Raw genomic sequence first — 288,358 nt, forward strand, 5'->3', positions numbered from 1 at the left:
AGGACATTCTTGCTATTGAGGGAGTCCACTGGACTGATTCCCAGAATGGCAGGATTGACATATGAAGAAAGACTGGATCAACTTGCTTTGTATTCATTGGAATTTAGAAGAATGAGGGGAGGTCTCTTGAAACATATAAAATCCTGATGACGCTGGACAGGCAAGATGTGGGAAGAATGTTCCTGACATTGGGAAAGTCTAGAAATAGGAGTCACAGTCTTAGATTAAAGGGTAAGCCATTCAGGACTGAGATGAGGAAGAATTTCTTCACTAAGACAGTTGTGAACCTATAGAATTCTTTTGAGGCTAATTCATTAGATACACTCAAGAGGAGCTGGACGAGGCCCTTGCAGCTAAAGGGATCAAGGAGTATATACAGAAAGCGGGAGTGGGATACTGAAATTGCATGAACAGCCATGATCATATTGAACAGTTCGAAGGGCCAAATAGCCTACTCCTGACCTGTAGAAAAATGTTTCTATGTTTGTCAAAGACTTTGCTGAAATCCATAACTTCATTACCCTCATCTGCATATCTGATCATCCTTAAAACAGCCATGTGTGGCATGGCTTAGATATTTATAAAATCATGAGGAGCATGGATAGGGTGAATAGTCAAGGTCTTTTCTCCAGAGTAGGCGAGTCCAAAACCAGAGGGCTTAGGTTTAAGGTGAGAGAGGAAAGATTTAAAAGTGATCTAAGGGTTAACTTATTCATACAGAGGGTGGTGCATGTTTGGAATGAACTGCCAGAAGAAGTGGTGGGGGCTGGTACAATTGCAACATTTAAAAGGCATCTGGATGGGTATATGAAAAGGAAAGGTTTTAGGGGATATGGGCCAAATGCTGGCAAATGGGACTAAACTAAATTAGGATACCTGTCCACATGGACGCGTTGGGCTGAAGCGTCTGTTTCTGTGCTGTACATTTCTCTGACTCTATGACTATGAGTTTATGACCTCCGCCTGACAAAGCTATGCTGATTATTCCTGATTAAACCTGCCTTGACAACTCCTTCAGAGTTATCTTCAATTGTTTCCTGGCCATTGATATGAGACTCACTGGATTGTAATTTCCTAGTTTATCTCTACCACCTATCTGGAAAAAGTATAACTAAATGAGCTGTCCTCCAGTCCTATAGCACCTCCCCTTTGGCCAGGGAGGAAGTAAAAATTTGGGTCAGAGCAGATGTAATTTCATCCCCCATGTTTCACAACAGCCTAGGAGACAAGCTGGACCTGGGGATATATCCACTTTTAAGCCTGCCCGAAACTTCCAGTATGTCCAAACTCCGTGTGGAGCTGCTCAAAAACCTCACAGTCCTTCTTCTTGAATTCTGCACTTGCATGTTATCACAATAGGACTGTTACCCAGCTGAATGTGTAAATCGATTCACTCAGTCATCCCACTGATAGAATTGCACTGTCACACTGTAGGGAGCTCATTCAGATGTTTTACCTGTGCGAAACGATATGTTCAGGCTTTGACCATATTAATTCTCCAACTTTTAAAATCACAAGGATTTGACACCCCATAGCACACTGATGTGGTGAGAGAGGGCTAGATTGTTCTCTAGGGGGGGAAATGGTCACTTGATTCCAGCACTTACTGAGACTGCAGTATGTTCACATCTGACATGAGGGATTTTTGTTCTTGCTGCTGCTCACAACATCAAGATAGGACTGAGGCACGAATCTCATGCACTTGATTGCTGTATTAACTGACAAATCATTTTATATCTACTGCGCACATTGTAATGGGAATAGTTCAAAAAAATTATAACTTTGGAGTTAACCAGAACTTTTCAGCAAAGACAAAGTTCTTGTTTCGGTGAGGATTGTTGCGCATGCCCAGTGTCAGGTTCTTACCGGAGCAGGCGCAGTTGCCTTTCCTTCTTCATCGCGCTCAGTACCGCATGCTACGGGGCATGCGTATTATCATGCTCGGAATTGTCGGCTGGATGTAATCAGAGCAGTCGCGAGAGCGGCAAAAGGTGAGAGAGATCAGGCGAGTGAAGCGGATGGACCCGACTGATTAGAGAGATTCTTTCATAATTTCCCAGTGTAGGTCTCAAACTGCAGATATGAGAGTCGCGTTTACGCTGCATTGACCGCCCAGTGGCTTCTCCCCGCATTTAGAGCCGCCATCTTTGTAGGGGGCAAAGTGCACGTTGGCGCGCGCGAGACGGTCACATTTATGAGGGCAACGTGGTGGCCATATTTGTAGGTGGCAAAATGCGACAGGTAAGGTTGCTGCAGTCTTTTTGTAGATGGTAGATACCCCTTGATTTCCCATGAGTCTGGCTGGACAGGACTTCATTGCCCTCAACCCATGTGAAACACTGTCTGGAGTATGGTAACGAGGGGAGTAGCTCTCACTCCACGTTTTGAATGATCTGGGATTACTAGGGACATGGAGGAATGCAGAGTTGAATTTAAAATCAAGGCAACCATGATATTATTGAAGGCCAGAGCAGGATTGTAGGGCCGAGCGACCTACTCTTGTGCCGCGTTCGTAATTCCAGACTTTATCCACGTTTGGACCATGCTGTAATGAAATCAGAAGCTGTGCACTTGGGTGCAAACGTTAGGTGCCAGTGTTGTAGTTTGCAGTAAACAATAGGCTACCAGGACACTCTGATTCCTCAACATCATTTATATAACTAACTTGGACAAAGAGACTGAAAATATAGGAAGTATGTTTGCTGATAACTCAACTCAAAAATGGATAGGAAGAAACTGAGATTTGAGGAGTCTTTGCAAGTATCATCAACCAGAAAAGCAGAGAGAATGGCCCATCTCTGTCTCATGTTGATATTCTCAAATTCCTTGGTAGTAGTCTTCACCCAATTAAATTCAATCCACATTATATCAAGAAATAGGGGAAAGCAAAGGCTATGGGTTTGAACAGCATTCCAACAATATTTCTTCAGATTAGTACTTACTGTCTTCCAGGTTAATCTGTTCCAGGACAGCTACAACTCATCATGAACACAGGAATCTATCCAGCAATGTAGAAAGTTATTGAGATTTGTCCAGTCCACACAAAGTGAGAGAAATTCAGTCTGGCCAATTATCATCCTGTTGATCTAAATTTATTTTTAATCAACATGTTTGGATGTCTAACGACACACCTCTGGAGCAGTAGGGGCTGGAACTTCTGACCCAGAGGTAGAGTACCACCACTGACCAAAAGACCATGTCCTAGAGGTCTACACTCTATTAGTAACAGAGAACCATAGAAGATAGGAGCAGGAGAAAGTAATTTGACTCTTTCAGTCTGCTCCACTAGTCTTCTCAATCACAGAATCCTTACAGTGTGGAAACAGGCCCTTCAGCCCAACAAGTCTACACTGACTCTCACAGCATCCTACCCAGTCCCATCCCCCTATAACCCAACTAATCTACACATCCCTCAACACTATGGGCAATTTTTCATGACCAATCCACCTAGCCTGCACATATTTGGATTGTGGGTGGAAAACAGATCACCTGGAGGAAACCCATGCAGACACAGGAAGAATGTGCAAATCCACACAGACACTCGCCTGAGGGTGGAATCAAACGTGGGTCCCTGGTGCTGTGAGGCAGCAGTGCTAAACACTGAGCCCTAATGCTGCCCTAATGGTTGATTGTCCAACTCAATTGCCTAATTGTGCTTTCTCCCCACAACCTTTGATCCCACTTGACCCAAGTGCTATATCTAGTCACCTCTTGAATACGTTCAATGTTTTGGCGTTAACTACTTCCGGTTGTAATGAATTCCACAGGCTCGCTACTCTTTGGGTGAAGAAATGTCTCCTCATCTCCATCCTAAATTGTCTACCTCAAATCCTCAGACTGTGACCCTTGGTTCTGGACACAATCGGGGAGAAAGAAAATTATGCGCAGGAACAAGCCCTTCAGCCCTCCAAGCTTGTGCTGATCCAGATCCTCAATCTAAACCTGTCGCCTATTTTCCAAGGATCTGTATCCCTCTGCTCTCTGTGCATTCATGTATCTGTCTTGATACATCTTAAATGACACTATCGTGCCCACCTTTACCACCTCTGCTGGCAACGCATTCCGCGCACAATCTGTTCCAGGAACACCCTCCCTGCATCTATGCTGTCCAGTCCTGTTTGAATTTTATAAGTCTCTATGTCCCCCCCTCATTCATCTGAAATCTAGCAAAAAACAATCCTAACCTAATCAATCACTCCTCATACGTCAGACCCGCCATTCCTGGAATCAGCCTGGTAAACCATTGGTGCTCTCTCTCAAGAGCAAAAGTATCCTTCCTCAGAAAAGGAGACAAAAACGTCACACAATATTCTAGGTGTGGCCTTACCAAGGCCCCGTATAAGTGCAACAACACATTCCTGCTCCTTTACTCGAAACCTCTCGCATTGAATGTCAACATTTGCCTTCTTTACCGCCTGCGTGCTTACCTTCAGTGACTGGTGCACAAGGACACCCAGGTTCTACTGCACACTTCCCTGTTCCAATTTACAGCCATTCAGGTAGTAATCTGCCTTCTTATTTTTGCTTCCAAAGTGAATAACCTCACATTTATCCAAATTATACTGCATTTGCCATTGATTTGTCCACTCACCCAACCTGTCCAGAGCATGCTGAAGGATCTCTGCATCCTTGGCCCAGTTCACCCTCCCACCTGACTTGGTGTCATCTGCAAACTTGGAGATGTTGTAATTTATTACCACATTCAAATCATTAATATATCTTATGAAAGGTCCGAGCATCAATCCCTGTGGCATCCATTAGTTGCTGCCTGCCAATTTGAAAAGGACCCATTAATTCCTACTCTTTGTTTTTCTCTGCCAACCAGTTTCCTGTTCATCTGAATGCACTTGCCCCAATCCCATGTGCTTTAGTCTTGCACATTGATGTCGTATGTGAGACTTTGTCAAACACTTTCTGAAAGTCCAAATATACTACATTGACTAGCTCCCCTAGTCAACCCTACTAGTTACATCTTCGTAGAGTTCCAACAGATTTGTCAAGTATGATTTCCCTTTCATAAATCCATGCTGGCTCCATCTGATCCTGCCACTGCTTTATAAATGCTCTGCTATAAAATCCTTGACAATAGGTTCAAGAATTTTCTCCACTACTGATGTTAGGGTCACCGGTCTATAATTCCTGGTATTCTCTCTACCTCCCTTTTTGAATGTTGGAGTGACATTAGCCACCCTCCAATCTGCAGGGACTGTTCCAGAATCTATAGAATCCTGTAAGATGACCACCAATGCATCCACTATTTCTAGAGCTACTTCCTTAAGTACTCTGGGATGTTGATTACCAGCCCTAGGGATTTAATAAAGTGATAGAAGTTAGTAGATTAGTATTTAGACCTCAAGGCTGTAAAATGCTGGAGTGAAAAATTAGTCGTTGATACTTGATGGAACATCTTGCTGTTGTATTAACATTTATGTTTTGGGCCTGTGTTTGCACTATGAAGAAAAATTAGATAGGCTGGAAGTTTTTTTTCCTTCGAGCAGAGAAGGCTAAGGGCAAACCTGATTGAGATGGGCAAATTTATGAGAGACATAGACAAGGTTGATAACAAGATGCATTTCTTAGTAAAGAGATTCATTAAGGAGCAGGGGTTTAAGGTTAAGGGCAGGAAATTTAGAGAGAAGATTTTTTACATGAGACTGTTGTGGATATCTGGAACTAGCTATCTGAAAGGATGGTAGGGGCAGGAACCACCAGTGCATTTGTGAGTTCTTTAGATGATCACTTGAAGCACCACAGCACATAAGGCTACAGATTAAGTTCTGGAAAATGAGATGAGAATGGATGGGTGCTTCATGACTGACATTGACAAGATGACTCAAAGACGTCTTTGAAAAGTGCAGTACAACTCCCAATCCTTATGAGAAACTAGCTGCACAAACCATACCTACAGCACATGGACAGCAGTTGTTCAAGAAGGCAGCTCACTACTGCCTTCTCTGGTTAAATTAGAAATGGGGAATAAATGCTGACCTTACTAGGGATGCCCACATCCTGTGAAAGAATGAAAACTATTTGCTTTGGTATTTTTAAATGTTCTCTCTTACTTCACCATTTCTGTTTCAATTTCAGAAATATGAAAGAGGAGGATTTGCAGTTGGGAAGCTGAAACCAAGCATCACATCTAAATCTGGTGGAGTTGCTCCATTTAATGTAACCTGAAACTCTTTGGCCTTTGAACATGAAAGGAGAAAGCTCTGTTCACAGTGTAGAGAAACCATTCACATGTTCTGTCTGTGGACGAGGCTTCAGCCAATCATCTGGCCTGTCAAGACATAAATGTACAAACACTGGAGAGAAACTGTGGAAATGTGGTGACTGTGGGAAAGGATTCAATCACTCATCTGCCCTGAAAATTCATCAGCGCAGCCACACTGGGGAAAGGCCATTCTCCTGTTCTGAGTGTGGGAAGGGATTCACTCAGTTATCCAACCTGCTAAGACACCAGCGAGCTCACACAGGAGAGAAACCATTTATATGTTCCAAATGTGGAAAAGGATGCACGCAGTTGTCCAACCTACTGATACACCAGCGGGTTCACACCGACAAGCGACCGTTTAAATGTCCAGAGTGTGAGAAGTGCTTTAAAAGTTCCCAGGAGCTGATGTACCATCAACGTGTTCACACTGATGAGAAACCATTTAAGTGTTCGCACTGTGGTACTGGGTTCAGGACATCATCTGAACTCACTCTACATCTGCGAATTCACACTGGAGAGAGGCCATTCACCTGCTCCATCTGTGGGAAGGGATTCATTCGGTTATCGAGCCTGCTGAGACACCAGCGGGTTCATACAGGGGAGAGACCGTTCATCTGTTCTGAATGTGGGAAGAAATTCATTGATTCCTGTAACCTGCTGACACATAAGCAAATTCACACAGGAGAGAGGCCATTCACCTGCCTTGAATGTGAGAAGGGATTCACTCGCTTATCAAACTTGCTGAGACATCAGCGAATTCACACTGGTGAGAGGCCATTTACATGTTCCGAATGTGGGAAAGGATGCACTCAGTTATCCAACCTGCTGATACACCAGCGGGTTCACACTGATGAGAGACCGTTTAAATGTCCAGAGTGTGGGAAATGCTTTAAAAGTTCCCAGGAACTGATGTCCCATCAACGTGTTCACACTGATGAGAAACCGTACATGTGCTGTCACTGTGGGACTGGGTTCAGGACATCATCTGAACTCACTGTACACCAGCGCATTCACACTGGAGAGAGGCCATTCACCTGCTCCCTGTGTGGGAAGGGATTCACTCAGTCATCCAGCCTGGTGTCACACAAGCGAGTTCACACTGGGGAGCGACCGTTCACCTGCTCCGAGTGTGGAAGGAAGTTCACACGGTCATCTTGTCTATTGAAACACCAACGAGTTCACAAGTCTCTCCAATGATGGATTTTGCAGGTAATCACATCAGTCCTGAAGCATGTTCATTGGGGTCTGTTTCTGCAAGTGTTTACAAATTCATCCCAGTTACAAGGGTTAATATTCTGGACAAAAGCCAAGTAAATGGTGTTCCACAGGGCTCTGTCCTTGGGCCTCTACTGTTTGTAATTTTTATTAATGACTTGGATGAGGGGATTGAAGGATGGGTCAGCAAGTTTGCAGACGACACGAAGGTTGGAGGTGTCGTTGACAGTATAGAGGGCTGTTGTAGGCTGCAGCGGGACATTGACAGGATGCAGAGATGGGCTGAGAGGTGGCAGATGGAGTTCAACCTTGGATAAATGCGAGGTGATGCATTTTGGAAGGTCGAATTTGAAAGCTGAGTACAGGATTAAGGATAGGATTCTTGGCAGTGTGGAGGAACAGAGGGATCTTGGTGTGCAGATACATAGATCCCTTAAAATGGCCACCCAAGTGGACAGGGTTGTTAAGAAAGCATATGGTGTTTTGGCTTTCATTAACAGGGGGATTGAGTTTAAGAGTCATGAGATCTTGTTGCAGCTCTATAAAACTTTGGTTAGACCGCACTTGGAATACTGCATCCAGTTCTGGTCGCCCTATTATAGGAAAGATGTGGATGCTTTGGAGAGGGTTCAGAGGAGGTTTACCAGGATGCTGCCTGGACTGGAGGGCTCATCTTATGAAGAGAGGTTGACTGAGCTCGGACTTTTTTCATTGGAGAAAAGGAGGAGGAGAGGGGACCTAATTGAGGTATACAAGATAATGAGAGGCATAGGTAGAGTTGATAGCCGGAGTCTATTTCCCAGGGCAGAAATGGCTAACACGAGGGGTCATAGTTTTAAGCTGGTTGGAGGAAAGTATTAGAGGGGATGTCAGAGGCAGGTTCTTTACACAGAGAGTTGTGAGAGCATGGAATGCGTTGCCAGCAGCAGTTGTGGAAGCAAGGTCATTGGGGTCATTTAAGAGACTGCTGGACATGCATATGGTCACAGAAATTTGAGGGTGCATACACGAGGATCAATGTTCGGCACAACATCGTGGGCTGAAGGACCTGTTCTGTGCTGTACTGTTCTATGTTCTACGTTCTATGTAAATCAGCTTTGAATTCAATATATTGTGTTGGGCATTTATAACTGCTCAAAATATATATCAGAGGTTGGGTCCTTGTGAAGAGCCCTCCCTTTACCCTGTCTCCTCTGACCCCACCTCTGACAACAAGTGCAAGGAGCTGATGGAGCAACTTTGTCACTAAGATTGAGACAATCCAATCAGCTGCCTCTGCTGCATGCCTCCCTTCCAATGGACCACCTTTGACCCCACTATCCTTGCAAACTCATGGAGGGAGAAGCATCTGATTTGCTGGCAGTGGACAGGAGGTCTGAGAATCCATTTGTTTTATCTCCTCTCAGTCTGTGTCAAATTGTTACTTTGAACCAATCCACAAGCTGTTGCTGTGCAGTTTCTTTAGTTTCAACTCTGAGGCAGCTGGTGCCAGCATGCTTTGAAGAATGTATCAAAATCCAGCTTCTAAAACAATTAGTTGCTGATCTGTAACCCAAATAAGGGTTCAGTTCTACTTTTCCTCTGCATTGTAGTGAAACAAACTGGTTCATCCTCTGCAAGTAATGAGAGACCATATAACTGACTGTGGGAAGTGCAATGAAAGTTCTGGGGACCTCATCTGCATGTTCTCACTGTTGGGAGACTATTAATTTGCTTCACTGTAGAACTGGGTTCAAGCAATCATCTGATCTGACTCTACATCGGCAAGCGGAGTCATTAGTGGCACTTAAGCGACTGCTGGACATGCACATGGACAGCAGTGAATTGAGGGGAATGTAGGTTAGGTTATTTTATTTTTGGATTAGGATTATTCCACAGCACAATATCGTGGGCCAAAGGGCCTGTACTGTGCTGCACTTTTCTATGTTCTATGTTCTATGTTCACTCACTCTGGGGAGAGGCAGTTTCATTCCCTGTGGTTGGGAAGAGATTTAGTCAGATATGTGGCTTCCTTAGACACCAGCACATTTGCACTGGGGAGAGGAAGTTACGTGCTGCAAGTGTAAGAGGAGATTCAATCAGCCATACCTTCTAAACCACCAATAAATTCATACTGGGGAAAGACTGTTCAGTTGCTCAGAACATGGGAAGAAATTTGGTCATTCATCTACTCTTCTAAGGCGCCAGCAAGTTCATAAGAAATTTCAGTGGCTGGACTGTGGGTATTAATCACATCATAGGCAAAAATATGTGGATTGGTACAACAAGGTGTAGAGCTGGATGAACACAGCAGGCCAAGCAGCAGCATCGGAGGAGCAGGAAGGCTGATGTTTCGGGCCTGGACTCTTCTTCAGAAGAAGGATCTAGGACCGAAACATCAGCCTTCCTGCTCCTGAAATGCTGCTTGGCCTGCTGTGTTCATCCAGCTCTACACCTTGTTATCTCAGATTCTCCAGCATCTACAGTTCCTACTATCTATGTACATTGGGGCCTGTTTGTTTCTCATATTAGTTTCTTTTGAAGAACTCTCCCTTTCCCCATCTCCTCCATCCTCATGTCCAATAACAAGCGTATGGAGCTCATGGAGCTTCTTTGTTACTAAGATTGCGACAGTCCGAACGGCTGCCTCTGCTGCATCTCTCCCTCCACTAGTTTACTGCACCAGACTGACCATAAATATCCTCGTCTAAGGTCTCAACTCCTCACTTCTCCCATTCAGCCTCTATACACACCAGCAGGCTTGTACTGGACAGAAAACATAACAAATGCTTAGAATTTCCTTGTATCGGTGCCAGGTTAGATTGCACCTGAAGTACTGTGTGCAGTTTTAGTCTCTTTATCTCAAGAAATATATTGTTGCCACGGAGGAAGTGCATTGAAATGAATTGTTCCTGGGATGTTGAGAATGCCCGATGAAGAGAGATTGAACAAACTGTGCTGGTAGTCTTTACAATATCAAAGAATGAGTGGCAATCTTATTGATCATACAGGGAAAGACATGATGGATGAAGATAAGACTGCCCTTGGTCAGTGAATCCAGAAGTAGGAGCCACAGTTTAAAAAATAAATGGTGTGCCCCTTACGTTTGAGCTGAGGAGAATTTTTAACACTTAGACCATTGTAAAATGAATGATACTCATTTAATGACCGAGTGCAGACACAATGGCCCCAATGGCCCCTCAACAGCCTATCAGATAACTCTGATGTGATCAACTAACTGCTCAGTAATGTGTAATATTACCTTTCCAGTTCATCAAGATTGATCCAATCTTTTGCCAAAAAGTGTATCCTCCTCCAATGGTATCAACAGCTCAGACTAACAATAGTAAGAAGGATTCAAGGCAGTGAATCTACCCAAAGTCTCCCAGATAGTTCCAGAAACCAATATTTACAAGAGTCACCATAAATCTGAGTCTGCTTCCACAAAATAGCCAGACAGCTACCAAGTATGGAACCTACAAGTTTTTTATTCACCTTTTGTGAATTCCTACCAGGGATCGTACCTCATATGCTTGAGGTTGAATTTCACATTCCTCTCTATGTTATGCAAATCTTCAATTCCTTACAGCAGGAAAAATAAATCTATCTACTTCTGCTTTAGAAATGTTCAATTATTTTGCCTGGAAAAGTATTCTCATCTCTGTTCTAAAAGGGCTCTGCTAATTTTAAGACTATGCCCCGAGTTTTAGACTCACCCAAAAGATGAAACATTGTATCAGTGTTTACCTTGTCAACCCATTCAGGATCTTCTGTGCTTCAATCAAATTAACCCTCACTATTTTGAAATCCAATGGAAACAAGTCAACTTGACTATTTCAGCACGATTTGACCCTTTGAGCTGCTTTACCACTCAATTGGCTCATAACTGATTTGGTTATGGTCGAAGCACCGTGTTCAGATTTACACCCCATAAAACTGTTGGCACCTTTGAGAATGTTAGACATACGCACGGTTTCTTATCTGCTTTAAATTTTGATAAGAAGAAAGTCCAGGCATTCAGATTTCCACATACTGTAAGTACTTAATTTGTATTGTAGCTCTTGTTCCAATCTTGACCAAGAGACCGGAACATTGGTTTTATTTTACCAATTCAATCCAACAATGCAGGATTACCTACCAGAGGACCCCAGGCTATAAAAAGTCACCCATGAGTGATTATGGGACCAGTGATGGAATAGTTACACACACTGCCCCACACTGTAGTGAGTACAGGAGCCCAGTGAGCAGGAACAGGAGCAGGCCATGCTCTGGGCATGCCCCTTGTCAATCACATGGACAGTCTGAGGAGGAGCACAGTTCCAGTGATGGGAGGAGATTGTGAGACAGGGTAGGAATGGAAACTGGAGCCTACTGACTTTGCCAACATCTGGGAGAGGCCTCAGGCTCCAAGTAGAAGCTCGTACACATGTTTACCCCACAGCAGAGATGGGACTTGGGAGAGTGCACTCACTGACCGCCATCTTGTGATTGAGAGGGAGGCGGGGCTTCTTCCCAGGCGGGCCTGTGTTACCCAGGCAACCAGCCGCTGTCCTGTGGTGAGGTAATCACCTGGCAACTGGTTGCCATTTTGATCAGGGAGTTCTTTTTCTACAAGCTTAATTGGGTGCGGTCACAGAACAGCCATGATCTCATTGCAGTAAAAGGGTGAGGGACTGAATGGCTGCCTTCCAGCATCAGTGAAACTTCCAGCACAGAAAGAAGACATTCAGTGCTTCCTGCATCCCACATGCCAATTTTCTGTGCCTTTAGCTTTTACTTTTCATGGAATATCCCAAAAATTGACTTTGTTACTGATTCCCTCTGCTTCTGTCATGCTCTGTTCCTGACCTGCCAGGTTTTGTTTTTAGCCGAAACAATGTTCTGTTTTAGAGCCATGCCTGATGCTTTTCTGAATCTTCTACTGTGCCTTGGATATCCTGGGTAGCAGGTTTTTGAACAGCTTCCCCCACTCCCAGGTTGCAGAGGTGTCCTTGGGTCATGTATATATTCAGTGCGTGAGGCTGCTGCTCAACATATGGTGACACTTTATCCTCAGACTGTTTATTATTTGCTGCCCAGGATAGAGGAGACAGGGTAAGTTGACGAATAATCAAGTTGTAGATCAAGGATCAATGAACCCCTTGGTGAATGGGATTACTCTGGCAGTGCCCTCTTTTCCTATGCCCAGGTAGCCTTGGAGGGAGATCATGCGGAGTTCACTGGTACAGTCAATAACTTACAGAACTTGTGGATACCACAATGGTTCAAGTGCCTTGTTGGAGCATTAGACAATGGGAACAACATTCTGCTCCCTTGACTTTTGTTGGAACTTTGCTGCTGATTTTGGCTTCTTTTAGTTTGATTAAACCATTTGCTTGCTGAAGTAAGAGTGGACTGAATGTTTCATAAAGGTCAGTTTTGCCAGGTCATTCAACTGTGTCGGTTCTGAAGTTTCTTTTCTGGATTGATCATGATACTTACGCTGTCAATACCTTTTCCAGGACAATGGAAGGAAAAGATTTACAGAAAATAACTCAACCCAAACATCAGATCAAGGCTAGACAGAGTTACAGTATTCGCTAGGGCCTGAATATTATCAGCCTTTGAATGGTGAAGGAGATACGATCATTTCTTCTGTTTATGGGGGAGTATTTCAGACATCAGTGTGACTGGGAAAGCATCGAGATTCTCACACACCCAAGTGAGGGTGTCCAGTGAACTAACAGCGGAGAAAGCTTTAACCAGTTACACAGCCTGAAAAACTGTTGCCCCATTCACAACAGAGAGAGACCCACATATGTTTTGAGTGAATGATGTTTCACTGATCATCAAGCAGGAGGGACACAATGAGAAGCTGTGGAGATGTGGGAATTGGGGAAGGGATTCAGGTCCCCATCTGAGCTGGAAATTCATCAGTGTGTTCACACTGGGGAAAGACCATTCGCCTGCTCTGTGTGTAGGAAAGGATTGACTCAATTGTTTAGCCTCATGCCACACCAGCATGCTCACTCTGATGAGGGACCTTTTAAATACTCTGTAGGATCAATTTTAAGAGCCCTAACATTTTAGTTCAGCCCCAGGGAGTTTGTACAGGGGACAGACCATTTGTCTGTATTGAGTGTGGGAAGGCATTCAGACACTTCACTCACCTCACTTCCATGAACAGCAATGTGTTCACACTGAGGAGAGTCCCTTTACCTGCTCTGTTTGTTGGAGAGATTTGTTTGCACATCACTGAGCACATGCAGGTTCACAGGGAGGAGAGACTGTTCAGTTGCTCTCACAATGCGAAAAAGTTCAGACGATATTCCATCCTCACCAAGCTCAAGCAAGTTCACACAGGAGAAGTTCACTTGCTCCTTCTGTGGGAAGGGATTTATTAAATCATCGCACCTCCTTAGACGCCACCATGGTCACACTGGAGAGGAACAGTTCACTTTTATTGAGTGTGGGAAGGGATTCACTATTTTCATTTTACTTCACTGATCACGAGTGGATTCACACGCTGGTGAAAGCTTTTATCTGCTCTGTGTGTGCGAAATCATTCACATGCTGATGCTATCTCAGAAGGCACGAACTTGTTCGTTCCGCTGAGAAACCATGTCAATGTCCAGACTGTGGGAAGAGGTTAAAAGTAGAAATGAGTTGATGATGCACTAGTGCATTCACTCTGGGGAGAGGCCATTCACCTGCCCTGTGTGTGGAAAGGGATTCAGACAGTTGTCACAACTCAGTAAACAACAACTTGTTCATACTGAAGAGAGACCATTTCAAAGTTCTGACTGTGGGAAGCGCTTTAAAAGCACAACTAATGTGCTGAGACACATCCGTTAAAACAGGGAGAGTTTGTTCATCTGCACTGTGTGTGACAAGGGATTTACTCCGTTAAACGTTGCATTTCATACCAACTTGTTCACAGTGACCAAGATAAAGAGACTGTTTAAATATTCTGATTGGGAAGACAAATAAGAACAGAGGGATCTGCTGAAATACAAGTCACTCACATTGGAAGACGCCATTTACATCATCTCAGTTTGGTTATCATCAGCTTATTCACACTGAAACAAGACTGTTCTAATGTTCAGAATTTCAAAAGAGCTTTCAATGCATAAGGAAACTGATGAAACTAGCACTCTCAAGGGAGAAGAGACTGTTCTCCTACTGTGTGTATGTGGGCGTCACTGGCTGAGACATTATTTAATGCCCATCTCTAGTTGCTCTTGAGAAGGTGATGGTGAATTTTATTCTTGAATGACTGCAGGCAATTTTGTGTAGATGCAGCCACAATGCTTTTAAAGACGGAGCACAAGGATGTTGACCTAGTGATATTGAATGAACAGTGATGGTCAGATTCTCTCTTGTTGGCGATGGTCATTGTCTGGCACTAGTCTGGCATGAATGTAACTTGCCACTTGTTAACCCAAGCCTGGATATTGTTGAATTCTTGCTGCATCAAAAGATGGATTGCTTCTGATGCTGCTCAATATCTGAGGAGTCATGAATGTTGAACATTTGTATAATCATCAGCAAACGTAGCAGCTCTGACCTTATGATGGAGGAAAGGTAGATGATGAAGAAGCTGAAAACAGCTGGCCTTAGAACACTAACCTGAGGAATTCCTGCAGAGATGCAGCTAAGAAGACTGACCCCCGACCATCAAAATGACCTTCCTGTATGCCAGGTATGATTCCAACCAGCAGAATGTTTTCCCACCAATTTCTTGCATCCTTCTTGTTCTCTGTGCTATCTCCAGATGGTCATCAACATGCAGGAGAACTGATTACTATGTACCAACTCCATGTTTGACTTCATGCAATGAGACATCATGGGACCTGGAGTCAACATTGAAAACAGGACAACTCTCCCCCAACTGTATATTAATATACTGTCACATGTGCTGGGACTGACCTGCCAGGGGGACAGTGCATGCCCAGAGACGGTGATGGTGTTGTCTGGGAAATTGTAAGTTTTCACTCTGTAAGTATCATTCATTGCTTGACTAGGCCGTGAGACCGTTCTCCCAAGTGTCATGGGCTGTTAGTATCCTGCTGTAGCAGCAAAATATTCATATAATAGTCAGATTCGAATATTAACTCATCTGGGAAGAACCAATTCTGACAGTTAATATTAATAATCCTTGTGACTGCATTGAAACTTGATATTATGAAACACATTTAATAAATAAGTATGTGTCAAACGCATAGCATTTGAGTTTTTGATTTCTGTGCAAGATGAGACTGTTCCAGTTTGGGATATTGTTTTCTGTCTTCCGTAAGTGTGGGATGTCCCAGTGTGCTTTACAGAAAAATCATATTCTTTTAAAGTGTCATCCCTGTGGTACGGTAGGAAATGTGGCAGTGAAACACTGCACAATGTGAGAAAAAGAATCAAGATTAGTTAATTTGTTGGTCAGGATGGTCCCAGACAAATAGAACCCAGTATAAATAGTGAACTTTACCTTCCAGATCCTAACATAAAACAGCAAAATTATCCCTTCAGACCACAACATAAAACAATGAACGGTGCTATATAAATTCAAAACTGCCTTCCTCTCAACTAATCCCATCTGTCTACACATTTTCCATATTGCTGTCTTCTCAGGCTGTTCATGTGTCTGTCTAAATACCTCTTAAACATTGCTACTGTGTCTGCTCCTTCCACCTCCCTGGCAGTATGTTCCAGACACCCGCACCCCCTGCATAAAAACTCCTTCCTCACACATCTCTTTTAAACTTACTCCTTTCACCTATGCCAACTCGTAATTTATATCTCTAACCTGAGGAAAAAATACTCCAGCTATCCATCCTGTCCATACCCCTCATAATTTTATTAACTGCTATCATGTGGCCCCTCAGCTTCCAACAGTCTTGTGAAAACAGTCCAAGTTTGTCCAACCTCATTGTAGCTAATTCACTCAAATCAAGGCAACATCCTGTCAAGCCTCCCCTGTGCCCTATCCAAAGCCTCCACATCCTTCTTATCATGTGCCAACTAGAACTGCACACAGTACTCCAAGTGTGGCCTAACTGATAAATTATATAACTGCAGCAAGACTTGCTAAAATTTACGCTTAGTGTCCCAAGCAGTGAAGGCAAGCATGCCGGAGCCTTCTTTATCACCTTATCCACTTGTGTTACGGCTTTTAGGGAACTTTGTGGACTTGCACCACCACATCCTCCCATATATCAATGCTCCTAAGAGTTGTACCATTTCATTGTGTACTTTCTTCTTGCATTTGAACTCCAAAAAGCATCCCCTAACACTTCTTTGGATTAAACTCCACCTGCCATTTCTCTGCTAAGCTTCCTAACTGGTCGATATCCTGCTATAACATTTGACATCTTCCTCCCTCTCCACAACTACACCAATTTTCATGTTGACTGCAAACTTTCTAGTCAGACCACTTATATTTTCATTCAAATCAATAGAAATCACAGCAATGATTCGAGCTGAATACCCATTTGTCACAGACTTCCAGTTCGAAAACCCTTCTTCACAATTAACCTCAGCCTTCTATGAACAAACCAATTCTGGATCCAACTTTCGAACTCATTGTGGATCCCATGTAATTTGATCTTCTGAACCTTGTCAAATGTTTCAATAAAGTCCATGTAAACAGCATCCATGGCCTTACCCTCATCAGTCATCATTGTTACTTCCTCAAAAAACTCAATCATATTTGTGAGACAGGACTTCCCCTGCATAGCTCCATGCTGATTATCCTTAAAAAGTCCATTTTTTTACCAAATGTGAGTAAACCCTGTCTCTAAGAACTGCTCCCATAATTTCCCTACTATTGATGTAAGGCTCACTGGCCTAGAATTTCCTGGATTGCTCCTGTTACCCTTTTTAAACAAAGGAACAATGTTGGCTACTTTCTAGGACCTCACCTATGACTAAAGAAGTTAGAAAGTCAAGGTCCCAGTAATCTCCTCCCTTACTTTCCTCAGCATCCTGGGTTAGATCCTGTCAGGCCCTGGGGATTTAACTACCTTAATGCTTAACGGTGGATGGGCAGAAGTGGGCCATTCAGCCTATCGTGTCTGTTCTACCATTCAATGAGATCACTGCTAATGTGATAAACTTTGGCTCTACTTACCTGTCTTTTCCCCATAACCACTGATACCCTTACTGATTAAAAATCTGTTTATCTCGGCCTTGAATATAATTAATGAATTAGCCTCAACGGCCCTCTGTGTTAAAGAATTCCATAGATTCACTGCTTACTGAGAGAAGAAATTCTGCTTCATCTCTGTCTTAAATTTGTGATGCCTTCTTCTGAGAATGTACCCTCTAGCCTTACACTTTTTCAGAAGGGGAAATAACCTGTCCGCATCTACCCTGTCACCCCTCATTAGAATTGTGTTTGATTCAATTCATTCAAATCCCATTTTTCAAAACTCCAACGAGTACAGCCTTACTTAGTCAATCTCTCCTCACAGAAGATTCCCTCCATACCTGGGACCTGTCCAGTGAACCTTCTGAGCTTCCAATGGCAGCCTATCTTTCCTTAGATAAAGGGTGCACTACTGTACAAAAATTCCAGCTATGGGTCTGACCAGTGCCTTGTACAGTTTTAGCAAAAGTCTCCCTCCTCTTATACTCCATTTCCCTTGAAAGACATCTACCAGCTGGAAATAGCCAAACTCGTAGCAAATGGAATCAGCAGCTTTCAAATGATCTCAGTAATCAGGACTGAAACCATTGCCGGCTGCCCCCACCCCCACCCCCACCAGGGACAGATCAAGAGGTAGAAACTGAGAACAGCTTTTCCTGAATGCTGTCACATTTCTTGTGGGCAGCTGTTTCAACCATTAAACTGGACTCTGCTTCCTGGGAACCCTGAGAACATACGCCTGTTCTGTGCTGATAAGAGAATTGGTGCAGTGAAGCTCACCGAGGGTTAATTGCTTATATCCAGTCAAGTGGTTGATATCTGGAATGGTCCCATACAGATTTGTCAAAATAAAAATCGGTAAAACGAATGATCTATTTGACATCCCTGATGCCTACGTGATGAATTGGCTGTGTTCACTGCATCACATGATTGTTGTGGTGTAGCAGGAGGCCTTTCAATTCATCATGCTTGTACCAACTTCATAACTTAGTCCAACTCTACTCCCGTCATGCCAATCTCCTGCCTTTTCCCCATATCCCCCAGCACTATTTGTACCCAGATAAACACTCAATGTCAGGAATACTTCAATTTAACCTGCCTCCACTACATTTCCAGGCAGTCCTTTCCATGCACTAACTACTTGCTGGGTGAAAAAAATGCTTTTCCTCAAATCGCACTTGCCTCAATCTTTATCCACACCTTGCTTGATCTTGTTCCTTTAACGAGGAGGAGCAGTTTCTCCATATTTACTCTGTCCACCCAGCCCCACTCCATGATTTCAAAAATCTACATCAGATCTCTTCTGTCTGTGAAGAACTGTCCCAAATTCTTCAATCTATTGTCGTCACTGAAATTTCCTCATCACCAGAATCATTCTTATAAATCGCTTCTGTGTCTTTCAACTCTTTCCTATAACGTGGCATGCACAACTGTATACAATAATCCAGCAGAGTTCTTATAAAAGTTCAATTATCACTTCGAGTTTCCTCTCGCTTGAGTCACACACGATCCAGACTCCTTCAGGGTTAGAATCATAGAAACCGTACTGTGCCTTTGTAGGTCATTCAGCCCATTGTGTCTGCACTGGCCCTCTGAAGAGCATCTCACCTGGATTCACCTGAACCCCTCAAACTCACATTTACAATAGCTAACCCACTTAGCCTACAAATTTATGGTCAGTATCTACTACTGGCCCATTTACCTTGGCCAATCCACCTAATTTACGCATCCTCGGAGTATAGGAGAAGCCAGAGCACCCAGCGGAAACTCACACAGATCCGGGGAACGCATCCAAACTTGACACAGACACAATCACCTGACGCTGGAATCAAACTCAGAATTCTGGCACTGTGAAGCAGCAGTATAACCACCAAACCAACATACCATTGATGGGACTTAGTGCTGCAGTTGCCTTCCTGACAGCATTGTGGCTGGCCCCCTGCCAAATGGGATGCAGCATTACCACTTAAGATAATGCCTGGTCAAGAGACTGTTTCATTACTTCTGTTCCACTGCATGATGGACACACTGATGCAAAGTAGAGTGCTTGCGGATTGGCTGGCAGGAAGTTACAATTTGGTGTTTGTAAAATTCTAGGGGAGGAAAGCATTGTGTGGTCCCTTTGAAGATCATGTGCTTTTTCTGCGATTAGACATTTAAAATGGATGTCTCTGAGCAGCAGCTTGAAAGTTTGCAAGTGCGTAGACAGCGCCCGAATTGAAACATTTGAATCGAAAAGCTGTACAGTTTGCAGGGCAAGCAGCAGTTTTTGCCAAGACAACAAGTTTTGAATTTAGCCAATCCATTTGAAACAGGCACTTACATACCAAAAACCAATTAAATTTAAATCAGATCGTTTTGACAACATAGTATCAATCCAGGGTATAAAAGAGGGGGCAGTTGGACAAAGCCCCAGAGCTATCTGCCATCCACCAAACCTAATGGCCGTCAGCTCTCAAGAGAGAATCACTGGCTCTGACAGCCTCATTTCTCTATATCTTAGAGAAAACATCATCTAAATCCCAACAGTATCAATGTGGTGGCACGGTGGCTCAGTGGTTAGCACTGCAGTCTCACAGCACCAGAGACCCAGGTTCGATTCCAGCTTCGGTTGACTGTCTGTGTGGAGTTTGCACATTCTCCCCGTGTCTGCGTGGGTTTCCTCCAGGTGCTCTGGTTTCCTCCCACAGTGCAGGTTAGGTGGATTGGCCATGCTAAGTTGCCCGTAGTGTTCAGGGGTGTGTGGGTTATTGGGGGATGGGTCTGGGTGGGATTCTCCAAGGGGCAGTGTGGACTTGTTGGGCCGAAGGGCCTGTTCCCACACTGTAGGGAATCTAATCTAATGGCACATCTAGTTAATATTCCTGACAGAAGAATTGATGGAGAAGGTATGGCACATTCCAGAAGACATGTCAGCTGGCTACAATTTTGATAGACTTTCTTTACATAAGTGAGACTCTTATTTATTGGAACAGCATACCATTAGAATCTTGTTTTATTCAGGAATAGTTAGTAGTTATAAGGAATTTATTTGAATGGTTAATAATTAAGTTAATTTGCCCGCTGGTAGCAATGGATAAATAAATTATTAACTGTTGATTTTAAGGTGTCAGGGATTTATTTTATTTAACTACTGGAAGTTGCTGGAAAGCACATTGCACCACGTTTTGCAATCCTTTTGTAGGTTATAGGGTGAGGAGTTCCTGTGTGGGTGTTTCAGTGCTAGTTTTGAGGGGGGGGGGTGGTGCGTCAGCCTCCGCTTTATAACAGATTGGGGCTTGTTGAACAGATCTGAATGGATTTGAACAGATTTGGGACACAAAAGGTCCCAGCAGATATAAATAGACTTGGGGACTAGTGTATTAAATCTTCAAATAAAACTTAAGTGAGAAATGGAAAATCTGTTTAATTTCAGTTGTTGGCTAAATCAAAATTGGGAAAATGGCTCTCAACATTGCTAAAGAGGATTTTCTTGGTGTCAAAGGTGCTTCCCAAATTTACCAAGAAAGTTTAGAAAGACAGAAAAAAGTGACACTTTTAGAATTAGCAGACAGGCTAAAATTGGGTTTCACTAAGGATAATAAGAAAGCTGAAATTGTAATGGAGCTGGCCAAGCATTTAGGTATATCAGAGAAACAGCCAAGTGCAGTGGAGTTAGAACAAATTAAATTACAATTAAGACCACTGGAGTTGGAGGACAAAGAAAGGGAAAGAAGGTTCCCAGCTGAAAAAAAGCAGAGGAAGGCCCTAGCAGAAGAAAGGGAAAAAGAGAGAGAAGAACAGGAAAGAAAAGATCTGGCTGAAGATAAAGAAAGTGAAAGAATATTCAAGTTTGCAAAGATGAAGTTGGAACTTGAAACAAAAAGACTTCAAATGACAGAAGTAAAAGTATAAGGCAGAAGTGATGATGAGCAAACTCATTGTAGCCAACAGCCTGGTAGGTATATGTACAAATGAAAATGATGTAGAAGCCTTTTTCATTTCCTCTGAGAAATTGTTTAATCAGATGGACTGGCCAGAGACTTTGTGGGTAATGTTAATTCCGATCAGGTTGGTAGGCAGAGCTAGTGAGGCGTTTGCAGTGCTGTCAAAGGAGGTGTCAGGAGAATATGAAGACATGAAACAGACTATTTTGAGTGCCTATGAATTGGTACTAGATGCATTAAGACAATGGTTCAGAAATGTAAGGAAGGAACCAGATCAGACTTATGTCAAGTTTGAAAGAATTGAACAGAGCAACTTCAATGTGAGCATTAAAGCTAGAAGAGACATATGAGGCTCTTAGAGATATTATTCTGCTGGAGGAGTTTAAAAACTCACTTCCAGAAGTGATAAGAACTAATGTTGAGGGACAGAAAGTTAAAAAGGCAAGAAAAGCTGAAGAGATGAAGAGATGGTGGATGAATATACGCTAGTGCACAAATCAAAATCTAGCTTCCAACAGCAATTTCATTCCGTGAGGCATAGAAATTGGGAAAGAGGGAGATCCTTCAATAAAAAACAAGAAGTAGAGCCCACTGGGAACAGTTCACGAAATGTGAAAAAAGAATGCCAAAGAGGTTTAAAAGAATAAAAGACCACAGTGGTTTTCACTGCAATAAGGTGGGACACACAGATTTGCAGTCCTTCTGAAATATTGTCGAAGGAAGTGGGAATCTTTGGAATAAATGGAGAGAGGTTTAGAGTTCCCCTGTGTAAGATAAGGCTAGAGAGCCTAATCAAGACCGGGGAAGTGGTCGTGGGAGTGATGGAAAAATCAGCTATTCAAGGAATGCAGTTTATTCTTGGAAATGATATAGATAGATCACAGGTGGGACTGATGCCCATTGTCGTAGAAAAGAAAAAAGAAAACAAGGGAACTGTGGAGTTAAAAGGAAAAAAAACCTGGAATTTTTCCAGACTGTATGCTCCCACAGCCATAAGTTAAAACAAGAAGGGAAAACAAAAGAGAAAGATGAAGGAGCTGATGTTCAGTTAGCTGATCCCTGTTTGGTGAGATGGTAAAGGAAAAACCTAAGCAGGTAGAGGATCAGGCAGAGGCATTTAATTCTGTAAGATTAATGGATTCACAACAGAAAATAAGAAAATAAAGGATTTGTGTCATAAAGCCTACTCAGAAAAGGAGTCAGAGTGTTTTCCAGAATGGTACTTTCTTAAGGAAAAACTCTTCAGGCAGAAATGGAGACCTTGGCAGTTTAGTGCAGATAAGAAATGGATGGAAGTTCCAAACAGTCCTGATGAAGGATACCAATCTGAAATGTTAACTTTCCTACTCCTCTAATGCTGCCTGACCTGCTGTGTTCCTCTAGATCCACACTGTATTGACTCTGACTCCGGCATCTGCAATTCTTGCTAACTCCCTGTATCGAAAGGCCATACAGTTAGCAGGCCAATCAGTGGGGTTTTTTTTAACCAAGATAAGTTTTTGAATTTAGCCAATCAATGTGAACCAGGCACTTTGGTACCAAAAACTAATTAAATTAAATCAGGTGGTTTTGGCAACATAGTACCAATCCTATTGTAAGAAGTTGATATGTCATCAAGGGTGTATAAACAAGGGGACAGTTGGACAAAGCCCGAGAGCATCTGCCAAAGCTAGTGACCCTCAGCTCTCAGGAGAGGATCGCTGACTTTCACAGCTTTCTCTTTGTCTTAGAGAAGGCACCATCTAAATACCAATGGTACTAATGGCACAACTAGTTAATATCCCTGACAGAAAATTTGACAGAGAAGGCACAGGCATTCTGGAAGACAAGTAATCTGGCTGTAAATTTGAGAGTCTAAATTAATTTTTCTTATAAGTGGGACCTGTATTTATTGGTACAGCGTACCATTAGTATCTTGTTTTATTTGGGAGTCGTTAGCAATTAGAAGAGATTTATTCAGTTTTTTAATAGTTTTGTTGATTTGTTCACTGTTAGAGTTAGATAAATAAATTGTTAATTGTTGATTTTAACATGAGTGTCGGGGTCTTATTTTATTTAATCATTAGAAGTTGTTGAAAAGCAGGGTTACACCACTTTTCACACTCCTTTTACAGATTATAGGGCGAGGTGCTCCTGTGTGGGCGTTTCGGTGCTAGTTCTCAAAGGTGGTCAAGCTCTGCTTTACACCAACACCTTCTCAACAGAGCCCTCAGTAGTTTAAATGATGACCTCCAATTTCCTTTCTCTTTCCTGCAGTCCAGTCTGCTTTCCCTAACTATTGACTCCTCCCTTTTCTCTGACAATAGGCTGAGACTGTTGGAAACCCTGGACCTATACTCAAATCCCGGAAATGTTGAAATCACATACCTGGCAATTAATAAACCCATCAGTTTCGTCTGAATGCATCCCATATGTAAACAGCCTGTTTTTGCGTGGTTGTCACTTCCATGAACGTACTGTTACTTGGTTAGGTCACTGAAGCCCCAGAGGATCACAGGCTTCTCTCAAATTAGAGAAGTGCGACCGCTGGGATATTTAACCTGAAGGTCATCACACCTCAGGTGAGTGATGAGATTGAGAAGGAGGGTCCTTCATGGTAACCTCAGCCAAAGTGAGAATTCAACCCGAGCTGTTGATATCACTCTGCATTTTAAACCAGCCATCCAGCCACCTGAGCCTACCGAGCCCCAGAAAGTTTGAACTCATTTTAACTGTCTACCGTGGTGAGATTCAAACCCATATTCTCAGAACATTAACCTGGAGAATACAGATTCATAACCCAGTAACATTACCACGATGCTTCAGAAATCTGGGTCCAGATTTGGATATAATCATCCAAATGGTGTTATTCTATAATATGACACTTGTAATAACTGGGGAAACCTGACGGGGATGGAACTTGGTTTATTGTTGAACATCTTTCCATTGCATACCCAGAGGTGCAATCACACACAACAAAATGTTTCCTTTCCCATCACTGAATCACTGAGACCTTTGTTTTGTTTTTCGCTATTAACTACCATTAGTAAATCATGCGTATAGCCAATTGAATATTTACATGCAAAGCATGTTGAGGACAGGGCAAACCATAAAAAGTGAGGGGAAATAGAGAGATTGGGAAGGACTTAGTCAAACTGGAGCTGAAGGGACAAGAAAGCATTGTATCCCCTGCGGTGCCCACTTGTCTCAAAAGGCATCAAAATTGTTGGTGGTCACTGCATTCTCCTTCTGAAAAGGCACTCGGGCAAGATTGTTATTGCTGGGTTTGGTCGATTTTTTTCATATCCAAAAGTGTTATTACATACAACCAAACAACTTTCCAACTAACAAATCACCATGAGTTTGTTCTTCTGTTTATATTTATGAACCACCACCAGTAATGACCCCTGCAGAAATTGACATGCAAAGCCCACTATGGGCAGTGTCAGCAAGGGCTCAGGTGGTAAGTTCCCACTGGACAGGACTTAGCCTGTTACCAAGGGAACACACATGCAACAAGCACCACATGGTGATTAATTCATGATTCGCATGGACCTTGGCATTATCATGTCGACCATAACTGTACCCAGTGTAAGGCTTAGTCAGAGAAAGTGATAACTACTGGTGCTTTAACTGAGGGTCACCATTCCTGAGGTGAGGGGGTACATTGAGAGGTGGGACCTTCATGATAACCTCAGTCATTGCAGGAATTGAACTCCTTCATGATTTTTAAAACCTCTTTCAGATCTCCTCTCGGTCTTCTTCTGACCAGGTAGAACAGTCTCAACTGCTTTTAATCTATTCTCTGATGTTTCTCATCCCTGGAACTGTTCTTGTAAACCACTTCTGCACCCTCTCCAGCAACGTTATCATCCTTCCTACAATGTGGTGTTCACAACTGTCCACAGCTCAGTTGACTAAATGACTGGTTTATGATGCTGAAGGATGTCAACTGCACTGCCATCTTGCCTAAGGTGTGCTGACCCTCAAGTTAAACTCAACATCAGTCCTGATGAAGGGTGCAAACCCAAAACATCAGCTTTCCTGCTCCTCTAATGCTGCCTGAACTGCTGTGTTCCTCCAGCTCCACACTGTACTGATTTGTAGTTGTGTGATGGTTAACTACCAAACAATCCATTTGTTCATATAACATGCTGTGTTTTATGCCGGTTCATATAACAACGTGTTCCTGGGCCTCACCTTGTGACTGGGCAGTGGGCAGTTGAGGATGGTTAAAGCATTGATTTTGCTGCTCATGTCACTGAGGGTGACAGAACCCATTACTACTGATGGAGGGGAGCCACTCTGGGTGACGCTGGGAGGTGTGAATGTCTTTGAATGGGAAAGTCGAGCATGGAGAATGCTGGAAAAACCCAGCCTGTCTGGCAGTGTCTGGGGTGAGGGAGAAACACTGCTAGCATTTCAAGTTCTATTTCTGAAAAAAATCTGAACAAGAGTTCGACTAGACTGGAAACATGAACACTGTTTCTGTGTCTCTGTCACTCTCTCCCCACGGATACTGCCAGACCGGCTGAGTTCATCCATTATTTGCTCTAGATTTCGGTGCTATACTATTTAGCCTTTCATCTATTGAGATACAGAAGGGATGGATAGAGTTGGTGGGTTGGGGCAAAAGGATGAGGCCTTTCAGCCTGCTCAACTTGTGCAGCTATTCCACAAATGCTTGCCTGAGATATCTAGGCTGAATAACGCTGCATCTCTGAATGGCCTCCAGCTTCGCAGCCCATCTATATCTCTGTAATCTCTCACAGTCTGAAAACACTTCTAGATTCTCCTCAGGTGCAGGCCACCGTGTTTTCAGCTATCGAATTCCATCTGGAATTCTTTCCACCCCTGTTGCCTCTGTCCTTCAAGCAAAAGCCTTTGTGCAATGCTCTGGTGCCTCTAATGTCTGGTGATGTCTCACTAACAGCTCAACTTTATTTTCTGCAGAAGTTGCACACAGGGATGGGGGTTGGTGGGAAAGGCTGCAGATTGGCTCAAAGGAAATGAACCAATATGGAGGCATGATGGGCCAATTGGCCTCCTGCTGTACTGCGATATATTCAGTCATTCTGTGACCTTTTCCTCTCTCTTGAATCAGGTTTACATTTTGGCTGTGGAAAAGATGATGGAAGCAGCAGATTGACAGCGTCTACAAAATGAGGTTGAAATGAACGGGGGAACTGTTTTTTGCTCTCCCAGTGTTGCAAGCCGTTATGAGATCTGATTAGGAAAGAGTGACAAGCGTGAACAAGTATTCTCACTTTCACATGTTGCTGCTATTTTAGACGGTATTTACAATTTCACGTATCTATGTTATTTTAGACTGTATACCCAATTCCACATGTGCATGTCATTTTAGGAAGTATTCTCACTTCCAAGTGTTTCCTGCTATTTTAGGCAGAATTCCCACTTTCCCATGTCTCTGTTATTTTAGAACATATTCGCACTTCCACACATTCCTGGTTATTTTGTTCAGATTTCCCACTTCCAAACATTCGTCTTATTTTGGACAATATCCCAGCTTCCACATGTTCCCTGTTATTTTAAGCATTATTCCCACTTCCCCATGTCCCTGTTATTTTACAATGTGTTCCCACATCCACACATTCCTGTTATTTTTGATGGTATTTCCATTTCCAGGTATTCCTGTTAATTTAGACACACCTGCCAAATGTTTGTCATTTTTGTCACTCATTTCCCATATCCCTATTATTTTAGGCACTATTCATAATTCCACACATTCCCTGTTATTTTGGGGATTATTCCCACTTCCACACATTCCCTGGACGTTTACATGAGGGAACAGGGAGACAGTGCATAACTCCCTCAGCACTAACCCTCTGACAGTGTAGTGCATCCTCAGCACTGACTGTCTGATAGTGCAGTGCTCCCAAGGTTCTGACCTTTCAACAGTGCAGTTGTCTGTCGGCATAGACCCTCCAACAGTGCAGAGCTCTCTCAGCACTGCCCTTACAGCACCGTGCTCCTCTGCGCTGACTCTCCAACTCTGCAGAGCTCCCTCAGAGCACAGTATTCCTTCAGCACTGACCCTTCAACAGTGTGGCACTCTGTCAGCACGGACTTATCGAGAGTGCCCGCTCACAATAGCATTGTCAGTCAACTCACAACAGGAGGACTCCAGCAGTTCAACAAGGTTGCTCACCAACACCTCAAGGGCAAGCGAGTTTTGAGAAGATTTGTAGCTCAGGTTGAGGTTCTGGATGTGAGTTTGCTCGCTGAGCTGGGAGGTTCGTTTTCAAACGGTTCGTCACCATTCTAGGTAACATCATCAGTGAGCCTCCGACGAAGCTTTGTCGGAGGCTCACTGATGATGTTACCTAGAATGGTGACAAAACGTCTAAAAACGAACCTTCCAGCTCAGCGAGCAAACTCACATCCAGAACCTCAAGGGCAACCAGGGTGGGCAGGAATGCTGACCAGCCAGCAACGCCCATATCCCACAAATGAATGGAGAAAATGCTCAGCACTGACCTGCTATTAGCTCATTGAACTCACAGCACTGAGCTTCTGACAGTACATCTGTACTGGCAGCTCTGCAATGCAGCACTCCCTCATAGTATCCCTACAATGTGGTAGCAGGCTATTCGGCATATTGTGCACACAGCAATCCTCGAAAGAGCATCCTACCCAGACACATACCCTACTGTATTTCCAGTTATATCTTTACCAAGGACAAATTGTATTCCTGGAGCCAAAATTTTCTCCAGTACTCCTAACACCATTTCTCCACTTTTCACTGAACACTCCAACCTCTCTCTGCTGCACTTCTCATCTCATGATGAATTCCACGTAATTACTTTGCTTGATCCTTTCAAACTCAATATATGCTTGACCAGGGTCTGTCCTTAGATTCCTGAAATATTGTCTGTCAGCTTCTGGCACAAGAACATATTCACTTAAGATGTCTTTTTTCACCTTGTCATACTCTCTGGATACCTCCTCTGATCGTGATGCAAATACCTCACTCTTCCTACCTGCCAAGTTTGTTTGGATCAACAAAACCCATATGGTCATCAGCCACTTCACTTATTTAGCCACTTTCTTAAATGAGATGGAAACGGCTTCTACATACTTCTCATCGAATTTAGGCAATGTTTGGATATATATAAACAGATCCTCACCAGGCCTTTGGCTACGATGAGTTTGCTCATCCTCACTGTCCTCCTCACTAAGCCTACCTTCTGCCTTGACCTCCAAGTTTTTACGTTGGCTTTCCTGTCTTATTGCCAACTTCTGAAGTTCAAGCTGTCTCTCTTTCTACTTTTCTTCTCTCTTTTTCTCCCTTTCCTCTGCAAGGGCCTTGCTCTCCTTTTTTTCTGTTCTGCCAGCGTGATTCTTCCCTTTTCTCTTTCCTCTGCTTTTAACCATATTTCAAACTGTTTCATCTCCCTATCATGTTCAAGCTGCTTCATCTGCATTTGAATTCTAGGCATTTCCAAAGATTCCAATGGCATTTCCAGCCAATTTAAATGTCGAGCTGTTGCTGTTATTACTTCTCCTTTTCTCACACACACACAACAAAGGTAATTTCAATTCCAGTTTCTCTGCCAATTCCAACAGCTTTGCCTCACTCACCTTTTGTAAGACCCCTGAAGTTACTTCTTCCACCCCGAGAAAAATCTTAGTGACTGTAAGAGCCCTTACTCCACAAAGCACTATTTAAACCAACTGAATTCAACACCCAAAACAGAAGACATGAACACCTGTCATTCGCTGCCTTTGAGTCCAACAATCCTAAACCCAAATTGAAACTATAGAATCATCCCAACAAGTGCCCCAAATCTGTTATGGACCAGGCCAGAGCCCCTCAAAATGTTTTGAGAAGGTAGCCTCTCATTTTAAAGGCAGATGTGAAGTAGGTGTTTCAGGTGTGATGCAACTGATCAAAACACTCAGCTTTAAGCAAAACAAAATTTATTTAAACACCACAGTTGAAACACAAACAGTTGAAAGTGGAATTTAGGGTAACTTAATAATGGAAAATGTAAACGACCTGTTTCAGCAACCTAACTAACTGTTCCAATATAGTAACATCCCATAAACACAGCTTCTTGGCAAAATGGTAAATCCAAATACAGATTCTTACTGGTCAAAGGGAACAACATTCAGAGAGAGACATTTCAGAGAAAGTCAGAGGAATTCCTTACTGAAGCTTCCAACATTCTGGTACTCAAAACATCTTGTGATCGCTACAGCTAAAAAAAAATCAAGAAAGAAACCTGAACTGAGAGAGCTGGCCACCCCCCGCTTCCATTGTTAAATCAATAATCCCAAGATTCTTCTGTGCCTTTGCCTTAATAACTGTCTTAAACAAAAAACCAAGACAACATAATCTCTTTAAAGTGACAGCATAGTCACAGTAATGCATATAGCTGTGAAATTTTTAGAACATAGAACATAGAACATAGAACATAGAACATAGAACAGTACAGCACAGAACAGGCCCTTCAGCCCACAATGTTGTGCCGACCATTGATCCTCATGGATGCACCCTCAAATTTCTGTGACCATATGCATGTCCAGCAGTCTCTTAAATGACCCCAATGACCTTGCTTCCACAACTGCTGCTGGCAACGCATTCCATGCTCTCACAACTCTCTGCGTAAAGAACCTGCCTCTGACATCCCCTCTATACTTTCCACCAACCAGCTTAAAACTATGACCCCTCGTGCTAGCCATTTCAGCCCTGGGAAATAGTCTCTGGCTATCAACTCTATCTATGCCTCTCATTATCTTGTATACCTCAATTAGGTCCCCTCTCCTCCTCCTTTTCTCCAATGAAAAGAGACCGAGCTCAGTCAACCTCTCTTCATAAGATAAGCCCTCCAGTCCAGGCAACATCCTGGTAAACCTCCTCTGAACCCTCTCCAAAGCATCCACATCTTTCCTATAATAGGGCGCCCAGAACTGGACGCAGTTAACTCTAGGAGTTATTTGGGTGATGATGCCTTCAAGTTTCAAACTTTTTCTAAGCATCAGCTGGTTATTGATGCCTGCAGCTCGGAATCTTTTTTGTGAGTCACTTAGTTACTGATGCCTTCTTGTTCTGACATTTTCTAAGTGTCCTTTGCTTCTTGACTGATGTGTGCTGCTCTGATTCTATTGTAAGTATCATCTGGTTTCTAATGTGTAAGTACATGCCTCTTCTGTATGAGAAGTCATTAGCTTTCAAGCTTTGAAAGCAGAGTGGGAGGGCAGAAAGGGTGAGCGATTAACCACAGCTTTGCAGGAACTCACACTCCTCTTGCCCCGTGTTGTATACTTGGCAAACAATTGGCATGACCCATTCCTCCCACTGGGCTGCTGGCATCATGTAACAGTGCCTGGCCAGGGTGCAACATGGAGAACTGACAGATGCTGGGGTACCTTGGCCGCACAGTATGGCAGAGTGTCGGAAGACCTCCAACCTCCATGCATATATCTCTATCTATCTCTGTCCCTGCTTACCCCCAAGCACACATAGACCTGTCGCCCTCTTCACTCCTTGCCTTCTTGACCCAAACCCGCCCCTTTTAACACCACCAAGGAGAGGCAGTCCCCCTGTGATTAGGAATGATAGCAGGGCATTGAGTATGAGGCCAGGTTGAGCTAAGAGTCAAAGTAATGGACGGTACATACAAAATGTGTGGGAGGAAGATTGGCTTACACAATATCAACAAAATTTTGGTTTAATGACTTTCAATAGGTCACAGTGAGGTCGCTGCTGTGCTACTTACAAAACCCTGAGCAGAATCAGGTCGTTTGTGAATAATTTAGTACAAGGTTCTCCACAAAAATACTGTGCATTTACAGGAGAGAGGTGGCGCCCATGCAGCCATGCTGCTGCCCTGAATAGAGTGGCACTATGCACTATTCAAAGTTGATTATCTTAGGCCAACCAGTGGTGCTAGTGTATCATTATGTTTAGGTGGGTTTCTAACTTAGAGGTGTTCAGTCTTTAGTCCAACTCTCTGCCTTCTATTCATTAGCCAGTCTTCAATCCATGCTAATATATACCCTTGAACAGAATGGATTCTTACGTTATTAAGTAGTCACATGTATCTTACTGAATGCTTCTTGGAAATCTAAATATATCCAGTGGCTCTTCTTTATCTACCTCTTTTGTTACCTCATGATATTTTAATAAACCTGTCCAGTATGATTGACCCTTCATAAAACTATGTTGACTCTGCTAGGCTATACAGATGATGTGTATTTCTAAATGCTCTGTTATTCAACTATTTTCGTAGACTCTAACCTTTTCCTAATGATAGGGCAAGTTGTGAAATTGAGGTCAATGAATCTGGTTTATAGAATTGGCTACAGAAGAAGCCACAATGAAAACTAGTGGATGTTCATAAAAATCCAACTGGTTCACTAATGTCCTTCAGGGGTCCTTCAGGGAGTGGAATCTGCCATCTGCTCTGGCTACAGTGAGTCTGGTCTCCATGGAAAGGTGGGGTTTGAGGGAATAGAGAGAGAGAGATAGAGAAAACTGGCATGAGGAATCATGGAGTAATACAGCACAGAAACAGGCCCATCGGCCCAAATGGATCCATACTGGCCATGGTACCCTCTCAGCTAGTTCCAATCGCCCAAGTTTGGTCCATACCCCTGTAAACCCTTCCCAACCATGTACCTATCCAATTTTTACTTTTAAATGTCGCTCAACCACTTTCTCTGGCAGCCCATTCCATATATGCACTATTCTCTATCTGAAGAAGTTGCCCCTCAGGTCCTTGCTAAATCTTTCCCTTCTCACCGTAAATCTATGTCTCTAGTTTTCAATTCCCCGTTCCTGGGAAGACAAAAACTATCTGCATTCATCCTATCTATGCCCCTCATGACTTTAAACACCTCAATAAGGCCACTCCCTATTGTCCTACGTTCCAAGGAATAAAGTCCTATCCTGACCAACCTCTCCCTGTAACTCAAGCCGACTAGTCCTGGCCACATCCTTGTAAATCTTCATTACACATTTTCCAGTTTAACCATGTCTTTCCTATAACAGGGTGACCAAACCTGTATGCAATACTCCAAGTGTGGCCTCACCAACAACTTATACAACCGTACTATAACATCCCAACTCCTGTACTCAATGCCTTGACCAATGACAGCCAGCATGCCAAATGCCTTCTTCACCACCCTGTTCACCTGTGATGTTGCTTTCAACAAACTTTGGACTTTCAACAAACTAGGTCCTTTAGTTCCACAATACTCCTTAGGATCTTACTATTTACAGTATAAGTCCTACCTTGGTTTGATTTTCCAAAGTGCAACACCTCACACTTATCTGTATTGAATTGCATTTGCCATCCTCAGCCCACTTCCCCATCTGATCAAGGTCCCTGTGCAATTTTTGACAAGCATCCTTGCTGTCAACGAAACCTTCTAATTTTGTATCATCTGCAAACTTACTAATCACGCCTTGTATGTTCACATCCAGATCATTTAGGTAAATAACAAGTAACAAAGATTTCATCACTGACCCCTGTGGGACACCACAAGTCACAGTCCTCCAGCCCAAGAAACAAACTTCAACCATTACCCCCTGCTTCCTACCATGGAGCTAATTTTGAATACAATTTGCCAGCTCTCCCTGGATCACATGCGACCTAAATTTCATGACTAGCCTGCCATGCAGTACCTTTTCAAAGGCCTTACTAAAATCCATTTAGACAATATCCACTGCCCTATCCTCTTGGTTACCTCATCTATCCTCTTGGTTACCTCTTCAAAAAGCTCTAAAAGATTAGTCAGACATGAACTTCCTGTGCACACATCCATGCTGACTATTCTAATCAAACCTTGACTATCCAAATGTTGGTTGATCCTGACCACCAGTATCCTTTCCAATAATTTGTCCATCACTGAAGTCAGGTTCGTTGGCCTACAGTTCCTTGGCTTGTCTTTGCTACCTTTCTTTAATGGAACAACATTAGCCACCATCCAGTCGTCCAGAACTTCACCAATGTCTAAAGATGAAGCAGACATTTCTGTAAGGGCCTGTTGTTGGTGGAATAATTCTTGGTTCCTCATTGGGCTCATTGTCAGAAGTTTCCTCACACGGCTGTTCATGGATATCATTAGTCAAAATTGAAGTTGTTGACTTTCTCGCTGAGCTGGCTAGTTTTTTTTCAGACATTTTGCCACTGTGCTAGGTTACATCATCAGTGGATCCTCTGATGAAACAATGTTATTCTACTCCACGAGGAATTTATACTGTCTGGTCAGTTATGGTCAGTACTGTCATTTCTGATCTACATGGGTTTGTATATAGGGTTCAATTCTATATGTTTGTTGATTTAAATTATGGGCAGAGAACCATGCCTCTAGGAATTCCTATGTATGTCCATGTTTGGCTTGGACTACTATAGTTGCCTTGTCCCAGTTAAATTGATGGCCTTCATTCTCTGAATGCACCAATATTAAGGAGAGTTCATCGTGCCATTTTGTTGCTAGCTGATGTTTGTGTATTCTGATGGCTAGTTTCCTTCCTGTCTGTCTGATGTAATGTTTGTAGCTGTCGTTGCGTGGTATTTTGTAATCCACATTCATTCTGCATGTTGTGGGAACAGAGTCTTTAATTCTTGTAAGTGCTTGTCAGAGAGTAGCTGTGGGTTTGTGGCCCACCATGATTCCTAGTGGTCTTAGGCGTCTTGGTTGTCAGTTCCGATATGATCTTGATTTAGGGCAGTGTGGCCAGTGTTTTAGATCATACTGTGCCCTCCTGTTGTTATCTGTTTTGTAGACATCTGGGGATGAAGTTGCAGGGATATCCATTTAAAGCGAGAATCTTGTATAAGTGTTCTTGCTCTTTCCTGCATAGTTCTGCAGTGTTGCAGTGTGTCCTGGCCCATTTAAGTAGTGTCCTAATGTTGCTTTGTTTGAGGATTTTGGGGTGGTTGCTGTGGAAGTTGAGGATTTGATCTGTATGGGTTGCTTTTCTGTATACTGAGGTTTGGAACTCTCCATTTGTCAATCGTTCTACTGTAACATCCGGAAACGGAAGTTGATTTTTGTTTTCTTCTTCCCTTGTGAATTTAATCCCTGTGAATATGCTGTCAATGAGATGGTGCGTCTCTTCTAATTTGTTGCATACAATAATGACAAATACATACTGGATCCACAGTTTAGGTGGGGGAGGATGGTGTGTTCTAATCTATGTATGACTGCTTCTGCGATGAGTCCTGAGTTGGGTGACCTTGTTGGTGTACCATCGACCTGCTTCATTAAAGATGAACTGTGTGATGAGGCAGAGCTCTAGTAATTTAAGTGTGTTGTCCTTGCTGATGGAGCTGCTGGCCTGCACTGTTGTTTCGTCTAGTAATTTTGGCTCACGGGATGTCAATTGATGTGAATCAAGCTGTGAAATCAAAGGATACCGTAATCTTGTCATCACTGATTTTGTTCCTGAGAGTATCGTGGAAATCTTGAATAGAATGGGGTGATCCATCCATGAGGTGTTTCAATCTCTGTTTTAGCCCCTTGGCCATTTTGTGTGATGTTGTGCATGGTAGAGAAACAATGGGTCTGAGAGGGATGTGTAGTTTCTGGACTTTAGGCAGTCGGGAGAGGGGGAGATGGGGGAGTGGCAGTGGTGGTGGTGTTTGTGCCTTCTGGTTTCATGCTCATGAAGGCTGTGCTGGTTATCTGCCCTGCATCCATTAGTCACTTAAGCGTCTGGGTGATCCTATTACCGAGCTGCAGTGTTGGGTCTATCCCCACCTGTTGGTAGGTGATCGTATCTGCAAGTAATGTCTGCTTTCTTAACGTTAGTTAAAATTAAGACCATAAGACATAGGAGAGGAAGTAAGGCCATTTGGCCCATCAAGTCCACTCCGCCATTTAAATCATGGCTCATAGACACATCAACTCCACTTCCCTGCACTCTCCCTGTAGCCCTTGATTCCTTCTGAGATCAAGAATTTGTCGATCTCTGCCTTGAAGGCATCTAACGTCCCGGCCTCCACTGCACTTCGTGGCAATGAATTCCACAGGCCCACCACTGAAGAAATATCTCCTCATTTCCATTTTAAATTTACCCCCTCTATTTTTAAGGCTGTGCCCACGGGTCCTAGTCTCCCTGCCTAACGGAAACAACTTCCGAGCGTCCACCCCTTCTAGACCATACATTATCTTGTAAGTTTCTGTTAGCTCCCCTCAACCTTCTAAACTCTAATGAGTACAATCCCAGGATCCTTAGCCGTTCATCATACGTTAAACCTACCATTCCAGGGATCATCCATGTGAATCTCCGCTGGACACGCTCCAGGGCTAGTATGATCTACATGAGGTGTGGGGCCCAAAATTGGACACAGTATTCTAAATAGGGCCTAATTAGAGCTTTATAAAGCCTCAGAAGCACATCGCTGCTTTTATATTCCAACCCTCTTGAGATAATTGACAACATTACATTTGCTTTCTTAATCACGGACTCTACCTGCAAGTTAACCTTTAGAGAATCCTGGACCAACACTCCCAGATTTCTTTGTACTTCTGCTTTACGAATTTTCTCACCATTTAGAAAATAGTCCATGCCTATATTCTTTTTTCCAAAGTGCAACACCTCACATTTACTCACATTGAATTTCATCAGCCATTTCCTAGACCACTCCTAAACTGTCTAAATCTTTCTGCAACTTCCCCACCTCCTCAGTACTATCTGCCTGTCCACCTATCTTTGTATCATCGTCGAACTTTGCCAGAATGCCCCCAGTCCCTTCATCCAGATCATTAACATATAAGGTGATCAGCTGCGGGTCCAACACTGAAAACTGCGGGACACCACTTGTCACCAGTTGCCATTCTGAAAAAGAGCCTTTTATCCCAACTCTCTGCCTTCTGTCAGACCGCCAATCCTCAATCCAAGCCAGTAGCATACCTTGAACACCATGGGCCCTCACCTTGCTCAGCAGCCTCCCGTGAGGCACCATATCAAAGGCCTTTTGGAAGTCTAGATAGATAACATCTTCAAAGAATTCTAACAGGCTTGTCAGGCACGACCTCCCCTAACTAAATCCATGCTGACTTGTTCTACTCTGACCCTGCACTTCCAGGAATTTAGAAATCTCATCCTCGACGATGGATTCAAGAATTTTACCAACTACCGAGGTTAAGCTAATCGGCCTATAAATTTCCATCTTTTGCCTTGATCCTTTCTTAAACAAGGGGGTTACAACAGCAATTTTCCAATCGTCTGGGACTTTCCCTGACTCCAGTGACTTTTGAAAGATCATGACCAAAGCCTCCACTATTTCCTCAGCCACCTCCCTCAGAACTCTAAGATGTAGCCCATCGGGGCCAGGAGATTTATCAATTTTTAGACCTTTTAGCTTTTCTTTTTTGTAATGCCTACCATACTCAACTCTGCCCCCTGACTCTCCCTAATAGTTGGCATACTACTCATGTCTTCCACTGTGAAGACTGACACAAAGTACTTGTTAACTTCTTCAGCTATTTCCTTATCTCCCATCACTAGCCTTCCAGCATCAATTTGGAGCAGCCCAATGTCTACTTTTGCCTCTCGTTTGTTTCTTACGTACTGAAAGAAGCTTTTACTATCATTTCTAATATTACTAGCTTGCCTATCTTCATATTTGATCCTCTCCTTCCTTATTACTCTCTTTGTTATCCTCTGTTTGTTTTTGTAGCCTTCCCAATCTTCTGATTTCCCAGAGCTCTTGGCCACTTTATAGGCTGCCTCTTTCTCTTTGATATATTCCCTGACTTCCTTTGTCAGCCATGGCTGTCTAATCCCACCCCAGATAATCTTTCTTTTCTTTGGGATGAACCTCTGTACTGTGTCCTCAATTACACCCAGAAACTCCTGCCGTTGTTGGTCTACTGTCTTCCCCGCTAGGCTCTGCTTCCAGTCGATTTTCGTCAATTCCTCTCTCATGCCCCTGTAATTACCTTTATTTAACTATAACACCATTACATCCGATTTTGCCTTCTCTCTTTCAAACTGCAGACTGAACTCTACCATATTATGATTGCTGCTTGCCAAGTGTTCCCTTACTTTAAGGTCTTTTATAAAGTCTGGCTCATTACATAGCACTAAGTCCAGAATAGCCTGCTCCTTTGTGGGCTCCATGACAACCTGTTCCAAAAAGCCATCCTGCAAACATTCCATGAATTCCCTTTCTTTGGATCCACTGGCAACATTATTCACCCAGTCCACCTGCATATTGAAGTCCCCCATGATCACCGTGACCTTGCCTTTCTGACATGCTCTATCTATTTCTCGGTGCATCTTACACCCCTGGTCCTGATCACTGTTAGGAGGTCTGTACATAACTCCCATTATAGTTTTTTTGCCTTCGTGGTTCCTCAACTCCACCTTGCCTATTTGGCTATGCCCATTATTATGGAAGACTTGCTTTTTATTTGTAACATTAGCGTCCGAAGGGAAGTTCACCCTTTCAGGTTCTTCTAAATGTGGTTTATCATCATTTGTCTACTGAACCCTCTAGCCTGTATTTCAGTACCAGATTAGAATAGCTTGCCTCAAGAGTTTCAAATCTATCTTATTGGTTGCTTTGTGGGGCAAGTTGGATCCTGTGTGGCTGTGACATTTTTCGCAGAGCACCACCACCAATGAGCCTACGCATCAGTTGTTCGTCCAGGACACTGTCCAGCTGGACTGATATAGATTCATTGAATCTTACATCCTATCGGTAAAATTTTTGGGGGTGCCATTACAAAGGTGGAGTGTCATGATCTGCATGGTCCAAATGGAATTTTCACAACTTTTCAGAGATTGATTAGCCAACCAATGGCCAAAACTATTTCTGTTCCCAACGGAAACCAGTGAGAAGGCTTGACCTATCATTGTGATCGACTAAAAAACAAAGCCATTGCAGCAGTCACACAAGCAAGACTCCAAAAGGAGAAGTCACCACAGAGTCATCGTTACGCCTACCATTTACCTCTCATTCACTGAATTTCTTCAGTTTGATAATGATGGAAGTGGGCAGAAATCACATCCTGTCATTACCCCCTGTGACTTTCGTGATGTTTTGCTTTAATTAAACTGTTGGATTCCCCTGATCCACATAAGTCAGCTGCTAGGTGTCAGTCGAGGCCACCTGCATGCCTTGTAAGTTCAAGGGGTATCACAGCTGAGGTGATCCCCAGGGCTGGGTGACACCTTGTTCAGCCATGGATGTGCCCAGCCCTGCTTCAAACTCCAGTCTGACCAACCCAGTCCTTAGAGCTAATCCTTATCCCAAGGTTATGGATCTGACTCATCGACTTCCTGTACCTAGATAGCAAGGTATGGAGCTGGATGAACACAGCAGGCCAAGCAGCATCTTAGGAGCACAAAAGCTGACATTTCAGGCCTAGACCCTTCTGATGAAATATTCATATGATAACTTTGGGGAGGCTGTAGAGAAAATGGTTTCATGTGATCAGCAGTCAAACGTGGTACAGTTGTTCCTAAGGGATGAAGGGTCTAAGCCTGAAACGTCAGTTTTGTGCTCTTAAGCTGCTGCTTGGCATGCTGTATTCATCCAGCTCCACACTTTGTTATCTCAGATTCTCCAGCATCTGCAGTTCCCATTATCTCTGATACGACTTCCTGTACCTACATTGTTCTCACATGCCAGAGACTGTTCACCTTGGAGAGCTGTTGTGGATAATGGGTACAGCCCGGCTCGAGATTTACACCATCTCTCCCGCTTTTTAACGGCCAGCGATAGCTCACTGGACACCATCAGAGTAGCAATGTTTTCCAAGGCACAGGCACCTTACCCTTCACAAAGAAAACAGGAGCCTCTTTTTAAGGCTCCCACTTGGTTCTCCAGCTTTGTTTGCATTTCCATGTCCATCTCCTCTCATCCAGATCTGGTGATCTGGACACAACTCTCTTTCAATTGCTGAGGCCAATGAAAGCCATCACCTGTCCCTTCAGAATGGCAGTCACCTATCCCTTAGGAACAACTGTACCACGTTTGACTGCTGTTCACATGAAACCATTTTCCTCTACAGCCTCCCAAAGTTATCATTTGAATATTTGCAACTGTCACCAAGATCTGCATCTGTGGCATTCTACCCAGGCTAGGCACTCGCATTCCACCCTCAACTCCAAGCCAGCAGGTCAAGCGGTTCTCACCCATTTAAAGTTTGAGAATATGTGGAAATCATTTCAGCCCCAAGATCTCTAATCATGCACTTCACCAAGTAAAACTGTGTGGTGGATGAGAACCAGATACTCTGAGAAATTCTGTCCAATGTAACGTGTTCCCCCTCTCTGTGTTTTGTAAAATTCTGCACACGTTGTAGTCTAATTATGTAGGTCTAATATTCAGGAGTTTCTGTTCTGTCTCTCTGTGGCCCACAACTCTCCCCTTCTATTTATAAAAGCTCTCACACATGAAATGGAATTTCTGGAAGTGCAATTCACCAATCAATTTTAAGAACTATAGAAACTGACTCTTCAAAAACCGTTGATTCATTCTGGGTTTGTTCTTGCCACGAGAGCTATAGAGTAACTTGACCATTGGGCATTGATTTTCTCTAATTCCAAGGCTGTGAACTGGGGTTATATGGTCATCTACAGCAGTGGTTACTCCCTTGTGTGAGGAACCTGGTGAAGTACCCAATGTTAAACTAGTTGCCTTCCTGAAAACTACACCCAGATTGTCCTCAAGCAAAATGATATCATTTCCACCTGAATACAAATGAACATCCATCAAGTGAATATCAGATAAAAAGTTTTCCTGTCAGAGCATTAGAAATCTGAGTATGATGCAGCCAATCAACATTGAACCCACCTCCCATTCAATGAGATCATGGTCAACTTTCTGCCTCAATGCCATTTTTCTGTGTTACCCACTGAGCACTTGATGTTTTTATTCTCTAGAAACCCATAATTCTCAGTTTTTGAATAGAGTCAGTCACTGAAGGATCACAGCCTCTGGGGCACCAAATTCCAAAGTCTCAGCCCACACTGAGTCCCTCAGCTCAGTCAGTATTCCTATGTTGTGTCTGGTGCTGTTCCTGGCATGCCCTCTGGCACTGTTTTGTTTACCTATTTTAATGGTCAGCCTTGTGTGCACTGTGATCATAGAGTAGTCAGTGCTCCACATTGTGGCCTGGGCAACCTCACTTCAAATCCAAATCACAGCAGTGGTTATTCTTTGCAATTTACTCCGTGGAGCACTTGTTAATGGAACATGGGATAGAATGCATTATTTTCTGTGAAAATATACACCGAGGTGAATTTGTCCTTCAAACCTCTGCTCTTTCACATGTCTGCGTTCAATGCTCCAGAATTCAAACCCATGTCGTTTTGGAGAATTTTTTTCCCTCCAACAATCTCACACCCTGTTGCATGTCCCTCTTTCCATTTCACTGAGCATTGCATAGAGTGATGGATCATAGAGCCAGAGAGTAAATAGCTCATTCTCAGATCATTCTGTCCGACATGTCCATGTCGATCAAGTTTCCCAAACTAAACTGATACTATTTGTGTGCATTAGAATGTGTTGATATTCCAGAATGCCAAAAGCAGTGCCAGATATAGACAATAAGGCACACAGGTGATAGGCAGTGATGGGAATATCACGATTGCTCATGCCTTCCCTTGGTAACACTCCCCAAAATATTGTCACTATTGTCCATTCATTGTTGATCACCATGGCCTGGAAGAAGCCACTCAATGGGGAAGAGGGGGAGAGGGAACGCTGAGAATTAGAATCAGTTACAACCCTCCCTCGCTCTGAAAACTCCTCCATCCACAAATACTTCCCTCATTTTGTAACCTTCTAGAGCACCTTAATCCCCTTCTCTCCCTCTGTAACCTCCTCCAGATCCTACACTCTGCGCTATGTCTGTAACATCATCCTTCACCTGAATCCTACCCTCCCTCTGTTACTTCCTCCAGCACCAACACCCCTCCCTTTCTCTGTAACCTGCTCTGTCACCGATATCCCTCCCTTTCTCTGTAACCTACTCTATCACCAACACCTCTCCCTTTCTCTGTAACCTACTCTATCACCAAGGCCCCTCCCTTTCTCTGTAACCTACTGTATCACCAACACCCCTCCCTTTCTCTGTAACCTGCTCTATCACAAAAACCTCTCCCTTTCTCTGTAACCTACTCTATCACGAATACCTCTCCCTTTCTCTGTAACCTGCTCTATCACCAACACCTTTCCCTTTCTCTGTAACCTACTCTATCACCAAGACCCCTCCCTTTCTCTGTAAACTTGTCACCGACACCCCTCTACCCCTGCAGATTGAGCCACTCACACTGAGACCAATGATGGAATTTCCTCTCTATATATTACTCAAGCTATCCCTAGTCTGTGTAAACCAAGCTGACTGAGCCCACTCACAGATGCAATGAGCTACCTGTACTCAGTATATTTTTTCTCTCTGTTCCTGGTCTGTGTTAACCCAGCTGACTGAACATGCTGTGATAGCAGATCATGCAGCAGGAGCATGCTGTGCCCATAACACAGATGGCGATGGATCAAAACCATCCTGTGCTATTTGAGAGTCGCAATTGCTGCGTGTGTGGTCGCACCTGCCAGTGTCATTATGTTCGGTGCACTCCATTTTGATCAGTTTTCTGCTTCATGTAACATGATGCATCTGAAAGAAACAAGTCTTATTGGTACACGGGCCAAGTTTGCAAAGTTGAGGTGATACGTGAATGAAGATCTGAATGGTCTCCTTTCTCTTTTGGCCTGCTCTGAGCTGTTCTGGAAAAGCTGCCCAGTGAGCTGGGAACAGACTGGTGAAGTTGAAACACATTAGCTGCAGTGTGCTTCACTGCAGGACACCCTTCTGTCATTAACTCCCCCTGCTGTTTCAAATAGCAGCGTCCTCTGAGCAACACAAAAGTGTTGGTAATGACCAGGGGATTAGTATATCGGTGACAGCATCACAGATCTTCATTGTTAGGACTGATTTCACCATTCCTGAATAATAACAGAGATAAAAGGAGTTACAGTGGACTCAGTGGGCTAAACAGCTTTTTTTCCTGCTCAGTAATGATGCCATGAGTTTATGACTGTCACTCACTGACTTTAAAAGAGTTGATGGCACATTTTTAACCCTCCCTTCCCTGCTGAACTGTCTGCAGCCCTGCAGCTGAAGTCTGTCAGTGAGCGTTTCTCTCAGATATTGTTATTTTTGGAACAGTTGGTGTCAGATATTAACTCCTGCCCAGTCACTGCAAACAAACTAATGCTCGCTTTACAAGAGTCTTTCTGCAGGATTGCTGTGTGGTGATGAATCCTGAACCCCAAACAGACTGCACAAAAGCGTTCTCGTTTCTGAGTCTCTGGTGTCCATTTCTCTCTGTATCAGCAGCTCTGCATCTCTCTGTCTGGGATAAGAGACTTTTGGAGGGCATTCTCAATCAAAGTTGTTAAATTCTTGCGCATGCTACTGACTCCACCCGTTCCAAGTGTTTGTGAGGGAGCAGAAGTGTGCATGCGTGATGCGCAGCCCCCAGCACTGCCTGCAATTGAAGAAAATCGTTTCTTAATCTGCCAATGGACAGAGCACATTCTTAGGGGAAGGGAATAACTGAAACTCTTTTCTGCTTTGAATTTATGGAGCATCGTGGAACTTACTTCGTCTTCCCCGAGTTGCAGGGTTGGATCCCTGTTTTAACCAAAGCCTCATTGCTCTAGGAGTTTCATTCTCACTTTGGGGATTGTACATTGCAGATATGCGAGAGGTCTGGGGCACAAATCCCAGATGAGCCCTGATTGCTTGTCTTCAATATCTCCATATCAGCTTTCTGAAAAAATAACAAGCTGTGTTCAATTAAATTGAACCTCTTGAATTAGGGATGGGGCAGAGATACCATTGCAGTGAACATAGCAAAGCAAAACAGGTTTTGAAAGAGAAAACAAGTGTTCCAGGAATTTTTCCCAGGCAATCCAACCTTGAATGAATCCTCCTGCTGGATTGTTGCATTTTTCTGGACATCAAACATCAGGAAACAGGGACATGAAGTGATTGGAGACAGCACTGAACAGGTTTGTGAGAATGGAGCCATGTACTCGGAATGACAGTAATGAAGATAGATTGGAAAGTTGGGATGGTTGTCCTCGGAGAACAGAAGGCTGAAATTTGGTCTGATTGAAGCTTTCAAAGTCATGAGGTATCCAGATAGAATAAATAGGGAGAAAATGATCCCATGCATGCAAGGATCTAGAACCATTAGGCGGAGATTTATAGTCATTCAGAAAAGAAGCAAAAGTGACATGAGCAAAAACATTTTCACACAGGGAGTGATTAGGATCTATAAATAGCTGACAGTGATGAAGAGGCAGAATCAATTGAATCAAGAGGGAGTTGGATGTTATGTTAAAAGTTAAAAAAAATGGGCAGAATTACAGGCCTGATGAGAATGGTACTAAAAGAGATGCTCATATACTCATTGTGGAGAGCCAACACAGGTAAGTTGGGTTGCATGTACTCCATGCGTACTGTGACAAATTTGTAATTATTAGTAAAATCAGAGTTGGACCAACAGAATGTGAGAGGTTAGGCAAAGGTTATAGTTACACAGCTGGGACAGAATATTGCACAACAACAGTAAAGATCTTTTGACATTGCTCTGGATGGTTTGTGCCACAAGCCAGATGGAAAACTGAATACTTGTCTGAAAAACACCCATGATGCACTAGCAGAACACCACTGTGGGGGAGCATGCTGGACCTAGAATCAAGAAGTTGACCGATTGAAACCATCCTTTGCTAATTGAGAGTTCCAACTGTCAAGTGTGTGTGCCATGCCTGCCAACATTACAATGTTCTGCACATTCCATTTTGATCAGCTTACCACTTCATGTAACACAATACATCGAACACATTGGTGGCAACATGTCCGATGCACCGGGCACCCTGCAGTAAATCCCCATGTTTTTTGAAACAGCAGTTTCCACCGGGTGACATCAAAATTTGTGAATGACAAAGGAATTAGTATATTGTAGTCAGCATCATGACACAGACATTATTATTGCACCATTATTAGGACAGATATCCCTGTTCCTGAATAATGATAGAATGTGGGAAGTTAGACAAAGGTTATATTTTCACGGCCGGCACATATCTGAAGTTTTCTGAAGTTCATGTGATATTTAATTTTTTTCCTATGAACTTTATTTGCAGATCTGTGAGTAATGGTCTAAACCCAACCCCTCCCACGACCTCAAACAAAATGAAGGCTCCACTGTTTTGTAACAGTCATCACAACATCCCAGCCCTTGTCCTGTGTGACTCCATAACAGTCTGTAGTTTCTTCATTATTTGTCTCCATAGCAACAGGAACCACAAACGAACACGAGGCCATTCTCGAGGCTGGCCCTCTAATGGGACATTGAGGGAATGCTGCACTGAGCCAGATAGAATCCATAACAGGGAACTTAGGCAGCTTTGGCCACAAACTTCCAATGCTCCTCATATTGGAAAGGTTCTAAAGGACTGACAGGTTGAAAATGTTGCAGTCCTGTACGAAAGATCAGCAATCACAGCCAAACAACTGAGAATCAGTGTTGATAAAAAGTTGAAGCCAATAATCCAGGACAATGATCTTATTCACTTCAACTATTCCATGTAGTGGCAAACTTCACATTCTCACCATTCTCTGGGTGAAGAAATTTCCTCGACACTGCCTGTTGTATTTCTTGGTAATCGTCTTACGCGGCAATCTCCAGTTATGCTTCTTTTTTCCCCTAAAACAGGAGACATTCTGTTTTCTTCCTGTGTATCAAACCATTTCAATTTTAAACACCTGGGCTAGGTCAGACATCTCTTAGGTCAAGAGAAAAGAGATTCAGTCCGTTCATCCTTTCTTGGCACATAAACTAATACATTTCAGGTGTCATTCTTGTAGATCACCTCTCAGGAACCTTCTTCATTGTCTATGTCCTTTCTGTAACAGTTACCAGGACTGATCTAAATGTGATCTGACTAAGGATTTATACAGCTTGGGTGGAACTTTCCTGCTTTTCAATGCTATCCTTTAGAAACAAAGCCTTGTGCTTTGATTGCTGTGTTGTGTTTTTTTCTGGTGTCTAATGCAACTTTTAGCAATTGGTGTATTTGTTCTTCGAGTTCCCTTTATTCTTCTACCACACTGACACTGTCCATAAGACCATAAGACATAGGAGTGGAAGTAAGGCCATTCGGCCCATCAAGTCCACTCCACCATTTAAATCATGGCTGATGGGCATTTCAACACCACTTCCCTGCACTCTCCCTGTAGCCCTTGATTCCTTTTGAGATCAAGAATTTGATACCACAAAGTAATAAGTGACCTCCCTGCCAAAATCTACTTTGTCACATTTCTTGATGTTGAATTTCATTTGCCAATTATTGTCCATTCTATAAGTTTGTTCATGCCTTCCTCTAATTTATTGCATTCTGGCTCAAGAATGACCAAACCCCGCACTTTGACGTTTCTGTAAACTTGAGGTTGTGCATTTGATTCCAAAGTCCAGATCATTAATTTAATTATGAATCATTGTGGTGCCAGCACTGATCTTCGTGAAATATCACTTCGCTGCTCCAGTTTTTGGTCTTGAAATCAGCTAGAAATCCATTCTGCCCTTTGTCCCCAAACTCTATTCTGTGACTTTATTCCTCCATCTATCAATTGGAACGCAATTGATGGCCTTTTCAAAATCCAGACATAAGTTTGCCTACTTTCTTTGAAAAGTCAATTTCATAACAAAGGTATCACAGTGAAGAATGTGTAAGTCAATCAGAATTTTCAACAAGGATTAATCAGCACTTTTTAACTGGAGCTGTCAATTATGTGACTTTTTCGATGCGATTTGGTGGTTTTGCATGGAAGTCAATTTAGGATTGAAATAAAAGTTCATAATACTTTAAACCAGTTCATTTTGGAGATTTCTTGAATTAAGGATCACAGAAGATGCTTCTAAGAAGATACATTCCAGCCTGATAATCTGAGACATATCCAGAATATTGAATTCCAGCCATTTATAGAGTTTGTTAATATCAGAATCAAAACAAATGTTATCAGGCATGATTAAATGCAGAAATAAAATCAGAATTCAACTCCTACAGATGCTTCTGAACAAACTTCTCTCAAACCATTCACTGTTCCTCAGGCTATCCCCAAGACTGACAGTGAACATACTCAGAGCGCTGGCCACTCCTGTTCCTGTGCACTGGGCTCCCACGCTCATTGATAGGCAGCTTTCTGCAGCACGGGACAGTCTGTGTGAGGCGGGCGCAGTTTCAAAGTCTGCAGATGATATGAAACTTGGAAGCCTTGTAATTTGTGAAGAACTCCAACAGGACATAGACAAACTGGTGGAATGGGCAGTTAGCTAGCAGATGAAGTTCAATGCAAAGAAAATTGAGGTGATACTTACTGCTAGGATGAACATGGCAGGCAACACCAAATGAACAGTATGATTCTTAAGTGTGTGCAGGAGCAGATGAACCTGGTTGTATATGGGCATAGTTCATTGTAAGTGGCAAGGTTGGTGGCGAGAGCGGTTAATAAAACACAGTGTCCTGGGCTTTATTAATAGTGGCACTGATTGCAAGAATCAGGACATTATTCTGAACTTATAAAAATACATTCGTTAGATCTCAGCTGGAGTATTGTGTACACTAATGGGTACCACACTATAGTAAGAGTGTGACTGGACTGGAGCGTGGGCAGAAGAGGTTTACAAGAGTGGTTCTGGGCATGGCAAACTTCAGTTATGAGGATAGAACCATCAAAAAATTACAGAACTGAAAGGGGTCATTCAGTCCATTGTCTGCATTAACTGAATAAATTAGCTTCCTGCTCAAATTCCACTTTGTCCACAGTCTTACAGGTTATAAGACTTCAGATGCAGATCCAGGTTCCTTTAAATGAACTGACAATATTGACCTCAATTGTCAAACTGGAGAGCGAAAATGCAAATGCCCACTACACTCTGAGTGCAAAGATTTTCTCAATCCCCTCTAATTCTTCTACCAATCACCTTAAATCTGTGCCCCGATAACTGACATCTACACTAGGGAAAACAGGTCTTACCTGTCCACTCTATGTCGCCCTTCATTATTTTGTGCACCTTGATTTCATCAAACCTCAGCCTTCTTTATTCCAGTGAAAACATACCTAACATATCTTTCCTCATAGCTGCAATTTTCAAGCCTTGGTAACATTCATGTGATTCTCCTCTGTGTTCTCTCTTCTCAAATTATATCATTCGTATAATGCAGTGGGCAATACTGTACACAAAACAGCAGCTGCGACTTAAGCAGTCTTGTATAGCTCCATCATTACATCACTGTTTTTGCATCCAATACTTTGTCAAATGAAGGAAAGCATCCCCTTTGTATCCTTCACTGCCTTATCAGCCTGCTGTGCCACTTTGAACATGTACTTCAGCATCTCTCAATTTGTACCCCACTTATCGAGCTCCATTTATTTTGTATTTTGCTTTATTTGCTCTCCTCAAATTAATAGCCTCGCACTTCTGAAGGCTGAATTCCATTTGCTGTTTTTCAACTCACAAATAAAGCATTCTGTATCAACAGCCATCCTCTTCTGCTTATCAACTACCAGGTCAATTTTTGTCATCTGCAAGTTTACTTGATCATGTCTCTCACATTTAAGTCTAAATTATAAATATGTACAACAAACATTAAGGGGCCAAACACTGAGCCCTCCAGGACATCACTGGAAGCTGTTTCCCATTTGCAAAAATATCTGCAATCATTAAGCATTTTTTTCTTGTCACTGAGCCAATGTTGGATCAAACATGTTACCCTGTAGACCATGGGCCATAATTTTCCACCAGTCTCATTAGTGGAACCTTGTCAACACAGAAAACATCCACTGCTCTAATTTCAATCCTCCTTGTCATTTCCTTAAAAAGTTTAGCAATGTTAGTAAGTTGTCACCTTTTAATACAAGCTGTTACCCAAAGTCAATCATCACAGTTCCCAGTCACTGCTCCAAGCCAAAATAAAAGAATAAAATGAAAATAATTAAAAAGAAGTGAAAGCTCTAACATTATCCCTACAATCTCCTACCTCATTGGTGGACAACCGTGACTCCATCCGTCACAGAGAAAGCTGCAGCTGAAGCTTGAGAAGAAAGTGACACTTGCAGAAGTGTTTGTCTGGGACACATGGTGAGTCCATGACATACTGCAAGATATACAATGCTCGTGGCCAAGTCGATCTGCCATTCCTTAACTTGAAAAATGACTTATTCCATTAGAATAGTCAAAAACCTAACAAGACTCACCAATGACCTCTCACCTGTAACAGATAAGAGCCAAGGTGGATGAAAAAAGGAACAGCTCCTCTCCCCACACCACCCTTCCTCAGTGAACTTTAGACTCCAATAACCAAAGCAGTATTCAGTGCAGACAAAGCAGAACTGAGGGAGGGCACCATTTCTTTGTCCTATAAACAACTGACTCTAGAATCTCACAGAAAAGAGAGTAAACCAGCCACTAATTAACTCATGGTAATAAAATGTGAGGCTGGATGAACACAGCAGGCCAAGCAGCATCTCAGGAGCACAAAAGCTGACGTTTCGGGCCTAGACCCTTCATCAGAGGAAGGGTCTAGGCCCGAAACGTCAGCTTTTGTGCTCCTGAGATGCTGCTTGGCCTGCTGTGTTCATCCAGCCTCACATTTTATTATCTTGGAATCTCCAGCATCTGCAGTTCCCATTATCTCTGATACTAATTAACTCATGACAGCTTTTCTCAGATTCTCTGGTCCGATTCAACAGGGAACAAAAGCTTAACTTTTCTTAACTTGAAATGCATTATTTAATTAATTGCAAAATTACAGGGAAAACTAGACTTCACATAAATAAGGAACACTTCAGACTCTCACACTCACCAACTCCCAGTGCACACCGATATCAAGTTTTAGGATTGTTCCTTTTGGAATGAAAAGGCTCAGTAGAACCCAGACAGAAGGTTTCAAAATCATGAGCAGTCTGAATAGACCAAACAGGGAGAAACCATTCCTGCTATAAAAGGATTAAGAGCGGCAGTACACAAAATTTGCAGTGATTTGCAAACATAATGTGAGAAAACACTTTGCACACAAGTGGTTTAGGTTTGAAGTGACCTGCTTGGATTTTGGTGGAAACAGGTTCAATTGAGGCACCCGAGAGAGCATTAGATTGTTATTTCAATAGCAACACTATGCAAGGGCATGAAGACAAAGATAGTCTGCACTAAGGCATAATGTTCATTTGATAAAGCTGAAGCATTCATAGCCATCCACAACCAGAAGTGCTTAGTGGATTGTTCACCTTTGCCATCTCCAGTGGCGGCCAGGATTACAAATACCAGTCTTCAGCAAATTTGGACCACTCCATATGATATCAAGAAATGGTTGGAGATATTGGATACTGCAAAGACTATGGGCCCTGACAATATTCCAGCATTAGTACTGAAGACTTGTACTCCAGAACTTGTCACTTGCCCTAGCCATGCTGTTCCAGTACAGTATGACACTGGCATCTACTGACAATGTGGAAAGTTGTCCAAACATATCCCGTACGCATGAATCAGGACAAATACAACCCTGCAAATTATTTCCCCATCAGTCTACTCTTGATCACCAGCAAAACAAGGAAAGGTACCATCAATAGTGCTGTCAAACAGAACCTGCTTATCAATAACCTGCTCAGTGACATCCAGTTTGGATTATGCCAGGGCCACTGAGCTCATTAGCTCATTACAGCCTTGGTTCAAACATGGGCAAAAGAACTGAATTCCAGAGGTGAAGTGAGAGCGACAGCTCTTGACAACACGGCTACATTCAACCGAGTGTGACATCAAGGAGCCGTAGTGAAACTGGAATCAATGGGTATCAGGCGCAAACTCTCTGCTGGCTGTAGTTATGACTCACCCAGGGAAAGATGGTTGTGTTTTTTGGAGGTCAGATATCTAAGCTCTAGGCCATCTCTGCAGGAGCTCCTCAGTGTAGTGTCCTAGGTGCAACTATCGTCAGCTGCTCATCAATGACTTTCCTTCCAGCATAAGGTCAGAAGTGGGGATGTTTACCAATGATTGCACAACATTAAGGTGCTGTGTTCCAGTTGCAATTTGATTGGTCAAGCTACTCGATATTAAGCAAAACACAATTCAGTCAAACACTACAGTTAAAATACAACAGAAAGAAGAGGAAGGAGAAAATATATTGCAGTTGCAGGAATCTGTACTGAATACAAAAAATGCTGGAGATCACAGCAGGTCAGGCAGCATCCACGGAGAGAAAGCAAGATAACATTTCAAGTCTAGATGACTTTTCATCAGAGCTGGCGTGAAATGTTTCCAAAAGAAAGAGATTTAACTTATCAGCTCTGTTGGAAAAATTAATAGGATAATAAATTACGTTACTACTAAACAGTAACAGTTCCAAAATGGTAAAATCCCAAAAACACATTCTTGGTGAAAAGGCAAATACAGAAAAAAACAGATTGTCTCACGTGCAATCCTATCTGCAAGAAAGAGCTACATCCAGAGAGAGATACAGAGTGTAGCATCTGAGAGAGATTCACTGCCTTCCAATCCTGCTGAGACATCAGCCACAACTGCTGAAAGCTAATTAAAAGTCCTGGATCTGTGAGAGCTTGTCTACACCCACTCAGGTGCTTCTATTGTTCTACATTTTAAGAAAAAAAAGCCCCATGGCCTCATAAATAAACACCTTTCCTTGCAACCGCAGGAGGTGCTACAGCTGTTTCTACACCTCCCCCCTCACCTCCATCCGAGGCCCCAAAAAATCCTTCCACATCAGACAGATGTTCACCTGCACATCTGCTAATGTGGTCTACTGCATCTGCTGCTCCCGATGTGGCCTCCCCTACATCGATGAGACCAAGTGGAGGTTCGGAGACCACTTTGTGGAGTGCGAACCACTTCAACTCCCCCTCCCGAGATGACATGTCCATCCTGGGCCTCCTCCAGAGTCACAACTGGAAACTGGAAGAGCAGCACCTCATATTTCTCATTGGTTTCAATGTGGACTTTACTAGTTTCAAAATCTCCCCACCCCCGATCTCATCCCATGACCAACCCTCCCTCTCAAACCCACCTCCTTGACCTGGCACAAATTGTCCATCTTCTCTCCCACCTATCCACTCCTCCCACCTCACTGACCAATCCCCACCACTACCCACTTGCACTCACCCATCACCATCCCAACTACCTTCCCCAGGCCCACCCCTCCTCTCTATTTTTTTCTGAACTGGCTTCTCCATTCCAATTTCTGAAGAAAGGTCCCAACCTGAAATAACAACGTGCAGATCTGATGAACACAGCAGGCCAAGCAGCAGCACAGGAGCAGGAAGGCTGACATTTCGGGCCTTGACCCTTCTTCAGAAATTTTTTTCAGAAGATTTTCTTAAGAAGGGTCTGAACCCAAAACGTCAGCCTTCCTGCTCCTCTGATGCTGCTTGGCCTGCAGTGTTCATCAGCTCTGTACGTTGTTATTTCAGATTCTCCAGAATCTGCAATTGCTACTATCCCCCAACCTGAAATGTCAGCTTTCATGCTCCCTCTGATGCTGCCTGGCCTGCTGTGTTTCTCCAGCTCCATGCTGTGTTATCTCTGACTCCAGCATCGGCAGCTCTTACAATCCCCGAGGCCTCATAAATTGTTTATCTTCTCATAGACTGCTCACCTCCTGTCAGTTTCCCTCCAAGCCACTTACCATCCTGACTTGAAAATGTATCGCCATTCCTTCACTATCACTGGGTCAAAATCCTGGAATTCCCTCCCTATCAGCAGTACAGGTATATCTATAGATGTGGATTGAAACGGTTCAAGGTGGCAGCTCACCACCACCTTTTCAAGGGCAACTAGAGATGGGCAACAAAATACTGGTCAGCCAGTGATGCCCATGTCCCACGAGTGAATGAAAAATATCTGGAGACCTTGTGCAGGCTGGATGGCCTCTCCTGTGCTGCAACAGCTTTATAATTCTGTCAATGGTGTGGGCGGGGATATGGTATATCCAACACTGAGAAAGAATAAAACATAATACAGGGCATCAGAAACCTTGCAGACTTGAACAGTGAAATGGTAAATGAACTTTGACAAAGACAATATGCGATGATGCACTTTGGTCGGCAAATACAAACATCACCTGTTTCTCAGAGAACCGGAAAGTGAATGGTGCTAAGCAATCTCAGGTGTTTGCTTAACCTGCATTTTTGGATGATATCACACAGAAAATTAGATCTTACACTCACATAACATACAATCAGCTCTCTCACACACAACCGTTTAACACACGCAGAGCAACCTATCCGCTGCACCATTGACCTTGTGTGAGACAAAGTTTAGAAACACTGACCCACCAATTCTAGCAAAGCATCTCTTGAGGCAAAGATTTCACTTGACCCATTGACAAAAGTTTCCCTACGAACCCTATGTAAAAGAAGTTTGCAGAATTCATCACGATGGGTTCAGGTGAGAAAATTTATCTTCCTGTTTCCTCTTCCTTGAGTGTCGCAGGTTCTCCCAGCTATACATTGGCCACTTTCAAGATGACTGCATTAAGTGCACACCTGTCATCAACGTAGGGATAAGGTGTTTCAGTCTTAAGGAAAGACTGGCGAAATTGCGACTATTTTCCTTAAAGAAAAGGCGGAGGAGAGATTGAATAAAAATTTTCAGAATCATGAGAGGTCTGGGCAAGAGTAGATGGGGAGAAGCCATCTCGTATCTCGTAAATAGATTAACAACCAGAGGGAAATGTTGTAAAGCGTTTTGCAAAATGAGCAGATGCGAGTTGAGAATAAAGTTTTTCACGCAGTCTGTATTTAGGATCTGAGATACATCGCCTGGACCTGCGGTGCAGGCAGATTTATTTGAAGGTTTCGAGAGGGGGTTAGATTTTTTTTAAAAACGGGAACAACGTGCAGGGGATTGGAATGGAGTCCAATTGCTGCAGCTAAGGGTCAGTGTAACTGCAATGGGCAGAATGTCCTCCTTTTACCCCGGACCAATTCCGGGGCGGAGCTGGAGGACTTGGGTGGCTGTTGTCCTCCTACCAATCAGGGGACACGGTCCTAAAACGTAGCGCCAAACAAACACACTGCGCAGGCGCATGCTGTCGGATGGGAGGGCGACAAAGCCCAGCTTCCAGAGGTATGAGTCAGAAAATGGGAAGAAACCGGGTATGATAATAGAGCCACTGTGTACTCCCGGAATTTATAAACATCGGAACTGTGTCCAGACGTAAACTAGATGCTCCAGGTCCTACGTTTGTGACAAACCGGGAAATAGTTACGTGTCTTTGGCGGCGAAAGGGCCGGCATCTTTATTAGGGGCAACAATTAATGAATGCGCAGTGGCCATCTTTTATAGGGGCTAGTTGCAGCGGTGCGCATGTGCACCCTTAATGTTTTGAGGGGTTTGGAGAGGGTTCATGACTAGTGAACTCAAACCGAATCTGTCTCATCTGCAGTTTTAGATTTGAACTGACAGGGATAACTTTTTCATAGACTAATACAATAGCAGAATTTGAAGATAGGGAGCTCGATCCAAGACGCATACTTCTCGTAGTCACTCGATCCCTCAGGAGCGGATATATCTTTGTCTCTGACTGTCAATTCAAACAGGAGTGGGCCAGGTAATGGGGGAAGGAGGTAGATAAGAGTTTAAATTGAGGTGCTGCTTGACTGTAAGTCCCTGAGGACTGTGTGATCGGGGATAAAGTAACCAGGAACCTGTGTAGGTTATTGAGCGAATAAGAACACCAGTCTTTGTGGGTCAGTGTTGACAATGCTAATGGGGGAGTGATTGAGACTGGGAGCCTGTTTTTGAGTGGAGCGTGGTGATCAGAACGTGAATGAAATTTAGTTACAGAGGTCATCATCAGCAGAAATTTTGACAGTTGCAAGTTTCTGGAGCATTGAGTGTGGGACACCAGTCAGGTGGTATATTTGTCTAGACCAGTGTAGAGGTAACAAAGGAAAGATCAGTTTTCCAGAAGTAGATGAGTTGAGACAGAGGACAAGTTAAGTTATGCTACTTCAATGGAAAAAGGCAACCTGGACAATAATACAAAACTGTGGTCAATATTAGTTGGGGGTGAAATAAGACACTACATTTGTGAACGGTTTAGTTTACCCTCAACAGGGAATGGATTTGCCGGTTTGAGGGTGGTATGTGGAAACTGAAGAGAATGGCTTTACTGTTGAAATATTTAAATAGAGGACATTTCTGCTCATCCATTACTGGAAGTCAGACAAGTTAGGGTGATGTGTGATCTGAAGGGGAATTTTGAGGCTGCTCAGGTCCTTACAGGTAGAGGTTGAAAGTTTGAGAGTCTTTCAAAGTGTTGATTGATATATTATGAAAATAGATGTATAAATTGTCTCCATTGCCCCTGCCTATTCTACTCTGTCATTTTTCTCCTCCGATTGAAATCAAAGTCTTGTGTCAAGTGAGACCAGGTGAAAAGTTCCCTTTCCCTAATAGAAATGAGTGACTCTGTTGAGTTTTTATGACTCTCTGACTGTTCTTATGGTCACCTCCCTAATGCCAGCCCCAAAAAGGCCAGGTTCATTCATATCAGTTTTACAAACTGCCTTTATTTTTGTGGATCAACTTTCATTCTCTTTTCCCTGTTTTCATAGACTATTGGAAGGGAAGGATTTGCAGACTGGAAGCCCAAACCAACATCACGCCAGGACCTGACAGCAGCCCATTTTGTTTGTGACCTAAATATCATTGGATTTTGAATATGGAAGGAAATTGCGGTATTCACATTGGAGAAGAAGTGTATACATGTTCTGTGTGTGGACAAGGCTTCAGCCAATCATCTGAACTGTTGAGACACACATCTGGTCACACTGGGGAGAAACCATGGAAATGTGGAGACTGTGGGAAGGGATTCAACTATCCAGTTGAGCTGGAATCTCATCGGCGCAGTCACACTGGAGAGAGGCCATTCACCTGCTCGGAGTGTGGGAAAGGGTTCACTTTGTCATGCAACCTATTGGCTCACCAGCGAGTTCATTCTGATCAGAGACCATTTACATGTCCAGAGTGTGGGAAGAGCTTTAAAAGTTCAGGGGAGCTGATGCGTCATCAACGTGTTCACACTGATGAGAGGCCATTCAGGTGCTCTCACTGTGGGAATGGGTTCAGGCAATTATCTGACCTCACTGTGCACCAGCGCACTCACACCGGGGAAAGCCCGTTCACCTGTACAGAATGTGGGAAGGGATTCACTCGGTCATCCCGCTTGCTAACTCATCGGCACACTCACACTGGGGAGAGGCCATTCACCTGCCCTGAGTGTGGGAAGGGATTCACTAATTCATCTAACCTGTTGAAACACCAACAGGTTCACACTGGGGAGAGGCCGTTCACCTGCCCTGACTGTGGGAAGGGGTTCACTCGGTCGACTGATCTGCTGCAACACCGTCTAGTTCACACTGGGGAGAGACCGTTCACTTGCCCTGAGTGTGGGAAGGCATTTACTCAATCATCTACCCTGCTGACCCACCAGCGAGTTCACAGTGGGGAGAGACCATTCATCTGCTCTGTGTGTGGAAAGAGATTTGCTCACTCATCCACTCTGTTGAGGCACCAGCAAATTCACAAACTGCAATGATGGATAGTCATGATAATCACATTCAGGACTGAACAATATTCATTGGGATCACTTTCTGCTGAAACTAAAAACATCAACCCACTTTTCAAGAATATTAATTCTGGACAAAAACCAAATCAACTCAGTGTTAAATAAACAGTGTTGCATCATTTTAAAATCTATAACATAAGTCTTTTCCTTGAGGGATGCCTTCCCTCTCCCCGTTTCCTCAATTCTCACCTCCAACAAGAATAAGGAGCATGAACCACTTTGAGGATGTGGCAAGGGGAAAGAACACTACATGTTGTATATTTGAATTTTCAACAAGCATTCAATAAGGTGCCGTGTAAAAAGTTTCTGTACAAAGTAGGAGCTCATGTTATATACTGTCATGAATTGAATTGAGTCATTTACTGACATGTGTATTCAATATTAAAATCCAGTGAAAAGTATGTACATATGTAGTGCTATTCACATTAACTTAGAATAAGATAAGAAAAAAAAACTTGAGAGAGTCTAACTTTCCTTTCTATTGCCGCAGTCCCACTCAGGGCTTTCCATCCTTCACCGTGCCACTGCCAGTGTCCAGCTCTGGGTTGCCTCACAGGCCCGCTCTGGCCAGCCAACTCTTGATCCGCTGTTGTCGCTCCGGCCCACACTCGATTTTCTGTCACTGCAGGTCACAACCCACGCATTCAGCTCATGCCATCTGGTTCCCAGTCACAACCTGGTTCCATCCTGACTCCTTAGGTAGGTATTTAAAAGGGGTTGGAGGTTTATAGAATAACTATAGAGGGAGAGAGAGAAAATAAAGGAAGGGTGAAGAAAGAAAGAGAGCGAGAGAACTGACAAGCAGAGTGTAGCTCCGAATGCAGTTTCACCTACTGAGCTGATAAAATGTGAGGCTGGATGAACACAGCAGGCCAAGCAGCATCTCAGGAGCACAAAAGCTGACGTTTCGGGCCTAGACCCTTCATCAGAGAGGGGGATGGGGGGAGGGAACTGGAATAAATAGGGAGAGAGGGGGAGGCGGACCGAAGATGGAGAGCAAAGAAGATAGGTGGAGAGGGTGTAGGTGGGGAGGTAGGGAGGGGATAGGTCAGTCCAGGGAAGACGGACAGGTCAAGGAGGTGGGATGAGGTTAGTAGGTAGCTGGGGGTGCGGCTGGGGGTGGGAGGAAGGGATGGGTGAGAGGAAGAACCGGTTAGGGAGGCAGAGACAGGTTGGACTGGTTTTGGGATGCAGTGGGTGGGGGGGAAGAGCTGGGCTGGTTGTGTGGTGCAGTGGGGGGAGGGGATGAACTGGGCTGGTTTAGGGATGCAGTGGGGGAAGGGGAGATTTTGAAACTGGTGAAGTCCACATTGATACCATATGGCTGCAGGGTTCCCAGGCGGAATATGAGTTGCTGTTCCTGCAACCTTCGGGTGGCATCATTGTGGCAGTGCAGGAGGCCCATGATGGACATGTCATCAAGAGAATGGGAGGGGGAGTGGAAATGGTTTGCGACTGGGAGGTGCAGTTGTTTGTTGCGAACTGAGCGGAGGTGTTCTGCAAAGCGGTCCCCAAGCCTCCGCTTGGTTTCCCCAATGTAGAGAAAGCCGCACCGGGTACAGTGGATGCAGTATACCACATTGGCAGATGTGCAGGTGAACCTCTGCTTAATGTGGAATGTCATCTTGGGGCCTGGGATGGGGGTGAGGGAGGAGGTGTGGGGACAAGTGTAGCATTTCCTGCGGTTGCAGGGGAAGGTGCCGGGTGTGGTGGGGTTGGAGGGCAGTGTGGAGCGAACAAGGGAGTCACGGAGAGAGTGGTCTCTCCGGAAAGCAGACAGGGGTGGGGATGGAAAAATGTCTTGGGTGGTGGGGTCGGATTGTAAATGGCGGAAGTGTCGGAGGATAATGCGTTGTATCCGGAGGTTGGTAGGGTGGTGTGTGAGAACGAGGGGGATCCTCTTGGGGCGGTTGTGGCGGGGGCGGGGTGTGAGGGATGTGTCGCGGGAAATGCGGGAGACGCGGTCAAGGGCGTTCTCAATCACCGTGGGGGGGAAGTTGCGGTCCTTAAAGAACTTGGACATCTGGGATGTGCGGGAGTGGAATGTCTTATCGTGGGAGCAGATGCGGCGGAGGCGGAGGAATTGGGAATAGGGGATGGAGTTTTTGCAGGAGGGTGGGTGGGAGGAGGTGTATTCTAGGTAGCCCTCCGCTCCCTCCGCTCCAACCCCAACCTCACCATCAAACCCGCAGACAAGGGTGGCGCAGTGGTAGTATGGCGTACTGACCTCTACATCGCCGAGGCCAGACGCCAACTCTCCGACACCACCTCCTACCGCCTCCTCGATCATGACCCCACACCCGAGCACCAAACCATCATCTCCAACACCATTCATGACCTCATCACCTCAGGGGACCTCCCACCCACAGCCTCCAACCTCATTGTTCCCCAACCCCGCACAGCCCGTTTCTATCTCCTTCCCAAAATCCACAAACCTGCCTGCCCTGGTCGACCCATCGTCTCAGCCTGCTCCTGCCCCACCGAACTCATCTCCACCTATCTGGACTCCATTTTCTCCCCTTTGGTCCAGGAACTCCCCACCTATGTCCGTGACACCACCCACGCCCTCCACCTCCTCCAGGACTTCCAATTCCCTGGCCCCCAACACCTCATATTCACCATGGACGTCCAGTCCCTGTACACCTGCATTCCGCATGGAGATGGCCTCAAGGCCCTCCGCTTCTTCCTGTCCCGCAGGCCCGACCAGGCCCCCTCCACCGACACTCTCATCCGCCTAGCGGAACTCGTCCTCACACTCAACAACTTCTCTTTTGACTCCTCCCACTTCCTACAGACTAAGGGGGTGGCCATGGGCACCCGCATGGGCCCCAGCTATGCCTGCCTCTTTGTAGGTTACGTGGAACAGTCCATCTTCCGCACCTACACAGGCCCCAAACCCCACCTCTTCCTCCGGTACATTGATGACTGTATTGGCGCCGCCTCTTGCTCCCCAGAGGAGCTCGAACAGTTCATCCACTTCACCAACACCTTCCACCCCAACCTTCAGTTCACCTGGGCCATCTCCAACACATCCCTCACCTTCCTGGACCTCTCAGTCTCCATCTCAGGCAACCAGCTTGTAACTGATGTCCATTTCAAGCCCACCGACTCCCACAGCTACCTAGAATACACCTCCTCCCACCCACCCTCCTGCAAAAACTCCATCCCCTATTCCCAATTCCTCCGCCTCCGCCGCATCTGCTCCCACGATAAGACATTCCACTCCCGCACATCCCAGATGTCCAAGTTCTTTAAGGACCGCAACTTCCCCCCCACGGTGATTGAGAACGCCCTTGACCGCGTCTCCCGCATTTCCCGCGACACATCCCTCACACCCCGCCCCCGCCACAACCGCCCCAAGAGGATCCCCCTCGTTCTCACACACCACCCTACCAACCTCCGGATACAACGCATTATCCTCCGACACTTCCGCCATTTACAATCCGACCCCACCACCCAAGACATTTTTCCATCCCCACCCCTGTCTGCTTTCCGGAGAGACCACTCTCTCCGTGACTCCCTTGTTCGCTCCACACTGCCCTCCAACCCCACCACACCCGGCACCTTCCCCTGCAACCGCAGGAAATGCTACACTTGTCCCCACACCTCCTCCCTCACCCCCATCCCAGGCCCCAAGATGACATTCCACATTAAGCAGAGGTTCACCTGCACATCTGCCAATGTGGTATACTGCATCCACTGTACCCGGTGCGGCTTCCTCTACATTGGGGAAACCAAGCGGAGGCTTGGGGACCGCTTTGCAGAACACCTCCGCTCAGTTCGCAACAAACAACTGCACCTCCCAGTCGCAAACCATTTCCACTCCCCCTCCCATTCTCTTGATGACATGTCCATCATGGGCCTCCTGCACTGCCACAATGATGCCACCCGAAGGTTGCAGGAACAGCAACTCATATTCCGCCTGGGAACCCTGCAGCCATATGGTATCAATGTGGACTTCACCAGTTTCAAAATCTCCCCTTCCCCCACTGCATCCCTAAACCAGCCCAGTTCATCCCCTCCCCCCACTGCACCACACAACCAGCCCAGCTCTTCCCCCCCACCCACTGCATCCCAAAACCAGTCCAACCTGTCTCTGCCTCCCTAACCGGTTCTTCCTCTCACCCATCCCTTCCTCCCACCCCCAGCCGCACCCCCAAATACCTACTAACCTCATCCCACCTCCTTGACCTGTCCGTATTCCCTGGACTGACCTATCCCCTCCCTACCTCCCGACCTATACTCTCTCCACCTATCTTCTTTGCTCTCCATCTTCGGTCCGCCTCCCCCTCTCTCCCTATTTATTCCAGTTCCCTCCCCCCATCCCCCTCTCTGATGAAGGGTCTAGGCCCGAAACGTCAGCTTTTGTGCTCCTGAGATGCTGCTTGGCCTGCTGTGTTCATCCAGCCTCACATTTTATCATCTTGGAATCTCCAGCATCTGCAGTTCCCATTATCTCTCACCTACTGAGCTGTCTGGTTTTCATGAAAACGTTTTGTCTTCGTTCTAGGTGACGTTGTCAGAGCTGTGTAACCTCCACTGAAACACTGTTGTTCTGTCCTGCTCTGAATTTATATGTTTGGGTCTGTTCTGGTGGCAGTCTTGCTTCTGGTTTTGTACTGTAGTGGTATATAGATGGAGTCTATTTCAACACGTTTGTTTATCACATCAGTAGTTGAAAACCAGGCCTGCAGGAATTCTCATACTTCTCTTCATCTTGCTTGTCCTAGTACTGTAACTTTGTCCCAGTTAAACTGATGTCCTTCTATGTTGGAGTGTATTGCATTGAGAATGAGTTGGTCGTGCAGTTTTGCTGTGAGTTCACGCTCTTGTGTCTGGTGGTGGGTTTCCTGCCCATCTGCCCTATGTAGTGTTTCTCACAGTCACTGCATGGTATTTTATATATCACATTTGTCCAGCTCATTGTGGGTATGGGGTCTTTCATCTTTGAGAGTAACTGGCAAAGCGTGGTTGTTGGTTTGTGTGCTGTCCTTATTCCAATAGTTCGTAGGAGTCTTGTAGTCAGCTCTGATGTGTTCTAACATAGGGAGAGGATGGCCAAGTGTATTGGGGCATACAGGTTCTTCTTGGTGTTGTTTGTTCGCCAGGTTATGGCGGATGAAGCTGTTAGGATAACCCTTGTTTGCAAAGACTCTGTCGAGGTGTTCCTCTTCGTTTTTGCGCAGCTCCAGGATGTTGCAGTGAATTACCACTCATCTAAACAGAACCTTGACACAGCTCTGTTTCTGGATGCAAGGATGGTTACTGTTGTAATTCAGGATTTGGTCTGTGTGTGTAGTCTTTCTGTGTGCACTGGTAAGGAATTCACCACTGTTTGTTCAGCGGTGGGAGTCAGGAGAGAGCGCAAGTGGACTGCTGGGAAGGTGAGCTTTTCATTTTAAAAGACTTATCTTGTGGAATCAGCGGCCTCCATTTTTGCGGCAGCAGCGGGAGCGGTAAGAGTGAGGACCAGGGGATTGACAGGAAGGTAAGTTCTTCATTTTGGCAGCAGAGCTGAGTGGGAGCGTTGAATTGCACTCTGGGAAGTTGAGTGAACTGATATATTTGGGCAGTGGTTCATGGCACCGTGGCTGGCTCTGCTGTACAGAAGGGCGGGAAAAAGAGTGGAAGGGCTATAGTCAGAGGGGATTCAACTGTAAGGGGAGTAGATAGGTGGTTCTGTGGTCGAAAACGAGATTCCCGAATGGTATGTTGTCTCCCAGGACCGTGGTTCAGGGATGTCTCAGACTGCAGGACATTTTGAAGGAGGAGGGTGAACAGCCAGCTGTCGTGGTGCATATGGGCACCAATGATATAGGTAATAAATGGGATGAGGTCCTATAAGCAGAGTTTAGGGAGTTAGGAGCCAAGTTAAAAAGCAGGACCTTAGAGGTAGTAATCGCAGGATTGCTACCAGTGCCACATGCTAGTCAGAGTAGAAATGAAAGAATAGGCAGGATAAATGAGTGGCTTGAGAAATGGTGCAGGAGGGAGGGGTTCAGATTTTTGGGACATTGGGACCAGTTGTGGGGGAAGTGGAACTACTACAAATTGGACGGTCTACACCTGGGCAGGACTAGAACCAATGTCCTCGGGGGTGCTTTTGCTAATGCTTTTGGGGAGGATTTAAACTAATGTGGCAGGGGGTTGGGAACCAAATGAGGAGTTTGGTGGACAGTAAGGAGGTAGTAACTAAAGCCTGTAAGGAACTAGATAATCAAGTCAGTGTGACTAAGGGGAAGAATAGGCAGAGAGCAGATGATGGATGCAAAGGGACAGGTGGTCTGAGGTGCATTTGTTTTAATACGAGAAGTGCAGTAGGTAAGACAGATGAACTTACGGCTCAGATTGGTACCTGGGAGTATGATGTTATTGCTGTTACTGAGACTTGGTTGAGGGAAGGACAAGATTGGCAACTAAGTATCCCAGGATATAGATGTTTCAGGCGGGATAGAGAGGGAGGTAAAAGGGGTGGAGGAGTTGCCTTACTGGTCAAAGAGGATATCACAGCTGTGCTAAAGGAGGGCACTGTGGAGGACTTGAGTAGTGAGGTAATATGGGCAGAGCTCAGAAATAGGAAGGGTGCGGTAACAATGTTGGGGCTGTACTACAGGCCTCCCAACAGCAAACGTGAGATAGGGGTACAAATAGGTAGACAGATTATAGAAAGATGTAGGAGCAACAGGGTGGTGGTGATGGGAGATTTTAATTTTCCCAACATTGACTGGGATTCACGTAGTGTTAGGGGTTTAGATGGAGCATAATTTGGAAGGAGCATCCAGGAAGGTTTTATTGAGCAGTGTGTAAATAGTCCAACTTGGGAAGGGGCCATACTGGACCTGGTATTGGGGAATGAGCCCGGCCAGGTGGTTGATGTTTCAGTGGGGATTACTTTGGGAATAGTGATCACAATTCCGTAATTTTTAGAATACTCATGGACAAAGACGAGGGTGGTCCTAAAGGAAGAGTGCTAAATTGGGGAAAGGCCAATTAAAGCAAAATTTGGCAGGAGCTGGGTATTGTGGATTGGGAGCAGCTGTTTGAGTGTAAATCCACATTTGATATGTGGGAGGCTTTTAAAGCGAGGTTGATTAGAGTGCAGGACAGACATGACCCTGTGAAAATGAAGGCTAGAAAGGGCAAGATTAGCGAACCATGGATGACAGGTGAAATTGTGAGACTAGCAAATAGGGAAAAGGAAGCATACAGAAGGTCGAGATGACTGAAAACAGACGAAGCTTTGGAAGAATATTGGGAAAGTAGGACCAATCTGAAATGAGGAATTAAGAGGACTAAAATGGGTCATGAAATATCTTGAGCAAACAGGGTTAAGGAAAATCCCAAAGCCTTTTATTCATACATGAGGAGCAAGAGGGTAACTAGAGAAAGGGTTGGCCCGCTCAAGGACAAAGGAGGGAAGTTATGTGAGGAGTCAGAGAAAATGAGTGAGATTCTTAATGAGTACTTTGTGTTGGTATTCACCACGGAGACAGACATGACGGATGTTGAGGTTAGGGATAGATGTTTGATTACTCTAGATCAAGTCGGCATAAGGAGGGGGGAAGTGTTGGGTATTCTAAAAGACATTAGGGTGGACGAGTCCCCAGGTCCGGATGGGATCTATCCTAGGTTGCTGAGGGAAGTGAGAGAGGAAATAGCTGTGACCTTAACAGATATCTTTGCAGCATCCTTAAACACAGGTGAGGTCCCAGAAGGCTGGAGAATTGCTAATGTCGTCCCCTTGTTTAAGGGTAGCAAGGATAATCCAGGTAATTATAGACCGGTGAGCCTGACGTCAGTGGTGGGGAAGCTGCTGGAGAAGACACTGAAGGATAGAAATATTTACATTTGAAAGAACATGGGCTTATTAGTGATGGGCAGCATGGTTTTGTGCAGTGAAGATCATGTCTTACCAACTTGATAGAATTCTTACAGGAAGTGACAGAGTTGATAGATGAGAGAAGGGCTGTGGATGTCATATACATGGACTTTAGTAAGGTGTTTGATAAGGTTCCCCATGGTAGGCTAATGGAGAAAGTGAAGCTGCATAGGGTCCAGGGTGTATTAGCTAGGTGGATAGTTAACTAGCTGGGCAACAGGACACAGAGGGTTGTAGTGGAAGGGAGTTTCTCAAAATGTTGAACTGTGACCGGTGGTGTTCCACAGGGATCTGTGTTGGGACCACTGTTGTTTGTGATGCACATAAATGATCTGGAGGAAGGTGTAGTTGGCCTGATTAGCAAGTTTGCAGACGACACTAAGATTGGTGGAGTAGCAGATAATGAAGGGGACTGTCGGAGAATGCAGCAGAATATAGATAGATTGGAGAGTTGGGTGGAGAAATGGCAGACAGAGTTCAACCCAGGCAAATGCGGGTGATGCATTTTGGAAGATCTAATTCAAGAGCGAACTGTATGGTAAATGGAAAAGCCCTGGGGAAAATTGTTGCACAGAGAGATCTGGGTGTAGAGGTCCATTGTACCCTAAAGTTGGCAACACAGTTCGATAAAGTGGTCAAGAAGGCATACAACATGCTTCCATTCATCAGACAGGCTATTGAGTACAAGAGTTGTCAGGTCATGTTGCAGTTGTTTCGGACTTTGGTTCACCCACATTTGGAATATTGCATACAGTTCGGGTCACCACATTACCAAAAGGATGTGGATGCTTTGGAGAGGGTGCAGAGGAGGTTCGCCAAGATGTTGCCTGGTTTGGAGGATGCTAGCTGTGAAGACAGGTTGAGTGCATTTGGATTATTTACATTAGAAGGACGGAGGTGAGGGGTGACCTGATTGAGGTCTTCAAAATCCTGAGAGGTATAGACAAGGTGGATAGCACAAAGCTTTTTCCCAGATTGGGGGATACAATTACTAGTGGGTTACGATTTCAAAGTGAGAGGGGAAAAGTTTAAGGGAGATATGCATGGAAAGCTCTTTACGAAGAGGGTTGTGGGTGCCTGGAACGTGTTGCCAGCAGAGGTGGGCACGATAATGTCATTTAAGATGTATCTAGACATATACATGAATGGGCAGGGAGCAGAGGGATGCAGATCCTTGGAAAATAGGCAACAGGCTTAGATAGAGGATCTGGCTTCACACAGGCTTGGAGGTCCAAAAAGCTTGTTCCTGTGCTGTAATTTTCTTTGTTCTTTGTTTGTTCATTCGTTCCACCATCCACAAACAAATTCATTGTTGTTCTCATCTTCTCTGGTGAACTTGATCCCAGTGAATATGCTGTTAGGAAAATAGGTGTGTTCTTCTAACTTTGCTCTTTTAATGATCACGACGGTATCACCCATATTTAGGCTGGATCTGGGGGAGGGCTGTGTATTTCAGTCTTTACATAACAGCTTCCGCTATGAGCCCCGAGATGGGTGAACCCATGTGTGTTCCATTAACTTGTTCAAATACCTGCCTGTTGAAGATGAAATGTGTGGTACAAAACTGGAAACAAGACTGCCCACCATGACAAACCCGACCATATAAATTCACAGCAGGATAGAACAACTGCGCTTCAATGGAGGATACACTACCACTTCTCAAACACTTGATCCAGCTTGATTTCAAAACAAACTAAAGATCTTCATAATAAAAGCAGAAAGAACTGCGGATGCTGTAAATCAGGAACAAAAACAAAGTTGCTGGAAAAGCTCAGCGGGTCTGGCAGCACCTGTGAAGGAAAAAACAGAGTTAACATTTTAAGTCCGGTGATCCTTCCTCAGAACTGGTTAAAGATTTTACATCCTGTGGCTGTTGGCAATTTAATTTCCTGGACAAGAAGTGGCAGCATGTAGATTCATGAAATTCTATACTTTGATTTCAGATGCGTGGCCCTTTCCTTTTATGAGAAGTTAATCTCTGTAGTTTCTTTTGTGTTTGTGAGTGTGCCTTTAAGAAATGGGGATATAGTTATTCCAGATTATAGATCAGTTGTTAACTTGTGTTTGCCACTAGTTTTAAGAGTTAATTTTGTTTCATAATAAATTGATTAAGTAATTTTTTTAAAAGAAGCCTGTGAAGTCTTCTCTGTTCTGGATAGTAGTGGAAATTAGTTGGCTGTTTCTGGGGATCTCATTGATGCATTTACACAAGTGGTATGACTAATGGGGTAATAGGGCTTGATTATTGAGTGTATGCGTCATATCACTGTCACAATAGCAGGCAGAGCTCTATTTGCTTTGAAAATCATGCAGAGAGGGTTCAGAACACCAATTCCAGAGAGGGCAGGATTATCGTATGAGGACAGATTTGGGTCCGTATCAAGTTTAGAAAAATGAGTGGTAATTTCTTTGAAAAGACTCTGATGAGGTCTGATAGGTTAGCTGCTGAGACCATGATTCCTCTTCTAGATGAATCTAGAACAGGAAACTGTTTAAAAATAGAGTCTTTGATTTCAGACAGAGAAGAACAGGAATTTCTTGACTCAAATGTTTGGATAGACAGCATTGCAGGCTCAGTTATTGAACGTATTTAAGGCCAGAATAAACAGATTGTTAATCAACGAGGAACAGGAAGTCAGATCATTCATGAATTATGGCCTAATCCTGCGCCAATTCTTATGAATTTTCCCAACTAACTAGTCCGTTGCTATCCCCATGTAATCTTCAACTTTCAGTTTCAATAGGAAGCACTCAACCATTTTTTTATTTGTATCATCTGAAAACTTCTTATTCATAGGTCAATGGGCTGAAAAATTGCAAGTGGAGTTCAATCTGGACAAAAGTGAGGTAATGCATTTTGGTACAACAAACAGACTTCTACAAATAACGTAGTACCTTGGTAGTGTTGTAGAGCAGAGGGACCTATGGGTTCACGTACATATTTTTTGAAGTTTGCATCACATATAGACAGAGTGGTTAAAAAGGCATTTAGCAAGCTTGCCTTCATTGTCCAGTCCTTTTGAATATTGGATTTGGGAATTCATTGTTGATGTTGTACAGGACAGTGGAGAGGCCTGTTCCAGAATACTGTGTCCAGTTATAGGAAGGATATTATAAAGCTGGAGAAGTTTCAAAAGAGATTTACCAGGATGTTGCTGTGTATGGAGGGTTTGAATTATAATGAAAGGTTGAGTATGCTGGGACCTTCTTTGCTGGAGCATAGGAGGTTGAGATCTGACCTTTATAGAAGTTTATAAGATCATGAGGGGGATAGATAGGATAAATGGTTGGTGCCTTTTCTGTAATATGGGGGATTTCAAGACTAAGAGAACAGAGATTTTAAAAGACATGAGGGGTAATTGTTTTACACAGAGGGTGGTTCATGTGGAATGACCTTCCTGAGGAAGTCATAGATGTAGGCACAATTTGGATAAGTACATGTATAGGAAAGGTTTGGAAGGATATGGGCCAGGAACAGGCAGGTAGGACTCGTTTAGTTTTGGATTATGCGCAGCATGGACTGTTTGGACTGAAGGGTCTGTTTCCATGCTGTATGACTCCAGGACCCTGCATCTCATCTAGATCACTGATATTATTCATGAATGCAGAAGTCAGAACTGAGCCAAGTGAAACCTCTCTAAAAATAGCCAGCCAGTCACAAAAATAACTCATCAACCATCATTCATTGCTTCCTGTCATTGAATCAATTTCAGATCTAAGTTGTAACTCATGCTTTGATCTTGTGCGGTTTATTTTTATGCCCAATCTGCCATGTAGGACCTTGGAAACAATGTTTCCATCTGTGGGAAAGATTCTAAGCTAGGGACCCAACTGCCAGATAGTTCCTCATAAATCCAGCAAGGAAATGAAAAATGTGTTTCTACACTGTAGGGTATGGAGCTGCCACCTCAGGAAGAGTTTCAGGCTAAAAGATGAGATACTTTCAAAATAAACTTAGATGATTACATGTGAGAAATGGGAATAGAAAGAGAAGCTGAAAGGCTGAGGTAAATCAATGGAATAGAAAGGAAAACCTGTGAGTATGAGTTTCAGCTCTGGCCAAATAGCCTGTTTTTTTGCTGTGTGTTCTGTGTAATTTTATATGAACTTTTTTAGTGCATTGGATTTACAGATGGGAAACAATCAAGTTATTAAGATCTGACAGTCAATTGACTCATCAAACTAAAGAAGGCTTGCTGGACCCAAACGTTAATTCTGCTTTCTGTCTACATTTGCTGTCAGACCTGCTGAGCTTTTTCAGAAATTTCAGGTTTTGTTTCAGAAATCTAAGTTTGTTGGATGTTCTGGAGAAACCTGTCTGTGGTCTGATAAATATCAAGGGGGAATGGAACCTGGTGATTTGTACAATCTGCACTGACTGACTTGTCATGAACTGACGGGCTGTGGAAGGGATAGTGAACAAGAGAGGAGAACATGATAATTAAGGCATCAGGCAAAGCAATGACCCAGTCACCTTTCTGACAGCTTATCTCAGTGTTTTTATCGAGTGAGGAAAACACTGGAGCATCCCACTGGTCTCTGGGTGGTGGAGTACTCAAAATGTTATTCCTCGCCCACAAGGTAATGAGCTGTTTCATTCATTCTGCTGTGAAATGAGAACCATTCTCTCTCCCGCTCCTTATGTTTTGGACCAGTTTCCATCAGATTTTAACTGTGGTGAGGGCATTACTTTTTACTGACAAAGAAATCTTCAAACCACTGGGTAAAAATATCAAGAATGACCAGGACAGACTAGTTTAAACTAGTTTGACAAGGCATGTGGGACTCAAAAAATTTGAGAGGGACTGTCAAGCTGTCAGGGAAAATACAATAGCCATCAAGAGCAAGTTCACTATTCAGGACAGCCAGGAGCACAGAAAAGGGTGGGAAAAGACTTCTGGTTTAAAGTGCATTTATTTCAAAGCACGAGGTCTGACTGGTAAGGCACATGAGCTCAGAGTATGAATTGACTTTGGGGGCTGGGTTAATATGATTACTTTGTCCCAGTTAAACTGATGGCCTTCATTGTCCGAATGTACAAATATTAAGGTGGGTTAATCATTCCGTTTTGCTGCTAGCTGATGTTTGTGTATTCTGATGGCTAATTTCCTTCCTGTCTGTCTGATGTAATGTTTGTAGCTGTCGTTGCATGGACTGCAGTGGTTAGGGAGGTCAAAAATCATCATCTTCACAGGTAACCAAGTATTGGCATCATTTTAATAAAATGTGAGGCTGGATGAACACAGCAGGCCCAGCAGCATCTCAGGAGCACAAAAGCTGACGTTTCGGGCCTAGACCCTTCATCAGAGCGGGGGATGGGGTGAGGGTTCTGGAATAAATAGGGAGAGAGGGGGAGGCGGACCGAAGATGGAGAAAAGAAGATAGGTGGAGAGGAGAGTATAGGTGGGGAGGTAGGGAGGGGATAGGTCAGTCCAGGGAAGACAGACAGGTCAAAGAGGTGGGATGAGGTTAGTAGGTAGGAGATGGAGGTGCGGCTTGGGGTGGAAGGGATGGGTGAGAGGAAGAACAGGTTAGGGAGGCAGAGACAGGTTGGACTGGTTTTGGGATGCAGTGGGTGGAGGGGAAGAGCTGGGCTGGTTGTGTGGTGCAGTGGGGGGAGGGGATGAACTGGGCTGGTTTTGGGATGCGGTGGGGGAAGGGGAGATTTTGAAACTGGTGAAGTCCACATTGATACCATTGGGCTGCAGGGTTCCCAAGCAGAATATGAGTTGCTTTTCCTGCAACCTTCGGGTGGCATCATTGTGGCACTGCAGGAGGCCCATGATGGACATGTCATCTTAAAAATGGGAGGGGGAGTGGAAATGGTTTGCAACTGGGAGGTGCAGTTGTTTATTGTGCGACTGGGAGGTCTAGGCCCGAAACGTCAGCTTTTGTGCTCCTGAGATGCTGCTGGGCCTGCTGTGTTCACCCAGCCTCACATTTTATTATCTTGGATTCTCCAGCATCTGCAGATCCCATTATCATTGGTATCATGTATTGCTGGGCTTGTTAGTGAAGGGGCAGGTCTTTGAGGTCTACAATACAGAGAAAAGTCTTTTTGGCCCATCAAGTCCGAGCTAGGCAAAAACAAGCACCTAACTAATCTAATCCTATTTTCCAGCAGTGGGTCAATAGCCTAACCTGTAAATGTCCTGTTCATGCCTTCAAACTATGCTCCCTGTTCACTTACACCTCTACCTTCCTGTCTACCCTATCTAGTTCCTTCATAATTTTATATGTCTCTACCATGTCCCCCTCTGTCTCCATCCTTAATTAGTGCAGAATAGAAATTCAGAGGAGGCAAAGATTTGTGTGTTTGAGTTTGTAGATGTGTTAATACTCTCCTTCTAATGGCCTGTAAATTAAGTTTGCAAAATTCATCTCTGTCTGCCCAGGAAAAAAAGTTCAGACGAGACAAACAATTTTCTGTATTGTCCTTCCTGTGTGTGAATGCTCCATTCCCAACCTGCCCACTCCCCTGCCTTCCCCAGTCCCGTAAATGGAGTTCATAAAAATAACAAAAAACTGCACATGCTGGAAATCTGAAACAAAAACTTTAGAACAGAAGAAGTGTTGCTGGACCCAAAATGTTAACTTTGCTTTCTCTCCACTGATGCTGCGAGACCTTCTGAGTTTCTCAAGTATTTTCTACTTTTGTTTTATAAATGGCATCTCTATCAATGCAGGAGAGACATCTACAATGTTGTGTCCTGGTCAGAGTCTCCGGCACCCTGCTGCCCGTAACTATTGGCGGCTGTTGTCCTGGATGTTAATGACACTCTCGGGGCCGAGAAACACTGAAAGCCTTCAAGTTCCATGACCTCTGCTCCGCTCTTTCAAGAAAGGAGCGGTATTCTCTAATCAGCAAGATATGTCATGATATTCCAAGATTGCTCTTAGTTCCATTCTTCTCAATCTAATTGTGAAAACAGAATCAACATCAAGAGCTTCTTGTCTCATGTTGTTACCCCTATTGTCCCTCAAGGATCTATTCTATGCCTCTTATTTAAAAGTCACTTCTGGATGACATCATATGTTTCTGCACAAACATTGAGAATATCATCATCTGTCCCTCAATTATCCATTGTTGCTAAATCATCCAGTACTGAAATAGTGGAAATTTCCTCTTATTTCGTGTCATAAAAACCAAATCAATTGTCTTCCATTACAGCTGCGGTTTCCTCCCTCAGTCCAAAGTTGTGCAGGCTCAGTGGACTGGCCATGCTAAATTGCCCATAGTGTTCAGGGGTGGGTGGGTTATAGGGGGATGGGTTTGGGTGGGATGCTCCAAGGGGCAGTGTGGACTTGTTGGGTTGAAGGGCCTGTTTCCACACTGTAGGGAATCTAATCTAATCTAATCTATAGTGTGGAGACTAAAACTACACATCATACTCCAGCTATGATCTAATCAAACTTCTATACAGCATAAGCCTAACCTCCCTGCTCTTATAATCTATGCCTCGATTGACAAAGGCAAGTGTCCCATATGCTTTGTGCTGCTATCTTCAGCAATCTGTTAACGATTCTCCAAGATCCCTCTTGTCCACGGCATTCTCTGGCTGGATATGGTAAAAGTAATAGCAGTGAAATTATTTAAGTTCCTGATGACTTTTCAGCATTAAGCTACAAATAAACTACAATCTAGAGCTTTTAGCATTATCCAGGAAAGATTTCCTGACCCTGGTTGGTGAAGCCTTTTTTTCTACAGATCTGAATCCATGTCCATCCAGTGCTCTGTGCCACTTCTGCTTCCTATTCACAATATATGGCAAATACATGGTATATATGGTGTAACGTGGATATATGGAGGTTATCCACTAGGATAGCAAAAACAGGGAGATAATTATGTGACTGGGGATAGATTGGAAAAGGGGCTGTGCAACAAGACCATGGTGTTCTAGTAGACTAGTCTTCGAAAGTAAGCAGCAGGCAGTGATGAAGGTAAATTGTATATTGGCCTTAATGGTGAAAGGAGTTGAGTACTGGAGCAGGGATGTTTTGCTGCATCTGTACAGGGCATTGGTAAAACCATACTTGGAATACGGTGAGCAGTTTTGACCTCATCTGAATACTGGGAGGCTGCCTGAATGAGCGACTCACCTAGTGACAGTCACTAGCTTCTCTCTGTAACATTGCATATATTTTCCTTTGCAGACAATAAGCCAATTTCTCCTTGAATATCTCAGTTAAATCTGCCTCCACCAACCTCTCGAGCTGCACGTACCAGATACTAACTGCTCACATTCTCCTCATGCCTCTTCTTCAATTTCCAATTACCTTAGGTTTGTAACCTTATTCTCCAATAAGTCAATTCTGAGCACTGGAATGTTTTATCAGTGTTGTCATCATGACCTGTCTACAAGGAAGTGATTGTTTGAGTTTCTAAAGTCATTTACTTGTCTGTTTCCTGTCAGCTTGAATGTGTTTTCCTTCGAGCTTATATCCAATTTCCTTTTGAAAGTTCCTGTTACTGCACCAAACGTTCAGACACTGCATCCCAGAGTGTAACAGCTCATTGTGCAAAATAAAGTGTTTCTCAGAGTGTCCTGTCTGCTGTGAATGTTCAGTTTGATATTCTAATACAGTTCCAACTTCACATATCCATGGGGAGAGGCAAGACAAAGTTGGAATCTTTTCAATAGAACAATGCAGGATGAGATGTGAGCAGGGAGCTCAAAACTGGATTGAGGCTAATGTGCAAACTATCCCAGACAATCATCCTGCAGGGTCCAGGCAAGACACTGATGAGATTATTTCATTATCAAGGTGAATAAATCATGTCAGAATCAGACATTCTCCAGTCAGATACAGCCCATATTAGACACAGAGGAAACCTTTCAGTCATCCTTGGGATACAGACAGTGATTTTTGTAAAAATTAGATTTAGATTTATTATCACACATGTATAAAAATATCGTGAAGAGTTTTCTCATATTATATGCAGTGTGTCACCATGCTTCAGTGCCATCTTGAAACCCTGAATGTAAGATTTGACTGCGTTGCAGTAAATCTTTCTCCTTTCTTCTTGTTCCTCCTCTGCTGCTCAACATCGGCTGGGGTCTCTGAAATAGGCTCCAGGGTCTCAGTTACAGGCCTCTGCCACCACAAATCCTGTGATTGCCGCGTCCAAGCTGGAGTCATGGGCCATTCCAATGGGTCCCAGCTCTCCCAATGTTTTTTTTCTCTCTCTCTCTGTCTTCCATCAGGAACAAACCCGGCCTCTGAAAGGGGTAGCATGGTTGCTTTGGAGAGGCCCTTTCAGTCCATGTGGCGAGGGGAACTGGGAGTGTCCAGGTGAATGATAGTTCTCACTCAGTAAGGTTGAAGTTTATTCTGTCTTACTCCCCATTTATACTGGGCTCCACCTGGCTCTTACTGCTGTTCCACTTCCTGTAACAATCCTGACATCACTAGTGGGCAAGTTGTTGGACGGGATTCTGAGGGACAGGATTTACTTGTATTTGAAAAGGCGAGGACTGACTGGGGATAGTCAACATGGCTTTGTGCATAAGAAATTGTATCTCACTAACTTGATTGAGTTTTTTCAAGTAGTGATGAAGAGGATTGATGAAAGCAGAGTGGTGGACATTGTCCATATGGATTTGAGTAAGGCGTTTGACAAGGATCTGTATGATAGACTGGTTAACAAGGTTAGATCACATGTAATACAGGGAGAACTAGAAATTTGGACACAAATTTGGCTCGAAGGTAGGAGACAGAGAGTGGCAGTGAAGTGTTGCTTTTCAGACTAGGGACCCGTGTCTAGTAGTGTGCCCCAAGGATCAGTGCTGGGTCCACTGCTTTTTGTCATTTATCTAAGTGATTTGGAAGTGAATACAGGTGCAATGGTTAATAGGCTTGCAGATGACACCAAAATTAGTGATGTTACCAGACAGTGAAGGTTATTTCAGAGTACAATGGGACCTTGAGCAGATGGGCCAAATAGTGGAAGATGGAGTTTAATCCAGATAAATGTGAGGTGCTACACTTTGGTAGGGCAAACCAAGCCAGGACTTATACACTTAATGGTAAAGTCCTGAGGGAGTGCTGCTGAACAAGACCTTGCAGTGCAGGTGTACAGTCCCTTGAAAGTGAAGTTGCAGGTAGATAGGGTAGCAAAGAAGATGTTTGGTATGATTGCCTTTATTGGTCAGTGCATTGAGTATATGAGTTGGCTCATGTTGCAGCTGTACAGGACATTGGTTAGGCCACTTCTGGAACACTGTTTAATTCTGGCCTCCCTACCATAGGAAGGATGTTGTTAAACTTGAAAGGGTTCAGAAAAGATTTACAAGGATGCTGCCAGAATTGGAGGGTTAGGGTTAAGGTTAGGGATAGAGATAGGGAGCTACAGGGAGAGGCTGAATAGGTTTTGGGCTATTTTCCTTGCAGCATCAGAGGCTGAGGGCTGACCTTCTACAAGTTTATAAAGTCATTTGGAACATGGACAGGATATGTGGTTAAGATCTTTTCCCCAGGGTAATGGAGGACAAAACTAGAGGGTTTAGGTTTAAGGTGAGAGGGGATTTAAAATGGACTTAAGAGGCAACATTTTCACATAGAGGGTGGCGCATGTATTCAATGGGCAAGTGGGGGAGGCTGGTACAAGATTTAAAAGGCATCTGGACAAATATATGAATAGGAAGGGTTTAGAGGGATATTGGCCATGTGCTGGCAAATGGGAACAAAATTAATTTAGGACATCTGGTCAGCATGGATGAGTTTGACTGAAGGGTCTGTTTTCATGCTGTATACACCTCTATGGCTCTAAAACTGAGTTAAATCCAGTCCATTATGAGCAAGGCTCAGGGAGGATGGTTACTAAGCACTGCTGTGATATCATAAAATATCATCATTCCGCCCAACTATACCATTCCTTTTCCCTTTAGATGTGGAGAACTGGGAATATCCCATCTCCAAATGCATCCCACTCTGTTCATTCTCAGTATGTCAGGATGGAGAGTTGGGAATCCCTGTGTCAAAATGCATGTACACAAATGTTTACAGTTTGGTGAACAATATTGGTCAGTTACAAGCACAAAAAACTGTGTGAGAACCTAAGCTACAACAATAGCAGAACTGTGGTTCAAAATGAGTGGGAATTAGGTAGCTATTATTAAAATATAGAAAAAGGAACAAGAGTGAGCTGGGTTGACCATACTGATTACAGCAGATTTAAAGCTGTATGCTTTTCTCCAAAGGTTAAGTTGGGATTGATATTTGAAGTAAACTATTTTACGTTTGAAACAACTTCAGCTGAGAGTCAGTGAATAAACAGAAAAGATCCCAAATAGCAATTCTTCAAGATTAACTGCAGATCCCACATTCTCAGTTGGCTCCACTCTTAGCTCAGGAGACCTCAACAATTCCACACATTATCCACAAGTAAGTTCTCCTGTCTATGGTGGGCCAAAAATCCAACTTTAAATAACAACACTAAAAAAATACAAAATATTTCTTGTTTCACTGCCATTTGCAGGATCTTGCTGTCCATGCACCAGTTGTGTGAAATAACAAAGAGGTTATATCAAAAGGAACTAACTTGTCTTAGCAACATCCTTTTGTCAAGAGTAAGTAGATTTGACAATTATCCAGAATTCTAAAAAAACTAGATTTGGGCTGCAAGTGATTACAATCATCAAAAACAGATTGCAACTGTCAGAATGCATGCAGTTCAGTGCTGGACTAGATTAACAATAACGGCAGAATCCAATCCTGGCAGTTTCTTGTGAATATGCTGTCAGCAGGTTGGATAAATGAGCAGACCTTCCCACACAAGGCACAGGCACATGGCCTCTCCCTAGTGTGAACTTGCTGGTGTACAGACAGATCATTTGATTGCCTGCATCTGCTCGCACAATTAATGCAACTAAATGGTCTTTTTTCAGTGTGAACAGATTGATTGTCACACGAACCCCAGGAAATTTAATAGCACTTACCATAGACTAGGCTTTTGAAACATCTCTTCTTCACTTGTGGTTCAACAAGTTAAATGAATTATTGAAGACCTTCTCACACACAAAGAGCTGATGAACAGCCTCTATCCAGTGTGCACGCGCTGATGTATCAACAGACTGGAAAATCATCTGAACTCCTTACAACAGAAATGGACAAATTTATAATGGGGAACAAAGAAATAACTAACAAACTAAATTTATGCTTTGCTTTTGTCTTCTCAAAGAATGACATGAATAATGTACCAGAAATAATGGGGAACACAGGGTTTACAGTGAGGGACGGATTGAAGCAAATCTAGAATTAGTAAAGAAATGGTATTGGAGAAACAGATGGGATTGAAGTACGATAAATTTCCAGAGTCTGATTATCTAGATGCCAGAATACTGAAGAAAGTGGCCCTCAAAATAGAGAATGTATTAGTGGTCATCTTCCAAGATTCTTTAGAATCTGGAATAGTCCCTACAGATTTGAAGGTAGCTAATGTAACCCCACTATTTAAAAAGGGAGAGAGGTAACAAAATTATGGACATGTGAGTCTGAAGTAGGTATGGGGAACATGCATTATCAAGGATTTTATAGCAGAGCATTTAGAAAACAGTGGTAAAATCTGATACAGTCAGCATGAAGGTGGCAGTACAGGTGGAGAACACAGTTAATAAAGTATATGGAGTTTTCAGATTTATTAATAAGGGCATTGAATACAAGACGCAAAAAACAATTGTCAACTTGTGCAATGCACTGTTAGATCACAGCTGGTGTACTGTGGGTGATACCTAAGAGAAAATATCTGAATGTACTGCAGAGACTGCAGAGGAGTTTAATAGAATGGTTCCAGGAATGAGAAACCTTCAGCATAGATTTAAGCACATTGGGCTATTCCCCTTGCAGAGAAGACGACACAGCAGATTTGATAGAGGTTTTCAAAATCATGAGCTGGACAGAGCAAATATGGAGGTGTTTCTGTTCATGAAAGAACAAAAAATGAGATTACATAAATTTACAGTGATATGAAAATGAAACATGAGAAAAAGACTATCTTTCATACAGCAAGTATTATGGAATGTATTGCCTAGAAATGTAGTGGAAGTTCAGTTGAGGCATTCAAGAAGGTATTAGATGATTATTTTGATAAAAATGGATTACAGAAATATGGGGAAAAGGAAGTGACTGGACACAAGACAATAGAACCAAGGCAGGCATGAGGGGCCAATTGGCTTCATCTTTTGTAACAATTTGGTTATTCTGCGATTTCCATCTTAAATAGAAGATCCCTTATTTTTAGATTGCATCTTCTAGCGTTGTTCTCTTCCACAAGAAAAAACATAATTTCTCCATTCACTCTACCAGGTTCCTCAGGATCCTGTCTTAAGGTCACTTCTCTATCTTTGGCCAGGAGAGACACTCAACATTCTCTGAAACTGCTGGAAAAGCTCAGCAGGTCTGGCAGCATCTGTGGTCAGTGAGGTGGGAAGAGTGGATAGGTGGGATAGAAGATAGACAGGTTGTCAGGTAAGGAAGTGGGAATGAGAGGGATGCTTGGACGTGGGATGAGGCCAGGGAGGTGGGGAGATTTTAAAACTGGTGAATTACACGTTTAGGCCATCATGCCGTAGTCTCCCAAGGCAGAATATGCAGTGTTGCTCCTCCAGTTTGTGGGTAGTGTCATTGTGACACTGGAGGAGGCCCAGGATGGACATGGCACCCAAAGAGGGGTAGGGGAAGTTAAAATGGTTGACGACCAAGTGTCGTTTGTTCCACTGAGGGTACATCTCTCTCCATCTTTGGACTGTGCATGTTCAGTACTGTGCCTGTGCAAAAGTCTCCAGTTCCTGCGAACTGACTGTGCATGCTCAGCTCTCAACCCCATGATGGAAATGGGTAGAGCTAGAATACTGCCTTCTTTGGAAATCTGATGCTGCGTCAAATTCCATGCGAAAACTAGAGCCTCTTGTTTGTAACTTTAAACAGTTCACATCCTGTGGGGGATAGAGCAAATATTTCAATGTTTGCTACCGAAATGTGGGAACGTGATGAGACATTGCAGAAATAAATTGAAGGCTGATTTAGGATGAGTTCATGCTGAACTGGCACATCTCACTGAGACCTGAGCACCATTTTCTAATATGAGGTAAAGGCAATAGAGGATCTGGAAAACACTCCCAAGTATCGGTACAGTAATGAGTAGCATCTCTTACATGATTGGAGACAAACAAAGTATGCTGGAGAAACTCTGCAAAAACTCAAGAGTTCTGAAGAACAATCACAGCCAATTGGAAATGTTATCTTTCCACACATACTGCCAGACCTGCTGAGTTTTTCCAGCATTCTGTGTTTGTTTCACATTTACAGCTTCGACAATATTCTGCTTTTACTGGTGATACCACGCTTTCCTCCCTGGAGAAGGAAAAGTTAGTAAGAAAGGAAAAACAAAGAATGTGGATGCTACAAATCAGAATTAAAAACAAACTGCTGGGAAAACTCAGCAGAGCTGGCAGCATGTGTGGAAAGAAAGCAGAAGTAATATCAATCCGAGAAGGGTTACTGGACCCAAAAGATTAATGCTGCTTTCTCTCCTATAATTCTCCTCTGTTACCTCTGTTTTCTATCCACAAATTTAAGATGAGATTTGATTTAGAAGTTGAGAATCAAAAGATTCAGAACTCCTGTATCCATAGGTCTTTGTTTTATTTTACTGTCAATTTACTGGTCTCATTCATATCTTCCAGACTTTCACTAAAGTGCACATAGATAGCAAATTGCTTTGTTTAACTAAAGCCAGAATGACTTATTCCAATTTCCATTCAGTGGTGGGTTTTTCTTCCATCTTTTATTCTAAGTGGAACATTCCACTCATTACAATTCTCTGTCAGAAGCTCGGATGGAACTTTACTGACGTAGAGTCAGAGAGCTATACAGCATCTAAACAGACCCTTTGGTCCAACCTGACCAGATATCCTAAAGTGATCTGTTCCCATTTCCCAGCATTTGGCCCATTTCCCTTTAAACCTTTCCTATTCACATACCCATCCAGGTGTCTTCCTCTGGTAGCTCATTCTATAGGCACATCACTCTCTGCATGAAAAAGTTGCCCTTGCAAAGGTCCCTTTTAAATCTTCCCCTTTCACTTTAAAGCTATGCCCTCTAGTTTTGGACTTCCCACCCTGGGAAAAAGACCTTGGCAGTTCACCCCATGCATGGATGATTTTATAAATCTCTGTAAGGTCACCCCTCAGCCTCTGATGCTCCAAGGAAAAAATGCCCCAGCCTATTCAGTGTCTTCCCATAGCTCAAACCCTCCTCCTGGCAACATCCTTGTAAATCTTTGGAGATAGCAGGAACTGCAGATGCCAGAGTCAGAGTCAATACAGTGTGGAGCTGGAGGAATCCAGCAGGTCAGGCAGCATCAGAGAAGCAGGACAGTCAATGTTTCAGGTCGGGACCCTTCATCAGGACTCTTGCGGAGGTTAGAGGGGTGGTATGCAAGGACCGGTGAAATCTGTTTTTATTTTTGTTGGGGGAAGACGGTTTGAGGGCAAAAGTGTGGGAAATGCAAGAGATGCGGTTGAGGGCATTTTCAATCAATGGAGGGGGGAAGTTGTGGTCCTTGAAATAGGAGGATATCTGGGAATAGAACACTCCATTTTGGGGTGGAGGAATTGGGAATAGGAGATCACAATCTTGCAGGATGGTGGGTGAGAGGAGGTGTAGGCATGATAGTTATGGAAGAAATAGATGTTGGTTCTGAGATGGTTACCAGATATGTAGATGGGGATGTCCAGGATGGGGGGAGAAGTATCGGAGATAGTCCAGGTGAATTTGAGGTTGGGGTGAACTGTTCAAGCTCCTCATGGAAGCACAAGGCAGTACCAATTCAGTCAATATAGTGGAGGAAGAGATGAGGTTGAGGGGGGACCTGACTGAGGTCTACAAAATCATGAGGGGTATAGACAGGGTGGATAGCAAGAAGCTTTCTCCCAGAGTGGGGGAACTCAATTACTAGGGAGTCACGATTTCAAGGTGAGGGGAAAAGTTGAAGGGAGGAATGCGTGGAGCGTTCTTTACACAGAGGGTGGTGGGTGCCTGGAACGCGTTGCCAGTGGAGGTGGTAGAGGCGGGCACAATAGCATCATTTAAGATGTATCTAAACAGATACATGAATGGGCAGGGAGCAGAGGGATACAGATCCTTAGAAAATAGGTGACAGGTTTAGATAGAGGTTCTGGATTGGCACATGCTTGGAGGGCCGAAGGTCCTGTTCCTGTGCTGTAATTTTCTTTGTTCTTTCTTTGAGGGTTGGTGCTGGTGTAACAGTGGAAGAGGGACTGTTCCATGCATTCAACAAACAGGCATGCATAGCTTGGACCCATACGAGTGCCCATAGTCACCTCTTTAGTTTGTAGGAAGTGGGAGGAATTAAAGGAAAAGTTGTCAAGGTAAGGACAAGTTTCGTTAAGTGGATGAGTGGGTCAGTGGAGGGGGACTGAATGGACATACGGTACAGGAAGAAGAGGAGGACTGTTAGGTTATTTGCATGGGGGATACAAGTGTACAGGGACTGGATGTCCATGGTGAAGATGAACTTTTGTGGGCCAGGGAATTGCAAGTCTTGGAGGAGGTGGAGGATATGGGCAGTGTCTCTAACACAGGTGGAGAGTTCCTTGACCAGGGGGAAAGACACAGTTAATTTAAGCAGAGATACATTCAGTGCGGCATGGGGCAAGCAGAGACAACGGATCAACTAGGGCAGTCAGGTTTGTGGATTTTGGGAAGGAGATAGAATCAGGTGATGTGGGGTTGGAGAATGATGAGGTTGGAAGCTGTTGGACGGGGTGGGCAGTTCTCCTGACGTGATGTGGTTATGACTGGTCTTAAGGAATCCTGATGAAGGGTCCTGACCCGAAACGTCAACTCTCCTGTTCCTCTGACGCTGTCTGACCTGCTGCATTCCTCCAGCTCCATACTGTATTGACTCATCCTTGTAAATCTTTTCTGAATACTATAGTTTAACAACTTCCCTATAGCAGGGTACCAGAATTAAATCAGTTTTCTAAAAGTGGACTAACCACTGCAGCTCACAACCAGTTCAGCTCTTCCCCTCCACCCACTGCATCCCAAAACCAGCCTAGTCTGTCTCTGCCTCCCTAACCTGTTCTTCCTCTCACCCATCCCTTCCTCCCACCCCAAGTCGCACCTCCATTTCGTAACTACTAACCTCATCCCACCTCCTTGACCTGTCCGTCTTCCCTGGACTGACCTATCCCCTCCCTACCTCCCCACCTATACTCTCCTCTCCACCTATCTTCTTTTCTCTCCATCTTCGGTCTGCATCCCCCTCTCTCCCTATTTATTCCAGAACCCTCACCCCATCCCCCTCTCTGATGAAGGGTCTAGGCCCGAAACGTCAGCTTTTGTGCTCCTGAGATGCTGCTGGGCCTGCTGTGTTCATCCAGCTTCACACTTTATTATCTTGGATTCTCCAGCATCTGCAGTTCCCATTATCACTAAGCAATGTCCTGTGCAGCTGCAACATGACATTCCAATTCCTATAGTCAATGCACTAACCAATAAAGGCAAGCATACCAAATGGCTTCTTCACTACCTTTCTACCTGCGACTCCACCCCAAGGTCCTTTTGTTCAGCAACACTCCCCAGGGCCCTTGGGTAAGTCCTGCCCTGATTTACCCCACCAAATTCAACACTTTATAGTTCAAACACATGAATCGTAAACTCAATCTGCCACTCCTTAGCCATTGGCTCATCTGATTAAGGTCCCACTGTACTCTTGAGGTAACTATCTTCACTATCCACTACACTAGCAACTTTGATGTTATCTGCAAATTTACTAACCATGCATTCACATCCAAATCATTGATATAAATGACAAAAAGCAATGGACCCAGCACCAATCCTTGCTGCACACTGCTGGTCACAGGCCTCCAATGCAACAAAACACTCCACCAACACCTTCTGTCTCCTGTCTTCAAGCCAATTTTGTCTCCAACTGGCTAGCTCCCTCTGGATTCCATGTGATCTAACTTTGCTAAGCAGCCTACCATGTGGAACCTTGTCGAACACCTTGCTGAATTCCATATAGATGTCGTCTCCCTGTATCAATCCCTACTCCTGCCTCCAATAAACCCCAACCTCCTGGACACCACCTCACAGCCTCCTACGCCTTCATCAAATGTCTTTGTGACTCCTTTAAAAAAACTCAATCAAAATATTATTTAATATTCACATTACATGGTGGTCGAAGGTTGAAGTACTTGCATTCAGTATGAGATAACTCCTATACCTCTCGTTCTCAAGCATTTTGTTTTGAAAAGCAACAAATGGGACGAAACCAAATCTTTAGAAGGCAAAGTCTCCCAATCAAATGATCACCATCTTGTCCATGGTCTGAGTTAACTTGTGTGCTTGGTCACAAATGTTGCAGTAAATATTCGACAACTTTACATAGTTTAACTTCAGATCAATGAGCATAAGCCTCATACTAATATATTTTTTTCCGATGCCTTTGGGCGTTTTCTCAGCTTTGATATTTCTTGTTCTGTCTTCAAGGGCTTCTCCAAATGATTGTAATATAACTGTAGAAAAAGTAACAAAAGTTCACTTTTGTAGGAGTACAAAGCTTCAACCTACTTAGGCTAAGAATTTTTTTTTAAAAAGGCTGGGATTTCTCAGTTTGAGAGATCCAGTCCATAACCTCAAAGGTGAAGCTCACTTTTTGGGGAATCAAACACTTTCATACCCATTCCCATTCAATATGTATTTTGTAAATCATATATAAAGGCTTATTTTCACACAGTAATAAAGCTTTAAATATGAATTATAAAGTACACATAGACAATATGTTATGACAGATAAAAAGTTATAACATTTCACTTTCCTCAGCACAGAAGCTGGTCGCATTTTAGACTAAAGTCCAATTATAAACTCATAAAGACAGAAATTCCTGGAGAAACTCCACAAGTCGGGCAGCATCTGAAATGAGAAATCAAATGTTTTGAGTCCAGTGACCCTTCTTCAGAACTGAAGACTTGGAACACTAACTCTGTTTTCTCTCCACAAATGCTGACAAACCTGACAAACTTCTCTAGCAGTTTCTGTTTTTATGTGTTTTCAATGTCCAACATCATTAGTTCTTTGTTTTATCCAAATATAAACCTCTCTTGTACCTAGTGTATGGAGAAGATCCTCTCTATCTGTCAGCACAGGAATCACATTGTGCTTCCGGGTGGACTAACTCTGTAAGTAACTAGAGTCTTTTAAACATGACCCTAAGTTCTTCCCTGTTATGCTAAGAAATGAGATTTCCCTGTCATTGTTGCAATCTCTTCCGACTCCGTTGTTTTCGTAGAATGTGATGATTTTTGCATCATGCATAACCTATAGAACAGATGCTGTGTTCCAACAGAGGAGGAGGAATTTAGGTGCAACTTTCTGTGTTTGAGTAGTTTGGCTGTGATTCCAACCTTGCTGGGGGCCTTTCTGTTTGCTCAGCAATCAACAACTTTTTCCAGGTCAGATGAAGGTTCTGCATCCAAGTCAACTACAATAAGAAGCTGCAGGGAAGTTTCAGATGGAGACTGGGCTTTATCTGCGACACAGGAGTACAGTTCAAAGGAGTGCTTAACCCAGTGGGACATCTACTTACGACTGTCAGTGAGGATTTTACTGTCTCCTGATCTCAAGACGCTAAGTGCTGGGTGGACCAAGCATTCTCTTGATCCCAACAAATGTAGGACATGGATTTCCACTGTCGCAGGCAATTTGGATTTCTTGACAGAGGTTGATCCAGTGTTTCTTTGCATGGTATTTCCCTTTCTTTTTACATGATTGTCTCAGCTACTTTAAACTAATTTCATGTTGGGTTTATGTTGTGTGTCTGGTGGGCTTTTCTTTTTCCTTCAATTTCAAACACCATTTCTACACAGCAGGTCTCAGGCCAGTCTTTTACATGGATTCTGTCATTACCAGATGTAGCTGTGGCTGTGTCATAAATGATTGAACTCTGCACTCCCAAACTTTATTAAAATCAACATTGAGTGATAATGCATTTATTGCTCCACTTGGAAAACATATCAAATTTTGTTTTTGTTTTGTTTCTGATCATTTAATTTAAAAATGCAAAGCATGTGTAAACCAGTAAGAATTGCCAGCAAAGATTCATCAGTACTTTGTAATTGGAGATGTTCATCAATGAAAATTTTCAGAATTTTAGATTTGCACGCAAGATCAATTTTAGATTGAAGTAAAAGTTCATAGATTTATTATAATCAAGTTCCTACCAACAAGAGTTTTTAAATTAAGTGAAAAGATCACAGGTTGTGTTTTTCTAGGGACACTGCAACCCCACAAATCAGGAATAGTTCCAAAATATTCAACCACAGCCAAGTACCAAGGTCGTTACATTCAGCAGAACCACATCAAACATTGTCCTGGATGTGATTATCAATAGAATCCAAACTCTGCTGACGCTTATGAATCCGCTGATGTGTCAGCAGATTGGACGACCGTGTAAATCCCTTCCCACATGTGGAGCAGATGAATGGCCTCTCCCCGGTATGAACTCGCTTGTGCACATTGAGGTCAGATGCAGACCTGAACCTCTTTCCACAGGCAATGCAGCTGAATTGTCTCTCCCCAGTGTGAACTCGCTTATGTGACCAAAGGCCAGATGAATGAGTGAATCCTTTCCCACACACTGGGCAGATGAATGGCTTCTCTCCAGTATGAACTCGCTGGTGTGCAGTGAGGTCAGAAGACTGCCTGAAACCCTTTCCACAGTAAGAGCAGCTAAACAGCATCTCTCCATTATGAATTCGCTGATGTAACATGAGGCTGGCTGACTGAGTGAATCCCTTCCCACACTCTGAGCAGGTGAACGGTCTCTCTCCAGTGTGAGTACGTAGGTGTGCAGTGAGGGTAGATGATTGCCGGAAATTCTTTCCACAGTGAGTACAATTGAATGGCTTCTCTTCAGTGTGAATTCGCTGGTGTACAGCCAGGTTTGCTGACTGTGTGAATCCCATCCCACACTCAGAGCAGATGAATGGCTTCTCTCCAGTGTGAACTCGTTGGTGTGCATTGAGGTTGGATGAAGACCTGAACCGCTTCCCACAGTGAGTGCAACTGAATGGCATCTCCTCAGTATGAATTCTCTGGTGTAACATGAGGCTGGCTGACTGAGTAAATCCCTTCCCACATATGGCACAGGTGAATGGCCTCTGTCCGGGATCACCCTGCTGGTGTAACCTAGGGTCAGTTGAAGGCTTCAACCTCTTTCTGCAGGAAGTGCCATTGAATAGCTTCTTCCCAGCATGAATTTGTTGATGTGCCTGGAGGCTGGATGACTGAGCAAATCTCTTCCCACATAGTGAACAGGTGAATGGCTTTTCCCCAGTGTGAATTCGCTGGTGTGCAGTGAGGGTGGATGACTGTCTGAACCTCTTTCCACAATAAGTGCAGCTGAACGGTCTCTCCTCAGTGTGAATTCGCTGGTGTAACATGAGACTGGCTGACTTGGCAAATCCCTTTCCACACACAGAGCAGATAAATGGCCTGTCTCCAGTGTGACTGCGTCGATGAGTTTCCAGCAGGCACGGATAATCAAATCCTTTGCCACAGTCCTCACATTTCCACGGTTTCTGTCCAGCGCAAGGCCCAGTGTGACTGCGTCGATGGTATCCCAGCCTGGATGGGTATCTGAATCCCTTTCCACAGTTCTCACATTTCCAAGGTTTCTCCATGCTGTTGGTGTCCTTGTATTTTCCAGGTTTAATGAGAAGTTCAAAACTTATTCAGGTATACAATATGATTATAAACACAGTGAATGATGTGATGGTCTTCAGGCTGTACAATTAGTTAAAGCTCTTTCCACAGTCAGTTTGTAGAGCACCCTCACTCAGGAGATTGAGAGAGTCTCAACGCTTTTGCAGTCACACTGAAGTCTGAAATCTATTCCCAAAGACAGAACACACAAGCGGTTCTCCCTCCAAATTCAAAGGCAAATCATAGTCGGGTCTTTTTGAATCCAGTGACTCTGTCGCGTTTTGAAGTGGTTTGATTTGGATTTCCTGTTTCCTCCCCTTGACACCTTCGAAAGATGCAGTTGAAAAAAATTCGTGACGATATGCACAGTACAGAAATTCAGAACAGACAATTCTAGCTGATTTTTTCTGACATCATCACCCTAAGTCTGTAAATCCCGCGTCTCCCTTGGTACATACCGGATTCCCTCACCAAGATGGCGGGCGGTTACCCGGGTAACCGAAGCCCTTCCGTGAGGGACACCGCCACCCAGACTCATACAAGGTGGCGGCTACGGTATCCTCTCCCCCGGGGAATCTGTCCTCGCCTGCGATGTAAATACGGATCCTATGGGCTCTTATTCTGGGCCTCGAGTGTTGATAAAGTTGCAAGGCCCCAGTGCCGCCGCTTCCATTCCCAATCTGTCTCACATTTTCCTCCCGCTGCCCGAACGCCCTGCTCCTCAGCCTGACCCCATGACGAAGACTGAGCATGCTCAGAGCTCAGCCCATCGCTGCGCCTGCGCACTGGGCTGTGCAGCGCGACACTGACTAGTCAATGAGCGAGACATTTTGACGGTGATAATGTGGTAAGTACTGCTACCAGGGACCTGGGTTCGGGTTCGATTAGTACCTCCCGGTTTCTGAGTCGGTTTCCTCCATTGGTGTAAAGATGTGCAGTTTAGCTTCATGAGCCATGGTAGATACGGGGTTGGGTGGCCTATGAAGGATGCTGTTCGCAGGCTCAATGGGCTGAATGTTTTATTTAAGCACTGTAGGAATTCTACATGAAGTGGTGTTAGGGCCTAAATTGTCCCATTTCCTAGCTCCCCACCATAAACACCAGGTCTTGTTAACACAGCCTGCCAGTACACACTGCCCCAGCTACTCATCTTCCTAGCCAGATCATTATCAACTCTTTTCTCTTTTTGGGCTTTAGTCTGTCATTTACTCCCTACCCCAACCCCCACCCTATTTTCTGCATATAAACCGATGTTTTCCCAGCTACAATCGGTTCCAAAGAAGGGTCACCAGACCCAAAATGTTAACACTGATTTTTTTTTTCTTCACAGGTGCTGCCAGACCTGTTGAGCTTCTAGCAACTTCTGTTTTTGTTTTGATTCCACATGAAGGTTGCTGCACATAATGCAGAAATGAGGGATTTGCATCTGGACCTTAACACCAGGACCATTCTTTGCAGAAGAAGCAGGCTTGGGCTCTCATGGAGTTGCTTTGGACCACAATACAATTGCAGACCACAAGGGTGTGTGGGTGCAAGGCTTCCCTATTTGAGGTTCTCTTGTCCTGGAGCAAGAGAGTGATGTAGTCCACTCAGGCAGTGTTTCTACCCTTCCACATAGGCACAAGCCCAGACAAGACTGCACCTGCTTTAGTCAGAGCACATTGAGTATCAAAATGTCTGTACCCAAGTTTGCTTAATTCCTACAAATTTTAGATTTCTTATTACCATCCTAAACAATTTTCTCTGATTTCTGGCTAAGGGAGTGACAGGACTGGGAGCTTAATCTGCAATTGTACAGGTGCTTTAGGCAGGATAGAGGTGGAGGAAAGTGGGGGGGAGTTGCATTTTTGACTGAGGGGAGTATCACAGCAGTAATCAGAGATGAAATAGCTGAGGAATCATCCAGTGAGGGTTTGTAGGTGGAACTAAGAAATAAGCAGGGATGGTAAAGATATTGGGATTGTAATAGTCAACAGGAATTAGACAAACAAATATGCAGAGAAATTTGGTGACGTATTGGAGTAATAGGATCATCCTAGAGGGGGTTTTAATGTTTCTAAACATAGTCTGGGACTGCCGTAGTGTTAAGGGCTTAGATGAGGTAGAATTTGTTAAATGTGTTCAAGAAAGTTTCCTCAAGAAGTATAGAGAGGGTGCTCCTTGGGAACGGGCAAAACTTGACCTGTTGGAAAATAGGGCAGGGCAGGTGAATGAGGTGACAGTGGGGTAGCTCTTTGGGACCAGTGACCATAGTTCTATTAATTTAAATAGTTACGGAGAAGGACAAAATTCCTCCACAGGTTCAAGTCCAAATTGAGGCAAGGTGAATTTGATGGAATTAGACAGGAGCTTGCAGGGGTTGATTGGAGTAGTTTATTTACAGGCAAAGGAACCACTGGCAAGTGAGAGGTTTTAAAAAGTGTGATGGCTAGCATTCAAGATCTATATATTCCTGTGAGGGTGAAGGGCAAGGTTGGTAGGAGTAGGGAACACTGGATGACAAAAATATTGAGGCTTTAAGCAGAAAAAAGGAGGCATGGCTCAGGTACAGGCAGATGGGATCAAGTGAATTCCTGGAGGTATATAGGGGATATAGGAGTTTATTGAAGAAGGAAATCAGGAGAGTGTAAAGAGGGCACGAGATAGCTTTGCTGGAGAAGATTAGGATGAATCCAAAGAAATTCATCAGGTGTATTAAAGGAAAAAGAATAACTAGGGAGAAAATAGGAGCCTTCAAGAAGCAAAGTGGGCATGTATGTGTGGAACTGCAAGAGATAGGCAAGGTCCTCAAGGAATATTTCTCCTTTGTGTTTACCTTGGAGAAAGACATGAAGACTTGGGAACTTGAAGTTAGTGGCGATATCTTGGGGACAGTCCATATCACAGTAGAGAAATAATGGGAGCTGCAGATGCTGGAGAATCCGAGATAACAAAGTGTAGAGCTGGATGAACACATCAGGCCAAGCAGCATCTTAGGAGCACAAAAGCTGACGTTCCGAGCCTACACCATCAGAAACTTTCTGATGAAGGGTCAAGGGTCGAAACGTCAGCTTTTGTGCTGCTAAGATGCTGCTTGGCCTGCTGTTTTCATCCAGCTCCACACTTTGTTATCTCATATCACAGTAGAGAGTTTTGGAAATATCAGAATGTACGAAAGTGCATAAATCTCCTGGTCCTGATCAGGTATTTCCAAGAACCCTGCAACAGACTAGAGACGAAATTGTAGGGGCCCTGGCTGATATCTGCATCATTGTTAGCCACGGCTAAGGTCCCAGAAAACTGCAGGGTAGGGAATGTTGTGCCCTTATTCAAGGAGGGCTGCAAAGAAAAACCTCGAAATTATAGATCAGTAAGCCTAATAGCTATGGTACTTAAGTTACATGAGAAGATTCTGAGGGATAAGCTGTGCATGCATTTGGAAAGACAAGATTTGATTAGAGTAGTCAGTATGGTTTTGTTTGTGGGGGATCGTGCCTCACAAATTTATTGGAGTTCTTTGATGAAGTGGGCAGGGCGGTAGATGTAGTCTATATGGATTTCAGTAAGGCCTTTGGTAAGGTTCCACATGGTATGCTGCTCTGGAAGGTCAGATTGCATGGAATCCAGGGAGAGCTGGCAAATTGGATACACAGATAATAAAATGTGAGGCTGGATGAACACAGCAGGCCAAGCAGCATCTCAGGACCACAAAAGCTGACGTTTCGGGCCTAGACCCTTCATCATCTGATGAAGGGTCTAGGCCCGAAACGTCAGCTTTTGTGGTCCTGAGATGCTGCTTGGCCTGCTGTGTTCATCCAGCCTCACATTTTATTATCTTGGAATTCTCCAGCATCTGCAGTTCCCATTATGTCAAATTGGATACACAGTTGGCTTAATGGTAGGAAGCAGAGAGTAATAATGAAATGATGCTTATCTGACTGGAGGCCTGTGACTACTGGTGTGCCTCAAGGGACAGTGCTAGGCCCATTGCTATTTGTTATCTATGTCAATGATTTGGATGAGAATGTACAAGGCATAATTAGTAAGTTTGCAGATGACACTAAAATAGGCAGTATCATGGACAGTGAGGCAGGTTATCAGAAATTGCAGCAGGGTCTTGATCAACTGGGGAAATGAGCCAAGAAATGGCAAATGGAGTTTAATACAGATAAGTGTGTGTATTGTATTTTGGAAAGTCAAATCTAGGTAGGATATTCATGGTGAATGGTCGGGCCTTAAGGAGTTTGGTGGAACAGAGGGACCTTGGCATTCAGGTGCATGGTTCTCTGAAAGTGTTGACAGGGAATTAAGAAGGTTTTTGGCACACTGACCTTAATCAGTCAGGGTATTGAGTGTAGAAATTGGGAAGTTATGTTGCAGTTGTGCAGGACTTTGGTGAGGATGCAGTTGGGGTATTATACTCCCTTTTGGTCACCTTGCTATAGGAAGGATGTTACTAAACTGGAAAGAGTGCAGAGGACATTAACAAGAATGTTGCAAGGACTCAGGGGACTGAGTTATAGAGACAGGTCAGACAAGCAAGGACTTTTTCTTTTGAGTGTCAGGGGACTGAGTGGGAATCTTATAGAAGTATATGAGAAACATATTGGTATGGATAGGATGAATGCACTCAGTCTTTTTCCCAGCATTGGGAAATCGAGGAATAGAGGGCATCAGTTTAAGGTAAGAAGGGAAAGAATGCATGGGAACCTGAGGGAAACTTTTTTTTTACAGACGGTGGTACACATATGGAATGAACTGTCAGGGGAACTGGTTGCGGCATGTACATTAACAACATTTAAAAGACACCTGAATGAATACATGAATAGGAAAGCTTTAGAAGGATATGGGCGAAATGTAGAAAATTGCCCATGAATGTCCTGCACACCAAATGCAGGATAGATCCAATCTAGCCAATTACCATCCCATTAATCTACTCTCAAATCAACACGAAAGTCATGGAAGGTGTCATCATAGTGCTATCAAGTAGCTCCTGCTCAGTGACGCCCAGTTTAGGTTCTGCCAGGGCCACTCAGCTCACCTGCATGACAACTCACTGAATCTGTGGTAGTTAATCTCAAACAGTGTGACTGCCTCCTGAAACAGAGTACAGGTTACTCTGATATGTCACAGCATTTGAAGCTCAGACTCCAGCTCATCAATTCTGAGTTGGAGTCACTAAAGCAACCAACACTTGCTACAGATGAGGTCACTATGATCCACAGTGGAGTCCACCATGTCCTACATCATGCAGTCACAACACACTCACTTGCTTTGGCAGCTCTATTTTAATCACTTAGTTTTGAATTGATTTTTTGTAATTTCCTGCTGGTCTTTTAACTTGTAGCCAAAAAATATTTCTCCCATTTACCTTCAATCTGAAAGTAGTCGACATAGACAGTCAAATTAGTGACTTCATTAACCAATGAACCTATGGTTAACCTATGATATTACTCTTTTGTGCTAGGCCTCTGATCCTGGGCTTCAATTTATCCTATTAAAAAACCTTACACACAAAAGAAAAGCAAGCAAAAAGCAACTCTTCCTGTCTACACTGAATCCTTACCCTGCCTCTAAAGTCCCCAAAATATAAAGGATAACATTGTGAAGCTGGATGAACATAGCAGGCCAGCATCAGAGGAGCAGAAAGATTTGATGTTTTGGGTTGAGACCCTTCTTCAGAAACGTCAAGCTTTCCTGCTCATCTGATGTTGCTTGGCCTGCTGTGTTCATCCAGCTTCACACCGTGTTATCTCAGGTTCTCCAGCTTCGGCAGTTCCTACTTTCTCTCCCCAAAGTATATACTCAGTCAGGCTGTGTCTCAAAGAACAAAGAAAATTACAGCACAGGAACAGGCCCATAAGTCCTCAAAGCCTGTGCCGATTGAGATCCTCTGTCTAACCTGTCGTCTATTTTCTAAGGGTCTCTGTCCATTTGCTGCCCGCCCATCCATGTATCTGTCCAGATATATCTTAAAAGACGCTAATGTGTCTGCGTCTACCACCTCCGCTGGCAATGCGTTCCAGGCACCCACCACCCTCTGTGTAAAGAACTTTCCACGCGTATCTCCCTTAAATTTTCCTCCTCTCACTTTGAACTCATGACCCCTAGTAATTGAGTCTCCAACTCTGGGAAAAATCTTTTTGCTATCCACCCTGTCAATATCCGTCATGATTTTGTAGACCAGTTTCTCTTTCCTGACCATGCAAAAATTACTGTTTCTTAATTAGTCTCTCTGATTCACACACGCTCCGTAGAGGTCCCAGCTGCCAATCCAACTTCAAAACCTGGGCTTCAAGGAGGTGCAACTGAAGTCACCTCCTGGACGTACATTGGCCCTTGTCACCAGAAATGCACCTGGTTTCTCACGTAGAACAGTAGGGGCATGCTGCAGCTTTCAGACATGACTTCCCCCTTTAAATTAAACCCCTTGGAAAATGCTTAGAATGAAACAAAATTAATTACTCTAGGGCCTTTCTTTCTGTTCCTTAATACTACAGAATGCATTCTTTTCTAGGTCTAATACAGCCCTTGGAAACTTTAAACCACAACAAACCTTACAAACTGTACTTACCAATCAGCTCTCTCCCATGCAGCCTTGACTCCAACAGTGTGGTAAGACCAAGATAACAAAGTGTGAAGCTGGATGAACACAGCAGGCCAAGCAGCATCTCAGGAGCACAAAAGCTGATGTTTCAGGCCTAGACCGTTCATCAGAGAGAGGGATGGGGAGAGGGTTGTGAAATAAATAGGGAGAGAGGGGGAGGCGGACCGAAGATGGATGGAGGAGAAGATAGGTGGGGAGGAGAGTATAGGTGGGGAGGGGATAGGTCAGTCCGGGGAGGACGGACAGGTCAAGGAGGTGGGACGAGGTTAGTAGGTGGGAAATGGAGGTGCGGCTTGAGGTGGGAGAAGGGGATAGGTGAGAGGAAGAACAGGTTGGGGAGGCGGGGATGAGCTGGGCTGGTTTTAGGCTGCAGTGGCGGCAGGGGAGATTTTGAAGCTTGTGAAGTCCACATTGATACCATTGGGCTGCGGGGTTCCCAAGCGGAATATGAGTTGCTGTTCCTGCAACATTTGGGTGGCATCATTGTGACATTGCAGGAGGCCCAGGATGGACATGTCATCTAGGGAATGGGAGGGGGAGTTAAAATGGTTCGCGACTGGGAGGTGCAGTTGTTTATTGCGAACTGAGTGGAGGTGTTCTGCAAAGCAGCCCCCAAGCCTCTGCTTGGTTTCCCCAATGTAGAGCAAGTCACAACGGATACAGTGGATACAGTATACCACATTGGCAGATGTGCAGGTGAACATCCGCTTAATATGGAAAGTCATCTTGGGGCCTGGGATGGAGGTGAGGGAGGAGGTGTGGGGGCAAGTGTAGCACTTCTTGCGTTGCAGGGGAAGGTGCCAGGTGTGGTGGGGTTCGAGGGGAGTGTGGAGCGGACAAGGGAGTCACGGAGAGAGTGGTCTCTCCGGAAGGCAGACAAGGGTGGGGATGGAAAAATGTCTTGGGTGGTGGGGTCGGATTGTAGATGGCGGAAGTGTCGGAGGATGATGCGTTGTATCCCGAGGTTGGTGGGGTGGTATGTGAGGACGAGGGGGATTCTCTTAGGGCAGTTATAGTGTCTATTTTTCTTACGATGTCTTTGTTTCATTCCAACAAACAGGACACCCTTCCCAGACACATTTTTAAGTCACCAAAGTCCCATCAGGCCATAGGGCTGCTCTCCCATGGGAAAGAGACAACTGTTGGTGGTTTAACAAGAGAGTCACCATGAGAGATTCCTTCGTGGTAATCTCAGCCAGTTTGAGAATAGAACCCACACTGTCAACACCACTGTATTGCAAACCGACCATCCAGCCATCTGACCAAATTGACCCCCATAATAAGAAATATTACATCTTTATCCAAATGGGTATAGCTAGAGAATGCATGAAACTGCAGGATAATTAATTTAACATCTGGCATAGGGAAAATGTAAGAAGTTGTTATGAAAGATGACAAAGGAGAGCGCAAAAAAATTTCATGCTCCATCAGAGGCAACATGTTTTACTGACTGGGAAATGATCTTCAACCAAATTTGTTGGAGAACAATAAACATGTTCTTGAACCAGAACCAGTAGATATACTGCACAGTTATTTCAGAAAATAAAAGATCATAGCTTTTTGAGACCATTTGTAGCTGGGGTTGTGGATGAGGTTGCAGACTTGCTCAAAAGCCAGTGTGTTTGATTGCAGATGTTTCATCACCTTGCTGGGTAGCATCATCAGTGCATCTCAAGTGAAGTGTTAGTGTTCTGTATCGCTTGTTATTTATATGCCCTCGGTTTGCTGGTGTGGTTGGTATCATTTCCGGTTCTCCTCTTCAATGGTTTGTTTATTGGGTCCAGTTCAGTGTGTTCATTGATGGAATTCCGGTTGGAACACCATGAAATTTCTCATTCATATTTGTGGACGTGGTTATGGGCATCCATTATTATAACTTGTAGTATCCTGCACCCATTTTGTTCAGCTGTTTTTCTTGCTTTTGGGCTGTTAAGAAGGCCTGGCAGAGGCGCACTGGTGATGTTACCCAACAGGGTGATGAAACGTCTGCAAAAAAACCTGGACCTGGTGTTGGGGAATGAACCCAGCCAGGTAGTTGAAATTACAGTAGGGGACTACTTTGGGAACAGCGACCACAATTCCATAAGTTTTACAATACTCATGGACAAGGAGAGAAGTGGTCCTAAAGGAAGAGTACTAAACTGGGGGAAGGCCGACTATACCAAGATTCGGCAGGATCTGGGGAATGTAGATTGGGAGAAACTATTTGAAGGTAAATCCACATTTGATATGTGGGAGGCTTTTAAAGAGAGGTTGATTAGTGTGCAGGAGAGACATGTTCCTGTGAAAATGAGGAATAGAAAAGGCAAGATTAGGGAACCATGGATGACAAGTGAAATTGTGAGACTAGCCAAGAGGAAAAAGGAAGCATACGTGAGGTCTAGGCGACTGAAGACAGACAAAGCTTTGGAAGAATATGGGGTATGTAGAGCGAATCTGAAACGGGGGATTAAGAGGGCGAAGAGAAGACATGAGATATTGCTGGCAAACATGGTTAAGGAAAATTCCAAAGCCTTTTATTTATATATAAAGAGCAAGAGGGTAACTAGAGAAAGGATTGGCCCACTTAGGGTCAAAGAAGGAAAGTTATGAGCTGAGTCAGAGAAAATGGGTGACATTCTTATCGAGTACTTTGCATCGGTATTCACCAAGGAGAGGGAAATGACAGATGTTGAGGTTAGGGATAGATGTTCGCTTACTCTAGGTCAAGTTGACATAAGGAAGGAGGAAGTGTTGGGTATCCTAAAAGACATTAAGGTGGACAAGTCCCCTGGTCCGGATGGGATCTATCCCAGGTTATTGAGGGAAGCGAGAGAGGAAATAGCCGGGGCCTTAACAGATATCTGGAGCAAATGGACAGAGACCCTTAGAAAATAGATAACAGGTTAGACAGAGGATGTCGATCGACGCAGGCTTGGAGGGCCGAAGGGCCTGTTCCTGTGCTGTAATTTTCTTTGTTCTTAAACACACCGGCTCGGTGATCAAGTCTGCAACCTCTAAAGAGCATAACTGGGGAAAACATTGGTAATTGAAAGAAGATTGACTGGCTAATGATAAGCAGTGAGTCGACAGAAAGTAGTCATTTTCTGGTTAGCAAGCAATAATGAGTGGTGTGTCATAGGGATATGCTGGTGGGTTCTCAACATTTTACAATTGATAGAGAACAGAATAGATAGAGAAGTGACTTGGATGAAGGGACCAATAGCATTGTTGCGAAATTTTCAGATGCCACAAAAATCAGTCGAAAATAAGTAGCTAAGAATAAAGGAAAATTACAGATGGACAAAGGGATGTAGAGAGTTTAATTCATCGGCAGGGATCTGGCAAATAAAGTATAATGTAGGAAAATGAGAAGTTGTCCATTATGGCAGGAAGAATAAAACAGAGCTATATGATATAAATGATGAGAGATTGCAGAGCTCTGAGTTGCAAAAGGATTTTGGTGTCCTACTGCATACATTACAAAATATTAACCTACAGGTACAGCAAATAACTGGAAGGTTCAAAAAGTGCTGTTGTCTATTACAAGGGAAATGAAATACAAAATGAGAAGTTTATGCTTCCGTCATAAAGGGCATTATCGAAACCATATCTAAAATGGCATAGAATACTGGTATCCTTATCTAAGGAAGATTGTAAATGCATCAGAAGCAGTTCAGAGAATATTTCACCTGTACCTGGAATGGACAGGTTGTCTTATGAGGAAAGGTTAGGCGGGGGACTTTCATATCTCATATTTCATATTCATAACAGAAAGATTCTTGGCAGTGTGGAGGAGCAGAGGGATCTTGGGGTTCATCCTCATAGCTCCCTGAGAACTGCCACCCAGGTGGATAGAGTTGTTAAGAAGGCGCATGTTGTGTTAGCTTTCATTAATAGAAGGATTGAGTTCAAGAGCCTTGAAGTTATGCTCCAGCTATACAAAAGCCTGGTTTGGCCACATCTGGAGTATTGTGTCCAGTTGTGGTCACCTCATTTCAGAAAAGATGTGGAAGTGTTAGAAAAGGTGCAGCAGAGGTTTACCAGGATATTGCCTGGAATGGAGGGAAGGCCTTACAAGGAAAGGTTGAAAGACCAAGGTTTTTTCTCTTTCGAACAACAAAGGATGAGAGGTGATTTGATAGAGGTGTACAAAATGATCAGCGGTATAGATAGAGTAGACAGCCAGAGACCAATTCCTCGGGTGGAGGTAGCTTTTACGAGGGGACATAGTTTTAAAGTGAAAGGAGGTAGATATTGGGGAGACGTCAGAGGTAGGTTCTTTACTCAGAGAGTGATTGGTGTGTGGAATGCATTGCCGGAGAGGGTAGTAGAGTCAGCCTCATTAGGGGCATTTAAGCGGCTATTAGATAGGCATATGGATGATAGTATAAGGTAACGGTCGTGGTTAGATAGACCTTAGGTTTCGGGTGAAAGTTCAGCACAACATCGTGGATGAAGGGCCTGTACTGTGCTGTACTGTTCTATGTTCTATATCTGCTGGGATGTATAAGTCCAAGAGGTGACTTGATTGAAACATGTGAGAACCTGAGTGGTCTTGACAGGATGGACTGAAGGTGATGTTTCCTGTTGCTGGAGAATCTAGAATCAGCGGGAAACTGTTTAGGAAATAGATGAGTCTTTGGATCTCCCCATTTCCAAAGCTTGTTGAAGCAGAATCTTTGAATTTTTAGGCAGAGGTAGATAGATTCTTGTTAAAATAGAGATGGAGAAGGTGCCAATTGGAAAAATATGACTGACTTGAATGGTGGCACAAGCTCAAGGGATAGATGGGCTACTTCTGCTCTGAATTTGCTTGATCATATAAAATCACATGAAAACGGCTAAGGATCCTGGGATTGTACTCATTAGAGTTTAGAAGGTTGAGGGGAGATCTAATAGAAACTTACAAGATAATGTATGGTTTAGAAGGGGTGGACGCTAGAAAGTTACTTCCGTTAGGCGGGAAGACTAGGACCCTTGGGCACAGCCTTAGAAATGGGGGTGCTAATTTAGAACGGAAATGAGGAGACATTTTTTCAGCCAGAGAGTGGTGGGCCCATGGAATTCATTGTCGTGGAGCGCAGTGGAGGCCGGAACGTTAAATGTCTTCAAGGCAGAGATTGACAAATTCTTGATCTCAGAAGGAATCGAGGGCTATGGGGAGAGTGCAGGGAAGTGGTGTTGAAATGCCCATCAGCCATGATTTAAATGGCAGAGTGGACTTGATGGGCTGAATGGCCTTACTTCCACTCCTATGTCTTATGGGCTTATGGTCTATGGAAAATCAGGTCTGATTTAATATTGTATCTGATGATGTAATATTGGGATTCCAGTGCAATTGTGCAGATGTTATATGTGGTGTAATTAACTCAGAGAAATGTGTTTTGAACATGCACTGAAGAGTGGGTCCCAAATGTGCTGTCTAACATGGCAACAGAAAAACCGATCTTTCAGAATAGCAAAATGTTATAATATTTGAAATTATCAACACATTGACACATACACTTTGGAGAAACTAACCTTAAGACAATCAGGAGAGAATAAAACATCAGTATCTACCAGAAGCAGTAAATTTCAAGAGAGATATGGAATCCACATTGTGAAAATTCACAAGGCAGATGCAGGTGAACAGAAAGCTGGAGAATCTTTAAATTCCACACGAGCTTTTGAATTGTGAGAAATGATCTGCAGATGGGGAAGATGAATGAAGACTATAATTACCATTTGTTACCAGAAAAGTTTTGAAATTTATTCTTGGAAGTAGCTCAAGTGTTCCTGATCTGATCATTCTCATAGATGGTACGTAATCAAGAAATTAGGAAAACTAGCTCAGAGCTTAGAAAAAGCTGGGTTAGTTTGAGATCAGTTGTGAGAAATCAGTAAAAAGATTTCTTTCTCAAGGTTGAGAGATTTGTAGGAGATGAAATTATGATTCTATGAAAATTTGAAGAATTGAATAGAATATTAGAGAAAGCTCCCTCCCTCTCTCTGTCACACTCATGATGTTATATTGAACAGCAGAAGTGTTCTTTCTAGTAAACTGCTCAATATTTATCCCACAAAAACATGACTGAACAGATTATCCGGTTACAGTCATATTTCTATTTGTGCGATATTACTGTACACTGTTTTGCTACTGTAGTTAGGTCATTTGATTTGCTCGTGGAATGTGGGCGCCTCTGGCTATCCAATACAAAAATAACTGTTTAAAGAATGAGATTCAGAGATACCTTTATACATTCGTTCAAGAAGGCCTCAAGTGAAAAATTCTAAATGAACATACAGCTACATATGCAAACACATACTGTTACAAAAGTAAACTGTAATACAATGAATTCACCTAGCCAAATGTAACTTCTCTTCTGAAGCATGACAAGGTAAAAGAAACCAGTGTAGAACACAATAGTTCTTTCACGTTTTTCCTTCATGTTGTAACTCTCCCAGCTTTCACTATTGAATAACACCACTTTCTCTTCATGATGCCTAAACAAGTTCTAGAATGTAAATTCCACTTATTGAAACTTGAAGGTTGCAAGTTCTTACAATCCAGCTCTGTGAAATGGAAATGAGCTAAACCCAGGTCTCTAACTGATCCTACAATTTTCACACATAGGTGTGTTCCCTTCATTCTGTTCATAAACTTATAGTGCATTTCTCTGTCCAGAGAGGCTAAGCGGAGTCACATGTTACTGAAGTACAAACAGCTACATCACTTACAGTTAAGCAGAATGATTGATTAATCTATGAATATGCTTCAATGCTGATAATAACAACAAAATTGATCATTAAATATCAACCTCCTGATTCATCTTACAGTGGCCATTTTTTAACCAGAGAACCTTGAGAACATAGGTGTCATTATCTCAAGGCTTTGAAAACTGCTTTGAGTTGTAAATTCACAGGTACAATCATCTAATCATTAAATAAAGATGTGCTTCAGCCCATCAAGTCTGCCTCAACAACACCTACTCTAAATGTACACAAGTCCTATTTTGCAGCTTTTGGCCCATAGCCTTGAATGTTATGATATTACAAGCACTTATCAAGTACTTGTTGATGTTGTAAGATTTCCCATTTTAACTGCTTGACCAGACAGTGCATTCCTGACTTCACCTCTCCTGGATGAAAAATCTCTCCTCAAAGCCCCTCTAAATTTTCTGCCTTTCATTTAAATGAAATGAACCCTCCAGGCCCACTGCCTGTACCTGTTTATAGCCAGCCTGGCCAGGCCCAGGAGCAGATCCCCCTGACCTGCCGTCACCCCTCTGCACCATGTGCCTGAAGACCAGGAGCACAGGGCTGAAGCATAACTAAAAACAGAGCAAAAGGTTCTGTAGGCAACTAAAAAGAGATTGCAAACACCCACAACCAAGATACGCATGATCCATGGACCGTACAGCGCTGCAAAACAAGCAGTTGGGCTGAAAGAGGTACCAGACTTCATGTAATTCAATTCAGTCTACATGGTATCAAGAAATCATTGAAGGAACTAGAGACTGCAATGGCTATGGACTTGAAAAAAGCCTCCAGCAATCCAGCAATGAAAATCAGTATTAACCATGTCCTGAATCATTCTGTTCCAGCTTGTTCTAGAAAGCTGCAGCCCTGCTATGGGAAGGATATTATTAAATTTTAGAGGGTGCAGAAAAGATTTACAAAGATGTTACTACGTCTGGAGGGTTTGAGTTATAAGGAGAGCTAGGATTAGCTGGGACTTCTTTCATTCGAGTGTGGGAGGTTGACCTCATAGACGTTTATAAAATCGTAAGGGGCTTATATGGGTGAATAGCAAAGTTTTTTTCCTGAGGGTAGGGGAGTTCAAAGCTAGAGGGAATAATTTTAAGGTAAAAGGAGAAAGATTCAAAAGGGACCCGAGGTGCAGATTTTTCACACAGAGGGTGTTTCGTATGTGGAATGAACTGTCACAGGAAGTGGTAGATGCAGGTACAGTCACTTTGTTTAAAAGGCATGCAGATGGGTATGTGAACAGGAAGGATTTAGAGCAATATGGGCCAAACGCAGGCAAATGGGATTAGCTTAGTTTGGGAAACTTAATCGGCGTGGACAAGTTGGACTGAAGGGTCTGTTTCCATGCTGTATGACTCTATCACCCTATTATTAACACAAGCATCTGCCCTGCAATGTTGGACATTACTCAGATCCTATCCATACAAAGTGAGAGAAATTCAGTTGGGGTAATTAACACCTTGTTCTAAATTATTTTTAATCAACCTGCTTTGGTGTCTTATGATATAACTCTGTGGCAGTAAGGACTTGAACCCAAGCCTTCCTGGCCCAAAGGTAGAGTCATTATCAATGACCTCAAGACACTTTCCTCGTGGTATACTCTGAATTATCAATAAAGTGATATAAAGTATTAGACTTTGAGGCTGTAAAGTGCCTAAGTGGAACATCTGGTGTTGTTACTTGATGATACATCTAACTCTCATGCTAACATTCCTGTCCTGGGCCTGCTGTTGTGTTCCAATTCAGCACAAGTTTGAGTAACTTTACAGCCTTGAGATGTCAACATTAAATTCAGTACTTTCAGAAACTGACCGCATTATATGTTTTCACCATTGTTTTTATATTCTCTCCTCTTTCTCCCTGCCACTTCACTCATAGTTTTGTCTTATTTGTGTCTTATTTCCTTTGTTTTTAATTTTGAGGATGCCCATTCCCTCCCTTTCATGTTTTAATTTACATTCATTTTACATCTCTCTTACATGAGAAGAAGGTCATTGGGTTTGAAGCATTTTTGTCTTCACAAATGCTGCCAGACCTGCTGAGTTTCTCCAGCAATTTCTGATTTTGGTTGTACTACATCTCTTTTCTTTTCCTCCACTATTGACAAGCCTTTAGGCTTTTGCACTAAGCCTCTGCCTGTGTCAACAGTGCACAAAAAAATTCCAATACTTTTCATTTCCAAAGAAGAATCTTATCAGACTTGTAATGTTAAGTCTGTTTCTCTTTCCACAAAATACTGTGAGACGTACTGCGTTTCTCCAGCATTCTCAGTGTTCATTTCATCAAAGTTTTGCCTGAGCTGGAGCATTTCCACTATGAAGAGAGTCTAGGGAGGCTACGAGTTGTTTTCCTTCAAGCAGAGAAAGCTAAAGGCAGACCTGATTGAAGTGAGCAAAGTTATAAGGTTAGGTAGCAAGAAAAAGATTCCTTAGCAGAGGGATCAATAACTAAGAGCCTTAAGGTTAAGGGCAGGAGGTTTAATGAGAAAAAGATTGTCATCAGACGGTGGTGGGTATCTGGAATTTGCCGCCTGAAAGGATGGTAAAGGTGGGAGCCATCAGAACATTTAGAATTCTTTAGATGTTATTTGAAATGCCACATCATATAAGGCTACAGACCAAGTTTTGGGAAATGGGACAATAGTGGATAGGTGCTTGATACCTACACCAGCATATAAATACAGTAGCTACAAGAGCAGATCAGAGGCCAGAATTTTCATGGCAAATAAAACACTTCTGGTCTTCCCAAAGCCTGTTAAACCCTTTATAAGACTTATGTCTGGAGTATGGTGGAATACACCGCATTTGCCTGGAGAGCAGCTCCAGCAAAACTCAAGAAGCTCAACACTGTACAGAACAGAGAAACCCAACTTATTCGCGCCACGTAATTGACACCACATCCACAAACATCCATTGCTTCCACCTTCAAAAGCAGCAATGTTTATCATCCATAGATGCACTGTGTGGAGCTGGATGACTAGGCGATTGACTAGGTTAGGATTGTTTTCATGGGAGTTCAGATGAATGAGGGGAGAATCTCATAGAGATTTATAGAATTCTTACATGGCTAGACAGAGTAGATGCAGGGAGGATGTTTCCAATTGGAGCTGTGTCCAGAACCAGGGGTCACAATCTGACGATTCGGTATAGTCTATTTAGGACAGAGACAAGGAGACATTTCTTCACCTAAAGAGTACATGAAGTAGTTAATGCCAAAACATTGAAAGTATTCAAGTGACAGCTAGATATAGCACTTGGGCAAATGGGATCAAAGGTTATGGGGAGAAAACAGGCCTAGGTTATTGAGTCAAATGATCAGTCATGCTTGTGATGAATGGCAAAGCAGGTTCAAAGGGCTGAATGGCCTCCTCCAGCTCCTAACTTCTATGTTCCTTTGAATGTCGTATGAAGAGGTTTAAAAGTAGAAATGAGCTGATGATATACCAGTGAATTCAAATTGGGGAGAAGTCATTCATCTGTGCTCTGTGTGGAATAGGATTCACTCAGTCATCACAGCTCAGTAAACATCAACTGGTTCATACTGAAGGGAGACCGTTTCAGTACTCTGACCAAAGGAAGAGCTTTAAAAGTACAACTAATCTGCTGAGGCACCAACCCACTCACACTGGATAGAGACCATTCACTTGCACCATGTGACACAAGGGTTTTGCTCAGTTAACCACAATCATTTCACGCTTTTCATTTATTCCTTTGTGGGTTGTGGACCTTGCTGGCTACCCAGCATTTGTAGCACATCCCTAGTCGCTCTTGAGAAGGCAATGGTGATCTGTCTTGTTGAACTGCCATTGTCTTTCTCGGTGCCTAGGTCAATGCCAGGTGGTCTGTTCAGTTTCGTATCTTTGAGACTTTGTAACGACTGGTACAACTGAATGGCTTGCTGGACCATTTCAGAGGGAAATTGAGAGTCAACCACCTTGCTGTGAGTCTGGAATCACATGTAGGCCAGACCAGGTGAGGATGACAAATTTCCTTCCCTGAAGGACTTGACTGAATCAGATGGTTTTTTTTTCCTGACAATGCTTTCATGGTCAATCAGTAGATTCTTAATTTCAGAATTTTTAAATTGAATTCACATTCAACCATCAGCTGTGGCAGGACTGGAACTCAGGTTCCCAGACCATTAGCTAAACTTCTGGATTAATAGTCTGGTGCCAATAACTTAAGGCCATGGCCACGTTCACAGCAACCAAGAAAAAGAGACCATTACATATTCTGACTGAGAAGACAAACAAAAAGATGGAATCAGCTGAAGCATGAGTCACACGCTGGGCAGAGACCGTTTACACCATCACAACACAGTAAACATTTTTATTTGCTCTGATACAAGACTGTTCAAGTGTTTCAGATGCTGAAAGGAGATTTAAGTGCACAAGACAACTGCAGCAACCAGACACTGCCAGTGGGAACTGTTCATCTGCTTCATGTGTGGGAAGTGATTGAATCTGTCTTCCATCTTCTAAACTGATGAAACACCAGCCTGTCTCCCTGGGAGACACTGTTCCCCTGCTCCATGTAGGGGGAGTGATTGAAAAGAACATAGTACAACACAGCATCAGGCCTTTAACCCACCGTATCTATGCTGGCCACGATGTCTTCTAAATCAATCCTATCTTTTTGCACATGGTCCATACCCCTCTATTCTCTACCTGTAAATGTGTCTGTCTAAATGCCTCTTAAAACTTTGCTATCTTGTCTGCTTCTACCACCACCTCTAGCAGCATGTTTCAGGCCCCAAATACCTCCTGTGTAAAAAATATTCTTGCAAATTTCCTTGAAACTTCTCTCTCTCACCTTAAACCTATGACCCAAGTATTTGATGTTTCCACCCAGGGAAAGAGACTCTGACTATCTACCTTATCCATACCTGTCATCATTTTGTCTACTTCTATCAGATTGCCCTTCAGCCTCTGAGGCTGTCGTGAAACCAGTCCAAGTTTGTACAACCTCTCCTTATAGGTCATACCAGGCCACATCTTGGTAAACTGAGTGCCTCCACATCCCTCTTCCAAATGGGGTTCAGCATACAGGAGAACTGATTAATTAGCCGAAGGGGTTAGTACATAGTAATCAGAAGATTTCATTAGCCATGTTTGACCCTGTGCAATAAGATGTCATGGAACCCAGAGTCAATGTTGATGACAAGGCAACTGTCTCCCAACACTGTCATCACATTTGCTGGGACTGATGTATCAGTATGTCGGGATATACCCAGAGATGGTGATAACTGTGACTGTCAGCTCACCTGAATTAAACTCCACTTGCTATTTCTTCTCACCTATCTATCTCCTGCTCTATCCTTTGGCAATCATCCTCATTATTTGCAGCTTCTCCAATCTTTGTCATCTGCAAAGTTACGAATCAGGCCACCCAGATTCACTTCCAAAATCATTTCAGTATATTACAAACAACAGGGGCCCTGTGGAACACCACTGGTTGGAGATCTCCCTGTGACTGGACTGAAGCTTAATATTAGGAAACACATGAAATAAATCAGTACATGTCAAACAGTGTTCAAGTCTTTGATTTTTCTGCAGGAAGAAGACATTGATTAGGTTTGGGACTTTGTCTTCTGTCTTCTGGTAGATTGATGTTAGTGAAACATCTTTCACCATATTCAGACGTTCCAATGTGCTTTGCAGAAAGTACATATCTCCTGAAAGTGTCATCACTGTTGTAATGTAGGAAATGGGCAGTGAAATACTGCACAAAAGGAATTTTTTAAAAATGATCAGCTAATGCATTCATTGGTGTTTATGAAGATGATCAAGATTTTCCAGGATACAACACCTAGATCTCAATGTAAAACAATGAACATTACTCTCCACACCTCAAAATAAAACAATGCACGTTATTCCCCAGACCGCAATATAAAATAGTGAACATTATCTCAGAACCCAACACAAAACATTGAATATTATTTCCCAGACACTAGCATAAAGCCATGTAGACTCCAAAATGGTCCAGACATTTTTCAGCAGACTCCAAAGAAAACAGTGAAGATCACCTCTCAGGCTCTGAGAGACAACAGTAAGCATCACCCTTCTGACTTCAATATAAAGCAGTGAACATTATCTTCCACACCCCAAGCTAGAACAGAGAACATGACCATCTCAAATCAAAATATTCAAGTGAACCTTTTTTCTCCCACAGCCTTCTGACCTGAATGGAGCCGAGCTGGAAGCTCATGAGAAAGAAAGACATTACCGAGATGGAATGACAGTCTGTTTCGTACACGACTGCCCCCACGCCACCCACACGTCATGAACCAGATCAGGCTGGAAATACAGCAGCCCTTCAGTAGCTGAAGTGAGAGATAAGGAGTTTGTATCTGATATCGGCACACTTACGTTTCAAGTTCCAAAAGATGGAAATATGTTTTAAGTAGAGAAAAGGGCACTTACTTTCAGATTCAAAATTGAGTTCTTGATAATCTTTTCCCCATTTCATACTATTTTGTTATTTTTCCACCTCCCTTCCTGGATTTTTTAAAATTTGTATTCCGGAAATTGTTATTCTGCCAACCGCACCGCCTCCAAACAAAACCTCTTCCCCACTTGTCCCATTCCCGCTCCCTTTGATCGTTGCTTTATGCGACCCGTTGTCAGGCAGCTGCTCTCGTCTTCTACCCTACTAATGCAAATAATGACCATCTAACCTAACGTTATTGGGATGGGAGAGATTATGAAATCTATGATCAGAGAAAATAGTAACACATATTGAGAAATTTTTTAGTGAATTCCATTAGCAAAGTATGTTAAAGCGGCATTGGTATCTTTACAAAACACTCACGAGCCAGGTAGGAGTCGAACCTACAATCTTCTGATCCGTAGTCAGACGCGTTATCCATTGCGCCACTGGCCCACACTGTTCAATTACCAGGCGGAGTTTGAGTCATCGCTGCGTAGTTGTGGTTTTGACGGATACATGATTAGTAATGGTAAACCCGTAGACTAACATTCAGGAACAGAATCATCTTCACTGCTTGACTTCGTTCACCTTGAAAACTGCTGAATTTCACGGCAAAGCCAAGAAAGCACACGTCCCATTCATATAACAAGGTGTAGAGCTGGATGAACCCAGCAGGCCAGGCAGCATCAGAGGAGCAGGAAAGCTGACGTTTCGTTATGTCTTCGCTAAATCGGTTCACAATTCTCCAGGATTCAAAATTCAACTGAGGAAATCAACTATCAGCTTTGGAAATGGTGAATACTTTTAAAAGTTAATTTTTAAAAAGCTCTGTGTTTTGGGAATAAATCAAACTGCTCACAGCATACAGATGAGCTGAAGTTTGAAAGATATCAAAAATACATAAAATAACGGCACAATGTCACCTGGTGAACTGGACCAGCAGAGCGTTAATACTTTCTGCTGTGTTACCTTGGTCCCTAAGAAAAAGGAGTTGAATTCTGATGAAGGGTCTAGGCCCGAAACGTCAGCTTTTGTGCTCCTGATATGCTGCTTGGCCTGCTGTGTTCATCCAGCTCCACACTTTATTATCTTGAATTAGGCCATTTCGCCCAGTCTGATCTGCCACACGAACTTGGCTAATGTTTCCCGATACTATTTTCCGGCCTTCTCGCAGAGTTAATGTTTGGGGTCCAATGACCTTCCTTCGTAACTGAACCTATGGGAAATATACTTAATGACTTGGCCTCCACAGCCTTCTGTAGCAATGAGTTCCATGGATTCACCATCCTCTGGCTGAAGAAATTCCTCCTTATTGCAGTTCAAAGGATCATCCCTTCACGCTGAGACTGGGGTCCTAGTCTTTCCCACTAGTGGAAACATCTTGTCCATGTCCACGCAATCCAGGCTGAGTAACTCCACGAAAGCTGGTATTCTGTCACCAAGTCACCGTTTACTTACATGTGCACATACGTGACACTGACCGAGCTAGGTCAGAGCAAGCTTCTAGAGTGAACAGGACCCCTGACACTCTTATTTATGTCTGTTAGCCAAGACTCTGATTAGACAAGGTTAACAGCCCCAATCAGGGATCTCATATTCTAAGCGATCCACCCGGTTGACATTTATACCAATCACTACATTCCCACCCGCCAACTCCTGGGATGCGGGCCAACTCTTTACCCTGTATTTTTTCCTGGGGCATTTTCACACCAGGTCTGGTTCCTCTGAATGCTCGGAGACTGGCTGCACATACCAGACTGTAGTCTGCCGCTAGTGTCTGGAGCAATCAGCTGCAACTCGCCTTCAGGAGATGATAACCGCATCAAGGTTATGACATTGGCCATCTCATTGTCAAAGGCTTTTTCAGTGCTATAAGACCATAAGACAAAGGTGTATTGGTGGTGGAGCAAGTGGATGCTTGGGATGTAGTGCCAATAAAGAAGGCTGCTTTGTCCTGAATGGTATCAAGCTTTAAGAGTGTTGTTGGGGCTGCACTCATCCAGGCAGGTGGGGAGTATTCCATCACTCCTTTGACTTGTGCCTTGTAGATGGTGGACAGGCTTTGAGGAGTTGGGAGGTGAGTTACTCGCTATAGTATTCCAAGCTTCTGGCCTGCTCTTGTAGCCACTGTATATGTGGTGAGTCCAGTTGAGTTTCTGGTCAATGACAACCTCCAGGATGTTGGTAGTGGGAGATTCAGTTCTGGTAACACCTTTGAGTGTCAAGGAACAATGGTTAGGTTGTGTCTTATTGGTGATAGTCATAGCCTGGCATTTGTGTGGTGCGGATGTCACTTGTCACTCCAAGCCTGGATACTGTCCAGGTCTTGTTGCATTTCAACATGACTGCTTAAGTACTAAGGAGTCATAAATGGTGCAGAACATTGTCCAATCATCAGCAAACATTCCCACTTCTGACGTTATGATGGAGGGAAGATCATTGATGAAGCAGCTGAAGGTGGCTGGGCTGAGGACACTACCCTGAGACACTCCTGCAGAGATGCCCTGGAGCTGAGATGACTGACCTCCAACAACCACAACCATCATCCAATGTGGCAGGTATGACTCCAACCACCAGAGAGTTTCCCCTCTGATACCCATTGATTCCAGTTTTGCTCAGGCTCCTTGATGCCACACTCAGTCAAATGCAGCCTTGGTGCCAAGGGCTGTCACTCTCACTTCAGCTCTTTTGTCCATGTGTGAACCAAGACTGTAATGAGGTCAGGATTTGGTTGGCCCCAGTGGACCTAAACTGGGTGTCACTAAAGAGGTTATTGCTGAGCAGTTGCTGCTTGACAGCACTGTTGATGACCCATTCCATCACTTTACAGATGATTGAGAGGAGACTGATGGGATGGTAATTGACCGGTTTGGATTTGTCCTGCTTTTTGTGTACAAGATACCCTTGGATGTTTATTTCATTGGTTCTGATTTTGGATCTTCTATACCAAACCACCTGTAGGTGGACTTTCCAGGGCATGTACTTTCACTTTCCTGGATGCCGATCTATGAGTTTTCCTCCTCAATTCAAACCTAGTGAAACTCTTTTACTGTCTCAGGTCCACATACTGACAGCAACTTCAATCACCTGCTGGCCTGGATCCTTGAGAAAATTGTAACCATTTGATTGAGCCTTGGCTTTGTTTTGGGGTTTTGCTTTGTGCTAACCTTGGGTCCCTCTGTTCAGGATATGTCCTGAATGAGACTATGCAGTTCTTTTCAATCAGGTGGTGTTCCTCAAGCTCAGATGGCCTGGCAAGTGTGTCCACTTTCATCAGCATACCTTAAATTAGATTAGATTCCCTATAGTGTGAAAACAGGCCCTTCGGCCCAACAAGTCCACACTTCCCCTTTGAGCATTCCACCCAGACCCATCCCCTATAACCCACACACCCCTGAACACTACGGGCAATTTAGCATGGCCAATCCACCTAACCTGCACATCTTTGGACTGTCGGAGGAAACCAGAGCACCCGGAGGAAACTCACGCAGACACGGGGAGAATGTGCAAACTCCACACAGACAATTACCCAAGGCTGGAATCAAACCATTTCAGTTGATGGGACTTCACTCACTCAGGCAAGTGGGGAGTATTTCATCACACTCCTGACTTGTGCCTTGTAGAAGGTGGACAGGTTTTGAAGAGTCAGGAGGTGAATTACTCACCACAGCATTCCCAGCTTCTGGCCTGCTCTTGCAACATTTTCCTGTGACAGAGACAGTTGTAGTGCCGGAAGCACAGTTGGGCTTAAGTTAGTAGGCACTTTTGCACAGTCACATCATCAATCCCACATACCAAACAGTCTCTCAGCATTTCACTTAGGGTTATGGGCATGTCTGTCAGTCATCTTAGCCTCATCAAAAACCCCAACAAGTAAACCAATAGCACCTCAGAATTAGAGGAAGCTTGGGCTTGTAATATTCCTTAGTTATATCCATCAACTCCTGAAAGGTTTTAGTGTCTGGTGCCTCTGGAAAGTTAGGCTCCTAATGACTGAAAAAGCTGCAGGTCTACACACCATCAGGAGAATTACTTGTTGCTATTTGTCTGCCCAATGTGAATTGCCCAGAAAATATAACACATTCTTTCTACCTAGCGGGCCCAATATTCAAGGGCAGCATCAAACAAGTCAAGCTTCACAAATAGCAGCATGGTGCCAGAAATGCTTACCCCAATTCAAACACATGTTGCAAGCAAATTGCTTCAGAGGTATATTTTTCTCTCATCATCACTGAAATAACTCCACAAAAGCCAGTATCCTATTTGCAAGTGCATAGTCTATGACACTGACCCAGCTAGCCCCTTGAGTGAGCAGTTCTCCAATATTCCTGTTAATATTTGTCAGTCAATAAGCCTCCCTGATTGGACCAGGTTAACATGCTCAATGCGGGAAGCCATATTCTATGAGGTTCACCTGGTTGACATTGTTTCATCACGACTTAGGCCTCTCAATATTCTGTAAGTTTCAATCAGATTCCCTCTCAACCTTCTAAAATCCATCAGTATGGTTTATATACAGGGCAACAGATACACAGGAGTGGCTTACAGACTATTCTAATTGAGGGATTTAGGGTGATTTATATACAGAGCAACAGATACTGGGAGAAAGTTACAGTATGGAATCTAATCAGGTGGTTTGGGGTTGTGAATACGCAGAATAAAAGAAACCAGGGACTGAGTTACAGACTAGAAGCTAATCAGTGCAGTTTATACTTAGAATATCATACCCAGTTAATTACAACCAGGAGTCTAACAGAGGGATTTGGAGGGGGTGCGCAGGTAGCTTAGAAATAAACTGACTGATACTCAGGACTGCGATCTAATAAATAGCTCAGAAGTTTGTATTTCTATTTGAAATACCAGAAGCCCAACCGTGAGTTGCAGGCTGCGATGTAATCTAGAAGTTTTGTAGAGAGATTTGTGGGGATCAGGTTCTTTCTATGAAGGTTTGTGTGTGTTTGTGGCTTTCATTTCTTAGAGTTGATATTTGTGTGTGTGAGAGAGGGAAAGAGAAAATTCTTCACTGAGTGACGTCATCATCTGTGTGTTAGTGTTTGTGAGTGTGTATATCACCTGAGAGATTTGTTTTTCTGCGTGTTTGTGTGTATGTGACAGTGTACATCACTTCAAGATGTGTGTTTGGGAGAGTATGTATCCCTGGGTGACAAGCCTTTGTGAGTGCGTATGTCTCTGCCTGCAAGTGAGACAGTATAAATCCCTCGGTCCCGTGTCTTCATTTTTTTTGTTTTTCGCCCTTGGGTTGTGTGCATCACTGACTGGCCAGCATTCCATTGCCTGTGCTTAGTTGCCCTTGAGAAGGTGATAGTGAGCTGATACCTTGAACCACTGCAGTCTACATGCTGTAGGTGGACCCATAAAACCCTTAGGAAAAGAATTCTAGGATTTTGACCCAGCATCACTGAATGAACGGTGATATATTTCCAAGAAAGGATGGCGCATGGCTTGAAGGGGAACTTAACAGGGGGTGTTCCCATATAACTGCAGCTCTTGTCCATCTGCATGGAAGTGGTCATGGCTTTGGAAGGTGCTGTTGAAGCATCTTTGGCCAATTTGTACAGTGCATCTTGTGAATGCTACAAACTGCTGCTACTGAGCGTCGATGGTGGAGGGAGTGGATGCATGTGGGTCTGGTACCAAGCAAGCAGACTACTTTGCCCCAGATGGTGTAAAAAGTCTTGAATGTTGTAGGAGTTGCACACATCCAAGCAAGTGGGAACTTCACACTCCTGACTTGGGCTTTGTAGATGATGGACAGGCTCTGGAAAGTCGGGAGGTAAGTTATTTGGCACAGTATTCCTAGCCTATGCCAAGCTCTTGTAGCCATTGTGTTTACGTAGTGAATCCAGCTGGGCTTCTGGTCAATGGTAACCTCTAGGATATTGACAGTGGGTGATTCAGTGGTGGTAACACCATCGAATATCAAAGGGTATTGGTTGGATTTTCTCTTATTGGCAATGGTATTTGTGTGACACAAATGTACTTGCCACTTGTCAGCTTGAGCCTGGGTATTGTCCAGATCTAGTTCCATTTGAACATGGACTGCTTCAGTATCTGAGTAATCGTGAATGGCGCTAGACATTGGTGAACATCCCCACTTCTGACCTTATGATAGAGGGAGATCATTGATGAAGCAACTGAAGATGGTTGGGCCTAGGACTCTACCCTAAGGAACTACTGCTGAGATGACTGACCTCCAACGGCCACAACCATCTTCGTATGTACCAGGTAGGACTCCAACCAGTGCAGAATTTGTCCCCTGATAGCAGGTTTCTGGGGGCCTCTGATGCCACATTCAGTTAAATGTGGTCACTCTCACCTTACCCTGGAATTCAGCTCTTTTGTCCATGTTTGATTCAAAGCTGTAATGAGGTCAGGAGCTGAGTGGCCCTGGTGGAACCCAAACTGGATATCACTGAATAAGTTGTTGCTGAGCAAGTGCTTGAAACACTGTTGATGACACCTTCAATTACTTTACTGATGGTAGACAGTAGACTGATGGTACAGCATTTGACCAGGTTGAACTTCACCTGGTATTGAGTACATATCTGGACAATTTCATACATTGTTGGGTAGGTACCAGTGTTGTAACTATACTGGAAAAGCTTGGCTAGGACAGCGAAAAGTTCTGGAGCATCAGACTTTAGTACTATTGCTGGCATGTTGTCAAGGCCCATAGCCTTTGCAGTATCCAGTGTCTCTAACCATTTCTTGATATCACGTGGAGTGAATCAAATTAGCTGAAGACTGGCACCTGTGATGCCGGGGGAGTCTGAGATGGATCATCCATTCAATACTTCTGGTTGAGGATTGCTGCAAATGCTTCAGCTTTATCTTTTGCACTGACATAATGATGGAAATATTTGTGCAGCCACCTCCTCCAGTGGGTTGTTTAATTGTCCCCCACAATTCACACGGGATGTGGCAGGACTGCAGGGCATAGATCTGAATTTTTGGTTGTGGGATCACATAGCTCTGTCTATCACTGACTGCTTATGCTGTTTTGTGTGCAAAAGTCCTGTTTGGTAGCTTCACCAGATTGACACCTCATTTTCAAGTATGCCTGATGCTCTCCTGGCATGCCTTCCTGCAATTTCCATTGAACCAGGGATGATTGCCGAGCTTGATGATAATGGCTGGGTACACACTTCTCTCTGTGAGCATGTGAATTTGAGATACACTGCACATCACTGAGTGACATCCGTTTGTCCATTTGTTGTTCTGTGAGTTTATATCATTGGCTACATCACTGACTGATAGATTTGGAAAATAGAGTTAAGCAGAATCCAAAGAGATTTTAAAAATATGTTAAGGGCAGAAGAGTAAGTAGGGAGAGAATAGGGCTCTAAAAGATCAATGTGGCCACCTATGTGTGGAACAGTAGGAGATGAGTGAGATATTAATTGAATATTTTACATCAGTATTTTACTGCAGAAAAGGAAATGGAAGCTCGGGAACCTGGCAAAATAAATCGTGATGTCTTGAAAAGAATTCATATGACAGAAGAGGAGGTGCTGGAGAGCTTAAGATGCATCAAGGTAGGTAAATCCCCAGACCTGATCAGGTGTTTCCCAGAACTTTGTTGGAAACTGGGGAGGGGATTGCTGGGCCCTTGCTGAGATATTTGTATCAATGACAGCCGTGTGGTGCCGCAAGATGGGGGCGTTAGTTGATGTGTAGCCATTATTTAGGAGAGGCAGTAATGAAAAGCCAGAGGGAACTATAGACTGGTGAGCCTTACATCAGCGGTGTGTAAATTGTTGGAGGGGATTCTGAGGGATGGGATTTACTTGTATTTGGAAAGGCAAGGACAGATTAGGGATAGTCAACATGGTCTTGTGTATGGAAGCTCATGTCTCACTCGGTGGATTAAGTTTTTTGAAGAGGTGACAAAGAAGATTGATGAAGGTAGTGTGGTAGATGTCTGTATGGACTTCAGCAAAGTGTTCAACAAAGTTACACAAGGATCACATGGGATCCAATGGGAGATGGACAATTGGATATAAAATTGGCTTGAAGGTTGGAGACAGGTGTAGAGGGTTGCTTTTTGGACTGGAGCCCTGTGACTGACTGTGCCACAAGGACTGGTGCTGGGTCCACTACTTTTTATCATTTATATAAATTATTTTGATGTGAATATAGGAGGCACGGTTAGCAAGCTTTCAGATGACAACAAAGTAGGTGTTGTGGTGGACAGTGAAGAAGACTATCTCAGAGTACTACAGAAACTTGAATGGATGGGCAAATGGGCCGAGGACTGGCAAATGGCGTTTAATTTAGATAAACATGAGTGCTGGATTTTGATAAGGCAAATCGGGGCAGGACTTCTACAGTAAATGTTAGGGCCCTGGGGAGTATTGCCGAACAAAGAGACCTAGGGGTACAGGTGCATAGTTCCTTGAAACTGGGGTCACATGTAGACAGGGTGGTGAAGAAAGCAACTGCACAATTGCCTTCATTGGTCATAACATTGAGTATACGAGTTGGAATGGCATGTTGCAGCTGTGCAGGACTTTGATGAGGCCACTTTTAGATTACTACATACAATCTTGGAAAGATGTTGTTAAACTTGAGAGAATCTAGAAAAGATTTACAAGGATGTTGTGAGGATTGGAGGCTTTGAGTTATAGGGAGAAACTGAATAGGCTAGGGCTTTGTTTCCCTGGAACATCAGAGGCTGAAGGGTGACCTTTTAGAGTTACATAAAATCATGAGGGGCATGGATAGGGTGAATAGCCAAGGTCTTTTTCCTAGGCTGGGCAGGTCCCAAACTAGAGGCTGTAGCTTTAAGTTGAGAGGGAAAAAATTTTTAAAAGAATTGAGTAGAACAAAATAGCAATTTATTGTCACTTACATCTATGAAAATACAATGATGTGTACAAGTCACTGCAATTCAGTCATCTTAATTACAGAAATGATGAAAAGAATTAATTGAGATAAAGTTCATCTTTTGTTCCCTGAGGGATCACCTTTTCACACAGAGGGTGGTGTGTATATGAAACAAGCTACCAAGTGACTTTTTTCCCCCTCTTTATTCATTAACAGAATGGGTGTGTTGTTGGCCAGGCAGCATTTATTACCCATCCCTAATTGCCCAGAGGGCAGTTAAGAGTCAACCACATTGCTGTGGGTCTGGAGTCACATGTAGACCAGACCAGGTAAGGATGGCAGTTTCTTTCCCTGAAGGACATTAGTGAACCAGATGGGTTTGCCCCCCTGACAATCGATTCATGGTCATCATTAGGTTCTTAATTCCACATATTTTTAATTGAAATCAAAATCCATTATCTGCCATGGCAGGATTCAAACCTGGTCTCAGGACCTGGTTTGGGTCTCAGGATTAACAGTACAGGAGTAATACCACTAAGCCATTGCCTCCCCCAGTGGACGTGGATATAATTTCTACACTTAAAAGGTGTCTGGACGGGTTTATAAATAGGATGGGTTTAGAAGGATATGGGCCAAATTCTGGCAAATGAGACTAGGTCAGATTGCGATGTCTAGTTGGTGCGGCCAAGTTGGACTGAAGGATCTGTTTCCGTGCTGTATGACTCTCTGACTATTTTTGTCTGTGTGTGTGTGCGAGTGTACATTACGGATGTGTGTGTGTTTATTAGTGTGTGTGAGACAGTAATTCACTAATTGATGTGTTTTAGTTTGTGTGTGTGAGTGTTTACATCGCTGTATGATGTGCATGTGTGTGTGAGAGACAGTGTACATTGGAATGAGTGTGTGTGTGTGTGTGTGTGTGTGTGTGTGTGTGTGTGTGAGAGAGAGAGAGAGAGAGAGAGATAGACAGTGAGAGTGGGTGTGGGGATTGTGCCTTAGCCTTGTGTGTTGTCAGTTGCTCACCTGGGCAACACAGACTGTATTTGCTCTCTCTCAGTGTAAACTTGCCCTTTCTCTGTTTGTGTGTGTGTGTCTCTCTCTTTCTCCCTCCTTGACCTTCCGTTCCACTCTTTACAGCCAGCATGTTAAGAGATAAAACACAGAAATTTCGCATGCTGCTGCAGCCAACAATTAGGATGACAAATGGTGGGTGTGCAGATCTTACCAGGGATTGGAGTATGACGATAAGGAAAAGGCATCTACTTTTTGTAACTCTGCACTGAAAAATTAAAATTGATGTGGGAACAATCCCATTTGATGAAAACAGTTTTAAACTTGTATGACACTTGACATGTAGAAGTCAATTAACTACATGATTTTAGTGATTTCTCACTTGCCTGGTTTGAAATATATCCCCCACTATTTTTCCCATTCATTGAAGATACTAATTTCCTTTTATAATTTCAGTAACACACTGCTTACTATGCTGCCTATCTGGCTTTGTCTTATTCATCTTCAACCCTGTGTAAATACAAAGAAACCAACAGTTCCACCCGAGAGCTTTGTTTAATCACAGATACATGTTTTCGTTTATTTTTAGACAACACACAACTTGAACTCACTGCAGGTCAATGCGGTATTGGATAAACACAATTTTGGGATAAGCCTAGCCTCACAAGATTCAAATTCTACGACAGATTATGAACAAGGCCGCACATCTACAATTCAGTGACTGAGCTATTTCAGTTTCTGTATAATTGAGTCTTTCAGATATTTGAAGCTTGCAAAAGAAGCCAGACATTGCTGAAATGTTACATTGTCTCAGGCATTTACTTTTCATAGGCCAAGAATTCCAGACCTAAACTAAAGCCTTTTCTGTTTCTTCATTTGGTTTCACGTTGACTGTCACAGTCATAACTATATTCATATAGTTCATTTTGTTCTCCTCAATCTAACATCCAAAAAGCATTGGCTTATATCTTTTTTCAATGAATGGATGATTTACTGCCACTGTACTGAACAGCTTTCAGTTGTCTCCATAACCTGGTGCCATTTTGATAGTTTAAGAATAAGAGCAAATGAAAAGATATAACTTAAAGACAAGTCTAACTGCACACGTGTTCAGAGCCAGCTTCGCCAGATCTTCAAGCACTTTCTTTTGCCACTGGGCAAATTCACCTTTGCCACTGCCCGCACTGGGCACGCCAACATCAGAGACTATCACCGCAGTCAGTATTGCCACGCTGCCTTCCCACTACCGCCAAAGCCTGACCCAGTCAACAACGAGGTCACCATTCCTCAGGTGCTGTTTTGCCTTGCTGGGCCTACCTCATTGATGTCATCTCAGAGCTTGCTGTCTGCCACGCTGGACTCGCTATCTTCCCCCACAAGTTTCCTCACCATCTACGCCTGGAGGAGCCAACTCTGTTGCCACCAATGCCACGCATGCTCGGGAGTCTGGGCCCACTCATGCCCTGCCGAAGATGCCAAGAAAGGCTTTAAAAGAGGAAAATAAAGAAAAAGAGCAAAAGTAAAAAGGGAGAAGAGAAGAAACAAAGAAGGCAGGCGGAAGCAGACAAGCGCTGGACCAGGACCTCGAATGCAGTTCTGTGACTCTGCTGCTGCCTTGCTGCTGAGTTTGCTGTATTTCATTGTATTTTATCTGCAGGAAGCCAAGAGGTATAGAAAGCATGAGGTGTTTTTTAACCCGCAAACCTCGGTGAATGATTTCAAATGAATCAGGTTGGTATTTTAGGTTTGTTCACTGCCACCATCTGATGTTAGCACAGCAATAACATTGACTCTATAAATAGGAAAACGTAAGAAAGCATGGCATAATCAGTATATTTTAAAATATTAAACACTGGTCCCATGCTAGCATCTAAGATTCTCTGTCCTTCAACCCACAAGCATTCCCCCACCCCGACACAGAGGACGGGGCAAATTCTGGAGTGATTTTCTGAGGTAATCTTTCTGGCTGTCAGTGTGACTCCCAGATTAAACTCTCTCTTTCTCTCTCTCTCTCTCTCTCTCTCTCTCTCTGTCTTTATTGCAGCCATTTCAAGCTTGACTTTCCAATTTTGATTTTTTATCCCCTTGTTGGATATTTCAATAGAGTTTCAGCATTTAAAATATTGATCACACGCTAGCCCCTTAAAACCCCGTGCTGACACAGCTGCGTGAAGAACATGGGGATTTTGCACAGAATGTTGGTGGGGGAATACTCAGTGAAGTTCCAAACTCGTGTGTTGCGACTGAAATATCTATATTTCTCCATGTATGTGTGCGTGTGTGCCTGACTGTGTTGCTGACTGTGAATGAGCATATCTGTGTGTGAGAGAGAGAGAGAGACGCCATGTCCGTGTGTCCATCTGAGTTTATACTTTTAGTGTCAATGATCCCATGATATGGAGGTGCTGGTGTTGGACTGGGCTGGACAAGAGGAGAAATCATTCTACACCAGGTTATAGTCCAACAGGTTTATTTGAAAACACAAGCTTTCAGAGCCTCACTCCTTCTTCAGGTGTTAGTGAGAGAGGCAGTATTAGGCACAAAATTTCTGAGTAAAAGATCAAATGTTCACATCATTGCTGAGGATGTACTAAATAAACCTAAGATGCTGTTAAACCTTTAATCAGTTTGAAGGGTTTAATTGATTAATATATATGTGTGTAAATCCCTGAATTCCTTTCAAGTCACCTTGATTCCGTAATATAATAAATAAGTCTCTCTACCTTTAACACACATGAAAACTCACACACACACACACACATATACACATATGCAGTAACAAACACACTCCAAAGAACACATGCAAATAAACAGATGGTCATGCAAACATGCTAACACACATATGCTCACACGCAAACACACACACTCTCACACACAATCACATGTACACACCCTCATGCATGCATACAATTGCACTTACACAACCGCACACACACATACACAAGCACAGAAATAAGCTCTTTCGCCCATCAAATTTGCACTGGTCAAACACAGCCACTGAACTATTCTAATCCTTCCAGCAGTTGGCCCATAGCCCTATACACCTTGGCATCACAAGTGTACATCTGAAAACTCATTAAGTTGGTTTCTGCCTCTTCTATCCTTGCAGGCAGACAGTTCCAGATTCCCTTCACTGTCTGGGTGAAAAAGCTTTCACTCCCTGTAAAATCCAATGATGCAGCACTTCATTCTCAAGCTGTATAACTTGTTGTTTCAATGAGGGTTAACTCTGTGAGGTTCTGACATTGGAAGCATTGCTTCATCACACTGGTGGCTTGCTCCATGATATTCTTTGTGACTGTCTTTCTCTGCTTTGTTACCTTCATGTAGTTGGTAGGTGCTGGGAAGTGGTGAGGATCATAGATTATAGAATTCCTACAGTGTGGAAATAGGCCATTCAGCCCAACAAGTCCACATTGCCCCTCACAGCATCAAACCCAGGCCCATCTTCATAACCCACTTAATCCGCACATCTTTGAATGCTGCTGGCATTTGGCGTGGTGAATCCACCTAGCTTGTACATCTTTGGACTGTGGGAGGAAACCAGTGCACCTGGAGGGAACCCATGCAGACACGGGAAGAATTTGCAAACTCCATACAGACAGTCACTGGAACCTGGTTCTCTGGTGCTGTGAGGCAGCAGTGCTAATCACTGAGCCCTTGTAGTTTACTAAAAGCGGTCAAAAATACTTTGTACATGAAGCCAGGTACGTGTCCAAGCACCAGACCCCAACTTCTGATCCAGCAATATTGGATAATCTTAGAGTTGCTTTTGGCACATCAACTTCTGGATTATGCGTCCAAAATGCTCCTGTTGCCCAGATTAATAGAATGTGTGTGAAACACACTCACTGAGTGTCATCTCAAATAGCCCTGGGCTTCAGGGTTGCAGAGAATCAAAGAGGGAAATAAGGGTTAAACATGGGCCATTGTTTCTCAGTCACTGGCTATGTCGCAGACACTGCGGGCAAATCTGGAGCCTGCAAGATTTTTGTCCTATGTCTACCCAACCTTTCCTTTTAAAATCATTGATTGCTTCTGCCTCCACTGCCCTCATAGGGAACAAGTTCCTGGTCACTACTCAGAGCAGAACAAAGTTCATGTGCACACCCTGATGGGAAGCTTGCATCCAGTAGGGTCCTGTAGGCACCCAAGTTGGGACTCTTGCTGTTTGTGGTTTGTATGAATTATTTAGACTTGAATATAGGAGGGTTGATCTGTAAGTTTGCAGATGATAAAAAAATTGATGGGTGGTAAATGGCAAAGAGGACAGCCTTAAATTATAAGAAGATATAGACAGACTGGTCAGATAGACTGAGCAATGGCAAATGGAATTCAATCAGGATAAATATGAGGTAATGCACTTGAGCAGCACTAAAGAAGCAAAGGAACAGTAGGTCCCTGGGAAGCACTGAGCATCAGAGGGACCTTGGTGTGCATGTAACACTAGCTCCTTAAGGTATCAGGACAGTGGATGAAGTGATGAAGATGGTATACTTCTCCTTATTAGCTGAGGCATTGAGTTTAAGAGCAGGAAGGTTATTTTGGAACTGTATAGGACATTAGTTAGGTCAAGCTAGAGTATTGTGTGCCAAACTGGAATTCACATTATAGGAAGGATGTGCTGGCACTGGAGAGGATGAAGAGGAGATTTACCCAGATGTTGCCTTAGATGTAGAGTTTCAGTTATGATTAGAGATTGGAAAGACTGGAGTTGTTTTTCTTGGAGCGGAGCAGTTTGAGAGGGAACATGACTGAGGTGTATATAAAAGAGAGGCATAAGCAAAGTAGACAGGAAGTAACTTTTTCCCTTGATGAAGCAATCGATGATGAGGGGGCATAGATTTAAGCTAAAGGGCAGACGTTTTTGAAGAGATGTAAAGAAAGCTTTATCAAACATAGGATGGTAGAAGCAGAAATCTTTATAACATTTAAGAAGTATTTAGATATGCACTTGTGATGGCAAGGTGTACAAGGGGGCATGTGCTGCAAAATAGGATTACAATTGTTTGGTGATTCTTTTGAGGGACATGGATGTGTTGGGCAGAAGGGCCTTTTTCTCTGCTGTTGATCTCGATGGCTCTATGACCTTGCACATCCTGCCTTAGATCTGAAATCCTTGCCATTGAAACATTCAGCTTACTTTTACTGTCTGATCTAACCCTGTCATATTAACAACTGAGGATAACCGTAGAATCCCTACAGTGTGGAAACAGGCCCTTTGGCCCATCAAGCCCACACTGAACCTCAGAGCATCCCACACTGACCCATCCCCCTATAACACACCTAATCTACACCTCCCTGAACACTATGGGCAATTTAGCAAGGCCAATCCACCTAGCCTGCACATCTTTGGACTGTGGGAGGAAACCAGAGCACCCAGAGGAAACCCACGCAGACACAGGGAGAATGTGAAAACTCCACACAGACAGTCGCCTGAGGGAGGAATTGAACCCAGGTCCCTGGCACTGTGAGGCTGCAGTGTTAACCACTGAGCTGACGTGCCGCCCTATATCCTTGTACATGAATCTCAGATCTCCCGTTAATCTTTTTTATTTCAAGGACAGCAACTCCATCTTCTCTAACTAAACCTTGAGCTAAAATTCATTGTTAATACAACTGCCGCCCTGGGGAGCTTCTCATCATGGCACAGTGGCCCAGTGGTTAGCATGTGTGCCTCCCAGTACCAGGGACCTGTGTTCAATTCCACCCTTGGGTCACTGTCTGTGTGGAGTTTGCACATTCTCCCCGTGTTATGTGTGTTTTCTCCCTGTGTTATGTGGGTTTTCTCCCACAGTTCAAAGCTGTGCAGGCTAGGTGGATTGGCTATGCTAAATTGCCTGTAGTGTTCAGGGATGCCTATGTTAGGGGGAGGGTTATAACGGTAGTAGATTCGACAACTTTAGGTACATTTAAGTCGTCATTAGACAAGCATATGGACGTACATGGAATAGTGTAGGTTCGATGGGCTTGAGATCGGTATGACAGGCCGGCACAACATTGAGGGCCGAAGGGCCTGTACTGTGCTGTAACGTTCTATGTTCTATGTTGTGGGTGGGATGTTCTGAGGGTTGGTGTGGACTCGTTGGACTGAAGGGCTTGTTTCCACAGTATAGGGATTCTATGAGGTATTGTATGAACATAGTTATAGATATCCATATTATTGATTTATTGTTGTTGACACATGTACCTAAATATAGTGAAAAGTTCTGTTTTTCAGGCAGTACAGGCAGGCAAAACAAACAAGGACATACAGATCATAGGGTAGTTGAACAGAATGAGGCATACAATGTTATGGCTGCACAGGAAGTGCACAAAAACAAGATCAACCATAGCTCTGAAATTTGAGATGTCCATTCAGAAGTCTAACAACAGTGGGGTAGAAGCTGTTTTTGAGCCTGGTGGTACCTGTGTTTAAGCTTTTTTATCTTCCGCCTAACAGACGAGTTTGGAGTAGAGTATAACTGGGGGAATGGGAGGGCTCTTTGATGATGCTGCCTGCCTTTCTGCAGCAACAATAAGTGTAGATGGAGTCAATGGATGGGAGGTTAGCTTGCGTGATGATATATGTGAGCAATGCTGATGTAGAGATTTGCATAATCTCTTTGCACTGTCAGTCCCAAAATGCCTGTTCAAACTGCTGTTACGATGAACCAACTGTCCACTGGAGGAACAACCCGTCATTTTTTTTAATAAGCACTTGACAGCCTTCCAGATTCAACTTGGAATTCAACAATTTCAAACCTAAGCTTCCACCTCATTCTGTTTCCTGTTTCATTGCAACTGTTGTTTCATTTTCCTCTTGTTTTTCTTTCATCTGTTCTGCATTCTGCCAGTTGCATTTGATCTGGGCACAACATTGGTTCCTTTACTCAGAGATAGTAAGAACTGCTGGTGCTGGAAGGGTCTGAAGAAGTGTCCTGACCCAAAACATCAGCTTTCCTGCTCCTCTGATGCTGCCTGGCCTGCTGTGTTCCTCCAGCTCCCCACTGTGTTATCTACTGGTTCCTTTACTTGCCCAACTTTGCATCACCAACTCTGCATTCTTTTAATCTTTTCTGTCCTTCAGTGTTTTTTAGGATGGCAAGGGAGTCATCTACAGTAGAACTGTAATGAAAAACAAGACAGTTATTTCATAACCTGACAGTACAGGAGCAAACAGCACTAAGTGAGCATTATCTATTGGAGGCTGACATTCGATCACATGGCTTGGTTTTCACTTTAAGGAAGACCAAATGGATGGACTGAGTTATAATTTGACCATGTTAATTTCAGATTAACTATTAACAGGCAAAACAATTCAGGAAACAATCAGAGAAACTCCAAGGAGTCTTTCATTTGTAATGCAGTCCCCATCGATAAAGGGCCACCTTCAGTTTCTTTACTTGTTCCATTCACATTTTCTTCTGTTTTTCACTATCTTTTATTTAATTCATTAACTTCTCCTGTCTTCCACTATAATACAGAGCTTCTTTTTCACTCATTCCTCCTCTCCCATGTTTCTGTCTCTGTATTTGTTTGATATCAGCTTAATCTCTTACTTTTTCCTTTTCATGTGGCCAGTCATTGAGCTGCAACATTAATCCTGTTTCTCTCTCAAATTATGCTATTGAAGCTGCTGAGTATACCAAGCATTTTGTGGTTGTAAATAGTTATGAGTTCTGTACAAATCACGAAAGGGACTGCCTGTGACAATACAATAAGACAGATGAATTCACTGACACTAGGAATGAGGAAGAAAGACTGAGGTTAATAAATACCTTTCAGTTTTAGTGGACAGTGCCTTTGATGTTCTCATTATTATGTTTATAGGCACTTTCAGCACTGTTCTGGTATGAATTGCCAGTTGGGAAATGTTGTATCAGAGATAATGGGAACTGCAGATGCTGGAGAATCTGAGGTAACAGAGTGTGGAGCTGGATGAACACAGCAGGCCAAGCAGCATCAGAGGAACAGGAAAGCTGATGTTTCAGGCTTAGACCCTTCATCAGAAAAGGGTGATGGGGAGAGGGTTCTGAAATATATAGGGAGAGAGGGGGAGGTGGATCTTCAGGCCTAGACCCTTCGACATGTCCATCCTGGGCCTCCTGCAGTACCACAATGATGCCACCCGAAGATTGCAGGAACAGCAACTTGTGTTCCGCTTGGGAACCCTGCAGCCCAATGGTATCAATGTGGATTTCACAAGCTTCCACCTTTGATCTGCCTCCCGCTCTCTCCCTATTTAATTCAGAACCCGCTCCCCATCTCTGTTTTCTGATGAAGGGTCTAGGCCTGAAACGTCAGCTTTTGTGCTCCTAAGATGCTGCTTGGCCTGCTATGTTCATCCAGCTCCACAGTTTGTTATCTCAGTTGGGAAATGTTGATCTTTTTCAGATTTTGAGCTGCGTTAATAGAACATAGAACATTACAGCACAATACAGGCCCATCGGCCCTCAATGTTGTGCCAACCTGTCAGACCGATCTGAAGCCCATCTAACCTAACCTTTGTATAAATGCTTTGGATTAGAACGTAGGAAGCATAGTTAGTAAGCTTGCGATGTCATCAAAATTGATGGTATAGTAGACAGTGAAGAAGGTTATCTGACAACACAAAGGGATCTTGACCAATTGGGCCAATAGGCCTGTGAGTGGCAGATTGGGTTTAATTTAGGTAAATGTGAGGTGCTGCATTTCGGTAAGACGAAACAAGGGTAGGACTTACACAGTTAATGCTAGGGCCCTGGGTAGTGGTGTCAAACAGAGAGACCTCAGGGTTAATATAGAACATAGAACATAGAACATTACAGCACAGTACAGGCCCTTCGGCCCTCGATGTTGTGCCGACCTGTCATACCGATCTCAAGCCCATCTAACCTACACTATTCCATGTACGTCCATATGCTTGTCCAATGATGACTTAAATGTCCTTAAAGTTGTCGAATCTACTACCGTTGCAGGCAAAGCGTTCCATTCCCTTACTACTCTCTGAGTATAGAAACTACCTCTGACATCTGTCCTATATCTTTCACCCCTCAATTTAAAGCTATGCCCCCTCGTGCTCGCCGTCACCATCCTAGGAAAAAGGCTCTCCCTATCCACCTTATCTAACCTCTGATTAATTTATATGTCTCAATTAAGTGACCTCTCAACCTTCTTCTCTCTAATGAAAACAGCCTCAAGTCCCTCAGCCTTTCCTCGTAAGACCTTCCCTCCATACCAGGCAACATCCTAGTAAATCTCCTCTGCACCCTTTCCAAAGCTTCCACATCCTTCTTATAATGCGGTAACCAGAACTGTACGCAATACTCCAAGTGCGGCTGCACCAGAGTTTTGTACAGCTGCAGCATAACCTCTTGGTTCCGGAACTCGATCCCTATATTAATAAAAGCTAAAACACTGTATACCTTCTTAACAGCCCTGTCATCCTGGGTGGCAACTTTCAAGGATCTGTGTACACGGACACTGAGATCTCTCTGCTCATCTACACTACTAAGAATCTTACCATTAGCCCTGTACTTTGCCTTCTGGTTACTCCTACCAAGGTGCATCACCTCACACTTGTCTGCATTAAACTCCATTTGCCACCTCTCAGCCCAGCTCTGCAGCTTTTCTATGTCTCTCTGCAACCTACAGCATTCTTTGTCACTATCCACAACTCCACCGACCTTAGTGTCATCTGCAAATTTACTAACCCATCCTTCTACGCCCTCATCCAGGTCATTTATAAAAATGATAAACAGCAGTGAACCCAACACCGACCCTTGCGGTACACCACTAGTAACTGGTCTCCAGGATGAACATTTCCCATCAACTACCACCCTCTGTCTTCTTTCAGCAAGCCAATTTCCGATCCAAACTGTTATATCTCCCACAATTCCATTCCTCCGCATTTTATACAATAGCCTATTGTGGGGAACCTTATCGAACGCCTTGCTGAAATCCATATACACCACATCAACCAGTTTACTCTCATCTGCCTGTTTGGTCACCTTCTCAAAGAACTCAATAAGGTTTGTGAGGCGTAACCTTCCCTTCACAAAACCGTGCTGACTATCCCTAACCAATTTATTCTTTTCTAGATGATTATAAATCCTATCCCTTATAACCTTTTCCAACACTTTACCAACAACTGAGGTAAGGCTCACTGGTCTATAATTACCAGGGTTGTCTCTACTCCCCTTCTTGAACAGGGGAACCACATTTGCTATCCTCTAGTCGTTTGTCACTATTCCTGTAGACAATGACGAGTTAAAGATCAATGCCAAAGGCTTGGCAATCTCCTCCCTGGCTTCCCAGAGGATCCTAGGATAAATCGCATCCAGCCCAGGGGACTTATCTATCTTCACCCTCTGTAGGATTTCTAATACCTGTTCCTTGTGAACCTCAATCCCACCTAGTCTAGTAGCCTGTATCTCAGTATTCTCCTCGACAACATTGTCGTTTTCTAGAGTGAATACTGTCGAAAGATATTCATTCAGTGCTTCCCCTATCTCCTCTGACTCCACACACAACTTCCCACTACTATCCTTGATTGGCCCTAATCTTACTTTTGTCATTCTTTTATTCCTTAAATACCTAGAGAAAGCCTTAGGGTTTACCCTGATCCTATCCGCCACCAACTTCTCATGTCTCCTCCTGGCTCTTCTGAACTCTCTCTTTAGGTCTTTCCTGGCTACCTCGTCCTAACATAAGCCTTCTTCTTCCTCTTGACCAGAGATTCCACCTCCTTCGTAAACCACAGCTCCCGCGCTCTACAGCTTCCTGCCTGCCTGACAGGTACATACTTATCTAGGACACACAGGACCTTTTCCTTGAATAAGCTCCATATTTCTAATGTGCCCATCCCCTGCAGTTTCCTTCCCCATCGTATGGTCCCTAAATGAACTGGCATTGAAATGAAATCAGCTTTGGGAGTATTTGTGTTGGAAGAAATGGTTCTGAAAGCATTCATGTCTTGAGAAACAAGATAATCTTCCAGCTGGATGAACTTTCATGAGAGTCAGAAATATATTTGTAATAGAAAGTGGGGATCTGAACTGCACTGATGCACACAAAGGAACACAAAGAGACATGTGCACTGAGAGCAACAAAGCCTGAAGAGATAGTAACTTGGCTGAGTCTCTGTTCCATTTTTGAAGCAGATGTCCAGAATTTGACTGTTTAACAGGAATGCAAAACAAGGAACAGTGCTTATTCTCTGCAACTGATACTGAACTTTGAAAGCATCCCTTTAGAGGGATGATTAAAAAAAGCACACAGAAAAGCAGTTTAAGACAGTCAGCAGGCTTTGGAGGTTAGTGAGAAGATCCCAAAAGATTGGAGTTGTTAGTTGGTTTGCCGAGCTGACAGGTTTCCATGCAAACATTTAATCTCACTTTGAAGTGACATCATCATTGCTGTCTAGCCTCTGTTGAAGCGCAGTAGTTCTGTCCTGCTCTGAATTTATCTAGTCTGGTCTGTCATGGTGGGTATCCTGTTTCCGGTCTTGTAACATAATGGTATGTATATGGGGTCTATTTCAGCATGTTTGTTTATCGCTTCGGTGGTTGAAAACCAGGCCCCCAGGAATTCTCATGCTTGTCTTTTGTCTTGCTTTTCTGAGTACTGTAACTTTGTCCCAGTTAAATTGATGTCCTTCCATGTCAGAGTGTATTGAAATGAGAAAGAATTGGTTGTGCCGTTTTGGTGTGAGTTGGTGTTCTTGTGTCCTGGTGGCGAATTCCCTGGCCGTCTGTCCTATGTGTGTTTCTCACAGTCACTGCATGGTATTTTATTTATCACATTTGTCCTGCTCATTGCGGATATGGGGTCTTTCATCTTTGAGAGTAAATATCAAAGTGTGCCTGTTGATTTGTCTGTTGTACTTATTTTAAGAGGTCGCAGGAGCCTTAGACCATAAGACCATAAGACATAGGAGTGGAAGTAAGGCCATTTGGCCCATTAAGTCCACTCTGCCATTTAATCATGGTTGATGGGCATTTCAACTCTACTTCCCTGCACTCTCCCCATAGCCCTTAATTCCTTGCGAGATCAAGAATTTATCAATCTCTGCCTTGAAGACATTTAAGGTTCTGCCCTCCACTGCGCTCCATGACAATGAATTCCGCGGGCCCACCACACTCTGGCTGAAGAATTGTCTCCTCATTTCCGTTCTAAATTGGCCCCCCCTGTTTCTAAGGCTGTACCCATGGGTCCTAGTCTCCCCGCCCAACAGAAACAACCCCTCTCTGATGAAGGGTCTAGGCCTGAAACGTCAGCTTTTGTGCTCCTGAGATGCTGCTTGGCCTGCTGTGTTCATCCAGCCTCACATTTTATTATCTTGGAATCTCCAGCATCTGCAGTTCCCATTATCTCTGATACTATTTTAACCTCACTGCGAAGCCTCTTCCAGGGATGCCTAACCTGAAGAAGTTACCCTCCTCCCTCCGGACCAACCTCAGGGAATCTCTCTCCCATTGCAACTCTCTTGTCTCCATCTTCGGTCCGCCTCCCCCTCTCTCCCTATTTATTCCAGTTCCCTCCCCCCATCCCCCTCTCTGATGAAGGGTCTAGGCCCGAAACGTCAGCTTTTGTGCTCCTGAGATGCTGCTTGGCCTGCTGTGTTCATCCAGCCTCACATTTTATTATCTTGGAATCTCCAGCGTCTGCAGTTCCCATTATCTCTGATACTATTTTAACCTCACTGCGAAGCCTCTTCCAGGGATGCCTAACCTGAAGAAGTTACCCTCCTCCCTCCGGACCAACCTCAGGGAATCTCTCTCCCATTGCAACTCTCTTGTCTCCATCTTCGGTCCACCTCCCCCTCTCTCCCTATTTATTCCAGTTCCCTCCCCCCATCCCCCTCTCTGATGAAGGGTCTAGGCCCGAAACGTCAGCTTTTGTGCTCCTGAGATGCTGCTTGGCCTGCTGTGTTCATCCAGCCTCACATTTTATTATCCCAGTGTCCACCCTTTCTAAGCCATGCATTATCTTGTAAGTTTCTATTAGATATCCCCTCAAACTTCTGAACTCTAATGAATACAATCCCAGGATCCTCAGCTGTTCATCGTATGTCAGGTCTACCATTCCAGGGATCATCCTTGTGAATCTCCGCTGGACAGGCTCCAGTGCCAGTACGTCCTTCCTGAGGTGTGGGGCCCAAAATTGGACACAGTATTCTAAATGGGGCCTAACTAGAGCTTTATAAAGTCTCAGAAGCACATCACTCCTTTTCAATCCAACCGTCTTGAGATAAGTGACAACATTATATTTGCTTTCTTAATCACTGACTCTACCTGCAAGTTAACCTTTAGAGAATCCTGGACTAGCACCCCCAGGTCCCTTTGTACTTCGGCTTTATGAATTTTCTCACCATTTAGAAAATAGTCCATGCCTGTATTGTTTTTTCCAAAGTGCAAGACCTCGCATTTGCTCACGTTGAATTTCATCAGCCATTTCCTGGACTACTCTCCTAAATTGTCTAAATCTTTCTGCAGCCTCCCCACCTCCTCAGTACTACCTGCCAGTCCACCGCACTTTGTATCATCGTCGAACTTTGCCAGAATGCCCCCAGTTCCTTCATCCAGATCATTAATGTGTGAAGTGAACAGCTAGGGTTGTTGTAATGGGTGACTTTAACTTTCCTAATATTGATTGGAACCTCCTTCGAGCAGAAGATTTGAATGGAGCTGTTTTCATAAGGTGTGTTCAGGAGGGTTTCCTAATGCAGTACGTTGACAGGCCGACGAGGGGAGAGGCCATTCTAGACTTGGTGCTCGGAAACGAGCCGCGGCAGGTATCAGATCTTGTGGTGGGAGAGCATTTTGCTGATAGTGACCATAACTGCCTCACGTTCTACATAGCTATGGAGAAGGAGAGGATTAGGCAAAATGGGAGGATATTTAATTGGGGAAGAGGAAACTATGACGCGATTAGACATGAGTTAGGAAGCATGGACTGGGAGCAATTGTTCCATGGTAAGGGCACTATAGACATGTGGAGACTGTTTAAGGAACAGTTGTTGCGAGTGATGAGTAAATATGTCCCTCTGAGACAGGCAAGAAGGGGTAAGATAAAGGAACCTTGGGTGACGAGAGCGGTGGAGCTTCTTGTGAAAAGGAAGAAGGTAGCTTACATAAGGTGGAGGAAGCTAGGGTCCAGTTCAGCTAGAGACGATTACAGGCAGGCAAGGGAGGAGCTCAAAAATAGTCTGCGGAGAGCCAGGAGGGGGCACGAGAAAGGCTTGACAGAGCGAATTAGGGAAAACACAAAGGCATTTTACACTTATGTGAGGAATAAGAGAATGATCAAAGAAAGAGTAGGGCCGATCAGGGATAGCATAGGGAACTTGTGTGTGGAGTCTGAGGAGGTAGGGGAAGCCCTAAATGAGTTTTTTGCTTCTGTCTTTACGAAAGAAACAAACTTTGTAGTGAATGAAACCTTTGAAGAGCAGGTGTGCATGCTGGAATGGATAGAGATAGAGGAAGCTGATGTGCTGAAAATTTTGTAAAACATTAAGATTGACAAGTCGCCAGGCCCGGACCAGATTTGTCCTCGGCTGCTTTGGGAAGCGAGAAATGCAATTGCTTCGCCACTTGCGACTATCTTTGCATCCTCGCTCTCCACTGGAGTCGTACCTGAGGACTGGAGAGAGGCAAATGTAATTCCTCTCTTCAAGAAAGGAACTAGGGAAATCCCCGGCAATTACAGACCAGTAAGTCTCACGTCTGTCGTCTGCAAGGTGTTAGAAAGGATTCTGAGGGATAGGATTCATGACCATCTGGAAGAGCATGGCTTGATCAAATGCAGTCAACACGGCTTTGTGAGGGGCAGGTCATGCCTCACAAACCTTATTGAGTTCTTTGAGGATGTGACTAGAAAAGTTGATGAGGGTCGAGCTGTGGATGTGGTGTATGTGGACTTCAGTAAGGCATTTGATAAGGTTCCCCATGGTAGGCTCATTCAGAAGTTCAGGAGGAATGGGATACAGGGGAACTTAGCTGTCTGGATACAGAATTGGCTGGCCAACAGAAGGCAGCGAGTGTTAGTAGAAGGAAAATATTCTGCCTGGAAGTCAGTGGTGAGTGGTGTTCCACAGGGCTCTGTCCTTGGGCCTCTACTGTTTGTAATTTTTATTAATGACTTGGATGCGGGGATTGAAGGATGGGTCAGCAAGTTTGCAGACGACACAAAGGTTGGAGGTGTCGTTGACAGTATAGAGGGCTGTTGTAGGCTGCAGCGGGACATTGACAGGATGCAGAGATGGGCTGAGAGGTGGCAGATGGAGTTCAACCTGGATAAATGCGAGGTGATGCATTTTGGAAGGTCGAATTTGAAAGCTGAGTACAGGATTAAGGATAGGATTCTTGGCAGTGTGGAGGAACAGAGGGATCTTGGTGTGCAGATACATAGATCCCTTAAAATGGCCACCCAAGTGGACAGGGTTGTTAAGAAAGCATATGGTGTTTTGGCTTTCGTTAACAGGGGATTGAGTTTAAGAGTCGTGACATCTTGTTGCAGCTCTATAAAACTTTGGTTAGACTGCACTTGGAATACTGCGTCCAGTTCTGGTCGCCCTATTATCGGAAAGATGTGGATACTTTGGAGAGGGTTCAGAGGAGGTTTACCAGGATGCTGCCTGGACTGGAGGGCTTATGAAGAGAGGTTGACTGAGCTCGGACTTTTTTCATTGGAGAAAAAAAGGAGGAGAGGGGACCTAATTGAGGTATACAAGATAATGAGAGGCATAGATATAGTTGATAGCCAGAGACTATTTTCCAGGGCAGAAATGGCTAACACGAGGGGTCATAGTTTTAAGCTGGTTGGAGGAAAGTATTAGAGAGGATGTCAGAGGCGGGTTCTTTACACAGAGAGTTGCGAGAGCATGGAATGCGTTGCCAGCAGCAGTTGTGGAAGCAAGGTCATTGGGGTCATTTAAGAGACTGCTGGACATGCATATGGTCACAGAAATTTGAGGGTGCATACATGAGGATCAATGGTCGGCACAACATCATGGGCTGAAGGGCCTGTTCTGTGCTGTACTGTTCTATGTTCTATGTTTTATTATCCATATGTCTGGTTTGTCTTTCATTTCAATGCATCAGTTTTGTCAGTTTTTCCTGTAGCGTGAGTCTCTTCTTGGTTCTGGTCCTGTTTTGCTTGACCCTAATAGCCTGTTTGAGGGTATAGTCCACTGTTGGTTGGTCGAGTTCAAGTTAGAGATTTTTGGTTTGAAGTTTCTCATTCATATTTGTAGAGGTGGTTGTGGGCATTCGTTATCATAATTCGTGGCATCCTGCAGCAGTTTTGTTGAGCTGTTTTTCTTGCTTTTGGGTTGTTAAGGGGTGGGAGGGTGGTTTGTATTTAACGCTGTGAGGTAGTACTTGGTTTCTGAGGCATTTGTGTAGAAAATAGGGAGTTGCTTGCAGGTAGTGCTCTGCCAGTTGGCTTAGGTTTCCCATTTTTGGTCTTGTTTGAGTGTTTTTTTATTCATTTTGTGGGATGTGGGCATTGCTGGCTGGCCAGCATTTCTTGCTCATCCCTAGCTGTTCTTGAGAAGGTGGTGGTGAGCTGCCTTTTTGAATTGCTGCAGTCCTCCTGCTGTGGATTGAGCCACAATGTTATTAGGGAGGGAATTCCAGGATTTTGACACAGTGACAGTGAAGGAACAGTGATATATTTCCAAGTCAGGATGGTGAGTGACTTGGAAAGGAATGTGGAGGTGATGGTGTTCCCATATATCTGCTGCCCCTTGTCCTTCTAGATGGAAGTGGTCGTGGGTTTGGAAGGTGCTGTCTGAGGATCTTTGGTGGATTTCTGCAGCGCATCTGTAGATGGTACACACTGCTGCTATTGAGCATCGATGGTGGAGGGAATGGATGCTTGTGGATGTGCCAATCAAGTGGGCTGCTTTGTCCTGGATGGTGTCAAGCTTCTTGAGTGTAGTTGCAGTAACATTCATCCAGTCAAGTGAAGGGTATTCCATCGCACTCCTGATTTGTGCCTTGTAGATAACGGACAGGCTTTGACGAGCCAGGAGATGAGTTACCCCCCGCTGTATTCCCAGCTTCTGGCCTGCTCTTGTAGCCACTCTGTTAGTGTGGTGAGTCCAGTTAAGCTTCTGGTCAATAGTAACCCCGAGGATATTGATAGTGGGGGATTCAGGGGATGGTAAGACCATTGAATGTCAAGGGGCAGTGATCAGATTGTCTCTTATTGGTGAAGGTCATAGCCTGTCACTTGTGTGGTGCAAATGTCACTTGCCACTTGTCAGCCCATAGGTGTTTCATGCTTTAATGAAGATCTGTAGCTCAGGTTATGGTTGAAACTGTTGGTTGGTTTGCCAAACTGATTAGTTTTTGTGCAAACGCTTTACCTCACTTCCAGGTAACATCACCAATGCTGTATAGCCTCTGTTAAGATGCTGTTGTTCCGTCCTGCTCTGAATTTATATGGTCCGGTCTGTCAAGGTGGGCAGTCTTGTTTCTGGTTTTGTGCCGTAGTGATATATAGATGGGGTTTGTTTCATCATGTTTGTTTATCGCGTTGGTGGTTGAAAACCAGGCCTCTAGGAATTCTCGTGCTTGCCTTTGTTTTGATTGTCTTAGTACTGTAACTTTCTCCCAGTTAAACTGATGTCCTTCTATGTCAGAGTGTATTGAGATGAGGGACAGTTGGTCATGTTATTTTTCTGCGAGTTGGTGTTCATGTATTTTGGTGGTGAGTTTTAACCACTCAGTTTAACCACACTAATAGTGATGTTAGGCAGATAGTTTCATCGACATCTACTGTAGAATGATTTGATTTGCTTTATTATAGTCATACATACCAAGATACAGTGAGAAGTACTGTTTTATGTGCTTTCCAGACAAATCATACCCTACATAAGTACAGCAGGTTACTTGAACAGAATGCGTAATATAGTGTTACAGCTATAGTGAAGGTACCGAGAAAGATCAACTCTAACATATGAGAGGTGGGTTCAAAAGTCTAATAAGAGCAAGGGAGAAGCTGCCTTGAATCTGCTGATATGTGTTTCCAAACTTTTGTATCTTCTGCCCGATGAAAGTACATGGTGGACAGTATAAACGGGAGTGATGGGGGGTTTGAGGGTGGGTGGGGCGTGGTGGTTCCTAGGAAGTTCTGAGGAAGGGTCACCAGACCTGAAACGTTAACTCTGATTTTTTTTTCTTCACAGATGCTGCCAGACCTGCTGAGCTTTTTCAGCAACTTCTGTTTTTGTTCCTGGTTTACAGCATCCGCAGTTCTTTCGGTTTTTATTTAGTGCTGAAGGTGAAGCTGGTCAAGAGCATCAAGTTCCTGGGAGCGATGATCATTGGCAATCTGTCCTGGTCCACCCACATCAATGCAATGGTCAAGATAGCAAAACAATGTCTTTACTTCCTGAGGAGGTGAAGGAAATTCGGCACGTCCACAAGGATGCTAGCTAATTTTTATAGATGCACTGTAGAAAGCATCCTATCTGAATGCAACACAGTGTGGTATGTGAACAGCTCTTCCCCAAACCACATGAAACTACAGAATGTCTTGAACACAGCCCAGTCCATCACACAAACTAGCCTTCCATCCAATGAGTCCGTCTATACTTCCTGCTGCCTTAGGAAAGCAGCTAACATAATCAAAGACCCTTCCCTCCCACAGCACAGGAACTGGCCCTTTGGCCCACAATGTTGTGCCAGACACAACGATCATACCTTTTAACCCAGGCAACATCTTGGCAAACATCTTCTGCATCCTCTCCAAAGCCTCCACATCCTTCCCATAATGTTGTGACTAGAACCGAATACAACATTCTAAGTGTGGCCTAAATAAAGTCTTAGAAAGCTGCAATATGACATTCTGACACTTGTACTTAACTCCCTGACCAATAAAGGCAAGCATGCAATATGCCTTCTCTACCACTCCATTTACTTCTGTGGCCACTTTCAGGGAGCTATGGGCTTGAACCCCAAGATCCTGCTGTACACCAATTATGTTCAGAGTCCTGCCATTATCTGTATACTTTTCCTTAACATTTGATCTCCCAATGTGCAGCACCTCACACTTACCCGGATTAAACTCCATCTGCCATTTCTCTGCCCAAATCTGCAACTGATCTATATCCTGCTATATCCTTTGACAACCTTCTACATTATCTCTAACTCCAACAATTTTGTATTATCTGCAAACTTACTAATGCTCCCATCTACATTTTCATCTAAGTCATTTATATATATCACAAGCAGCAGAGATCACAGTACAGATGCCTGCAGAACAATACCAGTCACAGACCTCCAGCTAGAAATACATCCTCCAACCACTACTCTCTGTGGCTACACAAGTAAATCACATGACACTAGTTTATAGTCCAACAGGTTTTTTTAAAAACTCAAGCTTTCATGGTCAGAGATGATAGGAACTGCAGATGCTGGAGAATCCAAGATAATAAAGTGTGAAGCTGGAGGAACACAGCAGGCCAAGCAGCAACTCAGGAGCACAGAAGCTGACGTTTCGGGCCTAGCTCTCTGATGAAGGGTCTCGGCCCGAAACATCAGCTTTTGAACTCCTGAGATGCTGCTTGGCCTGCTGTGTTCATCCAGCTCCACACTTTGTTATCTTTCAGAGTCATACTCCTTCTTCAGGTGTTCTTCAGGTCAGTGAGAGAGACAGTATCAAACACAGATTTTATAAGTAAAAAATCAAAGGTTTCCACCATTGATGAGGATGTACTAAACAAACCTAAGATGCTGTTAAATCTTTAATCCTTAGAAGGTTTTAATTGATTAATATGTACATATAAATCCTCGAATTCCTTTCAAGTCACTGTCCTGAGAAAACTAAAGGTTTTATCAGTGTAAAGAAGAAGTGACCGTCAGACAATGTATGTTAGGTGTGAGACCTTGTTTAGAATCTGTTTGTGTTTTAGTTTGGAGTCGGACTAGTTTTATTTCTAAAGTAGGAATTCATAAAATGCCACATTGACCGACTCTCTATAAATTATATCTTTTTGAACAAAATGGAATGTATCTGCAAATACAAATCCACCCCATAGATTCACGTGTGCGCTCTAGTGTATCTGCGTGCGAGACGGGAGAGAGAGAGTGTGTGTGTGTGTGTGTGTGTGTGTGTGTGTGTGTGTGTGTGTGTGTGTGATTGTATGTGTGGGAGAGAGTGTGTGTGGGGGGAGGAGAGAGAATGTGCATGCGCGTGTGTATGAGAGAGGATCTGTGTTAGACTGTGTGAATGTGTGTGTGTGTGTGTGTGTGTGTGTGAGAGAGAGACTGTGTGTACAAGAGAGGATCTGTGTGAGTGTGTGTATGGGTATGTGTTTATGTATGGGAGAGTGTGTGTGGTAGAGAGAGAGAGAGTGTGTGTGTGTGTCTGTGTGTGTGCAAGAGACGAGGGAGGGAGAGACTGTGTGTGAGGGTGTGTATGTGATTGTATGTATGGGAGAGAGAGAGCGAATTCACAACTTCCCTAATTATCCAGGGGTCCCTTTCGTTGCCATCCTTGTCCTTCCTCCTTACTCAAACATGCTGGTCTTGAACTCGATCAGTGGGTCTTTAAACCTGTCCCACATGTCAAATGTGGACTTGCCCATAACAGTATACACTTTAGAGGGGATCTGAGGAAAGTTGTTTCTCACCTAGAGTGTAGTAGAAATAAGGAGTGAACTGCTTGAGAGGGCAGTGGAGGCAGGTACTCTCCCAACATTTCAGAAGCATCTGGATGAGCACTTAGAATGCCAGGTCATGGTAGGCTATGGACCAATTGCAGGTAAATAGGATTAGTATAGTTTTGTGTTTGGTAGTTAGCATTGATATGGTGGGTCAAAGGGCTTGTTTTTATGCTCTATGATTCTATTTTCATGGCCACTGGGTATGACTCCAGCTGAGGGACAGTGTTGCCCCCGATTCCCATTGACTCCAGTTTTGCTCCTTCTTGATTCTGCATTCAGTCAAATTTGGCCTTGATGTCAAGGGCTGGCCCTCTCAACTCACCTCTACAATTCAGCTGTTTTGTCCATGTTTGAAATAAGAATGTAATGAGGTCTGGATCTGAGTGGTCCTAGCAGAACCCAAACTGGGCATCACTGAGCAGGTTATTGTTGAGTAGGTGCTGCTTGATCGTACCATTGATGACACCTTCCATCACATACTGTTGATTGAAAGTTGATCGATAGGGTGGTAACTGTCCAAGTTGGAATTGCGCTACATTTTGTATACAGGAAATACCTGGTCAATTTTCCATTATTGAGTAGATCCACTGGAACAGCTTAGCTAGGCATTTGGCATGTTCTCCAGCAAAATTCTTCACTATTAATGCTAGATGTTGAGATGGCCCATAGCCCTTGCAATATCCAGTGTCTCCCACACGTGGCGGCGATTTAATTGGCTCAAGGCAAGGAGCCGTGCTGCTGGGACCTCTGGAGGAGGCTGAAATGGATCATTCACTCAGCACTTCTGACTGAAGATTGTTATGAATGCTTCAGCCATAGCTTTTGTATAAATTTGCTGGGCTCTGCCTGTGAGGATATGGATGGTTGGGGGAACCTCCTCCCATAGTGCATTGCTTAATTGTCCACCACCCTTTTAGAAGAGATTGTGACATGACTGCAGGCCTCAGATCTGATCTGTTGATTGTGACTGTTTAGTTCTATCTGTCACTGAATTGTTATGCTGTTTGGGATGCAAGCAGCCCAGTATTGTCACTTTACAAGGATGACACAACATTTTCAGTTATACTCATGCTGCTCCTGTATGCCCAACTGCACTCTTAGAGGGTTTAAATGTGTGGGGCATGTTCTTTGCAGGGTCAATGTACACTCAATGGGCCAAATAACCTCTTTGCACACTGTAGGGATTCTAAGATTCTACACAACGTGTATTGTAATTGAGGGAGACCTGATTGCACACTGAGTTGGATGAGTCTGTATAAACATATAGACGGAAAAAGTCAATATTCCTGCAAAGTATCTTTTCCACTGTTCAGACATTTGAGGGCTGTGCTTCACAGCAGCTTCCAAAGACAGCTGTGCAGTTTGAAGGGATCATTGGACACAGTTTTTCCCAGCCCTGCCCTCAACTCTTCCCAAATCAACATCCATCCTCACCACCGTTCTCACTAGGGGTCTGACAGCACAACAAACCTGCCCAAAAGGGAGTGAGAAGAAAAGCTGGGGGAACCACAGGAGTAGGTTGGTTAGTGACAAAGCTCCTGGCACTTGTTGGAGGCGAGTAAACAAGAGACGGGGAGAGAACCACCCCTTGAAAAGGAGTAATTTGTATGAAAGAAACTAAAAAGCCACATAAATTCTGTGTGTAAGACAAAGATCATTTATTTGACACGTGGAGTATTTACACCCATGACTGAGTTTATTAACATCAACATCCACAAGCCCCAATGAACATGGTTCAGGCCTGGATGTGACAGACAGCAAAATCCAATCACTGCATTTACTGGTGAACCTGCTGGTGTGTCAGCAGGTTACACAAACGAGCAAATCTCTTCTCACACATGTTGCAGGTAAATGGCTTTTCCCCAGTGTGTACTCGCTGGTGTGTCAGCATGTTAGATGACTGAGCGAATCCTTTCCCACACTCAGGGCACGTGAATGGCTTCTCTCCAGTGTGAACGCGCTGGTGATTCATCAGGGTGGATGAGGTAGTGAACCCTTTCCCACACTGCGGACAGGCAAATGGTTTCTCCCCAGTGTGAACTCGCTGGTGTGCTAGCATACTGGATAACTGACTGAATGCTTTCCCGCATACTGAGCAGGTGAACGGCCTCTCGCCAGTGTGAACTCGCTGGTGGTTCAGCAGGGTGCACGACCGAGTGAATCCCCTCCCACACTTGGAGCATGTAAATGGCCTCTCTCCAGTGTGAATCCGTTGGTGATTGAGCAGATGGGATGACGCAGTGAACCCCTTCCCACACTTGGAGCAGGTGAATGGCCTCTCCCCAGTGTGAATTCGCTGGTGTCTGAGCAGAGTAGGTAACTGAGTAAAGCCCTGGCTACACTCAGGACAAGTGAATGGCTTCTCCCCGGTGTGAATTCGCTGGTGTGTCAACATGTTTGATAACTGGGCAAACCTCTTCCCACACTCAGTGCAGGTGAATGGTCTCTCCCCAGTGTGAACGCGTTGGTGTCTCAGCAGGTCAGAAGACTGAGTGAACGCTTTACCACACTCAGGGCAGGTGAACGGTCTCTCCCCAGTGTGACTGCGCCGATGTGTTTCCAGGTCAGACGGGCAATTGAATCCCTTGCCACAGTCCTCACATTTCCACAGTTTTGCCTTGTTGTGAATGCACTGGTGCTCCAAAAGGTCAGACTGCTCACAAAAGCCTTGCCCACATACCGAACATGTGTACGGTTTCTCTTCACTTTGAACTGTGCTTTTTACTTCCATGATCAAAGGACAATGACATTAAGTTCCCGATGAATCGAGCACCTCTGACAGGGCTTGATTTGACGTTTGATTTAAGTTTCCTGTCTGTAAGTCCTCCTTTTCCAATTCTCTGCAAAATTAATTGAAAATATGAAAATGAGGGATGAAAGCTGACGATTGTTATAAAAACCCAACTGTATAGTAACAAGCTTAAGTGAAGGGAACCTGCCACCCATTCAGGACTACACCAGACTCTGGCTTCCACAGAACAGAGTTCAGTGTGGCATGGTGGTTCAGCGGTTAGCACTGCTGCCTATCAGTGCCAAGGACCTTGGTTCGATTCCAGTCTTGGGTGATTGCTTACGTGAAGGTTGCACATTCTCCCCGTGTCTGCGTGGGTTTCGTCCCACAGTCCAAAGATGCGCAAACTGGGTGGATTGGCTCTGGTAAAATGTGGGGTTACAGGGATAGGATGGGGGGCCTGTGTCCAGGTTGGGACCCTTTTTAGACAGTCAGTGTAGACTGAACGGCCACTTTCTCAACTGTAGGAATTGTATCATCCTGGTGGAGGAGTAGGAAAAGGACTTCAAGTGGAACTCAACTAGAATAGTTAGCACGGCTGCCTCTCAGTGCCAGGGAAACGGGTTCAATTACGACCTTGGGGGTCTGTGTGGGTTTCCTCTGGGTGCTCCAGTTTCCTCCCACAGTCCAAAGATGTGCAGGGCAGGTGGACTGGCTATGCTATTGTGCCCAGGGATATTTAGGTTAGGTGGGTTAGACGTGGGAAATGCATGGGTAGGGGAATGGGTCTGGGTGGGATACTCTTTGGAGGGGCAGTGTGGACTTGTTGGGCTTAATGGCCTGTTTCCACACTGTAAGGATTATATGATGATGATTCCATGATATCTGAGAATCTCACAACATGCACTGGCCAGGAGGGCAAGAGCAGCTGGTGCACAATAAAACCATCACCTACATGCCAAACACCAGTGAAGTCCACTGGAAAGAGAGAGAGAGAGAGAGACACCATGTTTCAGGGATGGAAGTCCAGTTTCATATCCACGTTTTTCTGTTTTAGATGGACATGGTTCAGCCCGGGATATCATTAACAACAGAATCTAAGCACAGCAGTCACTACTTTCTCAGCAGATTGGATACCTGCAGAATGTTTCATCATTCCACTCTGGCTCAAACCTTTCAGCCATTTCCCCTCACCCTGGATAACCCACCTGTGGAGACAGTGCCTCTCTATCAAACTGAATCAGGTTTAATTAACAACTGGAACATTTTGATCAAATCATCCAATCACCATCTAAATTCCAAGGAACACATCATTCCTGACAAGATGATGCATTTTAGCAGAAGAGGCAAGGGACATAAAAAATAGAAACAGAAATAGACCATTCAGCCTGTGGAGCCTGCTCAGCTGTTCAAAAAGGTCACAGCAGATCTGTCCATGTTTCAAATTTCATATTCCCATCTCGGTCTAATAATGTTCGAAACCTGTGTCCAACTCAAATCCACTCACCACAGTCAAAATATTCCATGCCCCACCTCCACTGCTTTCTGTGACAGAGTTCCAAAGTGACACAACTCTCAGGCAGAAAAAAAAAGTTACCTCATTTCTGGCCTGGAAGGGATGTTCTAACATTAACACTGTACCTCCTGATGCTGGCCTCATCCACATCAATTCCACGTCCACCTGGCTAAGATCATTCAGGACCCCTCCGCTTTGAAACTCCAATGCAAATATGCCCTGCCTGTCCATCCGTATCTTTGGTAAACACACTGCTCATCTCAGGTGTCAATGCATTAAACGGTCTCTGATGCTGCAAGGGTGTGCACGCGCATGCGTGGTTGCGGGGGTGTCTACAATTAGGCAACTAAACTTAAATATAAAGGGATCTGCATTTTAACAAAACAAAGAGCAGTTTATTTTTTCAAAGGGTCATGGGTCCATGGAACTATTTCAAACACGGTTAAGGCAGAAGTAGTGAAAAGGGAGACATTGTATTGGAGGTCACCATCACTCTTACTGAAAGACAGAGGAAACTGAAGGACCATAGTCACGATCCTAGATGCACCAGAGAGGAATTACCAGAATAGTAACAGGAAAATGGAAATTCACGCACAACATTTGTTTGGAGAGGGTGAGCTTCTTCCCCATGAAACGATGGGAGATCTGGTAAAAGTGAACAAGACATTCAATCAGATTGGACAAGGAACGGGTATTTCGGGTACAACGGGTAGGTGATTATCCAAGAACGGCAGAGGAAAGATTTAAGGTTTAGGCCAGAGATACAGACAAACGTTTTTGATAGCATGAATGACAACACCCAGTACTCTCTGGCTACACGAATGGTGTATCCAGACAGGATCAACAATGTTAAAAAGGACAATGGAAAGGCATTTGAGTGAAACATACTGGCAGAGCTTTGGACAGAGAGCGGGAGAAGGAAGATAATCTGCACTGTTTTACAGAGATTTGGCATAGACGCAGCAGCGGAATGGCCTCTAACTGTGTCATAATGAATCTAAGACTGATCTGTGCAGCCTCTATTCATAATGTAACCTTGGAAGCCAAATAACATGGGGCAAATTTATCATTTTCACTCTACATCTTCCCAACTCAAACTACCTTACCCCTACTCTGGTTTCACTCAAAAAAGCTCTGACAAATGCCAAGAAACTCTGACACCAATAAATTACTCCAGATCTCTCCCACCTACTTCAACTCACTTCAATGCACCCTTCTTTACTAACCCTCATTCCAAATCATTCTCATAGACCATAGAGTCATACAGCACAGAAACAGACCCTTTAGTCCAACTCATCTGTGCCAACCAGACATCCTAATCTGGCCAAGTACCATTTGCCAGCATTTGGCTCATATCCCTCTAAACCCTTCCTGTTAAATTACCCACCCAGATGCCTTTTAAACGTTGTAATTATACTAGCTTCCAGCACTTCTGACAGCTCGTTCCAGACACACACACACACACAATGCTCTGAGTGAAAAAGTCACCCCCCAGATTATTTTTAAACACTTCCCCTCCCACCGTAAACCTATGTCCTCTGGTTTTAGACTCCCTCACCGTAGGAAAAAGACTTTGGTTATTCACCTTATCCATGCCCCTCACAACTTTACAAACTTCCATAATGTCTCACATCAGTCTACAACACTCAGGTGAAAACTGCCCCGGCCTATTCAGCCTCTTCCTATAGCTCAAACCCTTGGACCCTGGAAATCTTTTCTGCACCCTCTCAAAGTTTAACAACATCCTTCCTGTATAACAGTGACCAGAATTGTATTCAGTATTCTGAAAGTTGCCTCACAAAATGTGCTATACAGCTAAAACATGTCACCCCAACTCCCCTACTCAATGTGCTGACCAATGAAGTCAAGTGTGCCAAACTCCTCCTTCATCATAATAAAATGTGAGGCTGGATGAACACAGCAGGCCAAGCAGCATCTCAGGAGCACAAAAGCTGACGTTTCGGGCCTAGACCCTTCATCAGAGAGGATGAAGGGTCTAGGCCCGAAACGTCAGCTTTTGTGCTCCTGAGATGCTGCTTGGCCTGCTGTGTTCATCCAGTCTCACATTTTATTATCTTGGAATCTCCAGCATCTGCAGTTCCCATTATCTCCTCCATCATGCTGTCTACTTGCGACTCCACTTTGAAGGAGCTACACACCTGCACCCCTAGGTCTTTTTGTTCGGCAACACTCCCCACTGACCTACCATTTACTGTGTAATTATGCCCTGCTTTGCCTGACCAAAATGCAAAACCTCACGTTTATCTAAATTAAACTCCATCAGCCCTCCTTGGCCCATCTGATCAAGGCCCTGTTGTATTTTGAGACAACCTTCTTCAATGTTCGCTACACCACCTATTTTGGTTTCACCTGCAAACTTAGTAATCTCACTTACTCCAAATGAACTACAACCATACTCATTTAATTCAACATTCTCTTCCTCATTACAACTCAACCCTCTGCCACTTTACTTACAGCTTTTCACTCCAACTCACTCTGACACTATCCAAATCAGCCTCCTTCACTGCCACTCATTGCAAATCACTTTAATTTACTCTTCAGCAGTCCTGCTCCCCTGACTTTGTTTAAATCTTCTCTGATTCACTGTGAATGGCTTACATCACTCCCACTTAATCAAACTCAGTCTTCTTCAATCTAACTCACTTCAACTCACTGCACACAAATCAAACTCATTCTCACTCACTGTAAATTACATTACCTCACTCCAAAGCAACCCAACACGTTCATCATTCCAACTCACTCTCAAACACTCCAAATCAGTCTCCAAATCACTCCCACCCACTTGAACTGAATTCAATTCACTCTAACTTGCATCAAAATGTTTGAGGGAGGTAAAGGAGCAAATTGCAGATTCCTTGACAGAAATTATTCAGGCCTCTCTGAACATAGTATTAGTCCCAAGGACTCGAAAATTGCAAATGTGACACCATTGTCGAAGAAAGGGGCAAAAGATAATCCAGGAAACAGCGGATCTGGCAGCTTGACATCAACAGTGGGAAGTCTAATGGAGGCTATAACATGGGATAAGATAAATGTGTACTTGAAGGAAAAATACAAAATAGTCAACAATGGCTTTGCCAAGGGCAGGTCATGTTTGACAAACTTAATTGAGTTCTTTGACCAGGTGACACAGGCAGTGGATCAATGTAGTGCTGGGAATGTTGTCTATTTGGATCTTCAGAAAGCATTCGATATGGTGCCATGTGGCAGGTTCATCAACAAATTGGAAATGTTTGGGATCACTGGGTCCTTGGCAGCATTGATTAAAAGTTGGCTAAAAGATAGGAAACAGAGGGTAAGTGGAGAGGAAAGTGGTGTTCCTCAAGGATCGGTGTTGGGACCCTTGCTTTTTCTGATTTTTACATTTATTACTACTTATATAGTAATAGATTTATATTATACTATATTCTAATATACTATATTTACATAGTAATGGATAAATAGGCAGACATCTGCTAGTTGAATTTCGATGCAGAGAAATGGGAGGTAATACTTTTTGGCAGAAGAAACATGAAGAGACAATACTGGCTCAATGGCATAACTCTGAGTTTCTACAGGAGCAGAGGGACCTTAGGTTTGCTTATGATTCTCTGAATATGGCCAGGGAAGTTGAAACAGTTGCTAAGAAGGTTTACGGGATCCTTGGATTTATAAATAGATGTAGAAAGTGTAAAAGCAAGGAAGCAAAGCTACACCTCTCATTGCTCAGACTATATGTGCAGCATTGCGCTCAGTTCTGGTCATCTTATTTCAGGAGGGATGTTAAAGCCCTGGAAAGGAGATTTATGAGAATGATACAAAGAATGTTACGTGCAAGGAATGATTAGAAAAAAAATGGCTTTTTTCTCCTTGGAGCAGCAAGTTTAAGAGGTGATCTTTTTGAGGTCTTCAAAATTATATCTTATTTTCACAGGGTAAGGAAGGATATTCTGGTTCCACTAGCCGGTATGTCAGTAAGTAGGGGGTCCTCTATATCAAAATTGTTGGCAAGGCAACTTAGTGTGAGACAAGGAGAAACTTCTTTACTCAGAGTTGTTAGGATTTGGAATGCATTCTCTGGGAGAGTGGTAGCAGCAGATTCACTTGGAGGTTTCACTAGAGAGCTGGATACATATATGAAAGTTATGAATTTGGAGAGCTGTGGAGATAGGGCTGGAGAATGGGACCAGCTGGATAGCTGTTTCAGGAACCAGTGCAGAGACAATGGGTTGAATAGCCTCATTTTGTACGGTAAAACTTATGATTCTTTGAAATCTGCGCTGCTTTCCCAAGAAAGTCCACATTGTCTTGCCTTCCTTGGCTGTGATGGATTCGGTTAGCTTGATTGGCTGGGCGATTGGTGCGTGATGCAAAGTGAAACCAGCAACATAGGTTCAGTAAAAACTGAAAGAACTGCGGATGCTGTAAAATCAGGAACAAAAACAAAGTTGCTGGAAAAGCTCAGCAGGTCTGCAGCATCTGTGAAAAACAAGTTAACGAAACGGGTCCTTTCCTCAGAATTGGAAGGGTGTTGAGAGGAAGGATCACCGGACCCGAATCGTCAACTGTTTTTTCCTTAGATGCTGCCAGACCCGCTGAGCTTTTCCAGGAAAGGTTCAGTGCCTGTACAATCTGAGGATACCATGAAAGACACTCCTTCCCAACTTCTCCCCTTGCTTGACGTTTTGTCACCCTGAGGTTAAACTACTACCGGTGATAACATTTTTCACTGTCCGCTACACCACCTGCAGTTCTCTGGGACTATGGCGACTTCACATCTCCAGAACTAGGCACATCCTCCAGGGCTGCTCTAGGCGGGATTTCAAATCTCTCGGGGCTTTTCCTACGACACTGATCTCAGAAATCTTTGCCAACAGACAAACCTTTTACCTTGCATGATGAAGGGCCGATGATATTGAGGTGGTTGTGAATGCAGTCCTCTAACAGAATTTGCAGTGAGGTTTGGTCGGAATTGACGACCTGGAAACTACTTCCCATTGAAAGTGCTGCTAAAGGTTTGGACAGAAACAGTCTCCCTCTTGGTCCCGGACAAAGTTCCGGCTCCAGCACCTACACAGCGCATGCTCCGCTCACAGCCCGGTCCGCCCTTGCTCGAAGGTGAAACACTGCAGATGCTGGAAAACTGAAACAAAGCACATGTGGCACCATCTGTGGAGAGAGAGATAGAGTTAAAATTTCGAGTCCTACATAACTCTTCATCCTTGAATCACACTTGGAGGACTCGCCTCTCTACATTGGTCCTCCAGCACCGCCCCTGCTTCCCATTCGTCCACTTGCGCTTCCCATTGGTCCTCCGGCATCGTCCCCATCCTATTAGTCCACTGGCACCAACACTCCCACTTCCTATTGGTCTTCTAGCACCAGCACTACTTCCTATTGGCCCTGTCAAGCAATGGTGACGGCAGGTTGGAGCATGCGCATTGTGGGTGATCACGTGTTAGTTTGTGATATCCACGGGCACTCCGGAAAGGCTGAAGCCGAAGTTGGCTCTTGGCATGTCGAGCTGGTGGGTAGGTTTTATAAAATATCCCGTGAGGTCTTAATCTCCAAATAAGTATCTTTCGGTGCCGCGTTTTAAGCAGACCATGCAGCTATTTTCTCGGAAACTAGCCTTGGCCTGTAGCCGCCATGTTGGTTCGGCTCAACGGAGTGGGTGGGGCCAAGTCTCGGGTTCCAGACGGCTCTCTGCTCTAGTGCGCATGCACCGACATCCTGGGCTCAGGGACGGCGACAATGTTGTACTTCTGGGTCCTGGACTGATAGTGATCGAGTTTAGAAACTCCTTTTATAGGGGATTGGGAGAATAGCATTTACACGCAGAACACTTACACGCTCAGAGAAATGAACATCTACAGCTCTATTTCGGATTCTCCTCACCTCATCATGCCTCTGTGGTTACCTAACTTGCTCTGTTTTTAACAATGAGTGTATTTTTGCTATGTTCCACTGTTCCTTCTGCTGACAGAACTAAATGGGATTTCTTTTTGATTCACTCGAGATGTAGATGTCACTACCTTTTTGAACCACTGCAGTCCTTGTGTTGTAGAGAGATCCACAGTGGTGTTAGTCCAAGTCAACAATATGAATTTGCATTTCTGTCATGGAGTCATACAACACAGAAACCAACTTGTCCATGCTGATCAGGTTTCCTAAACTGAACTAGTCCCATTTGCCTTCATTTGGCCCATATCCCTCTGAACCTTATCTCTGTACCTGTCCAAATGACTTTTAAATGTTGTACTTACCTCTAGCACTTCCTCTGGCAGCTTGTTTCATATATGCACCATGTTCTGTATAGAAAAAGTTACCCTTTCTGATCTCTTACATATTTTCCCTTCTCACCTTAACTGTGCTGTCTGGAAAAGACCTGGGCTATTCACCTTATCTATACCCCGCATGATTTTATAAGCCTCTTCAAGGTCACCCCTCAGCCTCCTATACCGAGGGGGGAGGGGAGACCCCAGATTATCCAGCCTGTCCTTACAAATCAAAACGGAATATAGTGTTAATACCATATGACAGGAACTCTGCAAAGCAGTGTCTGACACTGAGTGCAAGAATGTATCGGAGCTAATTACTAAAAATTTTGTTGGCGAGATTATGGCAAGCATTTTAAAGAAAAGTGAGGTGGAAAGCTTTAAGGAGGAAATTCCAGAGCTTGGGGTCCAGGGAACTGAAAGAACAGCCATCTATGTTGGAATTACATGATTGGTTTTGACTGGCACAAATGGGCCAAAGAGCTGTTTTTTTTGTGTGTGAATCTCTGGTTCTGATTTAAAATCAGGAATGTTCAAGAGGCTGGAATTCTGAGTGCTGAGATCTCGGAGTATTGTGGGGCTGGAGGGGATTAGAGAGATTGGGATAACCACAACCATGGAGGAAAACCTTCAAATGTAGGTGCTTCCAAATGTGAGCCTTAATGGTCAATGAGCATAGACGTGATGGGTGAAGAAGATTTGGTGTAAGGAGGCACACGGCAGCAGAATTTTAGATCAGCTCAAGATGACTCAGAGGCTGAATGTCCAAGACTTGGAGTGTGTTAAGTTCAGTTAAGTTTAGAGGTAGCAAAGGAATGAATGCAAGTCCCAGCAGCAGGTGAGCTGAGACAAAGGTGGAGTCAGGTGATGTTACTGAGATGGAAATGATGAAGATGGTGATGATAAGGATATCTGGTTGAAAACACACCATGGGGTGAAATATTTTGCTGTGGTTGTGAAAACTGTGGCATTCAGCCTCAGCTGGTTTCCGAGGAGAGGGTTAAAGTCTATGGGGCAGGGGTGAAATTTGTCGTCAGGGCTGGAAACACTACTGTTATCTTCTCAGTAGTTAAATGGAAGAAATTTCTGCTGATTCAGTCTTCGAGCTCAGACAAATCAGGATTGTCTGAGACTTGGTGGAACTTGGATGACATTCACATTCATCTGTTGCCCTGATACTTCTATGTGGTGGGGTTTGAGAGTTTAGGAGGTTCTGTTAAAATTTTGGTCAAGTTGTTGTATATAAATCCCTCTCCTTCCCCTATTTTGGAGCATAAATTACCAATTGCTAGCCCCACAGGTTCCTAGATGCGTTCAGCTCCATTGCACAACTTCCAATTGTCTCGGTCTCGCTCGCTCCTCAACCCCCCCCCCCCTCCGCCAACCAAACCCGCATTCTCTGTCTCATGCACTTCGCCTGTTGTGCTGTGCTCTCGTTCTCTTTCTCTCTCCTTTCCTTGTTCCTCCCATTACTTCAGATTCAATGGATTATGATCGGGAAAGAGTTGCAGTTAGGTAACATCGCCTCAGAATATTAATCATAACTTTGAATGAAAGAATTTTGAATGTGGAAGTAAAAGGACTGTTCACAAGTGTAGTCACACTAGGGAGAAATCGTTGCAATTTGGAGACTGTGAGAAGGGATTCAGTTCCTAATCAGAGCAGGATGCTCATTGCACTCCACAGAGACCCTTTCACCAGCTCTGAGTGTAGGAAGGGATTCACTCAAATGGTCAAGCTGATGACACACCAGCAAGTGCACGCAGGGGACAGCCTTTTTAAAAACTCAAGCTGCGAGAAATATGATAAACAACGGGACTACATGTCCCCAGAAATGTGTTTATGCCAGTGGTAGACCATTCAGATGCTGTCACTGTGGGATTTGGTTTAGGGGTTCGTTTCAACACTGGTGAGTTGACCCTGGGGTGAGGCTCTATATGTTCATTACCTACTCAGTACTTCCTCCTCCCTACCTTTTGTGAACTCCTCCAGCACCACATCTCTCAAATATCTGCTCTTCTTCCTGACACATAACTCTTATTTTATTTGTTCCACTATGAGTCTGTACTTCCAGCTGCTGAAGTATGTTTGTGGTGTAGTTCCCTTCCTAAAGCACTCGCTTTTACCAGTTTCCCTCCTGAGATATCCCTTAATATTTAACTTTGTAAGCAGGCATTTGTCCATTTGCTTTAATTTCTTTATATTTGGCCCTTCAGGTTTGTTTGTTTAACACCATGTTAAATGTTTTGCTATGGGCAAAGTGCAATATGAAGGTGTGATGAATAGTAGCAATACCACTAGAACCCAACTCCTGTAACCCCCTGTAAACTTACAGGTGTCTCAGCCACTGGATGTCTGATTGAATTCTTCCTGCATATGGAGAAGGGGAATGGCCTGTCCCTGGTGTGACTGCACCATTGTGTGACCAGTTTGGGTGAGTAACAGTATCCTTGTGATTGCCTATTTCTACTGTCTCCATAATGTCTTTTGTCTCCCCTCACTGGATGACCAGATGATGTCTAATTCAATGTTCAGAACATCCATACAATTTCTCTCCATGGCGAATACATTTTCTTTTCATGCTCTGTAACTGGTTAAAGCTCTCTCCAGACAGTACACTGGAGTGCACTCACTCTAGCTGTATAACAGGTTAGAGCTCTTTCCACACTCAGTTCATTAGCACACACTCACTTTAGTCATAGAATCACAGAATCCCAACATTACAGAAGGAGGCTATTTGGCCCATTGATTCACACCAACCCTCTGAGGAGCATCCTCACCCATCCACAACATCCTGTCCAAACCACTACCACCATGCCTGTAACCCAACATTTCTGGTAGCTTGCACACCTAGCCTACACATCCTAGCCTGGTCAGTCTGTCTAACCTGCACATCTTTGGACTGAGAGGAAACCCAATCAGACACAGACAGTTGCCCAAGGCTGCAATCAGACTCTGGCCCCTGGTGCTTTGAGGCAGCAGTACTAACCACTGAGCAATCATCTTGCTCCTTGATGCTATTCCAGTCTCTCAGATTGATGAAGTAACTTGCCACATTAGATAAATTCACATGTCTTCCTTGCATAAACATGTTGAGAGTCCAACTGACAATCCTAAAGTGGTTGGCATAATTCCTCATACATTCAGAGTGATGCAGTAATTATTATCCAGAACAAGCTCCAGGTCAACAGGCACCATCTTGGTTCAGTGGGGAGTGGAACACCTGTGCAAGGTTCTTGCTGAAATTGCACACGAGTGGGGGGGCTTCAGGATTCCTGGTGGCCAAGAGAGAAAATCTTTGACCCATTGATTTTATTCTCACTCTGTCCAGAGAAGCTTGAGACCAGCTGGTATAATGGCAACCCACTTTAAAGTGGGATGCCACTGGAGAGAGCATGTGGGGACGTCCACAGAATGTAAGAAATAGGGGCAGCATTAGGCTTTTTGGCCCACTGAACATGCTGCACTATCCAACAAGATCATAGCTGATTTGATTCTGAGCCCTCAACTTCATTTTCCTTCCTTTGCCTTGGAAACTTTTCTCTGCTGAATTTTTAACCTTAACTATCACTTCTGTTTTTTAATCATATCCTTTGTCAGTATTTAGAAGTTTTGCAGGGTATGAGATTTTCTGGTTCTACTGCTTCTGATATTTTTTCCAGATGTAGGGCAAGCTGAATATTTGAAAATACTGCAGTTGTTTGGGAGATGAGAGTTTTTGAGCATATATCTACAATTTAAATCATTCTGTGGAATCCTGTAGTTCCCGGTCCTGGGGATAGTGTAGCTCCTTTACTGTGGATCTGAATTGATGGCTGCCCATTGCTCTGTTTCACCTCTGCCCTCCCTGATCATCTTTCTGCCATTGTCTGACTTCCTCTGCCTCTAATAATGGATTTATTTCAGCCATGTTTAGTATTTCATTGTTATTTCTGTTGATTTTGTCTAAATGAGGTTTCTATTGCAGCTGATTTCCCAGCTTTATCTTCCCATGGTCAGGAATTGTTTTATGCTGCACTGGAGAACACTTCCCATCTTCTGAGCTAATCCTGATGCTCAAATACTGCTCCATTTTTATTCCCTGTAATTCATCTGTTTGGCCTGAAAGGTAAACCCTGGCTCTCTCTCACCATAGATGCTGCCTGACCTGCTTTTACTACTTTTGTCAGATTTCCAGCATCCACAGGGTGTTGCTGGTGGCAAGCTCCCAATGTGAAATTGTCAAGCGAGGCACATCGTAGGAAAGCAGATTGCCGGTTGCTGTTATTTTAGGAAGAAGTATTTCTGAAGGTTCTTTAAAACTCTTTGCACAAATTTAATTTCAAAATTTATTTTTAGGATTTGGGCTTCACTAACAAGACCTGCAGCTCATGTTACCAATCCCCAGTTGCCTGACGCTGCTGCCATAATGCTGTTCAGTAAGGAGTTAACAGGATTTTCACCCAGTGATGATGAGGGGATGCAGATTTCCATCTCGGTGATAGTCATTTTTGTTTCCAAATCATATGTTTAACAGAATACAATACAACGGAATACAAAACAGCATTTGACACCGAGTCATGTCATGAGGTGTTCCCACAAGTGACCAAACACTTGGTCAAAGAGGAGACTTCTAAGGAGTATCTTAAAGAGGAAAGTAAGGGAGGGAGGCAGAGCAATTTATGAAGGAATTGCCAGAATCTGGAGCCCAGGAAAATGCAAGCGCGTGCAATTATCTCGAAGGATTGTGTGTTAGCAGGCATTATCAAGATGGGACTGGTGGCTGTCAGAAAGGGATTTGAAAACTCTAACTCTAACTCTAACCCTAACCCAGCAGCTTCCATCGTCCTTTTTTCCAAGTTCCAGACCCACAAACTAACAGCTTCATTCAGCTCAATTTCACAACTTGCTCTGACAATCAGAAGATGTGAGAAACTGTTATAAATGCTGGAATAACAAAGGGTTTAGAAATACATAATATAATGAAGAAGATTCAGCTTGGCATTTTGAGAGGGGAAATCATACCTGACAAGTTTATCAGAATGTTGATGTGGGACGGAGCAGGATATACAAAGGAAAGTCTATAGATGTAATTTTTTTGGATTTCTAAAAAGCACTCTGTATGGTATTGTACATGAGACTATTTAAGTTCAGAATGCCTGCTGTTGTAGTTATGTTAGCATGGATAGAGGATTGGCTAACTAATAAAGACAGTTAGAGTAACTGGGGCATTCTAATGATGTCAGATTGTAAACAGTACAAGTAAGTAGTAGGTATCAGTGCTGGAATCACAATTATTGACAATATATACTAATGACTTGGATGTCAGAAGTGAAAATCATCATCATAGAATCCCTGCAGTGTGGAAGCAGACCATTCGGCCCATTGAGGCCGTACCAGTCCTCCGAACAGCGTCTCATGCAGACCCATTCGCCTACACTGTCCTTGTAACTTTGCATTTGCCATGGCTAATCCACGTATCCGTGGACATGATGGGCAATTTAGCATGGCCTATCCACCCAACCTGCAACCTTTGGAATGTACTGTTGCCAACTCTGCAGAAGACTCAAAATAGACAATGAGGCGAGTTGATGATGATACAAAGGGTTAACAGAAGGATACAGATAGATAGTGTGTGGAGAAAAATCTTGGCAGATGGAATATAATGTGGTAAAATATGAGGTTTATGCACTTTGGCAGGAGGAAAAGGAGGGGTGAATATTATTTAAATAGGGAAAAACGCTGCAGAAAACAGTGAGAGATTTGGGTGTCTTTGTCCTTGAAATACAAAACATTAGCACCAAGCTCACTGGGCAGTAGGAAAGGCAAATGGTCTATTGGCCTTTATTTTGAAGCGAGAGAGATATAAAAATAGGGAAGTCTCTTTTAAATGATATAAGGCATTCCTCAGACCATGTTTGAAATGCTGTGAATGGTTTCATCCCTTGTAGTAGACAAGTCAAAAGACAGTCCAGAGAATGTTTGCTAGTTTGACCCTGGACATGGTGGGGGTCACTTTTTTGAGGAGAGGTTGAGTGGGTTGGGAGTGTATGCACTGAGGTTTCGAGGTAGTTTTTCTATTTTCTGGCTTTTTTCTCACTACTTTTATTCTGTTTTTAACCAGTTTCACAGGGTATTAGAAGGGGAAGATTTGCAGTGAGGAAACTTAAATCAAACATCACTTCAGGATCTGACTGAATCGTTCAATTTATTGTAGCCTGAATGTCATTGGATATTGAACCTGGAAGAAAAAGACACCACCCATGGTGGGGAAAAACTGTATACACGTTGTACATGTGGACAAGGCTTCAGATCATCTGCCCTATCAAAACATTAATGTAGTCATGCTGGGAGAGGCCATTCATCTGTTCCCCATGTGAGAAAGGATTCACTCGATCATCCATACTGCTGAGACACCAGCAAATTCACACAGAAGAGAGACCTTTTAAATGCTCAGACTGTGGCAAGTGCTTTGGAGTGTGGGAAGGGGTTCACTTGGTCATCTCACCTCTTGACACACCAATGGCTTCACACTGGGGAGAGGCCCTTCACCTGCTCTGTCTGTGGGGAAAGATTCTCTGATTCATCGAACCTCACAACACACCAGCGAGTTCACACCAAAAACAGGCCATTCAGCTGCTTTGTGTTTGGAAAGAGATTCACTCAGTCATGCAATCTGCTGACACATCAGGGAGTTTTCACGTATGAGTGACCTTTTAGATGTTCAGATCGTGGGAAATGCTGTAAAAGCTCGAAGGAACTGATGTCCCATCAACATGTTCACACTGATGAGAGACCCTTCGAGTGCTCTCGTCGTGAGATTGGGTTTAGGCGATCATCTGACCTCGTTGATCACCAGAGGATTCACACTGCGGATAGACCATTCACTGCATCGAGTGTGGGAAGGGATTCACTCAGAAATCCAACCTGCTGAAACACCAGCAAGTTCACACAGAGGAGAGATTTTTTAAATGTCCAGACTGTGGGAAATGCTTTAAAAGCTTTGGGGACCTGATGTCCCATCAACGTGTTCACACTGATGAGAGACCATTCAGGTGTTCTCACTGTGGAACTGGGTTCAAGTGGTCATCCCAACTCACTGTACATCAGCAAGTTCACACTGGAGAGAGGCCGTTCACCTGCACTGACTGTGGGAAGAGATTTGCTGTGAAATCCAACCTGCTGAGTCATCAGCGAGTTCATGAGTACTGACAGTGATTGGATTTCACTGTGAACATTTCCCTGCTTGCTAATGTCCTTACCTCTCGGCCAACAATCTGGTTTCAAGTCCCACCTGGCATGAAGCTGTCTCAACAGATCCAAACGGTTCGATTCAGCTCCACACTTAATTTTGGATTCTCCAGCATCTGCAGTTCCCATGATCTCTGATCACAATTTTAACCTCACTGTGAAGCCTCTTCCAGGATGTCTAACCTGAAGAAGTTACCCTCCTCCCTCTGGACCAACCTCAGGGAGTCTGTCTCCCACAGCAACTCTCTTGTAATCTCTTTGGCCTTGCTCCCTATTTATTTCAGAACCCTCGCCCCATCCCCCTCTCTGATGAAGTGTCTATGCCCAAAACGTATGCTTTTGTGCTCCTAAGATGCTGCTTGGCCTGCTGTGTTCATCCAGCTCCACACTTTGTTATCTTGGATTCTCCAGCATCTGCAGCTCCCATTATCTCTGATCACGATTCAGAATGAGTTTTTTCTTTTCAATCGATGTTTGAACTCTATCCATTTGCGTCTATCCAGTTCAGTAAACTCCGGTCTGTGAAAACCTTTGAATATCTTGGACGCTTCCTTTTTAGCTGTTCACCCTTTCTGCCATCCCTATCTTGTGTGTAGCTCTGAGCTCCCCATGTCATTCAGATTGAGATGATCTGACCAGCTGCCCCTCCCATATACCTCCTTTCTCTGAAACAGTCCTCCTTCCTGGAGCCCTGAGCCCTCAATTTCTCCAGATCCTCTAACAAAAATAACAAAACAGAAATACAGTATAGGAACAGGCAATTCAACCCTCCAAGCCTATACCAATCACCATGCCCTAACTAAGCTAAAAAAACAAACCTTCTGCCCTTATTCAGTTCGCAGCCCACTATTCCCTCCCTATTCATGCAACCATCCAGATACCTCTTAAATATTGCCAATCTGCCTGCTTCACCACCTCCTCTGGCAGTAAATTTGGACTCCTACCACTCTGCGTTGAATATGTCCCTCACACATCTCCCTTAAACTTTCCCCTCCTCACCTTGAACTTGTGCCCCCTTGTAATTGAAACTTTAACCCTTTGAAAAAGCCTCTTTGAAAATCCATCCTATCATTGCCTGTCATAATTGTTTAAGACCTCTATCAGGTTTCCTCTCTGCTGCCATCTTTCCAGTGAAAACAATCCTAGTCTTTCTAACCTTTCCTCATAGCCAATGGCCTTGATACCGAGCAACACCTTGGTGAACCTTCTCTGCACTCCAAAGCTTCCATGCCTTCCTGGTAATGTAGCAACCAAAACTGCACAGCATACTCCAAATGTGGCCTAACAAGGGTTTTGTAGCTGCAATGTGGTTTGCCAACTGTTGTACTCCATGCCCTGACCAATGAAGACAAATATGTCAATGTCTTCTTAATCACCTTGGCCACCTGTGTTGCCACTTTTAAGGAACTGTGGCCCTGCATGCCCAGATTTGTCTGTATGTTAATGTTCCTGAGGGTTCTTCCATTTAGTGTAGTTCATACCTAAATTTGATCCTCCAAAATGCAGTTATTTGAGAGCAAATCTACATCTGGCATGGGGAGGCTTTCAGGACATGACTGATGTGGAGGTCAGGGGTGAGTGTGTGAATACTCTTTGAGAATATTGTCAGTATATTGAAGGAGCGGGTTTTGGGATCCTAAATTGCATTAAAGAAGATAAATTCCTCACAGCCAGATGGGATCTATTCCAGGTTTGCACAAGAGGCAAGGGAAGAAATAGCTGGGACATTAGTATGTATCTTCACATCCTCTTTAACCACAGACAAGGTCCAAAATGCATCACCTTGCATTTGCCTGGATTAAACTCCATCTGCCGTTTGTGTCCAAATCACCAATCTACCCATATCCTGTTGTATCCTTTCACAATCATCAGCACTATCACAAGTCCACCAATCATGCGTCATCTGCAAACTTACTAATCATCCACAATTTCCTCCAGATCATTCATATATACTACAAACAGCAGAGGACCAAGACTGATCCCTGTGGAACACTGTTAATTACCGGTCTTCATTCTGAAAAACACCCTTCTGCTGCTACCCTCTGTCTTCTATGACCAAGTCAGTTTTGTATCCATCTAGCTGGCCCACCCTGAATCCCATGTGATTTTAGTTTTTATACCAATCTGCCAAGTGGAACTTTATCAAATGCCTTCCTAAAGACCATATAAACTACATCTACAGCTGTTCCCTCATTAGTTGTCTTTGGTGGACTTGCTGATAGTGCCGATGATTGTGAAAGGATACAACAGGATATGGGTAGATTGGTGATTTGGGCACAGAAATGGCAGATGGAGTTTAATCCAGGCAAATGCAAGGTGATGCATTTTGGACCTTGTCTGTGGTTAAAGAGGATGTGAAGATATATACTAATGTCCCAGCTATTTCTTCCCTTGCCTCTTGTGCAAACCTGGAATAGATCCCATCTGGCTCTGAGGAATTTATCTACTTTAATGCAATTTAGGATAGGCAAAACCTGCTCCTTCAATATATTGACAATATTCTCAGAGTATCCACACACTCACCCCTGACCTCCACATCAGTCATGTCCTAAAAGCCTCCCTGTGCCAGATGTAGACTTGCTCTCAAATAACTGCTCCCAATCCACATTTCGTAGTTACTCTCTAATTTGGATGTAATTGGCTCTTGCCCGATTAAGCACCCTCACCCGAGGGCCACTCTTGTCCTTCTCCATGACTATGTAAAATCTTATGAAGTTATGGTCACCAAGCCCAAACTGCTGTCCTCCTGAGACCATGAGTCTCATCCTGGCTCTTCCCCAATACCAAGTCTAGTATGGCCTCCTCTCTGGTTGAATTGTCAACATACTGTCTCAAAAAGCCCTCCTGGACACATCTAACAAATTGCTCTCCACCCAAACCTTTGGCTGTAATGGAGTCCCAGTCAATAAGAGGAAAGTTAAAATCACCCACCACATCTATCTCCTTGCTTTTTTCACACCTCTGCAGTATCTGACTTCATATCTGTTCCTCTGTCTCCTGTGGGCTGTTGGGAAGGCTATAGAAAACTCACAACATTGTGATTTCACCCATTCTATTCCTGAGCTCCACCCATAATGCCTCACTGCAAGATCCCTCCCATGTGTCCTCCCTCCACGCAGCTGTGATGTGATCCCTAATCAGCAATGCAACCCTGCAACCCTCCCACCCACTTTGTTTCCCTTTCTGTCCCGTCTAAAACAGCAATATCCTGGAATGCTAAGCCACCAGTCCTATCCCTCCTTTAACCATGTCTCCGCAATGGCAATAACATCATAACTCCATGCAGTAATCCGTGATTTTAGTTCATTTGTTATACTTTTTGCATTGCAGTAAATGCATTCCAGACTTCCAGTCCCTCCGAGCCCTGCAAGGTCCCTCTGACTGCTCCCGTTCTGCACTATGCATATCTCTAAACTCGCAGCTAGAAATAAGTGAGCTGAGAGGATGCCACTGAGTGACTTCAGTAGGATCTTGACAAGTTGGCCAAAGAGGCAGTTGAGTTCCAATGCAGAGAAATGTGAGGTAATGCATTTTGGAAGAATCATAGAATCCCCACACTGTGGTAACAGGCTAATCAGCCCAACAAGTCCACACCACCCTGCCAAAGAGCATCCCACCCAGACCTATTCCCCTACCCTTTCCTTGTAATCCTGCATTTTCCCTTGGCTATCCCACCTAACCTACACACCCCAGACACTGAGTAATTTAGCATTGCCAGCCCACCTAACCTGCACATCTTTGGACTATGGGAGGAAACCGGAACTTCTCATTTCTTGAATCAATCTAGTCAACTCCTCTGACATACCTCCAATACAGCTAAATTGGGGCAGCACAATGGCTCAGTGTGCCAGGAACTCTGGTTTGATTCCACCCTCGGGCGACTGTGTGGGGTTTGCACATTCTTCCCGTGTCTGTGTGGGTTTCCTCCGGGTGCTCTGGTTTCCCCTCATAGTCCGAAGATGTGCAAGTTAGGTGGATTGGCCATGCAAAATTGCCCATAGTTTCCAGGGATGTGTAGATTAAGAAGGTTATAGGGGGATGGGTCTGGGTGGGATGCTCCGTGGGTTGGAGTGGACCTGTTGGGCCGAAGGACCTGTTTCCACACTGTAGGGATTCTATGATCCCTCCTCATTTATGGAAACCAAAATTACATACAGTTCCCCTGGTGCAGTCTCACAAATCAAAGGGGAATTATATCCAGCCCAAATGTTTATATTTCTTTGTGATCAAACATCTCAAGCCGAGCACACCACAGAAGGTCTCCAGGATAATGTCCGAGGCTCGAGCTTGCTCAACTGCTTCATCGATGACCTTCCTTCTTCATAAAGTCAGAGTTGGAAGAGAGTACATTTCTGGTCATCCTGCTGTAGGAAGGATGTTGTTAAACTGGAAAGCATGCAAGAAATGTTTATAAGGATGTTGCTGAGATTGGCAGTTTGAGTTATAAGTAGAGGCTGGATTGGCCAGAAACAAAAACAAAGTTGCTGGAAAAGTTCAGCAGGTTTGGCAGCATCTGTGGAGGAGAAAATGGAGTTAAAGTTTTGGGTCTGGTGACCCTTCCGTGGAACTGGATTGGCCAAAACTTTTTTCCTCTGCAGCGTAGGAAGTTGAGGGGTTTATAAATTTGGGAGAGGCATAGATAAGATGAATAGCCAATGTCTTTTCTCCAGGGTAAATTCAGAGTCAGTCAACATGGAAACAGATCCTTCAGTTGAACTAGTCCACACCAACCATGTTCCCACTTACCTGTGTTTGGGTTTATCCCTCCAAATGTTTCCTGTTGATGCACTTATCCAAATATCTTTTAAATTTGTAACTGTACCTGCATCCACCACTTCCTCTGGTAGTTTATTCCACATATGAACCATTCTCTGTGTAAAAAAAAAAAAAAAAAGTTGCCCCTGATTCCCCTTTCTAAATATTTCTGCCGCCACTGAAAAAATATGCCCCCTAATTAGAGGGCATAGGTTTAAAGTGAGAGGGGAAAGATTTAAAATGGACCTGAGGGGCCACATTTTCACAGAGGTGGTACATTAGGTGCAATGAGCTGCCAGAGGTAAATGGCAGAGGCGAGTATATGGGCCAATAGCAGACAAGCGAGACTAATTTAGGAAACCTGGTCGGCATGGACAGGTTGGGCCGAAGGGTCTGTTTCTATGCTGTACGGCACTATGACTATAATGCTTTGTATAGTTGCAGCTTCATTTCTCCACTTTTATACTCTATTCCTTTTGCAATAAATACCAAAATTCAATTTCCTTCCTTATTACCTGCTGTACGTGTATAGTAGTTTTTTTGTGATTGATGCACAAGGATACCCAGATCCCTCTGCACTCTGAGATTTCTCTCCATTTAGATATTAAATTGCCTTTCCATTCCTCTGACCAAAATGGATAACCTTACACTTATCCAGGCTGAACTTCATCTGCCAAATTTTGGCTCATTGACCTAACCTTCCCACATTCACTTGTAAATTTCCTATTTATTTATTTATTGCAGTATACTTTCTCACATATTTTAGTGTTATCTGAAAAGTTATTGTACTTGCTATCCCTGTATCCAAATCATTAAAATAGATTGTAAATAGTTGCAACCTGAGGACTGAACTCTGGTAGCCCACTGTTGACATCTTGCCAACCAGAAAATGTCCCACTTATCCTGATTTTTACCAGTTAACCAATCCTCTATCCAAGCTACTAAATTACCTCAACCCCATGTGATCTTTCCTAGTTCCTGTTTACAGCAACCAATTTGTGCTGACTAAGATTCTAAAAACAGCAATCAGGTAAGTGATTTTTTTTGCTAGTATTAGGATAGAGATTGCTTCTGTATCTGAGGAACCCAGAAAGGTGCTGAATATTGTGCAATCATCAGAGAACTCTGACTTTATGATCGAAGAAAAGTCATTGATGAAGTAATTGAACAAGTCTGGGCCTAGCACACTACCTTGAGGAACTCCTATGGTGTGCCGAGCTTGGCATGATTGATTACAAAGAGCCATAAGCATTTGCTCTGGATATGATTCCCCGTTGATTCCCATTAACTCTTGTCCTGCGAGAGCTCATTAATATCTTACCAGTCAAATGCTGCTTTAATGTCAAGGGTAGTCAATGCTTTTGTCCATGTTGGACGAATGCTATGATGGTATCGAGAGCTGAGTGGCTGTAGTGGAACACAAACAGCATCAGTGAGCTGGTTATTGCAGAGTGAATACTGCTTGATAGCACTGTTTTGTCCCCTTTCCATGAAATTGCTGATGCCGGAGAGTAAATTTTTGGAAGTAATTGTCAGAGTTAGATTTGTCCTTTTTGTGGATATGACATGGCTGTCCATTTATTTATATTGCCTGGTAGATGCCAGTTTTGCATTGCACATCTTACACAATAGACAATAGGTGCTGGAGTAGGCCATTGAGCCCTCCAAGCCAGCACCACCATTCATTATGATCATTGCTGATCATCCACAATCAGTATCCTGTTCCTGCCTTATCCCTATAACCCTTGATTCCACTATCTTTAAGAGCTCTATCCATCTCTTTCTTGAAAGTATCCAGAGAGTTGGCCTCCACTGCCTTCTGGGGCAGAGCATTCCATACATCCACCACTCTCTGGGTGAAGAAGTTTTTCCTCAACTCTGTTCTAAATGGCCTACCCCTTATTTTTAAACTGTGTCCTCTGGTTCTGGACTCACCCATCAGCGGAAACATGCTTCCTGCCTCCAGAGTGCCCAATCCCTTCATAATCTTATACGCCTCAATCAGATCCCCTCTCATCCTCCTAAACCCAAGTGTATACAAGCCCAGTCACTCCAATCTTTCAACATATGATAGTCCCGCCATTCCGGGAATTGACCTCGTGAACCTACGCTGCAATCCCTCAATAGCAAGAATGTCCTTCCTCAAATTTGGAGACCAAAACTGCACACAATACTCCAGGTGCGGTCTCACCAGGGCCCTGTACAGCTGCAGAAGGACCTCTTTGCTCCTATACTCAATTCCTCTTGTTATGAAGGCCAGCATGCTATTAGCTTTCTTCACTGCCTGCTGTACCTGCATGCTTGCTTTCATTGACTGATGTACAAGAACACTGAGATCTTGTTGTACTTTCCCTTTACCTAACGACTCCATTTAGATAGTAATCTTGATCAGGATGCTCCAGTTATAGAGCAGCCCTGCTCAGCTGAACTGTTGGTGGAATGTTGTTGAGGCAAATTGCTTATGCAAAATTGAGCTGATTATGTACCCATTTTTTGGCATTAGGTTTATGAACTTGGCTGAACAGTGAAATTTGTGATGTTGAGGATCTGAGGAGACTGAGGTGGACCATCCTCTAGCATTTTTGGCTGAAGATTGTTTCTAATGTGTCAGCACTGTATTTTGAATTGATATCAGGAACAAAAACAGAAGTTGCTGGAAAAAGCTCACTAGGTCTTGCAGCACCTGTGAAGAAAAAATCAGAGTTAATGCTTTGGGTCCTGTGGCCCTTCCTCAGAACTCAGTTCTTTCGGTTTTTATTTTGCATTGATGTGCTGGGCATCCCCATCATGCATATTACAAGAGACCGTTTTTATTTAAAAATATACCTTGTTCATAAAAATATCTTTATATACATACACAGTGCCAAAAGCAGTGCGGTTCAGTATAGTAGTTTATGAACGAATAAACATTGGAATGTGATTCTATCCGACAAAAGAAGCATCGTTTCTTGCACAAGACTATATTTGCGTGTATTTGAGGCAGCAGATGATCTGATAACCTCACTTAACTTCGGCAGAAAGTGGTGATCTTTTCTCACTGCGCATTGAGGACAAAGCGAACCTTTTACCTGAGATAACAAGGTATACAGCTGGATCAAAGCAGCAGGAAGACAGACGTTTCGGGTCTGGACCCTTCTTCAGAAAAAAAATCTGAATATGATTTTTTTCAGATAAAGGGTCCAGACCCGAAACGTCAGCCTTCCTGCTCCTCTGATGCTACTTGGCCTGCTGTGTTCATCCAGCTCTACACCTTGTTATCTCAAATCCTCCAGCATCTGCAGTTCCAACCATCCAGTTCTACACCTTTTTACCTCGAATCCTGACCGGGTAGGGCTGTGTCCCAATCCAATCTAGCTCAGATGTCGTGCCCCGCCCCTACATCTGCTGGCTCAGAGTTACTGCCAATCAGTGGGTTGGATATGAGCATGCGCAATACCAGTCCGAAGCTGACTGGTGCTGAGCTGGAAGTTTACGGCGGTGAAAGCCGTCCGGTGAGAGGCTCAGGTAAATGAGAACTTTCACAAATATATAGCATGAGTCTGAAATCCCCTATAAGAATCTCCAGTTTCGGAGTTTGGCCCGCTCAGGAGCCAATTTGCAGGTCTTGTATGGAAAACAGGCGCCGCGGCCGCCGGAATGTCAGGCAGAATGGCGCCTGCGCGACCATGTTTTGTTAGGTTTTCCGGCAGAACGCATGCGTGGTCACACCTTCTGTGCGTTGGTAAACCCGGATGGAGAACCCGCAGGAACAATCAACAAGAGGCGTACAATCAATGGATTGTTGTGAAGCAGAAGGCCAGGGGTGCAGTCAGCAACACTAGCTTCTATTTTTATACCATCTTTTGAGGTAAAACAAATTGTTGCAAAGTGACACGAGGCGATATCGGGGCAGATGATCAAATCGCTTGAACAAAGGTATGTTTTAAGAAGGAAAGTGAGGTGTAGGGAGAGAATTCCAGACCTTGGGACCAAGGCAGCTGAAGATGGAACCGCTAATGATGGAGCAATGAAAGTTCAGAATGCGGCAGAGGCCAGAATTAGAGGAACCCAGATATTTCGGAGGCTGTAGTAAGGACGAAGTAACAGATACGACGAGGCCGTTTGATATTAAAGATGAGCGTTTCAAAATCACGGTGTTGCTTCAATGAGACCTAGTGTCGGTCAGTGAGCACGGGCCTGACAGGGGAATGAGACTTAGCTGCAATTCACCCAGATCAAAATTTGCGATGCCTTCAAGTTTACAGAGGGAGGAACCTGGAAGATTATTGGGGGACTGCCATTGAAATAGTCGAGCTTGGAGGTAACAAAGGAGTGAATGAGGGTGACTGAGCTAACAGGTGGAAACGTGGTCTTATTGATGGCAAAGATAGGAGATTAGTAGTTCCTCTTTGGAAACACATTTCACATTGGGGTTTTGAACAGCCTGACAGGCTGAGTATTGTTAGAGTGAGTGGTAAAGGCAGTAGCCTTGGGAATGAAGATTGGAGCATAAAATGGAAGCAGTGGCTTCATTCTTCCCACTATTTAATTGAAGCTAATTCATCAGCATGAAGACAATGAGGAACTAGAATAGACCCTGAAGCTGATTCCAGGTTTAATTTAAGTTGTATTGGGAGAGGAAGAGCAAAGGTTTGGAGAAACTGCATTCATAAGAGAAATTTCAGTCATGAAGATAGATTTGAGAAAGTTAAATGGAAATTTTCAAAGTCATGAGGGAGTTGGTTAGGTAGTGAGAAACTGTTCCCATTAATAAAAGCATCGAGAATGAGAGTGCAGACTTCAAATAATGTACAAAAGAGCAAATTGTGATGTGAGAAAGATATTTCGTACAGCTGGTGATTTAGATCTGGAATGTGTTGCATGGAACTATGATTTAAGCAGATTCAGTTGAGGCCATTAGATAATTTTCCTATTCAAATAACGTGCAAGATTATAGGGGAAAAAATCAGGAGAATGGCACAATGTCAGAATGCTCAGTAAGAGAACTGTGCAGACAAAACGTGCTGAATGACCTCTGTGAATTACAGAATTGCTAAAGCATAGACAATCACTCATTGAATGTATTAGGCAAGAATTTTCACAAGTTGATTGGGGGTGCATGTTTGCAGGTAAAGGGGCAGCTGGAAAATGGGAAGTCTTCAAAAATGTGACAACCAGAATCCAGGGACAGCATGTTCCTGTTAGAATGAAGGGCAAGGCTGACAGGTGTAGGGAATGCTGGATGACCAGAGAAATTGAGGTTTTGGTTAAGAAAAGGAAGGAAGCATACATCAGGTATTGACAGTGGAGATCGAGTAAGTCCTTTAAAGTAGGAGTATACTTAAGAGTGAAATCAGGAGGGCAAAAAGAGGATGAGAGATTGACTTGGCAAGTAGAATTAAGGAGAATCCAAGGGGATATGGAGAAGGATATGGAAGATGGAGAATGTGGGGAAACAGATAGTGACATCTTGGGGGGGGGGGGGGGGGGGGAAAATGGACATATTACAGAGGAGGAGGTGCAGGACGTCTTAAAATACATAAAGGTGGATAAATCCCCAGCACCTGATCAGGTGCACCTTAGAACTCTGTGGGAAGCTAAGGAAGTGATTGCTGGGTCCCTTGCTGAGATATTTGTATCATCGATAGCTACAGGTGAGGTGTTGGAAGACTGGAGGTTGGCTAACATGGTGCCATTATTTAAGAAAGAGGGGGAAAGAAAAGCCAGGGAACTGCAGACTAGTGAGCCTGACATTGCAGTTCTGACCATCTCTGAACCAGATGCTGGAGAAGCTGAGATAACGAGCTGGATGTACACAGCAGGAGGGAGGAGGGTAACTAGCCTCTGATGCGGCTTGGCCTGCTGTGTTCATCCAGCTCTACGCCTTGTTATCTTAGCCTGACGTTGGGTGGTGGGCAAGTTGTTGGAGGGAATTCAGAGAGTCAGGATTTGCATGTACTTGGAAAGGCAAGGACTAATTAGGGATAGTCAACGTGGCTTTGTGCTTGGGAAGTCATGTCTCACTAACTTAAGTTTTGTGAAGAAGTAACAAGGAAGATTGATGAGGCCAGAGCAGTGAATGTGATCTATGTAGACTTGAGTAAGGTGTTCCTCATGGTAGATTGGTTAGCAAGATTGGATCACGTGGAATACAGGGGGAACTAGCCATTTGGATACAGAACTGGCTTAAAGGTAGAAAACAGGATGTTGATGTAGGGTTGCTTTTCAGACTGAAGGCCTGTAACTAGTTGTGTGCCACAAGAATCGGTGCTGGATCCACTGATCTGTCATTTAAACAAACGATTTGGATGTGAACGTGTGGGTGTCATTAGTACATTTGCAGATGATACCAAAATTGGAGACGTAGTAGACAGCAAAGAAGGTTACCTCAGTACAGCGGGATCTTGATCAGATGGGCCAATGGGCCGAGGAGTGGCAGATGGAGTTTAATTTAGATAAATGTGAGGTGCTGCATTTTGGAAAGGCAAATCAGGGCAGGACTCATACACTTAATGGTAAGGTTCTGGGAAGTGTTGTTGAACAAAGAGACCTTGGAGTGCAGGTTCATAGTTCCTTGAAAGTGGAGACACAGGTAGATAGGTTAGTTGGCTAGTTGCCTAGATAGGTAGATACCTTTTTTTGGACAGTGCATTGGGTAAGGAGTTGGGGGTCACGTTGTGCCTGTAAAGGACATTGTTTAGGTCACTTTTGGAATACTGTGTTCAATTCTAGTCATCTTTTTTTCGGAAGGATGTTGTGAAACTTGAAAGGGTTAAGGAAAGATTTACAAGGATGTTGCCAAGGTTGGAGGGTTTGAGCAACAGGGAGAGCTTGAATACACTGGACCATTTTTCACTGGGGCATTGAAGGGTGAACTTGTAGAGGTTTATAAAATCACAAGGGGCATGGATATGGTAAATAGACAAGGTCTTTTCCCCTTGATGGGGAGTCAAAAACTAGAAGGCATAGGGCTACGGTGAGAGGGGAGAGATTTAAAATGGACCTAAGGAGCAACTTTTTCATGCAGAGGGTGGTGTGTGTGTGTGTGTGTGTATATAGAATGAGCTGCCAGAGGAAGTGGAGGAGGCTGGTACAATTACAGCATTTAAAATGCATCTGGATGGCCATATGAATGGGAAGGGTTTAGAAGGCCAAATGCTGGCAGATGAAACCTGATTTATCTAGGATATCTGGTTGGCATAGACTATTTTGACCAAAGGGCCTGTTTCCGTGGTGCACATCTTTGACTATGAATGTTCACAGTTAGCTATGAACATGAGGTTAACATCTGTTCTGCATGGTCAGTCCAGGAGAATCTGATTAATGTTTTGTGGTGAAAGCTTTGAGATTATCGAACACCTTGCTGCCTGTAGATGCACATTATTTTGTTAACAAAGTTCAGAATGATAACCAAAAACAGTATTTGGATGTTAGCAGAAGGAGGGAAGAGTGTGTAATAGGGATTTACAGCTTTCAGAACAAAAATGGAAAATATTGCACAGAAACTGTAATTGTCTGTTCTGAATTTCTGTCCTATACTCATAATGCTGACTTTTGTGCTGACTCCTTTTTTCCAGTGTATCTGAGATCTGAGTGAGTCATCAGGATGTAAATAGACCAAATGTTGAATGGGAATGTCAGCGGGAAAAGTTTTCTAACATTGTGACTGGGAAAAAAAACAATCAACACATATCTGCATACAGATCTGAGTGAGAATGTTCCAGTGAACTGATTGCAGTAAAAGTTTTTATCAGTTACACAGCCTGAAAAAAATCACCCCATTCGTAGTTGACAAACTGGTGTGTTGACGAGCTTTCAACTGATCATTTAACCCAGAGACGCACCAGGACATCCTCAGCATGGAGAAACCATGGAAATGTGCTGACTGTGGGAAAGGATTCATTTCCCCATCAAAGCTGGAAACACATCGTCGCAGTCACACTGGAGAGAGGCCATTCACCTGCTCCGTGTGTGGGAAGGGATTCACTGATTCATCCAACCTGCTGACACACCAGCGAGTCCATGCTGAGGAGAGGCCGTTCAGCTGCACTTACTGTGGAAAGAGGTTCAGGCACTCGGGCGCACTCACTGTACACCAGCGAGTACACACTGGGGAGAGGCCGTTTGCCTGTTCTGTGTGTGGGAAGGCATTTAGTCAGTCAACTACCTTGCTGAGACACCAGCAAATCCACACTGAGGAGAAGCCATTCAGCTGCCCGGACTGTGGAAAGAGGTTCACACGTTCAGGTACCCTTGTAATGCACCAACGAGTTCACACTGGGGAGAGGCCATTCACCTGCTCTGTGTGTGGGAAGGGATTCACTCAGTCATCCCACCTGCTGACACATCAGCGACTTCACACTGGGGAAAAACCATTTCCCTGCACTGTGTGTGGGAAGGGATTTGCTCAGCAGTCCCACCTGCTAACACACCAGCGAGTTCACACTGGGGAGAGCCAATCCATCTGCTCAGTCTGTGGGAAGGGATTCACTCTGCCATCCCAGCTAGTGACACACCAGCGAGTTCACACCGGTGAGAGGCCATTCACCTGCTCTGTGTGTGGGAAGGGATTCATTAGCTCAGCTACACTGCTGCGACACCAGCAAGGTCACACTGAGGAAAGGCCCTTCAGTTGTACTGACTGTGGAAAGAGGTTCAAGCAGTCTGACTACCTCATTGTACACCAGCGAATTCATACTGGGGAGAAACCATTCACCTGCGCTCAGTGTGGGAAGAGATTCATTGATTCATCTCGACTGCGGAGACACCAGCGAGTTCATGAGCGACTGCAGGGATATGGTTCTGTTATTACTCACATCCAGAACTGAATCATGTTCATTCTGACAATTGCTCTTTGTTTCTGCCAACGTTAATAATCCCTGTAACTGGAAATTAATATTCTGGATCTGAATGACTGAATTTTCAGGGCTGCAGTGTCCTTTTAAAAAGCACCATCTGTGAATGTTCACTATAATTCAGGGATTTTCACCAGAAATTAGTTGATAACAAAATTCTGAACTTTTTGCTTTTGTCCTAAATTGATTAATCTTTGCAAACTTTAAAATTTGGTGTCTGAGCAATTCCACTGATTAACATCACCAATGAGAACATGCTGATGAGTCCTTACTGACAATTCTGACTAGCTTGCACATTCCATGCAGTTGTCCCTCCATTATCCACAAGAAAGAAGGGAATGGAATTTGGAGGAGATTAGAGAGTCTCAATGTGCTCCTGCTCATCCGGTACTGAAATCCCGTTGATGCGAGAATGAAGACAAGTCTGATCTGGGTAATGGACTGTGAGAAATCACCATCCAGTAATCTGATTAAAATCTTCTGAAATGTATTGATTTGTTATAGAAAATACTCACTCTCTTTCAAAGGAAAAAATCCAAAGCAGGTCACTGTCTGACAGATGCAGGACAGGCCTGTTCTCTCTGTCCAGGATATGACTCTAGCACAGATCCTGAAGCAAGATATTTCTGACTCCGATATGATCGGCTCTCATAATTAATTGTCTGTGTAAAAGTTTAAAGACCAGCTGTTGGAAAGTGTTTCAAAGTGATCCAACCTGGCTTTAACACAAGCATACATTCTGGCTCACACTAGTAAATTGTTCAGAGGCGTCACTGCCACCCACTACAGAGACCTGCATTCATTTCGCCTCATGCGTCCGTTTGTCCTCCAGGACTGGAATACAATTCTCACATGTCATTGTTCTGGTTGGCTTCTCACGTTAATGTGTTGCTTCTTAATAAAGCACTCTTAAATAACATATAAGTTTTGAGCCCTTTTTTTGGGGGGAGTGAGATCTTGGTGGTAGATGTCAGTCCTAGTCTTGAGCAGTAACAGCCTTTGGAACTTCTTCACCTGTGCTTAACTAAGTCAGGCCAGGAATGTACAGTGACATTCACACACTACGGGAAATGTTTGTTTTCTGAGAGTTTGGGAATTGTGGAAGAGCATGACAGGGATTACAAATATATCCACAATTGACTTTACAAAGAGTTTTAGGAGGGCAAAATTAAATTGAACTAAGTCCAGAATCAGAGAGACAACTTTCCCAAGATGGATGCAGATGAACAGCAATGGAGAATTTAAAATTCATCCATGGACTTTTAATTGAACTAACGACTTGCCAATAATTTAGATTTGTGAGAGATGATCTGCAGTCAAGAGAATAAATCAAGTCAATATTTAGCACACTTAACCAGAAAAGTTTTGACACACATTCTTGGGGGCAGCTTAAAAGTTTGTCTTTCTGATTCTGATCATTCTCGCAGCTTTAGGTTTGTTATGGTATGTATTCAGGAAATGAGGAGAACATTAACCAACTAAGAACTACCTGGGTTTGACAGAAATCGGTTGTCATTAAGAAGATTCCCTTCTCAGGGTTGGGAGATTTATAACAAAAGACTATCGAATAATCTGATCAAATTTAAACCTACGTGGGAAGTAACCAAATGGCCCATCGAGTCCACTTTTGCATTCAATACAATCACTGATCATCCCTATCAAGCCTTTTTCCTGGACTACCCTTAACCATGCTTTTGTAAAAGCAGGTCTGTCAATCTCTATTTTAGACATACTTGATGACTGAGCTTCTACAGCTCTTTTGGGATAGAGACTTCCAAAGGTTCACAACCGTTTCCGTAAAATAATTTCTCCTCCTCATACCAGGTGGTTCCCCATTTCTTTTTCAATTATGCCCTCTGGGTCTAGACTCCCCATCCAGAAAACCTATTACTTACCTTTTTTATTCTTTTAAGTATTTGATCAGTTTCAAAGAGATCACCTCTAATTCTTTGAACCATAAGAATATCTAGGGTTGCAACTGCAAGACTGTCAGCAAGAGAGCTAGGAATGACTTGAGGAGAAATATCTTCATTCAGAGTTGTTAGGATTTGAAATGCTCTGGCTGGGAGGGCGGAGGCAGATTCCATTGGTGGTTTTAAAAGAGCTGGATATATATTTGAAAGGGATGAAGTTATAAAAGGGCTGTGGAGTTAGGGCTGGAAAATGCGATTAACTGGGTAGTTCTTTTAGGAGCTGGTACTGACATGATGCCCCCTCCACGACTGTACAGTTCTATGAATTTTAATATAGGCCCAGTTTTTAGTTACAAGTTCTAATTTGCAGTACTTCTTTCCCCATGGGCTTGCAGTCACTCCATTCTGGGCTTTCCTCACGAGAGCTCAGTCTCTCTCTTGCACTGGGCCTGATATCTGTGTTGCCATTTCACTGCTGACAAACTTCTGCTCACGAGCCACCTTGCACAGGCCACCAGAGTCCCCCTCTGCTGCTGTGGACCCCCAGCTGCTTCCACAGAGCTGCCAACCAGAATTCTGCCTGGGCACACCAAACACCTCATGTCCAACTGCCAAAGTTTCTGCTGTGGACCCCTAGCTGCTGCCTTTGCACCTAAACTGCCTCCTGAAGCTAAGTAGAGATCAAAAAAAGCCAGAAAAGAAGAAAGTGGCTGGGTTCCGGCTCAGGAGACCTGCTCTGCTACTATCTTGGAATTACAGTGTTGAGTTGTGATAGGTAAGTAATCTTGGGGTCAAAAAATGGCAACAATATCATGGACAGTGTGATTCAGCTTCAGACAGTTCTAACAAGGGGAAATTTGAATGTTGAATGATTCTGATTGTTCCAAGTATTAATTAGAGGAATTTTCTGCTGATGCAGTACTGCAAGAAAATATAACGAGTGGAGGAACATAGAGGGATATTGGATTGTGGAGCTGGGCATAGTTCGTGTACATGTGCTTCTTTACTGCAAGAGGCTTAAATGGGGAAAACTTGGTTAAAATGCATCCTCAAGGATTTCTTGAAAAAATATGTGGATAGTCCAACTACAGGAGGGGCCATACTGGAACCTGTATTAGCTAACAAGCCTGGCCAGGTGACTTCTTTTTCAGTGGGACAGCATTTTAGAAACAGTGATCACAGCTGCTTAAGTTTTAAGATAGCTACAAATAAGGATAAGTCAGGATCTTGCAGGAAGGTTCTAAACTGGCGGAGGGCTAATTATGCCAGTATTAATCAGGTGCTAGGAGTGTTAATTGGGAGGAGCTGTTATTGGGCAAGTCCGCATTTAACGTGGGAGTTGTATAAAAACCTCCTGATCAAAGTTCAGGACTGGCATTTTCTGGTAAGGAGGAAGGGCAAAGATGGCAAGGTAAAGGAGCCTTGGATAATGAGGGAGGTTGTGAATTCAGTCAAAAGGGAAAAATAAACATATATTAGGTTTAGGAAGCTAAAATCCATCTAGGCCTGTGAGGAATATAATGAAAGCAGGAAAGAACTCAATCAGGGAACTAAGAGAGCAAGAAGGGGCGATGAAGTGACCTTGGCAAGTAGGGTTAAAGAGAATCTTGAGGTATTCTGTACATAAATTAAAGCTAAGAGGATAACTAGGGAGAAGTTAGAACCATTCAATGATAAAGAAGGGAACTTGTGCTTGGAGACAGAGGATGTAGGCAAGATCCTAAATGAGTACTTCATGTTGGTATTCTCCCAGGAGAGAATATGGAGCATAGCAAGACTAGTGTGGAGCATGCGACTGTGCTATGGCATTTTGAGATCAAGAAATAATTGGTGTTGTGTCTGATAAGTCTCCAGGGCCCGGTGGTATCTATGCCAGCTTATTGAGAGAGAAGAGAGGAGATTTCTGGGTCCTTGACAAAGATCTTTGTATCCTTGGTAGCTACTGGAGATGACCCAGAAGACTGACAAGTAGCTAATGTCCTATTCAGGAAAGGAAGTAAAAATAATCTAACTATAGAGCTGTGAGACTCACATCGGTGGTTAGGAATTTTTGGAGAGAATTCTTAGGGATAGGATTTACATGCATTTAGAAAAGCATGGCCTAATTATGGACAGCCAGCATGGCTTTCTGTGGGGCAGCTCATGTCTTAACTGATGATTAAATTTTTTGTGGTGGTGGTGCTTGATGAAGGTACAGCAGTGGATGTCGTCTGTGTGGATTTTAGTAAGACTTTCAACAAGCTTCCTCATGGTAAACTCATCCCAAGATTCAGATGCATGGGATCTGTGGTGACTTGACCACGTCGATTCAGAAGTATCTTTCCTATGGAAGGCAGAGGGTAGTGGTGGAAGGGTTTTCATTTTTGGCTGGAGGCCCATGACTGATGGATTCCTCAGGGATCCATACCAGGACCTCTACTGTTCATGATATATGTGTATATATAAAATGATTGGTGCAGTTGTGTGTACTGCAGAAGGTTATCAAAAGGTAAAGTGGGATATAGAAGCATTGCAGATATTGGCGGAGAAATGGCAGATGGAGTTTAATTTGGATAAGTGTGAGGTGCTGCACTTTGGGAGATCAAACAGTAAGGGAATGTATGGAGTTAGTGGCAAGACCCTGAACAGCATTGACATACAGAGGCAACTTGGGGGTCAAGTCCATAGGTCCCTGAAAGTGGCCACACAAGTAAGGTGGTAAATTAGGCATATGGCCTGCCTGCCTTTATTGGTCAACATATTAAGTACAGGAGTAAGAATATCATGTTGCAGCTTTATGAGACTTTGATTAGGGCACACTTAGAATATTGCGCTCAGCTCTGTTGCCATGTTACAGGAAGGATGTGGAGGCTTTGGAGAGGGTTACCAGGATGCTGCCTGGATTAAAACTCGGTTTGTTCTCTCTGGAAAAGTGGAGGCCGAGGGGCAACTTGATAGAAGTCTATGAAATTATGAGATGCCTAGATGGGGTTGGTGGTTAGAATCTTTTTCTGTAGAATTGAAATGTCTGATACTAGGGGACATGCATTTAAGGTGAGAGGGAGAAAGTTCAAAAGAGATGTGAGGGATGAGTTTTTTGCACAAAGTGTGGTAGGAATCTGGAACGCACTGCCGGGGTGGTGGAAGAGGCGGTGTATAAGGGACTTCTAGAAAAGTGAACACGCGTGCAAGGAATGGAGGGATATTGACTGGGGCAGGCAGAAGGTATTAGTTTAATTTGGCAAGCATTGTGGGATAGAGGGCCCATTCCTGTGCTGTACTGCTCTGTGCACTTTTGGACGATGTGACCTAGTGGCAGCATGTAGAGGAGGAATAAGAGGGACTAAGGATAGATCCATAAAGGATACCAAGGAAAGAGGTCTGATATGGGGCAATAATGTGTGTAGAAGCTGCGGTCAATAGTTATATTTTTGAGAACGGCTGATGATAGTATAGCACAAGGATAGGGAGCTAGAACTGGAAAAGTGAGAGGATCAATAATAATAACATCAGTCAACTTTGGGAAGTCGGATGCCTGACAGTTTAATGGGAATAAGGCCAATGAAGCTGCAAGTGTCTTATGGCCAAGGTGATCTCTGATTTCGAATGCACCTGATAAAGGGGCATCGCTCTGGCTTGTCCAATGATAGTAGTGTTGTCCCAGTTGAAAAACCACACAGCCAAACAGAGGACAGCCAGGGAATTCTTGGAACTTGGCATTCATCCATGGACTCCATCAACAAACACATTGAATTAGATCCAATATACTGATCATTACAATGCACAGCCAGAACTGGAAGCAACAAAAACCAGACCATATAAATTTGAACTGGCACAAGACAACAGCGCTTCACAGGAGGCTCCACAGCGCTGAGGATGTCACCTAGTAAGGGAACAAAACATCTGCTATCAAACCTCCCAGCTCAGCAAACACGCCAACATCTATAAAGAAAAGCTGGATAAGCTGTGCCCTTTCTTCCCTGGAGCATAGGAGGTTGAGAGGTGACCTTATAGAGGTTTATAAAATCGTGAGGCATACAGTCAGTGTTAATAGTTGGTATATTTTCCCTGGGATGGGGGATTACAAGACTGGGGACATATGTTTATGGTGAGAGGAGAGAGATTTTAAAAAAGTTATAGGGTCAGTTTTTTTTTTACACAAGAGGGTGGTTCGTATGTGGAATGAACTTCCTGAGGAAGGCACAGTTACAACATTTAAAAGACATTTAGATCAGTACATAAATAGGAAAGGTGTGGAGGGATATGTGCTAGGAGCAGGCAGGTGGGATTAGTTTAGTTTGGGATTATGTTCAGCGTGGACTGGTTGGACCAAACAGTCTGTTTTCGTGCTCGATATGTTTATAGTATTCCTGGTGAAATTCTATAACCTGCAAAAGAACTGAGTGCGTTTTTTTTTAAATCGTAAAGGCAAGTTATGCCATACTGAATAGAAATTGAAATGACACCGCAAGAAACCATGTCAGTTGGATTTCTCCATCAATTTTGCAGGTATGTCAGGTAAACAGCCAATTTTTTTTTGTCTGATCATTTATGAAATGATATTATTCCTTGATCTGAGAAGATGACAGGGTTCACCTGGGAATTGGCAGCCTTGGAAAATCCAGAACAGGACGTGATACAGTAGTTTCTGAAGAATATCATGGTTTACTTTGCACCTGAATGAAAACTCAACTCCCAGTAGGATTCAAACCCACAAACTCTGAGTACCACATTTAAATCACTTCCCATTGTACCACAAGGGCCTGAATGGCAGAGTTTTACATCACAGCAAGTGGCACCTCAAACATTTACATTTGCATCTTTTATCAAACACTTTTTCTTATTGACTTATGGGCTGTGGATATCACTAGCTGGGCAGCATTTTCATTTTAAGTCCCCCATTGCCCTATTGTTGTCCCTAGTTATTCTAATCCTACGTTTCAAAGCCTGGCCTTTATCCACATGCTCTGGTATTTCAAGTGATCATCTAAGTACTCATGAAATGATGGTTTCCTAGGTTTTTCACAGGTTCAGGCAGTGAGTTCCAGATACCCAGCACCCTCTGGATTAAATAACTCTTCTCAAATCCCCTCTGAACTACCTGCTCCTTACCTTTCATTTATGACCCCTCTTCTTTGATCCTTCAGTTTCTTCCTACCTCCACAGCTATACTCCTCTTGATATTGTACAACTCAAAATCAGTTACCTCATCAGCCTTCTCTGTGAGAAGAAAAAATAGGAGCCTATCCAATCCTTCTAAATAGTGGACATTTTCCAGCCCAGGCAATGGGCACGTCAATCCTTGTCAATCTCCTTGTCTTCTGATAGTTTAGTGACTAGAATTGCAGTCTTCCTTCTGTGGCCTAGCTAACATCTTAAACAGTTCCATCATAACCACACAGCTCTGTATTCATAATCCCTGTATCTACCTGCCCTGTCACCTTCAAGCATCATGAACATGCATATAAAGGTCTCTCTGATCTTTTGTACTTCCTAGTGTCCTACTATTCAACATGTGCTCTGTGGCCTTGATATTGCTCCCAAAACGCATTGTCTTACACTTTTCAGGTTAAATTCTGTGAGCCACTGTATATCATCCTGTATTATAAAGCTTTCCTCCTTGCTGTTGACCACCGCCAATGTCTTGAGCAAAACTCTTGCATTCGCATCTAGATCATTCATATGCAAACAAACAGCGAAAGACCCAGCACTGATTTTGTGTTTCCCTTGTCTGCTTGGGAATTATGGTGACATAACTATCAATCCCTCCCTTAAAGCAATGAGTACATTTGCACTGTCTATCAATTCCCTCCCTTAAAGCAATGAGTACATTTGAAAAGAATTTCATTGATTGTAACTCATTTTGGGATCTCTCATCTCTGTGACAGCTGTACTAATGCAAGGCTTCATTTAGAAGTTCTGTCCAATGCACAATCATAGAATCATTCAATACAGATGAGGCCCTTGGCTCATCAGGTCTGTACTTACAAAAATACACTGAGTCTACACCAGTCCCTCTTTCCAGCCCCAGGACCATAGCCTTTAATGATATGACACTTCAAGTTCTCAACAAAGTACTTTTTAAAGGTAGTGAGGTTACCTGCCTCAACTGCTTATATTCCTTTTGCGCGATGAACATTGTTAAATTGTTTAGCCAGGGTAGCTATCCAACATGTAAAAGCTCTTGTTCAAAAAGGATAGTGAAGTGACTATTTCTCTTAGAATTAAACCACACATGAAGCAATGTGATGCTAGGCTCATAACCATCCTCTGCTATTTACATAGTCTGATTTTCTCAAAAGGTGCATTGTTGCTGCTGAAAATCTTAACTGATTCTTTACACTCCATCTAGACCAGCTTCTTGCTTTGCTGCAATCTGGCATAAATTTCTCATGTGACGTTTATTGATGCACAGGCCAAGGTTGTAAATGCTGAAGAGATACAATAAACTTGCCCTTCTCACACAGTCCTTTTGTCTCCAGGAGGTGATAAAGTGTGAAAGTCTGAATGACCTTCCCCATGTTATCTGTCATCCTGGGATAACCTGAATAGTAAAAGCTATCCTCTGAGATGGGAATAACAAGGTGAAGTGGTTACACATTAGTCAGTGTGTCCAACCCACAGGGCCTCTTGCAGTAATTCCTCATGCTGAGTCCAACAGCAGCATCCTCACTGAGTGTTGAAACATCATGAATCATAGACATTCTCCAGTGCAGAAATAGTCCACAACAGCCCTCCGAACAGCATCATATCTGGTCCCAGACCCTACTGTATCGCTGTGGCTAATCCACTTAACCTGCACATCTTTGGACTGTGGAAGGAAACTGGTGCACCCAGAGGAAACCCACATAGACACAGGGAGAACATGCAAATTCCATATATTCAGTCACCCGAGAAGCATTGGATAAGTGGATTGGAATGTTGGAAACAGCATCACAACACAGTCTCAGTTCACCATTATTGGGACAAATATTGCCATTCCTAAATAATCAGAGATACAAATGACAGGAGTCTAACATGAACATATGCTGACGGGTTTTTTTGCACAGTAATGAGCTTATGAACGTCAGTCACACTGTTTATGTGACAAAGCAGGCGAGAGAGAAACAATAGCCCATTTTTAACTCCCTACCATGTTGCACTGTCTGCAGCCCTGCAGATCAGGGCCATTGTGGATGACTCTCAGTGAGTGAGTATCTTACTCAAAATCCATGAATCTCGGGCAGTTGGTGCCACACATTAACTCCTCCCTGATCACAGCAAGCCAACAACACTTGCGTAGCTAGCATTTTTGCAGGATTGCAATGTGAAGACAATTCCTGAACACAAATAGGGTGCATAGAGAGATCCCATATTAAGTTAATTCAGGGAACAATGTCCAGTTTTCATTTCTCTCTTTCCCATTAGCTGTGCAGCTCTTGCTCTGTCTCTGATAAAAGACATTTGGATTTTTTTGTAATTTCCTGTGCAAACGTAATTCTTCCCCCTCCCTCCCGTGTTTAAGAGTCATACAGCACAGAAACAGACCCTTCAAGTTCAACTCATCCATGTGGACCAAATCTCCCAAATCAAACTAGTCCCACTTGCTTCTTTTTGGTCCAAATCTCTCTCAACCTTTCCTATTCATGTACCTATCCAAATATTTTTTAAATGTTGGAACTGTGCCTGCAACTACCACGTCATCTTGCAGTTCATTCCGTATACAAACCACACTCTCTGCAAAGCAGATCCCTTTTTAATCTTTCTCCTCTCATCTTCAAAATATGTGCCCTGGTTTTGAACTTACCAACCTGAGGGAAAAAAAATCTTTGCTATTCACCTTATCTATGACCCTCATGATTTTATAAACCTCAATAAGGTAACTTCTCAACCTCACACACTCCAGTGAAAAATGTCCCAGCCTATCCAATCTCTCCTTATAACTTAAACACTCCAGTCCCAGCAATATCCTGTTAAATCTTTTCTGAACTCTCTCCAATTTCAAACTACATTTCCTGTGGAAGAGTGACCAGAATTGCACACAATACTCCAGAATTGGCCTCACTAATATGCTGTACAACCTAAACATGACACCCAACTTCTATACTCAATGGTCTAAGCAATGAAGGCAAGTATGCTAAATGCCTTCTTAACCACCCTGTCTACTTGTGACGCAACTTCCAAAGACCTATGTACCCGAACCTCTAGGTCTCTCTGTTTGAAACACTACCCAGAGTAAATGTGTGTTGCCCTTCCCGAGCACAGCCTGCCATTAAAAGAAAATGGTTTAATACATCCACCAATGGAGAGAACCCTGGTCCCAGGGAAGATAGCAAACAACAGCCTCTTTGGAGCAGTGAGTCAGAATGGGATGAAGCTGTTTTCTGCTTTCAGACAATGAAGCAATGGGGAATACCTTTTGTTATAGAGACTTTTACCAGGTTTGGCATTAAGGGTATCATTGGTTCATTCATCGGGGAGTATGATTCTCACTTCAGGGTTAGTAGCATTTTCAAGAGGTCCTCGTTTCAAATCCTGGACTGCTCATCCATTGCTTTGCCAAGTTATCTGCACAGCTTTTCAAGCAAAGCTGCACTCAATGAGGTCAAAACTTCCTGAAGTTGGGATTTTTCTTCAGGACCAGGGGAGTCATTGCAACACATACAACACAGCAACACATAGAGAAAGTGAAAATGTGCTTCAGAATCTTTGCCGCACAATCAGAGTCTGAATGAATGCTCCAGCTGCAGCCTTGCCCAATTTTGATGCCAGCCTTTAGGATGGTGAATATGAAGTGATTGGATGTGACAGCATTCATGGAAATGGTGCCATGTATAAGGAATGACAGTAATGGAGCTAGATTAAGAAGTTTGGACTGCTTTCCTTGATGACTGGAACTGATGTAATTGAAGTGTTCAAAGTCTTGAGAGCCCTGTGCAGACTAAATAGGGAGAAAATATTCTCCGACATGAACGGATTGAAAACAATTGAACAGAGATCTCAAGTAATTAGTAAAAGCAAACGTGACATGAGGAAAGACTTTTCACACAAAGTATGATAACAATTTTTAAGAAGGATTTAGACAGACAAATGAACATGCAGAGAATAGAGGGATACAGTCCACATACAGGCAGGTGGGATTAGTTTAGCATGACACAACGAGCCAAATGGCCTGTTTCTATGCTGTACTGTTCTATGTTCTATGAGCAGTTCGTGTTTGTAAATGGTTGTCTCAGACTTTGAAGCAGGTTCAATTGAGGAAGTCAAAAGGGAATCAGGTGGTTCTTGAAGAAGTAACAATATGCAGGATACAGGGAGAAGCAAAATAATTACACTAAATGAGATACTCATATTGGAGTCAAATACAGAGAATGCTGGAGAAACTCAGTGGCTCTCACATCATTTGCGGAGTTTTTCCAGCAATTTCTGTTTTTGTCTCAAATTTGCAGCATCTACACTTCTTTTGGTTTTTTTGTCTGATTGTTGATCCTTTTTCAATGGGAATAGTTTCTCTGTCTATTCTATTCAGCCCCCTCTTGATTTTGAAAACCTAAATGTGATCTCTTGCTTGCTTCACTCCAGGATAATCAAGCTATCCTCATAACTGAAGTTTCTAATCCCTGAAAATAATATTGTGAATCACTTCTACACTCACTCCAATGCGTTCAAATACTTCCTATAATTGTGCCCATAACTGTATACAATATGCCAGCTGTAATCTAACACATTTCTTATACAAATTCAATATTGCCACCTTGATTTTATACACTCTGCCCCTAACAATAATAATTAAAAGGCTTTGCTGTAAGAGCTGGTCTATTCTATTCTAGATCATAGGTTAAATAACTGCTTAGTCAAGCATGGCGTTCGAGTTCTTGATTTCTCTAAGTTTACAAGAAACTGATTGATATCCTGTTACCAAGTGTTGCATTTTTGGATCTTTATTCCTCTGTTAAAAGAGGACTTGAATTTAAAGAGCATCAGTTACAAATCCAGGATGCTCCAAAGTGCTTCACAAACAATAAAGGTATCTTGAAGTGTTGTCACTCTTATAGTATAGGTAAAACAGCAGCAATATTGTGCATAGCAAGGTCCCAGGAATAGAGGATGGGCAAATGGGCTGAGGAGTGGCAGATGGAGTTTAATTTAGATAAATATGAGGTGCTGTGTTTTGGTAAGGCAAACCAGGGCAGGACTTATACACTTACTGGGAAGGTCCTGGCGAGTGTCACTGAACAACTTTGGGGTGCAAGTTCATAGTTCATTGAAAGCGGAGTTGCAGGTGAAATATGTAGTGAAGAAGGCATTTAGTACTTTTGCCTTTATTGGTCAGTGCAATCAGCATAGGAGTTGGGAAGTCATGCTGTGGCTGTACCGATATTGGTTTGGCTATTTTTGGAAAACTGCATTCTATTTTGGTTTCCCTGCTATAGGAGAGATGTTATTAATCTTACAAAAGATTTTTAAAATGTTGCCAGGATTGGAGGGTTTGAGCTGTCAGGAGAGGCTGAATAGACTGGAATTATTTTCCTTGGCGCATCAGAGACTGATGGGTGATCCTATAAATGTTTATAGCATCATGATGGACATGGCTAGGGTGGATAGACAAGGTCTTTTCCCTAGTGTGGGGGAATCCAAAACTGGAGGGCATAGGTTTAAGATGAGAGGGTAAAGATTTAACAGGCCTAAGGGGCAACACTTTCACACACAGGGTGATGTGGTGTATGGAATGAGCTGACAGAAGAGGTGGTGGAGACTGGTACAATTACAACATTTAAAAGGCATCTGGATGGGTACATGAATAGGAAGGATTTGGAGGGATATGGGCCAAATGCTGGCAAATGGGACTAAATTAATTTAAGATATTGGGTCAGCAGGGATGAGTGGGCCGAAGAGTCTGTTTCTGTGCTGTACATCTCTGTATCTGTAAATAAGATTCTCACCAAATAATCTGTTCAGCGATATTTGTTGAGGAACTCACCAGGGGACTCATCAGATGAACAGTATGGGAATGAGACATAGGGAGCTTCCTATAATATTCAATATTTTATTCAAATATTACAATTTCATCCAGAAATTTATTCCTGATTTTGAGAAGAGAAACTCCTTATTGACCTTTTACAAATGATTTCTGACTAACCCAGTTATTTTAGAGCTAGTTATTCTAATTTGTTACATGCCATAACTAACACACTATAGCTACAAGAATGATTCAGAATTAGGAAAACCCTTGAGCTGCCTCCATAAACAAATGTCAAAACGTTTACAATAAAATGCAGTAACTGTCAACTTTGATTCATTCTCCCCAACTGGAGCTTGACTCGTACAATTCTAAATCATTCATGTCATAAATCCAAATGGATTTTAAAGAGTTGCCATTTCTCTGTTCACCTGCATTCACCTTGAGGATATTTTCAGAAGATGGGATTAGCTGATGGGTTTAATTCGCTCCCATTTGGCTTACAGTCAGTTTTTCTGTGGATTATGTGTTGATATCTTGAGAATTTAAAATGTTATTTCAGCTTTTGATCTATAATAATTACTCAATGATGTCCTGTTGTTGTGTCACTGAGCATGTTTGGGACCAATTCTTTGAGGCAGTTTCACCACACTTTTCCCACATTAACTACACCACAAGTCACATGGCATATGTCATCCAATATGCCCTCAACCCTTTACTCACTGTCAATTATTCCAATTCCCACTCACTAATGTGATGCTCTCCATCTCTTACTCTGAGTTATGGTGTGATATTCTCTGAGTAGAAGATCGCATTCATTCTCATCCAGGAACACTTGAGGACTTTTACTATTCTATCTAAAATTGATGTAATGCGTTGTCTGTAGATCAGAGGCTAAAGCATTTGCAATCAGTTTGGAAATAACTTCCAAATTTCCTGTTCTCAAGCACGTTCTCTTGAAAATTAACAGAAAGAATGAAACTACATCTTTCAAAAGTAAAGTTTCTAGTCACTATGCTGTCAGTAGAAAGGGTTAGCTCGTCTACTTGTTTGCAGATTGGTGGAGTTTTGTCCAGGTTTTGGTTCTTTCTTAACATAATTGTAGAAAAATAAAATTAAAAAAAAGGTAAAACACAGACCTTGACCGCATTTGACCAAAACAAAACTATACAGGATAGAGCTTCTCACATTATCTGAAATCCAGATCATAAGTTCAAATCTGGAGCTTCCCCTTTGGGAATCAAACATTTTCATGCCTTTCACAATTCTACCAATATTTTGCAATTCATACTTAATAGTTTACTCTCACTCAGTATAATTACATTTCACAAAACAAAACCTGGCAGTATTTTGATTAAACATAAATTGGAACATTCTTTTGTAGGTGGTGTACAAGGAAGCTCCTGTCCACTATCTATCTGCACAGAAAACGCGCTGTGCTTCTGGACACACACATGCTTGCGCACACACACACATACTGCAAGCACATTCTGCTAAACATGATCTTAGTGAAAGTCTTCTTTGTGACACTAGTAAATGAGATGCCTCTTGTTGTTGTGTCAGTGATAATGGGAACTGCAGATGATGGAGAATCCAAGATAATAAAATGTGAGGCTGGATGAACACAGCAGCATCTCAGGAGCACAAAAGCTGACGTTTCGGGCCTAGACCCTTCATCAGAGAGGGGGATGGGGTGAGGGTTCTGGAATAAATAGGGAGAGAGGGGGAGGCGGACCGAAGATGGAGAGAAAAGAAGATAGGTGGGGAGGAGAGTATAGGTGGGGAGGTAGGGAGGGGATAGGTCAGTCCAGGGAAGACGGACAGGTCAAGGAGGTGGGATGAGGTTAGTAGGTAGGGGATGGAGGTGTGGCTTGGGGTGGGAGGAAGGGATGGGTGAGAGGAAGAACAGGTTAGGGAGGCAGAGACAGGTTGGACTGGTTTTGGGATGCAGTGGGTGGAGGGGAAGAGCTGGGCTGGTTGTGTGGTGCAGTGGGGGGAGGGGACGAACTGGGTTGGTTTTGGGATGTGGTGGGGAAAGGGGAGATTTTGAAGCTGGTGAAGTCCACATTGATACCATTGGGCTGCAGGGTTCCCAAGCGGAATATGAGTTGCTGTTCCTGCAACCTTCGGGTGGCATCATTGTGGCACTGCAGGAGGCCCATGATGGACATGTCATCTAAAGAATGGGAGGGGGAGTGGAAATGGTTTGCGACTGGGAGGTGCAGTTGTTTATTGCGAACCGAGCGGAGGTGTTCTGCAAAGCGGTTCCCAAGCCTCCGCTTGGTTTCCCCAATGTAGAGGAAGCCACACCGGGTACAGTGGATGCAGTATACCAGATTGGCAGATGTGCAGGTGAACCTCTGCTTAATGTGGAAAGTCATCTTGGGGCCTGAAATAGGGGTGAGGGAGGAGGTGTGGGGCCAAGTGTAGCATTTCCTGCGGTTGCAGGGGAAGGTGCCGGGTGTGGTGGGGTTGGAGGGCAGTGTGGAGTGAACAAGGGAGTCACGGAGAGAGTGGTCTCTCCGGAAAGCAGACAGGGGTGGGGATGGAAAAATGTCTTGGGTGGTGAGGTCGGATTGTAGATGGCGGAAGTGTCGGAGGATGATGCGTTGTATCCGGAGGTTGGTGGGGTGGTGTGTGAGAACCAGGGGGATCCTCTTTGAGCGGTTGTGGCGGGGGCGGGGTGTGAGGGATGTGTTGCGGGAAATGCGGGAGACGCGGTCAAGGGCATTCAAGATCACTGTGGGGGGAAAGTTGCGGTCCTTGAAGAACTTGGACATCTGGGATGTGCGGGAGTGGAATGCCTCATCGTGGGAGCAGATGCGGCGGAGGCGGAGGAATTGGGAATAGGGGATGGAATTTTTGCAGGAGGGTGGGTGGGAGGAGGTGTATTCTAGGTAGCTGTGGGAGTCGGTGGGCTTGAAATGGACATCAGTAACAAGCTGGTTGCCTGAGATGGAGACTGAGAGATCCAGGAAGGTGAGGGATGTGCTGGAGATGGCCCAGGTGAACTGAAGGTTGGGGTGGAAGGTGTTGGTGAAGTGGATGAACTGTTCGAACTCCTCTGGGAAGCAAGAGGCGGCGCCGAAACAGTCATCAATGTAACGGAGGAAGAGGTGGGGTTTGGGGCCTGTGTAGGTGCGGAAGAGGGACTGTTCCACGTAACCTACAAAGAGGCAGGCATAGCCGCCTCTTGCTCCCCAGAGGAGCTCGAACAGTTCATCCACTTCACCAACACCTTCCACCCCAACCTTCAGTTCACCTGGGCCATCTCCAGCACATCCCTCACCTTCCTGGATCTCTCAGTTTCCATCTCAGGCAACCAGCATGTTTCTGATGTCCATTTCAAGCCCACCGACTCCCACAGCTACCTAGAATACACCTCCTGCCACCCACCCTCCTGCAAAAATTCCATTCCCTATTCCAAATTCCTCCGCCTCCGCCGCATCTGCTCCCACAATGAGGCATTCTACTCCCGCACATCCCAGATGTCCAGGTTCTTCAAGAACCGCAACTTTCCCCCCACAGTGATCGAGAATGCCCTTGACCGCGTCTCCCGCATTTCCCACAACACATCCCACAAACCCCGCACCCGCCACAACCGCACAAAGAGGATCCCCCTCGTTCTCACACACCACCCCACCAACCTCCGGATACAACGCAGCATCCTCCGACACTTCCGCCATCTACAATCCGACCCCACCACCCAAGACATTTTTCCATCCCCACCCCTGTCTGCTTTCCGGAGAGACCACTCTCTCCGTGACACCCTTGTTCGCTCCCCACTGCCCTCCAACCCCACCACACCCGGCACCTTCCCCTGCAACCGCAGGAAATGCTACACTTGGCCCCACACCTCCTCCCTCACCCCCATCCCAGGCCCCAAGATGACTTTCCACATTAAGCAGAGGTTCACCTGCACATCTGCCAATGTGGTATACTGCATCCACTGTACCCGGTGCGGCTTCCTCTACATTGGGGAAACCAAGCGGAGGCTTGGGGACCGCTTTGCAGAACACCTCCGCTCGGTTCGCAATAAACAACTGCACCTCCCAGTCGCAAACCATTTCCACTCCCCCTCCCATTCTTTAGATGACATGTCCATCATGGGCCTCCTGCAGTGCCACAATGATGCCACCCGAAGGTTGCAGGAACAGCAACTCATATTCCGCTTGGGAACCCTGCAGCCCAATGGTATCAATGTGGACTTCACCAGCTTCAAAATCTCCCCTTCCCCCACCGCATCCCAAAACCAACGCAGTTCGTCCCCTCCCCCCACTGCACCACACAACCAGCCCAGCTCTTCCCCTCCACCCACTGCATCCTAAAACCAGTCCAACCTGTCTCTGCCTCCCTAACCTGTTCTTCCTCTCACCCATCCCTTCCTCCCACCCCAAGCCGCACCTCTATCTCCTACCTACTAACCTCATCCCACCTCCTTGACCTGTCCGTCTTCCCTGGACTGACCTATCCCCTCCCCACCTATCTTCTTTTCTCTCCATCTTCGGTCCGCCTCCCCCTCTCTCCCTATTTATTCCAGAACCCTCACCCCATCCCCCTCTCTGATGAAGGGTCTAGGCCCGAAACGTCAGCTTTTGTGCTCCTGAGATGCTGCTGGGCCTGCTGTGTTCATCCAGCCTCACATTTTATTATCTTGGAATTCTCCAGCATCTGCAGTTCCCATTATCTCTCATCGAGAATAAAATGTGAGGCTGGATGAACACAGCAGGCCCAGCAGCATCTCAGGAGCACAAAAGCTGACGTTTCGGGCCTAGACCCTTCATCAGAGAGGGGGATGGGGTGAGGGAACTGGAATAAATAGGGAGAGAGGGGGAGGCGGACCGAAGATGGAGAGTAAAGAAGATAGGTGGAGAGAGTGTAGGTGGGGAGGTAGGGAGGGGATAGGTCAGTCCAGGGAAGACGGACAGGTCAAGGAGGTGGGATGAGGTTAGTAGGTAGCTGGGGGTGCGGCTTGGGGTGGGAGGAAGGGATGGGTGAGAGGAAGAACAGGTTAGGGAGGCAGAGACAGGTTGGACTGGTTTTGGGATGCAGTGGGTGGGGGGGAAGAGCTGGGCTGGTTGTGTGGTGCAGTGGGGGGAGGAGACGAACTGGGCTGGTTTAGGGATGCAGTAGGGGAAGGGGAGATTTTGAATCTGGTGAAGTCCACATTGATACCATTAGGCTGCAGGGTTCCCAGGCAGAATATGAGTTGCTGTTCCTGCAACCTTCGGGTGGCATCATTGTGGCACTGCAGGAGGCCCATGATGGACATGTCATCTAGAGAATGGGAGGGGGAGTGGAAATGGTTTGCGACTGGGAGGTGCAGTTGTTTGTTGCGAACTGAGCGGAGGTGTTCTGCAAAGCAGTCCCCAAGCCTCCGCTTGGTTTCCCCAATGTAGAGGAAGCCGCACCGGGTACAGTGGATGCAGTATACCACATTGGCAGATGTGCAGGTGAACCTCTCCTTAATGTGGAATGTCATCTTGGGGCCTGGGATGGGGGTGAGGGAGGAGGTGTGGGGACAAGTGTAGCATTTCCTGCGGTTGCAGGGGAAGGTGCCGGGTGTGGTGGGGTTGGAGGGCAGTGTGGAGCGAACAAGGGAGTCACAGAGAGAGTGGTCTCTCCGGAACGCAGACAGGGGAGGGGATGGAAAAATGTCTTGCGTGGTGGGGTCGGATTGTAAATGGCGGAAGTTTCGGAGGATAATGCGTTGTATCCGGAGGTTGGTGGGGTGGTGTGTGAGAACGATTTTATTATCTTGCCTCTTGTTGTTGTTGGTCTTTCTGTGTTTGAACAGTTTGGCTGTGATTCCATCTTTGCTGGGGTCCTTTCTGCTTACTCAGCCTTTTCCCATTCAAACGATGAGGGTACCACATTTACACCATGACAGAAAGCTGCAAGACACTAGATTTGTCTGTGTCATGTGAGTACAGCTCACTGGAATGTTCAACCCAGCAGGATATCTGTTTCCTTCTGTCAGTGAGAATTTCAAATTCTCCTAATCTCCAGGCAGCAATTTTGGTGGTGGGTGCACCAAATGTTCGCTTGATCCCATCAAATGGAGCACAGATTTTCCTTTTCAAGTTCAATTTGGATTTCTTGACAGAGAATCCAGGATTTCTTTGCACAGTATCTCCCTGCCGTTTCCATTCCTGCACTTGAAAGTAGCCAAGACAGCAGTGTTCTAGACATCAGGCTTATTTTTTTTTAATTCACTTGTGGGACATAGGTGTCACTGGCTGGACTAGCATTTATTGCGCATCCCTAGGTGACTTGAAAATGGGGTGAGTGGCATTCTTGAACCACTGTTAGACCACATGGCAGACTTACAATGTTGACAGGGAGACACTTCCAGAATATTGTCCCAACAACATTGAAGGAACAGTAAAATATTTCCAACTCAGGGTAGTGAGGGACTTTCAAGTGTTGGCGTTCCTATGTATCAAGTGACCTTGTATTTCTACATGGTAGTAGGTTTGGAGGTATTGTTTAAGGATCTATGGTGAATTTGTGTGGGCATCTTGTTGTTGGTACACTGTACATCAGTGGTAAAGTTAGTGCATGTGGTGTGCATCAAATGGGCTGCTTTGCCTTATATGGTGTCAAGCTTTTGTCAGTTTTGTTGGTGCTGCACTCATCCAAGTGAGTGCAGTGTTCCATTGCATTTTTGGTTTGCAATTTGCAGATGGTGGACAGGCTTTAGGCACTCAACAGCTGAGTTACTTGTTGTTTCCCAGCTTCTTAATGGCTCTTGTTGACACAGTATTTAGATGGTTAGTCTAGTTCAGCTTCTGGTTAACAGTATCCCCCATGATACTCATAGTAGCATACACAGTGATGGTAGTTAAGGGCAAGTGAGTAGATTGTGTTTTATTCGTGATAGTCCTTGCCTGGCATTTTTATGGCATTTACTTGTGACTTTTCAGTCCAAGCCTAGATACAGCCAGGTTTTGATGCATTTGGACATGGACTGCTTCAGCAGACTGTTGTACGTTAGGTGGGTTTGGTTTTTGCTGCAATGCAGATGCTACCCCTGCTTTGTTGTGGGTTCTGTCTTTACCAAAAGTTGCAGCTGCTGCTGCTGTGTCATAAATAATTGAACTCAATAACTCCAAAGCTTCACTGACATGAATGTTGCATGATAATGTGATTGTTGCTATACCTGGAAAATATCAGAATGCTTATGTGCTTTGGGAGATTTAATTGCAAAATGCAAAAATGTGTAAATGAGTAAGAATTGTCAGCATAGATGAATTAGCACCTTCTTGCTGGAGATGTTGATGAATACTTTCAGACAGTGAAGTGCTGGTTTTGCATCAAAAATCAATTTAACATTCAAGTAAAGGCTGATAATTGTATTGTAATTGAGCTCCTGTTGAGTTTTTGAATAAGGAGAAGGATCACAAATTATGATTTTAGAAAAGAACACTGAACCTCTGAAAATCAGTGATATATCCTGAATATTCAACTGCCGCTATTAATCAAGATTGTTGACTTCAGCAGAAACACTGCAGTGATTAACAGCAGCAATATCAGTAGAATCCAAACACTGCTGATGCTTATAAATTCGCTGATGCCTCAACAAATTGGATGACCGAGTGAATCCTTTTCCACATGTGGAACAGGTGAAGGGCCTCTCCCCCGTGTGAACACGCTTGTGTACATTGAGATAGGATGCAGATCCAAACTTCTTTCCACAAGCAACACAGCTGAATTGCTTCTCCTCAGCATGAATTTGTCTGTGTGACCAAAGGCCGGAATAAAGAGTGAATCCCTTCCCACAAACAGGGCAGATAAATGGCTTCTCTCCGGTGTGAACTTGCTTGTGTGACCAAAGGCCAGATGCATGAATGTATCCCTTTCCACACACAGAGCAGACGAATGTCTTTTCCCCAGTGTGAACTCGCTTGTGTGATGAAAGGCCAGAAGAATGAGTGAATCCTTTGCCACACAGAGAGCAAATGAATGGCTTCTCCCCAGTGTGAACTCGCTTGTGTGACCAAAGGCCAGATGAATGAGTAAATCCTTTGCTGCACACAGAACATATAAATGGTTTCTCCCCAGTGTGAATCCACTCATGTGCAGTCAGGTCAGAAGTCTGGCTGAATCCCTTTCCACAGTGAGAACAGCTGAATGGCTTCTCTCCATTGTGAATTCACTGGTGCAACATGAGGCGGGCTGAACGAGTGAATCCCTTCCCACATTCAGCGCAAGTGAATGGTCTCTCTCCAGCGTGAGTGTTTTGGTGTTCAGTGAGGGTGGACGACTGCCTGAAGCTCTTTCCACAGTGAGTGCAGCTAAATGGCTTTTCCTCGGTGTGAATTCGCGGGTGCAACATGAGGCTGGCCGACCGAGTGAGTCCCATTCCACACACGGAGCAGGTGAAAGGTCTCTCTCCAGTGTGAATTTGCTGATGTACCACCAGGTTGGATGACTGAGCGAATCTCTTCCCACACTTGGAGCAGATGAACGGCTTTTCCCCAGTGTGAACTCGCTGGTGTGCACTGAGGTTGGATGAAGACCTGAATCTCTTCCTACAGTGAGCGCAACTGAATGGCATCTCCTTGTTGTGAATTCTCTGGTGTGACATGAAGTTGGCCGAATGAGTAAATCGCTTCCCACACATGGAACAGGTGAATGGTCTCTGCCCAGTATTATCTTGCTGGTGTGACACAGAATCAGCTGAAGACTTCAACAACTTTTTTCTGCGGGAGGTGCCGCTCTTCCCATTGTGTATTCGTTGGTGTGACCGGACACTGGATGACTGAGTGAATCCCTTCCCACATATTGAACAAGTGAATGGCTTCTCCCCAGTGTGAAGTCGCTGGTGTGCAGTGAGGGCGGATGACTGCCTAAACCTCTTTCCACAGTAAGTGCAGTTGAATGGCCTCTCCCCAGTGTGAATTCGCTGATGTAGCATGAGGTTGGCTGACTTGGCAAATCTCTTCCCACACATGGAGCAGATGAATGGTCTCTCCTCACTGTGAGTTTGCTGGTGTAACATGAGGCTGGATGAATTAGTAAATCCTTTTCCACACACAGAGCAGGTGAATGGCCTGATCCCAGTGTGAATGCGTTGATGGGTTTCTAGCAGACGGGATAATCATACCCTTTGCCACAGTCCTCACATTTCCATCGTTTTTCTGCAGTATTAGTCCCAATGTGACTGCATCGATGATATTCCAGCCTGGATGGATATGTGAAACCCTTCCCACAGTTCTCACATTTCCAAGGTTTCTCCATGGTGCAGTAGTCCTTGCGGACTATTAGTTGAATTATAAGTTCAAGCTTTGTTCAGATGCACAACAAGTTTCACCTCACTGTGCTGTGATGTTTTCAGGGTGTGTTGTATTAAACTGGTTAAAACTCTTTCTGGGTTTTCATTACTATGTAGTTTTTGATGCAGAGCACCTGTGCCAACAGCACAGGTTCAATTCCTGCACCAGCTGAGGTTACCATGGAAGTCTCACCTTCTTAACCTTGCCTCTCATCTGAGATGTAGTAACCGTCAGGATAAGCCATCTCCTATTGTGTCTCTCTGACAGCGTGGGACCATGGTGACTTGACCTTTATAAACCTCTTTCCACAGTAAGTTCACTAGAACACTCTCTCAGGTTGTGTAACTGGTTAAAAAAATTTCCGCTCAAGTGTCTGTGCATGCAACATTCAGGTGCTGATGAACTGAGTGACTTTCTCAGATCTTGGCACGATGTACAGTTCAAGTTTCCCATCAGCAAATCCTCTCTTTCTAACACCCTGGAATAGAAGTTCATAGAAGTCAGCACTGGGAGTACATGATAGAAATTTTGAACAAACAATTTCAGTTTTTGTGGAATATTTTTCCTTTCTTGTTCTCCCAAAACTGTAAATCCCTGATTCACACACTCCTCCCTCTTTCTGTTAAAATCCAAATAAAGCTTTTGATAACTATTTCTGAATATCTTTAAAAAATGTACATCCAGAGACAGCAATATCTCTGATAATTCAGTTCAATCATTACTCATCACAAAACATTAATCTGGTCCTGCAATCCGTTCGGACTGCAGATGCTGAAAGTCAGGGTCAATAAAATGTGGAGCTGGAGGGGCACAATAGATCATACAGCATCTGAGGAACAGGAAAGTCAATGTTTGGAACCTTCATCAGGACTGACCTCCCAGATGCTGTCTAACCTGTCGTGCTCTTCCAGCACCACATTTTATCAATCAGTCTGATCCTCACTGTCTCCTATATTCAATGTTGCCATACCATACAGAACTGGAGAAAAATAGCTTCATGTTCATAACTGACTGCAATAAATAATCATGAAACACAAAACAACTATGGTGCAGAAGAAGGCCATTCAGCCCATTGTGCCTGTATGGTTCTCTACATTATCATTCTGACTTTATGCCATTCTACTGATGTTTCTGTCATCCTGTGCATTGCATCTAGTCAAATCATAAGATAATACCCTTGACTGAACCTGCCTAAACAGTTCCATGCATTATATTCGAGATCCTAATCACTAGCTGCATGAAAAATTATTTTCTCCCATCACATTATTCACTTTGTAAATGATTTGAAATTTGCACTCTTGTTCTCAACGCCTTTAGCAGTATGAACAGTTGTCCACTATCCACTTCCACATAATCTCCTTTTAGCCTTCTCCAATCTATCTTCAGGACTGAAATTTCCATATCCATATTCCCAAGTGTTTCTCTTGCTCCTTCTTTCCCATTCAAACTAAATTAAATCTGGAATCAGCCTCACAGTCCATTCTGGTTACCGACTCTCTTCATGCAGTTTAACTAACTCTAATTAAATATTGGGAAGAATGAAGCCACTGTTTCCAGTCCTTGCTCCAATTTTCACTCCCGAGCTGCTAGCTCAAACCCTCACTCTGGCATAACTCTGATATTCAGCCAGGCTATTCACAGCTTGGTGTTACATTTGACTCTGAGAGGAGCTTCTGATCTTATATCACTGCTAGTACTAAGACCGCCTATTTCCATCTCTGTCATCTCATTTGAGCCTGCCCCACCGTAGTGTAGCTACCGCTGAAACCCTCATTCATATCTTTGTTATCTCAGACCTCAACTGCTGCAATGCTTTGCACAGCGATCCTCCACCTTCTGATCTCTGGAAACTCAGTCACCCAAAACTTGGCATTCGGCAAATTGCAGCAACTCTTGAGTCCTGCGCTCGCTGACCTACACTAGCTCCCATCCAAACAAACTCCAGACATAAAAATTCTCAGCTTTGCTATCAAATTCCCTCAAGGCCCACCTCTGCTTGTTTCTGTGATATTCCCCATTCCAGAAGAGCCCTTCGAAATATCTGGGCTGCTCTAATTCCATCCCCACAATTTTCATTGCTCCATCGTTGGTGACTGAATTCTTAAGTTGCCTCGGTACTGAGGTCTGGCATTCCCGACCCGACTTTTCTCCTTAAAAAGCTACTTTCTTTGCCCAAGAAGTTTGATCACCTGCCGCGATATCGCTTCGTGTAGCTGTACAGGACAATTTGTTTTACCTCTTTTCTGTGAAGTGCACAGGGATAATTTATGATGTCAAAGGCGGTATTGAAATAGATGTTGTTGTTGTTGTTGCTGCTGCCGTTCGGGAGATCAGTCTCTGATTGTTCCAATGGGCTCTTTTTGTCAGGTCACATGACACGAGGGACAGCGCATGCATCCTGCAGGGTAATGCCCTCACCAAGATGGCTGCTGCGCGCGCGTCCTGAGCCCTCCGGCGGCCGTTAACTTGGGGCCTGTTTTCTGATGAAAGCTGGCGTCTGGCACTGAATCTGGAGCTTCTTACACGGGGTTTGAGTGTTCCGTCTAACAGAAACACCGGCTCCCTACTTGGAACCACTGACAGGGCAACAACTCTCCAGCCCTGTGTGATCTCAGCTGAGCGCCCCCACGAATCCCACATTATCCCTGTACAACGCATGCTCAGTGCCCAACTGAGTGATTGGCAGCAGACCCTAACCAAAGAAAACAAAATGTGAGGCTGGATGAACACAGCAGGCAAAGCAGCATCTCAGGAGCACAAAAGCTGACGTTTCGGGCCTAGACCCTTCTGCTGCTTTGCCTGCTGTGTTCATCCAGCCTCACATTTTGTTATCTTGGAGTCTCCAGCATCTGCAGTTCCCATTATCCCTAACCAAAGAAAGGGGGTGGTGTGGCTGGAGGTCCGAGTAGGTCACCGGTCCTCCAACCAATTAAAGTGAAAGAGGGGCGGGACTAATCTACGATTAGGATGCAGATTGGTTAGAGAAGGTTCACAATTTATTCATTCAAAATAAAACAAAGCAACACATTCTCGTCGTGGTGTGAAGCTGGGTGAATACAGCAGGCCAAGCAGCCTGAGAACAGCAGGAAATTTTGACGTTTCGGGTCGAAACGATTGAGGGGAAGGGGATTCTGAAATAAATAGGGAGACAGGGAGGCGGATAGAAGATGGATAAAGGAGAAGATAGGGTGAGAGGAGAGACTCATCTGGCGAAACCAACATTTCTTCAAGCCCACCAACTCCAACTGCTACCTCGACTACACGTCCTCTCACCTACCTTCCCGCAAATAGCGATTCCCTACTTCCAATTCCTCTGTCTCCACCGTGTTTGCTCCCAAGATCGGGTGTTCCACTCCAGAACAGATGTCCTCTTATTTCAAGGACTGCAACATCCACCACCACCGGCCCCCCCCCACCCCCACTTAAGTGGTCGAAAATGCTCTTGACTGTATCTCTTGCGTTTCCCACACCTCTGCCCTCACATCCTTTTCCCCCAACAAAGACAGAATCCCCTTGTCCTCACATATCATCCCACTAACCTCCGTATCCAAGTATCATTCTTTGCCATTTCTGTCACCTATCAAGCAGGGACTTCTTCAGACTGAATGATCTCTTATTCATGTGAACACTTTAATTAGACACGCCAGTAAAAAATATAAAGAAAGCAGAAAAGAATTCAAGCAGGGAATTAGGAGAGCAAGAAGGAGCCATGAAATGACCTTGACAAGTAGGGTTAAAGAGAATCCTGAGGCAGTCTTATACATACATTAAAAGCAAAAGGATAACTAGGGAGAAGGTAGACTCAGAGTAAAGGGACACCATTTTAGGAATGAGATAGGGAAGAAAGAATTCCTTGCCACAGAGAGCTGTAGGGGCAGAGTCCTGGTTTAATATTTAATGTGGAGATGGCTATCCATCTTGATCAAATTGATCATTGATCAGTAAGGGAATCAAGGGTTACAGGGAAAGGGCTAAAAAGTGAATGTAAAGATTGTTGGATGAGCCATGATCCTATGGAATGGTGGAGCAGGCTTGAGGGCTGATCTTCCTACTTTTTTTGCTTTATCATGAAAATGCCCCTTTAGTCCAATTCTGTATTTTATTCATTAGCCAATCTTCAATCTATGGTAATATATGCCTCCAAACAGCATGCATCACATGTATAGTATCTTACTAAATGCTTTTTGGAAATCTAAATATATCGCAATCAGCTGGGTACTCATTATCTACCTTGTTTGTTACCTCAAAGTATTTTAATAAACTTGTCAGGTATGACTGACCCTTCATAACGCCCTGCTGACTCTGTTTGGTTATACAGGTAATGCGTATTTCTAAATGCTCTGTTATCCAATCTATAACCAACCATAGGGCAGGTTGTGAAATTGAGCTGAATGAATCTGATTCATAGGATTGGCCACGGAAAAAATGACATTGAAGATTGCTGGATCTTCATAAAAACTCATCTGTTTTAGTAGTGTCCTTCAGGGAGTGGAATCTCTCATTCAGTCAGGTCATAGAGACTCTAATCTCCATGGGAAGATGGGGTTGAGGGACAGAGAGAGACAGAGAAAGGATGAGTTAGAGGGATTTTATTTACCAACAATTCAACTAGAATTTTGGAAAAATATTTCAAAACCAGCCACCTCCACCACCTTGAGGGCCAAGGGGAGCAAAGCATTCATCACCTTGAAGCTCCCTCCAAGTCACACTATGTCCTGACATCCAATGCTGGATGAACAGAAATTTCCTCCAAATCAGTAAAAGCTACTGGCTTCAGTCCCTGCGACAACCTTCCTAACCCTGACTGTATTGCCGTCCCTAGCAACTGTCTGAGCTGGACTGTCCACAAAGTTGAAGGAAGACCAGACTCAGACACACATCTTTGACCACAGAGCCACATTTCCACCTTGACATTCTATTTCCACTTCGGTGACACGGCACAGCCTCAGTTCCCCTGTGCTGAAAATAGGAAAGCCTTGTTAAAAATGTGACACTGGAATACCCTAACACCTTCTGATATCTCCCACTTTCAAGCTTCTTCTAATCTCAAGTACATCTAAAACTATGCTGCTCACTTGCGCCAAACCTTATTAACCTCATTCTGTACTCACTGACCTAAAAAGCCTGCCGGCTGAGAAACACCAAAATTCTGCATTTCTTATCTTTGTTCTCAAACCTGCCTGTGAAAGCTCTTCCAATCTCTGCTGGTCGCACAATCCTTCTAGATTGCTGCACTAGCCAAATTCCAACCTCTTGACCATTCTCAAAAAATCAATGGCCTCACTATTGGTAAATGTCCTTTAAGACCATAAGACATAGGAGTGGAAGTAAGGCGAGTCCACTCCGCCATTTAAATCATGGCAGGTGGGCATTTCATCTCCACTTCCCTGCACTCTCCCTGTAGCCCTTGATTCCTTGTGAGATCAAGAATTTGTCGATCTCTGCCTTGAAGGCATCTAATGTCCCGGCCTCCACTGCACTCCGTGGCAATGAATTCCACAAGTCCACCACTCTCTGGCTGAAGAAATGTCTCCTCATTTCCGTTTTAAATTTACCCCCTCTAACTCTAACACTGTGCCCACAGGTCCTAGTCTCTCCACCTAACGGAAGCAACTTCCCAGTGTCCACCCTTTCTAAGCCATGCATTATCTTGTAAGTTTCTATTAGATCTCCCCTCAACCTTCTAAACTCTAATGAATAAAATCCCAGGATCCTGAGCTGTTCATCATACGTTAAACCTATCATTCCAGGGATCATCCGTGTGAATCTCTGCTGGACACGCTCCAGGGCCAGTATGTCCTTCCTGAGGTGTGGGGCCCAAAATTGGACACAGTATTCTAAATGGGGCCTAACTAGAGCTTTATAAAGTCTCAGAAACACATCACTGTTTTTATATTCCAACCCTCTTGAGATAAACGACAACATTACGTTCCCTTTCTTAATCACAGACTCTACCTGCAAGTTAACCTTTAGAAAATCCTGGACTAACATTCCCAGATCCCTTTGCACTTCTGCTTTACGAATTTTCTCACCGTTTAGAAAATAGTCCATGCCTGTATTCTTTTTTCCAAAGTGCAAAACCTCACGTTGCTCATAGCCCTAGAATCATAGAGCAGATAAACAGGTCATTCAGTCCACCTTGTCTATGCTGACCAACAAACACCAAACCAGGGTAATCCCATAGCCTATTGCAGCCCAACCATTTATAGTCATAGAGTTATATAATCACAGAAACAGACCCTTTATTGCAACTCCTCACACCATCCAGACATCCCAATCTGACCTAGTCTGATTTGCCAGCATTTGGCCTGTATCCCTTTAAATTTTTCCTATTCATGTACCAGCCAGATGCCTTTTAAATGTTGCTGTTCTACCTGCCTCCTCCACTTCCTCTGGTAGCTCCTTCCACGTACACAGCACCCTCTGTGTGAAGAAGTCACCCCTCAGGTTCTTTTCAAATCATTTCCTGCTCACCTTACCCTTGTGCCCTCTAGTTTTGGACTCCTCCACCCCAGGGAAAAGACCTTGGCTATTCACTCTATCCATGGCCCTCATGATTTTATAAGGTCACCGCTCGGCCTCCAACGCTCCAGGGGAAAAAAAACCCAGCCCTCCTGCTGTTGCCCTCTAGTCACAGCAACATCTTTGTAAATTTCTTTCTGCGCCCTGTCAGGTTTAACAACACCTTTCTTATACAAGACGGCGTTTGGTTTAGAGATAATGGGAACTGCAGATGCTGGAGAATCCGAGATAACAAGGTGAGGAACTGGATGAACACAGCAGGTCAAGCAGCACCTTAGGAGCAGGAAGGCTAACGTTTCGGGCCTTGACACTTGGAAACGTCAGCTTTGCTGCTCGGCCTGCTGTGTTCATCCAGCTCCATATCTTGTTATCTCCGACGTTTTTATTTAAACGTGTCACTTGCTTGGAGACTTGAGACCTAAAGTGGGCATTTTACGAAGGCTAACCGATGCACCGACAGCTGCCTGCCCCCAACCCCGTTTCAACCATCACACGCTGCCTGCGGAAACCTCAATCAACCTTCTTCAAACGAACATCGCTCATACTGCGCATACTCCAACACACCCACCAGAATAAATGAAGTGGCTGATGACCAATTGAGGGAGAGGGGCGGGGACTCAGCCAGTTTTCCAACCAACCGGAGAGAATGAGGGGTGCGGCCAGGCTATGGCGCAAGCATGCGCCGTGCTGTCGCTGGAGCCAGAACATTGTGTCCTAGACAGAGAGGGAGGGGCTTTCTGTCCACTTCTTTTGCAGCACGTTCAATGGGAAGTATTGCCCAAGATGGGTCAACTCTAAGCAAACATCACAGCAAGATCTGACAGAGTCACCTCTTTCGCTACCGCCTAAGTATCTTCGGCATTCCACCGTGCAAGGTAAAAGGTTTGTCTGTCGGTAAAGATTTCCGTGATCCGTGATCAGTGTCACTGGCAAAGCCCCAAGCAATTCGAAATCCTATCCAGAGCAGCTCTGGAGGATGTGCCCAGGTCTGGGCAGCATACCTGAAGAAGGTGAGACTGAATGGGCCTGCCTAGGAGAGCAGTGCAGATTCACCTCACTGATACCTGGTTTACTTTATGAGCAGAGGCTGCAAAAATTGAGCTTAAATTCCTTTTTGGCACAGTTAAGAGGCAATTCGACCTCTTTTATCCACACTAACTCACTGTAGAGCAATGTTATGAGTCTAATTTCCCAACTCTTCCCCGCAATGGATAGCAAATTTATTTCCCTCAAAAGCCTTTCCAGTTGCCTTTTGTAAGTATTGACCCTGTTGTTCCACCATCGAAATAGAGTTAGAGACAAAAAAAACTGCAGATGCTTGCATCCAAGATAGATAAACAGGAGGCTGGAAGAACACAACAAGCCAGGCAGCATCTGGAGAAAAGTAGAGTTCAATGTTTCAGGTGTTACCCTGAAGATTAACTTCTCCTTTCTTGCAGATGCTGCCTGGCTTGCTGTGTTCTTCCAGCCTCCTGTTTGTCTGTCCAAATAAACAGAGTGGATTATGTCCTGCCATTCATTCTGTACAAATGTGCTCTGTTTTGCTGTGCCTGTTAGAGTCATAAAGATGTACAGTAAGGAAACAAACCTTTTGGTCCGGGGAAAATAGCCCCAGCCTATTCAGCCTCTCCCTAGAGCTTAAACCCTCCAATCCTGGCATCATCCTTGTAAATCTTTTCCAAACCCTTTCTAATTCTGCAACATCCTTCCAATAGCAGGATGACCAGAATTGAACACAGTATTCCAAAAGTGGCCTAAACAATGTCCTGTTCAGGCGCAACATGACCTCCAACTCCTTACCCAATGTACTGTCCAATAAAGGCATGCATTCCAAATGCCTTCTTCACTAACCTAACTACCTGTGACTCCACTTTCAAGGAACCATGAACCTGCACATCAAGATCTCTTTGTTCAGAACACTCTCCAGGACCTTACCATTAAGTGTGTCCTGATTTGCCTTTCAAAAATGCAGCACATTGCATTAATCTAAAATAAACTCCATCTGCCGCTCCTCGGCGCATTGGCCCATTTGATCAATATCCCTATGTACTTTGAGGTAAACTCCTTGACTGTCCACCACTACACCTCTAATTTTGGTGTCATGTGCAAACTTAGTGACCGTACCTCCTATATTCAAATCATTTATATAAATGTCAAAAAGCAGTGAACCCAGCACTGATCCTTGTGGCACACCACTGGTCACAGATCTCCAATCTGAAAAGCAACCCTCTACCACCATCCTCTGCCTTCCACCTTCAAGCCAGTTCTGTATCCAAATGACTAGTTCTCCCTGTATTCCATGCAATCTAGCCTGGGCATCCAATCTACCATGAGGAACCTTGCTGAACGCCTTACTGAAGTCCACGTAGATCATGATCACCACTCTGCCCTCATCAATCCTCTTCGTTACTACTTCAAAATTCACTCAAGCTAGTGAGACATGACTTGCCATGCATAAAGCCATGCTGATTATTCCTAATAAGTCCGTTCTAAATACTTGTGAATCCTGTCCATCAGGATCTCATCCAACAATTTGCCCAACACTGATGTCAGGGTCACTGGTTTATAGTTCTCTGGCTTTTCCTTACCACCTTTCTCAAATATTGGCACCACTTTAGCCAACGTCCAGTCTTCTGGAACGTCAACTGTCGCTAACAATGATACAAATATATCAGCAAGTGGCCCAACAATCACTTCCCTTGCTTCCCACAGAGTTTTAGGGTACACCTGATCAGGTCCTGGGGATTTATCCACCTCTGTGTGTTTTAAGATGTCCAGCGCCACATCCTCTGTAATATGACGACATTTTTCAAGATGTCGCTACCTATTTCCACACGTTCTATATCTGCCATATTTGTCTCCACAGTAAATACTGTTGCAAAATATTCGTTTAGTATCTTCCCCATTTTCCATACATAGGCAGCCCTGCTGATCTTTAAGGGACCCTATTCTCTCCCTAGTTACCCTTTTCTCCCGAATATATTTCATGGAGAACAAACGTAGCCTGTTCAAGCCAACCTTGTGTTTGAATTTCCTGCTAAGATTCTGGTCATTCTCTTCTGATTCAAGACTCCGAGTTGGCCATTTGACATAAAGTGCCTACTCTGCCATTCAGTAATATCCGATCTGGAACCAGTGTTCTAGCGAAAAGGATAAATAGGGTGGTCAGTAGGACTTTAAACTTCTGAGTTGGGGGGAAGGAAAAGTGAAAGAGACAGGGAGTGTAGAGTTAAATGGAAAGATAAGCAACAAGATAGCATGTGTACAGGTGGATTTAAGCTCAAGGCAGACTAGGAATACATCAAAAAGGAAGGATAGCTTAAGACATCTTGGGATTTCCAACCTCTGTAATAATGATAAGAAAGTTAGCATTAAGGCACTTTATCTAAATGCTCGTAGTATTCACAACAAAGTGGATGAATTAACAGCACAAATCCTCTTGAATGATTACGATGTGGTAGGCATCACAGAGACATGGTTGCAGGGAGTTCAGGACTGGCAGTTAAACATCCAAGGATTCACAACATATCGAAAAGACAGGGAGGTGGGCAGAGGGGGTGGGGTTGCCTTGTTAGTTAAGATGACAAATTAAATCTACGGCACTGAATGACATAGGGTCAGAGGGTGTGGAGTCTGTGTGGGTGGAATTGAGGAACCACAAAGGCAAAAAAACTATAATGGGAGTTATGTACAGACCTCCTAACAGTGATCAGGTCCAGGGGCGCAAGATGCACCGAGAAATAGATAGGGCATGTCAGAAAGGCATCATGGTGATCATAGGGCACTTCAAAATGCAGGTGGATTGGGTGAATAATGTTGCCGGTGGATCCAAAGAAAAGGAATTCATGGAATGTTTGCAGGATGCCTTTTTGGAACAGCTTGTGATGGAGCCCACAAGGGAGCAGGCTATTCTGGACTTAGTGCTATGTAATAAGCCAGACTTTATAAAAGACCTTAAAGTAAGGGAACACTTAGGAGGCAGCGATCATAATATGGTAGAGTTCAGTCTGCACTTTGAAAGAGAGAAGGCAAAATCGGATGTAATGGTGTTACAGTTAAATAAAGGTAATTATAGGGGCATGAGAGAGGAATTGACGAAAATTGACTGGAAGCAGAGCCTAGCGGGGAAGACAGTAGACCAACAATGGAAGGAGTTTCTAGGTGTAATTGTGGACACAGTACAGAGGTTCATCCCAAAGAAAAGAAATATTATCTGGGGTGGGATTAGACAGCCATGGCTGACAAAGGAAGTCAGGAAATATATCAAAGAGAAAGAGACAGCCTATAAAGTGGCGAAGAGCACTGGGAAATCAGAAGATTGGGAAGGCTACAAAAACAAACAGAGGATAACAAAGAGAGGAATAAGGAAGGAGAGGATCAAATATGAAGGTCGGCTGGCTAGTTAATATTAGAAATGATAGTAAAGGTTTCTTTCAAGACATCAGAAACAACCGAGAGGCAAAAGTAGACATTGGGCTGCTCCAAATTGATGCTGGAAGGCTAGTGATGGGAGATAAGGAAATAGCTGAAGAACTTAATAAGTACTTTGTGTCAGTCTTCACAGTGGAAGACATGAGTAGTATGCCAACAATTAGGGAGAGTCAGGGGGCAAAGTTGAGTATGGTAGGAATTACAAAAGAGAAAGTGCTAGAAAAGCTAAAAGGTCTAAAAATTGATAAATCTCCTGGCCCCGATGGGCTACATCCTAAAGTTCTGAGGGAGGTGGCTGAGGAAATAGTGGAGGCTTTGGTCATGATCTTTCAAAAGTCACTGGAGTCAGGGAAAGTCCCAGACGATTGGAAAATTGCTGTTGTAAACCCCTTGTTTAAGAAAGGATCAAGGCAAAAGATGGAAATTTATAGGCCGATTAGCTTAACCTCGGTAGTTGGTAAAATTCTTGAATCCATTGTCAAGGATGAGATTTCTAAATTCCTGGAAGTACAGGGTCAGATTCGAACAAGTCAGCATGGATTTAGTAAGGGGAGGTCGTGCCTGACAAACCTGTTTGAATTCTTTGAAGAGGTAACAAGTATGTTAGACCAGGGAAACCCAGTAGGTGTTATCTATCTAGACTTCCAAAAGGCCTTTGATACGGTGCCTCATGAGAGGCTGCTGAGCAAGGTGAGGGCCCATGGTGTTCGAGGTAAGCTACTGGCTTGGATTGAGGATTGGTTGTGTGACAGAAGGCAGAGAGTTGAGATAAAAGGCTCTTTTTCGGAATGACAACCGGTGACGAGTGGTGTCCCGCAGGGTTCAGTGTTGGGGCCACAGCTGTTCACCTTATTTATTAATGATCTGGATGAAGGGACTGGGGGCATTCTGGCGAAGTTTGCAGATGATACAAAGATAGGTGCACAGGCAGGTAGTACTGAAGAGGTGGGGAAGCTGCAGAAAGATTTAGACAGTTTAGGAGAGTGGTCTAGGAAATAGCTGATGAAATTCAATTTGAGTAAATGTGAGGTGTTGCACTTTGGAAAAAAGAATACAGGCATGGACTATTTTCTAAATGGTGAAATTTGCAAAGCAGAAGTACAAAGGGATCTGGGAGTGTTGGTCCAGGATTCTCTAAAGGTTAACTTGCAGGTAGAGCCCATAATTAAGAAAGCAAATGTAATGTTGTCGTTTATCTCAAGAGGGTTGGAATATAAAAGCAGCGATGTGCTTCTGAGGCTTTATAAAGCTCTAGTTAGGCCCCATTTAGATTACTGTGTCCAATTTTGGGCCCCACACCTCAGGAAGGACATACTAGTCCTGGAGCGTGTCCAGCGGAGATTCACACGGATGATTCCTGGAATGGTAGGTTTAACGTATGATGAATGGCTAAGGATCCTGGGATTGTACTCATTACAGTTTAGAAGGTTGAGGGGAGATCTAATAGAAACTTACAAGATAATGTATGGTTTAGAAGGGGTGGACGCTAGGAAGTTGTTTCTGTTAGGCGGGAAGACTAGGACCCGTGGGCACAGCCTTAAAATTAGAGGGGGTAAATATAAAACTGAAATGAGACGAAATTTCTTCAGCCAAAGAGTGGTGTGCTTGTGGAATTCATTGCCACGGAGTGTAGTGGAGGCCGGGACGTTGGATGCCTTCAAGGCAGAGATCGACAAATTCTTGATCTCAGAAGGAATCAAGGGCTACAGGGAGAGTGCAGGGAAGTGGTGTTGAAATGCCGATCAGCCATGATTGAAATGGCGGAGTGGACTCGGTGGGCCAAATGGCCTTACTTCCACTCATATGTCTTATGGTCTTATGGCTTATCTGATAGTGATCTGACTCCACTTTCCAGGCGGCCTCTGATACAATTTGATTTCCTTATTAATCGGGAACCTTTGTCTTAAACATATTCAATGATTCTGCATCCATCACTTGCAAGGTTATAAATAATCCCAAAGACTCACAGGAATAAAATGATCCTCATTTTCTTAGAAGGTTTTTATAATTGTCCTCATGTTTAACCTTTGTTCCCTAATCCTCGACACTTCTACAAGTGGTAGCAACCATTCACCTTTACCTCGCCCCTCTAATAAACGCAGGCTCAGCCTGTGCAAATTTTCTCATAAACTAGCCCCCTCTTCCCAGGAATCTGTTGTGTGTACATTCTCTAACATGCTTCTAATGCCATTATATAATTTTGTTTAGTAAGGAGACTAAAATTATACACAGCACCTCAGTCTCACCAATACCCTACACAATACAGGATTACATCCCTACTTATATATTCCATTCACCCTGCAATACACAATGGCATTTCCTGTCGCTTGCTGCATCTGCAGGCTACATTTCAGGGATTCAAAAGGGAACAATTTGCTAAGCCACCTTGAATCATATTGGCCTTGGTGTGGAATCGCATGTTAACCAGTTTTCCACGCATGCAGGCAATGGAGACCCAGAAATGTTTTTAAGACAATCAATTATAGCTCCATAAGTAAGATAATAAAATGTGAGGCTGGATGAACACAGCAGGCCCAGCAACATCTCAGGAGCACAAAAGCTGACGTTTCGGGCCTAGACCCTTCATCAGAGAGGGGAATGGGGTGAGGTTCTGGAATAAATAGGGAGAGAGGGGGAGGCAGACTGGTCAAGGAGGTGGGATGAGGTTAGTAGGTAGGAGATGGAGGTGCGGCTTGGGGTGGGAGGAAGGGATGGGTGAGAGGAAGAACAGGTTAGGGAGGCAGAGACAGGTTGGACTGGTTTTGGGATGCAGTGGGTGGAGGGGAAGAGCTGGGCTGGTTGTCTGGTGCAGTGGGGGGAGGGAATGAACTGGGCTGGTTTTGGAATGCGGTGGGGGAAGGGGAGATTTTGAAGCTGGTGAAGTTCACATTGATGCCATTGGGCTGCAGGGTTCCCAAGCGGAATATGAGTTGCTGTTCCTGCAACCTTCGGGTGACATCATTGTGGCACTGCAGGAGGCCCATGATGGACATGTCATCTAAAGAATGGGAGGGGGAGTGGAAATGGTTTGCGACTGGGAGGTGCAGTTGCTTATTGCGAACCGAGCGGAGGTGTTCTGCAAAGCGGTCCCCAAGCCTCCGCTTGGTTTCCCCAATGTAGAGGAAGCCACACCGGGTACAATGGATGCAGTATACCACATTGGCAGATGTGCAGGTGAACCTCTGCTTAATATGGAAAGTCATCTTGGGGCCTGGAATAGGGGTGAGGGAGGAGGTGTGGGGGCAAGTGTAGCATTTCCTGTGGTTGCAGGGGAAGGTGCTGGGTGTGGTGGGGTTGGAGGGCAGTGTGGAGCGAACAAGGGAGTCACGGACAGAGTGGTCTCTCCGGAAAGCAGACAAGGGTGGGGATGGAAAAATGTCTTGGGTGGTGGGGTCGGATTGTAGATGGCGGAAGTGTCGGAGGATGATGCGTTGTATTGGGAGGTTGGTGGGGTGGTGTGTGAGAACGAGGGGGATCCTCTTTGGGTGGTTGTGGCGGGGGCGAGGTGTGAGGGATGTGTTGCGGGAAATGCGGGAGATGCGGTCAAGGGCGTTCTCGACCACTGTGGGGGGAAAGTTGCGGTCCTTGAAGAACTTGGACATCTGGGATGTGTGGGAATGGAATGCCTCATCGTGGGAGCAGATGCGGTGGAGGCGGAGGAATTGGGAATAGAGGATGGAATTTTTGCAGGAGGGTGGGTGGGAGGAGGTGTATTCTGGGTAGCTGTGGGAGTCGGTGGGCTTGAAATGGACATCAGTTACAAGCTGGTTGCCTGAGATGGAGACTGAGAGGTCCAGCCCAGGTGAACTGAAGGTTGGGGTGGAAGGTGTTGGTGAAGTGGATGAACTGTTCGAGCTCCTCTGGGGAGCAAGAGGCGGCGCCGATACAGTCATCAATGTAATGGAGGAAGAGGTGGGGTTTGGGACCTGTGTAGGTGCGGAAGAGGGACTGTTCCACGCTCCATAAGATGAGTTTTCACTTCCAGCTCTGTTGGTTTATACAAAATTTAAGGTAAAATCCATGCAATTGTCTGTGATTTGAGCTCATGAGACTAGGCCTCAGAATCACTAGTCTAATGACAACACTACTACATGAGTGTCTCTCCTTCCTTGCATGCTCCAGTTTCCGTTCTTTTTCATCACATTGCTTTCTCCAAGAATCTGTCCAATTTTTTGGGCTAACCACAGTTGCCCTGTTTTTGCCTCAGTATTTGTGGAGCCCAAACTCTAATATATTTAACTAACTACTCTTGTCATGTCCTGTCATCTCAAAAATTCAGATTGCTTTGTCTCTGCACATATTTCCTGTTGTACCATTAAATATGTGTTGCCTTCTTTGAACTTGTGGATAAAGGGAAGTTGATTGGATTTCAAAAAGGCATTTGATAACATGCCACAACAAGGAATGTTGGAGAAAATAAAAGCTCATAGAATAGAACATAGAATACTACAGCGCAGTACAGGCCCTTGGGCCCTCAATGTTGCGCCGCCCTGTGAAACCAAACTGAAGCCCATCTAACCTACGCAATTCCACTATTATCCATATGTTTATCCAATGACCATTTAAATGCCCTTAAACTTGGCAAGTCTACAACTATTGCAGGCAGGGCATTCCACACCCTTACTACTCTCTGAGTAAAGAACCTACCTCTGATATCTGTCCTATATCTATCATCCCTCAATTTAAAGCTATGTCTCCTTTTGCCAGCCATCTCCATCCAGGGAAAATGGCTCTCACTGTCCACCCTATCTAATCCTCTGATCATCTTGTATGTCTCTATTAGGTCAACTCTTAAACTTCTTCTCTCTAACGAAAACAGCTTCAAGTCCCTCAGCCTTTCCTCATAAGACCTTCCTTCCATACCAGGCAACATCCTGGTAAATCTCCTCTGCATCCCTTCCAATGCTTCCACATCCTTCCTATAATGTGGCGACCAGAACTGTACACAATACTCCAAGAGCGGCTACACCAGAGTTTTGTACAGCTGCAACATTACCTCATGACTCTGAAACTCAATCCCTCTACCAACAAAACCTAATACACCATATGCTTTCTTAACAACCCTAGCAACCTGGGTGGCAACTTTCAGGGATATATGCACATGGACATCGAGATCCCTCTGCTCATCCACACTACCAAGAATCTTACCATTAGTCCAGTATTCTGTATTCCTGTTACTCCTTCCAAAGTGAATCAACTCACACTTTTCTGCATTAAACTCCATTTGCCACCTCTCAGCCATCTCTGCAGCTTATCTATGTCCCTCTGTAACCTGCAACATCCTTCTGCACTATCCACAACTCCACCAACTTTCGTGTCATCTGCAAATTTACAAACCCATCCTTCTACGCCCTCATCCAGGTCATTTATAAAAATGACAAACAGCAGTGGCCCCAAAACAGATCCTTGCAGTAAACCACTAGTAACTGAACTCCAGGATGAACATTTCCCATCAACCACCATCCTCTGTCTTCTTACAGCTAGCCAATTTTTGATCCAAACCACTAAATCACCCTCAATCCCATGACTCCATATTTTATGCAATAACGTACTATGGGTAACCTTATGAAATGCTTTACTGAAATCCATATACACCACATCAACCACTTTGCCCTCATCCACCTGTTTGGTCACCTTCTCAAAGAACTCAATAAGATTTGTGAGGCACAATCTACCCTTCACAAAACCATGTTGACTCCCTAATCAAATCCTTTTCTAGATGATTATAAATCCTATCTCTTATAATCCTTTCCAACACTTTACCCATAACTGAAGTAAGGCTGACAGGTCTGTAATTACCAGGACTGTCCATCCTCCCTTTCTTGAACAAGGGGACAACTTTTGCTATCCTCCAGTCGTCTGGAACTATTCCTTTAGACAATGACGACATAAAGATGAAAGCCAAAGGGTCCTCCCTAGCTTCCCAGAGAATCCCAAGATACATCCAATCTGGCCCAGGGGACTTATCTATCTTCACACCTTCCAAAGACTTCTCATGTCCACCCATGGCTCTTCTTCGCTCTCTCTTTAGGTCCTTCCTGGATAACTTGTAATTCTCAAGCGCCCCAACTGAGCCTTCACGCCTCATCTTTACAGAAGCCTCCCTCTTCCTCTTGACAAGAGATTCAACTTCTTTAGTAAACCATGGTTACCTCGCTTGACCACTTCCTCCCTGCCTGAAAGGTACATGCTCAGCAAGGACTTGCATTTGCTGTTCCTTGAACAAGCTCCACATTTCGAAGTGCACACCTACCTCCAAATCTAACACCTGGCTTGGTTCATGACCCAGAACCAAATCCAAGGTGGCCTTGCCTCTTGTTGGCCTATCTACATGCCGTGTCAGGAAACTCTCCTGCACACGTTAGACAAAAACTGACCCATCTAGCGTACTCGACCTGTAGCATTTCCAGGCAATACTTGGAAAGTTAAAGTCCCCCGTAACAATTGTCTTGTTACCATTGCTCCTGTCCAGAATCATCTCGGCAATCCTTTCCTCTACATCTCTGGAACTTCTCGGAGGCCTATAGAAAACTCCCACCAGAGTGACCTCACCTTTCCTGTTTCTAACCTCGGCCCATGCTACCTCAGTAGACGAATCCTCATCAAATGTCCTTTCTGCCACCGTAATGTCGTTAACTAATAATGCCACACCTCCCCCTCTTTTACCATCTTCCCTGATCTTGCTGAAACATCTAAACCCTGGAACCTGTAACAACCATTCCTGTCCCTCCTCTATCCATGTCTCTGAAATGGCCACAACATCGAAGTCCCAGGTACCAATCCATGCCACAAGTTCACCCACCTTATTCCGGATACTCCTGGCGTTGAAGTAGACACACTTCAAACCACTTTCCTGCCTGCCGATACACTCCTGCGACCTTGAAACCTTATTTATGACTTCAGTACTCTCAACTTCCTGGACACTGGAGCTACAATTCAGGTTCCCACCCCCCTGCTGAATTAGTTTAAATCCTCCCAAAGAACAATAGCAAATTTCCCCCCCCCCAGGATATTGGTATCCCTCTGGTTTAGGTGTAGACCATCCCTTTTGTAGAGGTCCCACCTACCCCAGATTGAGCCCCAATTATCCATGTATCTGAATCCCTTCCTCCTGCACCATCTTTGTAGCCACGTGTTCAACTGCTGTTGCTCCTTATCCCTCACCTCTCTAGCACGTGGCATGGGCAACAAACCAAAGATAACAACTCTGTTTGTTCTAGCTCTAAGCTTCCACCCTCGTTCCCTGAATTTCTGCCTCACATCCCCATTCCTTTTCCTACCTATGTCGTTGGTGCCTATGTGGATCACAACTTGGGACTGCTCTTCCTCCCCCTTAAGGATCCCAAAAACATGGATCCGAGATGTCATAGACCCTGGCACCTGGGAGGCAACACACCAATAGTGAGTCTCTCTCGTCCCCACAGAACCTCCTATCGGTCCCCCTAACTATGGAGTCCCTAATGACTAATGCTCTCCTCCTTTTCCCCCCTCCCCTTCTGAGCAACAGGGACAGACTCTGTTCCAGATACCTGTCCCCCATGACTTATCCCTGGTAAGTCGTGTCCCCCAACAGTATCCAAAACGATATACTTATTATTGAGGGGAATGGCCACAGGGGATCCCTGCACTGTCTGCCTGTTCCCTTTCCATCCCCTGACTGGAACTCATCTACCTTTTTTCTGTACCTGAGTTGTGACTACCTCCCTGTAACTCCTCTCAATTACCCCCTCAGCCTCCCGAATGATCCAAAGTTCATTCAGATCCAGCTGTAGTTCCCTAACACGGTCTCCGAGGTGTAAGAGTTAATATAATCGCATGATTGCTGGGGACTGGCAGGTAACAGAAAGTAGATGTAAATAGGTCTTTGTCTCATCCACACAATTTGATGAGTAGAGTGCCACGTATGTCTAAGGCAGGGCCTTTTGTTTTATTTAGTTCATTCAGGGGGTGTGGGCATCGCTAGCTGGACCAGTATTTATTGCCCAACCCTAATTCCCTTTCAGAAACTGGTGATAAGCTGCTTTCCGGTACTACTGCCGTTCATTTGAGGCAGGCAAAACCACGATGCCCTCAGGATTCTGACCCAGTGACAGCAAAGGAGTGTAGATACATGTTGACATAGTTTCAAATCGGGGTGGTGAGTGGCTTGGAGTGTCATTTGCAGGTGGTGAAGTTCACATGTACGTGCTGCCCTCGTTTTTCTATCTTGCATTTGCTGTCTAAAAAAATGCCTTGGTGAATTTCTGCATTGCATCTTGCAGATGGTACAAACTCCTGCCACTGCACATTGATGGTGATGGGTGTGAATGTTGAAGGTGGTGGATGAGGTGCCATTCAAGCAGGCTGCTTAGTCCTGGATGGTGCCATATTGTTGGAATCCAAACAATTCATCTGGCGGGACCTGCCTTGACAAAGCTGTGCTAACTCAGCCCTATTTTACAATGTAGAAGGAGGCTGTTTAACCTTTTAGTGTTTGTGTTGTCTCTTTGAAAGATCAGCCCTGTTTAGTCCTAGACACTGACTTGCTGTTTGTAACCCTGAAAGTTCCTCATTTAAAGGATTTTTTTGAGAATATTTGCAGCTCGGATTGTGGATGAGGTTGTAGACTTGCTCACCGAGCCAGTGGGTTTGGTTGGAGACGTTTCGTCACCCTGCTGGGTCACATAGTCAGTGCACCTCCGATGAAGCATTAGTGTTCTGTCCCGATTGTTATTTATATGCATTGGTTTGCTGGAGTGGTTGCTATCACTTTCGGTTCTGTTTTTCATTGAACTGGACGGAGGCCTGAAACGTCAGCTTTCCTGCTCCTCTGATGCTGCTTGGCCTGCTGTGTTCATCTAGCTCTACACCTTGTTATCTCCAGTATACAAACCATTGTGTTTGTTGACGGAGTTTGGTCAGAATGCCAGGCCTCCAGGAATTCCCTGGCATGTCTCTTTTTGGCTTGTGCAATTATGGATGTGTTGTCCCAGTCAAACTCGTGTCTTTCTTTGTCCATGTCTATTGAGACCAGTGGGAATTGGTGGCTAGTTGGTCTTCGTGTATCCTTATTGCCGGTTTTCTTCCAGTTTGGCCAGTGTAATGTTTCTCACAGCCCTTGCATGGTATTTTGTATTTTACGTTAGTTTTATTGGCTGTGGGTATGGGATCCTTTACGTTCGCCAGTAGCAGTTGCAGTTTGGTTGCGGTTTTGAGGGCTACCCTGATTCCTACTGGTCTGAGCAGTCTGGTGGTCATCTCCGATATGTCCCTGATGTACGGTAGGGTGACTAGTGTTTCCGGCCATGTGTGTCTTATTCTTGTGGCCTGTTGCAGAGGTAACAGCAGACTATGCTTTCTGGGTATCCATTCCTTTTAAAAACTCCATATAAATGCTCCTGTTCTGCTTTGTGCAATTTCATGTTGTTCCGGTGACCTGATGATGCTCTGTTTACAGGTGTTGCGGTGGTTGCTGGTGTCATTAAGTATCTGGCCCACATGGGTGGTTTTACAGTATACGCCAGTCTGGAATTCCCCATTGTTCTTACCTTCCTCTATTATGTCCAGGAAGGGTAGTCGGCTGTGGTTCTCGTCTTCTTTTGTGAATTTTATTCTAGTGAGGATAATGTTTCTGTGTCAGTGGGTTTCTTCTGCCTTATGTATTTAATAATCACAAAGGTGTTGTCTACCTAGCAGACCCAGAGTTGGGTTGGATAGTGGGGAGCACTGTCCGTTCTACTCTTTGCATTACTGCTTCTGCTATCAGCCCTGATATTAGGGATCCCATTGGTGTTCTGTTGATTTGTTTAAATACATGGCCATTGAAAGTGAAGTGGGTTGTGAGGTTGTGGGGTGCCTGCTTTCCTAATTCATCCAGCAGTGCGGCAATTGTCTCTTTGGCTAGGTCGATGTTTGTAGATGGGTGGCGCGGTGGCTCAGTTGTTAGTACTGCAGCCTCTCAGCGCCAGGGACCCAGGTTTGATTCCAGCCTCGGGTAACTCGGGTGCAGAGTTTTTACATTCTCCCCGTGTCTGCGTGGGTTTCCTCCCACAGTCGAAAGATGTGCAGGCTAGGTGGATTGGCCATGCTAAATTGCCTGTAGTGTTCAGGGGTGTGTGGGTTATAAGGGCATGGGTCTGGGTGGGATGCTCCAAGGGGCGGTGTGGACTTGTTGGGTCCAAGGGCCTGTTTCCACACTGTAGGGAATTTAATCTAAATAGTGCTGTTATTTCAAAGGATACCATTATTTCATCCCCTTCTATTCTGGTGTCCTTGATGATGTCGAGGAATTCTTGGGAGGAGTGGATGGAGTTGGTAGTGTGGTCAACTAAGTACTTCAGTTTCTGTTGTAGTTCTTTGGCTAATCTGTATGTTGGCGTGCCTGGTAGTGAGACAATTGGTCTGTGGGGGACCCTTGGCTTGTGTATCTTAGGGAGTCCATAGAAGCGAGTTGTGTTAGATCCCTCTGGCTTCATTTTTTTGATAGCCTGTGTTGCTGATGTTTTCTGGGCTGTGTAATTTCTTCAGGGTTGTGGTAATCCGGTTCCCTAACTGCAGCAACCCGGAATTGCGCAAAGCAGAACGGGAGCATTTATACGGAGCTTTTAAAAGGAATGGATACCCAGAAGGAACAATCTGCCCGTTACCTCCGCGACAGACCACAACAAGAAGACACAACATGGCCAGACACACTCGTCACCTGACCGTACATCAGGGAAATATCAGAGATGAGCACAAGACTGCTCAGACCCCTAGGTATCAGGGTCGCCCACAAACCAATAACTACCCTGCGGCAGCTACTGACGAACGTAAAGTGTCCCATACCCACAACCAGTAAAGCTAAAGTAATGTACAAAATATCATGCAAGGACCCTGAAAATTGATACACAGGCCAAACTGGCAGAGAACAGGCAATAAGCATACATGACGACAAATTAGCCATCAGGAAACCAATTCTCACTGGTCTCAATACACATTGAAGAAGGACGCAAATTCGACAACACATCCATATTAGGATGAACCAAACAGAGACATGCCGGGGAATTCCTGGACGCCTGACATTCTGACTAGAAGTCTGTCAACAAACACATTGACTGGACCCAATGTACAAACCACTGAAAAACAGAATGGGATGTAGTACTAACCAACCCAGCAAGCAGATGGATCTAAATAACAAACGGGACAGAACACCAGCGCTTCACTGGGGATGCACTGATGATGTTACCTCACAGGGTGACAGAACATCTGCAACCAAACCCACCGGCTGAAGTTCCTCATTCTCAAATACTTGACAACTCCCATTTCAAATTCTAAATCTAATCAGATGCAGCAAGAGCAGAAATTGCTGGGAAAACTCAGCAAGTCTGGCAGCATCTTTAAAGAGAAGTCAGAATTAACGTTTTGGGTTCAATGACCCTTCTTCAGAACTAATGGTAGCTTGGAAATGTTTGGCATTTATGCAGAAGATGCGGTTGTTTGGGGAGAGTTGAGTAAACAATACATAGAGGAAGAGCCCAGAAAGAGTGAAAAATAGTTGGAAGACAAAGGCCTGTGTAATGGTCACTCTGGGGGAATGAATAGCTGGTAATGGGAACTATTTAACAGTGAAATTAATGAACGTGAACAAGAAAAAATTTTAGAATGGACATGCAGTTGGGGAGAGGAGCTGAACTTCTTCAAGGTGGGCATAGCTGGAAGAGATGTAGCAGTGAGTTAAACACTATCCGCAGGTCCCCCAGTCTTTATGTCATCCGCAATCTTACTAATTAGGCCACCTACATTCTCCTCCAAATCATTAATACGTCACTAACAGCAGGGGCTCTAGCACTAATTCCTGCGGAACAGCACCAGCCACAGATCTCCAGTCAGAAAAGCACCCATGCATTGCTAGTGTCTCTCCTATGACTGACCCAGACTGCCAGCTCACCATGGATCCCATTTGACTTCATCTTTTGTATCTGCCATGAGGGATGTTGTCGAAAGTCCATATCGACAACATCTACCATTCTGCCGTCATCAATCTTCTTTCTCACCTCCTGAAAAATCTCATTGAGACAGATCCTACCTCGCATAAAGGCATGCTATCTTTAATAAATCCATATTTTTTGAAATGTGAGTAGATCTTATCCCGAAGAGTCTTCCAATAATTTCCATATCACTGACATAAGGCTCATTGGCCTGTAATTTCCCAGATTATCCCTGGTGCCCTTATTAAACAAAGGAATAATATCGGCTATTCTCCAGACCTCTGGCACCACTCCTGTGACTGAAGAGGATACAAAGATTTTGTACAAGACCCCAGCAATTTCCTCACCTGCCTCCCTCAACATTGAGGGATAGATCCCATCAGGTCCTGGGGACTTCCTTTTCAAAACGGCCGTCACCACTTTTTTTTTATATTCACATGCCTCAGAATGTCAAGATAACCCTTCCAACACTTGCCATCCACTATGTCCTTTTCCTTTGTGAACTCCAATGCAAAGTACTGTTTAAGGACCTCAGCCACTTCTTCTGGGGCCACATATAAATTCCCACTTTTTTCACAGTGGACCTACCCTTTCCCTAGCTAGCTTTTTAGAACATAGAACATAGAAAAGTACAGCACAGTACAGGCCCTTCAGCCCACGATGTTGTACTGTGAAATAAACCTAATCCAAAAATAAAATAACCTAACCTACATTCCCCTCAATTCACTGCTGTCCATGTGCATGTCCAGCAGTCGCTTAAATGTCACTAATGACTCTGCTTCCACGACTACCACTAGTAAACTATTCCACGCACTCACAACTCTCTGGGTGAAGAACCTCCCTCTGACGTCTCCTCTATACCTTCCTCCTAACACCTTAAAACTATGACCCATCATGGCAGTCAGTCCTGCCCTGGGGAAAAGCCTCTGGCTATCGTCTCTATCCATGCCTCTCATTACCTTGTACACCTCGAGCAGGTCACCTCTCTTCCTCCTTCTCTCCAGAGAGACAAGTCCAAGCTCAGTCAACCTCTCCTCATAAGACAAGCCCTCCAGTCCAGGCAGCATCCTGGTAAACCTCCTTTGCACCCTCTCCAAAGCCTCCACATCTTTCCTGTAATAGGGCGACCAGAACTGGACACAATATTCCAAGTGTGGTCTCACCAGGGTTTTGTACAGCTGCAGCATAACCTTGCGGTTCTTAAACTCGATCCTCCTGTTAATGAAAGCCAAAGCACCATATGCTTTCTTAACAACATTATCCACCTGGGTGGCAACTTTGAGGGCGCTATGGACTTGAACACCAAGATCCCACTGTTCCTCCACACTGCCAAGAATCCTGCCTTTAATCCTATATTCAGCATTTAAGTTCGACCTTCCAAAATGCACCACTTCGCATTTATCCAGGTTGAACTCCATCTGCCATTTCTCAGCCCAGCTCTGCATATCGTCAATGTCTCGCTGAAGCCTGCAATAGCCCTCGATACTATCAACAGCACTTCCAACTTTTGTGGTATCAGCAAACATACTAACCCACCCCTCAACCTCCTCTTCCAAGTCATTTATAAAAACTACAAAGAGCAGAGGCCCAAGAACAGAGCCCTGCGGGACACCACTCAGCACTGACCTCGAGGCAGATTACTTACCATCTACAACCACTCTCTGCCTCCTGTTAGCCAACCAATTCTGAATCCAGACAGCCAAATCACCCAGTATCCCATACCTCCCGACTTTATGAATGAGCCTGCCGTGGGGAACCTTATCAAATGCCTTGCTGAAGTCCACGTACACCACATCCACTGCTCGACCATCGTCAACCTGTCTCGTGACTTCCTCAAAGAACTCAATAAGGTTTGTAAGGCATGACCTGCCCCTCACAAAGCCATGCTGACTCCCTTTAATCACGCTATGCTTTTCCAAATAGTCATAAATTGTATCCCTCAGAATTCTTTCCAAAACCTTGCTGATCACAGACGTAAGACTGACTGGTCTGTAATTTCCAGGGATTTCCCTATTCCCTTTCTTGAAAAGAGGAACAACATTTGCCTCCCTCCAATCTTCCGGTATGAATCCCGTGGAGAGTGAGGAAGCAAAAGATCTTCGCCAGCAGCTTAGCAACCTCCTTTCTCGCTTCCCGGAGCAACCTAGGATAAATCTGGTCCGGCCCTGGGGACTTATCAATCTTAATGTTTGCCAAAATTTCCAGCACATCAACTTCCTCAATCTTTGAACTGTTCAAGCCTGTTTTCCTGCTCCTCAAAGTTCTCATTCATGACTAGGTCCCTTTCCTTAGTGAAAACTGAACCAAAAAACTCATTTAGGGCTTCCCCGATCTGCTCAGACTCCACGCACAAGTTCCCCACGTTATCCCTGATCGGCCCTACCTTCTCCCTGATCATTCTCTTATTCCTCACGTATGAGTAAATTGCCTTCGGGTTCTCCCTAATCCTTCCTGCCAAGCCTTTTTCGTGCCCCCTCCTGGCCCTCCTCAGTCCACTTTTGAGCTCCTTCCGAGCAAGCCTGTAATCCTCTAAAGCTGTGCTAGACCCTTGCTCCTCCACCTTACATAAGCTGCCTTTTTCTTTTTGACAAGAAGCACCTCTCTACCCGTCATCCAAGGCTCCTTAATCTTACCCCTTCTTACCTGTCTCAGAGGAACAAATTTATACATCACTCGCAACAACTGCTCCTTGTATTTGTATAAAATGCCTTGGGATGTTCCTTAATCCTGTTTGCCAATACCAGTCATTTCCTTTTCCTGCTCCTCTCTCAAACTCTCCTGCAGGAGACAAGAGTCCTGACTTGGTGTCAGGTTCTCTTCACTTAACGCAGTTGGGTTTTTATTTCAATTGACTGCTTTCATTCCACTGTTTCTTGTTTCAAATTCATGTTCCAGGGAATTGGAAAGAGAAGATTTACAGAAAGAGAACTCAGATCAAACATCAGGCCAAGACCTGCTGGAGACACTGGATTTGTCAGGAGGTGAATATCATTGGTCATTGACCATGGAAGGAGAAAGCACAGTTCACAGTGAAGAGAATCCGTACTCATGCTCTGTGTGTGGGCGAGGCTTCAGCCAATCGTCTGGCCTGGTGAGACATAGATGCAGTTACAACAGAGAGAAACCTTGGAAATGCGATGACTGTGGGAAGGGATTCAATTACCCGTCTGACCTGGAAACTCATTGGCGCAGTCACACCGGAGAGAGGCCATTCACCTGCGCAAAGTGTGGGCAGGGATTCACTCGCTCATATACCTTGCTGACACACCAGCGAGTTCACACTGGGGAGAGACCGTTCACCTGCAGTGAATGTGGGAAAGAGTTCACTGAAACATCTCGGTTGCGGAGACACCAGCGAGTTCACACTGGGGAGCGGCCTTTCACCTGCACTGAATGTGGGAAGGATTTCACTGAGTCATCCCACCTGCTGAGACACCAGCGAGTACACACTGGGGAGAGGCCATTCACCTGCTCTGTGTGTGGGAAGGATTTTACTCGGTCATACATCCTGCTGAGACACCAGCGGGTTCACACCGGGGAGAGGCCATTCATCTGCTCTGTGTGTGGGAAGGGATTCAGTCAAGCATCCAACCTGCTGACACACCAGCGAGTTCACCAGTAAATACAGTCTCTCACCATAAAGATCTCTCTCATTAAGTGATTTTGCCATTAATTACATCTGGGCCTGGATAATGTTCAATGAGATCCATTTCTGCTGATGTTACTGTACAGCTCAGTAATGGGTGTTAATACTCTGTAAATCAAATAAACTTCTTGTACGCACAATGTGTTTTGATTTTTGTACCATGAGATCACTGCTCTTACAGGGCGTACTTGTTTCTGTCTCCTACATATTTACTTCCAAAAACAATTGTGAGGAGCTCATGGAGCTTCTTTGTCCCTGCTGCTTCCCTCTCTCTCATTCTCCCAAAAGGGCCAAACTTGCCATGATGTTACTGAGTTTCTCTCTGAACTCCCTTTGGCCATGTTTCTTATTGTATTGGTGGTTGGGTGGTTCATTGAAGTCTCTTCCACACCCAGATACCTAGTGAGAGTGATGGGTGAACATGTGGGTTGGGGTGGGGAAGTGTGGGTTTTGGGCCAGGTTGAGTCATGAGAGCAGGGGACCAGAAAGAAGCATCTGAGTTATATTTATACGATCACTTGGTGATGAGGTCTCATTGAACTGCGATGGAAGCTGTGTTGGAGCACAGGAATAGGCCACTCAGCCCCTTGAGACTGCCCCTCCATTCGAGATCATGGCTGATCAAATTCTCTCAATGGCATAATCTTACGCCATCCCCTTGCCGTCACAATAACTGGAAATCTGTATATCTTTTGATCTTGCTCAATGACTGACCTTCCATAATCCTCTGCAGTAGTGAATTCCAATGGTTAACTAACCTCTGAACAAATAGGCACCTCCTCATCTCTGTCACAGTTGCCTTACTTTTTAATCTGACACTGTGTCCCCCGGTTCTGGAACTCACATTTAGGGGAAATATCCATTCTGCAGCTGCCCTGTTAAGCCCTCTAAGGATTTTAAGTTTATTTAACTGAGATCACCTCATTCTGAGCAACAGAGAATACAGGCTCAGTCTCCTCAATCTCACATATGAATGGCCTCACCTTTACAGATATCAGTCTGGTGAATCTCTTCTGCACTATTTCTGTAGCAAATATATTGATCAGAAAACAAGGATTCTACTGGTATCTGGTCATTACGCACAGGAAGGAAATTAAGAATAAATAAGAACTTTTTATACTACGTGTGTGGAAAGACCATGTGGATTACATTGAACTGAGAATGGCAGCTCATACGACAGCACGCTGGCATGGATAGCACTGTCTCTCAGGACCCGGGTTCAATTCCAGCCTTGAGTGACTGTGTGGAATTTGCACATTCTCCCTGTGTCTGTGTGGGTTTCCTCCAGCAGTTTAAGGATGTGTACGTTAGGTGGATGGATGTACTAAATTGCCCCATGGTATCCAGAGATGTGCAGGTTAGATGGTAAATGAGGGGTTGCAGGAATAGGATGGGGCGGACATGGGATGCTGTTTGGGTGGTTGGTGCAGACTCAGTGGGCTGAATGGCCTCTATCTGCACTGTAAGGATTGTGTGAGGAATCACTGCTCCTAACAGATGCACTTTCTTTCCAGCAAAATTCCTTTCAACTGCTCCGGCTGCCCTCCATCACTACTGGATGGAGTTCCCAGAGAACTGATCAACTTCTTTATTTAGTGCACTGCATCACTGTCACCACCTATGCTCAAGGTCCCACTACAAATTTCAGCCAAAAGAACCAGTACTGTGGAAACTGCTCCAGGGGTGGTTTCACAGTGATCTGTACAATTGTAGCAAGACCTCTGTGCTCCTATACTCCAATTTTCTTGAGATGTAGATAATCATGTTTTGCCTTCTGAGTTGCTTGCTGCACCTACATGTTGGTTTTCATTGACTTCTGAGCAAGGACACTTACGTTCTTTTGGACATAGGCAATTTCCAATCTGTCCCCATTTAAGAAATGCTCTTCACATCTACTTTTCATATCAAAGTGGATGACCTCAAACCTACTTATATTATAAAAGCTGAAAACATTGCTGATTTGTAAATCAGGAGTAAAATGGGAACTGTTGGAAAAGGTCAGCAGATCTGGAGGCATCGGTGAGAAGAAATCAGAGTTAACATTTCGGGTTGAGTGAGCCTTCCTCGGGACTCCCTTGACCAGAAGCGTTAACTCTGATTTCTCTCCGCAGATGTTGCCAGACCTGGTGAGCTTTTCCAGCAATTTCAGTTTTTATTCACATTATATTCCACCTGCCATCCTTGTTCCCACTTACTGAGCCTGACTAAATCTCCTTTTCAGCCTCTTCAAAGCACACCTTCCCGTCTAGTTTTGTGTCATCTGCAAAGGTGGGAGTGTTAGAATGTCGGTCCAGCATCGCTGCTTCCAAATCATTTAGATTGCAAACAACCGGGGCCGAAGGCAACAGGAGTCACAGTCTACCATCTGAGGATGGCACATTTATCACTGTTCTTTGTTTTTTGTTAATTTTGTTGATTAAAATTTATCAATCTGTCCAAATTCTCATCTGTGTTCAAATCATCTGCCCGCGATTCCAAAACAAAAATTCAGATTTTACTTCTGTATGATAACGAAAATGTTGATGCCATACCTTGCTCCACCCGGCCCACACTGTGACACCATTCTTCCATAAATCATACAGTGCAGAAGAAGTCTTTTGGCTCATCAAGTCTGTACCACCAAACATACAGTAATGCTACTCTAGTGCCACTTTCCAGAACTAGGCCCACAGGCTTGAATGTTATCTTACTTTAAATGCTTTGTTAAAGGTTGTGAAGCTACCCTTCCAGGCAATGCATCCCTGACCACAGCACCCTTTGGGCAAAAACATTTTTTTTTGTCAAATTCCCTCTGAATCTCCTGCCTCCCACCTTAAAATTATCTCCCTGCCCCTTATTATTGGCCTTTCAATGAAAGGGAGTAGCTGCTTTCTATCCACCCTTTCCATTCCCCTCTTGATCTTATACACCTGAGTCAGGTTCCGCATCCCCCACCCCAACTTTCTCTGCACTGGATGTGAGTTTGCTCGCTGAGCTGAAAGGTTAGTTTTCAGACGTTTCGTCACCATTCTAGGTAACATCATCAGTGAGCCTCCGACGAAGCGCTGGTGTTATGTCCCGCTTTCTATTTATCTGGTTAGGTTTCCTTGGGTTGGTGATGTCATTTCCTGTTCTTTTTCTCAGGGGATGGTAGATTGGCTCCAAGTCAATGTGTTTGTTGATGGAATTCCGGTTGGAATGCCATGCTTCTAGGAATTCTCCTGCATGTCTCTGTTTGGCTTGTCCTAGGATGGATGTGTTGTCCCAATCAAAGTGGTGTCCTTCCTTATCTGTATGTAAGGATACGAGTGATAGTGGGTCATGTCGTTTTGTGGCTAGTTGATGTTCATGTATCCTGGTGGCCGGCTTGCTGCCAGTTTGTCCAATGTAGTGTTTGTCCCAGTTCTTGCAAGGTATTTTGTAGATGACGTTCGTTTTATTTGTTGTCTGTATAGGGTCTTTTAGACTAATGAACTTAAAAGACCCTATACAGACAACAAATAAAACGAACGTCATCTACAAAATACCTTGCAAGAACTGTGACAAACACTACATTGGACAAACTGGCAGGAAGCCAGCCACCAGGATACATGAACATCAACTAGCCACAAAACGACATGACCCACTATCACTCGTATCCTTACATACAGATGAGGAAGGACACCACTTTGATTGGGACAATACATCCATCCTAGGACAAGCCAAACAGAGACATGCACGAGAATTCCTAGAAGCATGGCATTCCAACCGGAACTCCATCAACAAACACATTGACTTGGAGCCAATCTACCATCCCCTGAGAAAAAGAACAGGAAATGACATCACCAACCCAAGGAAACCTAACCAGATAAATAGAAAGCGGGACATAACACCAGCGCTTCGTCGGAGGCTCACTGATGATGTTACCTAGAATGGTGACGAAACGTCTGAAAACTAACCTTCCAGCTCAGCGAGCAAACTCACATCCAGAACCTCAACCTGAGCTACAAATCTTCTCAAAACTCGCTTTCTCTGCACTGAACAAAACAACATGAGCTTATTCAGAAATAGCAAGAACTGCAGATGCTAGAGTCAGAGACAACACAGTGTGGAGCTGAAGGAACACAGCAGGCCAGGCAACATCAGAGGAGCAGTTCTGGGTTGGCATCCATCTTCTGAATTTCTGACCCATCTTCTGAAATTCCCTCCCTCTAACAAAAACAAAGACAGAATCCTCCTTGTCCTCGCATATCGCCCCACTAACCTCCGTATCCAACGTATTATTCTCCACCAATTCCACCACTTATAATCCAACCTCACAACCAAAGATATATTTCCCTCCCCACCCCGATCCGCCTTTTGTAGGGACCACTCAGTCCACGATTCCTTTACCCACTCCATGTTGCCCACTAACTCCACCACCCGCGGCATCTTTCCTTGCAACTGCGGAAGGTGCTACACCTGCCCCTACACCCCCTCCCCTTGCCTCCATTCAAGGCACCAGACAAACCTTTCACATCAGACAAAGGTTCACCTACACATCCGCTAATGTGGTCTATTGCATCCCGATTAGGCCTCTACATCAGGGAGCCCAACTGGAGGCTCAGAGACCACTTTGTACAGCACCTGCGCTCTGTTCATGACAAACGACAACACGTTCTGGTCACAAACAATTTCAACTCCCCCTCCCACTCCCTAGGGGACATGTCCATCCTGGGCCTCCTCCAGTGTCACAATGACACCACCCGCAAACTGGAGGAGCAGCACCTCATATTCTGCCTTGGGAGCCTGCAGCCCATTGGCCTAAATGTGGACTTTACCAGTTTCAAAATCTCCCCACCCCTAGCCTCATCCCCTGACCAATCCTCCCTCTCATCCTTGACCTGACGCAGCCTGTCCATCTTCTCTCCCACCTATCTGCTCCTCCAACCTCACTGACCAATCCCTACCACTTTCTACCTGCACTCATCTATCACCATTCCACCTACCTTCCCCAAGCCCACCCCTGCTCTCTCTATTTATTTCTGAGCTCCCATTCCCCGTTTCTGAAGAAGGGTTCCCACACAAAATGTCAACTTTCCTGCTCCTCAGATGCTGCCTGGCCTGCTGTGTGCCTCCAGATCCACACTGAATTATCTCTGACTCCAGCATCGGCAGTTCTTACTACCCCCAAGACCCCTCTGTTTTCTGCACTTCCTACTGTCCTGTCACTTCTTGTATGATTTATTTTCAGGGAACAGTAGGTAATCATATCCCAAAACTTTATATTTTGAATCATCCATGCTCTGTGATCAAAAGATAACTATTTAAAAAGAAATCAAGTCCACATCTTTACGTGAGAGCTTTACTCCAGTTAGCCATACCCCTCACTGTTACTTAGCATCCTATATTAACATAACCAATTAAATTTGATTAACTCTCCACTAATGTATCCATCACCTCTCCCTTCACTCTACTGGGTCTCAAACATTCCTTCAGAATATATTAGATGACAGCAGCATCACTTCTGAATATACAAAATAACATTTTTACAAACCACTCCAAAACCACAGCCTTTCATATTGATATGATGTAGTGTTATACTCCATGAACTTTAATAATTTTAGGCTGAATGTCATTGTACTGTTTTGTTACAGTTTCATTGCTGCTGCTATCTGAGGTGGTGTTAATTCTTCACCTTTTTAAAGAGTCATTTGATGTGGGCATGACTGACAAGGCTGGTTTGTGTTGCCCATTCCCAAATCCCCTCAAAGTTGGTGAAGAGTTTAACTGGAGTGAGATCAGAAAATACTTTGTGAAGGACCATCTTAATGTTGGAGTCTACGTCCAGTTCTGGCCCACCCTGTTATGGGAAGGATATTATGGGAAGGAGACCATTACATATTGAGATGGAAGGAAAATGGGCAGAAGGTCATCAAGTTGCATTACTGGTGTGTTATAGAAAGGAGGCGTTGCAGATAGCACATTAATTACCAATAGGGGCTCATCTTGGAATAAGGAAAACTCAAGCCAAAATACAAAAACATTTTTATTGGTCTGGGTTACGTAAAGATGTGGTTGAATTTTGCCAGACATGACACATATGTTCGGTAATAGGAAAATCTCAGGCAGTGATAAAACCAGCACCCTTAATACCCATTCCCACATCTAAGGAAAGCATTACAGAATTTGTAATTGATAGTGTAGGACCCCTGCCTAAAACAAAAAGTGGGAATCAATATTTGTTGACATTAATAAATGTATCTACTAGATTTCCAGAGACCATTCCATTATGCATTATCACAGCTAAAGGGAATTTTATACTCGATACAGGCTACCCACAGAGATACAGCTGGATCAAGGATCAAATTTTGCAGTGAAGTTATTCAAAGAAATTATGGATAATTTAGGAATAAAACAACCTAAATAAATCAGAGCTAAACCATCCAGAATTGCAGGGAGCCTTAGAATGGTAGCATCAAACTTTAAAGACCGTATTGAGGGTCTATAGTCAAGAGGATTGGGACAAAGGAATTCCATGTATACCTCTTGCAGTTAGGGAATCACCTAATGTATCAACTAAATTCGGTTCATTTGAATTAGTTCTTGCACTTGGGTTGAGAGGACCAACTAAATTAGCGAAGGAGAAATTGCTGAACCAGAGTTTAGAAACTACATTGTTAGATCATCCAACCCAAATAAAATGCAATGTTTCAATCAAATCTATGTGTTTTATTCTGTTACTGTTCCCTATGTTTTATTATGTTCTATTCTCACAGGCCATTAAACCAAGTGAATAAAAGCCTTCTGCAAACGTTTGTCTTTAGATAGCAGTGAAGATCTCATTAGGTCTCGCCGTGTCCCTGCACAGACTGACTCGGGTCTAATTCAAAATGTCCTCAGATCTCCCCCGGCATTAACAAAGATGGGAGACGCAGCAGATGCGAAATTCAAAATAAGCCTCAGAAAATGCGGCAGGCCCCATGATATCTGGAGAGAAAGAAACAAGAATTGGGGCTTCAGATTTGTGACATTTCATCTGTGCAGAACATTTCTGGAACTTTGTTTGTCGTCCCTCAGCTTCAGAGAGCCACAGGAGAGTCTGCATGAGGAAGTGTGTAAGTTGTAATTATAGAGAAAAGTGCAGGTCTCTGTTTGAGTTTCCAACGGATTGACAGGATGTCTGCAGAGTAAGCAGATAATTCACTGCAGGTTTGACAGTGGCACCGTTCAGTTAGTTAGACCTCACGGTGAGACTGGTACGTGCAGGTTTGGATGTGTTGTTAATTCTGTTATGATTATAAACACGTTGTGCTTGGCAGTTCATTCGTATAGAAACGATCATCGTACAACTAGGACACGCAACATTTTCAAGTGAATATGTTTGTTGGAGGAAGGTGGAGTGAGTTTAGACATTAAACCTGTGATTTTATTTTTACACTGATATTCCCGGAGCTGCAGAGCGTTTTCAGCATTTTCTAATCAATTTCGAGAAATGTATGGGAAAAGAGCTTTTATTCACTTGGTTCACTGCAAAACCTGTTGCCCTCGGGTAGAAAACAGGAAAATGAAGATTTATTGACCAGAAACAAAAATCTGTGGAAAGCACACTTAAGAAAGCAGATGCTACCACACCAGTAATTTCCAGTAATTTCTGTTTTTGTTTTCTGATATCCAGATTTTTTTTTTGTTTAGCCTTTGTTGACCAGATACCAGCCAGAAGAACGCTGTGCTAAGCCGGCCCTGATTCACTGTCGGAGAGGGCGAGAGCTGTTTACTGCTTTCCATCCTGAAAAGGAATTTGAGGTTTCTTATCTAAACCTCTTCAGCAAAATGTCATCCTGTGAGACAAGGTTTTTCACACAAAGGGTGATGAGTGCCTGGAACGCACTGCCAGAGAAGGTGGTGGAAACAGACACAATAGTTGCATTCAAGAAACACCTGGACAAATACATGAATAGGAAAGGAATAGAGGGATAAGGATCTGTAAATGAAGACAGTTTTAAAATGGAAGGGCAAAATATGTTGGCACAGGCTTGGAGGACTGAAGGGCCTGTTCTTGTGCTGCATTTGGGAGGGTTTAAATTAATTCAGCAGGGGGGTTGGGAACCTGAATTGTTGCTCCAGTAAACAGGAGGTTGAGAGTAGTGAGGTCATAAATAAGGTTTCAAGGTCGCAGGAGTGTACCAGCAGGCAGGAAGGTTGTTTGAAGTGTGTCTACTTCAACGCCAGGAGCATCCGGACAAAGGTGGGTGAACTTGCAGCATGGATTGGTACCTGGGACTTCGATGGTGTGGCCATTTCGGAGACGTGGATAGAGCAGGGACAGGAATGGTTGTTGTAGGTTCCGGTGTTTAGATGTTTCAATAAGATCAGGGAAGGTGGTGCAAGAGGGGGAGGTGTGGCATTGTTAGTCAAGGATGGTATTATGGTGGCAGAAAGGATGTTTGATGAGGACTTGTCTACTGAGGTAGTATGGGCTGAGGTTAGAAACAGGAAAGGAGAGGTCCCCCTGTTGGGAGTTTTCTACAGGCCTCTGAAAAGTTCCAGAGATGTAGAGGAAAGGATTGTAAAGATGATTCTGGATAGGAGCGAAAGTAACAGGATAGTTGTTATGGGGGACTTTAACTTTCCAAATATTGACTGGAAACACTATAGTTCAAGTACTTCAGATGGGTCAGTTTTTGTCCAATGTGTGCAGGAGGGTTTCCTGACACAGTATATAGGTAGGCCACAAGAGGCGAGGCTATGTTTACTGTAGCGGTAGAAAGGGATAGGTGTATACTGCAGGGCAAGAGTTGTAGCTGGGGGAAAGGCAATTATGCGGCGATTAGGCAAGATTTAGGATGCATAGAATGGGGAAGGAAACTGCAGGGGCTGGGCACAGTTGGAATGTGGAACTTGTTCAAGGAACAGCGACTGGCGTGTCCTTGATAATTATGTACCTGTCAGGCAGGGAGCAAGTGATCGAGCAAGGGAACCATGGTTTACTGAAGAAGTTGAATGTCTTGTCAAGAGGAAGAAGGAGACTTATGGAAAGATGAGACGTGAAGGCTCACTTAGGGCGCTTGAGAATTACAAGTTAGTGAGGAAGGACCTAAAGAGAGAGCGAAGGAGAGCCAGGAGGGGACATGAGAAGTCTTTGGCAGATAGGATCAGGGAAAACCCTAAAGCTTTCTATAGGTATGTCAGGAATAAAAGAATGACTAGAGTAAGATTAAGGCCAGTCAAGGACAGTAGTGGGAACTTGTGCGTGGAGTCCGAAGAGATAGGAGAGGTGCTAAATGAATATTTTTTGTCAGTATTCACACAGGAAAAACACAATGTATTCGAGATGAATACTGAGACACAGGCTATTAGTTGAGACGGATTGAGTTTCATAAGGAGGAGGTGTTAGAAATTCTAGAAAGTGAGAAAATAGATAAGTCCCCTTGGCTAGATGGGATTTATCCTAGGATTCTCTGGGAAGCTAGGGAGGAGATTGCAGAGCTTTTGGCTTTGATCTTTAAGTCGTCAGGAATAGTGCCAGAAGACTGGAGGATAGCAAATGTTGTCCCCTTGCTCAAGAAGGGGAGGAGGGACAACCCTGGTAGTTACAGACCAGTGAGCCTTACTTTGGTTGTGGGTAAAGTGTTGGAAAGGATTACAAGAGATAGGATTTATAATCATCTAGAAAGGAGTAATTTGATTCGGGATAGTCAACACGGTTTTGTGAAGGGTAGGTTGTCCCTCACAAACCTTATTGAGCTTTGTGAGAAGGTGAGTCAGTGATTTTAAATCTTTAAAAGCTTACCTCGAGCGTCGGAGCCTTCCATTTCTGGTTGCTGCAGCAGCAGCAGCTCAGAGCAGAGGTTTCTAGGAAGGGAGAGACCTTTTTTTTCATCCCTCAGCTCTATAAGTGATCGTTGGCTAAACCCAAGACCCTACCCTTGTAGGGCCTCCCACCCATCCACCTCCTCTAACCTTATACACCAGGGACAAATCAAGGTAAGCTTCTCTTTTTTTTAACTTTCTGTTTAGAGGATTAGCAGGGATGGCAGTGCAGGTAGAGGAATGTTCCTCCTGCATGATGGATGAGGTGAGGGACGCCATTAGTGTCCCTCCAAATACATCTGCAGGAAGTGCACCCAACTCTTGCTCCTCCAAGACCGCGTTAGGGAACTGGAGTGGGAGCTGGATGAACTTCGGATCATTTGGGAGGCAGAGTCAGTGATAGACAAGAGTTACAGGGAAGTAGTTACTCCTAAGCATGAAGAAAGCTGGGTAACTGTTAGAAGGGGGTCAAAGCAGTCAGTGCAGGGATCCGCTGTGGTCGTTCCCGTAAAAAACAAGTATACCGTTTTGGATACTGTTGGGAGCGGGTGGTGGGGGGGGGGGTGCGACTTACCAGGGGCATACAGTAGGGCGCAGGTCTCTGGTACAGAGTCTGTCCCTCTTGCACAGAAGGGAAGGGGGGATAGGAAGAGAGTGTTAGTCACTGGGGACTCAATAGTTAGAGGGACAGATAGAAAGTTTGTTGGGAACGTAAGAGACTCACAGTTGGTGTGTTGCCTCCAAGGTGCCAGGGACCGTGATGTCTTGGATCGTGTCTTTGGGGTCCTGAAGGGAGAGGGTGACCAGCCCCAAGTCGTGGTCCACATAGGCACCAACGACTTAGGTAGAAAGAGAGATAGAGATGTCAGGCAGGATTTCAGGGAGCTAGGGTGAAAGCTGGGAGTTAGAACAAACAGAGTGGTCATCTCTGGTTTGTTACCCGTGCCATGTGATAGCGAGGCAAAGAACAAGGAGAGATTTCAGCTGAACACGTGGCTGCAGGGATGGTGCAGGAGGGAGGGCTTCAGTTACATGGACAATTGGGGCTTATTCTGGGGAAGGTGGGACCTCTACAAACAGGACTGTCTCCACTTGAACCAGAGGGACACTAATATTCTGGTTGGGAAATTTGCTAGTGCTATTCGGATGCATTTAAACTAGCTCAGAAGGGGGATGGGAAACTGAGGTGTAGTTCTAGTACACAGGAGGATGAGAGTAGCGAGGACATGGACAGGATCTCACTGTCACAGGAGTGTGCTGGGAGACAGCAAGCTGGATTGAAGTGTGTCTACTTCAATGCCAGGAGTATCCAGAATAAGGTAGGTGAGCTTGCAGAATGGATAGGTACGGACTTCGATGTTGTGGCCATTTCGGGGACATGGATAAAGGAGGGTCGGGAATGGATGTTGCAGGTTCCAGGGTTTAGATCTTTCATTAAGATCAAGGAAGGTGGTAAAAGAGAGGGAGAAGGCTTTGTTAGTCAAGGACAGTATAACGGTGGCTGAAAGAACTTTTGATGAGGACTTGTCTACTGAGGTGGTATAGACTGAGGTCAGAAACAGGAGAGGAGAGGTCACACTGCTGGGAGTTTTTTATAGGCCTCCGCAAAGTTCCAGGGTTGTGGAGGAGAGGATTGGCAAAACTATTCTGGGCAGGAGTGAAAGGAACAGGGTGGCGGAGCCTTTGGCCTTGATCTTTGAGTCCTCATTGTCTACAGGTTTCGTACCAGAGGACTGGAGGATTGCAAATGTTGTGCCCTTGTTCAAGAAGGACAGTAGGGATGACACAGGTAATTATAAACCAGTGAGCCTTATATCTGTTATAGGAAAAGTTTTGGAGAGGATTATAAGAGATAGGATTTATAATCATCCAGCAAGCGACAATTTGATTGGAGATAGTCAGCATGGATTCGTCAAGGGCAGGTCATGACTCACAAACCTCATGGAGTTTTTGAGAAGGTGACCCAGCATGTGGATGAGGGTAGGGCAGTTGACGTGGTGTACTTCCATAAAGCCTTTGAGAAGGTTCCACATGGTAGGCTATTGGAGAAAATACAGAGCCACGGGATTGAGGGAGATTTAGCCATTTGGATTAGAAACTGGCTTTCTGTAAGAAGGCAACGAGTAGTGGTTGATGGAAAATATTCAGCCTGGAGTCAGGTTACTAGTGGTGTGCCTCAAGGATCTGTTTTGGCACCACTGCTGTTTGTCATTTTTATAAATGACTTGGACGCAGGCATAGGTGGATGGGTTGGTAAGTTTGCAGATGACACGAAAGTCGGTGGAGTGGTGGACAGTGTGGAAGAATGTTGCAGGTTGCAGGCAGACTTGGATAAACTGCAGAATCGGGACAAAAGGTGGCAAATGGAGTTCAATGCGGATAAATGTGAGGTGATTCACTTTGGGAAGAATAATAGGAAGGCAGAATACTGGGTTAATGGAAATTCTTGGTAGTGTGGATGTGCAGAGGGATCTTGCTGTCCATGTACATAGATCCCAGGTTGATAGTGCTGTTAAGAAGGCTTACGGTGTGTTAGGTTTTATTGGTAGAGGGATTGAGTTCTGGAGCTGTGATGTCATGCTGCAACTGTACAAAATGCTAGTGCGGCCTCATTTGGAATATTACATGCAGTTCTGGTCGCCCCATTACAGGAAGGATGTGGAAGCATTGGAAAAGGTGCAGAGGAGATTTACCAGGATGTTGCCTGGTCTGGAACACAGGCCCTATGAAGAAAGGCTGAGGGACTTGGGTCTGTTCTCATTGGAGAGAAGGAGGCTAAGAGGGGATTTAATAGAGACATACAAGATGATCAGTGGATTAGATAGGGTGGACAGTGAGAGTCTTTTTCTGAGGATGGTGACGTCAGCTTGTACAAGGGGGCATAGTTACAAATTGGGGGGTGATATATTTAAGACAGATGTCAGAGGCAGGTTCTTTACTCAGAGTGGTAAGGGCGTGGAATGCCCTGCCTGCCAATGTAGTTAACTCAGCCACATTAGGGGCATTTAAACACTCCTTGGATAATCATATGGATGTTGATGGGATAGTGTAGGGGGAGAGGGTTATAATAGTTCACAGGTCGGCACAACATCAAGGGCCAAAGGGCGTGTTCTGTGCTGCATTGTTTTATGACCAAACAGGTGGATGAGGGTAAAGTGGTTGATGTGATGTATATGGATTTCAGTAAAGCATTTGATAAGGTTCCCCATGGTAGGCTGTTGCAGAAAATATGGAGTCATGGGATTGAGGGTGATTTAGCGGTTTGGATCAGAAATTGGCTAGCTGTAAAATGACAGAGGGTGGTAGTTGATGGGAAATGTTCATCCTGGAGTTCAGTTACTGGTGGGGTACCGCAAGGATGTTTTTTGCTGTCTATCATTTTTATAAATGACCTGAATGAGGGCGTAGAAGGATGGGTTCTTAAATTTGCGGATGACACTGAAGTCGGTGGAGTTGTGGATAGTGTGGAAGGATGTTGCAGGTTACAGAGAGACGTAGATAAGCTGCAGAGCTGGGCTGAGAGGCGGCAAATGGAGTTTAATGCGGAAGAGTGTGAGGTGATTCACTTTGGAAGAAGTAACAGGATTACAGAGTACTGGGCTAATGGTAAGATTCTTGGTAGTGTAGATGAGCAGAGGGATCCATGTGCATAGATCCCTGAAAGTTGCCACCCAGGTTGATAGGGTTGTTAAGAAGGCATACAGTGTGTTAGGTTTTATTGGTAGAGGGATTGAGTTTCTGAGCCATGATGTCATGTTGCAGCTGTACAAAACTCTGGCATGGCTGCACTTGGAGTATTGCATACAGTTCTGGTCGCCGCAATATAGGAAGGATGCAGAAGAGATTTACCAGGATGTTGCCTGGTATGGAGGGAAGGTCTTATGAGGAAAGGCTGAGGGACTTGAGGCTGTTTTTGTTAGAGAGAAGAAGGTTAAGGGGTGACTTAATACAGACATTCAAGATGAGCAGAAGATTAGATAGGGTGGACAGTGAGAGCCTTTCTCCTCGGATGGTGATGGCACGAGGGAACATAGCTTTAAATTGAGGGGTGGTAGATATAGGACAGAAGTCAGAGGTAGGTTCTTTACTCAAAGAGTAGTAAGGGCATGGAATGCCCTGCCTGCAACAGTGGTAGACTTGCCAACTTTAAGGGCATTTAAATGGTCATTGGATAAATGTATTTGTGATAACGGAATAGTGTCAGTCAGATGGGCTTCAGATTGGTTTCACAGGTCGGCACAACATCGAGGGCCAAAGGGCCTGTACTGTGCTGTAGTGTATTATGTTCTATGTATTGTTCTTTGGTTGCATTTATGAGAACTTTGGATTCTAAAGAGTCACCAGACTGGAAAGTTAACTCTGCTTTCTTACCACCAATGATGTTTGACCTGCTTAGTTTCACCTCCAATTTCTCTTCTTTTTTCAGATCTCCAGCCACCGTAGTTATTTGTTTTATTGTAGTGTACAAGGCCCAGTAGGAAAAGCAATGAATCGAAGGCCTCTGATATGTCATGACACAACAACATCTCAATGCAAAAACTATACTCCCAAACCGAGGGAAACAAGCACCGGTATCCCCACTGTCTGGTTTCATTGCCATCGAGGGAAAGCAATGGCCTAGAGATATTATCACTGGACTGTTAATCCAGAGACCCAGGTAATGTTCTGTGGACCTGGGTTTGAATCCCACCAGGGCATATAGTAGAATTTGAATTCAATAAATATCTGGAATTAGGAGTCTGATGATGACCATGAATCCATTGCTAATTGTCAGGAAAAACTTATCTGGTTCATTAATGCCCTTTCGGGATAGAAACTGCCATTCTTACCTGGTCTGGCCTACATGTGACTCCAGACTCATAGCAATGTGGTGAACTTTCAACTTCCCTCTGGGCAGTCAGGGATGGGCAATAAATGCTGGTCTAGCTGGTGATGCCCTCATCCCTGAATGAATTTTTAAAAAAGCCCTGTCACTGTCAGTCTGTAGCTGGAGTCAAATCAGAATCTTGAGGAATTGTTCTCGAGGTCAGGTGGTATCACAACAGTGAAACTGGCTTCTTCTTGTCAAACCGATGACCTTTAAACAGATCCAGGAGAATGTCCGTGTGTTGGAAGCCAGTGAGAGGAAGTTAAAAGAAGGCGTAATGATGGTCGCCAAGATTGTGAAAATGAGAGCAGATGTTGTGGTTTTGCATTGAGCTCAAGGTTGACTCTGAAATAGTAGGTTAAAGAGCTGTGGTGGTTCCTGCCCTCCTATATGGGGCTGCAAAGCTTTCTCTTTTGCACTGATGTGCTGCGCCCTTCCATCATTGAGGATGGGGATATTTGTGGAGCCTCCTCCAGTGAATTGTTTAATTGTCCACCACCATTCGTAACTGGATGTGACAGAACTGCAGAGCTTAGATCTGATCCGTTGGCTGTGGGATCACTTAGCTCTGCCTATCACTTGCTGATTTCACTGTTTGGCGTGCAAGTAGTCCTGTTTGGTGGCTTCACCAGAGTGACACCTCATCTTCAAATATGCCTGGTGCTGCTCCTGGGATGCCCTCCTGCACTGTCCATTGAACCAGGGTCAATCCCCTGGATTGACTGGGGGCTATGCCGGGCCATGAGGCTGCAGATTGTGCTGGTGTTGATGGCCCATAGCACCAGTCTTAGATGCCCTGTCTTTAGTTGCTGGATCTGTGTAAAGTCTTTCCCATTTTACATGCTGATAGTGCCAAACAACACAATGGAGGGTATTCTCAATGTGAAGGTGGGACTTCGTCTTGTCAAGGACTGGGCAATGGTCACTCTTACTGACACTGTCATGGACAGATGCGACTGCAGCTGGCAGATTGGTAAGGATGAGGTCAAGTATGTCTTTCCCTCTTGTTGGTTCCCTCACCATCTGCCACAGACCCAGTCTAGCAGCTATGTCCTTTAGGACACAACCAGCTTGATCGGTCATACTGTTATTGAGCCACACCTGGTGGTGGACATTGAAATCCCCCACCCAGAGTATATTTTGTGCCCTTGCCATCCCAGTGCTTCCTCTAAGTGTTGTTCAGCATGGAAGAATACTGCCTCATCAATTGAGGAGGACGATATGTGGTAATCAGCAGGAGGTTTCTGTTGTCCAGTTGCCCGTGGAGGACACAAGGCTGAAAGCTGATCTGATCAAAGTTTTGAAAATCATAAGGGGCCTAGACAGAGTAAATGAGGAGAAAATGCTCCCACACATGAAAGGATTGAGAATGATTAGGCGAAGGTTTAAAGTCATTAGGAAAAGAACCAAAAGACACATGAGGGGAAATTGTTTTCATACAGGGAGTGAATAGTGTCTGTAAATCACTGTCTGACAGTGACAAACAGGCAGGCTTAATTGAGTTGCTCGGAACAGAATCGGATGGTTACCTTAAAAGTAATAATGTGCAGAGTCACAGGGAGTGGGCAAGAGAATGAGAAACCCATTTACTTATTGTAGAGAGCCAGCATAGATAAGGCAGGCTGAATGACCTCTGTCTGTACTGTGAAAAAATTTGTGATTTTGAGTAAAATCAGAGTTGGGCCAATTGAATGTGGAAAGTTAGACATAAGTTACATTTACGCAGCAGGGACACATCTGCACAACAGAATTTTAAAAGAACAAAGAACTGTGGATTCTGGGATTTACATCCCAATTTATTCCCAATAATCCTTGATTCCCTTGCCTGACAAGAATCTGTATGTTTCTATTTTAAAATACACTCAATGGCTCTGCCTCCAGTGCCTTCTGAGATACAAAGTTCCTTAAGGAGAGGCAGATGGTAGATGGGAGAATATTCTTCTCTTCTCTGACCTAAACTCATGGCATATAATTTCAACTCACTGCCACCTAATTCTGAAATGAAGCACAAGAGGAAAGGTTCTATTTTAATCGACTTCTAATCAGCCATTTTGCAGCAGACTTCAAGATAGATGAGCTATATAGAATCGTTGAGATCTACAAAATAAAAAAATGGCTGGTTGTGTCTGTGCCAGTCAAAAACAACCACCTAACCATTCTAAGATAATAAAATGTGAGGCTGGATGAACACAGCAGGCCAAGCAGCATTTGTGCTCCTGAGATGCTGCTTGGCCTGCTGTGTTCATCCAGCCTCACATTTTATTATCTTGCAATCTCCAGCATCTGCAGTTCCCATTATCTCTGATACTAACCTAACCATTCTAATCCCATTTCCCAGCATTTGGCTCAGAGCTTTGCATGCCCTGGTGCTAGAAGCAAGTATCTGACTACTTATCCAATCTTACGAGCATTACTGCCTCTACCATTCTTATGGTCAGGGAGTTTCAGATTCCTGCCGCACTCTGGCTAAAGAAAAAAACTTCTCACCTCTCCTCGAAACCTGCTGCCCTTTACTTTAAATCTGTGTCCCCTCCTCATCGATTGCTGCATCCGGGGGAGAAGTTTCTTCCTGACTATCCTATCAATTTTGTATTTTCCACGTTACACTTCATCTGCTGATTTTTTGCCCATTTTCTCAACATATCTATATTCACAGTTATGTCTTTTCACATCCTTATATTAATATTAAATGGCGTTCCTTAATTTTAAAACGGTGTCACTTACCTTCCAGACAAACCCAAAGCATAACCTCAGTATCTGCCTATCAAACTCTTTCGGGATCATATATTTTAATAAATAAACTCCTATTCAAAATGAAACCATGACCGATATGTTGGAGATGTGGTCTCACTAATAGTTTGCACAGCTTCAAGATGGCCCCAAATGTACACTTCATTTCACTGTCATAAATGTCAACATATCAACTCCCCATATTTTCTCCAGGCACAGGTTTGTGATGTCTTCTGCACTCTTGCAGCTTCTGAGTAACGATTCTGAGGGGATGCAGCATTCATAAAGAGAAGGATTAAGGGGCTGAATGGGATCTTTTAATTACTGTGTACCAACTCTTGAAGTGCTAACATACCTCCTTGTATGCATTTGCTCCTGTGCAGTGAGGCAGATTTTAGGTAACAGGATTAAAATGTTGAACAGTCTCCTCCTGTTCCTGCATTCAAGTTGAAGTGGCTGAAAGGCCTACTTCTATTTCTATCTAAGAGTTAAGGAGCTCCAAGGTGTGGTGCTGTTCTTGTGTGACAAATCTAGGGACAGCAGTATTTCCCACTTCTACTTCTGCGTTACTGGCTGAAGTGGAAGAATGACTTTCTGCAGATCGTCTGAACAGAATATCCTCTGATCCTGTGTCGTAGATTCAAGAGGATGAATGTTCTTCTGCTCTTGTGTAACATGTTCGATAGCCTGAGTGAGATCCATTTATTAGTGTGTCATAAAGTCATAGAGATGTGTAGCAAGTAAACAGACCCTCAGTCCAATCTGTCTGCACCAACCAGATATCCTAAATTAATCTAGTTCCATTTGCCAGCATTTGGCCAATATCCCTATAAACCTTTACTATTCGTGGACACATCCAGATGCCTTTTAAATGCTGTAATTGTACTACCTCCACCACCTCTTCTGGAAGTTCATTCCATACACATACCATCCTCTGCGTGAAAATATTGCCCCTTAGGACTATTTTAAATGCTTCCCCTCTTACCTTAAACCTGTGCCCTCTGATTTTGGACTTCCCTATCTTGGGGAAAAGACCTTGGCTATTCACCCGATCCATGCCCCTCATGATTTTCCATACCTCTATAAGGTCACCCCCTAGCCTCAAACACTTCAGGGAAAATAGCCCCAGTCTATTCTACCTCTCCCTATAGCTTAAACCCTCCAAATCCGGGAAATATCAGTATCTGGCAATTGTGCATCATGAAAATTCCCTGATTTATCCTTGCAGCCATTAAGTTTTGTTCTGGTCTTGCTGCAAATGACCACAATTTAGTTATAGAGATAACAAGGTGTAGAGCTGGATGAACACAGCAAGCCAAACAGCATCAGAGGAGCAGGAAGGCTGACATTTAGGGCCGAGACTCCTTTTTGTCTGAAGAATGGTCTAGGCCCGAAATGTCAGCTTTCCTGCTCCTCTGATGCTGCTTGGCCTGCTGTATTCATCCAGCTCCACACCTTGTTATCTCTGATTCTCCAGCATTGGCAGTTCTTACTATCTATGACCACAATTTAGTTCTTCATTTGAAAAGTCGCAAACAATGCTGTTAATCATGTAATAATCCACAAAAACTCACATTTCTGACCTGTAAATGGACTAAAGTTCATCAATGGCGCAGCTGCAGGTGTTTGGCCCGAGGACTATACTTTGAGGAACTCCAGCAGTGATGCCCTGGGACTGCAATGATTGACTTGAGACAACCACAGTCATCTTCCTTTGTGCTAAGCATGACTCCAACCGACAGAGGGTTCTCTCTGAAATCAAGTTTACTTCAATTTTGCTCAGATTTGGTTCAAAGTTGCCTCGATAGTAAGGATAATCACTTGCACATCATCTCATATATCTACTTATATTGTAACTGTTTGGGCAAATGCTATCATTGCATTATTGAGCACATGTTCAGTAATTATTTAATTATAAACTGTAGGGGAAGCTTTATTCTTCATCTGAATGATGCTATAGATGACCTGTCAATGTTTAGTCAAACATTGTAGAGGAAGTTTTATTCTTAGTCTTAATTATGCTGCAGTTATTCCAGGCATTAAGTTCTGTGACATAAATGTTTTCAAGTCCTGTAATTGTGGATTCATTTCTGGTTCTACATCCTTCATTCTACTGGGATCTGGACATTGTTGTGCCCTTACCTGAGCTTTCCATCATTTTTCAGTGCACCACAAACATATATTGGATGAGGTTAATACATCAGCAAGAGACAAAAGGACAAAGGGTCCCATGCTTGACCAAGAGAAAGGGATTCCAGATGGATTACATGGTGGTATAAATCCTATGTTATTTGGGGAAGATTAAAGAATTAGAAGATCTCACACTATTAATACGTGGTTTAGGTGTAAATAGGAATTATCTGTAGTGTTGCCAATTGCCCACTGTCATGGCAGAAGTCAAGCAACCAAAGATCCCACCATTAGCTACTAAGGGTGGAATACTGGCTCAATGGGTAGCACTGCTACAGCAATGCTACCTCACAGTAGCTGTGGTCCAGGTCCAGTTCCAGCCCTGAATGACTGTCTGTGTGGAATTTTGGTGTGCTGGTGTTGGAATCTGATGGACAAAGTCACACAACACCTGATTATAATCCAATGGGTTTATTTGAAACAACAAGCTCTTGGAGCACCATAGCTTCATTGGGTGAAGTCCCAATGATGAAGGAGCAGTGCTTGGAAAGCTTGCAATTTCAAATAAACCTGTTGGGCTATAACCTGGTGTTAAAGTCTTTTGACTGTGTGGAGTTTGCAAGTTCTCCTTGTGTCTGTGTGGATTTCTCTGCCTGTAGGGCAGAAGATGTAGAAGCTGTCACAGTATTTACAAACTTTTAAGATATGCAGTGCTAAGGCATACAGGACAAAGGGCCAACTGCTAGAATAGTTAGGTGGCTGTTTTTGACTGGTGCAAACATAATGGGCCAAAGGATCTTTTTCTGTGCAGTCGATCTCTAGGATTCTAAAGCTGTACACAGGCTAATGGTGAGCTACCTTCTTGAAATGTTGCAGTCTATATGCTGCAGGTTTATCCCAAAGCCCTGAGGGAGGGAATTCCAGGATTTTGACTCATCTGCAGTGAAGGAATAGCAATGTGTTTCCAAGTCAAGATGCTGAGTGACTTGGAGGTGAACTTGCAGCTAGCATTCCAGTTGCAATTACTAGTGGGTTTAGAATACACCTTCCAAGGGTCTATGGTGAATTTCTGAATTGCACCTTGTAGATAGTACACTGATGTACCAAGTAATAAGAACAGAATATCCTTCTATACTCTGTCAAAATTGTTCATCATTTTGAATACCTAAAGAAGATCATCTCCAAACCTTTTCTGCTCGAGGAGAATAAGCCCAATTGATCTAATCTTTTCGTGTATCTAAAATCCCTTAGTCCTGCTGCCATTCTAGCAAATGTCCTTTGCATTCTCTAAAAGGTTTTGACATCTGTCCCTTAAAATAGTACCCAGAACTGAAAATATACTCCAATATGGTCTGACAAATGATTTGTAGCATTACTTCTTTGCTTTTTTGCTGTATGCCTCTATTTATAAACCCAAGGATCCTATAAGAGCTGTTCTTAAGACCTGTTCAAACTTGCATGGCCACTCTCAAAGAATTATGCACAAACCCTGAAATCGCCGTTCCTGTCCTCTCCTCGAGTTGCACCATTGAATCTGTATTGTATCAGCATGTTTCTTCTTCCAAAATGCACAATCTCACATTTCCCTGCATTGAAATCCCTCTGCCAGGTATCTGCCCATTTGGCCAACTTGTTAATGTCCTCTAAAGTTTCTCAGTATCATCCTCACATTCAATATTCTCCCTCGCCTAGCATCATCTGGAAATTTACAGATTTTGCCCTCAACACCCATCTCTAAATCATTAAATAACTCAGAAAAAACAAGGATTTCTAATTCCTTGGTAACATCACTTCCAACTTGTCTCCAGTCTGGGAAATGCTCATCCATACCTAGCCTCTATTTCCTATCTTTAAGCAAACTTCTATCCAAGCACCCATCAATTCCAAGCTGTTCTAATTTGTGAACCAATCTGTCATGTGGCACCATGTCAAATACTTGCTAAAAGTTCAAATATACAACCCCACAGGATGACCATCAACAAATTGCCTATGTCACTTCAAAGAACTCAATTAAAAGTGAGCAGCCCTTGACAAAGCCATGTTGATTTTGAGTATTAAAGTATTTTTCCTCTTCATGTAGATTTATCGTTTTCCGTTATATGGCCTTTATCGGTTTTCCCACTGTTGATGTCAAGCCGATAGATCTGTAATTTTCTTATACACTAGCATCACATCTGCAATCCTCCAGTCACCCAGAAATACTCCTGTGTTCAGAAAGACCTGGAATATTTCCACCAAAGGCTACCTTTGTTCAACCCACAACAATATCTCTGATCACAATCCATAGACAGCTGGTAAACTTTCTATTTACCGCGGATAAAACAAGGGTGAAAGGGGTTAACTGAACTTGTTTATGAAGACTGTAGTTAATGGTTGTCTCTGTGGTTTTTAATTGTATCACTGGAGAGTTTTCCTTTTCTATTTATCAAGTATGCCTTTCAGTGTGCTATGCCATGGTATTAATTAGAACATCGCCTCTGGCATTAACAGAGCTCAGTGGCTGTAGGGAGACCGAGAGGTCTGACAAGAGCCTGAGAACAATAGATTGAAATGTTACAACAATGGATCGCAATCTGAAAACACTCGAATGGAATGTTACAATGATGGATCACAATCAAAAACCAATAGATTGGAATGTTTCAAAAGTGCAAAGAAATTTGCTCGAAGCACTTTACCTGCTTTCATTTTATAATGAACTTATAGTGGCTGCCCGGATTGAATATGTACTTCATGTTATTCAAGCAGGTTACTATCCCCTCCTGGCTATCATTTCTATCCCTGGTAAGTGTCTTCATCAAGTGAGAAATTATAGAATTTATATAAATTTATGTTGGAACTGTGTTTAGGTACATGACTGTGACTGTCATGTAAATTTATGTCAAGACAGATGCCTTAATTTCAGGTCTGATCACCAGCCGTGTACCCTATAACAAATCCCATTTCCCTCCTGGCCAATATTGAAAAGTCATCCTGACTGCTCACACTCTCTGCAAACCCCTTGATTCTGACATGACTCGAAAAATATATATTCCTTCTTGCAAGTATTGCCCATTGCTAATTTTCATCTCTGTATCCTCTCCATCCTTAGTCCAGCCTAACACCACTTACATCATATCGCCCACCTCTTATTTCTCATCAGCCTAACTGCTGAACAAAACCTTCCCTGTGTTCTTATATCCTGACTCTAGTCTTCCAATGTTGTCACTGCCATCTTCTAGGTGCACGTTCATAACCCACACCTCATTGAATCCTTTGCTCCCTGCACCCTAACTCACAAGAAATCCCATTAAATCAGCATCTGCATGATAACTAACCAGCACTGACTCCCCTGATCCTGCATTATAATCTATTAATCTCAGGTTTTAAACCACTGTCGTGTTTTCATCATCCTACTTGAAATTCTTTACACTATCACGAACCAAATAATTGCAAAACCCACTTAATATTCTCTCAGAAAATTGTTCCCATTAAGTACAATTCAAATCCCTGACAGAATGTGTTTTAATTTTCATCTTTATCTTGCTGTATTTCAAGACAGAATCATTTGCTAAAATTGCGCAATCATCACTTGATCACGTGAAATTCGTCACTTCAGTATTTATGATAGATGGTAAAGGTAATTCAAAATGTAGTTGGAGATGGTTGTGCCAAAGATACTAACTTGACAAACTCCTGCAGTAAAATCATATGATTGAGGTGATTGGCCTCCAAAAACTACAACCATTTTCCTTTGTGATAGGCATGACCCCAGTCAATGGATATTTGATTCAAGTCTTGCTCAGGTTCCCTGTTGCTGAACTCCAGCAAATGCTGCATTGGTATCAAGGCCAGTCACTCCAGCTACTTTTTGCGTTCCACATTTTGAACAAGGTTACATGAAGTTTAGGAGGACATTTTTAAAGCATTCATTTATGATACATGGGCCAGGCTATCATTTTTCCCATCTTTAATTGCTCATGAGAACAAATTGTTAAAATGCCTGATTAAATAGCTTCTTGGGGTGTTCAAAGGTGCATAACTTGTGGTGTGACTCAGCAGGGATCTTACAGGTGATGTTGTTCTCATATATCTGCTTCTTGTGTGTTTTTGGCTGGCAGAATTCATGTGTTTAGAAGATACTGTTTAAGGGGCCTTGGTCAGTTAAAGCAGTGCATCTGTGCGGCCACAATTGTGTTAAGAGATGAATGGTGTGAATATTGAAGGTTATGTGTGTTACAGTCCTAGAGTCATACAGCACAGAAGGCGGCTTCAGCCCACCATGGCCACGCCAACTGATCAACAAACAGCAAATTACCCTTAGTAATAATGGGAACTGCAGACGCTGGAGAATCCAAGATAATGAAATGTGAGGCTGGATGAACACAGCAGGCCCAGCAGCATCTCAGGAGCACAAAAGCTGACGTTTCGGGCCTAGACCCTTCATCAAATTACCCTTATCCCATTTAACCGCAGTTGGTCCATAGCCTACTCTGTCTGATATTTTAATTGTTCATTCACCTGCTTGGAAGTATTGAGAAAGTGCTTCCCTCTACCACCCTCTGAGGCAGATCATTCTTTAATTCTACTAACTCTAGGTGAGTTCCTCAAATTTTGTATAAACCATTTACTCCTCACTGCAAACTTACGCCCTCTGGTATTAGATATGACTGCCATAGGGAAATGAGTATTATGCAACAATCCTCTCAATGCCTGTCATAATTTTTTAAACCACAATCAGATTCCGCCTCATCCTCCTCTGCTCTGGAGAAAACAAATCTAGTTTATCCGGTCTCCTTTTATAACTGATTTTCCAGGCCAGGCAACATGGAACATAGAACAGTACAGCACAGGGGCACGTTCTTTCACCCACATTGACTGTGTCGAGCATGAATACCATTCTGACCTAAACCCATCTGGCTACATATGGTTCGTATCTCTATCTGTTCTCTCCCTGTTCATTTGTTTGTCTAAATGCCACTTAACTGTTGCTCTCGTACCTGCTTCTATCCATCCCCCGGCAATGCATTCCAGGCGCCTACCAAACTCTGTGTAAAAAAACTTGCTTCTCACATCTCCTTTAAACTTCCCCATTACATTAAACTTGTACCCCCTACTATTTGACATTTCCACCCTGGGAAAGAGATTCTGACAATCCGAGGTTCTCATAATTTGATTTACTTCTATCAAGTCACGTCTCAGCCTCTGATACTCTAGTGAAAACAATTCAAATTTGTCCAACCGCTGTTTATAGCTAATACACTACAATCCAGGCAAACATCCCAGAAAACCTCTTCTGCACCCTCTCCAAAGCCTCTACACCCTTCCAGTAATGTGGTGAGCAGAACAATATTCCAAATGTGGCCTAACTAAATAAAAACTGAAAGAACTGCGGATTGTGTAAATCAGGAACAAAAACAAAATTGCTGGAAAAGCTGAGCAGGTCTGGCAGCATCTGTGAAGGAAAAAGCAGTGTTAGCATTGGGTCTAGGCTCGAAAGGTCAGCTTTTGTGCTCCTAAGATGCTTCTTGGCTGCTGTGTTCATCCAGCTCTACACTTTGTTATCTTAGCATTTCGGGGTCCAGTGACCTTCCTCTGTTTGTTTAGCTGTGGACAGAAAACAGTGTTAAAGTTTCACATCCAGTGACCCCTCTTCAGAGCTGATTATGGCTTGGGAAAGGCTGTTATATGAAGGGATAGGGGTGAGTGGTGGACTAAACAATAGGTGGAGATGGAACGCATAGAGGGACTAAAGCAGTTGAGCAGACAAATGAATGGGTAAAGGTCACACTTGAAGACTGAACAACTTCTAATGGGGACAATAAGCAGCTGACAATGAATTGTTTGTCGTAGCAGCCCTTCTGATGACAAGGCTGATGAGTGGGGTTTGGGGTAAGGACACAGAGTTTGGTAGGTGCCTGGAACGCTCTGCTGGTGCACAGGTAGAAGCAGATATGAGAAGAACGTTTAAGTGGCATTTAGACAAACATCTCAACATTGGAAGCTAGGGAAATGATTGCTGGGCCCCTTACTGAAATATTTGTATCATCGGTAGCCACAGGTGAGGTGCTGGAAGACTGGAGTGTGGCTAACGTAGTGCCCTTATTTAAAGAAGATGGTCAGGAGAAGCCAGAAAAGTACAGACTGGTGAGCCTGACCTCTGCATTGGGTAGGTTGATGTTGGGGATTCTGAGAAACAGCACTTACTTGTATTTGGAATGGCGAGGTCTGATTAGGGCTAGTTAACATGGCTTTATGTGTGAGAATTCATGTTTCATTAACTGAAATGACTTTTTTAAGAAAGGATGAAGAGGATCGACAAAGGCAGAGCAGTGGACATGTCTGTATGAACTGCAATCAGTCATTTGACAAGATTCCACATTGTAGACTGGTTCACAAGGTTAGATCACATGGAATGTAGGGAGAACTAGCCATTTGGATATAATATTGGCTCGGAGGTAAGAGATAGTGGGTGGCGGTAGAGAGCTGATATTCAGACTGGAGTCCTGTGGCTGGTGGTGTACGACAAGGTTTGGTGCTGGGTCCACTGCTTTTTGTCATTTATATAAATGATTTGGATGTGAATATAGGAGGTATGATCAGTAAATTTGCAGATGACACAGAAGTAGGTGATGTAGTGGGCAATGAAGGTTATCTCAAATCAGGGCTGGACTTATACACTTAATGGTAAGGTCCTGGGAAATGTTGCCAAACAAAGAGACTTCAGAGTGCAGGTTAATAGTTCCTTGAAAGTGGAGCTGCAGGTATACAGGGTAGTGAAGAAGGCATTTGGTAATTTTGCCTTTATTGGTCAGTGCATTGAGTATAGCAATTGGGAGGTCATGTTGTGGCTTTACAGGACATTAGACAGACTATTTTTGGAATATTGCATTCAATTCAGGTTTCCCTGCTTTAGGAAGGATGTTGTTAAACTTGAAAGGGTTCAGAAGTGACTTGCAAGGATGCTATTAGCTATGGAGGGTTTGAGGGAAAGGCTGAATAGGCTGAGGCTATTCTCGCTGTAGTGTCAGCAGCTGAAAGGTGACCATATGGAAGCTTATAAGGACATAAGAACTAGGAGCAGGAGTAGGCCATCTGGCCCCTCGAGCCTGCCCCACCATTTAATAAGATCCTGGCTGATCTTTTTGAGACTCAGCTCCACGTACCCGCCCACTCACCATAACCTTTACTGTTCAAAAATTTATCTAGCCTTTCCTTAAAGACAATCAGCAAAGTAGTTTCAACCACTTCACTGGGCAGGGAATTAAATTATTTAAATGTGACCTACCCTTCATGAACCCATGCTGGGTGTTTCCAATGGGACAATTTATATCTAGTTGTCTTGCTATTTCTTCCTTACTGATAGCTTCAAGCATTTTCTCCACTACCAAAGTTCAGCTAACTGGCCAATAGTTACCTCCTCACCTACACTCTCCTCTCTACCTATCTTGGTTTCTCTCCATCTTCGGTCCGCCTCCCCCTCTCTCCTTATTTATTCCGGTTCCCTCTCCCCATCCCCCTCTCTGATGAAGGGTCTAGGCCCGAAACGTCAGCTTTTGTGCTCCTGGGATGCTGCTTGGCCTGCTGTGTTCATCCAGCTCCACACTTTGTTATCTTGGCCAATAGTTAGCTGCTTTTTGTCTACTTCCTTTTGTAAACAGTGGCATCACAGTGGCTATTTTCCGATCTGCAGGAACCACCCCAGAGTACAGTGAATTTTGCTAAATAATTACTTGTGCATTTGCGTTTTCCCCCATCACCTCATTTAGTCCCCTGGGATGCATTTCATCAGGGCCAGGAGACTTGTCTACCTTTAGCCCTATTAGCTTGCCCAGCACTGCCTGCTTAGTGATAATGATAGTTTCTTGGTCATCACCGGCTATAACCTTCTTGCCAGAAGTTTTCGGCATGTTATTTGTGTCTTCCACTGTGAAGGCCGACACAAAATAACTGTTTAATGTCTCAGCTATTTCCTCATTCCCAGATGTTAAATTGGCCTTCTCATCCTCTAAAGGACCAATGTTTACCTTCACCACTCTTTTATGATTTACATATTTATAGAAACTTTTGCTGCCTGTTTTTATATTCTGAGCTAGTTTACTCTCATAATCTATCTTACTTTTCTTTATAACTTTTTTGTGGCTTTCTGTTGGCCTTTAAAGATTTCCCAGTCTACTAGTTCCCCACTACTCTTTGCTTTTTTGTATGTGTTTTTTTTCAATCTGATACGTTCCTTTATTTCCTTGGGCATCCTCTCTCTGGCTCTCTCTCTTCCTACAGTTCTTCCTTATCACTGGAATATACTTCTGCTGAGCACTGTGAAAAATCGTTTGGAAAGTCCTCCACTGTTCCTCAATTGACCCACCATAAAGTTTTTGCTCCCATTCTACCTTAGCTAACTCCTCCCTCATTCCTTCATAGTCTCCTTTGTTTAAGCACAGGGCATAGGTACTGGATTTAACCTTCTCACGCTCCATCTGTATTTTAAATTCGACCGTACTGTGATTGTTCCTTCCAAGAGGACCCCTAACTGTGAGAGCTATGAACCCCTCCTCAAGGCTGCCATGACCGACCTGGTTTGACCAATCAATATGTAGATTAAAATCCCCCATGATAATTACTGTACCATTTTTACATGCAGTAGTTATTTCTATGTTTATTGCCTGCCCCACCACAATGTCATTATTTGGTGGCCTATAGACCACACCTAGCAGCGACTTCTTCTCCCTGCTATTCCTAAGTTCCACCCGTCTTATAATATCTTGAGGGACATGTATAGAATGAATAGTCAAGATCTTTTCTCCAGGATAAGGGAGTCCACAGCTGGAGGCCATATGTTTATGGTGAGAAGGAAAAGATTTAAAAGGGCCCTAAGGGGCAAATTTCTCATGCGGTGAGTGGTAAGCGTATGGAATGAGTTACCAGAGGTGGAGGCTGGTACAATAAAAGCCGTCTGGATGTGTACATGAAAAGGAAGGGTTTATAGGGATATGGGCCAAATATTGGCAAATGGGGCCAGATTGATTTAGTGGGTCTGGTCAGTATGCATCCTGTGTATCTCTGTGACTGCAAAGTGAGGTGTTGTTCTTCTAGCTTGCACCAAGCTTCGCTGTAGCACTGCAGCAAACCACAGACAGGGATGTTGGCTAGGGAACATGATGGTGTGTTGAAATGGCCGGCAACTTGAAGCTCATGGTCATTTTTGCAGACACAACATAGATGTTTTGCAAAGCAGTCATCCAGTCTGAGCACTGTCTCCCCAGTGTAAAAGACATCAGATTGTGAGAAGCAAATACAGTAAACCATTTGAGAGAAGTGCAAGTAACTCACAGCTTCACCTGGAAGGTGTATCTAGGACCTTGGATAGTGAGGAGTGAGGAAGTAAACGTACAGGTGTTACACCAACTATGATGACATGGGAAGGTACCATGGTGGTGTGGGGAGATGTTGGGAGTGAAGGAGGAGTGGGCCAGGGTCACCCATAAGGAATGGTTGACATCTCGCTAGAGGTGACAGATGTGGCAGCTAGTGGTCCTTTCAATGTGGATGCTGGTGGAATGTAGTTGAGGGCATGGGTGGTTGATCACTGCTGCGTGTTGATAGAGAGGGGTGAGAGGTGAAGTGCAGGAAATAGGTCAGTCAAAGCTGAGGACCTGTCAACCACAATGGTAGGGAATCCTTGGTTGAGGAAGAAAGTGGACATTTCAGAGACACCGTTGTTGAAGATGGCATCATTGGAACAGAAGTGATGGAGTCAGAGGAAGTGGGAGAATCAAATAGATTCTTTAAAGAAAGCATGATGTGAGGATATATATTCAAAGTAGTTGCAAGAGCCAGTAGGTTTGTTTTGAATATTTATGGCCAGCCTATTCACAGAAATGGAAACAGAGATGTTGAGGAAGGAAAGGTAAGAGTGAGAGATGGACCAGGTGAAGGTGAGAGGGAATGGAGAAATAAAAAACAATCCACATAACAACAAAGCGACAGGCATAACTGGGGCCCAGTGGACACTCATAAGCCACACCTTTGATGTGAAGAAAGTGGGGGGAGCGAATGGAGAAGGATCCAACCTTGATTTTGTAACCAAACCTGCCCACAAGGATGGTAGTGTTGTTATCTAGTGTACTGACATTTACACATCCCCTCCTATCTTCCCCTGGACCACAACCCTGCCATGGGAACACAAGGCCATTGTGTCCACAACAGTCAATAATCTCATTTTGTTCCGTTATCTCGCCTGCCCCCATCCCCTACCTACTGCATCCAAGCTGATAGTCCCCAGAATCCACACAACTCACCTCTGCTTCTTTCCCAAAGTACACAAACACGACTGCCCTGGCAGACCCATTGTTTCTGTCTATTCCTGCCCCACAAAGCACATCTCATCCTACCGTGTCTCGATTTTTTTCTCCCCTTATCCAATCCCTTCCTACTGACATCCTCAATTCCTTCAGCGCTTCACATCAGTTGAAGTGTTTCCAGTTCAAGGGTTCCATGGACATTCAATCATTTTACTCATTCATGCCCCATCAGAAAAGTCTCAGGGTTGTCCCCATTGTCCTGGAAGAAAGGCCTGAACCAACCTCCTCCACCATGGCCATCCTCCACCCAGCCAAGGTATTCCTCACTTTGAACAACCACTCTTTAAACTCTCCCTATTTTCTTTCAATCAAAGGTGTGGCCATGGGTATGCCTGTCTCTTCATGGGCTATGCAGAACATTCCTTGTTTCACTCCTAGTCTGACCCCCACCCACAACTCTTTCTCTGGTTCATCAATGATATCAATGGTGCCTCTTCCCTCTCTTGTCCAGAACTGTAAAGGTTTATCAGTTTCCCTTCCAATTTCCGCCCCACTCTCACCTTCACTTGGTCCATCTCTGACTCCTTCCTCTCACTCCTTGATATTTCTTTTTCCATTTCTGGGGATAGGCTGGCCATCAAAGTCTACTACAAACTGACCGACTCCAACAATTACCTTGACTTTACATCCTTGCACCCTGCTTCCTGTAATGACTATAATTTATTCCTCCATCACTGTTGCATCTGTTCTGCTGATGCCAAGTTTGACAAGGGGGCCTCCAAAATGTCCAACATTACCCTCACCCAGCGATTCCTCACCACTGTGGTTGACAGGATCCTCAGCTGTCTCCAACTCATCTCTCATACTTGGGCCCTCACTCTCTCTCAACCCTCTCACAACAGTGTTAGGGTCCCCCTTGTTCTCTCCTACCATCCCCCCAGCATCAAGCTCCAAACGACCATTATCCACCATTTCTGCCATGTCCAGTGGGATGCCATCACCAGACACGCATTCCCCTCTCCTCACTTGTCTGCCTTCAATAGGAACTGTCCCCTCTAGGACATGTTGGTCCACTCCTCTTCCACTCCAAACATATCCCCAATGCCCTACAGCATGCGAGTTTTGAGAAGATTTGTAGCTCAGGTTGACGTTCTGGATGTGAGTTTGCTCGCTGAGCTGGAAGGTTAGTTTTCAGACGTTTCGTCACCATTCTAGGTAACATCATCAGTGAACCTCCGACGAAGTGCTGGTGTTATGTCCCGCTTTCTGTTTATCTGGTTAGGTTTCCTTGGGTTGGTGATGTCATTTCCTGCATTGGTGATGTCATTTCCTGTTCTTTTTCTCAGGGGATGGTAGATTGGCTCCAAATCAATGTGTTTGTTGATGGCGTTCCGGTTGGAATGCCATGCTTCTAGGAATTCTCGTGCGTGTCTCTGTTTGGCTTGTCCTAGGATGGATGTGTTGTCCCAATCAAAGTGGTGTCCTTCCTCATCTGTATGTAGGGATATGAGTGATAGTGGGTCATGTCGTTTTGTGGCTAGTTGATGTTCATGTAGCCTGGTGGCTAGCTTTCTGCCAGTTTGTCCAATGTAGTGTTTGTCACAGTTCTTGCAAGGTATTTTGTAGATGACGTTTGTTTTGTTTGTTGTCTGTATAGGGCCTTTTAAGTTCATTAGCTGCTGTTTTAGTGTGTGGTGGGTTTGTGGGCTACCCTGATGCCAAGGGGTCCGAGTAGTCTGGCAGTCATTTCGGAAATGTCTTTGATGTAGGGGAGAGTGGTTATGGTTTCTGAGCCCGTTTTGTCTGTTTGTTTGGGTTTATTGCTGAGGAACCGGCAGACTGTGTTCATAGGGTGCCCATTCTTTTTGAATACGCTGTATAGGTGATTTTCCTCTGCTCTGCGTAGCTCCTCTGTGCTGCAGTGTGTGGTGGTGATGTTGCCTAGAATGGTGACGAAACGTCTGAAAACTAACATTCCAGCTCAGCGAGCAAACTCACATCCAGCCCTACAGCATCTTCTCATGCAATTACAGAAGGTGTAACATCTGCTGTTTTCTTCCTCCCTCCTCACTATCTAACATCCCAGACACATCTCCAGGTGAAGCAACACTTTAACTATGCTTCACTAAATTTAGTCTACTGTATTCACCGCTCACAATGTAGTCTCATCTACCCTGGGAGATGAAACACTGAATAGGTGACCACTTTGCATAACATCTATGCTCTGTCTGCAAAATGACCCTGACCTTCAGGTTGCCTACTAATTCAACACACCACAGCATTCCCTAGCCAACAATCTCTGTCTCAGGCTTCCTGGTCAACTAAATACAAAATTGGCTTTTTCACAGACAATCGAGTGTAAATGCGGACAGGTGTTTTCTGACTGGAGGTCTGTGTCCAAAGGTTTTACACAAGGATTAGTACTGGGACTGCTGTTGTTTGTAATACATGTAAATAATTTGGATATAGATGTGGGTGTTCTGATTAGTTAGTTTGCAGATCTCGAAATGGATCACCTCACACTTATTTGGGCGGCTCGGTGACTCAGTGGTTAGCACTGTTGCCTCACAGCACCAGGGACTCGGGTTCAATTCCAGCCTCGGGCGACTGTCTGTGTGGAGTTTGTACATTCTCTCTGTGTCTGTGTGGTTTTTCTCTGGGTGTTCCAGTTTCCTCCCACAGTCCAAAGATGTGCAAGGGTAGGTGGACTGGCCATGCTAGATTGCCCATAGTCTTCAGGGATGTGTAGATTAGATAGGCTGGGTGGGATGCTCTGAATGTTGGTGTGGACCTGTTAGGCCAAAGGCCCTGTTTCCACACCATAGGGGTTCTCTGGTTCTAAACTCCACCTGCCATTTCTCTACCCAGCTTTCCAACTGATCTATTTCCTGCTTTATTCTTTGACAATGTTCCTCATTATCATACTGCTCTACATCTCACTGTGGATCTCCATGTGATGAAATCTTCTGCACCAGCCTATCATGAGAGACTTTGTCGAATGCTTTAGTAAAGTTCACATGGACCCACTGGTCTACCTTCATCAATCATCTTTCTTGCTGCCTCAAAAAATCAAATTTGAGAGGCAAGATTCCCTTGCATAAAGCCATGCTGACTGTCACTAATAAGTCCATTCTTTCCCGAATGTGAATAAATTCTGTCCCTAAGCATCCTCTCCTATAATTTTCCTACTTCCAATGTAGGACTCACTGACCTACACTTTCCTGGATTTTTGCTGTGGCCCTTCTTAAACTAAGGAATAACATTAGCTACTCTCCAGTCTTCTGGGGCTTTGCCTGTGGTTAACATGGGTTCAAAATCTCTTTCAAGGCCCCACCATCCTGGAGAATCACCAGTGCACTTAACCAGTGCATTCACATCCTTCTAAAATGTGGCGACCAGAAATTCATACTGCATCTGTGCTAGTCTATTGTACCTATCCCGGGGGCCCTTTGTCCTTCACCCAGAGAGTTGTGAGCCTTTGCAATTCACGATCACAGAAAGTGGATGAGCCCAATTCATTATGTGCTTACAGGAAAGAGATTGATGCACCTATTGTGGCTAAAGCAATCCAGTGATATTGGGGAAAGGCAGAATGACAGTACTGAGCTTTGGGACCAGTCACGAGCATATTGAAGGACGTAGCAGGCTAGAGATGTCAAATGGCCTTCTGCTGTCCTGTTTTCTATGCTTATAAACTCTGTACACTGTGAAGCTCTTTTTTTAATTGCTGGATCCAAACAAACCCAGACCAGCGATGAATCTTCTTCACACTCTTGATTATGCCTTATTGATGGCGAACAAACACTCATTGGACAATAGGTGAATAATTCAGTGCAGAATTCAAAGTCTCTGAACTGCTGTTCATGCCACAATACCATATAAATATAATTTGCTGGTGAGTTCATTTTCTTGTTAATGGGACAGTACAATAGATTATGACTCCAGATTCAGTGATAGTAATGCCACTGAAATTCACCAGGAATATAGCAAGATTCTCCTTTATTGGAGATAGTTATTACCTGGAACTTGTTACAAAATCAGGATAACAAGCCAAACCAAACTAGTGCACCCGAAGCACAGGATGATGGAATGACAACTGAATCTTGGACACCGAGTTTATAACTTAAACAAAATTTAACAATTTGTTATTAATAACAAAACTTTAGCAGAACATAACAAGGCAATCTATTTGTACAGTCATAGAGTCATTCAACGTGGAAACAGCCACTTTATTCCATCTCATCCATGCCAACCACGTTTCACAAACTAAACTAGTCCAATTTGCTTGTACGTGGCCCATACCTCTTTAAACATTTCCTATTCATCCAAATGTCTTTTAAGTGTAACTGTACTTGCATTGATCACTTCCTCTGGCAGCTCATTGCATATAAGAACCATTCTCTGTGTAAAATCTTCCCCCTCATCTCCCCTTTAAATCTTTCTCCTTTCAACACAAAATTATTTGCTTTATTTGATTAATTTATTGCCACATATACCTTGTTACGATGTAGTGAAGCGTTTAGTAATATGCCGCCACTCGCTGACGTCATCTTAAAACACAGAAAAATAAAGCAAAAGAACATAAAAGCAGAAAAATGAAGAAATAAAGGAAGTATCCAACCTTACAGGCCTTAAGAATATAAGCAATAGCAGCAAGAGTAGGCCAGGACTGTGTACAGTTTTGGTCTCCTTGCTTAAAGGATGTTCTGGCACAGGAGAGGGTGCAGTGAAGGTGAAACAGGTTGACTCCAGTGTCGAGAGGGTTTGACTTATGAGGACAGATTGAGTAGACTGGAACTATACTCATTGTAATTTAGAAGAATGAGGGGTATCTGATAGAACCATACCAAATTATGAAGGGAATAGATGAGGTAGAAGCAGGGAGGTTGTTTTCACTGGCAGGTGAAAACAAAACTAGGGGGCATAACCTCAAAACAAGGGGGAGCACATTTGGTACTGAGTTGAGGAGAAATGTCTTAACCCAAAGGATTGTGAATCAGTAGAATTTCTATCTCAGTGAAGTAGTTGAGGCTATCTCATTGAATGTTTTTTAAGGCAACAACAGATAACTTTTTAAACAGTAAAGGAATTAAAGTGATGGAGGGCATGCGTTTAAGTAGAGCTGAATCCACAAAAAGATCAGCCATGATCTTATTGAATGTTGAAGCAGGCTTGAAGGGCTAGACAGCATAGAAACATAGAAGATAGGAGCCGGAGGAGGCCATTCAGCCCTTTGAGCCTGCTCTGCCATTCTTCACCATCATAGTTGAACATCCAATTCTATAGCCTAATCCTGCTGTCTCCGCATAACCTTTGAGACTTATAAAATGCTAACAGGACTAGACAGGGTAGATGCAGGGAGGATATTCCTGATGGTGGGTGTGCCCAGAACCAGGGTCACAGCCTGAGGATTCAGGGCAGACGATTTAAGGAGGCATTTCTTTGCCCCAAAGTGTAGTGAGCCTGTGGAATTAATTACTACAGGAAGTAGTTGATGCCAAAACATTGAATGTATTCAAGAGGTGGCTAGACATTGCACTCGGGGTGAATGGGATCAAAGGTTATGGGGAGAAAGCAGGATTAGGGTATTGAGTTGGATGATCAGCCATGATCGTGAAGAATGGTGGAGCCGGTGTGAAGGGCCGAATGACCTCCTCCTACTCCTATCTTTTATCTGAGGAGGCCATTCAGTTCTTTGAGCTTGCACTGACATACGGTAAGATCACGGCTGATCTTTTCATGGGCTCGGTTCCACTTACCCAGGTGCTCTCCATAACTTTAATTCTTTTACTGTTTAAAAATCTGTCTATTGTTACCTTAAAAATATTCAATGAAGTAGCCTCAACTGCTTTATTGGGTGGGAAATTCTACAGATTCACAACCCTTTGGGTGAAGATGTTCCTCCTCAACTCAGTCCTAAATCTGTTCCCCCTTACTTTGAGGCTATGCCCCCTAGTTCTAGTTTCACCTACCAGTGAAAACAACCTGCCTGCTTCTATCTTATTTCTTCCCTTCATAATTTTATATGTTTCTATCAGAGCCCCCTCTCATTCTTCTAAATTCCAATTAGTATAGTCCCAGTCTACTCAATCTCTCCTCATAAGCCGACCCTCTCCACTCAGGAATCAACCTATTGAATCTCCACTGCACCCCCTCCCGTGCCAGTACATCCTTTCTCTGGTAAGGAGACCCAAACCATACACAGTACTCCTGGTGTGACCTCACCAGCACCCTATACATCCGCAGCATAACCTTCCTGCTTTTAAATTCCATCCCTTTAGCAATGAAGGACAATATTCCATTTGCCTTCTTACTTACTTGCTGCACCTGCCAACCAACTTTTTATGATTCGTGTACACGGACATCCATATTCCTCTGCACAGCAGTTTGCTGAAAGTCTTCACTATTTAAATAATAGTTCATTTTGCTGTTATTCCTACCACAATGGATGATCTCAAATTTACAAACATTGCACCCCATCTGCTAGAGCCTTGCCCACTCACTTAACCTCCCTATGTCCCTCCACAGCCTTTCAGTGTCCTCCATATACTCTCCTTTACCATTCATCTCAGTGCCATTTACGAACTTCAGCACTCTACACTTGGTCCCCAACTTTAAGTAATCTATTTAAACTTTAAACAACTACAGGAGGTGATGGCCTAGTGGTATTATTGCTAGAATGTTAATCCAGAGACCCAAATAATGTCTGGGGACCAGGGTTCAACATCTACCATAGCAGCTCACTAACGTCCTTCATGGAGGGAAATCTGCTATCCTTACCTGGCCTTTCCTACATGTCACTCCAGACCCGCAGCAATATGGTTGACACTTAACTGTATTCTAGGCAATTAGGGATGGACAATAAATGCTGGCCTCGTCAGCATCACCCTCATCCCATGAATGAATAAAGAATCGAGTCAGGGTGGCACAGTGGTTAGCACTGCAGCCTCACAGCGCTAGTGACCCGGGTTCAATTCCAGCCTCGGGCGACTGTCTGTGTGGAGTTTGCACATTCTCCCCATGTCTGCGTGGGTTTCCTCCGGGTGCTCCGGTTTCCTCCCACAGTCCAAAGATGTGCAGGTTAGGTGGATTGGCCATGCTAAATTGCCAGTAGTGTTCAGGTATGTGTGGATTATAGGGGGATGGGTCTGGGTGGGATGCTTCATGGGCGGTGTGGATTTGTTGGGCCAAAGGGCCTGTTTCCACACTGTAGGAAACCTAATCTAAAAAAAAGAGAAAAAAATTGTGGTCTAAATCCTGATCCCTGAGACATACCACCAGCCACTGATTGCCAACCAAAAAAAACACCTGTTTATCCCCACTCTGCTTTCTGTATGTTAAACAATCCTCTAACAGTGTTAATACATTATCCATAACTCAGCGCACCCTTAACTTATGCAACAAACCTTTGTGCAACGTCTTGTCTAATGCCTTTTGGAAATCCAGATACACCATATCCACTGGTTCCCCTTTGTCCAATTCACTCGTAATGTCCTCAAAGAATTCCAGTAAATCGGTTCAACTAGACTTGCCTTTCATGAAGCCATCAGAGATAATGGGAACTGCTGGTGAATCCAAGATAACAAAGTGTGGGGCTGGATGAACACAGCAGGCCAAGCAGCATCTTATGAGCACCTTTTCCAATGAAGAGCCTAGGCCCGAAACGTCAGCATTTGTGCTCCTAAGATGTTGCTTGGCCTGCTGTGTTCATCCAGCCCCATACTTTGTTTTCATGAAGCCATGTTGCCTCTGCCCAATGGGACAATCTCTATCCAGATGTCTCACTATTTCTTGCTTGGTGATAGACTCAAGCATTTTCCCCACTACAGGAGTTAAGCTAACAGGCTTATGGTTACCTGCCTTTTGTCTATCTCCTTTTTTATACAGTGGCATCACATTTGCTGTTTTCCAATCTGCTGGAACTGCTCCAGAGTCCAGAGAATTTTGGTAAATTACCCCAAATGCATTTGTTATTTCTCCTGCCATTTCTTTTAGTGCCCTAGGATGCATTCCAACAGCATCAGGGGACTTATCTACCACCTCTACACCCAGAATATTCAGACCCTTCAGAAGCGGTTCTCCCTGCGACTCCTGAAACAGACTCTCGCAGCCATGCGCCGGCACCTCCACACACTGCAATCCAGCCTGCCCCAGCTCAGAGCCTCCCTCTCCCAGACCTGCAAAGGACCCCTGCTGTTTTTTACCCTCCGCAGGATCCACAGACTGAACACCCAGTTCCACGCAGCTTTACTGGACACCAAAAATCGTAAGTACAACCAACTCACGGGCCCCTGCCACCCACTAGAGGATTCCTGCGCCTCCCAAATCCCGATGCTGTCCCTGCCCCTCCCCCACCATGCACCCGCCGCCATTGACCATGAGGACACGGCCGGAGACCCCACCGATGACGTCACATCCGCCTCCGCCGGCCCACACACCACCCTCACCTCAGCTGCTGCTGCCCACCCCGATCCTCCCACCGCTGACGGAACCCCGCCCACGGTCGAGGCCGACGGAACCCCGCCCACGGCCGGTGAAACCCCGCCCACGGCCGACGCCGGCGAAACCCCGCCCACGGCCGACGGAACCCCGCCCACGGCCGACGGAACTCCGCCCACGGCCGACAACCTCATCGCTCCGCCCACAACCTCCACAGCCAGCAACCCCAGAGAAGGCAGCCGCACTGAGCCCTGCCGCATCTTCACCATCCCCCCAGACCTCCCACTGACTGAGGACGAACGGTCAGTCCTTAGCAAGGGGCTCACCTTTGTCCCCCTACAACCACACATCAACGAATACCAGTCACGGTTGGACATAGAGCAGTTTTTCCACCGTCTTCGCCTCCATGCCTACTTCTTTAACCGGGAACCCAACCCTCCTTCCACTGACCCCTTCACCTGCTTCCAACGCAAGTCCTCCTCCTGGACACCACCCCCAGGCCTCCTACCCTCCCTCGACCTCTTCATCTCCAACTGCCGTCGAGACATCAACCGCCTCAACCTCTCCACCCCTCTCACCCACTCCAACCTCTCCCCCGCAGAACGGGCAGCCCTCCGCTCCCTCCGCTCCAACCCCAACCTCACCATCAAACCCGCAGACAAGGGTGGCGCAGTGGTAGTATGGCGCACTGACCTCTACATCGCCGAGGCCAGACGCCAACTCTCCGACACCACCTCCTACCGCCCCCTCGATCATGACCCCACACCCGAGCACCAAACCATCATCTCCAACACCATTCACGACCTCATCACCACAGGGGACCTCCCACCCACAGCCTCCAACCTCATTGTTCCCCAACCCCGCACGGCCCGTTTCTATCTTCTTCCCAAAATCCACAAACCTGCCTGCCCTGGTCGACCCATCGTCTCAGCCTGCTCCTGCCCCACCGAACTCATCTCCACCTATCTGGACTCCATTTTCTCCCCTTTGGTCCAGGAACTCCCCACCTACGTCCGTGACACCACCCACGCCCTCCACCTCCTCCAGGACTTCCAATTCCCTGGCCCCCAACACCTCATATTCACCATGGACGTCCAGTCCCTGTACACCTGCATTCCTCATGGAGATGGCCTCAAGGCCCTCCGCTTCTTCCTGTCCCGCAGGCCCGACCAGTCCCCCTCCACCGACACTCTCATCCGCCTAGCTGAACTCGTCCTCACACTCAACAACTTCTCTTTTGACTCCACCCACTTCCTACAGACTAAGGGGGTGGCCATGGGCACCCGCCTGGGCCCCAGCTATGCCTGCCTCTTTGTAGGTTACGTGGAACAGTCCCTCTTCCGCACCTACACAGGCCCCAAACCCCACCTCTTCCTCCGTTACATTGATGACTGTATCGGCGCCGCCTCTTGCTCCCCAGAGGAGCTCGAACAGTTCATCCACTTCACCAACACCTTCCACCCCAACCTTCAGTTCACCTGGGCCATCTCCAGCACATCCCTCACCTTCCTGAACCTCTCAGTCTCCATCTCAGGCAACCAGCTTGTAACTGATGTCCATTTCAAGCCCACCGACTCCCACAGCTACCTGGAATACACCTCCTCCCACCCACCCTCCTGCAAAAATTCCATCCCCTATTCCCAATTCCTCCGCCTCCGCCGCATCTGCTCCCACGATAAGACATTCCACTCCCGCACATCCCAGATGTCCAAGTTCTTCAAGGACCGCAACTTTCCCGCCACAGTGATCGAGAACGCCCTTGACCGCCTCTCCCGTATTTCCCGCAACACATCCCTCACACCCCGCCCCCGCCACAACCGCCCCAAGAGGATTCCCCTCGTTCTCACACACCACCCTACCAACCTCCGGATACAACGCATTATCCTCCGACACTTCCGCCATTTACAATCCGACCCCACCACCCAAGACATTTTTCCATCCCCTCCCCTGTCAGCTTTCCGAAGAGACCACTCTCTCCGTGACTCCCTTGTTCGCTCCACACTGCCCTCCAACCCCACCACACCCGGCACCTTCCCCTGCAACCGCAGGAAATGCTACACTTGTCCCCACACCTCCTCCCTCACCCCCATCCCAGGCCCCAAGATGACATTCCACATTAAGCAGAGGTTCACCTGCACATCTGCCAATGTGGTATACTGCATCCACTGTACCCGGTGCGGCTTCCTCTACATTGGGGAAACCAAGCGGAGGCTTGGGGACCGCTTTGCAGAACACCTCCGCTCAGTCCGCAACAAACAACTGCACCTCCCAGTCGCAAACCATTTCCACTCCCCCTCCCATTCTCTAGATGACATGTCCATCATGGGCCTCCTGCAGTGCCACAATGATGCCACCCGAAGGTTGCAGGAACAGCAACTCATATTCCGCCTGGGAACCCTGCAGCCATATGGTATCAATGTGGACTTCACCAGTTTCAAAATCTCCCCTTCTCCTACTGCATCCCTAAACCAGCCCAGTTCGTCCCCTCCCCCCACTGCACCACACAACCAGCCCAGCTCTTCCCCCCCACCCACTGCATCCCAAAACCAGTCCAACCTGTCTCTGCCTCCCTAACCGGTTCTTCCTCTCACCCATCCCTTCCTCCCACCCCAAGCCGCACCCCCAGCTACCTACTAACCTCATCCCACCTCCTTGACCTGTCCGTCTTCCCTGGACTGACCTATCCCCTCCCTACCTCCCCACCTACACTCTCTCCACCTATCTTCTTTACTCTCCATCTTCGGTCCGCCTCCCCCTCTCTCCCTATTTATTCCAGTTCCCTCTCCCCATCCCCCTCTCTGATGAAGGGTCTAGGCCCGAAACGTCAGCTTTTGTGCTCCTGAGATGCTGCTTGGCCTGCTGTGTTCATCCAGCCTCACATTTTATTATCTTGGAATTCTCCAGCATCTGCAGTTCCCATTATCTCTTATCTATCTTTCGCCCAATTAGCTTATCTGACACTACCTCTTTAGCGATAATGGTTGTTTCTAGGTCCTCACCTTGCATAGCCTCCTTGCCATCAATTATTGATATGTTATTTGTGTCTTCCACTATGAAGTCTGGCACAAAAAATCTGTTCAATGCCTCGATTATTTCCTCACTTTCTATAATGAAATCCCCCTGCCTAGAATACAGTTAAGTTCAACCTTATTGCTGCAGGTCTGGAGTGAAACCCCCTGCTCATCTTCTAAAGGGCCAATGTTTACCTCAGCCATTCTTTCTCATTCCATATATTTGTAGAAACATTTGCTTTCTGTTTTTATATTATGACCTAATTTACTTCCATAATCCATCTTACCTTTCTTCATAGTTTTCTTCATTGCTTTCTGTTGACCTTTAAATACTTCCCAATCCACGAATTTCCCCACTAATCTTTGCCACTTTGTGTGCATTGACTTTCAATTTGATACTCTCCTTTATTTCCTCAGTCATCAATGGCTGATTATCCCTTTTCCAACAGTCGTTCCTTTTCACTGGCATGTGCTTTTGCTGGGCACTGTGAAAAATTGTTTTGAAAGTCCTCCACTGTTCCTCAATTCTTTCTGCTCCCAGCCGACTCTAGCCAACTCCTCCCTCATCCCATTGTAGTCACCTTTGTATAAACACATGGCCTGGTATTGCCAAGCTACCGTGATCACTCTTCCTGAGAGGATTCTTAACTTTGAGATCAATAATTATTCCTATCACATTACACAGTACCAGACCTAGGATAGCTTGCTCCCTCGTCAGTTTCATTGTATATTGTTCAAGGTAACCGTCGCAGATACATTCTATGAACTCCTCTTCCAGGCTACCTTGGCTGATTTGGTTTGATCATATGTAGATTAAAATCCCTCATGATAATTGCCATACCATTTTTCCACTCATCCATTATTCCTTTGCTTATTGTCTGCCCCACTGTGATGTTGCTATTTTGTGGCCTATAGGCTATCAGTGACTTTTTGCCCTTGCTATTTCTAATTTCCATCCACATGATTCAACCTTTGCTCCACAGAACCTATACCATCTCTCGTTGTGGCCCCGATGCCATCCTTAAATTTCAGACCTACACCACTCCTCTTTCCTTCCTGCCTGTCCTTCCAAACAGTCTGATACACCTGGACATTTAACTCCCAGTTGTAATCACCCTGCAACCATGTTTCTGTAATGGCCATGAAATCATAACCATTTGCAATGATCTTGACCTGTCAATTCATTTTCCTTCTTTGGAATGCTGCAAGCATTCAGGTAAAGTGCCATTATGCTAGCTTTTAATGGGTTAATGGGAACTGCAGATGCTGGAGAATCCGAGATAACAAAGTGTGGGCCGGATGAACACAGCAGGCCAAGCAGCATCTCAGGAGCACAAAAGCTGACGTTTCAGGCCTAGACCCTTCATCAGAAAAACTCTGATGAAGGGTCTAGGCCCAAAATGTCAGCTTTTGTGCTCCAAAATGCTGCTTGGCCTGCTGTGTTCATCCAGCCCCACACTTTGTTATGCTAGTTTTTAATACCTTCTTTTCAAATCCATACACCTCCACCAGAAGAACGTTTGTTTTAAAATAATCTCACTTTTTCTGTCACTACCTGGTTTCCACTCATCTTAGTGCTGTGCTGCTCAGCTGCTTGCTTTTTATTTACTATCTTGACTCTCTTTTTCCTTGAGCCCTCACATACTCTAGATAATTCAGAGCCTTCCCTTCGGCTCCTATTCCCCTGCCAAACTAGGTTAAAGTCCTCCCACAGTGCTAGCAAAACTACCCACAACAATATTGGTCCCATCACTGTTTGGGTGAAGACAGCCCCTCTTGACTATGTCCCACATTCCCCAGAAATGGTCCCCGTTATTCAGAGATCGAAAGACCCCCCTCATATGCTACTCCCCCAGCCATGTATTAAACTGCATAATCTGCCAGTTCCTAGCCTCACTACCTCAAGGCACAGGTAGTAAGCTGGAGACTGTGTCCTTTGAAGTCCTAGCTTTCATTCTGACTCCTAACTCCCTCAATTCAGCCTCATCCCTCTTCTTACCAATGTTGTTAGTACCATTGTACACCATGATCATTGGCTATGCACCCTTCTCCTGCAATGCCCTGCAGCCACGCGGTAATCTGCAGGACACTCATACCAGGGAGGCACCACACAATCCTGTTGTCACTAGAGAGGCTTCAGAACTGCCTCTCTATTCCCCAAAGATTGAGTGTCCTATCACAACAGAGCTAACTGCCTTTTTCTCCCCACTCTGTGCAACCCAGGACCCACAGTGCAGCGGGTTTTGCTTTGGCTGCAAATCATTATCACTGTCACCAGAACTCCGCACAGGATACCAACTGGGTTTTGGGATGGCCTTAGTAGATTCCTTCACTACCTGCCTTGTCTTACGCCTGCGTGCGACGATCACCCATTCTCTATCCTCCTGCATTCTTTTACACTGTGGCGGACCACTGCCGTGTACGTACTAACCATGTAACTCTCATTCTCCTCAATGTTCCTCAGTGTCTCCAGACCTAACTCAAGCTCCATAAACCTGTGCTTGAGTTGGAGGAACTAATGGCAGCTCCAACATGTTTTGCTCACTGATGCAACCAGCATCCAAGACCTCCCATGTTACAAGCAGAGCATCCAACTTGAAGGAACTGGCCTGCCATTCATTTAAATAACCCAAAACTTACCCACTAAAAATCTAAATATAGTTCTCACTAACCGTTAACTAGGTTATATAGCAGGGCGGCACAGTGGCTCAGTGGTTAGTTCTGCTGTTTCACAGCACCAGGGACCTGGCCTCAATTCCACCCTTGGGTGACTGTCTGTGTGCAATTTGCACGTTTTCCTTGTGTCTGTGTGGGTTTCCTCCAGGTGCTCGGGTTTCCTCCCACAGTCCAATGATGTGCGGGCTAGGTGGATTGGCTATGCTGAATTGCCCATAGTGCCCAGGGATGTTTAGATTGGGTGGGTCAGACATATGAAGCGAAGGGATAGGAGAACGGATCTGGGTGGGATGCTCTTCAGAGGGGCAGCATGGACTTGTTGGGCTGGATGGCCCATTTCCACACTGTAGAAATTCTATGATTCTATAGTAATTTCAACATGTCACTTGATTAGAACATGAAAAATTAAAGACTTATACTGACCCTTCAAACTTGTCTGTGATATCACTGGGATCTCGCACTCCCTCGCACTAGAAGCTGTTTAGGCCCTTAAGCTCCCAAGCCCCTGCCCTCTGACTGCTGCCAGTCCGGAGGCAAGTCTGTGTCAGACTAGGCCTGGAATCCACACCGCACTGGACTTACAGCCCTTATCAGCTCCTAAGGCTCTGCCCTCCAACAGTTGCCGGCTCCAAGGACAGTCCCTGTAAGACTAGCCTTCTTGTTAAGTTCTTCGTCATGGGCGTGGTGGCCACCGGGATGAAAATCGCAACTCTTTGGGCGCTTTCTCACCTTGACCAACTCCATTGCCACTAATGAGTCCTTACTGGGTCTCATCAATGCAGACAGTGTCCGCTTCGGGCCCATCTCATCACTGCCGATGCTGCTTAATATCGTACTGGGACCCTGCCACTGTCTCCATGAATCACCACCGGAAGCCAACACCTGCTGAGAATCCAAACTCAGTTCCGCAGTAACAGCCACGAGTTGGCACCAGCGCTGCCTCTACGGTACAGAAACTGTGCCTTCGACCCAAACTCGCTTCTGACGCCTCCGCCATAAGTCGCAGTGGTCGTCCCCTTCATCACTGCCCATGCCTTTGCTGCAACTGAGCTCTTCGCCAAGAGGTAAGTAAAATCAAATAGAAGAGTGGGGAAAAAGATGCGAAAGAAGAGAAGGGAAAAAAGAGAGAAGAAATTAAATGAAAAGCAGATGGAGTGAATGAGCGTGATTGTATCAGTGATAATGGGAACTGCAGATGCTGGAAAATCCAAGATGAAGGGTCTAGGCCCGAAACATCAGCTTTTGTGCTCCTGAGATGCTGCTGGGCCTGCTGTGTTCATCCAGCTTCACATTTTATTATCTTGGAGTGAATGAGCCACGGGTTCGCAAGATCTATTCCACTGCCATTTTATTGGAAGTGTTAAGCTCTCTAGGTTTGAACTTTGCTACCCCAGGGAAAAGACCTTTACTAGTCACCTTTTCTATATCCGTCTTGATTTTACAAACCTCTCTAAGATCACTCCTCGACCTCCTACACTCCAGTAAAAAAAAGTCACTGCCTTTCCAGCCTCTCCTTATAACTGAAAAGCTTCAGTCCCAGGAACACCCTTGTAACTCTTTTTTGCACTATCTCCAATTTAATAATATCCTTCATAATGCAGGAGTGAACAGAACTGTATGCCGTACTCCAAAAGTGGCCTCAGCAACGTCCTGTACAACCGCAACATGATGTCCCAACTCCTTAGCTCAATGGTCTGTGCAATGAAGGCAAACAAAGCAATGGCTTCTTTACCACCCTGTCTACCTGTGATGCAACTTTCAAGAAACCTGTACCTGAACCATTTTGGAGACATGCATAGAGCAGGGACAGGAATGGTTGTTGCAGGTTCCGGGATTTAGATGTTTCAGTAAGAACAGAGAAGATGGTAAAAGGGAGGGGGGTGTGGCATTGTTGGTCAAGGACAGTATTACAGCTGCAGAAAGGATGTTTGGGGACTCGTCAACTGAGGTAGTATGGGCTGAGGTTAGAAACAGGAAAGGAGAGGTCACCCTGTTGGGAGTTTTCTATAGGCCTCCGAATAGTTCCAGAGATGTAGAGGAAAGGATAGCGAAGATGATTCTTGACAGGAGTGAGAGAGACAGGATAGTTGTCATGGGGGACTTCAACTTTCAAAATATTGACTGGGAACACTATAGTTCGAGCACTATAGATGGGTCAGTTTTTGTCCAGTGTGTGCAGGAGGGCTTCGTGACACAGTATGTTGATAGGCCAACAAGGGGCGAAGCCACATTAGATTTGGTACTGGGTAATGAGCCCGGCCAGGTGTTAGATTTGGAAGTAGGTGAGCACTTTGGTGATAGCGATCACAATTCTGTTATGTTTACTTTAGTGATGGAAAGGGATAGGTGTATACCACTGGGCAAGAGCTATAGCTGGCGGAAAGGCAATTACGATGAGATTAGGCAAGATTTAGGGAGCATAGGATGGGGAAGGAAACTGCAGGGGATGGGCACATTAGAAATGTGGAGCCTATTCAAGGAAAAGCCCCTGTGTGTCCTAGATAAGTATGCACCTGTCAGGCAGGGAGGAAGCTGTAGAGCACGGGAGTCGTGGTTTACGAAGGAGGTGGAATCTCTGGTCAAGAGGAAGAAGAAGGCTTATGTTAGGATGAGATGTGAAGGCTCAGTTAGGGCGCTTGAGGGCTACGAGGTAGCTAGGAAAGACCTAAAGAGAGAGCTCAGAAGAGCCAGGAAGAGACATGAGAAGTTGTTGGCGGATAGGATCAGGGTAAACCCTAAGGCTTGCTCCAGATATTTAAGGAATAAAAGAATGACAAAAGTAAGATTAGGCCAAGGACAAGGATAGTAGTGGGAAGTTGTGTGTGGAGTCAGAGGAGATAGGGGAAGCACTAAATGAATATTTTTCGACAGTATTCACTCTAGAAAGCGACAAATGTTGTCGAGGAGAATACTGAGATACAGGCTACTAGACTAGGAGGGATTGAGGTTCACAAGGAAGAGGTATTAGAAATCCTACAGAGTGTGAAGATAGATAAGTCCCCTGGGCTGGATGCGATTTATCCTAGGATCCTCTGGGAAGCCAGGGAGGAGATTGCCAAGCCTTTGGCATTGATCTTTAACTCGTCATTGTCTACAGGAATAGTGACAGACGACTGGAGGATAGCAAATGTGGTTCCCCTGTTCAAGAAGGGGAGTAGAGACAACCCTGGTAATTATAGACCAGAGAGCCTTACCTCAGTTGTTGGTAAAGTGTTGGAAAAGGTTATAAGAGATAGGATTTATAATCATCTAGAAAAGAATAAATTGATTAGGGATAGTCAGCACAGTTTTGTGAAGGGTAGGTCGTGCCTCACAAACCTTATTGAGTTCTTTGAGAAGGTGACCAAACAGGTAGATGAGAGTAAACTGGTTGATGTGGTGTATATGGATTTCAGCAAGGTGTTCAATAAGGTTCCCCACAGTAGGCTATTGTACAAAATGCGGAGGAATGGGATTGCGGGAGATATAGCAGTTTGGATCAGAAATTGGCTTGCTGAAAGAAGACAGAGGATGGTAGTTGATGGGAAATGTTCATCCTGGAGACCAGTTACTAGTGGTGTACTGCAAGGGTCGGTGTTGGGTCCACTGCTGTTTGTCATTTTTATAAATGACCTGGATGAGGGCGTAGAAGGATGGGTTAGTAAATTTGCAGACTACACAAAGGTCGGTGGAGTTGTGAATAATGATGAATGATGCTGTAGGTTGCAGAGAGACATAGATAAGCTGCAGAGCTGGGCTGAGAGGTGGCAAATGGTGTTTAATGTGGACAAGTGTGAGGTGATGCACTTTGGTAGGAGTAACCAGAAGGCAAAGTACAGGGCTAATGGTAAGATTCCTGGTTGTGTAGATGAGCAGAGAGATCTCAGTGTCCATGTACACAGATCCTTGAAAGTTGCCACCCAGGTTGACAGGGCTGTTAAGAAGGCATACAGTGTTTTAGCTTTTATTAATAGAGGGATCGAGTTCCGGAACCAAGAGGTTACGCTGCAGCTGTACAAAACTCTGGCACGGCCGCACTTGGAGTATTGCGTACAGTTCTGGTCACCACATTATAAGAAGGATGTGGAAGTTTTGGAAAGGATGCAGAGGAGATTTACTAGGATGTTGCCTGGTATGGAGGGAAGGTCTTACGAGGAAAGGCTGAGGGACTTGAGGCTGTTTTCATTAGAGAGAAGAATGTTGAGAGGTGACTTAATTGAGACATATAAAATAATCAGAGGGTTAGATAGGGTGGATAGGGAGAGCCTTTTTCCTAGGATGGTGATGGCGAGCACGAGGGGGCATAGCTTTAAATTGAGGGGTGAAAGATATAGGACAGATGTCAGAGGTAGTTTCTTTACTCAGAGAGTAGTCAGAGAATGTAATGCTTTGCCTGCAACGGTAGTAGATTCGCCAACTTTAGGTACATTTAAGTCATCATTGGACAAGCATATGGATGTACATGGAATAGTGTAGCTTAGATGGGCTTCAGATTGGTATGACAGGTCGGCACAACATCAAGGGCCGAAGGGCCTGTACTGTGCTGTAATGTTCTATGTTCTATGTTAACCCTGAGGTCTCTCTGTTTGACACCACTACCCAGGGCTCTAGCATTAACTGTGTAAGTCCTGCCCTTGTTTCGTCTTACCGAAATGCAACACCTCACATTTACCTAAATTAAACCCAATCTGCCACTCACAGGCCTATTGGCCCAATTGGTCAAGATCCCTTTGTATTGTCAGTTAACCTTCTTCACTGTCTACTATACCATCAATTTTGATGACATCGCAAGCTTACTAACTATGCTTCCTATGTTCTAATCCAAAGCATTTGTGCAAAGGACAAACAACAAGCTGATCCCTGTGGAGCAAAAAGAACTGCAGATGTTGAAAATCTAAAACCAGCACAGAAATTGCTGAAAAACCACAGCAAAACTGACATCAGTGGTGGAAAGAAAAGAAAGTTATTATTTTGAGTCCAGTGAGCCATCTTCAGAATGACAGCATTGTGGAAAAATTGATATTTATCTTGATGACAAAGGCTGGAGGTAAATGGAGTGAGTGGATGGGGAGACCTGGGGGATTGAGTTCAGGATAGAGAATGCAGGGAAAGAGAAAGAGAGGGAGAGAGAGAATCATTGTTGATGGAAGTGAAAGAGTGAGGGCAAAAATGCACATGGACCCTGTCAAACATGGAAATGGGGATCATCAGTTGATGGAAAACGTGAACATTTCTGAGGTTGTCTTGCAGGAAGTGATAGCATCAGAACAGATGAAATGGAGATGGAAAATTTGGGAGAGTAAATTTGCAGGAAGTAGAGTGTGAGGATGTATAGTCAAGTAAACTATTGGAGTTGATGGGTTTAGACTGGGAGAACAGAATGTAGTTTTTACAGGAAGCAGGGTGTGAGGATATATTGTTTAGGTGACTAAAAATCTGGCCTAGGAATAAATATTACATGAGAACAACAATTATCCAAATGCGGTTTGACAATTAATTCTCCAACTTGTATTGAATTTGTGCTACATAGACTGTTTCTTTGGGTTTTGCCAATTTTGTTTTATTTTCATAGGGTTTGAAGTACCGACATTGACGTCATGTGTGCTTCCTGTAGCGCATCCAAGCATATATTTGCAAATTCCTTTCTACCTCCTGAGCAATCTGATTATTTCTCCGAATTGATCTTTCTCTACATATGAAATTATAGTGACTAAATTAATATCCAAATTTGTTCAATTCCGCTTGCTACATTACAGGAAATAGTGGAAGCTTTGGGGAGAGTGCAATAGATGTTTAACAGGATGCTGCCTGGATTAGAGGGTATGAGCTATAAGGACAGGCTAGACCATCCCCTTCCCGGACCTCTCTGTTTCCATCTCTGGTAATCACCTGGAAACCAATATCCATTTCAAGCCCACCGACTCCCACAGCTACCTAGAATACACCTCCTCCCACCCATCTTCCTGCAGAAATGCCATCCCCTGTTCCCAATTCCTTTGCCTCCGCTGCATCTGCTCCCAGGATGAGGCATACCACTCTCGAACATCTCAGATGTCCTCGTTAGTCAAGGACCGCAACCTCCCCCCCTCCGCTGTGGTTGAGAACGCCCTTGTCCGTGTCTCCCGCATTTCCCGCAACTCATCCCTCGTACCCCCTCCTTGCAATAACAACCAAAACAAAATCCTCCTCATCCTCACGCAGCACCCCACCAGCCTCCGTATCCAACGCATCATCCTCGGACACTTCCACCATCTTCAATCCGAACCCACCACCAAAGACATTTTTCCCTCCCCACCCATATCTGCTTTCCAGAGGGACCACTCTCTCCAGGTCTCCCTTGTCTGCTCCACACTCACGTCTAGCCCCATCACACCCAGCACTTTTCCCTGCAACCGCAGGAAGTGCTACACCTGCCCCTATACCTCCTCCCTCACCCCCAACCCAGGCCCCAACAAGACTTTCCACATCAAGCAGATGTTCACCTTCACATCTACTAATGTGGTATCCTGCATCCGCTGTACCCATTGTGGCCTCCTCCACATTGGGGAAACCAAGCAGAGGCTTGGGGACCACTTTGCGAAAAATCTACACTCGTTTTGCACTAAACAACTGCACCTCCCAGTCGCGAACTGTTTCAACTCCCCCTCCCATTCCTCCAAAGACATGTCCATCCTGGACCTCCTGCAGTGCCACAACGATGCCACCTGAAGATTGCAGGAACATCAACTCATATCTCGCTTGGGAACCCTGCAGCCAAAAGGTATCAATGTGGACTTCACAAGCCTCAGTCTCCCCTCCTCCACCCACATCCCAAAACCAGCCCAGTTTATCCCTGCCTCTCTAATCTGTCCTTCTTCTCAACTATCCTCTCCTCCTGCCTCAAGCCCCACCCCCATCTCTACCTTCTGGCCTCATCCTGCTCCCTTGACCTGTCCGTCCTCCCTGGACTGACCTATCCCCTCCCTAACTCTGCACCTACACTCACCTTTACTGGCTCCATCCCTGCCTCTTTGACCTGTCTGTCTCCTCTCCACCTATCTTCTCCTTTATCCATCTTCTAACTGCCTCCTCCTGTCTCCTTATTTATTTCAGAACAGCCTTCCTCTCCCCCATTTCTGAAGAAGGGTCGAGGCCCAAAACATCAGCTTTCCTGCTCCTCTGATGTTGCTTAGCCTGCGGTGTGCATCCATCTCTTCACCTTATTATCTCAGATTCTCCAGTATCTGCAGTTCCTACTCTCCTAGAAAAAACTTAAGTTGAAGCAGTGGAGACTGAAGGAATACTTGATAAAAGTCGATAAAATTATGAAATTCATAGATAGGGTTGACAGTCAGAATCCATTTTACCAGATTTGACATGTCTAATATCAGGGGGCATGCATTGAAGGTGACAGGGAAAAAGTCCAAAGGAGATGTGATGGGCAAGTTCATCACAAAGAGAATGGGAGGAGCCTGGAATGCACTACCAGGAGTGATGGTGGAGGCAGACATGATAGGCGCATTTTAAGAGCTTTTAGACAGCAGCACAAGAATATACAAGGAATGGAGGTGTATGGAGCAAGGGCAAGCCGAAAGGATTAGTTTAATTTGGTGTCATTTTGAATACAACAATGCGGGCCAAAGGGCCCATGCCTGTGCTGTACCATTGTATGTTCTACTGTTAATCTAGCAATGTATATTTTGCTTTAGGAATTGTCATTTTTGCCTTTGTTCTCATCCTTCTTTCCTTTCTCCTTTACTACACTTACTACTTGACAAACATCTGCTTTCTCAGCGACTTCTCTTCAGTAGTACTATTTCAACATGCTCACATGATACAATCATTCTTTTTCATACAGTCAAGTGTATAAGTTAGGTATGGCACCTTTCTAACCTTTCTTTTAAAAAAGATTTGATGTAGGAGCACTAAACTTTGCTTTTAGTGACTTATCTTGTAAAGTTAATAGTACTAAAACATGACCGTGTTTTGAAATTTCTCGTTGCTGGATGATTAACTGTACACATTTTCATTTTGTTCCTGCAAATTTTCAGTTATTCGCATGCAGCTCTGCTCCTGTCAACCTCTTCAGAAAGATGGACACTTACTATAACATTGAAGTTTTTATCTGTCCTCTGGCTTCACAATTTATCGCTCATCAGTTTTAATTGTCATCTTATTGCATGGTCATCAATGAATTCAGAGGAGTTAAACGTTGTGGATTTATTTGGAGAGTGTCTGGTCGTAAATGAGAGTAAATCTAACACTTTGTCCTAATCTTTTAGATATTCATGGTAATTATAGAGTAGCCACGCTCAAAATAAATGTCCCAGCTTTTTCAAACTTGAACCTTGACTGGAGTACTGGGTCAGTTTCTTCTTAAACTGAATTGATGAGCATATGAGAGAAAAGGGTAAGTTCATTGCCATAGTTTGTTTCTGATTAGTCCCAACACCGTAAAGTTGTCTGTCTGATAAAGGAATGAAGTTACATGCTTTTGTTACCCTTCTAAGGTACAATACAGAAATTAAAATAAAATACATATTTTACCAGAAAATGTACATAGTTGCTACTATAAGTGGAAAGGCTATTTTAATTGCTCACTTAGCTCCTTCAGGTTTTGCACCATATTTAACACTAACTGATTTAAATTTTGCAAATATTATTATTTCTATTCTACCACTATTTATTTTCTAGGAGAGACTCTAGATGAGGCTGGGACTTGTTTCCCTGTGGTGTAGGAAGCTGAGGGGTGACCTTACAGAGGTTTAATAAATCATGAGAGGCATAGATAAGATGAATAACCAAGGGTAGGGGAGTTCAAAACTAGAGAGCATAGGTTTAAGGTGAGAGGGGAAAGGTTTAAAAGGGAACTGAGGGACATCTTTTTTCAAACAATAGGTGGTGGGTGTGTGGAATGAGCTGCCAAAGGAAGTGGTAGAGGGGAGTACAATTACAACATTTAAAAGATATTTCAACATATAAGTGAATTAAGAAAATGTGTTTAGAGGAATATAGGACACATGCAGGCAAATCCCAATTTAGGAAACCTGGTTGGCATTGATGAATTGGACCAAAGGGCCTGTTTCCATGCTCTACGACTCTGCGACTCCAATAGGGTTTGATCAAGCTTTTGAAAATCTGGTGATATCTCTCCAAAGTTCCTTGGGTCTTTGTATGGTATGAAGTCAATTTTAGTTTCTTTTTAATCTGCAGGTTACGAGTGATACCCTGAAAATCTTTGAACATAAAGTTTGATCCTTCATCCGACTATCGTTCCATTAGTGGGCTGTAAAGAGTGGAGAAAAGTATTGACTTTTCCACTATCACTTTAACTCTGATTGTCTATAATGGGATTGCCTCTGAAAATTAAATTGATGGATACAAAATTGTAAGAATATATTTGTTTCTAGCTTTTGCTTCAGATAATTGTGCTAGGCAATCCATTACTAGTCTACTGATTGATTCCTCAAGAAATATTGGTTTGGGAATCAGAGGTGCTTGTTTAATTACACCCACAGTGATATGTGCCTACAAGTTGGCAAGTTTTACAAAACTTTCTCAAAACCTTTTTGCAATTTGGAAGGGTGAGATACTTGTGTATGGAAGTTTATGTTTTCAGATGTTCCAAGTCATGGGAATTGCAGATGCTTCTCACAATATCTCCCTACTTCAGGTAGGCAGTATCACGATCAGATCTATAAATGGCTGATCTTCATTGCTGAGTCTGTAAGGACTCTATTTCCTCACCAGCATTCTGCTAAAATAATATTACTCTGAAATTTCTTCAGCTTGTAACTCAGTATGAGCTAGCTGTGCTAATTTATTTCATTCAGCATTTGCTTCATGAGCAAATTAATGATGCCATACCATAGTTCCCTTGGGAGTGAATTCACCTTTCAGGACAGTTTCAGCTAGTTTCATTTGTTTGTAGTATCTTTTCAACTTTATTGATTGTCTAACCATCACTTTGGTTACCACGCAGGAGGTAAAAAAGTATGCAGAAATTGTTCGCACAATCTTTCTGTTTCCTGCAACTTCTTTGGTCATTTCTCATTTTTAGGTGAAGCTATGACCTTTACTCCTGCCTCCCCACCTATACTCTCCTCTCCACCTATCTTCTCCTCTATCCATCTTCAGTCTGCCTCCACCTCTCTCCCTATTTATTTCAGAACCCACTCCTCATCCCCCTCTCTGATGAAGCGTCTAGGCCTGAAATGTCAGCTTTTGTGCTCCTGAGATGCTGCTTGGCCTGCTGTGTTCATCCAGCTCCACACTTTGTTATCTTGGATTCTCCAGCATCTGCAGTTCCCATCATCTCTCTCCCAATTTTTGCATAGGTTCCCAGCTGTCTGAAAGGATGACATTGCAAGGTCTCTCAATGGTGTCCTTTCTGGAGCCCATTGATGCGAAGAGACCCATTTTGTTTCCTTGCTTTGTTTATACTTTGTAGAGGTTTTATACAAATAGCTGACTTGCTTGGCGATTTGACAGGTCACCTAAAAGACACAACATTGCTGTCGGTCTGGAGTCACAGATAGGTCAGTACACAAACGAAAGGCTGATTTCCCTTGCCACGGCAGATTTCATTTACATTGTTTTTTGAGTGTGATCATTGGTGAATAGGGTCCGTTCTGAATTGCCTCGAGAAGGTGGTAATGAGTCACCGTGTACAATCACTTTGTGGGTGGTGATGGCCTCATGGTATTATTGCTGGACTGTTAATAGCATTCTGTGTACGTGAATGGAACATGGTGGAATTTAAATTCAATCTTTAAAAAATCTGGAATTAAGATTCTAATCTCATTATAATCATGAACTTGTTGTTGGTTGTTGTGAAAGTTCATCTGGTTCACTAATGTCCTTCAGGGAAGGCAACTGCTATCCTTTCCTGTCCTGGCTTACATGTGACTCCAGACCCACAGCAATGTGGTTGACTCTGAACTGCCCTCTGGGCAATTTGGGATGGGTAATAAATGCTGCTTGGTCAGTGAAGCCCTCATCCCATGAATAAATAAAAACAAAATCCATGTGCTACGCTCAGAGACCTGGTATGAAAACGGTTGTTGGAATTTGACCCAAGCAATATTAAAAGAACATTAATGTAATTAACAATCAAAATTATTTGGGACTCGGTGGGGAAGTTAACTGCAGTTATGCTTGCATGTATTTATCACTCATATCCTTCAACTGGAAGAGTATATACATTTGGGGGATATTATTGAAGGAAGATTGGTGAATTACTGCAGTGCATCTAGTGGATCATATGCATTGCTGCCACTGTGCATCAGTGGTGAATGGAGCTAATGTTGCATACGGTAAATGGCATTCCAGTCAAGCAGACTTCTTTGGGCTGGATGACACATAGCAATGTGGTGAAGAATTCCTGACCCCTGTCTTACTCATTTCGTGGAGTGGTTGGTCCAGTCCAATTTCTGGCCAATGGTAATCTAGACACAAGAACATCAACAGTGGGGCCTTTCCTGATGATAATTGCATTAAACCTCAAGAGACAAGTTTGAATTCAATTTTGTTGCAGATGTAAGTTGTCTAGCATTTGTACTAATTGCCACTGTCCACGTATACCTGGCTGTTGTCTAGGTATATTTGCAAATGGACAGGGATAGTTTCAGTATGTGAATAGTCTCAAAAATTCTTTAACAGTATGCAATCATCAGCAAACATCACCGATTCACAATTTATAATGGAAGAAAGAACACTGATGAAACAGCTGAGCCTAGAACAATAATTTGATAAACGTACGTATGGACATGTTTAGTCTCAATTTCAAATTCACCTGATGCTTCATTCTAGATCTGAATCTGTGCAAGTTTTGTCTATGAAGGTTTGTTTGTTGATTTACTTATTTGTTATTTATGTATTTTTAAACAACTTTTAAAAACATCATAGATTCCAGTCAGCATTCAAACATTTACAGTTTAAATTCTAAATTTGCAAGCCTTGAGCAATGTTGTTCAAGTGTTCCAGTTGAGAAGGATTTCAGTGAGAGAATCCAGTAGGTCAGTCAGATCAGCATTTTGTGTTCGCAGTATAAAAAACTCGGCACTGAAACGTAACTTATGCTAGAGTTCCACATATGAATGATTCCACGTGTTAATCAGAGGAACAAAAAGTGTTATTCTGCTGTTTTTATTGCAAGTCATTTTTTTTACTGCAGGAATTGATTCTTACTTTGCTACAGGAGAAGATATTGTTTAATCTGAATATCTGCTAAGTGATTAAAGCTTGTTTTGTAAACTATTCTGAATATTATAATCAGTATAGGAGTAGGTAAATATAAAGTTGAACAATCCAGTACTTTATGAGAACAGTTTGTCCCAGTTGCAGTACAGAGAAGTCCCTGGATACCACTTTGGCCCTGAGTAAAAGCGACTGCAGCACATAAGCAAAGTTCGATCAGCTTCAACTCAAACTTTGTGAACTGGAGAATGATCTACATTAATCATTGATGTTATTTAGACTTAACACAGCATAGACTTGCCTGAATAAAATGAAGGCTGCAGGGAATGCACTATCTAACTATGGTGCCATATTCAAAAATGGTTCCTTTCATGCAGAAATAAGAATGAACGTAATAGGATCCAATATAGAGTCATACAGTGCAAAAGAGTCTTTTGGGCTCATTGTATCTGCACCAACAAAAGAAAGCCTACACTAATCCCATGTTCCAACACGTGACCCGGGTCTCAATGATTCATAGTCATAGAGTAAGAGAGTCACAACGTGGAAACAGATCCTGTTGTTCAACTGGTTCACGTCGACCATGTTCCCAAACTAAACTAGTCCCATTTGCCTGCATTTGGCCCATATCCCTTCAAACCTGTATGTTGTGACAAATCAAGTGCTCATCCATGTACCTTTTAAAGGTTAAGATAATAAAGTGTGGAGCTGGATGAACACAGCAGGCCAAGCAGCATCTTAGGAGTACAAAAGTTGACATTTCGGGCCTGGAAACGTCAGCTTTTGTGCTCCGAAGATGCTGTTTGGCCAGCTGTGTTCATCCAGCTCCACACTTTGTTATCTTGGATTCTCCAGCATCTGCAGTTCCCATTATCCCTACCTTTTAAAGGTTGTCTGTTTGCATTACCCTGCCAGCCAGCACATTCTATGTTCTCACCACCCTCTGGGTGAGAACATTTTCCATCAAACTTGCTCTAAAACACTTGGTCTTCACTTTAAAATTATGCCCCATCACTACTGAGTCTTAAACTAAGGGGCACTGCTGCCCCATATCATTCCCATCCATGCTCCTTGGAACCTCACACACTTCAATTAGGAGCCTCCTCAAGCTGCACTACTCAAGCTGTAAAGAGAACAAGCCGAACAAACCTAGCCTTTCCTCATAGCTGAAATGTACCATTCCAGGGAATATCCTCGTGATTCTCCTTTGCGTAGAATCCAGTTCAATCATATCCTTCTAAAAGTGAAACAAACAGAACCACTCAGTATTTCACCTGTGACCTATCCAAAATTTTCTACAGCTCCAACATGAACAGGTTTGTGGTGGTGTTTAGCACAAAAATACCATAACGGAAGCAGCATGCTGTTCGGCCACTTCAGTCTGCTTCACCATTCAAAGGGAACATGCCTGATCTGTTTGGCGTTTTAACCCCATTTTCCTATTTGCCCCATTTTCTGGGCTCCTTTGATAATAAGGATTTTATCAAATCCATCATCGAATATGTTCAAACATCAGTCTCCAGCTCTCAGTAAAAAAGATAGACTCAATGCAAACAAATCTTTGAAGGAAGAAATTCCTCTTCGGCATTGGATTAAATGGGACATCTCTAATTTTGAAATTGTTCCCCTTAGTTCTCGGCTCTCCCACACAAGGAAGCACCCTTTCAGCTTCCAAAATTCTATATCTCCTGCACTTCATCGGCAAACAACTAAGGGGATATGCCAGAAAGGATAGAATAGATACATTCCAACAAATAAGAAAACTTCTCGGGGCCTGGACCCTCTATTCTTGGTTAACTGAGAAAAGGCCAAAGAGACGTCATATTGTGCAAAAGATATGGTGCAGGTCAAGGAATTGGCAGAGCATGAAAAACAGCAAGGAGAAAAAGATACTCAAAGGTGAATAATGAGTTGAACATTAGATAGTGAGAGAAATTAGCCAAAAATATAACAACAGATAGAAAAGGTTTCTTCAAATATTTGAAAAAGAAAGGTTTATTGAAACTATTGGTTCTAAAGAACATAATTCTGTGGAATTATTAATGGAAGTAAAGAGACATCAGTCATATTGAGTAGATAGTTTGTGTTGGGTGGCAAACATTAAGATTGGTAAGTCCCCAGGGCCAGACCAGATTTATCCTAGGTTGCTCCGGGAAGCGAGAAAGGAGGTTGCTAAGCCGCTGGCGAAGATCTTTGCTTCCTCACTCTCCATGGGAGTGGTACCAGAAGACTGGAGGGAGGCAAATGTTGTTCCTCTTTTCAAGAAAGGGAATAGGGAAATCCCTGGAAATTACAGACCAGTCAGTCTTACGTCTGTGGTCAGCAAGGTTTTGGAAAGAATTCTGAGGGATAGGATTTATGACTATTTGGAAAAGCATAGCTTGATTAAAGGGAGTCAGCATGGCTTTGTGAGGGGCAGGTCATGCCTTACAAATCTTATTGAGTTCTTTGAGGAAGTCACGAGACAGGTTGACGATGGTCGAGCAGTGGATGTGGTGTACATGGACTTCAGCAAGGCATATGATAAGGTTCCCCACGGCAGACTCATCCATGCCTCTCATTACCTTGTACACCTCGATCAGGTCGCCTCTCTTCCTCCTTCTCTCCAGAGAGAAAAGTCCGAGCTCAGTCAACCTCCCCTCGTAAGACAAGTCCTCCAGTCCAGGCAGCATCCTGGTAAACCTCCTTTGCACCCTCTCCAAAGGCTCCACATTTTTCCTGTAATAGGGCAACCAGAACTGGACACAATATTCCAAGTGTGGTCTCACCAGGGTTTTGTACAGCTGCAGCATAACCTCGCGGCTCTTAAACTCGATCCCCCTGTTAATGAAAGCCAAAACACCATATGCTTTCTTAACAACATTATCCACCTGGATGGCAACTTTGAGGGAGCTATGCACTTGAACACCAAGATCCCGCTGTTCCTCCACACTGCCGAGAATCCTGCCTTTAATCCTATATTCAGCATTTAAGTTCGACCTTCCAAAATGCATCACTTCACATTTATCCAAGTTGAACTCCATCTGCCATTTCTCAGCCCAGCTCTGCATTCTGTCAATGTCTCGCTGAAGCCTGCAATAGACCTCGATACTATCAACGGCACCTCCAACCTTTGTGTCATCAGCAAACATACTAACCCACCCCTCAACCTCCTCATCCAAGTCATTTATAAAAACTACAAAGAGCAGAGGCCCAAGAACAGAGCCCTGCGGGACACCACTCAGCACTGACCTCGAGGCAGATTACTTACCATCTACAACCACTCTCTGCCTCCTGTCAGCCAACCAATTCTGAATCCAGACAGCCAAATCACCCTGTATCCCATACCTCCCAACTTTATGACCATGGCACCACTAATGAAAAAACATTCACAGCAGATCATTTTAGGCCATTTCTTTACTGACAGTATTTGGGGCATTCATGGCTGGCATTATGCAGAATATTCTGTAACACTCTGTATTTGCAGCATCCTATAACTAGCATAATTTAGAACAATCCAAACTGACAATAGTTGAGACATTTTTTTGTGGAATTCCCCGTGACGTTCTTGAGCTGACCTTATTTATCATATTCCCAACCTGACTTCCTTTGTGGAATTCAAGATCTATCTATTTGGAAATTTCAACAACAATGAAAGCTGGAACAATCAAGCAATGACATAACTGTGGACATTCTAGAACTGAACATTTTCTCTGATTAAGAACCTGAGGGAAGTTATCACATTTCAGTGAAAAGGAGAAAGAAATTACTTTTCCAAAGAAGAAGAACCTTCCATTATGTAAAAAAAAATTGGAGAGATTGGGACCATTTTTTTCTGGAAGAGGAGAAGGCTGAAAGGGAATTTGAAAGTAGTTTTCAATTCATGAAGGAGCTGGGATGGACAGGAGAGAGAGAAACTGTTCACCCTCACAAAATAATCCTGAACAAGCAATATCAGAATAAGCTCGAAATAACAATAGATATAAAGTAATTTCCAAAAAAAAGCTGCATCAAAAAGAAATAATTTATTCACACAAGGAGGTGATTGTTTACAATTGTGATGAATGCAGATTTAGTTGTTTGTTTTTAGTAGAATTAGGCGATCATCTAAATAGGAACATGTATACAGGGTTTTTTGTATAAAAGGCAGGCATATGGTACAATACCATGACAAACTTTTGAACAGGTTGTCTCAACATGATGAGCTGAATTACCCCTGTTCATGTCAGAGTTCTGTGAGCCCTATTTCATAGTGACCCTGGGTGTCAAAATGATGAATACATCTTAAATGATCTTGCATTTCTTTCTAGCATAGGCTGGATGATAATGTTGACTAAAATTCAGAAACTCCCAACCTCCATTTTCCATCATCAGACTGGGAGAGAATTCTTCACTGCCGCAACATTTCAACCATTGCCTTAAGGACTGGAGAATTGTGATCTGCACCTGTTCTGTCATAAACTCGAGAACGTTAATTTTCTAGGAACCAGCTGTTCTGATTAAGTCACTTCTGTTTCAGAAGCAGATTTTTGTTACAATTTGCATTTCATGTTAAAATAATTTAGATCTTATTTATTACATCAGGTACAAATATTTCAACAAATTGTTGAACACAGTATCACAATTGAAAATCTCAAAAGGTGCTCAAACATACTGGTGATGTCTAATATACATTTTTATTTTACTTCCTGACAGTTAACTCATTGATGATTTTCATACTGATTGACAAAGATTGTGGTCTGTCTAAAAGTGTCAATCGTTATCTGGTGGCCATGGCATCTGCAGATCAACTTGTCATTATCTTCGACCTAATACTGAGACACATTCCGATTGTTTTTCGGGAACAATTCCATTTCTTGAAGTTCCTTCCTGTGTGCAATCTCCACAGTGTCCTTCTTTATGCCATCACTGACTGTTCTGTCTGGTTCACTGTTGCTTTCACCTTTGGTCGATTTGTGGCCATTTGTTGCCAGAATCTGAAAAATAAATATTGCAGTGAAAAAACAGGGAATGTTGTCCTGGGAACAGTGACTGTGCTGAGTTTCTTCAAGAACATATTTTGGTATTTTATGTTAACAGGTGAGTATTGGATGCTGAACAGTCCTTGGTTTTGTGTCACATTATTCGATGTGCCATCCAACCCAGGCTGGGTAATAGTCGAGTTCCTCCACCATATTGTGACCCCGTTCATCCCATTTGTCCTGATTGTGCTGCTCAACGTTGTAACTGTCAGACATATTTTAGTCAGCAGCAAAGCTCGTAAGAGACTCCAAGCTCGCAGCAATGGGACGAGTCACAGAGACCCAGAGATGGAGGTCCGAAGGAAATCCATCATTTTATTATTTGCCATCTCAGCCAATTTTGTCCTATTTTGGTCAGTGTTCATGTTTTATTCTATGTGGTGGCGTGTATATCATTTAACATACATGGTTTTTGAAGTAGATCGTTTTGTGCAAGAATTGGGCTTTATGCTGCAGCTCACTAGTTGTTGCACAAACGCTGCAATTTATGCAGTGAGCCAAACTAAGTTTAGAGAGGAGTACAAGAAAGCATTAAAATATCCTTTCAATCGAAGTTTTCAAGTCATCAAATTCATTCATAAAGCTGGCACTTGAGCTTCTATTAAATGTTATTAACATTAGAGTATGGGAGTCATGACTGACTGAAGGGCTGGAGATACAGAATGGGGTTAAACTTTTTGGCTGGGGCCTGTCACTGGGGAAGATGTGGAGGGTGTTTTGACTGTTGCAGTAGTAAAACTTTTGTTTGACAATTGGAATTAAAACCTACAGCCATTCCCAACATTGCCCACATCCCCCAACCCCATTCTTGTTCATACTCTCCCCTACAAAAAAATTGAACAGATCCTTTTATCATTTGGAAATACATCCACTACTGTTCTGCGGATCAAATATGTGGTAACTGCAGGGTTTTAATTACATTATTATTTATCTGGTTAGCTCTAAGAGAGATTTGTTCTGTGCTGTTTTTCTTGCAGAGAGGTGTTGCCACAGTGGTGACAGAATGCCTGCTTCAGACGGAGTGGATAAACAGCTTTGAACTCCCTGAGCCTTTTAATTATAAATTAGACAAATGAAGAATGAGTGGGTGAAGTTAGGTTCACACAGATCTGAGTTTTGGCTTAGCTTTCAGTTCGGGTTTTTGGAGCTGGCTGTTGAGACTAACGGATGCAGCTTTCTCTGCTGCAGCATAAAATCTTGCATTCTTTCTCTACTGCTGTATTGCTTCTTTTGGTGTTCCTTTCTTCCAGCAGATAACATGTGAGGAAAATCTGTTTTGCTGAATTTGCCTTTGCAAAGGGTGTCTTTATGGAATGCTGCTATATTGGAACAGTTGATGACATTTTGCTGATTCTTCTGTTTTCATTTGTATTTTAATTGCATTGTAAGAATAAAGTGTGTTTTGCTTAAAGCCTCGTGGAGTATCTCTTGAATCACATCTAGAGCACAGCATCTTAAAATAAAATAAAATGTTTGGGTCTCGGCCATCTCATTAATATATTTTGAAAGGGTTTGCTCTAGTCCGTAACAAATTGGGGAATCAATGTCCTGGTGGTATTATTGCTTGACTGTTAATCCAGAGCCAGGCTATTCATCCAGAGACCCAGATAACCTTCTGGGGACATGGGTTCAAATCCTGCCACAGCAGATGGTGGAATTTGAATTCAATTAATATCTGGAATTAAGAATACAACAATGACTACGAATCCCTTCTTGATTGTAGGAAAAAAAACCCATCTGGTTCACTAATGTCCCTTGGGGAAGGAAACTGCCACCCTTACCAGGTGTAGCCTGCAAGTGACTCCAGACACACAGCAATGTGGTTGACTCTTAACTGCCCTCTGGGTAATTAGGGATGGGTAATAAATGCGGCCTCGCCAGCAGCGGCCTCATCCCATGAATGAATAAAGAAAACTAAAACTGGGGGCTCTTGTCAGGATCGAAATCTCCGTTTCCAGGCTGAGTTGAGGATTATTGGATTTAAACACAGTGAGTGGTCAGTGTTGGTGTCCTCTTATCCAGTGCTGTATTCACCTGGTTTAAATAGAGTGCGCCTTGTGTAATAATGGCTCATTCAGTAGCAAAGAGTTTTCTCGGTATGGAAGAAGTCACTTGGGATGTTTTACAGAAAGTAAGTAAGGCAAAGGTTTCGGAATTGTCTGACATTGGAGTGGCCGAAGTCTGTGAGGAAAGGGAAGGCAGTTGCAGCAACAGCTCAGCATTTACAATCAGCAGGACTGCAATCAGAATTATCGGCAACAGCTAAAATTCAATTGCAAAGAAGCAGTTTGAATTTGAGAAAATGGCCAGGGACAAAGAATGAGACAAAAGCAAAAGAGAGAGAGGACTGCAGTGGAACAAAGAACAAAATAATTCAAACAGTTTCAATATGAAAGGGAAATAGACCAATGTGAGTTATTGTTGAAGGCTGAAGAAAACAAGAGTAGACAAAGCAGAAGGAAGGGTTCAAGAGAGAAAAGAAAGTGATAAAGAGAGAAGCTTTAAACTTTGTGAAGTGAAAAATGAGAATTGACTTTAAATAGTGGAGGAAAAGATAAAAGTTGGGAATAGTGATAAAGAAAAAACTTACCATAGCCAAATGCCTGGTGGGGATCTGTTTAAGCATGTCCAAGCATTCTGGAGCAACATTTTTGCAGGTAGGTTTGCTAGTGCTGTTGGGAGGGTTTTAAACTAATCTGGCAAGGGGACAGGACACAAAGTATCAATGAAACGGAGACACATCATGCGACAGCAAAGGAAGCAAGCCACAGTGAGTGTCAAGAGAGTAAGGTAAGGCTGGATGGTCGTTAATGATAGGAATATAATAGGTAAGGCTGATGAGTTAGTAATGTTGATTGACACACAGAAGTGTGATATTATTACCATCACAGAAACATGGTTGCGGGAGCAGCTGGACTGGCAACTCAGTGTTCCAAAGTATAGGATCTTTACGCAAGAGAGAGGAAGGTGTAAAAAAATTGATATTGTAACACTATTGATTAAGGAGTCAATTACTGAAACATGGAGAGATGATATTTTGGAAGGTTCTGAAACCAGGCTTTGTGGGTAGAAGTTAGGAATTTTAGGAGTCAGCCACTTTACTAGGAGCGTCTTATAGGCCCTCAAAGTGTCAGCAGGAAATAGAGAACAAATATGTGGATCATTCACAGAGGTGAGTAAGCATAATACTAGGGGATTTCAATTTTCCCAACATAAATTGTGACAGTCATTGTGTTAAGGGATGAGAGGGCATGGATTTCTTGATTAATATCCAGGGAATTTTTTGTATCAATATGTAGAATGTCCAACAAGGGACAGTGCAGTGTGGGTTCCGGCTCTGGGAAAAGAAGTCGGAAGCCAAGCGCAACTTCCCTAGCCTGAGCCCCGCTCTCTCTATCTATTTCAGAGCCTCCTTCCTCTACCCAATTTCTGAAGAAGGGTCCCAACCCGAAATGTCAGCTTTCCTGCTCCTCTGATGCTGCCTGTCCTGCTGTGTTCCTCCAGCTCCACACTGTATTATCTCAGACTCCAGCGTTGGCAGTTCTTACTATCTCATAAATGTGTTTGATGTGGCCGTTGGGGAACATTTTAGTGGTAACAACCTCAACATGGCACAGTTCAAATTTATTCTGGACAAGGCAAAAAATGGCCTTCAAAAGATGTCTTTGGATTAGGGGAAGGCAAGTTTTATTAAAATAAAGCAAGATGTGACCGCAGTAGCTCCTTGTGGGTAAATCAACAGTGGACCAGACACATTTAAAAAGGAACTGGGGAGGGTATAGGTCCAACAAGTACCCTTCAGAGGGAAACGTAGGAGCAATAAGTTCAGAGAACCCTGGATGTCTAAAACAATTCAGGACTGGATGAGGAAGAAGAGAAGGACTTTTTGCAGTCCAAAGGCAACAACTGAACTGCGGCACAAGAAGAATACAGGAACTTCAGCTGGGAACTTAAGAAAGCAATTAGAAGAGGGAAAAGAGGTCAGGAAAAAGGACTTGCAAACAGGATTAGGGAGAATCCTAATATCTAAATCCACGAAAGGGAAGAGGTTACCCAGGGAAAGAGTCGGGTCATTGGAGACCAAGGGGGCAACCTGAGTATGAAGCTGCAGGATATTAGAAGGGTCTTAAATGAATACTTCTCTTCAGTTTCACTCTGAAGCAAAAAGAGAACATAGATATGGAATTCAGAAAAAGGGACTGTGAGGAGCTTGCACAGTTTGACATGTGACACAAGAGGTACTGGAGGCTCTTTCGGGCTTCAAAATGGACAAATCCCCTGGCCTGAATGAATTGCATCTCAGGTTGCTGTAGGAGGAGAGGCAGGAAATTGCAGTGTCTCAGAGAAAAAAAATTAATTCCTCTCTGGCCACGGGGGCATTGCCAGAGGAGTGGAGGATGGCTAATGTGTTTCAACTTTTCCAGAAGGATGGTAGAGATGAACTAGGAAATTACAGACCGGTGAGCCTCACTTCAGTGGTAGGAAGGTTCTTGGATAAAATTCTGAAGTGGCAAATTAATCCTGTTTGAAAAGGCATCGGTTAATTAGGGCTAGTCAGCATGGCTTTGTCAGAGGGATGTCATGCTTCACAAAGTTTTAGACTTTTTGAAACTATGACCACGTGTGTGGATGAGGGAAGTTCCTGTTCATGTAGTTTATATGGCTTTTAGCAAAGCTTGTGACAGGGTCTCACGTGGGAGACTGATGAAGAAATTGAAAGCACATGGAATTGAGCGAAACTTGGTGAGATGGATAAAAAACTAATTTAGTGGTAGAACACTAGAAGTACTGGTAGAAGGCTGTTTGAGTGGCTGGATGCCAATGTCCAGTGGTGTACCACAAGGATCAGCACTGGGACTCATATTGTTTGTATATGCATAAATGATACAGATGAAAATGTGGACGGAATGTTTTGCAAATTTGCAGATGACGCGAAGATTGATGGAGTGGTTAGTAGTGAAGAAGAGGGTTGTAGGTTACAGGAAGATATAGATGGGTTGGTCAGAAAGGCCAAGCAGCAGCAGATGCTTTTTAACCCTGACAGATGTGAGGTAATGCACTTTGGGAGAAGATAAAGAATGGGGATGCATTTCGTGAATGCCAGGACACTGGGTAGCTTGGGAGTTCTTGGCGTAATTTTCAGAAAGCTCTGAGGTTGGCTGAGCATGTGACTAGGATAGTTAAGAAGGCAAATGGGATGCTTACTTTTGTTAATTCCCACATGAAATATAAGAGCAAGAAGGTAAAGTTGGCATTTTACAGAGCATTGGTTCGGCCACGTCTAGAGTACTGTGTGCAGTTCTGGTCATTGTACTACAGAAAGGGTATGACAGCAGCAGAGGGGTACAGAGAAGGTTCACCAGGAAGTTGCCTGGAATGGAGAAATTGAGCTATAAAGAGAGAGAAGATAGACTTGGATTGTTTTCTTCAGAGCAGAGAAGACTGAGGAGGAACATGATTGAGGTGTATAGGCTTATGAGAGGTATGGTCAGGGAGAAATAGAGAGCAGCTTTCCTCTTGGTTGAGAGGTCAATCTTGAGATGGCTTAGCTTGAGGGTAAGGTGCAGCAGATTCATAGGGGATTTGGGAAAAGAAATATTTTTGTTCAGCAGCTGGTGGGAATCTGGAATGCACTGCCTGAGGAGGTAAGAAAGGCCAGAACACTTACAAAAGTTTTAAAAAATGCTTGGATGAGCACTTCAAATTATCATAACATTCAAGGATAGGGGACAAGTGCAGGGATTTTGGATAGTGCACCTTTATCAGTCGTTATGTCAGCATAAACTCAATGGATTGAATGGCCTTTCGGTGCTGTATGAATCTCTCAATGAAACAGTGTTGACAAGATCCGACTCCAAGTACTCAGAAGCCCTTTTTAATTTCATTTCAGAAAGTGACCAAAGAAATGAAATGACCACTGACCATGTGAGTATTATTGATTCAAACAAAGTTCGTAGGAAGAGCAAGAGATATTTGTATCAATATCAGAAAAGGTATCTTGAGCACGTAATGAGGTGCTAAAAGTAATCTTAAATGCATACGAACAAGTGTCAACAGCCTACGGACAGCAGATTATGAATCAAAGGAAGGAATCTGGTCAAAATTATTTGTAAAGATCAAACAAACTAACTTTGATAGGTGGGTAAGGGCATTGAAAATAGATGAAACATATAATGTTCTTAGAGAAAAAGACAACTACTTTGGAGGAATTCAAAAATTCATTTCCTAAAGTGAATTTAGGCCACAACTGACTTTTGGACGATGCGGTGTCTCAGTGGCTAGCACTGTTGCCTCACAGAACCAGGAACCCAGGGTCGAGGCCACCCACAGGCAACTGTCTGTGTGGAGTTTGCACGATCTCCCTGTTTGTGCATTGATTTCCTCCCACAGTCCAAAAATAAGAAAATTAGGTGGATTAGCTGTGGTAAATTGCTCTAGTGTGCAGGGTAAATGGATTAGCCATGGGAAATGCAGGGATAGAGTGGGAGGAAGGAGCCTCTTTCAGAGGGGCAGCGGAACTTGATGGGCTGAATGGCCTACTTCCACATCATGGGGATTCTATGATTCTTCTATGAAGTAGTGAGAACTCATGTAGAAGAACAGAGGGTTAAAACTGCAAGATTGGCAGACGATCATGAGTTAGCACATAAATCAAAGGTCAATTTCTGACATCAATTTCAATCAAGGAGGAATAGAAATCCTCAGGTGGTAAAGACAGTTTACCACATTCATAAAAGAAGCCCATGTGGGGGGCAGAGAATTCAAAAAGTCTCAAGCGTTTTCATAAACTACAATGCATGAAGTTGCAGTGTTGGTGGTTTAAAAAAAATAAGCAAGCAAGATGGATGTGGTAAAACAATATAAGCCAGTGGGTTTGTTAAAGTAATAAAGGATATCACAGTTGAATGAAAACAATTGCAAAGAAATATACAGCTTGTTCAGGGGTTGGTTGACAAGAAAATGCCATATCTCTAAAGAATTTAGTTGCGTGGGTAAGGTTTACTCATATGCACCAGGAGGAGTAGGTAAAGAAATTAAAATTTTAAGTAAGATAGCAAAGTGTGGAGCTGGATGAACACAGCAGGCCAAGCACAAAAGCTGACATTTTGGGACTAGCCCCTTCATCAGATAAGGTTTTCTGAAGAAGGGTCTAGGCCCGAAACATCAGCTTTTGTGCTCCTAAGATGCTGCTTGGCCTGCTGTGTTCATCCAGCTCCGCACTTTGCTACCTCGGATTCTCCAGCATCTGCAGTCCCATTATCTCTGATTAAAATTTTAAGCGATACAGGAGCATGGCTTGTTAGTGATAGATAAGGAGAATATGTGATTCTGAAGGAATATTGCCAGAAAAGGTGGTGATAAGCGTCATTTTCAACAAGTTAACAAAGTCACAATGCCACAGGTTAAAACAGGAGGAGAAATCCAGAGTGAAGGTAAGGGAGTTGAAGTTCAATGAGCAGGTACTGTGTTTGATTGAATGGTTGTGAAATAAACAGGAGCAGGTACAGGACAAAATGTACATTGTTTGTTCAAAAAAGTTATCTGAATTGTACTGGGAAGCTGAAAAATAAAACAGTTGTGTCAAAAAGGTATACACAGACAAATCTGAGTATGTCCCAAAATGTTGCAGTTTTAAAAATAAAGTTTGGATAAAGAAATGGAGGCCATTACATTTTCAGGCAGATTGAAAAATGGTCAGACCTTTGTCAAGTGTATTACCACAGGTTATAGAAAGGAGGGGTCATGGGTAGCCCATGAAAAACCAGTAACCAGTCATTTGGAAGTAAGAAAAGCTCAAGCCAAAATATAACTTTTTTTCTGACCCTGGACTGCATAAAGATGTGGTTGAATCTTACTGGAAACATCGCACATGTCAGGTAACAGAGAACCTTGGTAGTGATAAAACCAGTACTCTTAATTCCCAATTCAGCATTCAATGAACCTTTTTTACAAGAATCTTAATTGTTTGAGTTAGACGTTTCCCAAAACTAAAAGTGAGGGTCAATATTTGTTGACTGCAATCAATGTGTCTACAAGATTTACATAGACCATTCCATTAAGCAATATCGTGGCTAAAAGGATTGACGAAGTGTTATTTAAATTATTTTGCTAGTTACAGAATACTCATGTAGAATCAGTCTGATCAAGGATCAGATCTTACATTGAAGTATGGGCAATTTAAGAATAAAACAATTTAAATCAACAGTGCGCCATCCAGAAATGCAAGGAATATAAAATCAGTTCCATCAGACTTTAAAGGCTATTTTGAGGGCCTATAGTCAAGAGTATCTGGAGGATTGAGATAAAAGTACATTTGTACCTTTTGTAATTAGGGATGCAGCTAATGAATCAATTCAATTCAGATCATTTGAATTAATTTCTGGACATGAGGTGAGAGGATCATTTAAATTAATTCAGAAAAAATTCTTGAGTCAGATTTCAGAGATGACAGTTAAATCAGAGGGCAGCAGAGACGTTGCTGAGAGGAATTGTGGGAGATAGCACCGCAGTCACCACAATGGGTGAACAGAGGACAGCAGAGATGTCACTGGAAGAGGGAAGAGGTTGGATTAGATTCCCTACAGTGTGGAAACAGGTTGTTTGGCCCAACAAGTCCACACGCCCCCTTGAACCATCCCACCCAGACCCACCCCCCCTATAACCCACACTCCCCTGAACACGATAGGCAATTTAGCATGCCCATTCCACCTAGCCTGCACATCTTTGGACTGTAGGAGGAAACCACAGCACCCGGAGGAAACCCACGCAACACAGGGAGATGTACAAACTCCACACAGACAACCATCCAAGGCTGGGATTGAACCCAGGTCCCTGGTGCTGTGAGGCTGCAGTGTTAACCACTGAGCCACCATGCCACCTGTGAGGACAATTCAGGGAGTTAGGTAGGGAGCAAAAAGGAGGACTACCAGGGCTGGTGGGACCTGTATAAGAAGGGCAGTTTGCACCTGAATTAGAGGTGCACCAATATCCTGGGCAGGAACTTTCCTAGAGCTCTTTGGGAGGGTTTAAACTAGTGTGGGAAGGGGGTGGGAACCAGAACAAAGGACAAATAAATGCAAGGACTGGGGACAAAAGAGAGACTGAGTTATGCATAGTGCAGGGTAACAGCAAGCAGAGGGAAGTCACAGGACTCAGAGTGACTGGAGGTCTGAAGTGTATTTACCTCAAAGCAAGAAGTATAACAGGTATAACAGGGTGGCACGGTGGCTCAATGGTTAGCACTGCAGCCTCACAGCGCCAGGGATCTGGGTTCGATTCCAGCCTCGGGTAACTGTCTGTGCAGAGCTTGCACATTCTCCCCGTGTCTATGTGGGTTTCCTCTGGGTGCGCTGGTTTCCTCCCACAGTCCAAAGATGTGCAGGCTAGGTGGATTGGCCATGCTAAATTGACCGTAGTGTTCAGGGGTGTGTGGGTTATAGGGGAATGGGTCTGGGTGGGATGCTGCAAGGGGTGGTGTGGACTTGTTGGGCCGAAGGACCTGTTTCCACACTGTAGGGAATCTAATCTAATCCAGATGAACTAAGAGCATGGACTACTGCATGGAATTATGATATCATTGCCATTACTGAGACATGGTTAAAGGAGGGATAGGACTGGTGGCTTAGCATTCCAGGATATTGCTGTTTTAGACGGGACAGAAAGGGAAGCATAGTGGGTGGGAGGGCTGCATTGCTGATTAGGGATCACATCACAGCTGTGTGGAGGGAGGACACATTGGAGGGATCTTGCAGTGAGGCATTATGGGTGGAGCTCAGGAATAGAATGGGTGAAATCACAATGTTGTGAGTTTTCTATAGCCTTCCCAACAGCCCACAGGAGACAGAGGAACAGATATGTGGTCAGATACTGCAGAGGCGTAAAAAAAGCAGGATTGTTGTGATGGGTGACTTTAAATTTCCTCTTATTGACTGGGCCTCCCTTGGAGCCAAGGGCTTGGATTGAGAGCAATTGGTTAGATGTGTCCAGCAGGAATTTTTGAGACAGTATGTTGACAATCCAATGAGAGAGGAAGTCATTTCAGACTTGGTATAAGGAAATGAGCCAGGAAAGGTGATCAATGTTTCAATAGGAGAGCATTTTGAGCTTATTAGCCATATCTTCTTAAGTTTTCGAGTAGTCATGGACAAGGACAAGAGTGGCCCTTGGACGATGGTGTTTATTGAGCAAGGGCAAATTATTTCTTAATTAGAGATGAACTGCGGAATGTGGATTGATTAGAGTTATTTGAGGGTAAATTTATGTCTGGCATGTGAGAGACTTTTAAAGGCCAATTGACTAAAGTGGAGGACATGCATGCCCCTGCAAAACTGAAGAATAGGAATGGTAGGATCCAGGAAACATGGATGACAAGGGAAATCGTAAACTAAGTCAAAAGGTAAAATGAAGCATACGATAGGTCTTGCAGCTACAAACTGATAAAGCCCTTGAGGAGTACAGAGAAATTAGGAAGGCTAAAAGGAGCCATGAAATTTCTGTGGCAAACAGGGTCAAGAAGAATCCCTCAGCTTTTTGTGCATATATTAGAAGGCAGAGGGTAGCAAGGGAAAGAGGAGGTCCCCTCAAAGACAAAGGAGGGAAGTTATGTGTGGAGCTTCAGGAAGTGGGAGAGATTCCTGATAAGCTCCTTGTATCAGTATTCACCAAGGAGAAGGATGTGACTGATGTTGAGGTCAGGGATGAGTATGTGACTGCTCTAGAGAATGTCAATATATTGAAGGAGGACGTTTTGAGTATCCTATATTGCGTTAAGGTAGGCAAGTCCCCAGGGCCAGATGGGATGTATCCCACTTTATGTGAGAGGCATGAGAAGAAATAGCTGGGGCATTCACAGATATCTTCACATCCTCTTTGGCCACATGCAAGGTTCCAGAGGACTGGAAATTAGCCAATGTTCTTCCCTTGTTTAAGAAAGGAAGCAAGGATAATCCAGGAAATTATAAAATAGTGAGTCTGGTATCTGTGGTGGGGCAACTCTTGAAGAAGCTACTGAGGAACAGGATATATCCACGTTCGGAAGAAAATTGACTAGATAGTGACAGGCAGCATGGTTTTGTACAGGGAAGGTCTTGTCTCACCAACCTGATCACAGTTTTTTGAAGAGGTAACAAACATAATTGATGAGGGAAGAGCTGCAGGTGTAGTTGAGATGGACTTTAGTGAGGCATTGATAAAGCCCCACATGACAGATGATACAAAAACTAAAACCACATGGAATTCTATGTGGGCTGGCTAGATGGGTACAAAACTGTCTTAGTCATAGAAAACACAGGGTAGCAGTGGAAGGGTGTTTTTCAGAATGGAGACTGTTAACCAGAATTGTTCCACAGGGATCAGTCTTAGGTTCTCTGTTGTTTGTTGTACATATAAATGATGTGGAG

General features: G+C 44.0%; 3 protein-coding genes, 1 long non-coding RNA gene, 1 other non-coding gene and 2 pseudogenes across 8 annotated transcripts; 4 read left to right on the forward strand and 3 right to left on the reverse strand.

The window, feature by feature from the left end:
• Positions 1-1,929: 1,929 nt before the first annotated feature.
• On the forward strand, positions 1,930-55,177 carry LOC125449464 (gastrula zinc finger protein XlCGF26.1-like). Of its 2 annotated transcripts, none has more exons than XM_059641645.1 (3): positions 1,930-1,991; positions 6,088-7,423; positions 12,910-15,505. In XM_059641645.1, exon 2 carries the CDS (start codon positions 6,197-6,199, stop codon positions 7,409-7,411), a length of 1,215 nt encoding a protein of 404 aa, XP_059497628.1. In that variant the 5' UTR covers positions 1,930-1,991; positions 6,088-6,196; the 3' UTR covers positions 7,412-7,423; positions 12,910-15,505. The 2 variants fall into 2 exon arrangements, with proteins under 2 accessions (XP_059497628.1, XP_048381231.1); XM_048525274.2 differs by lacking the exon at positions 12,910-15,505 and adding an exon at positions 55,064-55,177 and having other exon boundaries at positions 1,935-2,241.
• LOC125449467 (gastrula zinc finger protein XlCGF8.2DB-like) lies at positions 53,525-56,477 on the forward strand. Of its 3 annotated transcripts, none has more exons than XM_048525278.2 (2): positions 53,525-53,570; positions 55,064-56,477. In XM_048525278.2, the coding sequence occupies exon 2, from the start codon at positions 55,171-55,173 to the stop codon at positions 56,044-56,046; it is 876 nt and encodes a 291-aa protein (XP_048381235.1). In that variant the 5' UTR covers positions 53,525-53,570; positions 55,064-55,170; the 3' UTR covers positions 56,047-56,477. The 3 variants fall into 3 exon arrangements, with proteins under 3 accessions (XP_048381235.1, XP_048381236.1, XP_048381237.1); XM_048525279.2 differs by having other exon boundaries at positions 53,529-53,599; XM_048525280.2 differs by lacking the exon at positions 53,525-53,570 and adding an exon at positions 53,832-54,054.
• Positions 56,478-81,311: 24,834 nt separating this feature from the next.
• On the reverse strand, positions 81,312-145,827 carry LOC125449218 (zinc finger protein 260-like). Its single transcript, XM_059641458.1, has 5 exons — positions 145,064-145,827; positions 137,772-138,766; positions 128,540-128,544; positions 83,092-85,641; positions 81,312-82,500 (listed from the first exon to the last, which is right to left on the reverse strand). The coding sequence occupies exons 2-4, from the start codon at positions 138,655-138,657 to the stop codon at positions 84,343-84,345; spliced, it is 2,190 nt and encodes a 729-aa protein (XP_059497441.1). The 5' UTR covers positions 138,658-138,766; positions 145,064-145,827; the 3' UTR covers positions 81,312-82,500; positions 83,092-84,342.
• On the reverse strand, positions 105,811-105,883 carry trnar-acg (transfer RNA arginine (anticodon ACG)). Its single transcript has one exon. It is a non-coding gene; the product is annotated as a tRNA-Arg (tRNA).
• On the forward strand, positions 145,615-155,230 carry LOC125449220 (uncharacterized). Its single transcript, XR_007246867.2, has 3 exons — positions 145,615-145,700; positions 148,787-148,885; positions 152,555-155,230. It is a non-coding gene; the product is annotated as an uncharacterized LOC125449220 (long non-coding RNA).
• A 986-nt stretch (positions 155,231-156,216) lies between these two features.
• LOC132206005 (zinc finger protein 420-like) lies at positions 156,217-215,938 on the forward strand (annotated as a pseudogene).
• Positions 185,826-191,423, reverse strand: LOC125449226 (zinc finger protein 229-like; annotated as a pseudogene).
• Positions 215,939-288,358: the final 72,420 nt, after the last annotated feature.

This window comes from Stegostoma tigrinum, chromosome 42 (assembly GCF_030684315.1).
Source record: "Stegostoma tigrinum isolate sSteTig4 chromosome 42, sSteTig4.hap1, whole genome shotgun sequence".
NCBI lineage: Eukaryota > Metazoa > Chordata > Chondrichthyes > Orectolobiformes > Stegostomatidae > Stegostoma > Stegostoma tigrinum.

Excerpts from the sequence above, each read along its gene's own strand:
- LOC125449464 (XM_059641645.1), top strand. The coding sequence starts at position 6,197 with ATGAAAGGAGAAAGCTCTGTTCACAGTGTAGAGAAACCATTCACATGT.
- LOC125449467 (XM_048525278.2), top strand. The coding sequence starts at position 55,171 with ATGGAAGGAAATTGCGGTATTCACATTGGAGAAGAAGTGTATACATGT.
- LOC125449218 (XM_059641458.1), bottom strand. The coding sequence starts at position 138,657 with ATGGAAGTAAAAAGCACAGTTCAAAGTGAAGAGAAACCGTACACATGT.